At 39.4% G+C, this 288,358-nt stretch overlaps 2 protein-coding genes, 1 long non-coding RNA gene and 1 pseudogene across 4 annotated transcripts; 1 reads left to right on the top strand and 3 right to left on the bottom strand.

The window, feature by feature from the left end:
• Nucleotides 1–125,484: 125,484 nt before the first annotated feature.
• Nucleotides 125,485–127,622, bottom strand: CARTPT (CART prepropeptide). The gene is made up of 3 exons (XM_079145645.1): nt 127,349–127,622; nt 126,870–126,953; nt 125,485–126,031 (listed from the first exon to the last, which is right to left on the bottom strand). The coding sequence occupies exons 1-3, from the start codon at nt 127,505–127,507 to the stop codon at nt 125,924–125,926; spliced, it is 351 nt and encodes a 116-aa protein (XP_079001771.1). The 5' UTR covers nt 127,508–127,622; the 3' UTR covers nt 125,485–125,923.
• Nucleotides 127,623–168,308: 40,686 nt separating this feature from the next.
• Nucleotides 168,309–169,407, top strand: LOC306664513 (annotated as a pseudogene). The gene has a single exon. The product of its transcript is annotated as an uncharacterized misc_RNA (transcript).
• Nucleotides 169,408–174,653: 5,246 nt separating this feature from the next.
• MCCC2 (methylcrotonyl-CoA carboxylase subunit 2) lies at nt 174,654–287,519 on the bottom strand. The gene is given in 20 exon segments (XM_079145040.1): nt 174,654–176,814; nt 176,816–176,885; nt 179,716–179,736; nt 179,738–179,754; nt 179,756–179,800; nt 182,223–182,337; nt 184,675–184,831; nt 186,694–186,760; nt 188,670–188,746; nt 191,775–191,847; nt 195,562–195,657; nt 195,854–195,953; nt 199,162–199,226; nt 238,654–238,767; nt 247,652–247,764; nt 249,641–249,768; nt 259,561–259,662; nt 260,632–260,716; nt 269,336–269,402; nt 287,243–287,519. Coding segments are annotated over 20 exon segments (1,680 nt in total). The 5' UTR covers nt 287,372–287,519; the 3' UTR covers nt 174,654–176,775.
• On the bottom strand, nt 217,684–228,689 carry LOC306664223. The gene is made up of 3 exons (XR_013764677.1): nt 228,501–228,689; nt 227,441–227,542; nt 217,684–217,698 (listed from the first exon to the last, which is right to left on the bottom strand). It is a non-coding gene; the product is annotated as an uncharacterized lncRNA (long non-coding RNA).
• Nucleotides 287,520–288,358: the final 839 nt, after the last annotated feature.

Below are 288,358 nucleotides of genomic sequence, written 5' to 3'. Positions count from 1 at the left end.
ATTTTGTTCTATTTTGTGGTGCTTTGAATAAATCTAGGGGATCTTGTTCATGCTAGGAAAGTGCTCTACTAAAGAGCCCCAATCCCAGGTATTGGTATGTTTTTGTACTTAAAAAAGTTAATATATCAAGTCCAAAAAAACTGGCATTGTTGCTTTAGGGTACTCAGTCTGTAATGATGATTTTTGTTCTCCTTAAGGCTTCCCTTCTTGGTGAAACTAAGTGCTGATTTTACTTGGAATTCTCCTAACTCAAAATGTAAATATTGTTCGAAATTAAGTGAAAATTTTTAAGACACATACAAGTTTTTAAACTTGATGTTAAAGGAATATTCCAAGCTGGCTGCTGTGATGCACACCTTAATCCCAGCAACTCACTCAGGTAGGAGGATTGTGAGTTCAAAGCCAGCCTCAGTAACTTAGGCCCTAAGCAACTCAGCAAGACCCTGTCTCTAAATAAAATATTTTTTTATAAAAGGGCTGAAGATGTGACTCAGTGGTTAAGCACCCCTGGGTTCAATTCCCAGTACCAGAAAACACACACACATTCTAATGGGTTGACTTCACAAATTGATACAGAAAGATTCAGTGGGGTAGCTCTTCAGGGAACTAAACAACCAGGGAGCTAAAACATTAAGAAAAAGGTAATGAAGTGGATAAAAAACAGAATTTATGAAATTTTTGTTTAGATAGAATACTGTATCTAATATGAAGGAATACTTTTGGTAAGCCTTTTGGGTTTGAGAGAAGAACCCTCAAGTAGAAAGGTAAAATGGCCTGAAAGACAAGTTCAAAACATTTAGTAAACTCAGGATAGAAGGAAACTTTCTTAATTTGACCAAAGGTCTTTAGCAATTTTCACATTAAATGGTGAGTTATTAGGAGGAATGAAGCAATGTTTGCAATAGTGAGAAATGGGAGAACTTTAATATCCATCCAGAGAATGTATAGATAAATTGTAGTGCACCTATACAATGAAGTACTAAATAGCAGTTAAAATTAATTGGCTACATAGATTTATGTGGATAGTGCTTGAAAATACATTTGTAAAAGAGCCAGTTGTACAGTGTTGAGTGCAATATACTGTCATTCAAATAATTTCAAAGATACACAGCATCATTGCATATTGTTCATAGATTCATAAAAATATTCATGTATGAACTAAATTCATGCCCAAATTCAGGGGGCAAAATGAAGTTACATATACAAACAACTCAACTCCTTTTTGAAAACCCTTCTACCACACCTCAATAAAACACTGCAGAATAATTCCTTTAGGTTAACCTCTCCAAAAGAGTGTCCAAGTCACTGAAAGGAAAATCCTAGAGTCTTCCTCTGATTTAATTTAATTTAAAATGAAGCAGAACTTCCCTTAAAAGAAGTTAAAACTCATTAAAAAAAAAAAAAAAAAAAAAAAAAGCATTCACTTTGGTCTTTGGCTAGCACTTTACCAGTGCAAGATAACATTCATTTTAGTTTCTTAAAATCAATGAAGTATAGCAGGATCAGCAAGTGCATTTCTTTGTTCTCGTAGGGCCTCAAATTCAGTTAAGGCAATCATGAACTTCAACATGGACACATATGGTTCATCCAAACTGTCACTTTCTGTGAGTCAGTTCAATAATGATCATTGGCAGAGTGGCTAGCCATGTGTCAGACACCATTCACAGCTAAAATTACACTCCTCGCAGGTGAAAGACAAGACCCTACCTTTGTGTTTATAAGCATGTTGGGAAGATAAGCACTGGAGGGGCCAAGCATGACATCACAAGGTAAGTGTCACACCATCCATAAGCTAAGTGCTGGAAGACCACTGTGGGAAGACCTAAAGGATATTTGCAATTTGCTGGTATGCAATGGTAAGAAGGAAGGGAAATGTTTATAACTATCTTTTCTAAAGTGATATTTTTTTTACTCCTGGAAGGAAAAATAGTTGGTTACTTACTTAGCTTATTTGTTATCCTCCAGACAGCTCAGGGGCAAAAAGTATGTCAAAGATCAGAGTTAGAGATTACTGAAGAAAGAGAGGACAAGGGAAGAAAAGCAGAAAGGGCATAAAGGAAAGTCAAGTCAATTTGGGTAAAGTACACTGACACAAGGATTCTTTCCTTAGCCAGACTAGTCAGGCTAACTATCCCTTGATCTTGGTCCCTGTCCTTGTCGGACCTGCATTGCCCACTCTTACCAAGAATCCTGCAAAGTCATCCAGGCATGATGGCACATGCTTGTAATCCAGCAGCTCAGGAGTCTAAGACAGGAGGATCTCAAGTTCAAAGCCAGCTGCAGCAATTTAGTGAGGCCCTGAGCAACTTAATAAGGCCTGCACAAGACCTCCTGCATCAGTGTAGAACCTCCCAGGCTGTGGCTCCCATCTACCAACGCGTGGCTCCCCCAGCCCCTGACATAGCCCCCTTGATGTGGTAGCCCCCACCTTGGGACACCAGACATGTCCTGGAGGCAGTCACCTGCCACAGCACTGCCCACCACAGTGCTACATCCCTGAACAAGCAGCCCAACACCACCACACGGACCCCCTCACTGCCCCATCTCTGAAAGTGGTTGCCTCCATCTTGGGACACCTCCACTGCCACCACCACCATGTATGGTTGGGGTAGCTTCCATCTTGGGGCACCAAATGGGACCTGAAAGCCCAACATCAAGGTATCTACAGGTTTGCCACCACCACAGCCACCAACTAGTAATGTGGCCACTTCCATCTAAGGATAATAACCAGGGCCTGGAAGACCATCACCAAGGTCCCTGCAGGCTTGATTACACCTGAGGTCTCCCTGCTAGGTGTGCTAATAGCCACCATCTTGCTGCAGAGGCAGGAGAGAGCCTTATACAGGGTTGGTGGGCTAGAAGAGGGGTGTTGAGGGCATCTTGATCCTAGCTAGTCCAGCCAGTCAGCCCAGCACAACTGGGCTCCCAGGGTCAACTTGGTTGGCACTCTCTGGGACCTGACACCAGCCCAGTCCCCATCTCCCTCCCCAGTCTGTTATACAACAATCACCTGGTCCTGCCAGTTTGGCAATCAACAGGACACTCCAACTCCCCAATCCCCAATCTCCCAACACCCCCCTAGCTACCAACTTAACCCAGCACTTGTAGCTACATGGTTGGCCCACAGTTCTCAACACCTGGTCCTGATATGCCCAATACAGAACAGCTTTCCATGACTGGCATACAAGTCCCAGTGCTCAGCCCTCAGGACCTCTGGAGAGAGAGGTGCCTGATTGGGAAGGGTAAGGGCAAGAGAGATGCAGTTCAGAGACTAAATTAAATGCCAGGAGTTGTGGGGTCCACTGGCAATATAAGGGACTAAGACCGGCTCCTACATCACACTAGCAGACCCCAAAGGAGATTCCTGGGGTGCAATCCTACAACATGGACCAGCAATTACTATACCCTGCCTCCAGGAGTTCTGCCCTCCAAGACTAACCCTCCCAACCTAGTAACCTTAACCATCCTGAGGATGGAGATACGAGCAACTTCCAACAACCCCACCTATCAGATGAGAAGGAAGCAGAGAAGATATTGAACTCTAACAGAAACACTTGTTCAATTTTCCTTCAAGATCTTTTTTCTTTTTTCTTTTTTGTTTCCCCCCTCACATGCCCAACATTTTTGAAAACCAAGTACTTTTCATGCATCAAGCCTACTGAGGACTGGGATAACTGTATATTACAGTTTTGTTGTGTATTCTTTTATTTTTACATTTTATTTACTCCTCTTTCTATATTTTCCTCTCACTTATCTGTTTCCCTGGAGTCTCCTTCTCTCTTTTCTCCTGAAAATAGCCAACTTCTTTGATTCCTCTTTCTCCTCACCTCCTACCTTTTAAACATCACATTCTACACCCCTCCCCAGTTCTTTCTTTATCCATTAGAAACTGTAGACCCTTTTGCAAACCTACTGTTGTATAGTAGATAATAATCAAACACATCATTTCTGTTTATTGTGACAAAACTGTAACGTCTTAATAGGAGTTATTTGGTTTAAGGTTGCATATTGTTTGCATTGGGTGCTGTTAATATTGACCTCCCTCTTAAAGGTGAGGTATTGGAAACCTGCTGGGACACTATAAATCTATAGGGCAGAAACTGTAATACCTCCGATCCACACTGCTAGAGAGAAAGACATGTGAACAATATGAAAAAAAAAGGAAGAAAGCAACCCAAATAAACCAAGATGCTACAATAATAGAATCCATTGACAGGACAGTAGAAGAAGTGACAGAGAAGTGACAGAGTTCAAAATGTACTAGTTAAAATGACCTGCACAGTAAAGGATGATATAAGACAGCAAATGCTGGTAGCAAAAGATTACCTCAATAAAGAGATAGAGATTCTGAAAAAAAGAAGCAAAGAGAAATCCTTGAAATGAAGGAAACAATAAACCAAATTAAAAATTCAATAGAAAGCATCACCAACAGACCAGATCACTTGGAAGACAGAATCACAGACGATGAAGACAAAATGCATAATCTTGAAAATAAAGGTAAACACAGAGTGGAGATGGTTAAAAACCATGAACAGAACCTCCAAGAATTATGGGATAACATGAAAAGACCAAATTTAAGATTTATCATGATAGAGGAAGGTACAGGGATACAAACCACAGGAAGGCACAATCTTTTCAATGAATAATATCAGAAATTTTCCCAAACCTGAAGAACAAAATGGAAAATCAAATATAAGAGGCTTACAGGACACCAAGTGTAAAAAATTACAACAGATCCATACCTAGGCAAATTATAAAGGAAAAATGCCTAGCATACAAAATAAGAATAGAATTTTTTTTTCATACATGTATATAGGGTACCATCCTTCCCAACCACACTGCCCCACCCCTCCCCTTACTCTCCTCTGCATAATCCAAAGTAAGGATAGAATTTTAAAGACCACAAGAGAAAAGTATCAGATTACGTATAGGGGGAAACCAATTCAGATCTCAGAACATTTCTCAAACCAGACCCTCAACTCTAGGAGGCCCTGGAACAACATACACCAAGTTCTGAAAGAAAATGATTGCCAACCAAGAATCTTATATCCGGCAAAATTAAGCTTCAGATTTGATAATGAAATAAAAACCTTCCATGATAAATAAAAGTTAAAAGAATATACAATCAGAAAGCCTGCACTACAGAACATTCTCAGCAAAATATTCCATGAGGAGGAAATGAAAAACAACAATGAAAATCAGCAAAAGGAGGAACTACACTAAAGGAAAAGTCAATCAAAGGAGAGACCAAGTCAAGTTAAAAATCAAAAATAAATCAAAATGACCAGGAATACAAAAGATATCTCAATAATAACTCTGAATGTTAATGGTATAAAAATCATCAATCAAAAGACATAGACTGGTAGATTGGATTTTTTTAAAAAGACCCAACAATATGATACCTTCAAGAGATTCGTCTCATAGGAAAAGACATCCAGACTGAAGGTGAAAGGATGGGAAAAAACATATCACATGGATCATGTAACAAGCCGGGGTTTCCATCCTCATATCAGATAAAGTGGACTCCAAGTCAAAGTTAGTCAGAAGGGATAAAGAATGATGTTTCATACTGCTTAAGGGAATTACATATCAACAAGATGGAACAATTGTAAATATTTATGCCCCAAACAATGGAGCATCTATGTACATCAAACAAACACTTCTCTATTTCAAGAATCAAATAGACCACAACACAATAATACTGGGTGACTTTAACACACCTCTCTCAGCACTGCATAGATGGTCCAAACAAAAACTAAAAGAAACTGTAGATTTCAATAATACAATCAATAATTTAGACTTAACAGACATATATAGAATATTCCATCCACCAACGAGCAAATACACTTTTTTTCTTGGCAGCACATGGATCCTTCTCTAAAATAGACCATATGTTATGCCACAAAGCAACTCTTAGCAAATATAAAAAATAGAGATACTACCCTTCATTCTATAAGATCATAATGGAATGAAATTAGAAATCAATGATAACATAAGAAAAAGAACCTATTCCAACACCTGAAGACTAAATAGTATGCTATTGAATTGTGCATGAATAGCAGAAGACATCAGGGAGGAGATAAAAAAAATTCTTAGAGGTAAATGGGAACACCAATACAGCATATCAAAATCTCTGGGACACTAGAAAGGCAGTGCTAAGAGGAAAGCTCATAACATCGAGCTCATTCATTAAAAGAATTAAGTCAACAAATAAATGACCTAACATTACATCTCAAAGTTCTAGAAAAAGAAGAACAAATCAACACCAAAAGTAGTAGGTGACAGGAAATAATTAAAAACAAAACTGAAATCAATGAAATTGAAACAAGAGAAACAATTTTAAAAACTGACAAAATGAAAAATTGGTTCTTTGAAAAAATAAAATTGATAAGCCCTTAGCCACACTAATGAAGAGAAAAAGAAAGAAAACTCAAATTACTAAAATTCATAATGAAAAAGAAAATATCATAATGGACACTATTGAAATACAGAAGATAATTAGAAACTATTTTGAAAGTTTATACTCCAATAAAATAGAAAGTCTTGAAGACATCTACAAATTTCTATAGACATATGATCTATCCAAACGGAATGAGGAAGACATACACAATTTAAAAGATCAATTTCAAGCAATGAAATAGAAGATGCCATCAAAAGCCTACCAACCAAAAAGCTCAGGACCAGACAGATTCTCAACCAAGTTCTACAAGACCTTCAAAGAAGAACTAATACCAATACTCCTCAAAGTATTCTATGAAATAGAAAAGGAGAGAAGCCTTCCAAACTCATTCTATGAGGTTAATATCACCCTTATACCAAAACCAGACAAAGACACATCCAGGAAAGAACACTTTAGACTAATATCCCTGATCGACGTAGATACAAAAAACCTGATAAAATACTGGCAAATAGCATACAAAAACATATTAAAAAGATAGTGTGCCATGATCAAGTGGCATTTATCCCAGAGATGTAAAGTTGATTCAACATATGGAAATCAATAAACGTAATTCATCACACCAATAGACTTAAAGATAAGAATCATAAGATCATCTCAATAGCTGCATAAAAAGCAATCGACAAAATATAGCACACTTTCATGTTCAAAACAATAGAAAAAATAGGGATAGTAGAAACATACCTCAACATTGTAAAAGCCATCTATACTAAGTCCAGGGCAGCATTGTTCTAAATGGAGAAAAATTGAAAGCTTTCCCTCTAAAAACTGGAACAAGGCAAGGATGCTCTCTTTCACCACTTTTATTCAACATTGTTCTTGAAACTCTAGCCAGAGCAATTAGACAGAAGAAAGAAATTAAAGGTGTACAAATAAGTAAAGAAGAACTCAGACTATCACTATTATCTGACCACGTGATTCTATTTTTAGAGGACCCAAAAAATTCCACCAGAAAACTTCTAGAACTAATAAATGAATTCAGGAAAGTAGCAGGCTATAAAATCAACACCCATAAATTGAATGCATTTCTATACATCAGTGATGAATCCTCTAAAAGAAAAATTAGGAAAACGACCCCATTCACAATAGCCTCAAAAAAAAAAAAAAAAAAAAAAAAAAAAACTACTTGGGAATCAATCTAACAAAAGAGGCAAAAGACCTCTACAATGAAAACTACAAAACACTAAAGAAGAAATTAAAGAAGACCTAAAAGATAGAAAGATCTCTCATACTCTTGGATAGGCAGAATTAATATTGTCAAAATGGCCATACCACCAAAAGTGTTATACAGATTTAATGAAATTCCAATTAAAATCCCAATGTCTTTCTTCATAGAAATAGAAAAAACAATCATGAAATTCATTTGGAAGAATAAGAGACCTAGAATAGCCAAAGCTATCCTTAGTAAGAAGAGTGATGCAGGAGGCATCACAATACCAGACCTTAAACTGAGCAATAGTAACAAAAACGGCATGGTATTAGCACCAAAACAGGCAGGTAGACCAATAGGGCAGAATAGAAGACTCAGAGACAAACCCACATAAATACGGTTATCTCATAGTAGACAAAGATGCCAGAAACATTCACTGGAGAAAATATAACCTCTTCAACAAATGGTGCTGGGAAAGCTGGAAATTCATATGCAGCAAAATGAAATTAAACCTCTATCCTTCACCCTGAATGAAACTCAACTCAAAGTAGATCGGGGACCTAGGAATTAGACCAGAGACCCTGCACCTACTAGAATAAAAAGTAGGTCCAAATCTTCATCATGTCAGCTTAGGACTTGACTTCCTTAAGAAGATTCCTAAAATGCAAGAAAATAAAATCAAGAATCAATAAATGGGATGGATTCAAACTAAAAAGCTTCTTCTCAGCCAGGGATACATCAATGATGTGAAGAGAGAGCCTACAGAATGGGAGAAAATCTTTACCACATGCACATCAGATAGAGCACTAATCTCCCAGGATATATAAAGAAATCAAATAAGTTAACACACACACACACAAAAAACAAATAACCCAATCAATAAGTGGGTTAAGGAACTGAGCAGACACTTCACAGAAGAAATACAATCAATCAACAAATATATGAAAAAATGTTCAACTTCTCTAGTAATTAAAGAAATGCAAATCAACACTACTCTAAGATTTCATCTTATTTGAGTAGAATGGCAATTATCAAGAATACAAGCAACAATAAGTGTTGGCAAAGATGTGGGGGAAAAGGTATATACTCATACATTGCTGGTGGGACTGCAAATTGGTGCAACCACTCTGGAAAGCAGTACGGAGATTCCTCAGAAAACTTGGACTGGAACCAGTATTTGACCCAGCTATCACACTCTTTGGCATATACCTAAAGGACTTAAAATCAGCGTACTACAGTGACACAGACACATCAATGTTTATAGTAGCTCAATTCACAATAGCTAAACTGTAGAACCAACCTAGGTGTCCTTCAATAGATGAATGGATAATGAAGCTGTGGTATATATACACAATGGAATATTACTCAGCCTTAAAGAAGAATAAAATTATGACATTTGCAGGTAAACAGATGGAGCTAGAGAATATTATGCTAAGTGAGATAAGCCAATCTCGAAAAACCAAAGACCAAATGACTTCTCTGATATGTGGATGCTGACACATAATGGGGGGTGCTAGGGAGGAATGAAGGAACTTTGGACTGGGCAGAGAGGAGTAAGGTGAGTGGAGGGAGCATGGGGGTGGTAAGGATGGTGGGATGAGATGGATATTATTACCCTATGTACATATGTGATCGCACAAATGGTGTGATTCTACATCATGCACAACCAGAGAAATGAAAAGTTGTGCTTATTTGTTACGAGTCAAAATATATTCCGCCATCTTATATAACTCATTAAAACGATTTTTTAAAAAAGATCCAAACTATAACATTAAAAAATAGAAAAAAATAGAATAAATAAAAAATAAAAAAATGACTGGGGATGCAGCTCAGTAGTGACTAAGCACCCCTGGGTTCAATTCCTGGTACCCAAAAAAAAAAAAAAAATTAGAGGGGATTCAAAGTTATCCCTGTAACACAACATTTCTAGGCCTATTTCTACTCCTTTGCATTGTAACATGCTCTCTTGAATAAGAGAAAAATAAATACACAGAAGTGTACTCACAAGTTCTATATCCACAGATTCAACCAAGTGCAAATTGAATGTATTCTAACAACCAATGCATTAGTATTGAACATGCACAGACTCTTTTCTTGCATCATTCCCTAAACAATACAATAGCAAGCATTTACATAGCATTGACATTGTATTAGTATTATAAGTATCTAGAGACGATTTAAAGTATACAGGAAGAAATGTGTAGGCTGTATGTAAATACTACACTGTTTTATACAAAGCTCTTGAGCATTTGTGGATTTTTGGTATCCAGCGGGCCCTGGAACCAATGCCCCATGAATACTAAGGGACCATTGTAGTTATAACTGATAGGAGAATTGCACATACCTTCAGTCTGTCTTTGGTCTATCACAATCCAAAGGAAACTATGCTACTGATACACCCCTCCCAAACTCCTGTCCTCCTTTCTGTTGTTTAAGCCACCTGGTTTGTGGTACTTTGTTACAGGCCCTACTCCAGAGCTTCAGCACTGACAAGCTCAGATTTTATCTCCATCTGCTTCTCTGGGCATCATTTTGTCTCTCCACAAAATGATATCATGTCTACCCTATTTCCAGTTTTAATGTTATGTGCTTTACATCACAATTAGAAATTTTTTAATTCTTTTAAAATTTGAAATAAGCCGATTGTTATTATTTCCAACTAGGAAATATAATTTAAAGACTAATTTCAACAACTTTATAAAGTTACTCAGACCAGATATGAACACCACCTAATTCTTAAATGCAACACAAATAGGTAATGCAAATTTACAAAACAATATGTAAAATTGATGAGACAGTCCGTGAAGATCATTAAACAACTGATTCAATCAAGTAACAGATTCGAAAAGGCCGAATAACTTAGAGTCCCACAGTTCACAGATGGTGACAGAACTGAAATCAGAACACAAGCCTATCTTTGTCAAAATCCAAAACACTGTGTCACCTCTGTAGTGAGGCAGAGGCAGTAACTACTCGGTAGAGTAAACAGGACATGAGAGGAAAACAAAAGCCATAAATAAGACCTCATATAATTCATTGTTGCAAGAACTAAATGAGGATGTAGGTAAAAGGTCTGGGACATTGATGGTGGATATTAAACCCCTCTGCTCCTGTGTTAGTCAGCTATCCACCATCATGAGAAAATACCTGAGAAAATCAACATAAAAGAAGGAAGATTTATTTTGGCTCTTGGTTTCAGGTCAGGTGGCTCCATTGTTTCTGGGCCTGCAGTGAGGCAGAACATTATGGTGGAGAGTGTGTGGTGGAGCAAGCTGCTCACCTCCTGGCAGCCAGGAAGCAGGGAGGGAAAAATAGAGAGAGGGAGAGAGACACTAGGGGCCAGAGACAAGATATATTCTTCAAGTCCAGGCCCCACCTCCTGCAGCTGCACTGCCTGCCAACAGCTCCATGAGCTGGGAACCAAGCCTTTAACACACGAGCTTTTGAGAAACATTCAAGATCAAAACTATAACAGTTGCCTCTGCTGCCCAACAAGACTCCAGCCTTGCACCTTTGTGGGAATTAGCTTCAATGACTGCCCTTCCCAGGAGTATTCCCTTCAGCATTTTTTAAAGGAATTAATCTCTATTTTATTTATTTGTTTATATGTGGTGCTGAGGCTCAAACCCAGGGCCTCACCAGTCCTAGGCAAGTGCTCTACCACTGAGCTACAACCCCAGCCCTCCCTTCTGCAAAGGCACAGAGTTATAGGCACCAGGTCGGTTGGAAGACAATTTGGGACTCTGTATAGACCCTTAGATAATGAAAAGAAGCTACTCAACTCTTCCTATTCAAAGCCCGGCCAAGCGGAGCACTACCATCCATCCTCCCTGAGCTTCCTCAGCTTTTGCCTGGGGAAGCAAATCATGGTTCTTTTGTCCTGAGGGACAATGGCAGACTATCCCTGGCTTAGGGGCTCACTAATGGCTTCTAATGAGCACCTAGCCGGGGTGAGCCCGGGCCCACAGCTGCTCTGAGGTCTGCCTTTGCGTGCCGGCTTAGGGAGTGCCATTTAAAATCTGTCCATCTCTGAAGACAGCATCTCGGCCCATGACAGCTGAGCCTGGGGAAGCAGGATGTTACAGACAGAAGTGTCCTTTCTCCTGACACATGCAGAGCAGCAGGAAGAGCCTGCCTGCCAGGGAAGAGGCCACGGAAGTGAGCAGTAAATAACACAGCGGCCTAGAGAGCACCAGCTTAGAGACCATGTCCACTAAGGAACACCCTCCGATGGTCATTGAAGAGGAGCTGCCGCTAACAGTGTAATTGCATTGACTCAGACCTTGTTTTCCCCGAGAGGTTCATTCTTTCATTTGTTCAAACTTTTGTTATAAAAGGAAAGTATTTCTGCATTCAGGAAGCACTATCGATCCTGGCTAATTTGCTCCGTAAGGGGCAATTTCAACAGACAGGTTGCCATGGTAACATTCCTGTTTTATTTATAGTAACAAGTTCAAGGTATGGGCTATGAGATCCGTGCTGTGTTTCTCAAGCTGTTCTGGGAGGAGGTTGGTGTTTGCAGGAATCCTCTGAAGCAGGGAAAGGGGATGGGGGTCTAGCCTCCACTCCCAGCACTCCTGGAAGCAATCTCGCTTTCATCTCTTTACATCTCATCTGCTGGTTTAAAACAAATAAACTAGAGAATTGTCATCAAGAGCACTGGATCAGGAATGAGAAAGCGAGGGTCCTAGTCCCTTCCTACCCAAACAGGCAGGAACCCATGCCTAGAGCTCCTTATTACCCCTACATAGGACCAGGGGAGGGCTCTTGCCCTTCCTTAATCTCTGTTCTAGGCTCCTCCTAGCCACAGTTCTTGGCCCCACAATTGCCCTAGGTTTGCTTTCTGCTCCAAACGTACCTACCCGGCCTCCTCCCAATGGAAAAACACATGTATGTGTACACTCCAACACTTTGAAAGGCCAGATTCACTTACTTTTGCAAGACCCTGGGGCAAACTTTTTCTGCCATTTTTTTTACTGAGAACAATCTTAAGGCTACAGAATGAGCTGTTATGAAATTTCGCTTCAGCCAGGTATGTTCCCAGCTACTCGAGAGACTGAGGCAGAAAGATCACTTGAGCCCAGGAGACAATTCTAAGCCAGCCTGGGAAACACAGCGAGACTATGTCTCTTTTTAAAAAAAATAAAAAATAAAAATGCTTCTTTTCAGCTGGTTTTTTGTTTGTTTTATTGGTTTTGGGGTTTGTTTGTTAGGGTTTTTGTTGTTGTTGTTGTTGTTCTTTGTTTTTGGTTGGGGCCTCTTTCTTTCTTTCTTTCTTTCTTTCTTTCTTTCCTTTTCTTTTCTTTTTTGGAACCAGGGATTGAACCCAGGGCTTCATGCATGCAAGGCAGGTGCTTTGGGACTAAGCTACATCCCACCCCTTTGGCTGTTTTTCTGGATATCCTTAATACCAAAGAAGGAAAAGAAGAAGAGGAGAAGGAAAGGTGGGAAGGGGAGGGGAAGAAAAAAACACAGCGGCTAACACTGATAGAAGAAAAGCTGCCTTGTCATCCCCAGTCCTCAGCACCTGGACTCTGATTCGACCACAGCCACACTCATGCCTGTGCGGTAGGGCTCATCCTTCAGGTTGCTTCTCTCCCTGTATTCTATCCGACACTACAGCCACAGTGAAGGTGGAGGTGAATACCAGCACACGAAGGAGACTATATGGGAACTCCTTGTACGATCTACCCGCTTTTGCTGATAACCTAAAATTCTTCCAAAATATAAGGTTATCAATTTTTTAAAAACATGCATGAGCCCCCAAAGCAAGGAGAGAGCCCATCCATTGGAGGATGTGAGCCAGGAAATGCTCATGAAGAGGGTAGTTTCTTTTAAGATGTGAAGATTTCCACAAAGGAAGGGGTAAGGGAAGTTGTTACAAAGGGAGACAACATGGGCAAATGCAGAGCAAAGGCGAAGGCCAGATGGTTGGAACGGGGAACAATGGGTTTGCCAAGTCTATCAGAATATAGGCGAATGGTGAGAAAGGCATTGAGAAATGTCAGTACATTCATTTGTTCAACGACCATTATTGAAAGCTAGCCGTGTGCCAGGCACAGTCAAAAGTGATGGAGATGCAACAGTGAATGCCCTGTCTGCACAGAGCTCAAATTTTAGTGGCTGTACTACAGGGGTCTTCAGTACAAGAGAGGGGGTTAGTACTTAATTCATCAGGCAATAGGGAGTCAGAGAAGGTTTTGGAGCAGGAAAACTAACATATATTCTTAGCTTCACAGTTTCCATGGTAACCTAAGAGCAACAGCTTTCATTAATTTTACTGTAATGAATCCTCATGAAGTGTATCAGCCCCTCAAGAAATCTCATACTGCTTCACTGTTGAACATGTTATAAAAGCCCAAAATCATCCTACAAGTGGTTCTCAACTTAAAAAAGGGCAAGGCACTTCCCCACTGCTCAGTAATCTGTGGGGGGAATTTCAAACAGTTTGGAGTTTCAACTACCTGTCAAACTCTCAGACTTCCCTCTCAGAGGACATGACAACCTCCACTCTATCTTCCAGGATTTGGTCAGAAAAACAGAAACCATTCAAGGTATTTAATGAAAGGATTTAATACTGGAAACTGTACTAAAATTGTTGGAAGGGCTGGGGAAGCAAAGGTCAAGGAAATATGCTATTGGTTTCCAAGAAGTCTGGAATTGCAGGAATTTCAGAAAATAACCACTGATGATCTCAGCTTCCTGAAACACCAATAGGGACAATTTGTGGGAGGGAGCCCAAAGAGTATTGCAAAATCTCACATGTGCCATTTATCAAAGCCTACATGCTTGCCCATAGCTTCTACAGGAGCAATAACAATTTTATTTTTCTTCTTCCTTTGTTGCATGAGTTCTTATTGGCAGAATGTAAAGCAGAACTCTGATACTGAGGGATGCTAGGGGATGTAATTCCCAGGCTTGTCATGCAACACAAGATAAAGCATAGATGGAACTAGGGATGAAAGATGATTGCCAAAAAATCCCTACTAGGGGTTGGATTATGTCTCCCCAGAAGAAACGTTCAAGTCCCAACCCCTGTGAGTGTGACCTTATTGGGGGTTTTGCAGATGTAATCAAGTTTAAATGAAGTCACATTGAATGTGGGTGGGCCCAAATCCAATGATCGGTGTCATGTTCAGAGGCAAATTCAAACACAGAGACAGGGGATAGTGCCAAGTGCAGAGGGAGACAGATGTTGGAATGATGCATCAGCAAGTCAAAGATAGACAAGGAGTGCCAGCAAACTCCAGAAGCTAGAAGAAGCAACGAAGCATCCACCCCTAGAGCCTTCAGAAGGAGTTCAGCCTTTGACACCTTGATTTCAGATTTCCAGCCCCCAGAACTGTGGGAAAATAAATGTTTCTTGCTTTAAGCCAAGTGTATGGTAATTTTCTAGAATAATCCTAGAAAACCAATGCACCAGCAACAGCCCCACATACACACACACAAATGTGCTTGAGTATTACAGATCCTACTACTCTAGTGAGCCACTATTACAGATAGGGTGTGTCGTGGAACAGAGGTCAGGTGGAAAAATAAGAAAATGAATAACTGTGGTTTTGGATGAATGCCCCTACATTTAGTGTCACATCAACATGGAGGTATCAGAAAAGATTCCTCCTCCACCACCGCTGTAGCCCAAACTGGACATGAGTACCCAAAAGATAATCCTGTGAGCAATGTGATGACCTTCTTGGCCTTGGTAATTGCTGAAGGAGCTATGTGTCTCCTGCATAAATTGGCACACAGAGTATTTTTCATTGATTTGCTTGGTGTACAGCTATGCTGATTTAAAAGCAGTTAGAAAATCCATTTCTAAAATAGAAGGGCTCTCTTCTAAAAGCATATCTAGTTACCAAGTTCTTGATGTTCTTGGATCAAAATGGCATTGGAAGGGAGGCAGAGCCTGCCTCTGCTCTCCATCGTTTCCTCAAGCCAAAGGTCCGTGAGTCACTTTGGCCCACTCTCAGACAGCTCCTACCCAGGACATTTGGTATATTATTTGCTTCAAGGGTCATCCGTTCCTTAAACAGGTTTCCCAGAATTAAACAGAAGCCTGGGAGTGGGCAAGTTGGCAGAAGGAAGAGAGGCCTGTGGCACGTGGGTAGAGGTAAGAGAAAAGACAATGCCACAAACCTACAAGTAAGAGATAAGACAATGCCACAAACCTACAAATATTTTACTTTTTTTTTTTTTTTTTTTTTTGTGTGTGTGCTGGGGATTGAACCCAGGACCTTGTGCTTGCAAGGCAAGCACTCTACCTACTGAGCTATCTCCCCAGCCTAATATTGTGCTTTCAACCTGAGTTCTAAAGAAACCCATGTTCCTGGGCTGGTATCAAAAAGACTGTAGTCTCTTCATTTCCCTGGGTGGTGTTTCTTTAATAAAGTGAATCTCAGAAATGAAAAGAACAACCCTGAGAGGTCGGACAGAGCACCCACTTTTATTGGGCCATCAGGGAAGATGACCAAGAAGCAGAATCGAGCATTGTCTATTTGGCCCAGTCTGAAGCCAGAGTTGCCTGAAGGCAAGAAACTCGAGCTACTCATCATGGAATTCCTTTCCCCCTGACTAGAATGTGTGTCAGGTAAAGCTAGAGGTTTATTCCTTGTCTTTAACAACAAGGAAGCTGCACACTTCTTCCTCAGTCACATGACTAGACATGTCAGAGACCTTCCATGGGCAGAAAATCTAACCGCCTTTTCCAGTCACATGAAATTCATGCCAAAAGACTGTCAGAGGTGGGGCTTTTACTTGCAGGATTTTCCTACAAAAACCTTGCAAGACCAGGCATATGTTCGTTTTTTCCCTTTTAATTTGTCTCTGGAGGCCTCTCTCTGAAAGGCAGCCCAACAATGAGCACTGTGGCACTGACGTGTTCTGCCCCAAGCTGGACTCCCAGATGCTTTGGCTGCAGGGCTCATCTTTACATGATGTTTATCCAGGTTTAAGTCTTGAGTCTCCTGTTTGACACCAGCCCAGGAAAATGCAGAGGCAATGATCAGCTAGTGACTGCACATTCGCAGGTTTTGCCCAGAGGTGATTTCTTTTCCCTCATCAAAATTCATTACCATGAAGATGGTAGGTTTTCTCATTAATAACCATGACAATGACCAGCCCTCCTCATTTATCAACTTATTGCTCATCCAAAAATGTCAAGTGATCTAATATGATTACGTAGCTATGCACAAGTGTCTCCCTACTCAGCCCCCTTCTGGACAACCTAGGAGACAACCTAGCTTTACCTTTGCTTAACACTGAATAATCATTAAGGTCTCTTCACAGGTCTGTGGAATCTTAGAGCTCAGTGAATCTCAATATTAGTCAATCCATTCCCCCGCCTCTAGACAGAAATGTATGCAGGTTATTTAGGATAGCAGTCATATCTAATCCACACCCACAACTACGGATAATATATATAAAGAAAAGTGCCTTATGTTGCATTAAGTACTTTATGTGCATTGGAACTACTCCAGGGAGTATTATTATTCCCAGTTTACCAAAGTGTAAATCAAGCTTGAGAGAGGTTAAATAACTCATCAAAATCAGTGGCAAAGGTGAAATTTAAACAGGCGTTGCTGCTACCCCACAGGGTCCTCGCAACTAAGGCAACTGTGTTCTTGTCAATGTGTTGGTTCTTTTCACATGAATCTATGCTATCTGTCTTTCCATGCAATTTAACGAATATTTTTGAATGTGTAAAATATTCACATTCTTTTCTTCATCTTTTAATCAACTGTATTCTACAAACTCTGTTTCTCATGCATCCTTGGTGTTTCCCAACCCCTCCTCTGGGCAAGCTCTTCCTAAAAAGTCTAATTTTAATGCCTCCCCTTGCAATGTGTGCCCACTCTCCCTTATTTGGTCTTGAGGGAAAGCAGAGCAGATGCTTCCTATTTTTTTCAGATAGTTGAAGATTGCTGACCGAGTGTGTGTGTGTGTGTGTGTGTGTGTGTGTGTGTGTGTGTGATTTCCAACCACAGAAAGGAAGGTGATTTTTTTTTCTACAAGTAATTTGGAAGAGACCTACATTGGTAGGTAATCTCCATCTTCTCTGCATATTCAGGTGGCTTCAGTTGCATTGCTAAGCATCACAGTCAAAATGGAAGACAGCGTGACATTTATACCACCACAAAGTGCCAATGACACTCTTGTCTTATGAATAAACAGTTTCTACTCCTTATGGCCTGTGATTCATGGCCCAGACTGATCAAAATCGAAAAAGTTAACATAACATCTAAGCTTTGAGTAAAAAGACTTAAAGAAACCATAGAGAATTCATTTGTCTCTGAAAAAGTATTCCAGGAATCACCAGAATTACCTTTATCAGAAGAAGCAGTAAATCTGGCTTTGAGGGCAGTTACATTATTCCAAAATAGAGGATGCCTCTCTTAACTTCCTTGATGAAAAAAACAAGACACATTTAAAGGGGGAAACAAGGCCTTCAATAATTCTGGTTTTTAATTGACATAAAAATTGTACATATTTGTGGCATATGATGTGATGTTTTAATGTGTGTACACATTGTGAAATGATTCAATCAAGCCAATCAACAAAGCCATCTCCTCACATACTTGATTTTTTGTGATGAGAACATTTAAGATCTGCTCTCTTAGCAATTTCAAATGTACATTAACTATAGCCACCATGCTGTACAATAGATCTCCAGAATTTATTCATTCTGAAATGACTGATCTTTAAAATTTGTTAAAATTGTTTAATTACCTAGTTTGACAGAGTCCTCTGGAGGACTAGCTAATTAAGTGTGTGTGATTTCTAACAGCACTACATCATTAGTAGCAGCTATGCACTTAGTACCATTTCAATCTCCTTCCAAGTACTAACGTATCATAAAAGTGTCACAGACCAAGAACACGTTTTCAAACACCTAAATGTAGGACAGTCAGATATTTTTCAGGTGTCAGGGTATCAAAGTTGACTCTTTGAAAGCCACAGAAGTCTTTCAAAGGCTTTTATAGGTTACTTTCTATCTTTAGGGAAAGAGATCAGCTAAATTGTGTTCAGTCAGGTTTAAAAAGGCTCTTACACTCCCCCGCCCAATCACCATTGTGCCTGGTGGTACCTGGCCACTGTTAATACATCAGAGGTTACAGGCCTTGAAATTTGCATTTTCAGAAGTTCCTCCAATGCTTTTCATGCCCAAACAGGCTTGGGAACCATTGGCTCAATGTTGTCGTACACTGGCTAGTTCCTAAGTAGACTTAAGACCTGAGCCAAGAGAGGCCCACGTGGGGATGAGCAAGGTTGTCTGGAGGAGCAGGAAAAGTCCATGAGCTGAGTCGTTCCTGGTCTCAACTCAGTTTAGGAACTACTCAGCCTAGGGATAGGTTCAGGTAGGGGGTGAATCCACCCCTTGTATTGGAGGCACTGTGGTACAGCAGAGAAGAAAGCAAGCATGCTAGAGTCACTGCCTGACTGGCAACCCTGCCTCTGCCTCTTGTAAACTACAGGACCTCAGACAAGTCACTCAATCTCTCTCAGCCTCAGTTTCCTTATTCGTACAACAGAGAAAATAGTAGCTACCACATAGAGATGTTGGAAAGTTTGAAAGAGATTTAAGTGCTTAGCACAGTACGTTATTCCTAGTACACAGAAGCTACGGTTATCTCTCCATTGTGACCAAGCGTGGATATAGATGTATTGCTGGAAAGGAAAACCTTTTCCTCTACCCTCTTGGGTTTAGTAAATGGAGACCTGCAAATTTAACAGACAAAACACAGACTAACAGAAGAAAAGGAATATAAAATGTCTTGATTTTTTTAATTTTACATGCTTGATGGTTCCCAGAAGCGTTCTACTAGGAGCTTCTTGACAAAGGAGAGAGAAAGCTTGACCTTCAAAGAGGAAGGATTGTATGAAATGATTCAGAAATATATGGGGGAACTAACAGAAGGTGATATTTTAATGAGGTTACTTTCATAGATGAATCTTGGTGCCAGTTCTCTGTCTCCAGTGATGAGGGTCATATTCCTCATCCTGGTACAGGAGAGAGAGATTTGATGCCACCTTCACAGGGGAAATTCATGCCCTGTTTTAGGCAGCTAAAGGGAGACCAGGGAGCTCTTCCTGCTTTTAACTCAAAATAATCCTTATGTCAAAGTGGCAGGTGTTAAAATGGCATATCCCAACCCCCTTCATTCATAAAGATTGACAGGTGTTGATGGTGAAGTCTGTGGCCTGGACCCCACAGGCACCTCATGCTGACCCACTGGGCCACCTGGTCTCCAGGATGTGAAGCAGGTGGGTCAAAATGAAGGGAAATGTTGGAAAACTACAGTGATTTAAAAGAAGTTGGCACAATTTCTGGGTGAACACTTGGGCATGTATATCATATGAGTAAAAGATACAGGTAACATAAGCTGGAGCTGCTCATAACTGACAGGTCATTGCATGGAAGAGTCCCTTGGCTGGGTCTCATAACAGAATCACAGGCCCTCCCAGTCACTGCACTCCTCTGGGCTTCGCTTCCCTCCCCCGTCACATAGCTGTCACATGAGGACTAGAGAAAACAGTAAGAAACAGGGCTGCTCCTCCATCAAGCATTGTTTTGCCCATCGCTCTGTGGGACTGCTGAAACAGGAACTTAAGTTACCCACAGGGAGGCCATACATGCCCCGCGCTTCATAATCAACACCCAGAAAGTGACCAGTAAAGCTTTGCTTTATTTATTTTTGTGTTTGGGGATTTTATTTATTTATGTGTTGTGCTGTGTTTGATGGGAAGGGAGAGAGGAAGGAAAGAAAAAGGGGAGATGAAATATTTACAGAGAGCAAATAGGCTTTTCCTGGGAAAGCCTCAGTGATTGGGGAGGCAGCAAGGCAGACACCAGGTTCCACTTCTGCCTTATTCCTCCCAAGCAGTGGTCCCCCAGGAGGAGGCTCCGCCTTGGGCCAACCCCAGGAACAAGCAGGGCTCACTCAGGACTATCTATAGTGTGGGGCTGGTGGGCAGATCTTTTCTGAAGGGGATATTTCCAGCTCTTTCTAATTCAAAACAGCTCTTGACAGCCCTGGGCCATAATAAGTGTGTGTTTAAGTGCTTTTACATATCACCGTCCTGGGTCTCACTGGATGCATAGATTAAAACAACATTAGTCATCATTGTTTACTCCATTGAGTAAAATAAATTAGTCGGTTTAGTTATCTATTGCTTTCCTTTGTATTGTAGAAGATCTGTTTTTACTGATGGAGCCTTTTCCATACCCAGGAAAGATAAAATCTGACTGCAATGATAGCTTCAGCTGTACTTGCTTTAAGTATGTTTTAAGATTCCTCTTTTTCCTAAATAAGAATTCTGAGATTATAGTGTCTCCTTTCTTCAATTTAGATGGCCTTGTGAATGATGGATGTGCCGTCGCTGAGGCCCTCCAGACACTGATATTGAACAGTTCTGATGAAATACTGCAGCCTGCTTAAATTGTTTTCCAGAGACTCACACTATTAAGAAAACAGCTCCAACTGCCAGCCCTAGACCCTGGTAAGGAGTGTGTCTTTATATGGTGAGAACGTATGAGCTTGCTAGCCTAGCTTCAGGTTGTCACCCAAACCAAGGAAATGGAGACGGAGAACTTATGGGATTGAGATGCAGAGAACCTTAAATCACCTTTCTTGGGGCTTATCTTGCACTAGGATGAATTTGGTTGGGGAAAAGTAGTTGTCCTCAGTTTTTTTCCTTATGGCTACATAAAATAAAAATCTAATATCAACTTTGGTGGGCAATCAAAAAGTCATACAATTAACACCAAAAAGACTTTTTTTCAGAGCTGAGGATCAAAGCCAGGACCTCAAGCATGCTAAGCACATGATTTACCACTGAGCTGCATTCCCATCCCCCAAATGCACTTTTTAAATTTAATTTAATTTAATTTTTGAGATGGGGACTTGCTACGATACCCAGGCTGGACTAGAACTCCTGGGTTCAAGTGATTCTCCCACCTCAACCTCCTGGGCTGGGACCACAAGCTGTGCCACCACGCCTGTCCAAAATAAATCTAATAGCAAGTATATATCATACTGAAAAACAACTTCAAATAACTAATTAGAACAAATAATTTTTAAAAGTTCTTTCATAAAAAAAACTTTTTAAGTGGCCTAGAATCTCATGATTTTAAATACTTTATTATAAGGCACTGCCACAATATTGGGCTATACTACTTACTTGATATTGTGTTTATCCAAGTTTATGTTACCTTAAACCCAGAACACAAGAGTAGAGGCTGGCTGAATCATGGAGCCCTTAGATTTTCTTTATTTCTCCCTCTTTTTTTCCCCTTTCAAATTACAAAACTGAGATATGTCAATGCAGAAAATTTGGAAAACAAAAAAATGTGATGAAAAAACTATCACATCCGGGGTAACTGCTGTTAGCATTGTACATCCATCTAGTCTCTTTTCTTTGCACATTTATCCATATACAGCAGCCCTTCATGCCTACAGGTTACACATTCATGAATTCAGCCAACTGGGGATCACATGCTGAGTCGTTAGGCTACAATGATTGTGCCTGTACTGAACTTGTACAGTTTTATCCCTGTCAGTATTCCCTAACCAATACCATATAATAACCATGTACATACCATTTACACTGTGTTAGGTATTTTAAGTAATCTAGAGATGATATAAAGTATATGGGAGAGTGTAATAGTTTTTATGCAAAGACTACACCATTCTAGATAAAGTTCTTGAGCATCTGCAGGTTTGGGGACCCAGAGGGGTCCTGGAACCAATCCCCTATGAATACTGTGGGATGACTGCATGCATATATATGCTTTAAAAAACTAATGCACTATATTTTATTTTTACACTTAGAAAATTATCATAAATACTTTTCTAAGAGAGTAAATTTGACTTTTAATAGCTGTATAACATGCCATCACATGGATGTATCACAACTTACTTAACGAACCTATTATATCTGTACATTAGGCTGTTTTACTATTACAAAAATTCTGTTACACATCTTTTTACCTATGTATTTGGCTGTAACTGTGCTAATTTCTTTAGGATGAATTTCATAAGGCATAATTTCTATTTTTGTGTGTAAAAAAGAATTTGCTAAATCAGAAACAAATCAAAACAGGTATAAGGTTTGGGGTTCATTAATTTTCATTAAATTCCCACGGAGACCTATAAACAAGCTAAAAATACCTTCAGCGAATTGTATGAAATGGCTTCTTTCTTTTTTATGCTTCATTGCTATTTATTTATTTATTTTTAATTTTTTTAAATTTTTACGGACTGCATTTTGATTCATTGTACACAAATGCGATACATCTTTTCGCTTCTATGTTTGTGCATGATGTAGATTCATACCATTCGTGTAATCATACATGTACATAGGGTAATGATGTCTGTCTCATTCCACCATTTTTCATATCCCCTCCCTCTCATTTCCCTCTATGTAATCTAAATTTCCTCCATTCTTCTCTCACCTTCCACACCCCTACCCCCATTATATATCATCATCCACTTATCAGGGAAAACATTTGACCTTTGGCTTTTTTGGAATTGGGTTATTTTACTTAGCATGATATTTTCCAATTCCATCCATTTATCTGCAAATGCCATAATATTATTCTTATTTGTGGCTGAATAATATTCCATTGTCTAAGCTTTTGATCATAGACTTATCAGAAATTACATAGCAGCTAACCTTCCCCTATGTATTTAAAGTGCCCATGTTGCCAATACCCTCACCACCATGGATATTTTAATTTTAAAATGAGCATTTGTTGACTTGATACCAAAAAAAAAAAATGGAAAATAGTGTCCTATTGCTTTCATTTGCACTTTTTTTGCTATTGCTGTTTGGTGACAGAATTGAGCTAGGGTCTTGCATGTCTCCCCCTGAGCTATATTCCAGTCCACCCTTTTTATTTATTTATTTATTCTTTTTTTTTTTTTTTTTTTTTTTTTTTTGGCAGTGCTGAGGATTGAACCCAGGGCCTTGTGTTTGCAAGGCAAGCAGTCTACCAACTGAGCTATCTCTCCAGCCCCCACACTTTTTATTCTTAAACATGTTTTATTGTATGTATTATTAGTATTTTTCTTTTATGAGTAGTTCATGTGTTCTATTTGCCATTTTCATACTTAACTGTTTATATCTTTCCCAAAGGTTCATGTGTTAATGGTTCCAATGTCAGCCTGGGGCTACTATTGGGAAGAGGTGAAACTGTAGAAGGTGGGGCCTAGTGGAAGGAAGTCAGAACGCTGCAGGTGTGCCCTTGAAGGAGCTATTGAGACCCTGACCCCTTCCTTTCTCTCTGTTTCTTGGCCTCCATGAGGTAAACATGCTCTCCACCATGATGCCACAGACACAAAAGCAACAGAGCCAACTGACCATGAAACCTCTGAAACTGTGGGCCAAAATAAATCTTTCCTCCTGGTATGTTTATTCTCTCAGGTATTTTGTCATAGCAAAAGAAAGCTGACCAACATAATTACAATTTCATATTTCTGTGCTTAATTACTAAACTGTTGAGAATTTGTTTTGGAGTAAGTTTTGAGGTAGGGAAACTCAGGGAAATGAGGGAAGCTCATTTAACCATTTCTCAGGTAGTTAAACCATCCCTGAAAAGTTATTTATGGAATTAGCTACATTTTCCACTCCAATGTGATGGAAGCTTTGCTACATACTAGTTTTTAAATATATATGTAAGATTTATTTATGTACATTTTAAGCTTTTCTAATTTCTTTCTTTTGTCTCTTCATGCACCAGTATAAATATTGAAGCTATGTTGATTTTATAAGTATGTTTTGACATCTGGTAGTGATAGATATCCTGTTATTATTATTTCAACATTTACCGTTATCATTGTTTATTCACCCAAACTGGACACTCATTTGTAATTTAAAAATAATGTTTGGATTTTGATTAAAACTGTGTAGTGAATGTTTAATTTTGGAACAATTGCTTTCTCTAAAATAGTGAGATTTATCATCCAGAAGCACAGTCCTCCATTTGTCTGGCTACTTTTAAAGTTTTGCAGTTTTCCTTATTTAAGTATTTTGACTATTGTAAGATTTTCCCCCATTATTTTGCATTGTAAATTTTAAGCAAACTATTGACTTAAGGCATTTTACTGAATTCTTTTTAATTTTGAAGAGTTTTTTATCGATATATTTAGATTTTTCTAGGTGGTCAATTATATAATCCACAAACAATTTGTCTCTTATTTTCAATTATTTAACTTTACTTATTTTTTTCAAGGTCCAATTGCTTTTTATCATTTCCAGAACAATAATGGTTAGTTATCTTGCTAGCTTCTTACTTTAATAAAAAAGATAATAGCTAATATTCTTTAAGTGTTTAAACACTTTAACAGTGTGAAGCTCTGTTCCAAGAATTTAGGAATGAACCCATTAAATGTAGCCAACTGTCCTTTTACGTAAAATACTGTTTTTATTTTCATTTTATAGGGAGAGAAACAGAGACAGAGAGATACCAAGTAACTTGTGCAAAGTCATACTGCAAGTTCCTGGCAGAACCAAGATTCAAATATAGGCATTCTGACAAGCAGGGTATTGATGACCTGATTATGACTCTTTCTGGTCATGTACTGGAATAGGAAACAGATTGAAGGAGTTCTATGGCCTCAGCAGTATATCTAGCATCTCAGGCTGTCAATGCCAGTCTACAGAGGATAGCCATCATGGGGTTCTCCAGTGTCAGTGGGGATGAGGTTCCAGAAGAGCAGAAGTCATGGTGTACTCAACCATTGGAGGCAAGGGTGGAGCATAGTTATCATAAAGGGTAGCAAGGTCACAACAGAAGCTGGGGCTGCCATTGTGTTCCCAAGAACAAGAGAAATGTCAGCCAACAAGTGTTGCTTGATTTATACGATCTTGAGATATTAAAAGTAGATGAGAAGGCTAAAAAGCAGTATGGAAATTGCTCAAAAAACTAAGAATGAACCACCTTAATAAGACCCAGCTATCCCACTCCTTAGTATTTATCCAAAAGGATTAAAATCAGCCTACTATAGTGATACAGCCACATCAATGTTTATAGCAGCAAATTCATGATAGCCAAATTGTGGAATCAGCCCAGATGCCTGTCAGTAGATGGATGAATTAAGGATATGTGGCATATATATATGCAATGGAGTTTTTCTCAGCAATAAAGAAGAAATGAAATTTTGGCATTTGCTGGCAAATGGATGGAACGGGAAAACATCATTCTAAGTGAAATACGACAGACTCAGAAAATCAAGGGTCAAATATTTACTCTCATATGTGGAAGCTATAGCAAAATAAGGGGAGAGGGTGATCAGATATCATAAAGATAAAAGGAAGATCAGTGGAGTAGAAGAAGGAAAGTGAGAGGCAAGGAGAAGGAACAGGAAAGGGGAGGAAAGGTATAATAAATTTAACAAAATCATTCTACGTGCATGTATAAATAAACCACAGTAAATTTCACTTTATGTGTATATACAAAGAACCAACCAGAAACAAATAAATGAGTAAGACACAGAAAAAAAGGTAGATGCGCAGCTCTGGGGATGTAGCTCAGTGCTAGACCCTGGGTTCAATAGCCAATACCACAAAAAAAAAAAAAAAAAAGTAGATGAGCAACCATGTGTGGTAGCCCACACCTATCATCCCAGCTACTTGGAGGGCTGAGACAGAAGGATCACAAGTTCAAAGGCCAACCAGGGCAACTTAACAAGACCCTTTGTCAAAATAAAATGAAAAAAAACAAAAAAGAGCTGGGGGTGTAGCTCAGTGGTAGAGTACTTTCCTAGCATGAGTGAGAACCTGGTTTCAATCCCCAGTACCAAAATAATAATAACAACAGACGAGCAGAAAATGGACACAAACTACTCCAGTGGACAGTCACGGAGGCTCAGCCAGTTTCCGTCTGAACAAATTCTCGGATCTAGAATGGATCAAGTAAAGGAGTGTCCAGGTTGCACAGTACCAATTCCACCAGTCCTTCCCCAAATGACAGCACCATTTACCCGTGTGATTGCGCACTGGAGAAAGGAGGACATCCATATGACCTCCCGAAGGTTACTGGATACAGGATCTGAGTTGACCAGGACCCTGGAGACACAACACCATTAGGGCATCACTGGTACAGAGAGGACATTGGAAGTCAGGTGATAAGGAGTCTAGGTCCCAGTCTGTCGTATTATAGATTCAGCTTGTTAACAGACCTACCCTAAAGTCATTTCTCTAGCTCTTGAGTGCACCCTCTTGATGATTGTGGACTGCTAGAATCTCATCTCAGTTGCCTGGCTTCTGAAACAAGAGCCTCGTGCTAGTGACTAAGCTATTGTCTCTCAGCTTCAGCCATCGCCACCTCTTCTACCTCCCCACACAGGCTTGCATGTTCTGCTTTGGGATGCTTGGACTCAGGCTCTGCAAAGCACATTTCTGCTTTGCCAGCTGCCGCTATATTTGACTCTGCCAATAGGGGAAGCTGGAGGGATAGGAAGATGCGTGCTTCCCATTCGCTTCACGCTTCTGTCAGCATCACCTCAGTCACTTCTCACTTTGGCGTTGGCAGTTTGCTGCAGCAACCAGGGGACACATCTCATAGTGGGCACCAGAAGCACCAGCTCCCCTCAGCCAGGGTCTCCTCCTCCTCAGCTTCCTCGCAGCCCAGGGGGCTCCTCCTCTGAGCTTGGGGTCCTCAGCACGCTGAGGAGTGATTCCCTTTCAGAGGTCTGAGTTTCTACTCCTATCCAAGCTTCTGCTATCAACAATCCCAACTTCCTCCCTTGTCCCCCAGCCCCCAGCTGGCTGCAGGTTCTATCGCTGAGATACCTTCCTGCTCTCTCTCTTTGCCTTTCCAGGTCAATAAACTACTTAGCAATTTTTTTCATTATGTTGTCTCTGTTAAAATAATGTGTGGTGTCTATCTCCTGACTGATACATTATAGGAAAAGCCAGATGAAAACCTTGAAATTGCCCTCCTCTGCCTTTGATGGGAAAATCAGAAATTAGGAGGAATAGCAGGGTTTGGGGCCATCCCAAAGACTTAAAGGAGGATGAGATGGCAGTCCCTACCACGACCCCTTTAGTTCACCAATCTGTCTCCTAGAAAAAGCCAGTCAGAACATGCTGCTGATGGTGCACTACTCTAAACTTAACCAAACATTAACCCCAGCCATGGCTACTGTTCACGATGGAGTGTTTTTACTTCAACAGATCCTCATGGCCACTGGCACTTGGTACCAGGCTATTGAATTGGGAAATGCATTCTTTTCAACCCCTGCTAGAAAGGAGATTCAAAAGCAGTTTGTTCTCACTTAGAACAAATGGAAATATACCTCCACTGCCCTGCCTTACCATTTCACAGAATCTGGATCATCTGGATATTCTATACAAGGTCTTGTGGCTTCACTGTTCTGCTGGCATCTTAGTCATACCTGTGTATGGGGACAGGAAGCCATCATACTCTGGATGCATTAGTCAGACATATGTGCATCAGAGGAGGACAGAAATCTCAAGTAATCAAGGGGTCCAGTATTTGGGGACATGCCAGACTGCTCCTCCAAGAAACAAACAAATCCGCATACTTGGCACTTCCTACCAGTAAGAAAATGGCAAAATATCTGCTAGCCTCTTCCCATTTTGGAGACTGCACCTGCCATACTTGTGAATACTGCTCAAGTTAATGTAGCAGTGAGTCAGAAGGTTTCCCATTTTGTGCAGGTGTTGTGAGCCACAGGTGTCTCCCTGAAATTCACATGTTGAAGTTCTAAGCCCCAGCACCTCAGAATGTGGCTATGTTAGAAGTTAGCATCTTTAAGAAGTGATTTAATTAATAGGAGGCCACTAGAGTGGGCCCAAATCCATTGACTCCTATCCTCATAAGAAGAGGAAATTTGGACACACAGAGAAATACCAGAGACACTCATGCAAAGAGGAAAGGCCATGTGGATACCCAGGGAGAAGGCAGCAGTCTACAGGTCAGATGGAGAGCTCATACCAGAAACCAGCTCTGCCAGCACCTTGACCTTGGATGTCCAGCCTCCAAACCTATGAGAAAACACACTTTGGTTGTTCAAACCTAACAGTCTGTGGTATTTTGTGAGGGCAGCCCTACCACACTATGTGACCCAGAAGATTCCATGGTGCCAAAGTCCATGTAAAAATCACAAGCAGACACCTAGAGGTCTGGAGCCAGACCATGCCATCTGCCTCAGAGAGTTCTTCACCACTCAGAAGGCTGCCTCTGAGTGCCACTGGGCCAGAGAGCAACCAAGCACCTGAGGTTTGTACAGTGATCATGCACCAGCACTGCCTTTCATGAGTAGGGTATCACCAAATCCACCAAGTCATAGGATTGCACACCAAAAAAAAAAAAAATCATAATCTAAGATTTAGACCTCTCAGAGATAGTGATCTGGGTTACTCCACCAAGGCAAGAACCCTAAATAAGCAGAAGTGCTGGCCAAGGAGGAGGGGGAGCTACACAAGGTGGAGGGAAAGGGAGATGATGAATGAACCTCTTGGGAAAAACTGCAGCAGCAAACAGGGAGACTTTGGTCCAGGAATTTTTTTTCAGTTGTTGATGGACCTTTATTTTTATTTATTTATTTATTTATTTATTTATTTATTTATTTATATGTGGTGCTAAGAATCAAACCCAGTGCCTCACACATACAGGTAAGTGCTCTACCATTGAGCCACAACCCCAGCCTGGTCCTGTTGTCTTTTTCCTTCTTTTTATTTGTGACCTTGAAGAATCAGTGATAGGACAGAGAAAACCTATGGGGCACGCGTGGATCTAAGTGACACAGGGTCTGGACTGCATTGTTTACTGTCAGCACCCTGCCCAGATCCCCTTACCTCTAATACCTCAGAGCACACCAGCTACCTGTCAGCACCTAGAGTCACTGACAATGAGTAGGGGAGGGGGGTTCCCTCTGGTCTACAGAGCAACTCTAGTCCTGTGCACGACAGGCCACATGTGCCAGAGAAATTACACCAGGCCCCTCAGAAGTAGCCTTTGACTACCAGTCGGTGGGAACTGGTATATAAATGTTCCAGCTCCTTCACCCAAGAGTGTGATAACTCTGAGGATCACATTCTAACCTGCCACTCAGAGTCCTCCAGAGGGACTACACTTTGGTTACCTACAGTGGTAACTTACTTGATAAGAATCTTTATTTATATTTTATATTTATTCCCCTACCACACTTTCTGTGACCCTTTCCAAAATATTATGATTTTCTGTATTGTTTCAGTATCTTCTGCTAGGACAACTCAAGTAAGAATAAGACACTATACCTGCCAAAATATGCAATCTCTAATCCACAGTGCACTCCTAACCCCTTCCCAGTCTTATCTGGGACTGCTTGCCACTATGCAAGGGAAAAAACTGAGGAAAGTGATGGGAAGGAAATACTTTGGTCTTTTATTAGATCAATATCTCTGAGATAAGTCAACTGTACTGTATTCTGTGGGTACAATCCCTGGGTCCCTGCCTAGGGGAGTAGAGGGCAGAGGACACATTGTCTCCTCGCATTTTTCACATATCACTCTTGCATGATCTAAAACCCGGGTTTAGGAACGCCATAAGGCATTCCTTAAATCTGCTGCATTTGCCTTTTATATAATGAGCAGGAATTCCTCCCAGATTCTTAAATTCGTTGTCTGTTAGCATTCCTTTAAGGCATCGTTGTAAAATTCTATATTTTCTCTGTCTTCGTTTTCTGATCCATCGTGGTTATTTTAATGAAAGCTGAATGAGACTGCATGGTGGAGGGTGCTGACCATGATATTTTGCTCTGAACGCCTGCAGTATTCCATATCAAGAAGTAGTGGTGGCTGGAATTCCCAGGACTCATGGAGGTCCCCCTTCTAGAATAAGGCAGCCTTTCCACATAGAGCCACAGAAGAGATGTACCAGCAGAAACAGTAAGCTGCATTGTGGAAATTCAAATCCTCATTATCAAGGTTCCTCAAATGATCCCTAAGAAAATTATTCATGAGATTGAGAGACAAAGAGACGGACAGAGAAAGGAGGGAGGATGGGAGGGGGAGAGAGGCAGAATGAGAGGAAAAAGAGATTGGAAGGTCCACATTTCAAAGAGGACTTAAGTCGTAATAATTTCTCCAGAGACCTAATAAACTGGTCATTCAATAATGCTTGGAATATTTTGAGAAGAATTAAAGAACTATTTCATTTTATAGTCAGCATTACTGACCATTTCATTCTGCAAGTGACATTTTAATGGCAAACAATCACAGTGCTGCAATAAATCCTGGAAGTATAGGAGTGATTTTCCTTTTGGGCTGGGTCATGATTTGAGTGATTTTTCATGGGTTAAGTTCCATTATTATCTGAGTGACACCTCTTGTAATAATAACCTTGCAGTGTTCCCCGTCTTGTCATATTTATCTTTCCTGACCAGCTGCCATTCACACTGTGACCCTGGGATGGTAGCGAGCCTGCCCTGACCTTTGCAGCTAGTAAACCCAAAGGGGCTAAAGTGCCACCAATCTGCACCAACCCTAATTAGCTCCCTCCAGCAGCTGTAGGAGAGAGTCTGTGCTTCAGGATCTTTCTATTGCTTGTTAGAAAGTTAACCCAAGCTGGAAAAGGAAAACCAAAAGGAAAACACCTTGGAATATCCAAGAACCTTCTTGGCCAAATTGAAAGCCTGTTTCAGCACTTCCAAAGCCTTCTGGTATGACTCTGAACATTTACTCTTGGGAAGTGATATTGGTTTAAAGATTCAAATACACATTCAGTGCAATGTATCCAGAGGTGCTAGGAAGTGAGGAATCACAAGACCAGATAAGTGGACAATGGCTAGCAAATAAGATGCATTGCACATTTGAATATAACACATGTGGGTCACCTAGATATCTAATGTCTTTGAATCCATTTAATATTGCCAGGGACTATGTTGTGAAATCATCACAGATCTTTTTATTCAGCAACAAAAATCCCATAGAACTGTATTTATTTAACTTTAATGAGTGTTAAGATCTGCTGGAGAGGTCATCTTAAGCTCCAACCTGAGATTCTTATTCAGATGGTCTGAGATAGGACCTAAGCAAACACAGACCAAGTTTATCCTGAATTTTGCTTTAAAAATTTCCAATGAATAAAAGTCAAAACAGAACTGTGGTAAAACCCAAAGTTTCATCATGAATTAAGGTCACTGCCAATAGGATGCGGACATGCAAATAGAGTATCCAAGATGTTGGTATGAATTGGATTAATCCAGTCAATAAATTCTATGACTGTTGGAGATTTTGTCACATTTTTCAAGTGGCCCTTTCAAAACCAAACTGTTTCAATATCAAAATCATCCCCAGGATTAAGAAAGCAAACTTAGTATACACCTATTTGCTTAGAACTCTTCTAGCTATTTCAGAAAAATCACAAGTCTAGGAAGGCACAGCGTCTGTCTTCAAGGAAATAGGAGGAAATTACATCATCCCTGTGGAATCAGAAAAGAACAATGAAATTCTAAATTGGTCCCTGTCCTTAAGAAGAGACCCATGCAGGTTGCAGTGAAGGATTTATGGGGGTGGGGGCGGGGGTTACACTGAAACTTGACTTGGAAATTTTTTACTTGGATTGGGAAAAAAGAAGAAAGAGCAGGAGCAATTATGTGCTCTCTGGAAGGAACATGCATTTCGGAAGTCTAAGCCAAATGCATCAGATTCCACCAGCTTATCAATCTCTACAGAGATCTCAGGTTTCACTTAGCTTTAGAAATGAAGAAGTCATAGGTGGTGGGCAATGTACCAAAATTGTAACCTCCAGAGTTATTTTTTTGTAGAAAAAAACAAGTCAGTGGGTGAATGAGGACTGAATCAGGAGAGGCCTGAGGTCCACACAGGGGTCTGCTATTGCCTGCTCTGATGCATGGATCCTACATTCAACCTTTCTGCACCCTGCTATTACTTCTCGCTTTCCCCCTAGATGGGTCCAGTACTGCATACCTCTTAAGGATCCCCTAAGTTCTGAGTAAATGAGAGGGGCCCCTGAAAATAGCTGAGGATCAACTCATTAAAAGGAAGTTTAAGAATTTACAAAAACAGGGCTGAGGAGATAGCTCAGTCAGTAAAGTGCTTGCCTTGCAAGCACAAGGCCCTGGGTTCGATCCCCAGCACCGCAAAAAAAAAAAAAAAAAAAAAAATTTACAACAACAAAGTAAACAGTGAGAGTAACCAGCAACCTCAGGTAACTGCTCCCCAGGAAAGTCAGAACTGCTGCAGCAGGAGAGCCTGAGGCAGCCCAAGGCTGGGGTTAGAGGAGACACCCAAGTGAGCCACTCCCTGGGATGAGCTACCTGAGAGGAAGGGGCACCAGGGCATGAACCCCAGAGATGGACAGGAGAGAACAAAGATAATACTTTGCTAATATCGAAGACAATGCCTCAAGACAGCCTCACAGTTAAAGTGAGAGGAATCAGAATGTGTTTGATTGCCAATGGTTAAGGGGACATTAGTTTGCTACCAGTTTCCAACTGACAAGAAGGATCTTTTCTCCTCCCCTGTGCGTGGGATTTCCATGTCATTCCCATCGATGCCAAATCAGACTTCATCCCCTCTCAGCTCGGCGCCACGCCGATAAGGGAAAGCAGGCCCAGGGGGAGTTGAGTGGTTGGCAGGACAACACAGATCACACGATGGCTGTGTAAGAAAAAAGCTTTTCTCTCCCATATAAATCTCAGAGAGAGGGTACTTCAGGCAAAAGGCTCTCAAACAGATTTTCCTTTTTTATCTTAAACCCCAAACATATTTAATAGTATTTTTCAGAAACATGTGGAAGAGAAAGTCACAGGCAGTAACACAGTGACATCTGCCATCTCTTTTGAAGTTGTTTTACTTCCTTTGGATTGCTTGTAATTGGGTACTGTCACCAGGTAATGATGGTGCCTGGGTTACTAATACCTTGTGGCCAGGAAGGGCTCACTATATGTAGAAATAAGTTTCCATTAATGCTTATAAATCTCACCAGCAGTGAGACCCGACAGCGGTGGCCTGACAGACTCTTGCAGTGAGTACACCCCCAACTGTCTATGCATTTCAGAATGGAGCCAAACACTAGTGGCTTCCATCAGTGGGTCAGTTGGCTAGATGATGAGCCCAGGCTCAGAGGACGTGGGACCTTCACACGACAGTTGTAAAGCAGCCTGCTAATCTCAGAGCCAAGAGGGGAGCCTCATACTGAAGGCTGCTGTCAACTCAGTCATTCATTCACTCACTGATGCCAGCATTAGTGGGTGTTTTGTGTCTCTAGTTGCGCTAGGTACTGGTAATACCAGGGCAGATAAGATATATCAAAGACTTTGTGTTTTGTCCCAGGGTCGAGTGAAATCATTGAACTGTTTCAAGTGGGGGAGTAAATGTCTTAGACATGCATTTTAGAATTTCATATGACAGCAGTGTGGGCAAGGGATGACGGGAGAGGGCTTTCATCTGCCTGGATACCTGGGGAGCACGTGGGCACAGGCGAGGACTGCACCCCAAGGAATGCAGGCAGAATCTATCTACTGCTATATCTTCTCATCCTCCCCAGGGTCCCCCCACCTTTCAGTATGCACTGCAGCTAAATTCACTAAGATGTCAGAGGCAAGCATCCTAAGACTAAAGGTTGAACACACCAAGTAGTTCTGTGGTCAACTGAATTGTGTCACCTCAAAACCACACACTGAAATCCTAACCCTCCAATGTGACTCTATATGAAGACGGGGCCTTTAGGGAGATGATAAGGTTAAGTAAGGTCATAAGACTAGGGTCTTAATCTGATAGGACTTGAGTCCTTATAGGAAGAGGAAGGGGTTATGGTTTGGATATGAAGTGTCACTTCAAGACTCCTGTGTGAAGGATTGTGTGAAGGAGTGATGTTTAGCTTTCAAGAAATGATTGGGTCATGAGGGCCCTGACCTTAATCAGACATACCTGATGGGTTAATAATTTGAATGGACTACTGGGAAGTCATGGAAATTGTGGGAGGTGGGGCATAGTTGAAGGGAGTGAGTCCTTGGGCATATGCTCTTAGGGACTAGGGACTATATCTTATCTTCAGTCCTTTAGTGTCTCTCTCTCTCTCTCTCTCTCTCTCTCTCTCTCTCTCTCTCTCTCTCTCTCTCTCTCTCTCTCCCCTCCAGCCCTCTTTCCTGTCCACCTGAGATGAGCAGCTGTGTTCTACACACCCTCCCGGGCATTGATGTTCCACCTCACCACAGCCCCATAGCAATGAAGCCAGCTGACCATGGACTGAACCTCTGAACCATGAGCCAAAATAAATCTTTCCTCCTCTAAGTTGTTTATGTTAGGTATTTTGGTCACAGTGACAAAAAGCTGACTGACAGACAGGATACCCAGAAGAAAGAAGGCCTTCTGAGGACACAGAAAAAAGGCCTGCATTTGCAAGCCAAGAAAAAGTCTCACCAGGCACCAAGCCTATCAGCATCTTGATCTTAGATTTCTAGCCTCCAGAGTGATGAAAAAGAATTGCTCTCATTTAAGCTACCCAGGGTCTGTGACCCTCAGCATCCACTGGGGATTGGTTCCAGTCCCCTTGGACATCGAAATCCTTGGATACTCAAATCCCTTACATGAAACGTCATAGTGTTTGCATAAATCTATGTATATTCTCCCATATACTTTAAATCTATATTATTTATAAAGTCGAACACATGGCAAATGTTATGTAAATAGTTGTTATCCAGTATTGTTTAGGGAATAATGACAAGAAGTCTGTACATGTTCAGTTCAGCCTCAGTTTTTTAAATATTTTCAGTCCATAGTGAGTTGGATTCATGGATACCAAAGCCACAGGTACAGAGGGTCAACTTTTTTTGTCATGGCAGCTCTGGAAGACTAGAGCTCTAAAATAGGAAAAATGAAACAGCCCTCTATTTCTGTTTTCCATAGTTATAAATACTTTCCAGAAGTTTCCCTTCTGAAGAATGGGAGGGAAGAGTTCGACACTAATTAATTTTAAGAGCATTGGAGCACTTTCTAATCTACTGAGGAAGGCAGACAGGAAGGTCTTTTAGCTGTTACACTGCTCAATAGGGTGATTTCGTCATTAAAATATCTCTTAGGAGATTACCTATGAGTCAGAGAAGCTGAGTCCTTCAGCAGAACTTCAGGTATTTGTCATTTTCAGTTGGAGTTAGAAAAATTCAGCTATCTAGACAGAATGAGGCAGAACCAACTGTATTCTTTTTTTTTCCTTTCTTTTTTCTTTTTTTTTTTTTTTTTTTTTTTTTTTTTTTTTTTTTTTTTTTTTAAAGCACATTCCAAGCAGTAGAATATTTACTACCCTTCATTTAGTTTCTGAAAATCCAGGGGAAAATGGAAACAGTAGGGAGCTAAAAAGAAGGGATTATGAGACATTCTAATTTCTAGCTGTAGAAATCCTAATTATAAAATTTAGTAGGAGCCAGGCACCATGGCGCATTCCTGCAATCCCAGCAGCTCAGAAGGCTGACTCAGGAGGATTGCGAGTTCAAAACCAGCCTCAGCAATGGCGAAGTGCTAAGCAACTCAGTGAGACCCTGTCTCTAAGTAAATACAAAATAGGGCTGGGGATATGGCTCAGTGGTTAGTAAGAGAGTGACTCTATCTCCAAAAATAGGAAATAGCAGAAAAATAGCAGAAGGTAACTTAGAAAGTCAGCAGATTGCTAGACCAATCAGAATAAGCTAGATTATACTGCAGTAACAAAAATTCAACCAAGGTTTATTTCTCCCTCACACAAAGTCATTTCTGGATGTCTGTCAGCTCTCCAGGGCAGCTTCCATCCAAGGACCAACTTGGGGTTCATCATCTGAAACAGAAGACCTCCACAGTCAGTAAGGTAAAGATTAAAAAAAAAAAAATTGGGAGAATAGGAAGGGACTCTCTCACTGCCTCAGCCAGGGACATGTCACATCTCACTGGCTACCACATATCACAGGCTATTAGATTTCAATAGGGTTGGGAAGTATAGTTTCCCACAAACCCAGAAGGAGGCACATGAAAAAGTATATGACAAACACGTAGATTTTTTTCTTCCAAGTTGCCAAACAGTGCAAACTACTGGAGGGAAACAACATTCCTGATTATTAGAACATAAAACTGAGTTTCAAGTGGAAGAGTTCTTCAATGTGTGGCCATTGAACTGGAATTGAGGATGCTATTCACCCTCCTTGCCCTGAGGACCTGGCAGATAAACTGCCTATACAAAAACCCCTAGACAGATAAACATGCAAGCCATAATACCCCATCATGGAACTCTGCAAAGGCTGGATAGAAAATACACCTTGGGCTGAAATGGGCTACCATCTTCCTGACCCTTCCTTTCTTAATCTAAATCTTAGGAGAGATAGAATGACCCAAACCAACCAGCAGCATGGACAGCAACAGCAGGCCTGGCTTATCCCCCTGGACAGAGGCCCCATGAAAGAAGTGGAAGGATGGCCAGACTCACAAGAGGGGATGTGGAGGCCCATCTGGGCAGGGATGGAAGAGAACTTCTTACACTAGAGCCCTGACTGTAGGGTCTGAGCCATGCCTGAAGGCACAGTGACCTGCCCACAGGTGAATATGACCCAGGGAGGGTCCCAACACTGACCAGTCAGATTGGAAACTAGGGAAGACTGAACCCAGAACTCTCTCCATCATTTCCTTGAGAGAGGAGAGGGGCCAGAAGTCCATTTCTCTGTGAGCACAGGTTAACATGTAGTCAGAGAAACACACACACACAGAGATTCCCTTGATTGTAATAGATTCCTTCCCCTATTCAAACTTCAACAGGGCCATTTGCTCATTACTACAGACCAAGGCATTCAGCTGCCTCGCCTTCCTTTGCATCAGCACAGCACTCAGGGTAGCAAAAGTCTGGAGACTTCTGGTACTGACTAGTCACGATCTAAGGACTCTACACTTAGGTGTCCAAAGGAAGAGATGAAGATGGGTTTTTAGGTCTTTTCGTCTCTTTGTCTCTAGCACCTAGCATATAGGACATATATTATATAATCAATAAAGCATGATCTGAATCCATGAAGGATCAAGGAAAGAGAATTATGTCTCTCTTAGCAAAGGGCACTGCAGCTAAAGGAAGGTTCTATCATCTGTCAGTACACACAATATTGCCCTTCTGGAAGAATCATCATATGTATAGCTGACAGTTGGGATGGCAGTAAAGCAACCTGGGAACGGTATCTTTTGAGCTTCCATTCATGCCTCTCATCCAACCTGAATGACCAGGGCATTTATGGGTCTAGGAAACAGTGGCAAGAATAGAATCCTAGTCCTAAACCCGACTCCATCTGCAGTTTAATACCCACCTCATCCATGAAGACTCCTCTAACCAATCCAAGCCTCACAAACTTTGAACTCCTAATTGTCATCTGTCCTCTATATCTAGATTTAATTTTATTTTACCCATCACCTCATTAGTAGGTTATACTCATATTTTTCACATTCCTATATTTTCTTTCTCCAACTACATTTAAGACTTCTTGAAATCTTTCACGATACATACAACATGGCAGGCATTTATTATAGATGGGTTGAATGATTCTAATAATAATTATTGTAGGTTTATTACATGCCAAGCCCAATAAAATATTATACTATTTCACTCTCACAGCAAAACAAGTGCTATTACCTCAATTTTACAGATGAGGAAACTAAGACTTAGTAAAAAAAAGTTGTCTAAATTCATAGTCAGGTAAAGCTAAAATTTGAACTGTACCTGTCTTACCCAGTATTCATGCTCCTAGCAATGGATGGTTAGAAGAAAAGATTTCCTCCTAAAGATATTCTTACATGTGTTTTTCTAAGGGCAAGGTAGAAATCAGTTCCTGCAGTTCCATAAGTTACAAGATGATCCCCACAAATAAGAGACTGGACGCCTGTGCCGAGTGACAATTACTGGGCTTCACATTCAGCATAAACCCAAACCAACTCCCAAACCACTCAAAAATCAGCCTGAGCCACAGCGACCCCTAAAAAGATGACTTCTCATTTCTTAATCTAAAAGTCAAAGGAAATTCTTTCCGAAGTCCCAAATCTTTATAATCGACTGAATCATTATCTTATAGGAACTGTGAAGAAAAATACCATTAGAAAGAAACAAGCAAGATACATAACCCTGGTGCTATTACCTTAGGTTAATGAATGGTTCTGAATGCAAAGAACTGCGGTTTCTTCTCCCTTCACATCTAATTTTAGCCTGTTTCCTGCCCATTGATTTACTCTGCCAACAGCTCCCAGAGTTAATTGGCTGCAAGGCAGAGATGCCAGAGACCAAAGTAGCTGTCACCTGCATCTCTTCTGCAGGGGTGAGCACACACTCACTGGTGATGTGGACAACAGCTCAGAGCTTAGTTTCACAAGGGTAATGAAAACTACCTGGGGAATAACTGTTTGCAGCTGAGGGACCAACTGTGCTGCCTGGTATCTCACAGGCAGTAGCAGGGTTGGGATTAGCATCACCTTCCACCACAGTGGGCCTGCTACAAACAGCAAGGCAAGGAGGCCCTGATGACTAGACTCAGCCTCTTTTCCACTGTGGAAGCCTCTTGGCAGTGAAAGATGGACCTGTTTCTACAGTAAAATGCCGATCTGCAGTGAGACTTATTTTCACTTCATAGCACTTGGTTGAAAATCAGCCAGGCCCTAAGCTGTATGAGATAATCCACAGGAGTTCAGAGGACAGGGTGCTAACAGTCCTCTTGATTCACACAGGCCACTCTTGGACCTGCCTTCCAGATGAATTCCTGACAAAATCAGATTAGTACAGGATACATCAGACACGTGGCTAGAAACATCTATTCAAGTGGTACATAGCCTAAAAGGAAAGCAGATACTTTGTAAAGAAGGTAATAAGAATGAACTGTTGTGGTTTCCTAAGCAATTATTTTTTAAAGAGCAAAATCTCCATCGGTACCTTAAAATATAATGAACTTAACCAGCGTGGGCCTAAATACTCATCCTGTCCAGTCAGCTGGGAGATCAGCAATAAAGTTCACAATCCTCCCCTAGAGGAACTGAGTTCTGATTTGCAGAAAAATTCAATTGTGATTCCATCACAAAGCAAAACATAATGAGAGGACCTTTCTTACTGACTTCATGCAGAAAGCTGAGTTCAGTGCCAACTTATTATTATTTTTTTCTTTTAGATGTAGCTTTTGGCAGGGTTTATGCCATTACAGCACCTTTCATTTTAAAATTCAAAAGGGCTGCTCAATTTGTCATTAATTGTGGGACAGTTGTTATTCATCAAGATAGGGAGTAATGTCAAAACCTTCATTTTTCAAATAAGAAAGCTAAAACACAATCAAGTTCAATGACATGGACAAAGTCATATACAAAGAACTGCTCTCTGGAAACACTGGTCTTTTCAGTTTCTCAACCCCCCCTTATGTTTGGGATACTCTGTGCACCTTCTTCTCTCCCTCCTGCCCTTACCCCAACCAGCTTTTCACCTGGTTTAACCCCTATGTGTTCTTCAGATCACAAACATCCTTTGATTATTATATACTTTCATACAACCTATTGTTCATAGTACTTACCAAAATTTGAAACAATTACTTTTGTGGTTACATGATGAACATCTGTCTCCCTCACTGATTGTAAGTTTAGTGCTATGGTCAGGGCACTGTAGGAGCCACAAGGCCCAGGAAGTAGCAGAAGGTACTGGGTCTGTCCTTGCCCATCACTGCATCCCAAATGCACAGCACAGCACCTGGATCTTAATGGGCTCACCTGGTATGTGTGGAATGGATGGATTCTCTCTCTGTGGAGACTACAATTGTGCATGGCAGATCTAGGTATTTAAACACTTTTGTAATACTAATCAAAAAGTTATGCAGCTTTCTAACCTTAATGTAAAAGTGAAAATAATGATTTCAAAAATAAAAGCCAAGGTCACCTTCCTCAGCAACACCTAGTAATTACTTGTCACTTTCTCACCACTGCCACAAGAGAGTCCTTTGTTAAAGGAAAAAGATCATTCTCCAAACATGAACACACAGTATTTATACACATAGAATAACACTGTAAAATCAAACCAGAAAAATTAATTGATGAAGTTTTCAGTTCTTCCACAATACCTACAATCAAATTCCCTAGTCACGGAGAAGCCGAGCTGCACCAAGATGTGACAGAATTCCCCACGTGGCTTCTCAGATAAGTGAACCAGAATCTAAGATTGCATTGTGCCTCCAGAATATTAAGTGTGTCCTTACATTGCAGATTTTAATTACTTCACTATCCAAAGATTGCTAATGATTGACAACCAAGTAAACAAGGTCTCTGTAGGAAACTCCTATGAACAATTTGCAATAGAAGCAAAGATAGGAATTAAACTTTTGCCTTTCCTATGCAAATTCTGAGCAAGCATGACATATTAGAAAATAAATGAAAAGCCTTGGTTCCTCCCTTATCTTTTTCAGCGACCACCTCCACTCCCTTACTTTTTTAGGTTTTCTGTACATTCTGTTTCTGCCCAGCTCCATCCCCTGCTCCATGGTTCAAACTATTCTGCCCACACCTCCCTCCTACCCTCTATCTTAACCTCTAGGGCTTATTCTCCATTAATGCCCATGGATATTATGATTAGGAGTAATATCACCCCAAAAAAGTGATTTTGCTAATGGTGGGATATCAGGCATTAAGTCTGAGACAAAATGTGTCCCCAAATTAGAACAAATTATGACCTAATCTTCCTACATATAAGAATTTCACCCATCAATCTCAGAGAAAATTCTCTCTGGTGTAGCCAAGGACCCAAGAGCCTAGAATTACATTATTGTTTTACTTCTGCAATTTTCAAGACTCTTTTAATAGCTGTGAATACCCTGAGATGGTCTAACACACACACACACACACACACACACATACACACCCCCCTAAACTCTGTGTCCTCAGCAACTGCCTCTGTTCCCCACAACATTGATATTTATCAGCTCCAACTATTCAATATCAAAGTGGGGCTTTTCATTTTTATCACCTTATTGTATCTCTGAGCTGAAAGGGTACAACATAACGATATAAACATCACCAATAATTCAACTAGAATCAGCAGTCAGCCATATGCCCTCTAGAAAAACAGAAGCCATTGCTGCTATTTTGCCATATCTGGCATCTTTGAAGACAAATCTCACTTCAGACAACAGAGAACAGTGTTCATGGAAAGTCAGATGAATGTTTCCTCCCTGAGCCTGCCAATGGTGGCTTCCCCAACTTCCTAGCCCGTGCCCTGCCACCAAGCTGAGGACTCTCCCATCAACCCTCCTCACTAATGACCAGCATGATCTGTCCAAATACAAAGCTGACTAAGGCCAACAAAGGAGCCAGCATATTAAACAGTCTGAGTAAATGTCTACTCACTAGCTGAGTAAATACCCATGAATGTGCATAATCTTGTATCAAACCCTCAGTATTCTTTTTTAATTTGTTCTAATTAGTTTTACATGACAGTAGAATGCATTTATACATTTTGATAGATCATACATAAATAGAGTGTAATCTCTCATTTTTCTGATTGTACGAATTGCAGGATCACATTGGTCATGCATTCATATATGTACATGGGGCATAATGTCTGTTTCACTCCACTATCCTTCCTACCCCTGTGACTCTTCCCTGCCCTTCACTCCCCTCTACCTAATCTAAAGTAACTCTATTCTTCCCTGTCTCCCCTCCTTATTGTGAATTAGCTCCCACATATCAGAGAAAACATTCAGTCTTTGGTCTTTTGGGTTTGGCACATCTCTAGCAATTAGAGAAATGCAAATCAAAAAACTACTCAGTGTTCTTAATGTGAGAAGTAAAATTGTTTCATTTTGCACATCTCTATTGAGCTAGTCCTGGAAAAGACGTATTTTGAACTAGATACAACGACTGCACTACTTTTTTAATCATCAAAATAGTAAGCAAAGCAGATATTTCTTCAGACATGGTGAGGTTTAGAGAAGTTGTGGGCTGAGTAGTGTTGGGCACAAGGGAGGGTCTGAGAGGGGATGAAGATGGCTATTGTGGCTATTACTTGATCATTTAATAAAAAGTTTATATAGGGAATGCATTCTTAGGGTTCAAATTTTTTATTAAAAATAGAAATAGTCTACAGTAAGAAGTCTTTTCACCCTGTCTTCTACCCAAATGTTTTCTACCACGCAGGTAACTAAAAGCATTATTTTCCTGTGAATTCCTAGAGTTTCTTCATGCCTATGTCAAAAATATCTATTATCTCACCTATCTTTTTAAACAAAAAGTAGCATACTATATATTTTGTTGTGCACACTCTTTTAAAGTGGCCTAATATTTTGTTTTTTGGATATACTCTGATTAACCAATTCTCTATTGATGAACATTTGTGTTGTTTTCAGTCTTGTTACTACAGCTGGTACTACAATGAATAAACTTGCACAAAAATCTTTTTGCTCTTTTCAAATATATCTAAAGGATGAATGCATACAGAAGTAGAAAGGCTATGCCCTTTTTAAAACTACAAACTTAACTATTTGCTTTTAGTGGGCATCAAAACACCCTGAGCCAAGATGACTGCATCAAAACAACCATGTCACTGTTGACATGAGGCAGGAAAACCTTTTTAACATCACTGGCAGGTGTTGGAAAAGAGATTGACCCATGTTCAGCTTCTGCCAATCCTTTCCTTAAACATTTATTGCAGGCATTTATTGGTTTGGGCCCAATCAGAATCAAGACACTTAAAAATGCCCTAGAAATCAAACTTTAAATAGTGCCTGTCCTGTTTACATTTCCCAGAAATGAGTGACCTTGGGCAAAAATGTACACTGACTCAGCTAGTTCTCCATGGTTCCACTGGACAAGGAGAGACTTGGCAGGAACAAGATAGGAGAGTAGTGGGAAAAAAGAATGTTTAGGGGAAAATGCGCAGACTTAGGTCCAGAGATAAGACTCTTTGTGCTCTTGTGAGGAGGGCACACCAGAAAGAAGCCTCTAACAACCAGGTGTCCCATGTATGCTATAAAAATCAAGACAAGCATATTAAAGAAACTGTCAAAAAATGGACATACAAATAGTGAGAGTAGATAACAAGAGTCAATATTACAAAGATGCCAGTTATCCTATCTTAGTCCACAAATATGTGCAACTCTGACAAAAATCCTATTGTGGGGGAAATTACGAATATTTTAAGTGAGTTCGTATATGTTAGAATTACAGAGAAAAGTCAGGAAATGTTAAGCCCCAAATTCACCACAGTGGTGTCCTGTTGGGGAGGTGTGGTGAGTGAGCCGGGAGTCTCATAGGTGCCAGGAATATTGGAACCGTCCTTAAGTTGGGTTGTGGAGACGGGTGTTAATTTTATCATTATTTTTCATTCCATCTCTACTCTACATATACGTGTGTGTGTGCTAGTCACAACTTTTTTAAAATGTAAAAGCAGCCAAAAATGCTAAAAAACAAAAATAATGAGAATTAACTTGACTTACTGGATATTATCTATAACTTTTAAAAAGAGTATGATAGGGCTGGGGAGATAGCTCAGCTGGTAGAGTGCTTGCCTCGCAAGCACAAGGCCCTGAGTTCGATCCCCAGTACCGCAAAAAAAAAAAAAAAAAAAAAGTATGATAGGAAGAGAGACACAGAAAAGTAGAACACAAAGCACAAAGTTTCCAGAAATTGACTCACAAATGGAATTAGTATGTAATAAATATGGCATTTCAAAATAGTAAGGAAAAAGTAGATTATTCAATGATGCATTGAGAAGATAAACTAGAAATTTGAAAAGATATAAATGGATTTCTACCTCATTCTTATATCAACATCAATTCTTAATGAATCACAGACTAAACTGTGATAAAAAATGAAAGCATAAAAACGTGAAACAGTCCTAAAACAAAATTTAGGTGACTATGTATGTAAATATGGAGTGAGGATGGCTTTTATGAGAAAGAGAAGCAAGAGACTATAAAGAAAAATACTGATTATACAATTGATCTGGGCAACCTAAAAACTGAATAATGACCTCCTAAAGTTATTTGCAGCCCAATCACTAGAATCTGTGAATATTAACTTAGATAGAAAAAGGACTTCACTAACACTGTAGAAATCCTGAGTTGGCAGAGAGAGCAGCCTAGATTACCCAGGTAGGTCCTAAACAAAATCATCAGGGTCTTTATACAAAGGAGTCGAGTAGATCAAAGGAGAAAGAAGATGTGAGGGGAAGCATGATGTGATGTGAGGAAGGGGTCGCCAGCCGAAGAATGCCAGTGCAGTCTTTAGAAGCTAGAAAAGCAGGGAAAGAGACCTCCCCTGAGCCCAGAGAAAGCAGTCCTGCCGACCCTGACTTCAGTCCAGTGAAGCTAATTATGGACTTCAATCCCACAGAATGGTAAGAGAATAAATCCGTGTGGTTTAAAGCCACTAAGTCTGTGATCATTTCTAATAATAACAGTAATAGGAAACTAACACATTCTGTATTTCAAAAACATCACAAACATTTCAACAAAATGACAATGTGTTAATAACCTTGGTATATAAATAGTGTTTTTAAAAAATCAGTAAAAGAGAAACCACCTTGACAGAAATGCAGGCAAAACTAACAAGCAATTTGCAAAAGAAGAAATATAAATTGGCCAATAAACAAGGGGAAAATGTTCATCTTTATTAATAATCGAAGGTATAAAGAAAAAATACTTTCCACTCATTAGACTGGCAAGGAGGAAAATGAATGCCAATACTCCATATTGAGGAATATAACTGTAAATGATCACTGCCATGTACTGTGGGAATAACATCTCTGGAAGATGATTTTTCAAAATGGTTCAATAGGTCAGATATGGTGGTGCATGCCTGTAATCCCAGCAGCTAAGGAGGTTGAGGCAGGAGGACGGCAGGTTTGAAGCCAGCCTTAGCAACTTAGTGAGGCTGTAAGCAGCCTAGTGAGACCCTGTCTCAAAATAAAAATAAAAAGGGCTGAGGATGTGGTTCCGTGGTTAAGTGTCTTTGGGTTCAATCCCTGGTACCAAACAAACAAACCAAAAAAAAAAAGTTTCAATAGTTTAAAATCATGTTCACACATTGACCCGTATGTTCTCTTCTTAGAGATTTATCCTAAGTTGAAATTCAGAAAATTGTGCAAAAATACACAATATGTTCATTTCAGCATTATTTATAGTAATGAAAAAAATCACAAATAACCTAAATGTCTTCAAACAGATTTGTTAAACAAGTTATCGTACATCTATATATAGAATACATTGTTGACATTAATGTTACACACATGGGAAAATTCTAATTATATTTTTAGTGAAAAGGTATATCTGGTGTCATCTCGTTATGTAAACTTGCACTTTATATAAAATTCTATATTGTATATTTTGTTAAATTAGGTTGTTATTGCAATTTTTCCCTTGCTGTGTGACCTTTCAGTGCACTGGAGTGGGAAAAGCACCCTTCCCAACACCATTAATATTGGACTTGGCCATTTCACTTATTTAGCTGAGAGAACATAGGCAAAAGTGACAATCTGTCATTTCCAAGCCAAGCTCCTGAGAGGTATTATGTGGGTCTGCTCATACACCTGCATTTCTGCAATTGCCACAAGAAAACATGTCCTTGGAAGTTGCTGACCCGAGAGGAATGTAAAGACAAGTGGAATGGAATGAGACCAACCCAAACCTTGAGCCAGGCCAAGCAACCCATAATCTAAGAAAAGGTACTCCAGCCAAGTCACAGAATCATGAGAAAGAAAAACAAATATGTGTTACATGCCACTGAATGTTCATTGGCATATTATGAAGCATTATCACATCAGAAACTAAGACATATACTATTTAATTATATATTAGAACAAGAAATCTGAAAAAGAAACTGCCATGATGTTAACCTTGGCTCTCAGTAGATGCAGGACTTGGTGCTGTTTATTGCTCTTTTGATAAATATAGTCTTATGACTTTATCTAAACTCAGCAACTCACCCAGTTCCACTCCTGAACTCAGCTTCATACCTCTAACAGCCTACTCAACATTCAGTCATTTAAACGTCCTGATCTTAAGAAATTGAACTATTGGCATTTCCCTCAAAAGTCCACCCTACCTACAGTTCACCCCAGTACAGTTGGAGGCAAACCCATCTTCCAGTTGCTCAAGCCAAAAAACTAGGAGTCATCTTTTAATGCTTTTTACTTTGTATATTCCACATTTAGTCCATTAGAAATCATGCTGGTTCTAATTCAAGAATCCTCGCACCTCTCCCCAACACCGAGGCTATAAACTTGGTCCAAAACACCATCCTATCTTATTTGGATTATTGTGTAAGCTCCCACCGGTCTCCCTGATTTTACTCTTCTCCCTTACAGTCTATACTTCATACAGTAGCTAAAGCAAACCTTTTGAAAGGTCATGTCAGATTCTCTAACAACTCTGATGGACACCCTCCAGTGGAGCAGCCCCACTTCATGCGTGTTCTCAACTCCATTATTTCTCAGACATGGCCATTGCCTGCTCTCTCCCTGCCCCACCCTCCTCGGGCACAGGGGACTGGTCTCACCTTGGGACCAGTGCACTGCCATGGCCTCTGCCCAATACATCCTACCCATCAGTATCCCATAGCCTCACTCCCTCACCTCCTTCAAGTTTTTGCTCCTATACCATCTTTATAAAGAGTTCATTTCAATTGTCCTTTCAAATTCAAAATCTGCCCTTTCCCCTGCTTCAACTTCCTTTCCTCCCCACCCTGTTCCATTCTTTTCCCAAAACACCTACCATCTTCTCACATACTACTCGTGCGTTTGCTTAATTATTACATTCACCACCTGCCTCCCTTGCTAGGGTGTAGGCTCCTCAGAGGCAGCTTGTTTTGTCTGTTTTGCTCACTGCCATATCCCAAGGGCCTAAACCATGTCTTGCACACACTTATCAAATATTTGTGGAATAAATGAAGAAATATATTTTTTACTTATGAATTTCTTTTTACATACATGATTAACATGAACTATTTTAATTATTAAAACATTTCTGCACATTACGATTGGGTATTTTTCTTACCAATTAACTCTCTTTAAAGACTGGTTAATCCAACAAGCATTCTGTCCTTCAACTTGAAGAGAATTAAATCCACAACTCTCCTAACCTGACATTATCACCATTAAAATTTATCTGCAGCACCATGTCCAACAACTACCCTGATACTAAAAGCTGTTTAGCTTATTTTTGTGAACTATTAGTGACTTCTCTTCAGCACTAGCCACAAATATTCTCTTCAGTCTGTTAGAACAATGAAGGAGATGGCCTTAAAACACCTTTCTGGAAGGTACCTGCCTGTTTGTCCCCTATAAATAATTTGTAAGTCTTACTTTGTGACAAAGACAGAAAAATAATTACTTGCATACCAGGAAACAACACCACTGCATGAATTGCCTCTCAGGCCTCCCTCTATCACCAGCTTCCCTGCCAGCCAGATTCTACCTCTTTGGTAGACCACATCTGTTCTAATAACCAAATTCTAGACAACAAGACTTCATCTAGCACTTGTCCCTGATTTCATTTCCAATAGCCCCAGCAGGTTCTCAGTTCACTGGCAGATCTGCTTGGATTCATTCTGTTTTCAGTTACAAATAAATCTTTCTAGAATTATTATCAGAAAGCTAAAAATTTCAGGCAGAGAAGTAATAGTAATTATTATAATAATAATTATTCATAATAATCTCCATCAAGCATGCCAAATAAGCCTAACATATAAATCATAGATGGTTGACTTGCAACTGAAAGGCAGAGTGGTATAATGATCAAGCACACCAATTTTGGAGTAGGGCTATGTTGGCTTGAACCCTTTCATCACCTCTGTATGTGACCTCAGACAAGTTACTCACAGTGCCTCCATTGGAATTCCGATCAGTGGGGCTAGTAATAAGAAAACTATCATGGAATTGTTTTGAAGATTAAATGACTCACACCTATGGCAAAATGTATTTCTTATAAACAGCAGTTTAAATTATTACACAAGCTCTGTTGCAGAAAAAGTTCCCTCACTGACCCCTTTGAATCAGATCAGCATCCCTAAATCCCTTCTATTTAGAAAGTTTGGGAGAACTTTTGATTTCTACAGGTTATGCCAAGCATTTTCTGGTTTTCCACATTTACCAATCCACTAACTCTTTTAAAATAACATGCTTACCATATTGTAAGATTACCTGCACAAAGACACCATCTACCCAATTGCAAAGTAGAGAGTAGGTAGAGAACCAAATAACCAGGAAAGCCCAGGCCATGCCACCCCTCAAGGAAGTCCTGTTCTTCAGTCTGTAGGCAAGCACAAGGCCAGCATTTTCAGATAGCCAGGTTCTAAGTCAAAATGAGCCATCCTGGGTCTAAATTTCCATGTCCACCTCAATCCCACATTTCTGCAACTCCAAACATTATCCACTGTTATGATTTGATAAAATCCAGCCAAGAGTTCAAATGTAATTAAGATTTGAGATACCTCCCCCATTTCCATATTTCCAATGCCAAGTAACTTCTTGAAAAAAATCAGAGTTTCCAGAATTTTGTGCCCAAGAGCTAGGAACTGATGAAAACCCCTTGTAATCCAAACCCCACACAACACAACATACTCTAGTTTCTAACATTTAACCCAAGTGATCTCATTTAGATGAAAAGACAATTCATGTCTTTAAAAAAAAAAAAAAAAGAAAGAAAGAAAATTCTTGTCTTGCAGAATTACATTCTGAATGGATTAAAGAAGAACTGGGCTGGATGGCATTTCATCTGGGCCAGGAGAGTCTTTCTTACCCCATGAGAAATCATCTTGGGAAGAAAAACTGATCATGAGGCTGAGGGTGTGACTTCTCTACCCAGATCCCAGTGACAGGGAAAGGACCTGAAGGCACAGGGAAACGATTCTACTTAGAAATGTCACACTGCAGGTTGCCAATTAAAAACCTTTATTGAGACACAGTCAGGCATGGCGAATGTATGTGGTGAGAAGATTTAGAGACACCTGATCACACGTGGGTGGATTTCCTCCGTCGACTTGTGTTATGGGACCAGGCTCCTCATTTAAAGAGAGGGAGGGCATTTCTACCAGTACCTGTAGGATTCAAGGAGTGTGGCCAGAATGGAAAACACCATTTGGGACTCAGATTATTGTCCTAGTTCTGATTATTTCTATTATGAAATTCTCAGTTCTCTGGAGCTCCATGTATCTTATATACAGTGAGGGACTTGAACCAGAGAATCTCCATACGGCCAGCCAGAGAAAATGGAAACTTGCTTCCTTTCACAAAGGCCTTTTGTTGTGGAATTCCTTGTCCCTGACCCTACCGTCTCCCTGTAAACACAATCTTTAGAAATTAGCGTTTTATTGACTTTGACATGCACTGTCACTGATGCTTTTGTTTTATGTGTTTTAATTAAATATTATTTGCCTCATGTCCTGAGGCCATATAGTGGGAATGGGTGAGATTTCATAAATCAGACCTGAAGCCCAAGTGAAAGTCCATCGACTCTTCTCTCCGTGTCGCTCTAACTATTCCTCTTGGATCTGTAGAGAAGCTCTGATGTCTTTACCTCCGAAAGAAGGCTTCTTTCCATTTATCTCCCACCTTGTTGTAAATGCACACAGCACTTCTCCAAATCTCACCTTCCCTGATATAAAACTGGGGTTTTTGTTGTGTTTTCAGAGTTGAATTAAGTGCCACTACACCTCTCAGAGCCACCTCCACTTGGGAACTGCAGCTTGACATCCTGTCCTGGGACTGCAGTTCCTATCTGGTCCCCTTGGTTGCCTACACTGCACTGCAGGCTCTGGACCACTCTTGACTCTGAACTTCTGGAAGCGTGAGTTGTCAAAGTCGTCAAGGATGGCGTTTGTATTACTGTCTCTGTACCCCTCGTCTGCCTAGCATAGTTAGTGCTCAGTGCACGTGGGCTGACTAATTGAAGGGAGAGAAGGAGGAATTTGCACATCTCCCAAGTATAATCACTTGGAGGCATTGAGATTCATCCCAGACTCTGCACCCTATCTGGGACGGGAAAGACCATGTCTAGAGGAAGAAGAGGCTGTGGGTTTTTAGATCTTCACTCTTTATATTAAAGTCAAACAATACTAATGTTTTAAATACATAGATGTCCATTCTACAGTGAGTTCCTAGAATACTTTGGAGATGAAAGTGGGAGATAGAAGATGAGAGGGATCACAGGCTGAGGAGATAGCTCAGCTGGTAGAGTGCTTGCCTCGCAATCACAAGGCCCTGAGTTCGATCCCCAGTACCGCAAAAAAAAAAAAAAAAAAAAAAAAAAAGAAGAAGAAGATGAGAGGGATCACTTATTAATCATGCTTAATAACTGTTTCTTGAAAGCATCCAAGTTAAGATCCCAAGTCAATAAGCAGGCGGAGAGCAAAGAGCATTCTTCCTCATAAAACAAACAAAGGTAATTTTAAGAAGGAAAAATCAATAGAATTTATTTGGTATTGTTTACTATTTTATTGCTACAATTCAGGTACTGACATATTGTAAATTCTCAATAAATATTTGTTGGAAAACATATAAATAAACATTTGTTGAATGAAAAAAATAGATAAATAGAAGGTTCTTGAATGAATAACTACATAGAAATTAGGGACCAGAGCTAAGACACGTGCTCCCTCAGAATCCAATTCAGTGAGTCTTCTCCAAACCAAATCTGCCCTTTTCCAAGGAGCAAGGCCTTACCCACTCTAGCGTTTTATTTTTCTGGATTTCTAAAGCCATTGGTTTTTGCTTGATTATGCCTTTATTTATGTAGCCAATTTTATTGAGCTCCATTCTAAGCATTCCATGCACACCTCATTTAATCCTTACATGAAGCAGATATTATTGCTATTATTATTATCATCTCCAGCTTCCTAATGAGGAAACACTAAAGACCTAGATGATGTGGCCTAAGTGATACAGAGTCAGGATTTAAATCCAGGCAGTTAAACCACAGATTTTTTTTAGAGCTGGGGCTCGAACCCAGGCCCTGTGCGTGCTATCAAGTGCGCTTCAACTTTTTAACCACCACTGTCAGCTTCTTCCACCTTCGCCATGATTTGCAGTTGTTTCATGGCTCTAGCTTTCATCATATTCATGCAGTACATATTTATTAAGAACTTCCTCTGGTTCAGGAATAGTCTAGACTGTCAGAATCCCTCCCTCACCAAATTTACATTTTAATGTGGGGAAATAGACAATACAAACCAATGAACCAACTGAAAAGATAATGAGAGGCATCCCAAGTGCATAAAGGAAATAGGATAGAGCAATAGGATCAGGAGACCTGAGGCAGAGGAGCCTCATTAGGTTCTGTGGTGAGAAAGAGCTGTCTGTGTTGAGTCCTGAGGGAAAACAGCCAGCCCTGTGAGGACCTGAGGAAAAAGTGAGCCAATCAGCAGGTACAAAGGCACTGAGGTAGAAATGGCCTTGGCAAGTTCTAGAAAGAGAAAGTTTCCTGGAGAGTAACAATGAAGGGGAAAGAGGGGAGGGGAATAGAGTTCAGCTCTCACAGGTCTCAGAAAGTTGGAATCTATTTGCTATTGTGAGAAACCACTGGACATAGCACAGTGCTGAGTCTCCAGTAGACACTAAATGGTCCCTCTGGTCCCTCACCCCTACACCTCTCAGCACACCAGGCTACCTGGAACCACCGAGTACTGTCTCCAAGGCACCTAGTTATCCCCGCCCCTGTTGCTGATTTATGGGGTGGTCAATCACACTGACCTGGATTCTGATCCCTCTTCTCTCCTGCTCATAGGTTGAATAACTTTTGGCAAATTATTGAATATAAGCTTCAGTTTTCTAGTCTGAAAAATGGGACCTTAAAGTACGAATCCCAAAAAATTAGTGGGGGGATTACATGAGATAAGCATCATGTGCTCCCCACAGTGCTAGAATGTAAGAAACAGGCCTATGGAGGCCCTTTATAGGTTGTGTTGGTTGTTTCTATTTGTGGTGCTAGGAATTCAAACCTGAAATGCAAATACTTCCTAGCAGAATGTGCTGGAATCGCTGGCATCAGCTATATTGATTTCTGGACTGATAGCAACAAATCAGTGAAGAGGGTATGAAAAAAAAATTTTAAAAATAGTATCACCCAAAACATTTGATTCTCAAATAATATGATTTCTGGTTTTTCTTAATGCAACCTACTGGAAAGTTATAACCTTATTCATTCAAAATCCTCTCCACACTCCATTGTTTCATGTTAGCCTAAGTACGATGATATCCATGTGCCCCTCTGATAGAGAATCCGTAACTGAAATGTGGGGCAAGAGGACAAGAAATTCAGTTGTGGGCCAGATAAAAAGAGAAGAGCATTTAACCCAAGGAATGCCAATGCAGGATTTTTGTTTAGATTTCCTGAGAAAAAGATTTTATGGAAATGCTAGACTGAGGCCTCTGCCAGTACACTGAGTGTTCTTTCTTTGGTGCCCCAAAGACCAAATTAAGAACCAAGCCCTGGCGCCATCTCCTGGCAGTCTCAAAAATACACATTTAATGCAGAGGACCCCTCCCTCTCTTTAATAGAAATTAAGTTCAGGAAGAAAATCTGGTAATTTCATCATAATTTCTGTGTTTTCAACCTCATTTCAAGTATTTTAATCAAGAAGAGCAGATGGGAACAGTATCAGTCACTTACAGTCCCCACAGGGACAGCCCCTGCTATGTCACCGTTTCCTTTGTTTCTGTAAAAGCTCGTCACTCAACAAAGCTACCAGCAACCAGATGCAGCACATTTCTCCTCAGTGGACCAGAGACAGCCCCACTCCCACCCACACACGCACCCAGTCTTACCTGAGGGTCCTCCTCTGCCCAAATTAGTATCTTCAAAGGCTTCTACTTTCTCAAGATTCTTTACACAAAGAAATCACTCTTGGCCTCTGTCATCAAAGAGTTGGACTCTCAGCTACTGCAAAGCTGCAAGCCTAAATCCACCTCAGTACCCAGAATTCCATGAAAAGAAAAAATGGCTCCCTTGCCATCATAGCCGCTTTCACTTTCCAAGGCTTTGGTGGGAGCCAGTGGCTATCTGGCCTGCATAGCTTCATAGGTTGCATCCAGCTTCATACTCACCTTCAAGCCAGGTAACTTGGCATCATTTAGACACCAAGCTCAAAAGTAACTAGAAAAAAATAAAATCTGCTGAGTTGCTGACTAAGGAATGAACCAGCATCACAAAGAATTCTAGTCTATTCCTCTGGAGAGATGCGGGTCAGTTTGAAAAGAGGAAAATCATTGCCTGGGGCTTCCCTACTTTAATCAAAGATAGACATCTACTTATTTGAAGCATACTGAGCCCCTTCTGCTTGCCAGGTAATGCAGTAAACACTATGCCAATAGTTCCTCATTCCATGTCAATAACAACCCATGCAATTGGTATCATTTGTATATCCAGTTAACAGATAGAAAACAAGCTCAGAGGGAGCTTAAGTAACTTGCTCAAGATCTTCCAGCAAGTAAATAGAAGAGGCAGGATCCAAATTTGCACTTCATGGTTCCTCTTAATCACTATAATAAAGTATCTTTAAGAGACCTATGACTTAGGATTTTCTCAGGCACTGCTGAAAACTTCACAGCCACTTCTAATATTTGCAGGAAGAATGAAACACAGTAATTCTCCATAAATGAAGAGGGTGCTTCCAGAGCCCTGTGAATACCTGCATGTTGGAGAGACAGGAAATGCATATCACCAGGCACTGCTGAGTATTAGTCCTTCTTGAACAGGACTTGGTCAATACAATGCTTTCCTGAGTCTTCACCACTTGATGCAGCTAATGAACTGTAGTCCTTATCCCCAGCCAGGTTTTAAGACCCTGCCAGTGATTTTCTCACACAGTCCATGCCTATTGATTTCTCATGGTTATTTTGCAATAAAGCATAAATAAAAATGTTATTAATTGGTAATAAAACTAGCCAGTCGTTTTTTGGGTAGAGAGAGGGTAGGTACTAGGGATTTAACCCAGGGGCACTTTACCACTGAGCCACATCCCCTGGCCTCTTTATGTTTTATTTTGAGGCAGGGTCTCACTAAGTTGCATAGAGTCTTGCTAAGTTGCTGAGTCTGGCTTTGAACTCATGATCCTCCTGCCTCAGCCTCCTGAGTCACTGGGTGTCCTCTACCATGCCTGGCCAAGATAGCTTTTTAAGAATCATAAAAAGCTTTGAGGATTCCTGATTCCAGAAACCACCCACCCTGTCTCAATATATAGAATTCATATTTTTTTCCAGATAACATTCCTTTTTTAAGAAAAAAATGTAGAAATTTATTAAGTATTCATTAACCATCTGTTGGGTTCCTGTGCCGGTCAGAGTGCTATCAAAGAAAGTTCCTCATACTTCTTCAAGGTATTTATACCCTAGCTGGAGACATGATCCACACATGAAGCAATTGGACAGCAAGACTTAGCAGTATAGAATCAGGTGTGCGATGGCAAGTTACAGATAAGAGACTCAGATAAGAGAAAGGGAAAGGGACAGACGGCACGGGGGAACAGTCAGGAGGAAGTCCACAGTTTGGCCACACTCATCCTCTCTGTGCCTCACTGGACCTCAGTCACCTGACCTGCAAAATGACAGAACACAGTTGTTCTCTCAACAAATTTTTCTGAGTGCTGACCATAAACCAGGCCCTACGTGTGGTTCCAGTGGGGCAGTGTTGAACAAGACAATGGCCTTGCCAGTGGATGTCACTGTATGGTGGAGGAGAAGGAAAACAGACAATAGACAAATATACTGCACGGTAGGTAGAAATGGCTAGAAAGAAAAGTAAACCAAGGTAAGGGATGGTGGGTGGGGGAGAGGTGTGTCAGGAAGGGCGGCGAAGGAAGAGCTCACCAAGCAGATGGTGTGGGCATGTAGATGAAGTGAGGGGACAGCCCACACTGACACCAACCTGAGATAGCAGCTTAAAAAGTCTGAGGAGCAGCAAGGAAGCCAGTGTGGCCAGATCACCAAGGGTGCTGGGGAGTCAGGGGACGTGCAAAGCAGTGGAACCAGATCTGGAGACCTGCTGGCCATGATGAAGCACTCAGAAGGGAAGCCTTTGAAGGCTTAAGAAGAGCATCTTGAACAAGCTCCCATTCTAAGGGTTAGGATGTCAGCAGGAGTAGGATCTGGAATGGAGGAGGACACATGCTAAGTCCTCGCAGGTAAGAGGGTATGGGCCCCTTGGCAGTTGTGGAGTAATTTGATTAGGGAAGTAATGAGCAAATTAGGAAATACCTGATGCCAGTGTCCTGCTGCTGTCCCTCTTCTGTCCAAAGACTTCCAATGCAGTGTCCATTCAGGGCAAGCAAGATCCTGTCCTGCTAAACACCAATCTGCTATTCAAAACTCACTGGTCCTGTGTTTGATTACCGCTATGATCTCTACTATAGATAACAGGTAGCCACTAACGCTAAATAAGTCCAAGCTAATTTTTTAGTGCATCTCAAGTTTCCTAGCAGTCTGCTGAGACAGAACAGAAAATGGTGGTCCTAGGAGTCCTGGAAGGTAGAAGGTGAGAAGTAGCCCATTGCAAGCAGGAAACTTTCTTGAAGACTCGTGTTTTATCTCAAAATTCATGTGAATGCTACACTCTATTCCAGATCTGTAGAAACTTAACAGCAATGCTTTATCTTAGTCAATGAGCAAATGTGACCCACGAAGAAGAAATGCCATATTAATCCTGTACTTTACCACACATCTGGCACATGAAACTGTATCCCCAGGACTAGGCAAACTTGAAAAGCATTAGGTTGATAACTAAATCCAATTAAAGCACTCATCTCTCAGGAAAGACTCTAAGGAGTCTAATATTTGGGATTTCAAGGATCAAGGCTTGCTATTGGGAGGAATGTATAAGGCAGTGGGCTCCTAAAGACTTCGGTGCCTTCTTAGAGACCCTAATGCCAGGCTAGATTCTGCAATTGTTTATCTTATGAGCGCACAAGCCATTTCAAATATGAGTTGAGTTGCCAGTACAGGTTGGAAATGTTCTGCATCTTAACCATTCCTGAATATCTGCAGGCTTTAAGTGTGCACATTATGTTAGCCCCACAGTCATTTCACAAGGGTGAGTAAATTCCTTCAGTGTCACATGCTCTTACAAGGTGATACTGCAATGTATAAGAAAGTATCATCCAAAAGAGAAAAGAACACTTTTTCTGTTACCTAGATGGTAATTTGTAGCATCTCTAAGTGATCATGTTTGTCTTATTGTATTTGTTTAGTATCTGACAATATCTTGGTTCATACTATAGTGGATTTGAGTAAAAATGAATACAGAGTATGTTTATTTGGGGGTGGGGAGAAATTGGGATGATACACACATCCATTAATACCACTGTGACCACACAATGCTGTATTAAAAATATTTTAAGGGACTTACTCTAAATATCATCTTTCCAAAATGTGGTATATATACACAATGGAGTATTACTCATCCATAGAAGAATGACTTTTGACATTTGCAAGTACATGGATGGATCTGCAGACTATCCTGCTAAGTGAAATAAGCCAGTCCCAAAAAGCCAAAGGTCAAATGTTTTCTCTGATATGTGGACGCTAACCCACAATAAGGGGGAAGAGGCCAAGAATAGATATTCAGTATATTAGATAAAGGAGAACGAAGGGAAGGGAGGGGAGATAGGAAAAGGAAAGACAGTGTAATGAATCCAAAATCATTTTTCTGTGTACTTGTGTGAACACACATAGTGAATCCCACCATCATGTACATCCATAAGAATCAAATCCTAATTAGAATAAGATATATCCCATGCTTATAAAATTATATCAAAACAAATTCTACTGTCATGTATAAATTAAAAGGACCAATAAAATTAAAAATTTTTTTAAATTTAAAAATAGGCCAAAAAAATCACATTAATTCTTCATTAGTCAGGGCAAAGAGGATATATTTTTGAAGTCCTTAAAAATCTATTGAGTCGCCTGTCAAAACCTTAGTTGTTTAATGTATACAATTTCCTTTCTGTAGCAAGTATATTTTATTGTTGTTATCTCTTTGTTCATTTTTAAACTATAAGATACCTTATTGCTAAAGGGATAAGTGATTTTAAATGTTATCTTTGTTTTGTTGAAACTATAAAGAAGAAATAACGGTTGGGGTTGTGGTTCAATGGTAGAGCACTTGCCTAGCATGTGTGAGTCACTGGGTTCATCCTCAGCACCACATAAAAATAAATAAATAAAATAAAGGTAAAAAAGAGAAGAAATTAAAAGGCAGATTTCAGCTGGGCACAGTGACGCACACCTATGATGCCAACAGCTCGGGAGGCTGAGGCAGGAGGATCACAAGTTCAAAGCCAGCCTCAGCAACTTAGCAAAGCATTAAGCAACTCAGTGAGGTCTCTCAATAAAAAATATAAAAAGGGCTGGGGAAGTGGCTCCTTAGTTAAGCACCCCTGGGTTCAATCCCTGGTACCAAAAAAAAAAAAAAAAAAAAAAAGGCAGATTTCAGATGAAAGACTGATTACATACATCCTATTTTTTTCTTGTGAAATTATTACAATGAAAATAAAGAAATAAAACTGAAACAAGTAAATAAATACCATCTTTCCTTCCACTCATACCAGATCATTACAATCTGTCTGGCTGCTAGGAGAGGACGCATATTGAATGCTGGCTGTGAGAGGGGTTGAGCAGGCTGCTGCTGCCCTACAGTGGGGACTGGGGGAAAGGCAGCCCCAGGAAGCTTCACCTGCTTGCGGCCAAAGAAAAAAATGTGAAATATTTACTGACCATGCAATTCTTATTTTCAGTTCTCTCACATTAACATCATAAGAAAGAGCGAGTACAGAATGCTTTATGTAATTCTATTACTCTACATTATGCAGCATAAACGTACTAAAGATATGGTAAAGGTATAGTTGCATTTTATCATTTTGTTTTATTTCCTAAATAGCTAGGTTCTTGTTTATAATAAGACCACTTTTAAAAATTCAGGTCTATGTATGTTTTTGTTTGGTTTATTTTGTTCTATTTTTGTGGTGCTTTGAATAAATCTAGGGGATCTTGTTCATGCTAGGAAAGTGCTCTACTAAAGAGCCCCAATCCCAGGTATTGGTATGTTTTTGTACTTAAAAAAGTTAATATATCAAGTCCAAAAAAACTGGCATTGTTGCTTTAGGGTACTCAGTCTGTAATGATGATTTTTGTTCTCCTTAAGGCTTCCCTTCTTGGTGAAACTAAGTGCTGATTTTACTTGGAATTCTCCTAACTCAAAATGTAAAATATTGTTCGAAATTAAGTGAAAATTTTTAAGACACATACAAGTTTTTAAACTTGATGTTAAAGGAATATTCCAAGCTGGCTGCTGTGATGCACACCTTAATCCCAGCAACTCACTCAGGTAGGAGGATTGTGAGTTCAAAGCCAGCCTCAGTAACTTAGGCCCTAAGCAACTCAGCAAGACCCTGTCTCTAAATAAAATATTTTTTTATAAAAGGGCTGAAGATGTGACTCAGTGGTTAAGCACCCCTGGGTTCAATTCCCAGTACCAGAAAACACACACACACATTCTAATGGGTTGACTTCACAAATTGATACAGAAAGATTCAGTGGGGTAGCTCTTCAGGGAACTAAACAACCAGGGAGCTAAAACATTAAGAAAAAGGTAATGAAGTGGATAAAAAACAGAATTTATGAAATTTTTGTTTTAGATAGAATACTGTATCTAATATGAAGGAATACTTTTGGTAAGCCTTTTGGGTTTGAGAGAAGAACCCTCAAGTAGAAAGGTAAAATGGCCTGAAAGACAAGTTCAAAACATTTAGTAAACTCAGGATAGAAGGAAACTTTCTTAATTTGACCAAAGGTCTTTAGCAATTTTCACATTAAATGGTGAGTTATTAGGAGGAATGAAGCAATGTTTGCAATAGTGAGAAATGGGAGAACTTTAATATCCATCCATCAGAGAATGTATAGATAAATTGTAGTGCACCTATACAATGAAGTACTAAATAGCAGTTAAAATTAATTGGCTACATAGATTTATGTGGATAGTGCTTGAAAATACATTTGTAAAAAGAGCCAGTTGTACAGTGTTGAGTGCAATATACTGTCATTCAAATAAATTTCAAAGATACACAGCATCATTGCATATTGTTCATAGATTCATAAAAATATTCATGTATGAACTAAATTCATGCCCAAATTCATAAGAATATTACCTCTGAGGACAGTAGAGGATATACACCTGTTTAATATTTGATTCTGAAAAGGTGGAAAGGGGGAAAGAAAGAAGACATAAACCAAATGTAACCAAATATTAAACATTTTTAAGATGTTACTGTAATTACAAAAGTTTTTCATATTATTCTTTCCCTCTTCCATTAAAAAGCAAAATAAGTTGGCATAGTCAAGAGCAGGATCTTTGTTATACTGCGTCATAGTTCATTTTCTGTTCCTTTAACAGAATACCTGAGATTGTGGAATTTGTAAAGGAAAAGTGTTTATTTTGACCCACAGTTCTGGAAGTTCAAGAGCATAGTGTTGGCATCTGCTTAGCTTTTGGTGAGGACCTCATACTGCTCCATGCATGTCAAGAAAGCAGAAGGGCAAAAGGCACATGCCGAAGAGAAAAGGCCATGAAGTCCTGTGCGAGTGCTAGCTCACCCTTTCCTATAAGCAAAGCATTAAGCCATCCATGAGGGCTCTGCCCCCTTTACCTAAATGCCTCCCACTAGGCCCCACCTCCCAATTCTGCCACACTGAGACATCGAGTTTTGGTGGGGACATACCAGATTTAAACATAACACTAAGTACAGTTTGGAAGTGTGAGGCCAGATTTATATAAACAAAGGGCCCCAGTGTCTTCCTTCCTCCACAGAACATTCAGACTTTCCCTTAGATAAAACCAATCAAACATCTCAAGAATACTGGTTTGAAGGTGTACCCAATCAATATTTTGCCCAAGGCATCCTCATATCTCCTCCAGCACTTTTATTAAGGTATCTAATCTCAAAAGTTATGGGAACATAACCATCAACTTTTTTGGTACATACCAGCCCAGCTGGTATCTTAAAACTAAAAAAATTCCAGTGATAAATTTTCAGAGACAAAATTAAGAATAAAACAGCAGGCCAAATATCCTCAAGTGAACAATGTAAAATATTCTAGTTTTATACACACACACACACACACACACACACACACACACACACACAATCCTCCAATGTAAGTAAATATTAAACCTTGAGAATTTGAAGGGAAAAAAATAAAGAACTTGTTACTGTATCTTTTTCCATTTCATTGACTTGAAATTCATTTAATTACTAAACTCTCAATCTGACCTCAATGCTCAGTTTAAAAATAAAGAACTAAGAAAAAAGCATTAAAAATCTTAAGAGTAGCAACAGAATGGGGCAAGATGGAACCTCTGTTGATTTTTTATTTTTATTTAAAGTATCACTGTGCATTTTAGCAAATAGGAAAATTCCTATTTTGTGTTATTGGTCTAACTCAATAAAGAAGCAATAAAAACAGTCCTAGAGACTCCTTTCACTCTTGAAAACAGCAGATTTATTAGGAACAGGAACTTGGCAGACACTGATAGAGGAAATTTTAATTGAATTCGCTACCATAAATTACTTTAAGGTGACCATGCCTTAGAAGCTCCCTGGAGGGGATATTTCTTCAGAAATAAAAAAGGAAATGTGATTGGGGATAAATGCATTTTACCTTATTATATCTCTGTGTGAGAAATGAAAGCTTGCCCTAAAATAAATTTTGCAGTCTAGACTGCAATTGAGGGAGAAACAAGACTATAATCTACTTGTTCCTCTTGCTTTCACAATAGAATCACTCTCAGTTGTGATGAGAATCATCCCAAATTATAAGGCAAAAAAACTGGCATTGCCTCACATGTTATTAGTCTATTTGCAGATGGCACTGCGATTTCCAACCCTACCCTGTTACAAGAAATGCTGATTCTGCAAGTCCTCCGCTTGTGAGAAAGAATGGTCTCTTAGAAATTGCAGCAGTGATTAAATCCTATGTTTAAGCTTTGCAAAATTTACATTAAAACAGTTCTTGAAAGTTATAGAAAATAATTCTATCTTCTTTGAGCCACTGCAAATCTTCTCAGACAAAATGTGATTATAAATCAATGTCTTTATTGTACTCTAATTTAATCACCAACAATTAAGCAAATTTATTTCATAGACTGGGAATTTAAAAAGAACCTAATATATTGGGAAATTAGAAAAATATAGCCAGCAACACTTTACTTAATTAAGATTTCTCTAAAATAAAACTTAAAATATCAACTGTGGAGCTACCAAGTCCAACAATATGTAATTTTATTGACAACAACAAAGAGACTATTGGAAGACACTAGAAAATTCATCTTAAAGATTGCAGATTCCAATTCCTGAAAGATTTTTTCCTAATGTTCTATACATGAGTTGGCCTAAGTCTATGAGTTTAATGTAAAAGTCAAAGTAACAAGTCAACTCCTTATTTTTATATTTAATGTTTGGACAGATGTAAATTCAAATCACCCTCACACAACTTTCTTCTTCAATTCAAATAAACGACTACTGAGGACCTGCTGTTTGGGTAATGCTCAGGATGGTAGAAATGTGTCTGCATAAATCTGACCACAATTTCATCATCTCCTCCAGGAAACTTTCCCAGCCATCCTCATCCATCCTGATTGATTCATTTTTTATTTATGTTTATTTTATCTTTATTAAATAATATGTGCTGAACATAAGAAATTTGGAAAATACAGAGAAATAGAATAAGGGGAGAAAGCTACCTAGAGTCCCACCAGGTAGAAGTAATTATTAAAATCTTTTGAGGTTCTTTCACAATATTTTGCTGGAAATTTTTACATAGCTGCAATAATGAAATGTACCTAAGATTATATAAGATGACATTCTAAAATTATTTACAACACCCCAATAAACTTAACAGAATAATTAACAATAACAAATCTCTTTACCCCATTTGTCTGCTGTGATCACCTGCAATCTGCCAGCATATCGACACCTTTTTTGAGAGCAGATTGTTCACTGTCAGGCGTCTATCATCCGCCATTTGCCTGCCTCTCGCCTGTCCATCCCCTGCCTTACCCCTATCCATCACCCAACGATTGAGGTTCACCTCCTGATTATTTGACAGCTGCCAGCAGACTGACCGCAGACTGCCAGTGGAGAACCAGCTGCCTGCTCTCGCCTGCAAGTTCACTGTTACAGTACCTGCAGGTTTGATTACACGTGGCTGCTGCCATTTTGAGACAACAGCCAGGCCCCGTAGGACCCCTGGCCAGACTGACTGAGCCCCGTCTCCAGGATCCCTCAGCCCAACCGATCACTCCCTGCTTCTGGGGCCCTCACATTGACTGACTGCTCCCTGCTGCCAGGACCCCCAGACCAATTGACTGCGCCCTATCACCGGGACCCCAGACAGACTGATTGCACCCGGCCTCCAGGATCCCACAACCACACCAAACACACCCAACCACCAGGACCCCTGCCTGACCAACCGCATCCCGCCTCCAGGACCTCCAGCTGACCACATCCACCCCTGAGCTGCAGCTCCCCATTTGCCAACACATTTCGAAGCCAGAGCAGCCATCTTGGATAACCCTGGAAGCCATAGCTCCGATCTTCGGGTGGGGCAAATCCCATCCTGAGACGCCTGCTGGAGGCTTGAAGCTCATTGTCAGGTACCTCTCATACATCAGGCTACTGAACACTGGGAGGTTTCATTAGTATATGACTGTTATACTGTAGATTTTCTTTTTTCTCCTTATTGAAAAAGTTTAAGTTTTTATTTCTTTGCGTTTCTTGCTTTCTTCTCCTTTTGTTTACCTGTTCCCTCAGAGTCTCTTTCTCCCTTATTTGCATGCTAACATCTGATTTCTTTTGATTACACTCTCACCCTTTCTATTTTATAGAACTTCTGTATATTCTTTTCTTATCCCATTAACAGCCATATTCTACATCCCTCTGCATCTTCTTTGTCCTCCATTAGAAACTGCAGACCTTATTGCAAACCTGTTTGTTTTACCGAAGATAACATTTGAACGCATTTTGTTTATTATGACAATTTTGTTATTGTCCCCATAGGGGCTATTTGGTCTAGGATTGCATAGTGTCTGATTTGGGCACTGCTAATGTTGATCTCCCCTTAAAGAAAGGGTTTTGGAAACCTATAGGGCCACTATAAGCCTATAGGGGGAAATCTGCAATACCCCAGATCTGCAGCGCTAAAGGGGAAGATACATGAACAACATGAAAAAACAAGGGAAGAAAATGATCCAAACAAATCTAGATTCTATAGTAATAGAATCCAATGACACTATGTTAGAAGAAATGTCAGAAAAGGACTTCAGATTATACATGATTAAGATGATTTGCGAAGCAAAGGATGAGATAAGAGAGCAAATGCAGGCAATGAATGATAATACCAATAAGCTGAAAGAGCACCTGCAGGAAGCAAAAGATCATTTCAACAAAGAGATAGAGATTCTCAAAAAAAACCAAATGGAAATCCTTGAAATGAAGGAGACAATAAACCAAATAAAAAACTCAATGGAAAGCATCACCAACAGACTAGACCACTTGGAAGACAGAACCTCAGACAATGAAGACAAAATATTTAATCTTGAAAATAAAGTTGTCCAAACAGAGAAGATAGTAAGAAATCATGAACAGAATCTCCAAGAACTATGGGACATCATGAAAAGACCAAATTTAAGAATTATTGGGATTGAGGAAGGCACAGAGATACAAACCAAAGGAATGAACAACCTATTCACTGAAATAATATCAGAAAATTCCCCAAACCTGAAGAATGAAATGGAAAATCAAATACAAGAGGCTTACAGAACACCAAATGCACAGAATCACAACAGATCCACACCAAGGCACATTATAATGAAAATGCCTAACATTCAAAATAAAGACAGGACTTTGAAGGCCACAAGAGAAAAGCATCAGATTACATATAGGGGAACACCAATACGGATAGCAGCTGACTTCTCAACCCAGACTCTAAAAGCTAGAAGGGCCTGGAACAACATATTTCAAGCTCTGAAAGAACATGGTTGCCAACCAAGAATCCTATACCCAGCAAAAGTAACCTTCAGATTTGAAGATGAAATAAAATCCTTCCATGATAAACAAAAGTTAAAAGAATTTACAAATAGAAAGCCTGCCCTACAGAATGTTCTCAACAAAATATTCCATGAGGAGGAAATGAAAAACAACAATGGAGGTCATCAAAGGAAGGAAATACCTTAGAGAAAAACCACTCAAAGGAGAAACCAAGCCAACTTAAAAACCAAAAATAAGCCAAATGACTGGGAATACAAATCATTTCTCAATAATAACCCTGAACGTTAATGGCCTTAACTCCTCAATCAAAAGACATAGACTGGCAGAATGGAGTAAAAAGAAAGACCCAACAATATGCTGCCTGCAAGAGACTCATCTCATAGAAAAAGACATCCACAGACTACAGGTGAAAGGATGGGAAAAAACCTACCACACACATCGACTCAGTAAAAAAGCGGGGTTTCCATCCTTATATCAGATAAAGTGGACTTCAAGCCAAAGTTAGTCAGAAGGGATAAAGAAGGACATTTCATACTGCTTAAGGGAACCATAAATCAGGAAGACATAACCGTAGTAAATATTTATGCCCCAAACAATGGTGCATCCCTGTACATCAAACAAATCCTTCTCAATTTCAAGAATCACATAGACCACAACACAATAATTCTGGGTGACTTTAACGCACCGCTGTCACCACTAGAGAGATCTTCGAAACAAAATCCAACCAAAGAAACCATAGAACTCAATAACACAATCAATAACCTAGACTTAATAGACATATATAGAATATTCCATCCATCAACGAGCGGATACACTTTCTTCTCAGCAGCACATGGAACCTTCTTGAAAATAGACCATGTGTTATGCCACAAAGCAGCCCTTAGGAAATCCAAAAAAGTAGAGATACTGCCTTGTGTTCTATCAGATCATAATGGACTGAGAGTAGAAATCAATGACAAAATAAAAAAAGGAAATTACTCCAACACTTGGAGACTAAATAATATGCTATTGAATGAAACATGGATAACAAAAAACATCAGGGAGGAGATTAAAAAATTCTCAGAGGTCAATGAGAATGATGATACAACATATCAAAAATATCTAGGACACTATGAAAGCGGTACTAAGAGGAAAATTCATTGCATGGAGCACATTCCAGAAAAGAATGAAAAGTCAACAATTAAATGACCTAACATTACAGCTCAAAGCCCTAGAAAAAGAAGAACAGAATAACAGCAAAAGTAGTAGAAGACAGGAAATAATTAAAATCAGAGCTGAAATCAATGAAATTAAAACAAAAGAAACTATTCAAAAAATTGACATAACAAAAAGTTGGTTCTTTGAGAAAGTAAACAAAATAGATAAACCCTTAGCCACACTAACAAAGAGAAGGAGAGAGAAGACTCAAATTACTAAAATACATGATATAAAAGGAAATATCATGACAGACACCACTGAGACACAGAACATAATGAGAAGCTACTTTGAAAATTTGTATTCCAACAAAATAGAAACTACTGAAGACATTGACAATTTCTGGAGACATATGCTCCTCCCAAACTGAACCAGGAGGACATACACGATTTAAACAGATCAATATCAAGCAATGAAATAGGAGAAGCCATTACAAATCTACCATCCAAGAAAAGCCCAGGACCAGACGGATTCTCAGCTGAGTTCTACAAGACCTTCAAAGAAGAACTCATTCCAATACTTCTCAAAGTATTCCAGGAAATAGAAAATGTGGGTACCCTACCGAACTCATTCTATGAAGCTAATATCATCCTCATACCCAAACTAGGAAAAGACACATCAAGGAAAGAAAATTTTAGACCAATATCCTTGATGAATATAGATGCAAAGATCCTTAACAAAATATTGGCAAACTGTATCCAAAAACATATTAAGAAAATTGTGCACCACGATCAAGTGGGGCTCATTCCTAGAATGCAAGGATGGTTCAACATTCGTAAATCAATAAACGTAATCCATCATGTCAATAGACTTAAGGATAAGAATCATATGGTCATTTCAATTGATGCAGAAAAAGCATTTGACAAAGTACAACAACCCTTCATGCTCAAAACACTAGAAAAAATAGGGATAGTAGGAACATACCTGAACATTGTAAAGGCTATTTATGCTAAGCCCATGGCCAACATCATTCTTAATGGAGAAAAACTGAAACCATTCCCTTTAAAAATGGGAACAAGACAGGGATGTCCTCTTTCACCACCTCTATTCAACATTGTCCTCGCAACTCTAGCCAGAGCAATTAGGCAGACTAAAGAAATTAAAGGGATACATATAGGAAAAGAGGAACTTAAGCTGTCACTATTTGTGGATGACATGATTCTATATTTAGAGGATCCAAAAACCTCCTCCAGAAAACTTCTAGACCTCATCAACGAATTCAGCAAAAGAGCAGCCTATAAAATCAACACACATAAATCTACAGCATTTTTATATGCAAGCGATGAAACAGCTGAAAGGGAAATGAGGAAAACAACTCCATTTGCAATAGCCTCAAAAAAAGTAAAATACTTGGGAATCAATCTAACCAAAGAGGTAAAAGATCTCTACAATGAAAACTTCAAAACATTGAAGAAAGAAATTGAGGAAGACCTTAGAAGATGGAAAGATCTCCCATGTTCTTGGATAGGCCGAATTAATATTGTCAAAATGGCCATACTACCAAAAGTGCTATACAGATTCAATGCAATTCCAATTAAAATCCCAATGGTGTACCTCACAGAAATAGAGCAAGCAATCTTGAAATTCATCTGGAAGAATAAGAAACCCTGAATAGCTAAAGCAATTCTCAGTAGAAAGAATGAAACAGGGGGTATCGCAATACCAGAACTTCAACTATACTACAAAGCAATAGTAACAAAAACGGCATGGTATTGGCACCAAAATAGACAGCTAGATCAATGGTACAGAATAGAGGACATGGACACAAATCCAAATAAATACAATTTTCTCACACTAGACAAAGGTGCCAAAAATAGGCAATGGAGAAAAGATAGCCTCTTCAACAAATGGTGCTGGGAAAACTGGAAATCCATATGCAACAGAATGAAACTAAACCCCTATCTCTCACCCTGCACAAAACTCAACTCACAATGGATCAAGGACCTCGGAATCAGACCAGAGACCCTGCATCTTATAGAAGAAAAAGTAGGTCCAAACCTTCAACTTGTTGGCTTAGGATCAGACTTCCTTAACAGGACTCCCATAGCACAAGAAATAAAAGCAAGAATCAATAACTGGGATAGATTCAAATTAAATAGCTTTCTCTCAGCAAAGGAAACTATCAGCAATGCGAAGAGAGAGCCTACAGAATGGGAGAATATCTTTGCCACTCATACTTCAGATAGAGCACTAATTTTCAGAATATATAAAGAACTCAAAAAACTCTACACCAAGAATACAAATAACCCAATCAACAAATGGGCTAAGGAAATGAACAGACACTTCACAGAAGAAGATGTACAAGCAATCAACAGATGTATGAAAAAATGTTCAACATCTTTAGTAATAAGAGAAATGCAAATCAAAACTACCCTAAGATTCCACCTCACCCCAATTAGAATGGCGATTATCAAGAACATAAGCAACAATAGGTGTTGGAGAGGATGTGGGGAAAAAGGTACACTCATACATTGCTGGTGGGACTGCAAATTAGTGCAGCCACTCTGGAAAGCAGTGTGGAGAAAACTTGGAATGGACCTACCATTTGACCCAGCTATCCCACTCCTCGGCCTTTACCCAAAGGACTTAATATCAGCACATTACAGAGATACAGCCACATCAATGTTCATAGCGGCTCAATTCACAATAGCCAGATTATGGAACCAACCTAGATGCCCTTCAATTGATGAATGGATAAAGAAACTGTGGTATATATATACAATATATATATACAACGGAATATTACTCAGCTATAAAGAATAATAAAATTATGGCATTTGCAGGCAAATGGATGAAATTGGAGAATATCATGTTAAGTGAGATAAGCCAATCTCAAAAATCCAAAAGAGGAATGATCTCACTGATAAGCGGATGATAACTCTTAATGGGGGGTGGGAGGGGGACAAGAATGGAGGAAGGAGGGACTGTATAGAGGGAAAAGAGAGGTGGGAGGTGTGGGGGGAAGGAAAAAAATAACGGAATGAATCAAACATAATTACTCTATGTAAATATATGAATATGCAAATGGTATGCTGTTACTCCATGTACAAACTGAAACAACATGTAAACATGTATCCCATTTGTTTACAATAAAAATATATTTTAAAAAAATAACAAATATATAATCTTCTTAAATGTACATGGAACATTCTCCAAAACACACCATACATTAATCCATGAAATAAGCTTCAATAACATAACAAAACTGGAGGTAGAAAGAGTATATCCTCTAAAGACAGAGGGATGAAATAAGAAATCAATGACAGGGAAATTTGAAAAATTCATTACTGTGGAAATTAAACAACATATTCTTTTTTATTTATTTTAATTAAAAATCATAAATTTACATAGGGCATTCTTGTTTGATTCATTCTGTTATTTTTGCCCTTCCCCCCCACCCCTCCCACCCCTCTTTTCCCTCTATAAAGTCCCTCCTTCCTCCATTCTTGTCCCCCTCCCACCCCCCATTAAGAGTCATCATCCGCTTATCAGTGAGATCATTCCTCTTTTGGATTTTTGAGATTGGCTTATCTCACTTAACATGATATTCTCCAATTTCATCCATTTGCCTGCAAATGCCATAATTTTATTATTCTTTATAGCTGAGTAATATTCCGTTGTATATATATATACCACAGTTTCTTTATCCATTCATCAATTGAAGGGCATCTAGGTTGGTTCCATAATCTGGCTATTGTGAATTGAGCCGCTATGAACATTGATGTGGCAGTATCTTTCCATCTTCTAAGGTTTTCTTTAATTTCTTTCTTTAGTGTTCTGTAGTTCTCATTGTAGAGGTCTTTCACCTCTTTTGTGAGATTGATTCCCAAGTATTTTATTTTTTTCGATGCTATTGTGAATGGGGTAGTTTTCCTAATTTCTCTTTCTGAAGATTCATCACTTATGTATAAAAATGCATTGGATTTATGAGCATTGATCTTGTAACCTGCTACTTTACTGAAATCACTTATGAGTTCTAAGAGTTTTCTGGTGGAATTTCCAGGTTCCTCTAAATATATAATCATGTCATCAGCAAACAGGGATAGTTTGAGTTCCTCTTTTCCAATTCGTATCCCTTTAATTTCTTTGGTTTGTCTAATAGCTTTTAGGGTCTGGATTGAAAAATCTGCTGATATGCGTATTGGTTTCCCCCTGAATGTAATTTGGTTCTTTTCTCTCACAGCCTTTAAAATTCTATCTTTATTTTGTATGTTAGGTATTTTCATTATAATGTGCCTTGGTGTGGGTCTGTTGTAATTTTGTATATTTGGAGTCCTATAAGCCTCTTGAACTTGATTTTCCATTTCATTTTTCAGATTTGGGAAATTTTCTGATATTATTTCATTGAATAAATTGTTCGTTCCTTTGGCTTGTTTCTCTAGGCCTTCCTCAATCCCAATAATTCTTAAATTTGGCCTTTTCATGATATCCCATAGTTCTTGTAGATTCTGTTCATGATTTCTTACCATCTTCTCTGTTTGGTCAACTTTGTTTTCAAGGTTAAATATTTTGTCTTCAATGTCTGAGGTTCTGTCTTCCAGGTGTTCTATGCTATTGGATATGCTTTCTATGGAGTTCTTAATTTGGTTTATTGTTTCCTTCATGTCAAGGATTTCTGTTTGGTTTTTTTTCAATATCTCTAACTCTTTATTGAAATGATCTTTTGCTTCCTGTATTTGCTCTTTTAACTGTTGATTGGTGCAATCATTCAATGCTTGCATTTGCTCTTTCATCTCATCGTTTGCTTCTCTGATCATTTTAATTATGTACATTCTGAACTCCTTTTCTGTCATTTCTTCTGCCATGCTGTCATTGGGTTTTATTGATGGAACATCTAGATTTGTTTGCAGCATTTTCTTTCCTTGTTTTCTGATATTGTTCAGGTATCAGTGGACCGCTGAGATATTGCAGATTTCCTCTATTGACTTACAATGTCCCTGAAGATTTCTATATATATCCCCCCTTAGCCTTCAGTAGCCTGAAATCTTGGAGGAAGTTGATAATGCAGTGCTCCACAAGGAAGCTGCCTCTCTAGGAGTGGTGGCCTTCAGGTGGGGTATAATCCCTGCTAGTGGGCAGAGGTGCCTCCACTTGTTGACCAATGGTCATCCAAAGGGGAACTAGGCTGCGGGCTGAGGCAAGGCCTGTTTGGGCCTAAGTCTCTAGTTTTACCGTCCTTCTGGGGAAACCTCACCCGGCAGGGAAGACTCACCCGGTGGGGAGGTCTCGCTGGTCAGTTCCCTCCTAGAGGTTCCCCTCAATTTACAGCTACCACCTGGGCTGGGCTGCCTTCCTCTGCATAGTTCCCAGGGGCCCGGCCCTACCTCCTGGGCCTGGGAGCCTCACCCTTCGCAGATGAATCTCCTTGGGCTGCCCCTCCTCAGAGAATCTGCCCGCAGGCCTGGAACCTCGCTCCGCCCTAAGCCTGTCTCTGTGCGGCTCTTCCACCCAGAAGCCTCCTAGATCCTGGGACCCTGCTCTGCACCTAATCGCCTGGCTATGCGGCCCCTCCTCTGAGCAGCCACCTGGGGCCCCGTACAATCACTCTGAGACCCAGAGACCCGCCACACGCCTCTTCCTCCAGACAGCCGCCCAGTATTCCTATGCGGTCACTAGGAGTCCAAGAAACTCACTGCGTGCCTCCACCTCCCACCAACCACACGTAGCCCTGGGCAATCAATCACTCCGAGTCGAAGTGACCCTCCCCGTTCCTCCTCCTTCTCCAGATAACCCCCCCGAGTGTTCAGGAGTGGTCCCTCTGAGTGGCTGTGAATCCACGTGACCCGCAGCACGAGTCCTCTGGCCAACCGCCCAGAGCTCTGGTGCGGCCACTCAAGCCCAAGCGACCCACCACGCTTCTCCTCCAGGCAGCCCCCCTGTGTTCAGGCGCTGTCACTTTAAGTCCAAACAACTCACCACTCGCCTTCTCTTCTGAGCAGCCGCCTGGAGCGCTAATGCAGTCACTGCGAGTCCAAACGACCCGCCGCGCTCCTCCTCCTCCTCCTCCGGGCAGGCCCCGGGGTTCAGAAGTGGTCTGAGTCCAAACAGCTCGCCACGCAGCCCCTCCTCTGGCAACCGCCTGTAGCTCTGGTGTAGTCACTCCGAATCCAAGCGGCCCCGCTCCTCCTCCTCCTCGTCCTCAGGGCTGGCCCCGGTGTTCAGAAGCGTCGTTCTGAGTCCCAACAGCTCGCCGCGCAGCTTCTCCTCTGGCAACTGCCCGTAGCTCTGGTGCAGTCACTCTGAATCCAAGCGGCCATGTTCCTCCTCCTCCTCCTCAGGGCAGGCCCCGGTGTCCTGAGTCCACACAGCTCTCCTCGCCACTCCTCCCCTGGGCAGCCGCCGGAGCCCCAGTGGTTGCTCCGAGTCCCAGCGCTGTGCCGAGCGGCCTCCTTTCCGGCGCTCCCAGTTGTCCGAGTTCACTGCTCCAGCGGGGGGAGGGGCGTCTCGCCGGCAGCTCTACTTCACAAATTTCCCTACTTTCTGGGACCACCGTCCCATCCGGGACGCCTTCCCAACGGGTGAGAGTCACCCGGCTGCTTTGAGTTGGTCCCAAGTGTCTCAATATCTCCTCTTTTGAATCCTGAGTCCTGGAGCAACATGAAATGCAGCCACCCTCTAGGCCGCCATCTTGAACTTCCCCCCCTCCTCTTCTATTTTATGGAATACTTTGAGAAGTATTGGAATGAGCTCTTCTTTAAAGGTTTTGTAGAACTCAGCTGAGAACCCATCTGCCTCCGGACTTTTCTTTGTTGGCAGGCTTTTGATGACTTCTTCCATTTCATTGCTTGAAATTCATTTATTTAAGTTGTGTATGTCCTCCTCGTTCAGTTTAGGTAATTCATATGTCTCTAGAAACTTGTTGATGTCTTCGAGGTTTTCTATTTTGTTTGAGTACAGATTTTCAAAATAGCTTCTAATTATGTTTTGTATTTCACTTGTGTCTGTTGTGATATTTCCTTGTTCATTCCAAATTTTAGTAATTTGAGTTTTCTCCCTTTTTCTCTTTGTTAGTGTGGCTAAGGTTTTATCAATTTTGTTTATTTTTTCAAAGAACCAACTGTTTATTTTGTTAATTTTTCCGATTGTTTCTTTTGTTTCAATTTCGTTGATTTCGGCTCTGATTTTAACTATTTCCTGTCTTTACTACTTTTGGTGTTGGTCTGCTCTTTTTTTTTCTAGGGCTTTGAGCTGTAGTGTTGTCATTTATTTGTTGATTTCTACTTCTTTTGTTGAATGCGCCCCATGAAATAAATCTTCCTCTAAGTACTGCTTTCATAGTGTCCCAGAGATTTTGATATGATGTTTCTTTGTTCTCGTTTACCTCTAAGAATTTTTTTTATTTCCCTCCTGATGTCTTCTGTTATCCAATCATCATATAATAGTGTATTATTTAGTCTCCAAGTATTGGAGAAGTTTCTGTTTTTTATTCTGTCATTTATTTCTAATTTCAATTCATTATTATCTGAGAGAGTACAAGGTAGTATCTCTATCTTCTTGTATTTGCTAACAGTAGCTTTGTGGCATAAAATATGGTCCATTTTAGAGAAGGATCCATGTGCTGCTGAGAAGAAAGTGTATTCGTTCTTTGTTGAATGGTATATTCTATATATGTCCATTAAGTCTGCTTCCCTTAAGCAGTATGTAATGTCCTTCTTTATCCCTTCTGACTAGTTTTGGCTTGAAGTCCACATTATCTGAAATGAGGATGGATACTCCAGCTTTTTTGCTGTGTTCGTGTGCATGGTATGTTTTTTCCCATCCTTTCACCTTTAGTCTATAGGTATCTCTTTCTATGAGATGAGTCTCTTGCAGGCAGCATATTGTTGGATTTTTCTTTTTTAATCCAATCTGCCAGTCTATGTCTTTTGATTGATGAGTTCAGGCCATTAACATTCAGGGTTATTATTGTGATATGATTTGTATTCCCAGTCATTTGACTCATTTTTGTTTTTTGACATGATTTGGTTTCCCCTTTATTTGGCTATTCCTTTAGGCTCGTTCCTCCCATTGCTGATTTGCATCGTTGTTTTACATCTCTTCCTCATGGAATATTTTGCTGAGAATGTTCTGCAATGCTGGCTTTCTCTTTGTAAATTCCTTTAGCTTTTGTTTATATTGGAAGGATCTTATTTCGTCATCAAATCTGAAAGTAAGTTTTGCTGGGTATAAGATTCTTGGTTGGCATCCATTTTCTTTCAGGGCTTGGTAAATGATGTTCCAGGCCCTTTTAGCTTTTAGGGTCTGGATTGAAAAATCTGCTGATATTCTTATTGGTTTCCCCCTGAATGTAATTTGATTCTTTTCTCTCGCAGCCTTTAAAATTCTGTCTTTATTTTGTATGTTCGGTATTTTCATAATAATGTGCCTTGGTGTGGGTCTGTTGTAATTTTGTATATTTGGAGTCCTATAAGCCTCTTGTGCTTGGTTTTCCATTTCATTCTTCAGATTTGGGAAATTTTCTGATATTATTTCATTGAATAGATTGTTCATTCCTTTGGTTTGTTTCTCTCAGCCTTCCTCAATCATCTCCTCCTTCAATGCCTACATTTGCTCTTTCATCTCCTTGTTTGCTTCCCTGACTGTTTTAATTATGTACATTCTGAACTCCCTCTCTGACATTTCTTCTGCTGTGCTGTCATTGGGTTTTATTGATATAGTTTCTAGGTTTGTTTGGGACATTTTCTTCCCTTGTTTTCTCATATTGGTCAGATGTCAGTGGGACTTTGTGATATTGCAGAATTCTTCTATTGGCTTATATTGTCCCTGTAGATTTTCAGTGTATCACCTTCCTGCCTTCAGTAGCCTGTAGTCTTGGAGTAACTTGATAATGCAGTGCTTCCAAGGAAAGCTGCCCCTAGCCCGCTACTGGTTCCAGGACTTGGAGCTGGCTCTGTGTAGAAAGGCTCTCACTGGGGAGTCTGCTCCGAGAAGCTAGCCTGGAAAGGCACTTCCCGCTGGAGGGGGCCGGGCTGTGGGCAGCTTGGGGAAGTCCCTGGCTGCCCTGTCCTGGTCCCTGAAGCAACCTGAGGGCAGGAACTTGCCGCCCTTGTTCAGGGACTTGAAGCTTGGTTCTGTGCAGAAAGGCTCTCACTGGGGGGCCTGCTCCGAGATGCTGGAGAATCTGGCCCTGTGGGAGAAGCCCACCGCGGGAGTGCGCAGGGCTGCCTGGGGAAGACTCTAGCTGCCCTGCCCTACTGTAATAAGCCACCTGAATCTGGGCCTGCCGCCCGGGCAGCGCTTCACCGGGTGGAGGAGCCTCACCCCACGGCTCTATTTTAGTCCAAGTCTCTCAATGCCTCCCCTTCTTGAATCCTGGGTTCTGGAGCGACTGGAGATGCAGTCACCCTCTAGTCCACCATCTTGGCTCCACTCTAAACAACATATTCTTAAGTGACCAATGGGTCAAGGAAAAATAACCACAAGGGGAATTAGAAAAGAAAAACTTCAAAGTAAGAAAAAGTGAAAATACAACATATCAAAATTTATAAGATGTAGCTAATGCAGTGCTTGGAAATTTATAGCAGTAAATGTCTATATATGTTCATTTATATACACATACATATATACATTTATATATACATATATATAAATAATTTGGGGGCTCGAACCTAAGGACACTTAACCACTGAGTCATATACCTAGTCCTTTTTTTAAAATTTTTTTTTCATATTTTATTTAGAGTCAGGGACTCACTGAATTGCTTAGGGACTCACTAATTTGCTGAGGTTGGCTTTGAACTCACAATCCTGCCTCAGCCTCCCGAGCACCACCACACCAGGCAATGACTATGTATTTTTAAAAACTCAAATAAATGACCTAAACTCCATCTTAAGAAATTAAGAAGATGGAGCTGTGGATATAGCTCAGTTAGTAGAATGCTTGCCTCACAAGTACAAGGCCCTGGGTTCAATTCCCAGCACTGCAAAGAAAAAAAAAAAAAAAGAAAGAAATTAGGAAGAGTCTAACACCCCTATGCTTTAGGCATGTAATAAATTATATGTATTCTTTTTCCTGTTTGAAAAAGGAAAGCTTAAAAAGAAGGGATAACTAAACCTACAGCAAGAAGGGAAAAGAATGCTATTAGAGCAGAAAGTAATAAAATAGAGAATAGAAAAAATCTATGAAGCCAAATTTGGTTCTTTGAAAAGATCAACAAAATTGACAAACATTTAACTAGACCGACTTAGGAAAAGAAAGAAAGAAGCTCAAATTACTGAAGTCAGAAATGAAACAAGGGGCGTACTACTGACCTTACAATAATGAAGTGATCATAAGGAAATTTAATTCAAAACAGTTTGGATCAAATTATATAACCTAAATGCAATATGGGAAAATTCCTAGAAAGACAAGCTACTGAAACTATCTCAAGAAGAAATAAACAATCTAAGTAGTCCTATACATGTAAATAAATGTAATTAGTAGTCAAAAAACTACACAGAGAGTAAAGTCAGGATGAGATGGCTCCAAAGGTGATTTCTACCAAAAGCGAAAAAAAAAAAAAAAAATAGTAACAACCTTTCACAAATGCATCCAAAAGTTTGTAAAGGAAGGAATGTTTCCCAACATCTTATGAGGTCAGTCAGTCTTATCCTGATATCAAATCTAGACAAGATATCCCAAGAAAAGGAAACTAACAACCAATATCTCTTATAAATATAGATGTAAAAATATTCAACAAAATACTAAGAAACTGAATTAGAAACATGTAAGAAATTATACACCATGACAAAGTGAGATTTATCCCCAAAATGCAAAGTTGGTTTAACATCTGACAATCAATGTGATATACCATATTAGTAGAAAAAACTAAAACTACATGACTATCTCAATAAATGCAAAAAAAAAAAAAATTTACCAAAATCCAATGCCTTTTCATGATTAAAAAAAAGAAATTTAACAAACTAGGAATGATAGGAAACTTCCTCAAACTGATGGAGTATTTTTAAAAACCCAGTTAACGTTGTACTTAATAGTAAAAGAGTGGATGCTTTCCTCTACAGTTAGAAACAAGATGGATGTACGCTCTCACCACTTCTATTCAATGTTTTACTACAGACAAATTTGTGTGGAAAAAGGGAAAAGACAGCAAGCAGCATACAAGAAAGGAAGAAATGGAACAATCTCTATCCAGAAACAATATGATCCTGTATACAGAATATTCTAAAAAACAAACAAAAAACCTGTTATAACTAATTACACTGTTTAGCAAGTTTCAGAATACAAGGTCAATATATGAAAGCAACTATATTTCTATATATTAGCAAAAACAATCTGAAAATGAAATTTAAAAAAAAAAAACTCTAGCCAGGTGTGGTGGCACCCGCCTTGCAGTCCCAGAAGCCAGGAGACTGAGGCAGGAGAATCACAAGTTCAAAGCCAGCCTCAGCAAAAGTGAGGTGCTGAGCAACTCTGAGAGACCGTGTCTCTAAATAAAAAGTACATTAAAAGGCTGGGACTGTGGCTCAGTGGTTGAGTGCCTTGAGCTCAATCCCCAGTACCCACACCCAAGAATATAAATTCTATTCACAATAGCATCAAAAAAAGAATAAAAAATTTAGGAATAAACTTAAAAGGACTGCAAGACTTGTATATTAAAAACTACCAAAAATGAAAGAAATTTAAGACCTAAATAAATGTAAAGACATTCCATACTCATAGATTAGAAGGTTTACCATTGTTAAGATGGTAACATCCACCCAAATTTCTATAGAGCATAAAAACATAGTAATATCTACAATAATCTACCTGATGCCTGATTTCTTTGCAGAAATTAGCAAAATGATCCTAAATTTTATATGAAGATGGAAGGAACTCAGAATAGATAAGCAATCTTGAATGCGAAAAACAAAGCTGGAGGAATCACACTTTCCAATTTCAAAATTTATTATTAAGTTACCATAATCAAGAGAGTGTGGTACTGGCATATGGAAAGGCATACAGATCAATAGCATCAAATTAAGAGCCCAGAAATAGCCTGTTCTCCTATGCTTTACTGATGACAAAGGTAACAAGACAGTTTAGTGAGGAAAGAAAAGTCTTTTCAACAAATGGTGCCAGGACATTTTCACATGCAAAGCACAAAGTTTGACCCCTACCTCACATCAAATGTAAGAATTAACTCAGGATCATAGACCTAAAGGTAAAATTATAAAACTCATAGAAGAAACCTAGGAATAAATCCAAGGAGCAAAGCATCATGGAGACCCACTTCCTGATGCAGGAAGTGAGCAGCAGAGAAGGAAGCCACTTAGGGAAACGCTGCTGGCTCAAGCTCCAGCTGTGCCTGCAGAATTGTCCTGACAATGAAGAATCCAGCAGAGATCCTGGGTAAGCTCAGGGTTACGTTGAGGTTAGAATCACAGTGCTTTGGGACCATAGTCCCCTAATTTACCTCTCTACTTTGCTGCTTCTTCTGACAAACTGGTGCAGTTTTATTGAGAGGAGAATGTGGATATGGTACCTGTGCCTTTCCCTCTCTAAGAATAACTTTCTATTGTTTCATACACAAAAGACAATTTGATTTATTTTAAGTGCTTGGGTTATGTCTTCTCTGCCCCCAAATCCTGTAGCTACTGCGGTTTTAAATGACTTCTAGCTTATAGTCATTCAGAACACAATGTGATTTGGTTTCCTTGCTGGTTTCATTAAAGAATATAAGAAATCCCCATTCGTGTGTGCTATGCTCCCTCCATTTTCCCCATGGCTGTATGTAAAGGTGTGTTTCCATGCGTGTGCACCCAGGAGTGCGTAACACATACAGTAAATAAAAATGTGCTCTCTGTCACTAAAATGACCAACAGCTGAACTGTCTCATCTGATATACTCTCCACTTATCCGAAATGATGAAGCAAGGAAGGAGGTCCACACGACAAAATGACCATTATTTCAGTAATTGTGAGTCTTAAAGGCTCCAAGCGATGAGGCCACAGCAAGTTAGCCTGAGGGCATAATTCAGAGACTTGGTTTTATTATTCTCTTGCTTCATGTTATCCAATGCTATCCAAAGTACCTCATTATTCCAGAACCTTTAAATTATTTTTTGGGCATTACCTACTCAGTTTTTCAGAGCACCACCCCGTGGTGTTGGTACCCTAGAGCTATTGGGGTACTGACCTGCCATATGGGAGAGGATGTAACTGACATTCCCCACCCCTATTTTTTGCCCACTCCCCAAAATCTACTTGTCACTGAGGGTCTCTTGTCAACTGGAGCAATAGTGGGATTTATTGAAAGAATATAAAGAAACCTAGAATCTGAAAGAAGTTTAACAAACAGGATTGAAAAGATAGAAACAAACCACTCTTGAAATTTGCAGGAAGTGAAAATGGACGCGCTGGCATTGCCACGGGGGTGAAGGAGAAGAGGCAATTACATTCTGTCCTTCTGTTACTCTGTGAAAGCTCCAATTCCAAGGAGAAACTATTAGTTTTAGGTCACATTTCCACTTCTTAGCAGGAAAGGACAAAATATGTTGACTGATAGTTCCATTGAAGTGACTCTGTATGGGGAAGAGGCAGTTTCCTAAAACTTATCAGAGAACTTTCAGGGGAAAAAAAAGGCTCAATTTGTCCTCCTGTTTTCAGAAAATTTTTCTTCAGGTGTATGTAGATGTGGGTCTTTCTGATTTTGATTTTGTCTGAAATGCAGTGAGCCCCTTTAGCCTACACACTTAGGTTTTATTTAATCTTTTATGATTGCTTCTAATCCATATGTTATGCTACCTTCCTTAGAAATACAAAGTAATCACATACTAGGCCTTTCATTTTCTTTGTTTCCTTCTGCTGGGCTTTTTTGTGCATCCTAGATTTTTTAAAAATCTCAAATTTGTTCTGATTTACATATGACCAATTATGTGCAGATATGCTATTGTTCTCTTAGTTTACTCGAAAGTCTTCCATATCCCCACCTGTTGTCTTTTCCCTTCAGCCCGTTGTCTCTTCCTGAGGTTGTGTTCCTTTTTTATAATACCATATCTTGTTAAATTCTGGTGTACAGATTCCACACAATATCCTACAGGTTTTTTTTTGTTTGTTTGTTTGTTTGTTTGTTTGTTTTCAGATTCCTTAGGCCAATGTGCCCAGTTCACAGTTTATTTCCCAGGTGGTCATCTGGGAACAACAGTAAGTCAGTATTTTTCCCCACCCCATGGTCCAATTTTCTGATAAGCTTCACCTGGCTAAAAAATCATACTGCTCAGCAGCACCACCCAGTGCCTGGGCCCTGAAGCTTTTTTTGTTTGTTTATTTAATATTGTTTTAGTTGTAGATGGACACAATACCTTTATTTATTTTTATGTGGTGCTGAAGAGTGAACCCAATTCCTTACATGTGGTAGGCAAGTTCTCTACCACTGAGCTACAACCCGGGCCTGGGGCCTGAGTTTTAAAAGAGGTCTTCACTCTGGCTTTCTGTTGGTCATGCTCCTTCCCATCAGGAGAGGAATCTACAAGACCAAGAGAATGTGCCCACCCATGTCCCTTCTAGACCCACTCTAAAAGCTTATGATTCTGGAATTCTCTGCCAACACAGCTTCAAGCCTGTTTGCAGAGTCTGCATGGGTATTACTCACACGTCCGTCCCTCCAAGGATAAACCATCCCACTGGTGTTTATATTCTCAGGCCCACAAATGGCCAAGGGCAGCCATTTGCAGAGGCTCTGGACCTCCATGTGGGACATCCTAGCTGCCTGCAATAGAGACAGTGGTGGAAAGAAAGGGAAGCCAAAGTAAGAGACCAAGTTCTCCCAAGCCACCATGTTTCTGCCTAGAACTCCAAGGAATTTGAAAAGTTCACATTTGAACCTGGCATTCCAGATTATTTTGAAAACACGTTTGTAAAGGTAAAATGATGGCACTTATTTTACCTTGAGTTACCAGTTTTGATCATTTAGTCATGTGCTATGTGGACCTGCGTTTGTACTCTTTGCCTCAAGTTCTGCAACTATTAGGTGTGGCCTAACAAATGGCTTCCAAGACTTTCTCTGCTTCCCTCACTTAGGAATGAGTGAATCCCAGAGGCTCTTCGTAAGTCTGTTTGTCAGAAAGTAAAAGTAACCAAGACAGGTACAAGCTCACAGTGCCTAGATGGATTGCCATTAAATCAGTGTGTGAGCTGACCTTCGAAGCTTTAAGCCTGGCTGTATTCTTCTCCTTGCTTTACCTGCATTCTATCAGGCATCTTCCTTTGAAGTTGAATTACTGCATCTACATCAAAAATCTCAAGCACGTGTCATCCCCATCCCAACCCTTTCACCCCTTGATAATCTCCAATAATATTCCATGGAGTTTCTAGCCACCATGGTATAGCAGATTCTTGAATGCTCTAATCAGATCTCCCCTTTTTCTTCTGAGCACTCTTCCAGCTTCGGTGGGTTCTGCTTCTAACAGTCCATATCTGTGACTCTTAGAGGTCTGCCACCAGGCTGTAGAAGCCGTGGCTTAGGACCAGAGGACCAGGACTGAAGGAGAATGCCCCTTTCTCTCCTAGCACCAGCCAGAGTCCCTCCCACCCAACCCTTGCCCCAAACTCTTCTCTTCAGTGAAACAGAAGCTTTTAAAATTCTTGAAACTTATCTAGAAACTTGGTGTATGGTACAAAGAGGGCTAGAACCTGCCCCATGATTGTTGGCAGGAAGGATGGGGCACAACTCAACTTCTTCCTCACGGATCTCTTTTCCCCACTCTCCTCTTCCTCAGAAACATCATTGCTTATAGTTACGTGAGCTGGCAAGACACTTGAAGCTGGCCCCGGGAACTGCAGTCTCCTCATGTTCACCGTTCTAGAACTCAGATTCCACCACATTACACTTGTCCTTGTTCCCCTCAGTAAAGCATGGTCAATGCCAGCATATGCTCTTCATCCTCCTCTTCCTCTACCTTGAAGGTGAAGGAGTAGATATCTTACCAGCCTCTCCTTATGAGGTCCCTGGTCTCACTCATGAGGTCTTCACCTAATTACTTCTCCAAAGTTATAACATCATTTCTTCTAATAACATCACATTGGCCACGGGGTTTCAGAATATGAATGGGGAGGGAGGAGGCCACAAATATTGAGTACATTTATAGCAGCAATCATGCCTTGCATATGAAAAAAACCAGAGAACTAGAACTAGATAAAGAAATGCCTAATAACGAAAATCACCAAACAATTCAATAGTAAGAAAACAAATAAGAAAAAGAAAACAACCCCAATACAAAAAGAGCAAAAGAGGAGGTGTAGTTCAGTGGTAGAGCACTTGTATAGCATGTGCAAGGCCCTGGGTTCAACCATGAGCACAAGAAAGAAAGGCGGGGGGAGGGGGGAGGGAGGGAAGAAAAAAAAAGAGGGAGAGAGAGGACTGGCAAATGACTTGAATAAACATTTTTCAAAAGAAGACATAAAAATAACAACAGGTATGTGAAGAGGTTCTCAACACCACTAATCAGCAGAGAAATGCAAATCAAAACCACGATGAAATATCACCTTGCATCTATTAGAATCACTGTTAACAAAAATAAAGTAAGAAAGAGAAAGAACAGGTATTGGAAAGCATGTAGAGAAAGGGAGGTTTGGGACACTGTCGGTGGACCATCATGAAAAACAGTGTGGAGGTTCCTAAAAAATTACCATATGATCCAGCAATCCCACCTCCAAGGACACATCTATAGGCAAGGAAATGAGTACGTCAGAGAGACATCTCCACTCCCGTGTTTGTGGCACCTACTCACCACAGCCAAGATGTGGACCCACCCTGAGTGCCCACTGATGAATGAATGGATATAAAAAATGTGTATTCGTACACAATGCATATATACACAGCCATTTTTTAAAAAGAAGGAAATGCTATCATTATAGCAACATAGATGAATCCAGAGGACGTTATGTTAAATGAAATAAGTCAGGCACAGGAAAACAAATACTGCATGATCCCATCCAGAGGTGGAATCTTAAGAAGTCAAACCCTAAGAAACAGAGAGTAGAATGGTAGCACCCAGGGGATGTGGATAGGGTGGTTTCCAGAAGCTTCAGAGGTGGGTGTGTATTGGGAAGACGTTGGTCAGAGTGTACAGAATTCAGTTTGAGAGGAGGAGGATGTTCAGGAGACCTCTCATACACCATGATGACTGTAGTCAATAACAATGGTATACCTGAAAGTTGCTAAAAGAGTAGGTTTTAGGTGTTCTCACCACACAAGAAAACTGCAAAGTTTGTGAGGTCGTGCACATGTTAATAGTCTTGATTTAGCTATTCCATGATGTACATCAAATCATGGGTACAAACACATAAATGCATGAAATTTTTATCAATTTAAAATAATAAATAAATCAGCAGCTGAAACATCTGCATAAAAAGCAAAAAAATCAGCTTCCGCTTTGGTAGAGTCTATTCCTCACTGCCCTGGTGAGTGCATCTTGAAAAGACAAGCCCCCCAACCCGCGTCACCAACAATGGCATGCAATGTCCTCTTTTCCCCTTCAGAGGGCAGTGGAGGACTGGTCTTGCTGCTGCCTGGCCAGCATTTTAAGAGGACTCTGGAAACCCTGCCTCTTTCAAGGCAATAGTTTCAAAATGATGATTCCTTTCCACAGGTTCGTGGTAAGGTTAGACTCCTTGACCTCAAAGCCCAGGCCAGTTTCCCTGCTCCTCTTACCTGCCGTTAGACTGTAAAGAACAAAATCTGCTGAAATAAAGAGAATCATGCCTTGCCCAGTCCTAGAAGTGGGGAATATGACCGTTCTTAGAGGAGGGAGTTCAGGGATTCATCTGAGAGGAAGTGTCCTGTGTACTGTTAGTGGAACAATCTTCTCCACACCCAAGGGTGACAGCTTTACTCCTTGCCACACACTCAAGACTTTAGCCATAGTCTCTTTCCTTGGCTCTCCTACCCATTCTTCCTGCCCCTCACACTAAGCAGAGTTTGTCACTCTCATTGTCTCACTTTCCAGTCAGCACTGGTGGGCAGGCATGTGGCGTCCGAATAGCTCTGGATGCCAATATGGGTCCAGGCAGCAAGGGCACCAGGGCAGGCTGGGTGGTCTGTGTGGGGCTCAGCCAGATGGAAGGGAGTCCATCAGAACTACTCATTTCTCAGTGTTAAATTGTTCAAATCCATCTCCTTCATTTTATTTGTTTTCCTTTAAAAATTATTTTATTCACTTGGAGTTACACAAATGATCAGAAATACATTTCCATAGTAAAAGTGTTCTGTGTTACACATACTTAATCCTTTCTTAGAACTTCAAATCACAGTCCTTCCCCTGAGGGCACCACCCTTTCCTATTTGACTTGAATCCTTTTAGATGTGTTTCTGCATACTGATCAAAGTACATAGTTCCATTTTAGTGTTGTTATTAGCTGTTACTTTATAAAATGGCATCAGTCTCTACCTACTGATCTGTGATTTTTCCTTTTGTTCCCTTGACAATTAAGTTTCAGATATTTTCATGCAACTAGCAAACCTATAGATCTACCTCACACTCAGCACCTGCTGTATAACATTCCCTACATGTTCAGTTTTGTTGTGCTCCCCTGTTGATGAATATTCAGATTCTTTCCAATATTGTATTATCATTAATAATGGTGCCATGAATAGCTATGTCTCTATAAATATTATTTTGCTACAGTGAGTTCCAGGAAGTGAAATTCCTGGGCATAAGATATAGACCTTAAATTTCTAATATGATTTTAAGCCTCTCTCACCCCAACCTTGTAAAGGATGAGCAAGGTCCAGCAGACATGGAGAAAGAGCCAAGAAGCACAGCAGCAATGGATATAAGATAGTCCAGATGACCATGAGAGGCACAGCTTATTCCCTTGAGGGTGTCCAAAGTGGGCCACACAAGAGTAAATTCTAGCAGACAAAGGCTGCTCAGCTGACTTGATAGAGGTGGGCATCAAAAGCAGTTGCAGGTCACTGACACCAATCAACTCTCCTCAGTGCAGGGCTCCATATTGGCATAGCAATCACAGCTCCATCTCTGAATGATAAAGGTAATTCTGAGGAAGCAGAGGCAGACCCCACTCAAGTCCTACAGAAGAGAAAACTTCCGTAGTCACTTCTTCAAGAAGTAGCTGCTTGTGGCTGGGGTTGTATCTCAGCAGTAGAGCGCTTGCCTAGCATGTGTGAGACTGGGTTTGATCCTCAGCACCACATAAAAATAAATAAAATAAAGGTATTGTGTCCATCTACAACTGAATAAATGAATAAATAAATAAATAATGAATAAATTAAAAGATTGCAATTAAAAAAAGAAGTAACAGATTGATGGACAGTGTGCAATGATACAAGCTCAGAGAGTCCAAGCTGAGACCCTAGATGGGAGCATATGGACCGCATCAACACAGCTTGCTGCAGCTCATCCAACCACTGTCCAGTGTTTACTGAACTATGACAGGTGAAAAGGTGCGACTGTAAAAATAAACCAAAATGAGGCATAGGAAAGCAGCTGCACGCATGATGGGAATGTGTTTGGTCCCAGATTATGACATCTGTGGACATTTTAAACCAGCATGGGAAGGGCTGCCCTCACTTGTAACTATTTCCTCTGCGTGCATACCCTCCACTATGGCTGAGTGCAACCCAGGGATGCATGACAAAAGGCAAGCAAAACTAGTCACAGCAAATTGTGAAATGGCTTACGCTCCTTAAATGTTTCTTTTGGAATAATGGCAAGTGTCTTAAATTACAATGAATAGTGCTAAAGCAATTTCTAATTTTGAACAATTTTTTTAGAAAAAGACTTGACAACCTAAGGCCCACAGGCTGAATCTAGCCCCCTGCCTGTTTTTGTATGACCCCTGAGCAAAGAATCACTTTTACAATTTTTAGTATCTAGAGGAAAAGTGAAAAGAAGAATGATGGATTACAACATGAGAAAATTATATGAAATTCAATTTTTAGTATCCATAAATAAAGTTTGATTGGCACACCACTTCACTCATTTGCTAACATGTTATCTATGACTGCTTTCATGCTACAGAGCATAGTTGAGTAGCTTGATTCAATAGAGACTATGGCCCACAGAGCTGAAAATACTATTTGGTTTTTCACAGAAAAAGTGTGCTGAACCCTATCATAGATTACTAATTCATAACTATTCTAATTTTATTCTAAAAAAAAAAACTAACACCATGTGAGGTCTTTAAATATAAATTTGCTAAACCAAATTATTCCAATTAATTTACTTTTTTAATATTTATTTTAAATGAGCAAGTTCATCTATTTCATGGTTTGGGTCCAAAACCACCTGAGATATTTCTGGCTAATAGTTAATAAAGATATCATTTAGAGGCCAGGTATGGTGGTGCACACCTGTAATCCCAGCAGTTAAGGAGGCTGAGGCAGGAGGTTTGCAAGTTCAAAGCCAGCCTCGGCAACTTAGCAAGGCCCTCAGAAACTTAGTGATACCTTGTCTCAAAATAAAAAATATAAAGGGCTGTGGATGTGGGTCAGTGGTTAAGCACCTCTAGGTTCAATCCTCATACTAAGAAAAATAAAGATAGATGTTATTTAGAATCCTGTACCAGATGATTTACCAGTTGTCACAATTCCAAAATTGTTGTAAATTGCTCTGATAAGATGTTTGGGAGAATATGGACTTACAAAAATCATTCCAAATCAAAACAGTCTCTTAAATTGGATATATTAGATATAAATTGGATTGAATATATGCTGACAAAATTTTTTTAATTAATTAATTTATTTTTCTATTTTTATTTTATTTTTTTATTATTTAAACAAATGGGATACATGTTGTTTCTCTATTTGTACATGGAGTCACGGCATACCATTTGTGTAATAAATTTACATAGGGCAATGTCGTTTGATTCATTCTGTTATTTTTTTCCCTCCCACCCCTATTACACCTCTTTTCCCTCTATACAGTCCTTCCTTCCTCCATTCTTATCACCTTCCTTATCCCTAACCCTAAACCTAACCCTAACCCTAATGCTAACTCCTCCTACCCCCCATTATATGTCCTCATCCGTTTATCAGCGAGATCATTCATCCTTTAGTTTTCTGAGATTGGCTTATCTCACTTAGCCTGATATTCTCCAATTTCATCCATTTGCCTGCAAATGCCATAATTTTATCATTCTTCATGACAGAGTAATATTCCATTGTGTGTGTGTGTGTGTGTGTGTGTGTGTATATATATATATATATATATATGCCACAGTTTCTTTATCCATTCATCAACTGAAGGGCATCTAGGTTGGTTCCACAATCTGGCTATGGTGAATTGAGCAGCTATGAACATTGATGTGGCTGTATCTCTGTAGTATGCTGATTTTAAGTCCTTTGGGTATAGGCCAAGGAGTGGGATAGCTGGGTCAAATGGTGGTTCCATTCCAAGCTTTCTGAGGAATCTCCATACTGCTTTCCAGAGTGGCTGCACTAATTTGCAACCCACCAGCAATGTATGAGTGTACCTTTTTCCCCACATCCTCTCCAACACCTATTGTTGCTTGTGTTCTTGATAATCGCAATTCTAATTGGGGTGAGATGAAATCTTAGGGTAGTTTTGATTTGCATTTCTCTTATTACGAGAGATGTTGAACATTTTTTCATACATCTATGATTGCTTTTCCATCTTCTTCTGTGAAGTGTCTGCTCATTTCCTTAGCCCATTTGTGAATTGGATTATTTGTATTCTTCGTGTAGAGTTTTTTGAGTTCTTTATATATTCTGAAAATTAGTGCTCTATCTGAAGTATGAGTGGCAAAGATATTCTCCCACTCTGTAGGCTCTCTCTTCACATTACTGATAGTTTCCTTTGCTGAGAGAAAGCTTTTAAGTTTGAATCTATCCCAGTGGTTGATTCTAGCTTTTATTTCTTGTGCTATGGGAGTCCTGTTAAGGAAGTCTGATCCTAAGCCGACATGTTGGAGATTTGGACCTACATTTTCTTCTATAAGATGCAAGGTCTCTGGTCTGATTCCAAGGTCCTTGATCCATTTTGAGTTGAGTTTTGCACAGGGTGAGAAATAGGGGTTTAATTTCATTCTGTTGCATATGGATTTCCAGTTTTCCCAGCACCATTTGTTGAAGAGGCTATCTTTTCTCCATTGCCTATTTTTGGCCCCTTTGTCTAGTGTGAGAAAATTGTATTTATTTGGGTTTGTGTCCATGTCCTCTATTCTGTACCATTGATCTACCTGTCTATTTTGGTACCAAAACCATGCTGTTTTTGTTACTATTGCTTTGTAGTAGAGTTGAAGATCTGGTATTGCGATACCCCCTGCTTCGCTCTTTCTACTGAGGATAGCTTTAGCTATTCTGGGTTTTTTATTCTTCCAGATGAATTTCAAGATTGCTTGCTCTATTTCTGTAAGGTACACTATTGGGATTTTAATTGGAATGCATTGAATCTGTATAGCACTTTAGGTAGTATGGCCATTTTGACAATATTAATTCTGCCTATCCAAGAACATGGGAGATCTTTCCATCTTCTAAGGTTTTCTTTAATTTCTTTCTTTAGTGTTCTGTAGTTCTCATTGTAGAGGTCTTTCACCTCTATTGTGAGATTGGTTCCCAAGTATTTTATTTTTTTCGAGGCTATTGTGAATGGGGTAGTTTTCCTAATTTCTCTTTCTGAAGATTCATCACTTATGTATAAAAATGCATTGGATTTATGAGCCTTGATCTTGTAACCTGCTACTTTACTGAATTCACTTATGAGTTCTAAGAGTTTTCTGGTGGAATTTCCAGGTTCCTCTAAATATATAATCATGTCATCAGCGAACAGGGATAGTTTGAGTTCTTCTTTTCCAATTTATATCCCTTTAATTTCTTTGGTTTGTCTAATTGCTCTGGCTAGAGTTTCAAGGACGATGTTGAATAGAAGTGGTGAAAGAGGGCATCCCTGCCTTGTTCCAGTTTTTAGGGGGAATGCTTTCAGTTTCTCACCATTTAGAATGATATTGGCCATGGACTTAGCATAAATGGCCTTTACAATGTTAAGGAATGTTCCCACTATCCCTATTTTTTCTAGTGTTTTGAGCATGAAGCAATGCTGTATTTTATCGAATGCTTTTTCTGCATCTATTGAAATAATCATGTGATTCTTAACTTTTAGTCTGTTGATATGGTGAATGACATTTATTGATTTCCAGATGTTGAACCAACCTTGCATACCTGGGATAAAACCCACTTGATCGTGGTGCACTATCTTTTTAATATATTTTTGTATGCAATTTGCTAAAATTTTGTTGAGAATTTTTGCATCAATGTTCATTAAGGATATTGGTCTGAAATCTTCTTTCCTCGATGTGTCTTTGTGTGGTTTAGGTATCAGGGTGATATTGGCTTCATAGAATGAGTTTGGGAGGGTTCCCTCCTCTTCTATTTCATGGAATACTTTGAGGAGGATTGGAATGAGCTCTTCTTTAAAGGTTTTGTAGAACTCGGCTGAGAACCCATCTTGTCCCGGACTTTTTTTGTTGGCGGGCCTTTGATGACCTCTTCTATTTCATTGCTTGAAATTCATTTATTTAAGTTGTGTATGTCCTCCTCGTTCAGTTTAGGTAATTCATATGTCTCTAGAAACTTGTTGATGTCTTCAAGGTTTTCTGTTTCATTGGAGTATAGATTTTCAAAATAGCTTCTAATTATGTTTTGTATTTCACTCGTGGCTGTTGTGATATTTCCTTGTTCATTCCGAATTTTAGTAATTTGGGTTTTCTCCCTCTTTCTCTTTGTTAGTGTGGCTAAGGGTTTATCAATTTTGTTTATGTTTTCAAAGAACCAACTATTTATTTTGTTAATTTTTCTGATTGTTTCTTTTGTTTCAATTTCGTTGATTTCAGCTCTGATTTTAACTATTTCCTGTCTTCTACTACTTTTGGTGTGGTCTGCTCTTCTTTTTCTAGGACTTTGAGCTGTAGTGTTAAGTCGTTTATTTGTTGATTTCTACTTCTTTTGTTGAATGTGCCCCATGAAATAAATCTTCCTCTAAGTACTGCTTTCATAGTGTCCCAGAGATTTTGATATGATGTGTCTTTGTTCTCGTTTACTTCTAAGAATTTTTTTATTTCCCTCCTGATGTCTTCTGTTATCCATTCATCATATAATAGTGTATTATTTAATCTCCAGGTATTGGAGAAGTTTCTGTTTTTTATTCTGTCATTTATTTCTAATTTCAATTCATTATTATCTGAGAGAGTACAAGGTAGTGTCTCTATCTTCTTGTATTTGCTAACAGTAGCTTTGTGGCATAAAATATGGTCCATTTTAGAGAAGGATCCATGTGCTGCTGAGAAGAAAGTGTATTCGTTCTTTGTTGGATGGTATATTCTATATATGTCCGTTAAGTCTAAATTGTTGATTGTGTTATTGAGATCTATGGTTTCTTTATTCAATTTCTGTTTGGAAGATCTATCCAGCAGTGAGAGAGGTATGTTAAAATCGCCTAGTATTATTCTGTTGTGGTTATTTGATTTCTGTAATTGAGAAGGATTTGTTTGATGTACATGGATGAGCCAATGTTCGGGGCATAGATATTTATGATTGTTATGTCTTGCTGATTTATGCTTCCCTTAAGCAGTATGTAATGTCCTTCTTTATCCCTTCTGACTAGTTTTGACTTGAAGTCCACATTACCTGAAATGAGGATGGATACTTCAGCTTTTTTGCTGTGTCCGTGTGCATGGTATGTTTTTTCCCATCCTTTCACCTTGAGTCTATGGGTATCTCTTTCTATGAGATGAGTCTCTTGCAGGCAGCATATTGTTGGATTTTTCTTTTTAATCCAATCTGCCAGTCTATGTCTTTTGATTGATGAGTTCAGGCCATTAACATTCAGGGTTATTATTGTGATATGATTTGTATTCCCAGTCATTTGACTCATTTTTGTTTTCTGACATGATTTGGTTTCTCCTTTATTTGGCTATTCCTTTAGGCTCGTTCCTCCCATTGCTGATTTGCATCGTTGTTTTACATCTCTTCCTCATGGAATATTTTGCTGAGAATGTTCTGTAATGCCGGCTTTCTTTTTGTAAATTCCTTTAGCTTTTGTTTATCATGGAAGGATCTTATTTCGTCGTCAAATCTGAAAGTAAGTTTTGCTGGGTATAAGATTCTTGGTTGGCATCCATTTTCTTTCAGGGCTTGGTAAATGATGTTCCAGGCCCTTCTAGCTTTTAGGGTCTGGATTGAAAAATCTGCTGATATTCTTACTGATTTCTCCCTGAATGTAATTTGATTCTTTTCTCTCGCAGCCTTTAAAATTCTGTCTTTATTTTGTATGTTCGGTATTTTCATAATAATGTGCCTTGGTGTGGGTCTGTTGTAATTTTGTATATTTGGAGTCCTATAAGCCTCTTGTGCTTGGTTTTCCATTTCATTCTTGAGATTTGGGAAATTTTCTGATATTATTTCATTGAATAGATTGTTCATTCCTTTGGTTTGTTTCTCTAAACCTTCCTCAATCCCAATAATTCTTAAATTTGGCCTTTTCATGATATCCCATAGTTCTTGTAGATTCTGTTCATGATTTCTTACCATCTTCTCTGTTTGGTCAACTTTGTTTTCAAGATTAAATATTTTGTCTTCAATATCTGAGGTTCTGTCTTCCAGGTGTTCTATCCTATTGGTTATGCTTTCTATGGAGTTTTTAACTTGGTTTATTATTTCCTTCATTTCAAGGAATTCTGTTTGGTTTCTTTTCCAGTATCTCTAACTCTTTATTGAAATGATCTCTTGCTTCCTGCATTTGCTCTTTCATCTCCTCCTTCAATGCCTACATTTGCTCTTTCATCTCCTCGTTTGCTTCCCTGATTGTTTTAATTATGTACATTCTGAACTCCCTTTCTGACATTTTTCTGCTGTGCTGTCATTGGATTTTATTGATATAGTATCTAGGTTTGTTTGGGACATTTTCTTCCCTTGTTTTCTCATATTGGTCAGATGTCAGTGGGACTTTGTGATATTGCAGATTTCCTCTATTGGCTTATAGTGTCCCTGTAGATTTCCAGTGTATCACCTTCCTGCCTTCAGTACCCTGAAGTCTTGGAGTAACTTGATAATGCAGTGCTTCCAAAGAAAGCTGTCCCTAGCCCGCTACTGGTTCCAGGGCTTGGAGCTGGCTCTGTGTGGAAAGACTCTCACTGGTGGCCTGCTCCGAGAAGCTGGCCCTGTGGGAGGAGCCCACTGCCGGAGTGCGCAGGGCTGCCTTGGGAAGACTCTAGCTGCCCTGCCCTACTCTGATAAGCTGCCCCATCTAGGCCTGCCACCCAGGCCAAGCTTCACCAGGTGGGGGAGACTCACCCCGTAGCTCTATTTTATTCCGAGTCTGTCAACGCCTCCCCTTCTTGAATCCTGGGTTCTGGAGCGACTGGAGATGCAGTCACCCTCTAGTCTGCCATCTTGGATGCCCCGTAGAAAAAGCCTGCGGCCAGAGCGGGCAGAGCCGCCTGGAGAGGTCTCTGACTGCCCTGCCCTGGTTCCAGAGGCTGCTTGTGGGTCGGAGCTCTCCGCTGGCTTGGGGACTCGTGGCTGGCTCTGTGTGGAAAGGCTCTCACTGGGCGGTCTGCTCCGAGAAGCTAGCCTGGAAAGGTGCTTCCCGCCAGAGGGAGCCGGGCTGCGGGCTGCTTGGGGAAGTCCCTGGCTGCCCTGTCCTGGTCCCTGAAGCAACCTGTGGGCCAGAACTCGCTGTGCTGGCTCAGGGATTTGGAGCTGGTTCTGTGCAGAAAGGCTCTCACTGGGGGGCCTGCTGCGAGAAGCTGGAGAAGCTGGCTGTGTGGGAGGAGCCCACCGCCAGAGTGCACAGGGCTGCCTGGGAAGACTCTAGCTGCCCTGCCCTACTCTAATAAGCTGCCTGTATCCGGGCCTGCAGCCCGGGCCGAGCTTCACCGGTTGAGGGGGGGGGGGCGGAGACTCACCCCAAGGCTCTATTTTAGTCCGAGTCTCTCAATGCCTCCCCTTCTTGAATCCTGGGTTCTGGAGCGACTGGAGATGCAGTCACCCTCTAGTCCGCCATCTTGGATCGCCTGACAAAATTTTAATATCTACTGATTAACTGCACTCAGTACAGTACAAATTACAAGCCCACCTTTAGTATGCATATGTGTGTGTATTCTTATATATATCCATTTCCCCAGTCTAGTGAAAATTATGTCTTCCATTTGCAGTTTCCTAGTTATTAATGGCAATGAGCATCTTTTCTTGTTTATTGGCCATTTTACATTTTTTATTCCATGAATTGCCTATCAATAGGCAATAGGCAATTATTGGGAAAAATATACCTTAGTACCTTTTAACTTGTATTTCCCTGATTGCTACAGGGGTTAGGTGTTGTTCCATGTTATTGGTCATTTTTTATTTCCTATTCTGTGAATTGCCTGTTTGTATCCTTCGTCATTTTTTTCTACAGGGTTGCTTGCCTTATTCTTATTAATATTGAATTTTTAAGATTTATTATTGTGTAAGGGTCTCAAAGTGCAGTCAGCTTCCAGAAAGCAAACACAATCTAATGCCACAATCTAAATTAAATTCTTGTCCAAGTCAGTCTTAGGGTTAGCAGATTGCCCCATGTCTGTGTTGTACACCTCAAAGCACAGAAAATTGCAGATGATAAATTAGTTATCTTGTCCAGCCAAAGCCACATGCCTCATCTTTCCTCCTCCAAATAAGCCGTTCAAAGAAAGAAGGAAATTGATCATTAAAAATAGCTGCTGGTTTTAGCAGCAGGACTCAATAATAGTCAAAATCCATTTGGGGCTCAGACAGCAATAGCACATATTGAACATCTTTATGTACAGCATTGGTGGTGATTCATTGAGAAAATAGCAAAGAAATTTCCAGGCCATCCTTGGTAGGGGAGTGCCAAGTAAGAGCCAACCAGCTCCCCAGGGTAAAAGATCAGAGAAGGCAGTCCATGCTGAAGTCTTTGAAGAGTGTGATGTTCAATCAAGAAAATATGGATTATCAACAAGTCCTAAAGGCGGAATAGTACCAAAGGTAGGAGACAAGATAAAAGCTTAGATCATGGAGGGACCTGGAAAGTCAGGAGAGGTAGGGAGTGAAGCAAGACAAGCCCTGGAGCTTGCTGTTCCAAAGAGGAAGGTCCTAACCTACTATAACAGCCACAGACTCATACAACCTAAGTCCTCAGGCTGGAGGACTTAAAGCAGAGGGCCTCGATCCTGTGAAACCGTTGAGTGCCCGGACGCCACCCAGATATGTGGATCACTTAGTCTGGGGTGGAGTCCAGGCATCAGTATTTTTTAAAAACACCTCCCACATTAGCCTCCCAGAGTTTCAAGGCAAAGATTTTAAAAGTCAAATTGGTGACGCACACCTGTATTCCCAGCAGCTGGGGAGGCTGAAGCAGAAGGATTATAAATTCAAAGCCAGCCTCAGCAACTTAGTGAGACCCTAAGCAACTTAGTGAGGCCCTGTCTCAAAAAATAAAAAATACGAGGGGATATTGATCAGTGGTTAAGTACCTCTGGTTCAATCCCCAGTACCAAAAACAAATAATAATAATGATGATCGAATCAGGAGAGGGGAGGTACTGAGGAATGTAAGTGACCAAAGTACATCATTACATTGAATTCATCGAGTGCATGTATGAATATGTAGCAAGAAATCCCAGTATTATGAATAATTACAAGGCACCAATTCATAAATTAATAATTCAAAAATTATTTCAGAAAAAGTCAAATGAGCTAAAGGAGAGGTAGGGGTGGGGCCCATGCCTGATGTATGCTATTAACTGCTGTGCTTAGGATGACTAGAAGTCCAGTCGTTGTGTAAAAATGCTCTGGACCACCCAGAACCAGACCAAGAGAGAAATAAAACACAAAGTTCTGTGCTGCAAGAGAAGAATCTTACACCTAAAACTCTGGAGCCATTAACTAACCTGGGAAACATGGGAAGTGATGCTCTATGTGAGACATCCAGGCAGGTCAACTATATGTCGGATTGTTTCTTTTAGAAATAGAGATGAATTGCTCAAGACAGAACACTGGGCCTTCTACACCAGATGTGTATTAGGAAATCACTAGAAAGAGCTGATGTAGACTGAATCATGCCCCCTCCCAAATTCATTTATAGAAGCCCTAATCCTCAGTGAGATTGTATTTAGTGATAGGGGCTTTAGAAAATTACTGAGTTTGAATGAGGTCATGAGGGTGCGGCCCTCATGATGGTATTAGTGTCTTTTTAAGAAGAGACACACAAGAGCCTTCCCCCTCTCTCTTATCCCACTACCACACCCTCTGCCCTGTGAGGACACAGCAAGAAGCCAACCACCTACAAGCCAGGAAGAGGACTGTGACCAGAAGCTGACTGGGCGGGGGATATAGCTCAGTTGGTAGAGTACTTGCCTCAGAAGCACAGGACCCTGGTTTCAATCCCCAGCACAGCAAAAAAAAAAAAAAAAAAAAAAAAAGTAAAAAGAAACTGACCGTGCTGGCACCTTGATCTTGGACTTTCAGCCTCTAAACTGTGACAAAATAAACCCTGTCCATGGTATTTTGTTATGGCAGCCTGAGCTAATTAATGCCAGAGCCATCGAAGTAGACCAGATTACACAAGGACAGACAAAGGGTGCCACACACCTAGAAGAGAAGCTTGGGGAGTCCATGTTAAGGCATGGCAAAGAGTTCCAGAGAAGGTGCAAGCAAGCCACCAGGGAGACAAAGAACTAGAAATGTGGTTTGAGGAAGGTAGAGGTACTCTGCAAAGTAACTGAGTGGACACCACATGGGGAGGGGAGAGAAACCACTGGTAGCCTCAGAGAGGTTTTCAGATGACAGGATGCCCAGGAGGGATTTCTTATTCTTCACTGTGTAGGGCTCACTGTGTGGCACTGGTTAGTGTACCTATGGGCCCTAAAGGCAATAGTCTACAAAATTCATTAAAAGTTCCTTCTGCACCAGCTAGCCCTCAGGAATAGTTTTCTGCCTATATCTGGGGCCCACAAAAAAGCAAATAGTGCTTCCTTCATCTCCCAAAACATGCAGTCAGATTATTTGGTAGGCCTCTCACTCATGTCCCCAGTTTTTAGATGTAACTTCATTGAGTCTAGAACCCAGCCCCCTGCTGCATCCTAACGAACTGGGAGGACTGGTCTCTCTCAGCTATCTCCTGCCAGTGCCCTTCCTTGGTTCTTGCTTCCCTGTATTGGCGTAGGTAGATCTCTGATTTGTACCTTGGACATTTAGCTGCAGTCAAGAGCCACTGCTATCTCCCGGAAGCCCTGATTTCAGGCTAACTTAGTTGTGGTTGGCAGCAAAACCAGACATGTCAGAAAGCCCCATTCCATTGGAATTTGGTGTTTCCATGGTGTTTCCCCATCCTACCTCTGCCCCCTGCCAGCTTATTCTACCCTCTGCCTTGGGAGCCCGGAATATGCCAAGGGGTTGGGGCCACAGCACTGATAACATTTGCTCCTAGGCACAGTCCCAATTGGCCTTTCTGTATGCCTCCATACAGCTACCAAAACGGGTGTCCATTCATCTTTTTCTTTTAATGTAGACATTCATATCAACCCATGTGTCTTGATTACAAGTCAATAGAGAAAATTCAAACACTTAACAGAATAAATATGAGAACTGTCTCCAGGCTGCAATAATCTTTCTGGAAGGCAGACATAACAAACCTCCTCTCATCCTTCCCATCAAGCCCATTCCCTGTCACTCCTCAGACCCTCATGATCCCACTAATGAATAAACAATGAGCTTGTAGCAAGCTTCTGGGACCAAGCAAAGCCCACGCTGCCGGGGGCCTGATCTGTGATGAACGATCAGGATCTTAGAAAATGCTATGTGTCATATGTTACCCAGGGAACCACTTCTTGGTGTCAGCTTTTTTAGAAAATGATTTCCAAGTGTACTTTAAAAATAAAAAGCCCACAGGACAACAGCATACTCCAGTTTGGTAGAATCCTTTGATATGTTCCCTTGAAAGACTAGTCCTATATAATTAATGTGTGTGGACAGTCCCCTAAGGTCTGATGGAGTTTGGACCAGGTCTGGGGTATGCATGGAAGGCAGCACATGGTATTACAGCCCTACTTACAACCAACTTTAAGATAAGTTAGATGAACCCTAAGTCAAGAAAGTGCCTTAGTGGCAAAAGTGAAGCCCAAACTGGAACCTCTACTGATAACCTGGTACACAGAAAAGATATGACCATCTTTGAACATGGAAAAGCTGCTGAACTACTTCAGTTTCTCCACTGAGAATGGATGCAGATTGGAAATGCAGTGTGTCTTCACTGACACTACTTTATACAGATATGCACCCTCGCTGGCACCTCAGGCCCCTCCCCCTGCCCTGATCCATTCTACTCCAGGGGAATTGACAGGGCTGGTTATCCCATTGATTCACATATCCATTGCTCTGAGAAATTATTTGGAACTCCTTCCTCAAAAGTTGGATGTTTTTAAGTATCTTCAATAATAAGATCCTATCTTCTTCATATTTGGGGTATTGATCTTGCTATGTCTATTTTCTTGGCCTATCCCATAATACTTGGGTGGGTAAAAGATAATAGCATTAGGTAAAAGATAATAGCATTATACAGAATTATAGGGAGCATGACCAAAGTAGTCTGCCTTACTAAACCTACTGCTACACACGCAAACATGCACTCTTATCATCTTAAAAAGTCAGCATCAGAAAAAAAAGTCAAGCCAATTTCTTTTCTGAGTTGCTTGGAACAGAGACTCATTAGTGGAGGAAGTAATTCAAATGATGGCTGAGAACATGCCACCCACTGTCCACAAGTGACAGCTGCTAACTATCAGCATGTTCCAGGAAGAGGTCCTGGGAATAGCAAGTCCCAATCCTGTTCTTGTCCCAGGGTCACTCTGGGACTTTGTTTTCATTCTGCTTTACCTTCTTCCATCTCATTCTGCTCATCCTTTGTAGATGAGCACACTGGCTGTCCCTGGGGAGACCAGGCAAAGGAGCCCTAATGAGGGACCTGGCAGCACTTCGAAGCTGCCCTGTGTGGAACAACCTGTCCTCATTAGCCCACATCCTTTCCTTCCCTCAGAAATATCAGCAGCTCACCACAGGCAGCTCAGAAAACATAGACACCCAACAACCTGTGAGCTCCATAATCTGGGAGCCCCTCAGCTGTATTGTTACTGCTCATAACAAAATAATGTTGGTGCTTCTATTTCTATCAATGATAAGTAATTTACTTGCATTACTAAGTCAGACACCATCAACTTATTGGAAGCTCACCAAACACAGTGGTGTTTATTCCATTAATACTGCTATGGTTTTATGTGGAGTTCATTTTGATTCAGAGACTCAGGACCTACAGAAATGAATGGAGTGAGTGGTTGGTGACATAAGCCAGCCAGGGAAGGGGACTGAAGTAGGACCTGTGGGGAAGGAAGTAGATCTGCCTAAGGGAGAAGGCCCCTTAGTGTTTTAGTCAGCTTTTTCACTGCTGTAACTAAAATATCTGACCAGCACAATTATAGAGGAGGAAGGGTTTTTTTGAGGGATCCATGTTTCAGAGATCTCAGTCCATAGAAGGTCGGCTCCAATCCTCGGGGCTCAAAGTGAGGCTGAACATCATGGTGGAAGAGTGTGGCAGAGGGAAGCAGCTCACATCATCAAGAAGCAGAGAGACTCCACTCTCCAGATACAAAATATATACCCCATAGCCGCGCCCCAATTCCCACCTCCTCCAGCCACACCCTACCACTTCAATTAATCCCATCAGGGATTAATTCAGTGATTGGGTTAACACTCTTATGACCCATCATTTCTCTTCTGAACCTTCCTTCTCTGTCTCACATGTGAACCTTCGGGGGACACCTCACATCCAAACCATAACACAAAGTGAGGTTCACTATACAAGATTAAAGTTGTCCTATACCCATATCACTCCTTGGATCCCAGCATCTTTAATTTGGACAGCAGAATTATTGATTACTATTGCTTGTAATTCAGTTAATTAAGCATTTGAGGAATTAAGCCACTTTCTGTAAAACACCAACAAAAATGAACAAAAGATTTAGCCCTAAAAAATTTCAACTATTGGAATTAGTTTGAATCTATCCCAGTTATTGATTCTTGCTTTTATTTCTTGTGCTATGGGAGTCCTGTTAAGGAAGTCTGATCCTAAGCCGGCATGTTGGAGATTTGGACCTACTTTTTCTTCTATAAGATGAAGGGTCTCTGGTATGATTCCAAGGTCCTTGATCCATTTTGAGTTGAGTTTTGTGCAGGGTGAGAGATAGGGGTTTAGTTTCATTCTGCTGCATATGGATTTCCAGTTTTCCTAGCATCATTTGTTGAAGAGGCTATCTTTTCTCCATTGCCTATTTTTGGCACCTTTGTCTAGTATGAGAAAATTGTATTTATTTGGGTTTGTGTCTGTGTCCTCTATTCTGTACCATTGATCTACCTGTTTATTTTGGTACCAATACCATGCCATTTTTGTTACTATTGCTTTGTAGTATAGTTGAAGTTCTGGTATTGTGATACCCACTGCTTCACTCTTCCTGCTAAGGACTGCTTTAGCTATTCTGGGTTCTTATTCTTCCAGATGAATTTCATGATTGCTTGCTCTAGGAAACTATCAGCAATGTGAAGAGAGAGCCTACAGAGTGGGAGAAAATCTTTACCACTCATACTTCAGATAGAGCACTAATTTCCAGAATATATAAAGAACTCAAAAAACTTCACACCAAGAATACAAATAATCCAATCAACAAATGGGCTAAGGAAATGAATAGACACTTCACAGAAGAAGATCTACAAGCAATCAACAGATACATGAAAAAATGTTCAACATCTCTAGTAATAAGAGAAATGCAAATCAAAACTACACTAAGATTCCATCTCACCCCAATTAGAATGGCGATTATCAAGAATACAAGCAACAGGATTGGGGGAAAAGGTACACTCATACATTGCTGGTGGGGTTGCAAATTAGTGCAGTCACTCTGGAAAGCGGTGTGGAGAGTCCTTAGAAAACTTGGAATGGAACCATTGGAACCACTATTTGACCCAGCTATCCCACTCCTCAGTTTATACCCAAAGGTCTTAAAATCAAGATACTACAGAGATACAGCCACATCAATGTTCATAGCTGCTCAATTCACAATAGCCAGATTGTGGAACCAACCTAGATGCCCTTCAATTGATGAATGGATAAAGAAACTGTGGTATATATATATACAATGGAATATTACTCAGCTATAAAGAATAATAAAATTATGGCATTTGCAGGCAAATGGATGAAATTGGAGAATATCATGCTAAGTGAGATAAGTCAATCTCAAAAAACCAAAGGATGAATGATCTCGCTGATAAGTGGATGATGACACATAGTGGAGGATGGGAGGGGGGCAAGAATGGAGGAAGGAGGGACTGTATAGAGGGAAAAGAGGGGTGGGAGGGTTGGGGGGGAAGCCAAAAAAAATATCAGAATGAATCAAACACTATTACCCTACGTGAATGTATGACTACACACATGGTATGCCTTTACTTCATGTACAAAGAAATAATATGTATCCCATTTGTGTACAATAAAAATAAATTTAAAAAAAACTAATATAGAATAAAAGCATTTTATGCAAATGAGGCAGATAGAATTAAATTATATCTAAACTTCAGTACAAGAAATAAGAAAATGAATCATAATGAATAAAAATGACAATGTGTCAAAAAATATTGGAATTATTCAGAATACAGAAAGCTTTATAGAAAATATTTAAAGTAGTGAAATTCCAAACAGGAACAAAAATCAAGACACTTTGAGAAATAATAATTATATTTGAAAAAGAAACCAATAGAATTTATAAAACTTAAATGGGAATTATTGAACTAGAAAATAAAGATGGAAAAAATATCCAGATTGCATGACAGAAAGATAGGGACATGCAAAAGGTAAAAGAGAAGATAAGAGATATTCAGGATGGACTGAACGGCTCTGTTTTAAAATGTACTTGGGGGCTGGGGAAATAGCTCAGCTGGTAGAGTGCTTGCCTAGCAAGCACAAGGCCCTGAGTTCCATCCCCAGAACTGCAAAAAAAAAAAAAAAAAAAAAAAAAAAAAAAGCATAAAATGTACTTGGGATTTGTTTTAATTAGATATGTTAAAACATGAAGATATGCAAATGAGTTTCACGAAGGAAGAAGTTTTTGTACTCACAGATCCCTTGAAACAAGAGGCAAAGCGTACCACACAGGGCCACACAGGGAAGCACCAGCATTGGTCTGAAGGCAGAGAGAGCAAAGGAGAAACATGGGCAAAAGCATGTATTGTGGTTTTAATGGGAAAGAAGTGGCAAAGCAGGGAAGGAACTCTTAGGATTGGCCAGTTTAAATAACTTTAGTGTGCTCTGGGTGCTCGATCTCTATCTAGTACCTAGTCCTGGAGTGATCAGGGCAGTGAGATATTGACCCTGACTCCTACAGCCTAATAGAGGAGGTGAGGGGGTATGTGGGCTCTGGAGTGTTTAGTTGACACATGAGAGGTGCACTGCCAGGGGGGTTGTTTACCACCTCTAGGAACTGACTAGTCCTGGAAGGGCTCCAAGATCAGCAAGTCCCCAAGAAGTCAAAGAACGAGCAAGTACAAACAACAGCATGGTTGATACGTATTGAGGATATGTATGAGTCTGAGAAAAAGAGCAGAAAGAAAATGAATCTGGACATGGTGGCACATGCCTGTTATTCCCAACAGCTGGGAAGCCTGAGGCAAGAGGATCACAAGTTCAAGTTGCTTAGCGAGGCCCTAAGCAATTTAGCAAGATCCTGTCTCAAAATAAAAATTAAAAAGGTCTGGAGATGTGACTCAGGGGTTAAGCGCCCCTGGGTTCAATCTCCAGTACTAGAAAAGAAAATGAAGAAGCAGCATTTGAAGAGAAACAACCAAAAAATTTCCAGAACTGTCCATAAACATGAATCTACAAAACTAAGAAATACAACCCGAAAAAAAAAAAAAAAGACAAAGAAAGAGGAATCCACACCTAAAGCAGTAGTTTTGAAACAAAATCAGAAAAACAAGAGGTTTTGAAAAGTAGCCAAAGAGAACTGATAGATTATTTTCAAAGTAATGACAGTTTGAGAGCAAATTTCCCAATAGTAACAACTGGGGATTCAGAAGAGAGTGAGAAATAGCTATCAACTTAAAGCTGTTTCCCAAAACCCTTACTATTCAAGAATGTGAGTGGAACCGGTGTGGTGGTACATGCCTATAATCCCATCAGCTTGGGAGGCTGAGGCAGAAGGATCGCAAGTTCAAAACCAGCCTTAGCAACTTAACAAGGCCCTAAGCAACTTAGGGAAATGCTATCCCAAAACAGAAAAGGGGGGAGGGGGTTGGAGATGTGCTTCAGTGGTTAAGCACCCCTGCGTTCAATCCCTGGCACAAAAAAAAAAAAAAAAAAAACAAAAAAAATGTGAGTGGATCCTGGTTCCAGACAAGATGGAGTAGACACATTTGACTGTCACTCTCGCTGAACATAACTAAAACAATGGGCAGAAGGCATGGAGCAGTTACCCAAGAAACTGAGAAGTAAATGACAGTCAACAGAAAGACTGTGGCCAAAACGCTCAGAATCGGCCTGGCAGTGTTTCTGTTTATTTGTTTGGTTGGTTGGTTGATTGTATTCTTCCCCTTCCAATATCACTTGGTCTAGACTCAAAAGCAGCACAAAACTCAGTGAGGAAAGAAAGAGCTCCAAGAGAAGCCCTCTGTCTCTGGTCTAAAGAGGACAAAGGGGAGTCCTAAAAGCCAGAGAGAGCCGAAGGACATCATGTCATTTTCCTTTTTTCCATTCTCTCCCATCCTGGACCTCAGACCCAGCACCAGCAGTGATGATAACAGTGGTCAGGCAGGCACTTGACATTCTGAGGGACAAGAATTCTTTCCTCTGTCCAGGGCGATGTGGAAGGAATACCACAAAAACCACGCCAGACACGGGAAATCACATAAGGGAGTTTACTAAGCAAACAGAGTGTCTCCCTGCAGGGTAAGAGAGAGGATGAGAGGAAAAGAGAGGAAAGAGAAAGGGTGCGTGCTAGAGAAAGTGGAAAGTGAGAAGGAGAAAGAAAGTGAGTTGGGGGAGAGAAAGCATGAGAAAAGATGGCAGGGTAGGTCTGGGAAGATAGCTCAGTTGGCAGAGTGCTTGTCTTGCAAGCACAAGGCCCTGGGTTCAATTCCCCGGCCGGGGGCGGAGGGCAGGGGTAGCTACCCTTAAGCAGTTGAATTCCACTGGGCAAACAGGGGACCAATAATGGAGAAGGATACTTGCAAGCTGACTGATGAACCAATAACTAGCTAGGAAATGGCTGCAACGGAAAGGGCGGGGAGAGCAGCTTTGTATTACATGATGTAATTGTGATCCCAAGAGCATGGGGCTGAATTCCTGGTTCTTCCCCATCCCCTCCTCATTACAAAGAATAGAAGGTAAGACCCCAGATTTCTAGTCGAGACTAATAATGAGGGTCCCAGTTACCTCAAAAGTGTTTAATAAAAGCATATGCTTAAAATCCAGGCATTATAAGTGCAAAGAAGAAAAGTCTGGAAGAAAAAAAATCAGAATGTTACCAGTTGTGCAATTTTGATATTTTCTTTCTCTGGAATTATACACTTTTTTCTATAATACATATGCAATGCTTCATCATTACACAAGTATTTGGGGGGCGGGCACCTTTATTTTGTTTTGTTGTCTGCGGTACTTGGAACTGAAACTGTAGGACCCCCCAAAAGGAAGACCCTTATTTGAGTCTCAGGATGGCATGCTCCAGGAAATACGAGAGACCGGCTTGATGCAAAAGCACGAGGCACTTTAATAACGGAGCTCCGGGCCAACACGTATCTCACGCAGGAGATAGAGGAGTTGACCACGAGGCTCAGGGGTTTATATAGGAAAAGTTAGGGAGTTTGGCATGGGTACACATAATTGGCTTATTCAAACATAAGCAGGCACATGACTACATTGATTACATCAGCAAGTAGTACGTGCAAATTGACATTCCAGCAATGTAGTAGGGCAGTTTATTTTGGTTAGCAGGGGTCAAGTTAACCTTAAAGAAAAGGGAAGAAGGGGGAAAGTGGGTGACACCAGATGGTCCACGGCCTTGTGGAGATTGTTTATCCTCCATGGCCAGTTAGTTTTTGATGATTTGGCAGTCTTATTTTAGGCTTGTTTAGGTATGTTCAGGCCTCAGGCCTGTCCCTCTTTGTTTCTTTTTCTAAGTTCATTTGCTAGACTACAGATTCTGTGCTTTAATTATGGGCACTTAAATTTTAAGTCCTTCAAAACCAGTGGCAATCAGCCACAGAGTTACATCCCCAGCCCTTATTTTTTTGTTTGTTTATTTTTGAAATAAGGCCTCAAAAAGTTTCCCAGTCTGGTCTCAAACTGATAATCCTCCTGCCTCAGTCTCCCAAGCAGCTGGTATTACAGACATTTGCCACCACACCCAGCAAGCTTGTTTGTTTTTCTCTTCACTATATATGTAATTCAACTTGCTTTTCTGCAATTATTCCCCAAGCCCTCTATTCACTTCAGCATCATCTTATTTCAGACCTTTAAAAATAACCCATTTCTTTTCTCTGCAATTCATACTTCAAATACCTTTTAATGTTTTTATTAAAGGTGATATCAACAATGATAGCTAAAATTTGTTGACTACCTACTGTGCTTCCTTATTTTCTAAGTATTTAGTGAATAAAATTGGTTAGTACTTTTAAAACCCTAAGAACTGATAAACTTCTTCTGATTTTACAAATGTTCAAAACAAGTGTGATGTTCACTTAAGTTGCTTGGTTAAGATATTTTCCCAGGACCACACAGCAGAGGAGGTAGTAAGTGAAGAGAAAAGCAAAAGTTTTCATTTCATAGCTAAATCCTATTTTATGACCCATTTCCCCATAAATAACTTGATGAGATTGTTATACACACCAGCAAAAGTCAGGAGAGGACTCATGGAAAATTTATTAGATTTCCTGATCTAATAAATTAAAATAGCAATTGTAATTACTGTTGATGACAGACTTCCTGACCAAAATCAATATATGTCTCAATGAACAGTGTTTGGCTATTCTCAGTCTAATCGAGACAAGCAGAAACCTGAATGACATCAGCAGTGATTAAAGTCAAAAGAGCCCTCAGCTTCATCAGGCCCCAGGGACTCCTGAAATTCAGTTCAACTTTCAAAGAAAAGAGCATGAAATTCATTAGTTGTGCTATGATTACTAGAGAAATTTTCAATGACTATTTCTCCAACTTTCCATCTGTGGTGAAATTTCATCTTTGATGTTGAGATAATCAATCATCGAGGTCTCAAAATAAAATGGAAAACAGATGTTATTGATTTCCTGAACCAACATTATGCTGGGATACTGAAACCACATCAACCGTAGTCACTGCTTTTCAACCAATAGTGGACTGAATCATCACCAAGAAACGTATTTCATTTTTTTTCTAATTAAATGCTCAAACACATCATCTTCTCTACCCAAGCCCAGTACCGAAGTCCTGTGGGAGATCCGTATTTCTTTCTTCTTTTCTCTTTCTACCTACCTCATAACTCAGTGATTAACTTCAAGTCATTGGAAGCCCTAACTCCTTCTTTTAAGAAAAAGTTAGTTTCATGTTAAGAAAATATGTATCTTATTGGAAGAACTAAAATCTCCAATCCATAATGGCAGTAAAATTGGATGTGCTTATGTGGAAAAGCCTGAATAGCAGGTAGCTAGTGACAATGAAGACCATTGAAAGTTGTATTAGACCAATAGTCTAGCAGCTGAGAACAAAGGGTTAGTCTAAGCAGAGAAACCAACGGGCAAACAATCCTTCTTACCAGAAGCAAGTCTAGAACTTAGGATGGTGAATCACCTATAGTCCTCAGAGTTGGTGTGAAGGAATAGTTTTCTCTCTAAATAAAGTCTATGGTCTGTCAAATTTTTAATTTAAAAGAATTCAGGGTAAAAAAAATCTCAGGGTAGAATAAGTACAGGCACAGGCTTTGGTTCAAATTCCCTTTCTGCCACTCACCAGGTATGTGAGACTTTAAGTACTTTAAGTGTCTCTAGTCCTCTCATCTGTAAATAAAATCTATGCCATAAATTATTTGAGGATTAAGTATGATTATGCAAATGAAGTGCTGAGTTCACAATAACTATAAATAGTGAAAGAGTGGGAAGCAAGATGGCAGAATAGGACTCTCCAGCAGCCATCCCTCTGCACAATCAACAATTTTAACTGTTCATTCATAAAGACACCTTCACAAGAGCTAAGGAAAACACTGAGAGATCATGGTACCTGGTTAAAGCACAATAATAAAAGACATGTTGAAGAGGGTGGGAAGCAAAGTTTTACATTACCCATATAATCCCTCTCCCATGTTGTCCACCTAGGAGAGAGGAAGTAAGCTTAGGACTGCATCTTGCTTTTAACACTGGGCCTGCCACAATAGAACCCAGCACCAGGTAGACCCCTACAACCACCTCAGGACCTGCCCCAGGGTCATGTAGGAATCTGGAACATGGAATCTGTAGTCCACATGACTGCTGGCTAACTACAGCAACCTTGGCCTCTAGACAACCCTGGGTGGGCTTCATATGTGCATCAGTCAGAGGATTCCAGATTAACACAGTGCCACTTGTGAACCTAGACCAGCCCTCAGTGCTGGTCTTAAACCAGAGTCCATGCCAGATGACCTGGCCAGAACCTCTGGACAGGCTTTCTGTTGAAAAATGTTCCCAGGCAAAGCCAATTTGTGAACAATGTAACAATTATCTACTTAATCAAATGCACAGGCACCAATATAGGACTACAAAAAATAAAAACAATCGTGGAAACCATGATACCACTACACAGACAAAATAAAATACCAGAAACTGATCCTAAAGAAACTGAGCAGTATGAGGGCTGGGGAGATAGCTCAGGTGGTAGAGTGTTTGCCTTGCAAGCACAAGGTTCTGGGTTCAATCCCCAGTACCACAAAAAAAAAAAAACTTCCAGACAAAGAATTCAAAATAACTATTTGAAGGAAGCTTAGCAAACTTGTGAGAAAATAGAGAGAAAAAATTCAAAGAAATTAGGAAAATAGTAAGTGACCAGAATTAAAAATTTAACAGTGCGATTAAAAAAATCAAACAGAAAGGGAGCTGAAACTATAATAAATGAAATGAAAAATGGGACACAGAACATCAGCAGCAGAATAGATTGAGCAGAAGAATCTGTGAACTCACAGACAGGTATATTTTAAAAATATATAAAGGAGAAAAAAAAGGAAGAACAAAAAGGAATGAAAAAAAACTTGCAGCATTAAAAAAAACAAATGTTCCAATCAGTGGAATTAAAAAAGGAAATGAAATGATAAAGGGGTAAAAAGCTCATTGAAATAAATAATAGATTTTTTTCCAAACCTTGAGAAAGATATAAATATACAAATAGGGGAAGATCAAATGTCTCCAATCAAATTCAATGTAAATGAGACTACTCCAAGACATATTATAATCATACTGTCAAAAAAAGACAAAGAGAAGACACTGGAAACAGTAAGAGAAAAGAAAAAACATATAAAAGAGTTCAATTCACCTAACACAGACTTCTCAATAGAAACTTGCAGGCCAGCAGAGTGGGATGGCATATCAATGGACAGAAGGAAAAATACTGCCAATCAAGAATACTGTACCCAGCAAAGCCATCTTCAGAACTGAAGGAGAGAGAGACTTTCACAGACAAATAATACCTGAGGGAATTCATCGGTACCAGGCCTGTTTACAAAAAATGCTAATGGGAGTTCTTCAAGCTGAAAGAAAGAAATACTAATAAGTAGCACAAAATTTCTGAAAGTAGCCGAATGTTGTCTCTGCTATGTGGATGTGAATTCACAATAAGAGGAGGGGGCTAGGGAAGAATAGAGTTACTTTAGATTAAGTAGAGGGGAGTGAAGGGAGGGGAAGAGGCATGGCAGAAGGAAGGATAATAGAGTAAAATAGACATTATTACCTCATGTACATCTATGAATGCATGACCAATGTCATCCTACAGTATGTATAATCAGAAAAATGAGAGATTATACTCTATCTATGTATGATATATCAAAATGTATAAATGCAATCTACTGTCATGTATGACTAATTAGAACAAATAAAATATTTTTAAAAAAGACTTCCCCCGAAAAAAACTCATTGGTAAAATTAAGTATACAGTCAAATATACAAAACTCTAATGTTGTAATGGTAGTATATAAATTACTTATATCTTTAGTATGAAGATTAAAAGACAAAACTACTTTAAAATTACAATATTTTTTAAAGAATCTATAATATAAAAAGATGAAAATTGTGACCATTCAAAATGTGGGGAGTGGAGTAAAAGTGTAGAGATTTTTTTTTGTGAGATCGAAGTTCATACCAATTTAAAATAACCCATTATAAATGTTTTTGTAAGCCTCACAGTAACCACAAAGCCTATAAAAACCTGTAGTAGATACACAAAAATTTAAAAAATGAAAAACAAGGAATCATAACATGCCAATAGAGAAAATAGCTTAATTGAAAAAAGATAATAAGAGAGAAAGAAAGGAACAAATGATCTACAAAATAGCTAGAAAACTATGAATAGAACAGCAGTATTAGCTGGCCTTTAGAGAGGGAAAGTATACTCAATTTCCAGGTGGACCAATGTAATCACAGGGCTCATTAAAAGTACAAGAGAGAATTGAAAGAGGTAACCAGAGAGATGGCAGCACAAGAGAGATACTGCCCGGTGCTGCTGGCTTTAAAGATGGAGAAAGAAGATGATCAGCCAAAACAAAGTGGGTAGCCTCTAAAAGCTGGAAAGGTAAGGAAACAGCCTCCACCCAGCCTCCAGAATGGAAACAAGCCTGCCAACACTTTTGTTTTTAGCACAGTGAAACCCATTTCAGACTTCTAATTTTCAGAAATGTAGCTTGTTTTGGTTTTGTTGCTGAGTTTTTGGTAATTTTTTATGGCAGCAATAGAAAATTAATATATAGACCTAAACTATAAAACTCTTAGAAGAAAATGAAGTAATTCTTTGTGACTATAGATTAGGCAATGTTTTTTTAAAATATGACACTAAAACCACAAGCAATAAAAACATAGATAAATAAAAACTTTGATGCCACAAAGATACTACTCAGGAATACAATGACAAGGAAAAAATATTTGCTAATTGTGTATATGATAAGGGACTAGTATTCAGAATACAAAAAAAAAATTCTTCCCACTCAACAATAAAAAGAAAAAAATCAAATATACTACAGTGAAGGATGTATATCTACAAGAAATTTTTTAAAAATGGATAAATAGCAGAAAAATCAACAGGGTGCAGGAGGCGGTGAGAGGTAAGAAGGGGAAGGAGAGGTACGGGGGGGGGGGTCTGAATTAGATCAAGATATATTCCATGCTTGTACAACTATGTCAAAATGGATTCTACTGTCATGTATAACTAAAAAGAACCAAAAAAATAAAAACTAGGTGTGATGACACATGCCTATATTCCCAGCAACTGAGGGGGCTGAGACAGGAAGAACATAAGTCCAAGGGTAGCCTGGAAAATTAGAGAGAGCCTGTCTCAAAATAAAAAACAAAAAGGACTGGGGATATAACTTAGTGATAAAGCACCCCTAAATTCAATCCCCATGTAATGGTATATTTGAATTGTCAACTTGATTGGACTAAGAGATGCCAATGATTAAGAGGCCTCTGGGTGTGTCCATAAGGGCTATTTAGGAACGATTGGAATGTGGGATGGTGAACTGAGGAGGAGACCCTCCCTAAGCATGGGCAGCACTGCCCAATAGGATGGAATAAAAGCTGGAAGAACAAGGAAGCAGATGCAGTTGCAAGTTCGGCTCTTCTTGAACCGGTTCTCGATTGCTGATTTGATCCTCTGAGGATATCGGACTCTTACTTCTTCGCTCATCCAAAGTGAACTCTGCCAGTGATTCTCCAGGTAGTTTTCAGAAGCCTTGGTCTTGAAGTAGAGTAGCACATTTGATCTTTCTTGTTCTGGGGCTTCTGCCTCTTGGACTGCACAGCTGCTGATTCTTCCAGCTCTCCATTTGCAGACGGCCAGCTTCTGGTCATGTAAGCCAATCTAATAAATCCCCTCTTATAATACTTCCTGTTGATTCTGTTCCTCTAGAGAACCCTGACTAATACACCCTAGTCCTGCAAAAATCAGGGAAGGGAATGAGTTCTGAAAGTGTAGCTCAGTGAAAGAGCACTTACCTACCATGTATGAGGCCCTGGGTTCATATTCCAGTACTATAAGCACAAAACAAACAAATGAAACAATTTTTAAGTGACAAAAGGATCTTAATAGATGTTTCTCAAGAAATAAAAAAGGAAAGAATGAAAAGATATACAAATAACCAATAAGCATATAAAAGATTTTATACATCACTAGTCATTGAGAAAATACAAACCAAAACCACAGTGGGATGCCACTCACACTCACTAGGACAGCTGTAGTTTAAAAAAGAAAAACAGACAACAAGAAGTTTTGACAAAGATATGGAGAAATTGGAAACCTCATACAAGGCTGATGGGATTATAAAATGGTGCAGCCACTTTGGTAAACTGGCAATTTCCCAAGGAAGTTAAATACACAGATAACTCCAGAACTTCCACTCTAAGTCTACATACAAAAACTTGTATAAGTGTTCATAGCAGCACTTTCCATAATAGCCAACATGGAAACAATACAGGTATTTGTTAACTGAACAATGAATTATTCATATTATATCCATATAATGGAATATTATTCAGCAATAAAAAGCAATTAAGCATCAATACATGAGACAACATGGATAAACCTTAAAACCATTATACTAAGTGAAAAAAAGGACCACATATTATATGATTCCATTTATGTATGAAATATTCAGCATGAGCAAATCTATAGACACAGAAAGTAGATAAGGGGTTGCCTAAGGCTGAGGAGCAGAGAATGGGGAGTGACTGCTAATGAGTACAAGTTATCTTTTGGAGGTGATAAAATATTTCTTTGGGGATGATAAAAAATTGATCATGGTGATGGTTGCACAGATCTGCGAATATACTTAAAAGCATTGAATTTTGCACTTCAAATGTGAATTGCATAGTGCTATGGTCTGAATGCGTCCTCCAAAATTCATGTGTTGAAACTTATTTGACAAGCAATGCTGTTAAGTGAGACTTTTAGGAAATGACTAAGTCACAAGGGCCCCGCACTCATGAATGGGATTAGTGCCCTTACAAAAGGGTGGAGGGCACTAGGTAGGCCCACTTCCACTTAGATCTTTCTGCCACATAAGGACATAGCAGTCATCCCCTCCAGGGGACACAGTAACAAGGTGCCAGGAGACAGAGACCAGCTAGCTCAGACAGTGAGCTAGCTGGGGCCTTGGTCTTGGACTACCCCACCTCCAAAACAGTGAGAAATAAATTTCTAATTGTTCACAAATTACTCAGTCTCAGGTATTTTTATTAGTGGCAAAAACACTCTAAAATACACAGTATATGAATTATCTCTCAATAAAGATTTTAAAATTACCAAAAAATACCCCCTTACCCATTTTCTTCTAATTCAGTCACTTTATGCCCAAATGACCATCAGATGCCCAGTCCTTTCTTTAGCAGCTACAACCTGAGGCATCTTCCCAAATGTAGTTCATTTTGCTCTGCCCAAGACAGGTTACTCCAAACCTAAACCTCCCTTGTATCTAATTTTTCCAAATTTCCCAATAATGGCCAGATTCAGCCTGTTATTCATGGGATTTGACAAAGAAGGTAATTCTTGAACCAGCACACAGTTTAAAATCCAAGGGTCCTTTTTGCAGCATAATGTCCCCCAGTAACAATTGTAGGCTGCTAGGGTCTAGACCCACATTACTGTCACCGTGATCTAGAATAGAGAATTAGTGTTATCTAGAGGAAGAGTGTGGATGAATAAAATGGGGGGTTCGGGTGAGGAGTCAGAAAGAATCATTCTCCTGAATATCAGTTATTCCATGTCTGTTGTCTGGAATGCAGCATGTACAATCAAAAAGCTCCCTTAAGAGACGTTATGGTTTGGATGTGAGGTGTCCCCCAAAAACTCACATGTGAGACAATGCAGGAAGGTTCAGAGGAGAAATGATTGGCTTGTAAGAGTCTTAACCCAATCACTGAATTAATCCCTGCTGGGATTAATTGAAGTGGTAGGGTGTGGCTGGAGGAGGTGGGAATTGGGGCGTGGCTATGGGGTATATATTTTGTATCTGGAGAGTGGAGTCTCTCTGCTTCTTGATGATATGAGCTGCTTCCCTCTGCCACACTCTTCCACCATGATGTTCAGCCTCACCTTGAGCCCCGAGGATTGGAGCCGACCTTCTATCGACTGAGATCTCTGAAACGTGGATCCCTCAAACAAACCCTTCCTCCTCTATAATTGTGCTGGTCAGAGCATTTAGGCACAGCAGGGAAGCTGGCTAAAACAGGAGACATTGCTGACAAAAGTTTGTGACACTAAGATTCCCAGAGTGGAAGGATCCATTCTTCGTAAAGACAGTGTGCTCCCTGAGAGAGTCATCCTAACCAGTCCAGTAAAAATGTACAAGGGTGGTTCCTAAGGTCCCTTCTTTTCTTTTTGCCATCTCACTTATTCAAAGTCTCCAGCATCATTTCTGTTTCCCTCTGAAACTTGTTTTTTTAAATTGTTAGACTCTGCCTAGAAACATAACATGTTCTCTAGTAAGCCCTGCACATAGCCACTCATAACAAGAATCTCCATGATTTCATTTCCTGTGCTTTTCTGCTTTTCTATTTCTCCAAACAGAGCAGAACACAAAGGCCAATGCCGTTGCTGTGGTTGCTACATTTTAAGCTTGTCCCTCAGGGACTCAGAGACACACAACTTATCCTTGGTCAGTGCTTAACTCCAAATCCCTGCACTTCCTCACTATGTATTTTATTCCTCTAACTGTGAAGAACATTGAGCCATTAAAAAGTATTCTGTCATGCAACAATATCTACTTCACTTCTATTATGTTCCTGGCATTGTGTAGATGTTGTCCTTGTCCTCGAGAAGTTATTACGGGAAAGAAACATAAACCATCACTAAAGTAAAAGCAAATACTTAAATAAGAACTATTTTAAGTATTCAACAGACATAAAATATTTTATTTTCCAAAAAATCCTAAAGGTTATTAGTTACATCTCAGTTTTATAGATGAGGAAAATTAAATTCTGAAAGATTTTGTATAACTTGCCCCAGGTCATCTATCTAAATAGTGTTGAAGCTAGGATCCAAACCCAGGCCATCATCAGGTTGCAGATTTTGTGTTATCAGCCTTTTCAATGTATTATCTCTTTGTGTCACTATGAACACAAATATTTTCTGTACTGCACTTTTTTATTTTTATTTTTCTGTACTAGGGATTAAACCCAAGGCTTCATACTTGCTAGGCAAGTATTCCACCATTGAGACATATCCTGAGTCCCGTACTATGCATTTTTATTTTGAAGAAACATTTATTTTATCTAGAGAAACTGACCATAAAGAAAATTGCTGAAAAACAGAACAAAGAAAAAAATCATCTGGGTCATTACCTGTCACCAAGCTCAGTCTAGATTCAGAGGAATCTGTGGTAGTTCTAGAAATGAATAGCAGCATTGTATCCCATTAATCAGACACAGTCCTCAAAATGGTAGAGGTACCATTTGCCATGGTCTTGTCCCAAGGAAGTATGATCTGCAAAGTATAGTTCTAGATATACCTACTCTGGACCCAACATGGATCCCTGCCCTCCTCAAAACCAGATCCCAGATATCACCTATCACATTTTCTGCTAGCATAAGAACTTTGATCTCTATCTAAGACTTTACCTTCAAGGAAATGCAACTGCATGAAATCATTAATAACCCACACCTAGAAACCATACCATCTTCTCTCAAAACCTGGATGTGACTAGCTCTTTGTTCGACTTTGCCCAACAGCAATCCAGCTACAGGGATGGCTTGAAATGTCACCATGAGAAATCTTTCCCAGTGCAGGGTCTCAATCCTTATATAGCACTTTTTCCCTGAGGATCTTCCCAGCTCAGTCTGTAGAAAATACCAGACACACACATATTAGTGTGTGTCTAAGACAGAAATAGAAAAAAGTGAATAAGAACTCTAAACGCTTTGGAATCTCCCTACTGAGACCTAGAGGGCCCCAAGCAGGTCCTTGTGAGAGAAAGGAATGAGAAGATAAAGTCCAAGCAGTATTACCAGATAGAGCTTTGGTCCCAGACTTCTCCAAGGAACCCTGGATGAGTAGACTGAGTCAGATTCCAGAAGGTCTTTTTTTGGCTGGTCTCCTGAGTCAAAAACTATTTGAGTAGCTTTCTTATTTCCCTGTCCCTAGTCCCACAGTCCTCAAGATCTCTTCTGGTGAGAGGAGAAAAGGAAAAATAAATCTGTGGGAAAACATCAACAAAAAAAAGGAACTCTTTCCCCTAAAATCCTGGGTATCAGTCTACAGTTACTTACTCTGAGGTCTCCCTCAGGGTGAGAAGAGGGGAAAGTCTCCTAAAGAACAGAGGGTCCCAGTCTATCTCATGGAATTTAAGGAGGAAAGCACTCCAAGAAGGCAATTGCAGCAAGACCAGAAACAGGAAGGACATGTCTTCTTAGCAGCATTACTCACAATGGCCAAGAGATGGAAACAAGTGTCTATAAACAATGGAGTGGGTGACCAACTCTAACACATACATATACACACACCATAGGAATTTGTGTGTGCATAGACAAATATTATATGATTCTTCTTGCATGAAGTAAATAGAATAAGCAAATCTATAAAGACAGAAAGTACGAGTTTACAAGAGGATGGGGGAAGGCACAGGGGGAGTCATTTTTTAAAGGTTCTAGAGGTTTTGTTGGGATGATGAAATTTTTGAGTGGAGATAATGGTAATGAAGCACAATACTGTGATGTATTTAATACCACTGAATTGTACACTTATGAATGGTTCACATGATAAATATTATGTATATTTTACTACAATAAAAATGGGGAGGGTGGACTGGCTCAGTGGTAGAATGTTTTCCTATCATGTGTGGGGCACTGGGTTCAATTCTTAGAACTGAATATAAATAAATAAAATAAAGGTCCACCAACAACTTAAAATATATACATATTTATATTTAAAAATATGTGCATGTGCCTTCAAAAAAGAAGAAGGATGCTTAGTGGTAGAGCAGTTGCCTAGCATGTGTGAGTCCTGAGATCAATCCCCAGCACCACAATAAAAGGTGGGGTAGGGCAGGGAGAACATACAGGGAGCACCCAAAATACCACCTCATACAGGAAACTTAGGAAGAAAAAAATATCCCCAACACCTGACCAGTGAACAGGAGTGATGATTTTCTTCTCATTTTTTCTTTTATTCAATTTTTGTGAAAAGCATTCATGAGGTTAGGATCAAACTAAACAAGAAAGAAATTTTCAGCACCCAGGACAGTGCTCTTAATTCATATATTAGTTGAATGCATACTTCTCTCTCACTACTCAATAAAACTGCCAGACTTCCTGAACAAATGAAGGACCACTAATAACCACACAGAAGAACCAAGGACTGGTTCAGTGCACTTCGTCTCAAGCTCCTGCCCATCTCCATGTGGACCATTCCATTTGAAAATCTACCCTATACCGCTCCACTTCTTCTTATGAAGAGAGTAGGAACAAAAAAAAAGAGTTGCTCAAATGTGTTAGTAAAACCCTCTGTTCCAACCCACAATGTCTGCAAGAGATAGAACAAACCCCTTACAAACCATTCACAAACACAGCCTAGAAAATGCTGCAGAACATTCCTTTGTTTGGGGGAATAACTTACTTTTATTGAGTACTTGTGGTGCTCAGGTACTGTTCAGATATATTAACTCAGTTAGTACCCCTTGAATCAACAAGGTCAGATCCAATGGAGAAAAATCTGCCACCTTAGGTAAGAAGTGCAGTGATTTGAGCAAAGCATCGGTCTTGTTTAGGGACTGCCTAGTTCTCAGTACCACATTTTAAGAAAGTCTGCCTCTACTGAGAACACATTCCAGTAAGTGTGACCCCAGCTGAAAGAATAGACAGGCTAAACACCGCTGCATTAGTAGCCCACTGACACTGATACTCAAACACTCTGCCTACTTCATTTAATCCCATTATGCTTACTTCCACCTCCTCTAAACTCTGCAGAGGAAGAGTTCAAAGGAATTCAAGGCAAAACACCCACCCCTGATTTATTTATGAAATATGATCTGTCTCCACAGAGCTGGCATTGGTGGGGGAATTATTTTTTTCCCTTTTCCTCAGGGATATCATTAGTATAGTGATAATTAATGAAAGGCAGCAGCTGAAGTTGGGTAAATTATTAATGGTTTCAATCATCCAGAGAGCAGACAGCCCTGTGTGGAGTTGTCCTTGGTAACAGTGCGGAAGTGCTCTGGCGAAAGGGGAATGAGTGACCAGAGAAACAGAATCAAGTGTGTGTGTGTGTGTGTGTGTGTGTGTGTAGCTCTGCCTTCTGGAGTCTGCACACACAAATTCAGCCATTCTCATCCAAATGAACTTGATTTTCATCCGATGTGCTGATGAATTAAGCCTGGGAGCAGACCCCTCTTGTAGAGGGTGGATACCATCAGATTTTTCCCATAGAATGGCCATGTGGAGATCAGGATGTTTTCAAGGACTTGTTGGAACGTTGAGGGCAGGGCTGTTTTCTCACAGTTAATCTGTAATCTCACAGAGATTAGAAACCAGAGGATAGATTTGATGCCATCTCAGAGCTCTTGGCACTCTTATCTCACGTTAGGACATCAATGCTGAAGTAGCTAGAAAGTATATCCCCAAAATGGATTTTCAAAGGATTGGAAACAAATATCAGAGGCTGGTACCCTCAGACAGAGGAATCACAGGCAACCTGGGAAAATGAGAGTGAATAGTGTCTTGTAGGAACAGGTAAAAGAAGCAATGATCTGGACAAATTCCCAAGGAAGAGGGATTCATGGCCCTCCATGGATTTATCTTCAGGTGTTCCACCTGCAGAGCCTTCTTGTTGTATAAGATCACAAACGCCTTGAGAGTAGAAAGCTTAACTGATTTCCTCTCTGCTGTACTCCTGGAGCCTATCCCAGTGCCTGACACAGACGTGGCACAGAGTACCTGGCACTCTGAAATCTCTGTTGAATAGTGAAAAAAAGGGATGAATGAATGCATAGAGCCATCTTATCATCCTGGACATTGGCCTAAAGAATAAAATATGAATAAAATCGTATCAATTTTTACTTACAATAACAAAGGAATTACTAAAGAATTCATTGGAGAACATGAAGAGAGTTTACCAATATATACCATAGCAAATAACTGAATAAATGCTCATTAGAATTTATATTTTCCTCCAATTTCCTTCACCAGCTGTCTCCTCCCTCAGTCCTATCTCAACATAAAATCCGGGCTCACTCTCTTCCTATCTCCATTCTCTCTCCCCCTCCTTCTCCTCCTATGCTCTCCCCACCCCCCTTGCTTACTAAATGCAAAGAAAAAAGAAAAAAACAACACTGCTCTTATAATCACGATGTGATTCCCACATGCCCTCTCAGAGCATTGGCACTCTTGTATCCCTTTGGGGGCCTGTGCTGAGTCTTTGAGAGCTCCAACCAGAGACAGACCTTAGCAAAGTGTGAAGCAGATAAAGCTGGTCCCAGTGTCTCCCTATGTTCCCTGTACCCCTTCTTCTCTGGAGTCCCTGGAAAAGAGGCCATGGAAAACTCGCCCTGACTAAAGTCTGAATGAATGAGTGATCTGTGCCTCTCAGAGGTATTTGCTTCCTGACACTAGAACTACAAGAAAAGAGAGTTTGAGGAAACAATTACAGGGACTGTTCCATTGAGTGGGAGATTAGGGACCAAATTAAACCAAGTCTATAACTTAGAGAATAACATCAAGATTTCCCCCGACAGGAAAAAAAGTTAAGATGAAAATGGAGAAAAGAAAAAAAAAACATAGTTCATATGGAGTATCTATGATTAAATGAATCCCAGATATGATTTGTGGGATCTCTGTGGAATATCTATGATAATGTGAATCTCAGAAAAAGAACCAAGCATACAGCAGAGAAACAATAATCAAAGAAATGAGAGAAATACCTTCTGTCTAACCAAAGAAAATCTTGAATCTTTCCATTGGAGTGACTGAATAAGATTTAGGCAAGATTTACAGAGACAGAGCTACACAAAAATACCCTGAGTAACATTTCTGAAGTTCAAATATAGGGGGGAAAGCAACTACTCAGAGACTGTAGAGAGAGACAAGATACTTGCACAAAATAAATAATTACAGTGAAAGATTTTCCTTATTTCAATGCCAAAAACAGTGGACCAACAGTGCAGAAAGAGGGTTCTATAACCTCTATCTAAAAAATGAATTGTTTGTAAGGGCAAAACAAATATAAATTAAAGTATGCAAGGACTCAGAAACATAATATTCAAGTACCAGTCTCAAAAAAAATCACTTGAAGAATTAAAGAACTCAAGAACTGAGATGACGTTTCAGAAGAATCAATGGAGTTAAGTCAATAAAATTGTTGTTATATTGTTGAGAAGTTTAATGCAAATGCTAAAACATTAATCCAAAAGGGAAATTTTAAGTGCTATATTAAAAATCTGAATCTGAACTACCAGATTATTTTAAAAGGGAGTAGAAATTAAAGAGAAGTTAGAAGTTTTAAGATTCCTACTACAGGGCTGGGGATATAGCTCAGTTGGTAGAGTGCTTGCCTGTCAAGCATAAGGCTCTGGGTTCAATCCCCAGCACTGCACCCTTCCTACTGCAGGGCTCAATGGTAGATCACTCGCCTAGCCTGATCCAGGCCTGGGTTTGATCACCAACAAAACACAAACACACACACACAAATTCCTGCTACCCATTCAAACAAAGCTGCCATAAGGAGTCAAGGAGAATTAGTCAGGCACAGTGAAGAAAAACCTAGAGATAGTAAAATGAAAGTAAAAATGAAATGTTTCGATAAACAGGAAATGGTTGATCAACTGTGTTCAATGTTTCCGATAAATAAAATTATATAAGAACAAAAATACATCTACTTGACTTGTACACATGAATTTGGATCAGATCATGATAGAGAAAATTTTTTAGTGGAATGTTAGGAGGAAGAGGCAAATTGTAGTGAGTTTGAGAGTGAATGGCAATATACACTTATTATCTTGCTAGTGACCTAAGTGCATGACAGGAAGTAATTCCACCACAAGAACAGAAAAAAAATATTAAAATTAGAAAACTAAAAATATGTAGTCAGCCTTGAAAAGAAAGATAAATGTTCCTGTGGACCAGAAACTCAATGGTAAGAACACACTGAGGCAGAGGGGTTGCTAGATTTCCGGTTCAGTGACAGGCAATGGCAGTTAAGAGTTTGGCTCTCCCCGTGCCCAGGAAACTGACCCCAGAATGAAACAACTCAGAGAGGAGACACAAAAGAGGGATGAGCAGGGACAGCAGCAAGCCTATGGTCTTCCTACTTCTTCAGTATCGGGGGCAAACATTTCCTTATTCTATAAGTCAGGTGGGGAAAAAAATTTTTCCTTTCTTTCAGTCACCAGCATACTAATACTGATATTTCTGATATTGAACTATTTTTCAAAATACAGGTTTATCATATCATACCATGAAAAAGAAAAAAAAAAAAAAAGAGTTTGGCTCTCATGGGATTTAGAGGTTAAAACTGCTCCCAGACTGGTTGGATTGGGCCTCTTCCAGAGGATTGTAAACAATTTTAAATTTGTTTTAACTGCTGTAGATGACTCTCTGGGTTATGGCTTACAAATGATGGTACACACAAGGAGAAAGACAATTCCAGGATGCTGGAACCAGTGCTGAACATGCCACATGCTGACTGGCCTGAGGTATCAGTTGGTTAAAAAAAAAAACCTGGCAGGAAAGCCAATCAACCATCTGACTGTCCCTGACATTCTGTGATCAGTTCCCAAATGAGATAGGAAGCCACACAGCAGGAACCACAGCAAACTCCCACTAAAACCCACAAACACTGACTGCTTCAGAACCTTTGTGTAGAGACTATAAATTGAGAAAGACCACAGAATGTGACAAGAAGAGCCTGAACACCCCAAACCGCTATTGAGACATGAGTTCATTAGAAGTATGGCTTTAAGACTTGAGGGCCCTAACAAGCATTTGCTAGCATAAAATTTTCCAGGTTAGAAGCACGTCCTGATTTTATCTTTATAGAGGTTTTTAGTCCTTATGAAGTGAGTTCCCCTAGGTGAACTCCATATGACTATCAATGAAAATTGGGAGATGGGCATACAAAAGGAAATAAATTATGTTGTGTGTTGAAGAAACTTACATATATATATATCATGTATACACACACACACATATATACACATATGATCTATATACATATATAATGTATTATGTGTATCATGTATATAATTTGTATACATTCTAATTTATAATAATCATATTTACATATAAATAATATGTATTTCAAATATAAGAAACTGTATTATAATATAATTTTTTAAATTCTCTTCAAATTCCAAATGCTTAGAGCTCTTCACAAGATTATTTAGCATTTTAAAAATCCAAACTTATGAAATTGATTTGATTTGAGGTTTGTTCTTTCTCGTTAAAGCCTGCAGTTCAAATAAAGTCAAAATCAATTTAGACCAAGGCTTATTTGCTTTATTTCCTGAGTGCTGAAACATAGAATATGAGATATGATCAAACAAAGTCAAATACAGACTTGAAATATTTCAGCCAAAAAGAGAATCTTAGATATCGGCCTGCCTGAAGCTGAGTTCCCACAAAACCGCAAGACTTACTGAAGGTGACCCAGCTAATGAGTGCCAGAGCTGTGACAGGAAACCAGGCCAGTGCAGGCTGTCCTATGCTTGAAACCACATCTAGACTGAAATCTAGATTGAAATCTAGACATGCAGCTCCCTCGGAAATTCGAAACTTCAGTCCTCTCTTCACTCAAAGTGTTCCCTCCCGAATTTCATTTCTTCAACATAAATCGTCCTTCCAGTCATTTGGATTGCTCGTTTCCTAAGTCTCTTTGAAGTCAGTGGTTTCCAGTTTTTTAGATTTTCCAGATCACCAAATTTTCCCTCCAAATTTTGGCATCACAAAACAGAGATGTCAAGAATTTTTTTGTTGAGAGTAGAAACATTAGGAAAATAACTATCGTCTGTTTTTGTTATGGAGTGTGTGAGAATTACAAGCCACCACCCATATTGAAACAAATTGAAAGGGAAAAAATGGTTCTTTCATGAGCATGCCAGGCAAGTGGGGGCTGGGAGCAGGCTACCACCTCAAAGAACTCCCAGCACCTAATTTTGGAAGTACAGAGTTTATAAAGGTAAAAACCATAAAACCACAAAAACAATTGAGGCACATGTAGGTGAGAAAGAGCCTGTTGAGACAGATATTTTGATTACATGAGAGAATTGTTTTGATTATACATTTCAGAGTCATTTTGTTACACATAAGAACCATAATCAGGGACATGGGAAAGTCCTACTCTACTGTCCCCATAGATAGAGCCTCAGGAGGCTGAAAGGAAAACATTATAAGCAAGCATACAATGGCATCAAGTCAGAACAAAATGGTGTTACTTTGGTTCTTTTCCATTTCAATTTTCACTGGCATTGCATCAAAAAGGACATTTAACACTGAAAATGTAGAGAGTATGCATTTCAAAAGGATGCATTTTGTTATATATATAAATTATATTTCAGTAAATCTGGCTTTTAAAATGTAAGTGTGCTAAACTTGGACTTCAAATCATTTAAAATTGGATGTATCTAGCTTTGCTTCCCACCCTAACCCCATGCCATTTTATTATAGAGAAGGGGAACCACCACACAGACCAGAGGGCTTTGGGAATCCTCTGCTTTAGACTCTTCCTAGACAATGTCCCCTCTGTCTCTGTCCACCCTCACTGCCCTCAACCATGTTACACCCTATGGGCTCAACCAGCTCTCAAGTTATTTCCAACAGCATCCTCTTTCCCTTGTGGCTTTAATTCACACTGTTTCCCATGCCTTAAAGGAATTTTCCTCAACCTTTACCTTTAGAAATATTACACATCCTTCAAAAAATACTCAACTATTTAGTCTATAAGCCTTGATAATTCATCACCTATACCCCCAAGTCAATCTTTCTTTCTATCTAGTTCTTAATGTACCATGTCTGTTTTAGTCAGCTTTTTCATGGCTGTGACTAAATGACCTGACCACAACAACTGTAAACGAGGAAAGGTTTATTTGAGGGCTCACGGTTCCAGAGGTCTTAGTCCGCAGAAGGCTGGCTCCACTCCTCCGGGCTCAAGGTGAGGCAGGACATCATGGCAGAAGAGTGTGGCAGAGGGAAGCAGCTCACATGGTGATCAGGAAGCAGAGAGAGGTCTCCACTTGCAAGATACAAATATATACCCCAAAGCCACACCCCAATTCCCACCTCCTCCAGCCACACCCTACCACTTCAGTTACCACTCAGTTAATCCCTATCAGGGGAATTAATCACTGATTGGGTTAAGACTCTCACATCCCAATCACTTCTCTGAACTTTCTTGCATTGTCTCACACATGAGCTTTTGGGGGACACCTCACATTCAAACCATAGTAATGTCTTAAAATGGTGAATCTGTCATTCTGTGGTACAGGCTTGACTATGTTCAACATTTATATTGTCTATATAATAATGATTAAATGTGTAATTTCTTTGCCTCCTTTTCAGCAAACTTTATATCCTATTCTTCTTGGAAATCAGAAGACATAAAATAATTACACCAATTTCTTGCTACCCACCATGATGTATACATCATGTACCCTCCCAACTCCCCTAAATGAATCTTTTTCTGGCTCTGAAACCCCTCTCATCCCTGACAAGAGCCCTCTCTGACAATCACCTCCTCTTTCTTCTAAATTCATAACTTCTTGATTTCTGCTGGTTCCTTAGATTAGGGAAGATCAGTTAGAAATCTCAACATAAATTATTCTCCAACTGAGGCCCTAACAGTTGTGCTGATAACCCCTCAAAGAAGAAACCCTGAGGAGTACAATCATGATTTGGAAGGGAAATAAATCACAAACACCCATTAATCAGGCAACAATGTTGCCATCATTAGGGTAACTTAAAATCTGGGCCCATAGACAAAATTTTTGGAAAAGCCTTTCATACCCATTCTACAGATTCCCCATCATAAATCTCCCATAAGCAGTTTCCCACACTTTTCAGTGTTATTAAATAAAAAAGGAAGGATGACATAGTAGAGTAGAAGTGAGGGGTACAGGTTAAGGGAGGTTAGAGCAGAGTTAGTATTATTTTCTTTTAACTATAATTCTTCCAATAACTTGCTTTTGGGGAAGAACATTCCAGGCTGAGATAGGGAATCCCTGAGGGGGGTCCTGCCTGTGCACTAATGGATGACTAAAGCAATTTCCTGATCTGATTTATTTAGGACTCACACAGATAGGAAAAATTAAGAGATTCAATAAGTTTATGATTTTTAACTGAAATAATTTCTGAAAAAGCAGATAGTTAAAATATTAAATAATTCTTTGCAGTTCTTCAAAATCGAAATGACATTTTAATCACAAATAGACCTGCCATGGTTCCCCCTGAAAATGCCTATTGATCCCCACTGAACTAATTTCTATTAAAGAAAGAAGTTCTTTCTTGGGAATCAACAGCTGGTTGACATGGAGAGAAAAGACAAAGGGAATCAAAGAGATTAAAGCTGAAACCATGAATAGGATTGGGTGATTTAAGCAAATTGCATAATCTCCCCTGGCTTCTGTTTCCAATTCTGAAAAATGGAAATAATATCTATCTTACAAGATCAGGAAGATTAAGAGTGCTAATAGTAACAATAAGAACACTACAACTGGTTCTGGTGTATGAGTGTTTTATATCCGCACACTCCATCTCCCCATTAATCAGTGAGGGGCTTTATTTTTAAATCTACTATTATGTGAGTGCCTCTTGTGTTGGGATTAGGAAGATGTCAGCATCTGTTCCTCTCATGATGCTGCTTCTTAAATGTTATTTAATCTGGTTTAAGCCTTTGGAAATGTGACCTCAGGTAAGCACCCAGAAACACTTAAAAGTGTAACTAAACATTTAATATGTTTTTATTTCTTGTATTGAATTTGCCCCCACCAATTTTTGTTTGTTCCTTTCAAAATTATTACTTAAATGACTGTTTTTTCTGGAATAGAGGAATTTTCCAAGACTGTATATTTGCTATGGAAACAAATAGGTCTCGTACTCTCAAAGCACCTGATAAAGCAATTTCCCTTTCTTTGTACAGACAATCTCCAAAGAGTCCATCTTTAAAATCAACGTATATCTTCTAATCAAGGAGTTGCCTTGAGTTCTGATTTTTCAAATTGCTTTTAATATGGCTAAAATATGAAACAATTGATATTTTATTGGCCTGAACTACTAGAATTCTCCAGAGAAGCCACATTTATTTTAAAATTCCTGCAATCTTTTGACCTCAGCTGAGTAGAACCATATGATTGTGGAGAGATGAAATGTTCCATGTCTAAAGTCAAAATTATCTTGGACTACCTTAAGTCCTTTAGAAAAATAGCCTTTTAACCAAATGTTTTCTCTGAAAAGTGGATGCTGATACATAATGGGAGTGGGAGGGGTAAGGGAAGAATGGAGACACATTGGATTGTGTAGAAGGAAATGAGGGGAGCGGAGGGGCGGTGGGGGAGGAAAGATGGTAGAATGAGACAAACGTCATTACCCTATGTACATGTATGCTTACATGAATGGTGTGACTCTACATCATGTACAACCATAGAAATGAAAAGTTGTACCCCATTTGTGTACAATGAATCAAAATGCATTCTGCTGTCATGTGTAACTAAATAGAACAAACATTTTTTTAAAAGGCCTTACTTTTAACCTTTGTATCTGATCTAATATTATCATGATTATTAGGTAACCTCCGAGAATGTATTGTTAGGCTTAGAAGATCTCTAACCTCCACCAACAATAAAGCTAAGAATTCTGTAAGATAATATCTGAAACTTGTAGAAAATATCTCACCACTTTACTGTAGCCCACCTACCTGATGCCCCCACTGATGTTGATTTATGACTTTTTTTGTTTTATGGCTATAAAAGTTCAAATAACCTCTTCTACTTCAGAGCATCTCATTCGAGGCAACTTGAATCCATTTTCCCAGGCCATGGACACTCATGTTTGGTTCAGAATAAACCATTCCTTATTTCCTTTGAAGCAGAGTTGTTATTTATAGTGACAGGCCTTAGTGCTAAAATTAAGGAATATAGCTGAAGATTTGAATAAACAAAATAGTGTCGCCTCAAGTTCAACCATCTCCATCTTGTAGTCTATCCCCTCACATCTCTGTCCCCCTGCACATCTCTCTCTCTCTCTCTCTCTCTCTCTCTCTCTCTCTCTCTCTTTCTCTCTCTCTCACACACACACACACACACACACACTAGCTCAAACCACAGCAATCAAAGAAAAATGGAGTATACGAAAGCTGGTGTGGCAAACTCCTAATTAATGATCAAAACTCCTTGGAGTTAAGGTGCCTTTCTCCCAATAGACTGCTATTTTTAAAATATTTCACTTTGAAAACAACAGCATGATTAATCTCATCATTCCTGCTTAAATTATTTACATAGAAGAAACAATAATGCACTGTGCACAATTATTAAAAACACTTTATTATGTATAATTTGTACATGCTTCATTTCATGTTGCTTAGAGTGATTTATTTTTCAGCTTGTGAGGTCCTCTACCAAGATTAACTGGATCTAATTTTCATTCTGTCATGCCACTTACAAAAATACAATTTTCAAAGCAAAGTCCCTCTTTTTTACACAAAGATACACAAGAGTTTGTCAGACAAGTAAAATGAGAGAAGAATACTTTGCACAAATGTCAACATCATACAAGGCATTATCCTTCACACAGTAACATCAAATGTGTTCTTTTATTTTGGAACAGCAGGAAAAGAGCCCCTTCACCCTCAGAGGGGAATACAAACTTTATTTTTGCTAAAGCGGAACTCCAGGGATGAAGGCATGACTTCTTGGGGACAGTAGGGGGCAAGGAGACACATGGAGAAGGATGGGCACTCCTTCATAAGCACTTCAAGAGGAAAGAATTGCAGGAGGTTCCTCGGGGACAGTCACACAGCTTCCCGATCCTCGCTCCTTTTCGAACTGCACACTGCTCTCCAGCATCACACTGCAAACAACACAGATGTGGTCATTGGGGTCCCAACAGGCAAGTGCATGTGGGACCCAACCAGCAAGTCTCCCAGCCAACGAATGCAATTTCTGCCTCTAGAGAGGACCCAGTGAAACCCCATCACCATCATGAGAGTTCTAAGTATAGTCAAGCCTGAAACACAGGGAAACTTATTCTTAGAACTTCAGTAAGGGGAAATTTCTTTAAAGAAATATAAATGTTCCCTTCCTACTTTCTTCCATCTTTCAAAGGGATCACATCTCCTGACCCCTTTTCTTGTTTATTCAAAGGAAGAAACCAATCAGACCATTTTCTTTTCTGAGAAATAAACAATAACCTGTACTTTCTCATGAACTTTGTTCTTTTTTTCCCACTTCCTTTTCCCAAGAAGGAATATAGAAGGGGTGGGGTTACCCTGAGCTATCCAGGGAAGATGATCAGCTTGAGTGTTTGACCCCAGAACTTAAATTTTAAAAGAAAAATTGGTTGTGTTCTGGAAGACAGGAAGAAATTAGGGGAGCAGAAACTGAGTAAACTCAAGGGCTCTTCCAAGTCAGGGAATTCTTCTCTAGGTGAAGAATTCATTTCAGGAAATACTCCTTCCCACACAGATTATAGGACTGGTTCCTGCTGATGCTGTTCACTTCTCTATAATAGCCTACCTTTGCCCTTAAAGACCCAGGGACAAGGGTTGGTGGTGAAAGCAAAGGGGACCTCACAGAATAATGCACACCCATTACCTGTGTTATCCAGCCACATCCGTGAGGTTGTGATTAAGATTCAACCTGTGTTTTCTCTTGGAAAACCACGGGGAGGGGTGACCCCAGAGCCTTACCATAGGGACTTGCCCGTACTTCTTCTCATAGATTGGAATACGTTTACTCTTGAGCTTCTTCAAGACTTCCTGCAGCGCTTCAATCTGCAACACACCGCCCCAGAGCCCGAAGTTGCCGCCCTGGCTGTGAGCCCAGCCCAGGTGCTCACTTTCAGCTCTAGTTACAAGGAACCCTGGACCCACGCATACTCTGTGGGTTGGGACTCGGGACAAATGATGTTCTGGGACAGAAGCTGAGTGGGCGCTGTCTTAGGTACTGACCGCAAGTCTAAGAGACAAGGAAGGGTTCGCTCGACAGATTGCCTACAGCCTGTGAGATCGAGACGATGTTCGAATGGCAGAGGATGTCCGCGCTTTGCGCCCAGATCTCGGTGCCCTGACTCTGGGAATGGAACTAAGAGGTTCGAGGAGGAGAAATGCGTGCAAAGGAAGGGACCGCGCGGCAGCCCAAGGGGGTCGGGGGCGGGGGGAATACTGACCAGCTCCTTCTCGTGGGAGGCATCTTCCACGGCGGAGTAGATGTCCAGGGCTCGGGGCTGGAGCTCGGCGTCCTCCTGAGCACGGACCCCCAGCAGAGGTAGCATCAGCAGCAGGGCGGCGCCCAAGAGGGACAGCAGCCGCAGGCGGGGGCTCTCCATGGTGCTGAAACTCTTCGCTGCTGGGGTACCCCGCGCTCCCGCCTTTTATAGCTAACCAGAGCCCGGGTGCAGGGAAAAGGGAGGGGGCGAAAAAGGAAGGGGGTGTGGAGGAGGACCCGGGTCAACCGTCTGTCGGCAGCGCTCCGCCACCGCTTGACGTCAATGCCCGCCGGGCTCCAGGCACCCGGGAACGAGGCTCTGCGCTCAGATGGGCTAGAGCAGAGAACAAGACCCTGTGCCCCCAAATGCTGTCGGCTCCGCGGCAAGGAACGCTCCCCCCACGGGGGCTGAGCTGCAGCTTAGGGGAGAGGGGTGAAAGATGGAGAGCGGGACCTGGGAAATGGGAAAAGCCTTCGAGGCAATGTACAGGATGAAGAGTCCCTAACCGACACCTAGTCACCTAGCATTGGTGGAAGAAGCACAATCCACCTCTCCAACCCCGGCTTGCCTCTCACCCAACCCTGTAGCGTGGCAGCAAGAAGCGGGTGTTGCTCAAAACAGGCATGTTTGCTGAGCACCTTACTAGGACTCTGTGGAGTAGAAGAGACAAACAGTATATAAGGGAAAGAGAAATGGTGCCCTCCCCCACGGTGTGTTTTTTGATGGAATCTGTGTAGTAATAAGGAAAACACGGGGAAACTAACTCCTTTTCACCAACAGTGTGGGGCAGGGGTAGTGCAGAAAATCAGACTCTACTTCCAGTCTCCTCTCCACCACTTATAAATTCCATGACTTAGAACAGAATAAAGAACCTCTCTGAGCTTTTGCTTTTCTTTCATAAAACAGATTTAAAAGAGTACTTCACAAAGTTATCAAGAGGATGAAATGAAACAAAGGTAAGTGTGTAAAACTCCTGGCCCTTAGCACAACAAACTCTAAGCCTCCTGGTTCCTCTCCTTTGAACTTGGAGGCTGCTCAGGTACTGTGCAATATCTCAGCTTTTCCTCAGAGCAAATTTAGCCATCAGCAGAACTTCTCCTACCCTCCACCCCCGGTACCCATGAAATTTGTCCAGAAAGAAAGTGAAGGGGTGACAAAAAGCACCTTCCTGATGATAGAAATATCTAAAGAGATCAGAAGCCAATGGTGAGCCAAGTCCTTGGTGACTTTGGAAAACAGTATTTTTTTTTCACAAGATTAGTATCTTTATAGCCAGAATGCAAATAAAACTTCATGTAGGAGAAGTGAGTTTCTCCCTCTAGAGCTGTTTGTCCACCTGGCTTCTTCTTTCACCCCACCCTCTTTCCCTCAACAACTCCTGAACTCAGTCACTTTATCCAGTCCCATCACTACATCCCAGCCCTGGTTATCTGCTCAGCCTGCTTAACACCTATCTTGTAGTCCCCACTCCACCTTCATTTACCTTCCTTTAATCCATATTTCACCACCATCCAGAGTGTTTTCCCCTTAATAAGTGCTAATGGCTTCCCTTCATACCAAAAGCTGAATTTAACTTCCACACCCCCTCACGTATTATGCCACTCTGCTGCAGCCTTCATTCCAACCTCACTGGCCTCCTTTGGAGTTCTCTCATAGGTCAATCTCAATACTTCCAATCCTCTGCAGCTTTCTTATCTGGAAATGTCTTCTTGCATCTCTAAATGGCTCACTGCTTATTGTAATTTAAATCTCATTTTAAATGTCCATGAGTATTTACTGTAAAGTAATAATCAATTTATTCTTCCACAAATGTATTGTTTAATCAACTATGTAGGTCATTGACAGAATTAATACATGATAACACGCACTTCAGTTTTTCAAGTATTTGTTACCCAAATGAACACTAGGAAGCAAATCAAGAAATAATCTCTCTTCTACTAAATAGAACACATAGTAACAGCATCAAAATATTTTCTTTTGGGTAAATCCAACCTGAAATGTATGTAACCCTCCCCCAGCTCTGCCTTTCACATTTATCTTTTGATTCTACACAAAAAAAACTTCAGTGGCAGCACATTTTACTGTTTAAACCTCACACAGGAAGATATATTCACACTCATTGCAAAACTATCTCCAGTGATCTTAAAAGTATTCCATGCTTCAGAAGAAAAAAACTTCAAAAAAGATTTTAGCCTATCCTTCCACATGGATGTGGGTATCTCTAGTGCAATAATTCTCTCAAGGTTTTTCCCAGACACAAGTAATGATTTTCCCTTGCACCACTTCTATTGGAAAAGCAACTCAAAAGTTCAAATCCTGCTGATGCTCAGTTGGTGTAATCACCTTCATGTAAGGAGACCACATTTAATTGAGGGATTGGGGGAAGAAATCCAGGACAAGCCTGTGAAGCAAGGATTGGGCATTTACATATCACTTGGGGTTGTTTTTTTCTCTTGAACAGAATGACTTTATAAACTGTCTTGAGGATGCATGGTACAGTAAAAACCTTGGCCATTTTCTTCCCAAAGACAATTTATGTAAGTTATAACTTTAGTTAAAAGTATGGGATGCATCACAGACTACATCATGTCCTGTCGTGTGAATTTATATATTCTTTCTATTTTGTCATGATTCCATTAGAGGGAAAAGCCCTATTTTGATGCCCTATGCTAAAATAAGTCATAAATGAATTTAATCACTGCTTCTCATCCCAGTAGGAAAGGAAAGCAGGTCACCTCAAAAGAGAAGCAAAGACCAACATATGTCTGTAGAGATTTACTGTGGGCAAACCTCTCTTAATCACTCCTCCTAAGATAGAGTAGGCCTCCAACTCTGCTCTTTGAAATAGCTCAAGTACAGAAATCTCATCATGAGAGAGCCAAGAAATTGGCGCCAGTAAGATCTACTTATAACGTTCTGCTCTCTGAGAAGAAAATTTAAAAGTTGAGAAAACCTCTTCTTACTCATGTCTATCTTTTAGAGTTTTAAAACTTTCACTATAAAAATAACCCATTAATTGATCTGTAACTTGGCAAAAGTGCAGAGACTACCTTGGTTTTGGTTGAAAAATCCCTGAAAATATAGAGACTAGTCTGTATTACTAAATGAGAACTCCATAGCACTAACAGCTTTAGAAGATAATGGCAAAATGAGACACTAAAATTATGTTTTCCCCAAATTTCAGTATTTCTCTCTCCCTCTTTTCTTTGATGTTGAATAATTTTTTTTCCTAAACAGTCCAGAATAACACTGACATTTTGGATTATCATATTATTCAAATGTTTACCCCCAACAGTAAAACTCTCTCAGTTTCATTGAATTCTTAAATATTTGAACTTAAGACTCTATTTGTGTTAGCTGTACCTCCCTTCAAGGTAAACACCACTCTGTTCTCTTTGGTACACATCTATAAGCTCTTAGGTGATACTCTTTTCATTTCTACCTTATCTGCTTTCCACCCTCCCTGCTTCTGGAAGAAAGATTAATTCCCTTTGACATTCATCTTATGCTTACCAACTTTGAATTCACAGTTTTCCAAAGGAACTGCTATTTGCTGTGTTCTAGCTAAACATCTTTATTACTATCTGGAGGAAAGTGATCTGCAAGTAAAGGGGACTTGGAGTTGGTGCTATTTGAGGGGCGTTGGAGATGTAGTAGTGAAAAACATGTGCTTTGCAGGCAGTCTTTTGAAGAAGCAAAGCAGGGGAAGTTAAGTAAAGCTTTCCGTTAAATGTTTTGAACTTTCAGTTAAAAAAGGTTTTCATTTCAGGACCTGATTATTAAAAGTCTGGGTGCCTGTATGTTCATAGCACTGTTAAGCATTATGAGGACTAATGAGATAACCCAGGCCAGCTGTTGCCCTTGAGGATCTTTGGATCTGGTCATGTCTACAATACCTATAATACAACAATTCAGTGAGGTGAGGGTCCTAATAAAGAAAAGAGGAATTCAGATAAGTCAGAGATTAATTCCCTCTTGTGAAAAAAAAAAAAACTTTATTAAAAAAAATAGCATCCTTTGGATGAGCTTCTGTGTCATGGACAGCAGATAGAATTTCAATAACAAACATCCCACTCTGGGACCCTGAGGGCAAATGGGCAGCAAAGTGAAGTCACAGGGGCAAGACATTTGGAGGATCAGTGAGTGCTCTCAATGGCTAGGTTATAGAGATGAGGAAGTGTCATGGGAAACAAAATTGGAAAGGATCAGTGAAACATAAAAGTAGAGAGTAGAAATAGATGGTTTCAAAATTTGGGTCCAGTGAACAGGAGGTAGAAGCATAGATGAACTCAAAGAATTCCATCTTTCAAATACTAACACAGAAAGAAAGCTTTTTTTACCTACAAAGTTTAGTCTAAGAAAAGTGGACCCTGTCAGAATAGAGAAGCATCACTAGGCAAGTGATGCCTACATCAGGACAAAGAAAACTTTCCCTGGATTCCAGCATAGCACACTTGCTGTAGTGTTGCAGATGAAGCAGCACACTTAACATGCCCTTCCTATGCCATTGGTATCCCCAACTTCTCCTCTAACTTATTTTGATCCAGATGTCCCAAGCTTATAGGAATTAAACTATTAGCAGTAAATCAGTCAATTAGGATATTCCAATAAATCAACCATATGACTTAATAGAGAGCAATTTTGAAACTCATTAACTACTTATTGCCTATAGGTTCAGATTAACTTCTAAGGATGGTGTCAAAGTTTCTTATAATATGACCCTGAACATATTTCCAAACTCATTCTCCTCTATTCCAAATTCCCAACTCCCATCAGCTATCTTATATTTTATTTTGCAGGTACACCATAATTATTTCTTGATTTTTTTTTCATTGAATTGGAGGAATAGACTAGGTTATGCTGCTATAACAAATAACCCCAAAAATCTCAGCGACTTGGGGAAAATACAAGTCTATTTTCTCACTTATGTTACACATGTACCAAGAGTTGATGAGTGGTTCTGTTCTTTGTGACCACACAGGGACCCAGACTGATAGAACAGCCATATCTGAAGTTGCTAGCTTTGTTTCAGAAGGAACAGAAAAGAGCTCTGGACAGTCTTGAATGAGCAAGACTGGACTCAATAATGATCCTTCCCTTTGCTACCAACTCATGAGTGTGAACTAGTCATGTGACTCTAACAAAGCCAAAGGAACTAAGAAGTACAGTGTTAACATGTGCTTAATGGAATACAAATATTACAGAATAGCATTGTCAATCACATGCTCTGCCTTGCTCTATGCTCTTCCCTGTGCCTCAAATGTTCTTGCCATATTTTGAACATCTAAAAATTTTGTTTGCAAACTCTTGAGGAAACCTGAAGACTTCCTCATCCACTGCTCTGTCATACCACCAGGTCTGCCTTGCTTTTGTTTTCAGAGGTCTTTGTATACATTAACACACCTCATGTATTATATGATTGCATATCTAACTCACTTGCTATACAAGGAGATCCCTAAGAGCAGAGAATGTATCTAACCCCCTTTGTACTCCCAGCACTTAGTATGGTGTCTAACACAAGGAATATTAGGGAAAGTTTATTGCTATGAAATTAAAGATAACCTGTAAACTCTAACTAAACGACCACTAAATAAGTGAATGATCTGTCATAGAATAGATTGACTGAGCAACTTAGGAGCACTGCCTATTTACTACCTAGAAACACCATTATCATCCTCAAATCAGGAAAAGAAATGTTCCAGAGAGGAGTAAAATTGTTTAACAGATAATAAATTTCAGAAGTGGAATTTCTGGAGTACAGACTGGGCTCTCCTAATAGTTCTTCTGACATTTTAATGCATTTCAGTTTCAAGATGGAAAAAATATTCCTGATTGCAAAACTTGCTGTGTCACTAGGAAGAGGTAATGTCTCCGCAGTCTTGTCACAGACTTCTACAGTGTTCCTTTTCCTTCACACTCTTCATGGTGCAGTACAGAAAGAAAACTAGAACAGGATCAGAGCCTCAAGAATTCAGAAAGTTTAAAATCTGTCTCTGATCACCAAACCCAGTATACTTTGATGGCCTAGATGGTAGAAATAGAGAAGTGATTCCTGTGCTGGGCATCTAAGGTCACTTTTAAAACCAGAATTCTGGTCTCTTCCGTGCTTCCTTCAGAACTCATCTAGATGAAGTCTATTTCTTTTGACATAAACTATAACCTCAAGAGAAATAGAATACCATCTGGCATGATCCAAAGATCATGTAGGGCCTGCGGGCATAAGTATATTTTATAGGAAGAAGGATCATCAACTAGCCTCTCCTTTATCTTTTAGGGAATCTCTAGCCCTGACATTTTTCTGTTGTGTGTCAGCCAAGATTCACATGGCTCTAATTTTAACAGTGGATCTATCATGTGGACTTAGTGTACCAGCTAAGTCAGGTCCTGTCCTCTTCTGCTCTGCCACTTAGATGTATTGGCTTTCATGTCTCTGAATTTCCCATCTTGCTACCTCTCTAAAGCTGCTGGCAAGACCTCTGAGATAGATGACCCTTCCTTAAACTCCTCCAACATTTGCAGAAATCCCAGAGGGACTGCGTTTATTACTCAGGAAAGCAAGATTAGAGTGGGATTTTGAAAAGACTAAAGACTAGAGAATGGCAGACTCGTCCAAGGTCATTTAACAAAATTTCCTCTTCTATTAATTGATTACTGAAATACAGTTGTTTGAAAATCCAGTTAAGCTTTGTGAATGGGATTGTAGACAAGGGAAGTGCTTAAATTTCTATACAGAAGAAGCTTAAAGAGCTTAGGGAAGGCAATTCAACCAATCAGAAGAGGGGTTCCAAGGAACATGTCTTGAAACTGCATTTGCCATATTGAATGCACTGTTTTTAGGGGAGGGGAATGAGGAAAATGACAATGGAGATTATGGGGATGGTTAAAAAAAAAAAAAACAACCTTCAATTTCTCTTATTGCATCATTTTCCCTTAATTGTCCACCTCTCTTTAGGAAAGATAGCTCTTCAATCATTCTCTTCTCTTAGGCTCTAGGGCCTCGATACCCATCTGAAGATGTGAGCTATTCCTTCTCTCTTCTGTATGTCATGGCAGGTTGACTACCACTCCCACTGGTCCAAAATATGGCACATTGTGTTACTGTTCACAAATATTTAGAGGCCCTGCCTGGAGGAGCACTATACTTTGCAGACCCTGTTGAACTTATATGTGACTATATGGCTAGCTTTGGCCAATGAAATATATGTAGAACATATGAGGTGTCCTTTCCATGAGGAAGCTCCAAAAGCCAAAGAATATTTTGCCCTGCCCTTTTTGGTTTTTTTTGTTTGTTTGTTTGTTTGTTTGTTTGTTTTCATTATTCTCTACCAAGATGATTTGCAATGTTCCAGATAGAGGCAGCTCTGTTAGCCTGGGTTCTAGAGGGAAAACATTGTGGACAACTTCAACAAACTTTCAATAGATATATAGTATAAGTAAGGAATAAACTTTTGTGGATGTAATTCACTGAGATTTTGCAGACTTTTTTTGCCGGAGAATATTTTTCTCTAATCTGACTAATAAAGGTAAACATCCGTGTTTCCATCAACCCATTTCATAGATAGTATTAGTTATCTTTATTGCATGACAAATTACCCCCAAAACTTTGTAGCTTAAAAGAGCACACTTAGTATCTCAGTATTTCTCAGAGTTGGGAATTTAGGCGTGGCTTAGCTGGGTCCTCTGCTTTAGACTCTATCATGAGGCTACAGTTAAGTACCAGCCCAGGGTCTCTCACAAGATTGCAATCACGAGGTGTTGATGACTGGGGCTGCAATCATCTCAGGGTTCAACTGAGACAAGATTCACTTCCACGATAACCCAATTATCACAGGCTTTTAGACTGAGGCCTCAGTTATGTGCTGACTCTTAGCCAGGGGTCATCCTCAACACTTTTTCAAGTTGCTTTCTCCACTGAAGCAAGCATATAAGAAGAGATTGGAGAAAAAAATAGCAAAACAGAAGACATAATCTCTTCTAAATTAATCGCAGTAGTGACGTTCCATCCCTTTTGGCATATTCTGTTTACTAGGTTCAGCCTGCAGTCAAGGGTAGAGGAAACACAACAGTATGAATACCAGGGGACAGGGATCATTTGGAAACCATGTTATAAACTGTCTATCACAATGATTCTGTCAACAAATAAAATAGAATTAAGAAGAGGTTTGCCTCCAATGTCCTCTCCTATAGCAAACTGAAGTTTTGCTGGGACCTCAATGAGCCTGAAGAAATTGCCAGCGTGAACTCCCATTAGCAGATTCAGAGGCTAACCAAAGTTGGGCTGACCATCTGCAAACCTGTGACTGTCCATTCCCAGGCTCCATGCCAGGAAAAAACCCTTAGTTCTTTAGAAGGACTGGTATATGGCATAGCTGAGCAAAAGGCAAAGCCAATGTTCAAATGACAGAGAAGGTAACCTTGGTGAGGAGGTTGCAGATTCTGCACAGGTTGCTCAGGAGATACTGTGAATCTGAGATTGACAGCCACACGTACCTGAAGGTGAAGGGGAATGTGTTCAGAAACAAGAGGAAGGCTGGGGATACAGCTCAGTTGGTAGACTGCCTGCCTCACAAGCACAAGGCCCTGGGTTCAATCCCCAGCACCGCAAAAAAAGAAAGAAAGAAAGAAAAAGAAACAAGAGGATTTTCAGAGAACATGTTCACAGACTGAAGGCAGACAAAGCCCGCAAGAAGCTCTTGATGCTCTTGATGATCAAAGAAGACTAAGATCAGACACCCACAGGTCTAAGGCCTGCAAGCACCCTGAAGAGCACCTCCAGGCCAAGGTGGAGGAGATTGTTAAGACTCTCTATTAAGAGGGCTGAGGATGTAGCTCAGTGGTAGAGTGCTTGCCTGGCATGTACAAGGCCTGGGTTTGATCCCCAGTACCACAAAAAAAAAAAAAAAAAAAGACTGCCCAAAGAAGAAGAGACAAAGAAATACAGCTCCCCTCCCATGTCTATACATACAGCCTCAGTAATTACATAGATCAACCATTAAAATAAAATAAGACTTTATCTGTCAAATAAATGAAAATAGTATTAAAAATTAAGTATAAGTGGTAAGGTGAAAAAGAGAATTATGGAATTTTATAACTATAGTTTTAAAGCTCAGAAAGGTTAAATACCTTGCCTAGGATACACAGTTAGAAATAAATCCAGAACTAAAATTCATATCACTGCTATTTCCACTAGACAGAGAGAAGTGAAAAATTAAATAGCAATACAAGACAAATTTCATATAACTGAAACAGAAGTTAGGACATCCATTGCTAATTAATTTGTTAAATAAATCATCCAGATAGTGAGTGAATTAAAAGTGCAGAGAAAGAAAGCTTTGGGGCTGGGGTAATCAAAAAGGTAGGTCATGATATGAGCTAGGCTTTGATGGGTGGAATTCTTTGAGTAGAGAAGAGAAAGGATTATAGGCAAGGGACTGGCCAAGATAAGACCTCTTTCTTCAGGGTCACCCCAGGGATCATACAGAATGCTGATGTCACTACTCTTCAACCTAAATTCATCAGATGACATTCTCCAAGACCAGACATCTCTGATACCTTGTACATCAAATGGGAGTCTAGATAGAAAGATTCTTAAAATTACCCTTAAGGAAGTTGTTCCCAGCCTGAAGTGGAAACATCTGAATCCACAGAAATCTTTGTGTAACAAAGTGAATATGTGCACCCCACTCCTAAAATTTGAGGTACCAGAAGGGCAGTCCAACTCAGTGGTTTGAAAAGCTGACCTAAGTGATTCTGATATAACCCCACTAATAAAAACCTCCTGGTTGAGCGTCACTGCTGAGGGGGCCTTTTGCATCACCTAGTGAGATGCCAGAAAGCACACTTTGCCCCACAAGGATCTCTAAGGCCAAGTTTTTTGAGGATTCCAATACCTTTTCCTTGCAAAAACACAAAACAGTTTCACTGCTGAACCAGTATGGTTTAAGTGGTCATTTAAGCAGTCATGAACATATTCCAAGGAGCTTTCCAAGAGTGCCTGGCATACAGTGAAACCCCCCAAATAGTAAGTAATAAGTCATCAAAACTTGATGAAAGTCTCATTTATACTCACCTTGAGCAGGTGTTCTGTTCCCGCTTCTATAGGTGATAAAACTGATCACTTAAGCAACTGGATCCAGATCCCAATGCAGTTGAGAAGATTGGATCTAAATCATCTGAAAACCCAGGGTTTTTCTTATTTACATTGTTCCTGCATTTTATTTCATTGTTAACAGAAAGCGAAAAAAATAGGGACCAAAAGAGAAATAAATAAATAAATAAAACTTTTTAGATATTATTATTATTTTATTTATTTATTTATTTTTTTTTTTTTTTTTTTTTTTTTTTTTGCAGTGCTGGGAATCAAACCCAGGGCCTTGTGCTTGCAAGGCAAGCCCTCTACCGACTGAGTTATCTCCCCAGCCCCTAGATATTATTTTTAAAATTCCCTAATGATCAAGATCCTCCTTGTTCCTTGAAAAACCAAGTTGTTTCCCACTGGAAGCTGAAAAAAAATGGTCAGGTGCAAGCATTGACTTTCCAAGTCACTACAAGCATTGACTTTCCATATGTGTGACGGTACTGGCCATATTATGATGAAAATCTTAAACTTTGGACTGAGCTTCCCGAGTGCCCCATGGGAGATTCACTCCCTGGAAAGACAGGAGAGGCCCTTCTGACTGATGGGAAAGCAAAGGTCTCACCCTGCGCTGACACACAACCACCATGCCCGACTAAGGAGAGACCCCGGAGGAGCCACAGCTGTAAACATTTATGATGCTTTCTTCCCAGATGCAAATACCATTTTCTGCCATTTGCACTCTTGGCCAGGGTAGCCCTGGGTGAAGGCATCACTGATGGACATGGCCTTTGCCCAGCACCCTGCAGCAGGGGTTGGCATGGACTCTAACTGTACTTCTGCCCACAGCAGCCGTCAGATACCCACAGAGAACCAGTGTCTCCCCATGTTTGCTAATGACATTTCTCCTCAGGGAAGGAAAAAGACTTTGAAGAAAAAATGTCAAATTTGTTTTACTTTTTTGTTGTGGTTATGTGTTTTATTTCTGAAACAAGGGTGCACATAAAACAAGCAAGTCACTTCTATATGTCATTATCTGTTTCCTAGCGATCTTAAGATTTGCCATAAGACAGTCTTGTACTCAAATCATCTCTAAGGAAAATTTAATTCTCTGTTCCTTTCTCATCTTCTTTCCTTGGCCACTCTCAGTCCAGTAAAAACATGTCTTAGCTCTTCAGGCATAGACATAAAAGTCATAAAGATGCCACTACACTTGAGCAAGTCAGGATGAGGTGAATGGAGAGGCCCAAGAGGGGCTGGGAGATGAATAAAATAACAATATTGCATGCAAGGGCTCAGGAACCCATTTTTCTGACACAGAGATGAGACCAGAATGATATTTAGGGAAACCCCTAAAGCAGAGGTTCATAACTTGTCTGCTGATTTTAACCAACTGGAGATCTTTTCAAACAACACTGGTACAGGGTCCACCCTCAGAAATGCTGATTCACTTGGCCCAGGGTGGTGCTCAGGTGAAGCAGGTTTGAACGCTCCCAGGAGGAAGCTGGGAGTACCTGCTCTTGCGGTGATCATCGTGGTCCTCCAGGTGACTATTCATGGAATATTGGTCTGGGCCTTTGGGTCTGTTAGCTTTTTCTCAACTACAAGTAAGGTAAGAATGAAGAAGGTCAGATACAAGGTAAGAGGGCATGGAAGAATTTCTGGGTTTTCGAAAGATAGGCATTTGGATTTTTATGGGAAAATTTAAAATTTTTAAATGTTGATAACATTTATTAGTTCTATAAGTTTTCTGGTGGAATTTTTTGGATCATCTAAATATAAAACCATGTCATTGAGAAATAGTGATAGTGAGTACTACTTTACCTATTTGTATACCTTTAACTTCTTCTGTCTAATTGTTCTGACTAGAGTTTCAATGACAATGTTGAATAAAAGTGGTGAAAGAGGGCATCCTTGCCTTGTTCCAGTTTTTAGAGGGAATGTTTTCCATTTTTCTCCATTTAGAATTATGTTGACATTGGGTTTACCATATATGGCTTTTACAATGCTAAGGTATGTTCCTACTGTCCAAAACATTTCACCAAAAAACTTCTAGAACTAACAAATGAATTCAGCAAAGTAGCAGGATATAAAATCAATACCCATAAATCAAATACATTCCTCTACATCAGTAATGAACCCATTGAAAGAGAAATAAAGAAAACTACCTCACTCACAATCACCTCAAAAAATAAAATAAAATACTTGGGAATCGATCTAACAAAAGAGGTGAAAGACCTCTACAATGAAAACTACAGAACACTAACAAAAGAAATTGAAGAAGATCTTACTGGATGGGTATAATTAATATTGTCAAAATGGCCATACTACTAAAAGCATTATACAAATTTAATGCAATTCCTATTAAAATCCCAATGACATTCTTTTTTTTTTCCATAGTTTTTTTTTAATTAAAAATCATAAATTTACATAGGGCAATCTTGTTTGATTCATTCTGTTATTTTTTCCCTTCCCCCCTCCCCTCCCACCCCTCTTTTCCCTCTATACAGTCCTTCTTTCCTTCATTCTTACCACCCTCCTTATCCCTAACCCTAACCTAACCCTAACCCTAACGCTAACCTCTCCTACCCCCCCCCTTAATGTCCTCATCCGCTTATCAGCGAGATCATTCGTTCTTTAGTTTTTTGAGATTGGCTTATCTCACTTAGCATGATATCCTTCAATTTCATCCATTTGCCTGCAAATGCCATACTTGTGTCATTCGTCATGGCTGAATAATATTCCATTGTATATATATGCCACAGTTTCTTTATCCATTCATCAACTGAAGGGCATCTAGGTTGGTTCCCACAATCTGGCTATAGTGAATTCAGCAGCTGTGAACATTGATGTGGCTGTATCTCTGTAGTATGCTGATTTTAAGTCCTTTGGGTATAGTCCAAGGAGTGGGATAGCTGGGTCAAATGGTGGTTCCATTCCAAGCTTTCTGAGGAATCTCCATACTGCTTTCCAGAGTGGCTGCACTAATTTGCAGCCCCACCAGCAATGTATGAGTGTACCTTTTTCCCCACATCCTTGCCAACACCTATTGTTGCTTGTGTTCTTGATAATCACCATTCTAATTGGGGTGAGATGAAATCTTAGGGTGGTTTTGATTTGCATTTCTCTTATTACTAGAGATGTTGAACATTTTTCCATATGTTTGTTGATTGCTTGTAGATCTTCTTCTGTGAAGTGTCTGTTCATTTCTGCCCATTTGTTGATTGGATTATTTCTTGGTGTAGAGTTTTTTGAGTTCTTTATAGATTCGGGATATTAGCGCTCTATCTGAAGTATGATTGGCAAAGATATTCTCCCACTCTGTAGCTCTCTCTTCACATTACTGATAGTTTCCTTTGCTGAGAGAAAGCTATGTAGTTTGAATCTATCCCAGTTGTTGATTCTTGCTTTTATTTCTTGTGCTATGGGAGTCCTGTTAAGGAAGTCTGATCCTAAGCCAACAAGTTGAAGGTTTGGACCTACTTTTTCTTCTATAAGATGCAGGGTCTCTGGTCTGATTCCGAGGGTCCTTGATCCATTTTGAGTTGAGTTTTGTGCAGGGTGAGAGATAGGGGTTTTAATTTCATTTTGTTGCATATGGATTTCCAGTTTTCCCAGCACCATTTGTTGAAGAGGCTATCTTTTCTCCATTGCCTTTTTTGGCACCTTTGTCTAGTATGAGAAAATTGTATTTATTTGGGTTTGTGTCCATGTCCTCTATTCTGTACCATTGATCTACCTGTCTATTTTGGTGCCAATACCATGCCGTTTCCGTTACTATTGCTTTGTAATAGAGTTGAAGATCTGGTATTGTGATACCCCCTGCTTCGCTCTTTCTACTGAGGATTGCTTTAGCTATTCTGGGTTTCTTATTCTTCCAGATGAATTTCATAATTGCTTGCTCTATTTCTGTAAGGTACATAATTGGGATTTCTTCATAGAACTAGAAAAAGCAATCATGAAATTCATGTGGAAAATAAGAGGACCAGAATAGCCAAAGCAATCCTTAGCAAGAAAAGTAAAGTAGGAGGCATCACAATACCAGACATCAAACTATACTATAGAGCCATAGTAATAAAAACACCATGGTATTGGCACCAAAATAGACACATAGACCAATGATACAGAGTAGAAGACTCATAGACAAACCCACATAAATACAGTTATGTCATACTAGACAAAGGAGCCAAAAACATACACTGGAGAAAAGATAGCCTGTTCAACAAATGGTGCTGGGAAAAATGGAAAGCCATATGTAACAAAACGAAATTAAATCTTTATCTCTCACCCAGCATGAAACTCAACTCAAAGTAGATCAAAGACTTAGGCACTAAAATAGAGACCCTGAACCTAACAGAAGGAAAAGTAGGACCTCCTAAAGTGCAAGAAGTTAAATCAAGAATCAACAAATGGGATGGGTTGAAACCAAAAAAGCCAATAATTCAATCAATAAATGAGCTAAAGAACTGAACAGACACTTCACAGAAGATATACAATCAATGAACAAATATATGAAAAAATGTTCAATATCTTTAGCAATTAAAAAAACTACTTTAAGATTTCATCTCACTTCAATCAGAATGTCTCTTATCAAGAATACAAGCAACAATAAGTGTTGGCGAGGATGTGGGGGAAAAACTACACTCATACATTGCTGATGGGACTGCAAAATGGTGCAACTGTTATGGAAAGCAGTGTGGAGATTCCTCAGAAAACTTGGAATGGAACCACGATTTGACCCAGCTCTCCCACTCCTTGGTTTATACCCAAACGACTTCAAATAAGCATATTACAGTGATGCAGCCACATCAATGTTTATAGCAGCTCAATTCACCATAGCTAAACTATGGAACTGACCTAGATGTCCTTCAACAGATGAATGAATAAAGAAAATGTGGTATATATACACATAGAATATTACTCAGCCTTAAGGAAGAAGGAAATTATGGCATTTGCAGGTAAATGGATGGACTTGGAGAATATCATGCTAAGCGAAATAGCCAATCCCAGAAAACCAAAGGCCGATGTTTTCTCTGATATGCTGATGCTAATTCATAATAAACTGGAGGGAGCAGGAGGATAGAGTTACTTTATATTAGGTAGAGGGGAGTGAAGGGAGGGGAAGGGAGATGGGGGAAGGCATGATAGTAGAGTAAAACAGACATTATTCCCGCATTACTGCATGACTGATATGATCCTACAATATGTATAATCAGAAAAATGAGAAATTACACTCCATTTATGTAGGATCTATCAAGTTATAAATACATTCTGTCATGTACAACAAATTTGAACAAATTTTTTAAAAAATTTAAATATTGATAACAAATTTAAAAGGAATTTTTTTAGATGCACAAGACAACAGCCTTAGTTTCTATGCTGGGTCTCCAGATGCCATCTATCTCTTTCCAGGACAACCAGCAAGAATGATAAGAGGAAGAACACATCTGCAGAGCTTAGGTGTATGACCGGCAAACACCAGCCCCCATCTCATTTATACACATTTTTAATCAACACTCAATAAGACTGGTTGCAGAGAGTAGAGGAATATTCCATGTCCAAGACGGATGACCTTGACTCTAATAGCTTCACCAGAGCTTCTTAGGGATACTCCACTGGGTCCAAGACCTTTGAGGACACTCAACAAAAATAAGAAGGGGAATAAATAAACCCCAAAAGATCATTGTTGAGCCTTTTTGGCAATAAAAAGAGTGTGATATACGAAAAAGGGTGCAGCCATTGAAGCCAGACCCTTAACTACAATGTGGCACTAAGCAAACTAAACCTTCCATGAGCCTCAGATTCACATCCATAAAATGACTATAAAAATACCTGCCCATGGTGTTGCAAGGATTGATATAATGAATGCACATATAATGAATGGCACATAGAGCACACTTCATAAAAGGCAAACATTTTATTCCCTTGGTAATCTAATTAAAGTCTCTTGGAACCCTTATAATTTGAGAGTTCATCCAAACATCTAATGTAATTCTAAGTTCCTTGTGTTTATCTGCAACATCTGACAAGGGTAAAAAATGCCACCTTCGGTTACAGCTTGGTATTCCCTCTGTCATTTTAGCAAGGCTCTTGTGATTCCTGCTGCCCTCTGAATTCTGCCCTCCTGTCCACATACCCCAAGAATACCACAGTATTCACCTGTTACTCAGCACACCAGGATAAGAAAAGATGAGAAAAAGTCACATCTTCATATGGTCTCCTGACATTCTTATTCTTTGGGAAAAGACTATATTGTTCATCTTGTCATCCTCTTCAAATGCAGAAATGTCACTTGGGAGACCAAGATGACTCAAGGTCATCTTTCCCCTAGACTATATAAGCAGAGCCCAAACTTGCCTCCAGCACCCACCATATACTTGGAGATCACATTTCCCATCTTGGAAAGAGGACATTTCACAAAGCTGGTACAGCCTTGGCTCACCACCTTCATGCCAACTTCACTTAATCCCATAAACACTAGTGACTTCTGTTCTCAATCACTCTACGAAGGCCCTGGAGAGAAAATGCCAAACAGTATGCAGAGCCCCCCTGGCCTCTCCCCAGTATTAAGACAGCGGGCTAAGTTTGCTTGAAGGGATGACATCCTGTCAGGGGCTAGACTGATTTTTAATATTCCTCTGCTCTGTCTCTCTCCACCAAGTCATCTCTGATTCAGACTCTTGGTCCAGAAGTAGAGTGAGTAACACCGATTATTTTTAAACAAAGAGATTTTATGCCCAAATGCATCCCTTAAAAACAGGTATTCTGGGGACTGGAGTTGTGACTCAGTGGTAGAGCACTTGCCTGCCTGGCATGTGTGAGGCCCTGAGTTCGATTCTCAGCACTGGGTATAAATAAATAAATAAATAAATAAATAAATAAATAAATAAATAAATAAATAGATAGATAAATAGATAAATAAATAAAATAAAGATCTATAGATAACTAAAAATATATTTTTTAAAAAAACAAGTATTCTGGGTGACAGAAGACATACTCAAAACCTCAGGACCTGCACCCCTTTCCTTGGAAGGTTCATGTAGCTTCTCCAGTTAGCAAACAATTATTGAGATCTTGTACCTCGGGGCTGCTGATGGAGATTTACAAACACTTTGCACTGAAGCAATGGCTAGCCTGCTGGGGAAGTGTAAGGGGACGTCAAGGACAGGAAAGTGTGGGAGAGACTGTAAAAAAGGAAAACATCAAATGCTTCAAACTCTAGCCTCCTTCTCATCCCATTATCAGGTACAGCAGCCATTGGGGTCTTTCTGAAACACCGTAGTCTGGTAGTTTTCCTCCTTAAACCTTCCGATGCTTATCTTGGCACTTAGAATAAATTCCTTAACTCCCTGTGGCTTCACCACCAGGGAGAACTGTCCCTTGGTGACCTCATCTCTTCAGTCACTCATTTTTTGAGCATCTAACATAGGCCTCTCCTAATCCTATTTCATACTATTCCTCTTGACCCCTACCTCCTCTGGATTTTTTGTTTTTCCTCACACTCTAGGGCTTTTTTCCTGATGGTCACCTCAAAGATGCTTTTTCTAGCTACTAAAAATCATTACCATTTGTTATTTTTTATCCCTGAATTCCATTTTCTTTAAAATACCGGCCACCCATCTATAACAGATTGTTTGTTTAATGAGTAATGACTGATTGTGATCATTCCTCCTTGGCCTGAAAACTTCATTGAGGGCAAGGACCTGGTCAAGTAGGACAGGGCCAGGCAGAGGCCCAGAGAGAACATGGAATGAGCAGTTCTGAATGAGAGGAGCAGGCAGGCCTTCTGGGCAGGACCACATCCCCCCCTCTCCCTTGTTTTTCTGTCTACAGCCAGCCCCTCACCCCTGGTATGGCACAGCAGGTGACAGATGGCCCTATGGACCTCTGGCCCATTCAGCAATATCTGAGGGCTTTTTTTTTTTTTTTTTTTTGCAGTGCTGGGATCGAACCCAGGGCCCTGTGCTTGCAAGGCAAGCACTTTACCAACTGAGCTTCTTCCCCAGCCCTCTCAGGGGCTTCTTGAAGAAACATTCATGGTTTCCCTCTCCTTCCCAGGAAAGCCTGTGAAAGTCACCAGGATGGAAGGAAAAGCCTTTTTCTCTCCATCCCTCCTTATTCCAGCTGCCACAGAGGCAGTCTCATACGTACTTTCTGGAAGAGCTCACCTAAGATTTCCCCAGCGAGAAACACAAACCTGCCCAAGATCATCTCCTGATACAATTGGGCATATTGTAAGATCTTGAACTCCTGGTCCTTCATTCCCAAGCTATTTCCCCAAGACAGTCAAGGCTTGGCTTTGCCTGGGATCCTGCCTAAGCCCCCAGCAAGTCAACCCCAGGATGACCTCGCTGCTCCCACCCAGGGCATTGGGTGGGACGAGCTACTGCTGATGCCAATGAGTGACTGTGGACAGCGGATGGACATCATGCATAATTTAAGCATCTGACTTTCAATGCATTATGGTACAGGCTTCATTGTAAGATCCAGGAAATGTTGATCTGATGCCCCAGAATAAAATAACTGCAATCTTTTTCCTAGGGATCAGCCAGACTGAGCTGAAATGGGTGTTGCTAATACCCACTGATTGCATCTCAAGGACCATTTCCCTGAACTATCTGGGCCATGCTGTCAGAGCCCTTATTTCTTTATAGCTACATCCACTGGAGAAATGTAGTTCTAAAATACATAGCATTAGAGAAATGGAAAGGAAAACTTTTAAAACTGCATGGTGAAGAGGTAAGGGGGATAATAAATTAATTTTTAGGACAGCACAGAGGTTTTTATTAAGCAACAGCCCTGAAGGAAAGATGCATCCACCGCTATTAGAGAATGTACACAGTAGATTTTGACATCAGAACCCCATGTATGCCAATAACGGGGAGTTACTGCCTGTGGAGCTCTGGGCCAGGCACTGAGCAGCACTTCAAGGCATTTCCATTTAAGCTGAGGAGGAGTAGGAAGATTCTCCCATTTTCAGAAAAGACTCGGCTTAGGAGCAGTACAGCCTGGGCCCTGTGCCACACGGTTTATCAGTTCTTCCTGTGACCATATTTTGTGCTTCTGAACCAGGGGGTCAGTGAGAAAGCCAGGGGAGATGACAGCTTGAAATCCTCCGTTCACTGCCATCCCTGCCCTCCTGCCCCATCCAGGTGGCCTCATCACTAGCTGCCCTGGACAGATGGGATCTCAAGCTGCCTACTCCGCTGTGAGTAGGGACCCAAGGGCGCAGTAGGAGAACAGAGGGCAGGGCCACACAGACCGCAGCCCTCTGCCCCCACTCACTCTGCTCCAATCACCCATCCAGAGGCTCCCACCACGCAGGGACACCTGATGACCTGGCTTTGAAATAAATAGTATTCAGAATTAGTCCACATGTTCACCGAACCTGAAAACTCTGTACTTTTTTAAAACTGCTCTTTTAGAGTTGCATAGACAGAGCTGAATCTAACAGGTGCCTTTTATTTATTTTTTAAATTCGGTTTTTATTGTAAACAAATGGGATACATCTTGTTTTCTCTGTTTGCACATGAAGTAGAGGCATACCATTTGTGTAATCACACATTTACCCAGGGTAATAGTTTTGATTCATTCTGTTATTTTTTTCCTCCCCCAACCCCTCCCACCCCTCTTTCCCTCTATACAGTCCCTCCTTCCTCCATCTTGCCCCCCTCCTACCCCCTATATGTGTCATCATCCGCTTATCAGTGAGATCATTCGTCCTTTGGTTTTTTTGAGATTGGCTTATCTCACTTAGCATGATATTCTCCAACTGCATCCATTTGCCTGCAGATGCCATAATTTTATTATTCTTTATGGCTGAGTAATATTCCCATTGTGTGTGTGTGTATATATATATATATATATATATATATATACACCACAGTTTATATATATATATACCATATATATATATATACCATATATATATATATATATATATATACCATATATATATATATACCACAGTTTCTTTATCCATTCATCAGTTGAGGGGCATCTAGGTTGATTCCACAATCCGGTTATTGTGAATTGAGCAGCTGAGAACATTGTTGTGGCTGTATCTCTATAGTATGCTGATTTTAAGTTCTTTGGGGTATAGGCCAAGGAGTGGGATAGCTGGGTCAAATGGTGGTTCCATTCCAAGTTTTCTAAGAACTAATAGGTGCCTTTTAAAACATAATCTGGCAGAGGTTTCTTTCCTGATAGTTATAATAATAATAACAAATACCTACTTGCTACTGAATATCTACTATTTCAGATACTTTACATAAATGTTTCTCTTAAATAGCTATATCAGGAATAATATGCAATGTACTAATGTTAATAGCCGCTAATTTAATAGTTATTACTTGTATCTTAATGTTTATGCATACAATAATGAAATATTTTACTTATCCATTTTTAATCACTGGCCAAAAAATACTTTTATTCTTTTATAGCAATTAAAGTTTAGACAAGGGCCAGGCCCTAAATAAATTAATTTATTTATTCATCCTAACAATGCCATGTAACTATGTGAACATTGAAGCTAGAGACATTAAGTAACTTGCTCAGGGTCACACAGCTTACATGTAGCAGTCTGTTTTCAGAGTCCAACTTTATGACCTCTACACAGCTTCAGATGCTTAATGATCCCAACGACTGAACTCTTAAGAATGAAGATGATAAAAGAGTAAAACAATTATACAATTGTAGAAAGAAAAAAAGAAAGAGGACTAGCAGAGTTTGGGAAGAGTGAGTCCTATGGCAGTCAGAACCACATACAATTCATAAGAAACACTTCTACACACTGTGTTGAGATCAAAATAAATAAGCACTTAACGTTACATGTTATAGGGATTCTAATATTTTAAGATTAAGACAGAAATGCTTATAGCACTCGTAAGCATTCTTAACCATAATTTATTGTATCACCACTTATAAATCAATAATAGTTTGTATTTACCAGATGTTTGTGTAGCTAATGGATGAGCTCTAAAACACACATGCAGATGAATTGTGGGAAACATACCTGAATGGTTTATTATATGTATAGGGCTGTGTGTGTGTGTGTGTGTGTGTGTGTGTGTGTGTGTGTGTGGTATAAAACACACAGCAGCCCTCATGGTGTGATAGAGGGAAGTGGGACTCCTGGATGGGACACAGCATGTCCCCTGTCACACAGTCCCAGGATTTAAGCAGACCTAGCCAGTGTCCACATTTTTCTACTAACTATCTTGCCTTTCTAAAAAGAACAGGAGGATAAGGGAGAAATCCTAATTGCATTTTCATAGAAAACCCTAAATTTATGTTAAAAGCAATTTATAAAAAATGGATTAACAGATTTAAGACCCATAAAATATAATTTATCTGCTATCTTTGACCAATTAGTTTTCTATCATCCATGAATTTTGTATTTCCCAGTTCTTTCATAAATCATAAGGGTTATCATTAAAAGGATTATCTATTTAATTGATAACTTTCAGTATGAAATTCTGTGAAGTTTGGTATAAGCTTACTTAGAGTTCACATTTTGCAGTATTTTCTTTTAGTTTGCCATACACTAATTTCTTTTTTTTTTTTTTTTTTTTTTGTTGTTGTTGTTGTTGTTGTTACTGGGGATTGAACTCAGGGCACTTAACCACTGAGCCACATCCCCAGCCCTATTTTGTATTTTATTTAGAAACAGGGTCTCAATGAGTTGCTTAGTGCCTCACTGTTGCTGAGGCCAACTTTGAACTCATGATCCTCCTGCCTCAGAATCCTGAGCCTGGCTTCTTTCTTCCTTTTCTTAAGTGGGTTATTTAAAACTAAAATACATAGCAATAGAAACCAAGTACATTTGTGGGAAACACAACTATGGATATTGTTATTAATTTATAGTCAGTTATTAGTCATAGAAATCATAATCCTTACCATAACAGTAACTGACAGGATACTTCTGGATATGGAATAGGCAAAAAGAAGGTGGGAAATTATTAGACTTAATTACAAAGCACAACTTGGAGGCAGAGGGTCATAGGTTAATGGCAGAGCACTTGTCTAGCATGCACAAGACCCTGGGTTCCATGCTGAACATGGCCAAAATAAAAAGGACAATTTGCTTTTATTTGCCTTTAACATGACTTTGAGGCAAATTTCTATACTCTAGACCCTTTGTTTTAACTAAATGGCTGGCTAAGCCTGAGTCATTCAAGATAATTTTCCAAATGTCACTGCACACATAGGAAAGAATAGTGGGTTTAAGGTTAAAAAATTCAGGCTGCTTCTGACAGGAATTGACCTGTCTGGAGCCAGGGACCTAGCTGCCTTCACCCCACCAACTCAAAGAACTCAGAGTCTCCCTGTTGGGAAGGCCTGTGTGTCTCAAACTTTTCCAGAGACTAGGGATTCAGGTGGGGGTTAAGCAATGCACTAAGTGTTACAGGTGAAGCTACTTCCTTTCCTTTTCGGTCATATTGCAAATGTTCTTCCTGCCTCCCAAGGCACCACACCAGCTAGTGTTAGCATTGGTTGGATGCTGTGGAGCCCTTAAACCACATTACCCAGCATTATACGGCAAATCTGGAATGAGTGTTACTATTTTCACCCTCTTCAAGATGAGGAAAAGTGAGCTCAGGTTGGGACTACAAAACCAGGTGAGTTGATTCCAAAGCCCAGGACCAAGGACATTCCTCTACCAGCAGAGTACCCGGCACCACAAAGTGCTTTGGATAGAATAGGGGTAGGAAGACCAAGAACTTGGGCAGGGCCAAGGGAAAGTCTCCCAGTCTGTACCACACACACTCTCTGGGCCTTGGAAGTGAAGCATAATGTTCCAGACCACCTTCAGGGCTGCCACGTTGGTCCTCAGAGACCTACTTGAAAAAGAAATGGAGCTACGACTGAATCTCTGAATCCCTTTCTTTAGGCTCCCAAAAGCTGAGAACGTTCATGAGGGAGGTTGTCGAGCCTGCCCTGGAGGACTTTGACATGGGACAGTTCTCGTTCTTGGTGTAAACTTGTTTCCATTAAACCAGGACTTTCTGCAGTCCTCACCCCACCCTCAGTGAAGTCCTCTGTTCTCCTGTCTGTCCCTTTTTTCTTCTTCTCTACAATTCTTCCCTAACTTGACATTTTTAAATACTCCACCACTTGTCTAAAACTTAGTCTTTCCTTCCAATAATGCCTCAAGCTCCTTGATATATAGACAATTAAATAGTTCTTGGCTCAGTAGTAAGACTCACTATGTCAGACTGAAGAAGAAATACTGTTTAAACACTTCTTGCACCCACAAATCACAACTCTTTCAAGTCTGCAGCAAATGTCCATGATTAAATTAATGTCCATTGAATAAAAACAATTTTTAATTTCTTCTAATAAACCCTAATTCTTGGCACAATAAAAACTGTTCATGTTGACAACATTCCTGTAATTTTTTCCCGTTTGCCTCCATATGTTTCACATTATAGTGAAATGCTCAATATGGATTCATTGACAGAGCAAGGAGACTTTTAATGTTCCCCCTGAAAGCCAAAGATCCTCTGAACAACTCTTAGGGACAATGTGCATCTCTGCAGAATTTTTCCATTAGCCATGGATCATCACCACCCTCAAAAAAATAAAAGTCAAATGTTTTCTCTGATATGTGGATGCTAATTCACAAAGTGGGGTGCTAGGGAAGAATAGTTACTTTAGATTAGGTAGAGGGGAGTGAAAGAAGGAGAGGGGTATGGGGGCAGGAAGGACAACAGAATGAATCAGACATTATTACCCCACGTACATATATAACGATACGACTGGTGGGATTCTACCTCATGTATAACCAGAAAAATGAGAAATTATACTCCATTATATATGATGTATCAAGTGCATTCTATTGTCATGTATAACTAGTTAAAACAAATTAAAATTAAAAAGAAAAATTGTACTCCCAGATGTATGGTATTATCTATTTCACTAGAAATTTGTTAATGCAGAGTATTATTATTTATTTTAAAAGTTAGTTTTTAAATGTTTTTATGTTAAGCTTTAGTTTGAATGCAAAAAAAGAGAATTTGTTGTTTGTCTCTGCTTATGACTCTACCTGGGAGAAGCACAACATAGTGCTTTGGCATTAAACAGGCTTGGATTCCATCCCAATCCAGCAATTCCACACCCCCTGTGTGCATAAAGGGTTATGTATATGAACAAAGATTGCAGCAGCGCTTCGAACAGAAAAACATAGGAACAACCTAAACATCCATCCCTGCAGAAATGTATGAATAGGGTGGGATAGTACAAAAGTGTCAGAAGTGGTGATCTAGATAATGATTACAGCTCACAGTTTTTGTTTGTTTTTAGTTGTAGATGGGCATAATGCCTTTATTTTGTTTATTTATTTTTATGTGGTGCTGAGGATCGAACCCAGTGCCTCACACATGCTAAGTAAGTGCTCTAGCCACAACCCCAGCCCCAGCTCACAGTTTTTAAGTGCTCACAATGAAAGAATTGGACAAATTTCTGTTCTACAGCTAGTGATTTCAAGTACACCCCATGTAGTCAGGTTGGTCATGCATGCTTGAGAATGCGGGGAATTTCAGTGGAAATGTGCATCACCAATTGATACGAACAATTCACAAAATCTTTGTCCTAGAGATGGACATCCAGGGGCATCTTTAATAACAAGAACAAATCCCATTTATTGAGTATATCCTGTGCCAACATGGTCCTAAATGCTTTACATGTTTTAACCTAATTAATCTTCCCAACAGACCAATAAAGTAGACAATATTAGAATCCACATTTCACAGATAAAGAAAGTAAGCCACAGAGAAGACAGATGATTTGCCCAGGTCACATAACTAGTAATGGTATAGCCAGAATTCAAACCAGGCAGTCTGGCTCCAGATCTTGTGGTCTTAACCAACATGGATAAATGTCAAATAAAGAAAGTAGAAAAAAAGCAGGATGCATAATTTTATGTAAGCCATCATCTGTGCAAACTTTAAAAGCACACATAGAGCTGGGGTTGTGGCTCAGTGGTGGAGCGTATGCCTAGCATGTGTGAGGCACTGAGTTCAATTCTCAGTACCACATATAAACAAATGAATTATATAAAGGTCTATCAACAACTAAAAAATTATTTTTTAGAAAAGCACATGTAGTGCTAAGTGAAATAAGCCAATCCCCCAAAACCAACAGTCAAATTTTTTTTTCCCATAAGCGGATGCTGATCCATAGTAGAAGCTGCGTAGGGAAGAATGGAGGAACTTCAATCGTACAGAGAGGAGTGAGGGAGGGGGGAGGTAGGTGGGGAGGGGAAGGACCATGGATTGAGATAGACATTACCCCTATACACATGTATGAAAAACTTTTTTTAAAAAACTATTTATCACTGTTAAAAAAAGATAATGAATAAATAAATAAATAAATAAATAAATAAATAAATAAATAAAAGTGATTTAAAAAAAAGAACATAAGTCCTCTTTATAGTAACCCAGAACCCCATTATGGAGGAGGAACCCTGTAAGAGTAAGTCCCTTATGACAGTCACAACTCCAGTCCTGCCTTTCTCTAGTAGTCCCAGGGTTTTATGTCCTTGCAGCAATCACTCAACTAGACAATTTCTAAAACATGATTAAAAAAAAAAAAAAAAGCACATGCAGTTTATAATAATCACATGTATTGGCTCCTAATATATAAATACATTTATATAAAAGTATTTTTAAGTGGACTGGAAGAAGCTATATCTAATTCACTGAGGAAAGGAGATAAAGGAGGTATAAAAGGGATTTAATTTTCCCTCCAATGTTTTATGTCTTTACAAAAAAAAAGGTAGCCAGGCTTGGTGGCACATGCCTATAGTCATGGCTACTCAGGAGGCTGGGGGATAGGATCTCTTGAGCCCAGGAATTTGAGATCAAACTGGGCAATATAGCAAGATACTGGAGAAAAAAAAATTTTTTAACTATAAAGCAAATAAGAATTTCTAACATAATTAATTCTCGTTGCTTGAAATACAGGTGTTCATTGTAAATTTTTCTAAATTTTTAAAATTTCTCAAAATTGTAAAAGTGAAAATTTTAAAAAATGAAAAATGCCTTAAATTTTACCTGCTTTGTTGAATAGTTGCGATCTTGAGTGAGCTCTGATCTGACTCAGGATCCTAGTTTATAAAAGAGAGACACTAAGTATGTTAATGCCTGCGCCTCCCAGGGTTATTTCAAACACTCAACCAAGTCCTGTACATAGAGTGCCCAGCTGGTGCCATGGAAATGGTAGGTATTATTTTTGAGATTGAGTCAGCCCAGACCTAACATAATAGGGACAAAATTGGCTGAACAAATGAGAGGACCCTTGGTATTATGGGATTGATTTCTTCCCATTTTACAACATAAGAGGTTACTTTTTTAAAAAGAGGAGAAGTAATAGATGTGCTCTGCTGACTCTATCAGAAAAGAAGAAAATCAACCTAAAAATCAATCTCTCTCTTCCTGTAAATATATAAGACAAGCTAATTTCAAACTGAGCTGTCATTCCACAAACATATATGGTCCTTCGAATGCCATTTATTGATATTTCAGCTCACCCCTTCCTGTGCTTGGAAAACCCACTCTTGTAGAAGTCTTGATGCAGGCAGGAGCCCGACTCCTTCCTTAGGTATTTCTTCCATGTGATACCTGGCATCTGTGCCACAGGAAGACAACCTAGGGGGACATTCACTCTAGACCTAGAGTTGCCAATTCTGTCACCCAACTGCCTTGGTCCTGCCCACCCTTGAGGCTTAGTTCTACTGGCTTTGTCAATTGTAGAAACAAACAAATCTATTTGGTTTTCATTATTTGCAATCAAGAATACCAATGGTATATTATGGTGACTAGAGTTAATGACGATATATTGTACGTTTGAAAATCGCTAAGAGTAGATTTTCATTGTTCTCACCACATAAACAAATATATGTCAGATAATGAATATGTTAATTTTTGCTTGATTTAACCATTTCACAATAGACATATATCGAAATGTCATATTGTACACCATAAATATATATAATGTTGTTAATTAAAAAAGAATAAATTGGGTTGTAGCTCAGTTGGAAAAAACACTTGCATAGCACATGTGAGGTACTGGGTTCAATCTTCAGCACCACATAGAAATAAATTAATTAAATAAAGGTATTGTGTCCATCTACAACTAAAAAAATGTCTTCTAAATGAATTTTTTAATTTGTTCTTTTTTAGATATACATGGTAGTAGAGTGTATTTTGACATATATACATACATGGAGTATAACTTATTCCAATTAGGACCCCATTCTTGTGGTTGTACATGATGTGGAGTTACACTGGTGGTGTGTTCATATATGAACATAGGCAAGTTTTTTCTGATTCATTCTACTGTCCTTTCTATTCTCATCCTCACTCCCTTCCCTTCCTTCCCCTTTGTCTAATCCACTGAACTGCTATTCTTCCTCCTCCCTCCCTATTGGTTTTTGGGATTGACTTATTTCACTTAGCATGATAGTCTCCAGATCCATCCATTTGCTGGCAAAAAGTCATAAAGTCTGAATAATTATTTTTAAAAGAACCCTCAGGTTACATCTTATGATATGTAATATCCTGTGGTCCATGAATAAGAGCTACTAGTATAACTGTAAAGGTTTTGGAATCTAAAGTTACAGGTTTGACTTTCATCTCTGCTACATATTGCAATTAGACTTTAAGTAAGTCAACATATTTGATCCTTGGGTCCTTTATGTATAAAACAGTGCTCACCTTGCAGAAATGTTATGAGAAGTAGGTGAACTAATGCATGCAGCAGTGACTACCTCGCAGAAAGAGCTCCATCAATGGTAACCATGAAGATGATAATGAAAAAAGATTGAAAAGGAGAAGTAGAAAAAGGAGGTGAGGAATGGATTCTTTTCTCATGAAGCCACATGACAAATATTTTTAAAATAAGTATATAAAATTGATGCCATAAGGACTTTGCAAGAGAGGCACTAATACTAGATTGTACCTACTGGAAACAACTAGAACACTTGACAAAAGAATATTTTGAATATTAGGCTATGATCTTAGGAGAAAATCTGCAATGCAGTCCTCTGACCACACCCAGAACAAGCAGGGGAGACCAAGCAGAGTTCAGAGCCATCCTGAACTAAAGATAAGAGCTCAGAATATAGCAGCATGATGCACCTGAAATGCATGGTACAGAGTTCCTGACAGGCAGGAGCCAGGAAGAGAAAGAGCCCCCAGAAATCTGCCTACAGGACCCCTTGAGACTTTGGCTGAATACTATGAGTAACAGGGAAAAAAACTCTACAAAGCCAGGGAAATAACCATACCAATGAGCAAAAATCAAACCAGCACAAATACACAAAAGATATGCATTGAATGATTCTACTTATATGGAGTATCTCAATTTCAGAGAAGCAGAAGTATAATGTTGGTTACCAGAACTTGGAAGAAAGGAAATGGGAAGTTGCTATTTAATGAGTATAAAGCTTCAGCTTTGCAATATGAAAAAGCCTGTGGGAGATTGGTTGCAAGATAACATGAATATACTTAGCACTACTGAACTGTACCCTTAAAATGATAAATTTTAGTTATCTCTATTTTACCACAATTGTTTTACTAAAAACAAATAGAAGAGATTGCACAGAAGTGGGGGGGAAAAACTGAGTTTCAAAACCCACCTAATGGGAAGATCTTGCTGAAAATCTGTAGTAATCAACAAGATACCAAAAAGGCCACACATGAAAAAACAGGCTAAAGTAGCCCAGAATAACTACAGTTGAGCCTAATAACAGTTAAGGACAAGTCTCAAAACGATAATACTGATGATAATACTAATGAACAAGCAATTTAACCACTCTATAGAACAGAACTCAACATTTTCTATGGAATTTTAATCCAAGAAGAATACCAATACACCATTAACAATGCCTAGCATCCAATCAAAAATTACTACACATGCAGAAAAAAAAATGTGATCCATAGTGAGAGGAAATTCAACAGAAATGAGCCCAAAACTGGCATTTACTTTTTTTATTTTTATTTTTATGTTTTTAGGCTGTAGATGAACACAATACCTTTATTTTATTTATTTTTTTTTATTATGATGCTGAGGATGGAACCCAGTGCCTTACACATGCTAAGCAAACACTCTACCACTGAGCTACAACCCCAGCCCCTGGCTTTTAATTTTAAGCTAAACTACTGCATTTAAATTGTATAAAAGATTAGAAGAAAAGCCAAATAGGCTCAAACAAACAATTTTAGACTTTTATGACAAAAGTGATACCAGCTTATTTTAAAAAACTTCACTAGAAAATGTCCAGCTAGCTATAGTGGGATATGACTGCAATCTCAGCAACTTAGGAGACTGAGGCAGGAGGATTGCAATTTCACAGGTCAGGCTGGGCAATTAGTGAGAACCCCATCTCAAATAAAAAAATGTAAAAATATTTTTAAAGGCCTGGGTAGGGGATGGGGATAGAGCTCATGGTAAAACACTGGCCTAGTATGTGTACAGGCCTGGGTTTGATCCCCAGCCCCACAAAGAAATAATCATAAAAATAAAGGTCTGGAAATGTAGCTTCTGTATCTCATTGATAGAGGCATTCCCTGGGTTCAATCCCCAGTACAAAAAAAAAAAAAAAAAAAAAATTCAGAAAATTCCAATAAGCAAAATTAAGTACACTTCACTGTTATGCCACTACTCATATTCCCATATATATTGTTCCAAGGTCTTTCTATGATTAAATGTATATGTTATAATTTTTATAGAAAATTGTATTATATCACATACATGATTTGTTGTAAACTATTTTCATTTAATGTACAACAAATGTATTTAAATATACTTCTGCATTATTTCAAACAGTTGCACATACATTATTTTATTCTAAGGATGTCCATATTTAACTGTTTCTTTCCTTCCTCAAAAAAAGTGAAATAAAGACATTTTCAGAAAAGTGAAAGCTCAGACCTTGTTGCTAGACATTACACTACCAAAAAAATGTTCAAGAAAAGTTCTTCTGACTGAAGGAAATTATTCCAGACTTCAGATCTACTCTACACAAATGAATGAAGGTCATCAGGTGGTAATATTTGCATAAATAAAATGTTTTGTTGTAATTTTACACTTTTACATTCACAATTTAAAGCAAATATAATTAAAAAAGTGTTATGTAGGACTTATAAACAAATAGTAAAACTATAATGATAAAGCATAAAAGATGGCAGTAAATGGAAGAAAACTTGTAAAGTACTTAGATTATCACTAAGGGGCATAATATTTAGAATGTGGTAAGATGTACATTATTACAACTAAATAATAAAAACAAAGAAGCCTAGAGCAACCACTAAATAATTTTTTAATGTGAAAGGAAACAATAAATACATGATTCAAAAGCAATAATTAGTCTTTAAAGAAAGGAAAGGGTCATTGAGAGATGCACCCAAGCTTCTCCAGTATTTTACCACCTGCTATTCCAGAAATAAAAATAACCTCTAACCATCTGACTCTGGTCTAATGCCTTGGTCTCACCCTTGAAACTCAAAATATGGAAGCAACCAAACCACCTGAGGAAGCTCATAAGAAACCAGACATAGACAAGTAATCCAGATGGTCCACAAGAAAGACTGGATGAAATCCAAGCACCCTCATGATAAAAGGCCCATGGCCCTAACCAGAAAGAACCAGACCTGAGGTTCGGTACCAAATCAACTTCTTTCTACTTGAAACACTTAAAACCAGTGAAGAGATATTTTTAGATTCACTTTTTACTACAGTTCGATATATCAAAAACCAAAATGAATTATGCCTAACATTTTCAAGGGATCAGTTCTTCTAAGGCTCAGGTTTCTTTACACATCCATGTGTCCATCGAGACAAAACGAGGGGCTGGGGATATAGCTCAGTTGGTAGAAGTGCTTGCCCTCATAAGCACAAGGCCCTGGGTTCAAATTCCCAGCACCACACACAAAAAAAGAGAGAGACAAAAACAATCTCTTAATCTCTTAGGCTTGAGTGAGCCCTCAGGTGACTTGCAAGTTGTTGATTGCCAAACACATATCAGAAGCTCCAGTGACGAAAATTACACAGACTTTGTGAATCATCCCTTCCTGTTGCTCGGATTCAGACATAGCACTGAGTCTCACAAGCCCCAAGTGCTCAGCGAGGGTATAGCTGGTCGCTGCCTGTCTCTGGCAGCTAAGATTTTTTAAATGATCCTTGAATCTTACAAGACAGAGGCTTATTACTTCAAGACACACTGTAGATTCCCCTTGTGGCTTTGGGCAAATATTTGACTTTATAAAAAAAAATCTTGCATTAATCACCTCATAATTATTAACAGCTAACATTTATATAGGGGCTTAGTAAGTTCCTGCATAGGTGTCATTTAAATTAGTTATATAATGTGTACATAAATAGATAACAAATTTAAAATATAATAATATGTAATATATATTCACTTCATCCTCACAAAGGTAAAGAAACTGGGACAAAGAGAGTTTGTCCCAGTAACTTGTCCTAAAATTACAAAACTAGCAAGTGACAGAGCTGGGGATCTAAACCCAAAACACACTCTACCTGTTCACCTATACACTGAATGGCCTGAGGTAAAGGAATGATTGGAAAAAATGAATGTCATAAAAGCAGCTCACTTCTAACAACAATTTCAAGGGTAGCAATAAACAAAAAATTGGGAGCATAATACAGTAACCCATTTTTCTTGCTCATGTCCCTACCATCACATCTCTGCTGATACCACAGCCTCCCCTTGGCTGCTCAACTGTCCATTTGGTAAGTACTTTCCCCCAAAAGTTGTTGGAGATAGCTTCCCTACAATCACTCTGGGGATGTCCACTGGCACCAGATCTGTCCTAGATGCTCACATGACTATCTAAATTGGCACTCTTATCCCCTAAGCCATGTGTTCATTTGCTCATTTAACAAATATTTGTTGAGCATCTATTATGTGTCAGTGATTGGGAGTACACTGATAAATAGGTGGGAGACTTTGTCCTTGAAGAATATACAAGCAAGCAGAAGAGACAGAGGTGGGAACTCATAAATTATTAACTGCTTGAAGAGAGAGTAGAACATTAGGGAAATTTGATAGAACAGGCAGTTGAGCAGAATTTGAGGGAAAAGTGGGAATTTCTCAATCAGATGAGGAGAATGAAATTCCAGGCAGGAGAGGAACTCGTACTAAGGCTTGAAGGAGGGAAATGAGTTTGAGTGTTCCATGAATGTGGACAAAAGATGGCAGAACAGGTAATTAAGTTAAAAAGATAAGGCCAAATAAGCTAGGAGATGTGTCTCCTCACCCGCTTTACGACAATAAAATGACAGAAAAGAAATAATCCAGCAAAATAAAAATATAGGAAGGAGGTCACCCAGGGATGCAGAGAGGAATTCACCAGGTGGGGCGCTCTGGAAAGGGCTGGCATATCAAGCAGGGTAACGGAAGTCACAGTCTACACACAGATTCTCTTGACAGGCCACTGGCTTTGCTTCCCCAAAGCAGAAACCAAGACAACGATTTGTATGCAGATAGTTTACTTAGGAAGTGATTTTTTAAAAAAGCCATAATGAGGAAGTGAATAAATCGAGATAGGAAAGAAACAGGGCAAAAGCCAACAATTGGCTGTGGGCCAGGAGATCTCAATTCACCCAGGGATGCGGAACGCCTCAGAGTAGCCTCACTGCCAGACCCTGCCAGTTGGAATATGTATTCAATGGCTTCCAGCTGTCACTGGCTGAGGGGTCCCCTGAGGGCATGAAATCCCCAGCAGTAGCAGATGGCTCCATACACTGAGCAAAGCTTTCGGGGCATAGGAGAAGCCTCCAAGCAGAGAGGCAGGGAGAGGCAGGTACCCTTAGGTAGGAAACCGTCAGGTTTTGCAGGAGCTATGACAGTGGGCACACTTGGAGGGGGGGTTGCAGGGCTGTGGTGCCGGGCATATTACAGTCTTGCTTCAGCAGGCTCCCCGCTCAGTGTCTGGAATGGGCAGGCGAAGCAAGGAAACACAGACGTGAATCCACCGAAATTCAGTTCACAAGTGAACACTCCTCCAGAGCCCATTGTGCAGAGCCCCGGACTCTGCGACTGATGATTGCCGTCTTTCTGCTGTTACCCATGCCAAACTAAATTTTAGCAAAGTAAAAGAGTAGAAACAGCACATTCCAATGTTTCCTCCAAATCCAAAAAGGGCCTGCCAAGTGTTGCACATCCTTTTATTGGTAGAACAATGAAATGTACAGCAACCTTGTACCTTATAAGAGCTCTCAGGACTGAATTCCCAGAAACTTCAGAGGAAAAAGACCCCTAAATTTTCATGGGATTTATCTTCCACCCTCTGGTTCACATATGGCTTATTAAGCTATCACAAGTACTTGTTAGTTCCTGCTCATCAGGTCTTATTAACATTGTCCCTAAAACAGTGGTCAATTGTAATGTTGTGTGTAATGACAAAATGTCCAAGCCTTTTGTGGATTGTATTTCAACAAAGCGGTGTAGTCCTGAGGCAAGACTGAAAATATACTGTTGGCTTTGCCTGGTAAAAGCAAATTGCTACTGGTGATATTTGAAAATTGGGCCATATCTGCATATCAGCTACTAGCCACTGAATGAATTTGCCCTAGTATATACCATAACTAGAAGAACAGGTGAGACTGGAATCAAACTTAGAATTGTCCATGGTATTCTCCAACATTCTTTTGCCTTTGCCAAGGCCAGAGAGGCAAGTTAAATGGAGGGTGTGATAAGCACCTTTTTAAGTCATCAATTGCAGAGAGTTGTTGTACTACAGTTGGGAGAAACTGAAGGTGCAAGGTTCACCCTCTTTGTTCTACTTGTCCTTTAACCATTTCCATGTATGTTATGGTTTGGATGTGAGGTGGCCTCCAAAAGCTCATGTGTAAGACAGTGCAAGAAGGTCTAGAGGAGAAATGATTGCGTTATAAGACCCTTAACCTAAGCAGTGAATTAATCTCCTAATGGGGTTATTTGAGTGGTAACTGAAGGCAGGTGGGGGTGTGGCTGGAGGAGGTGGGCACTGGGGTGACTTTGCAGTATGTATTTTGTATCGGGTTGAGTGGAAGCCTCTCTCTTTTCTGATCATGTGAGCTGCTTCCCTTCAGTCACACTCTTCTACCATGATGTTCAGTCTCACCTCAAGCCCCCGAGGAATAGAGCTGGCTGTCCACAGAAATGAGACCTCTGATACCATGAAACGCCCCCCAAAATTTTTCCTCCTCTAAAATTGTTCTTGGCAGGTCTTTTAATCACAGCAGTTAAAAAAAAAAAAAAAAAGCCCTGACTAAAACAATGTACAATTTGACTTTTTTTAAGGCTGGGGATATAACTCAGCAATAGAGTGCTTTCCTAGCATGAATGAGGCTCTAGTTTCAATCTCCAGCACCACCATGAAAAAAAAATTGAAAAGTTTAAGACTCTAAACACAGTGATGCCGAGAAAAGGCACGTGAAGTTATCTCTAAGCCAACAAAAGTATCGAAGCAAGGGAGAATGATATTATCAAAAATTCTCTTTAAGAAAAATCAGGGAGATGTGAATGTGAGAACATCGGAGGGCTAGAAGAAGGATGGGACATAGGACAGTCAAGAAGTGGACCCCTATACTCAGGAGTCCCATAGCTGGATGGTTCTGGATCTATTTCACAATACAATTCAGAATCATCCTCACTGAAGTCCCAACAATGAGAATACATAAGTTAATCCCTCATACAGCTCTCAAGCTCACATAGGCTTTTTCTCTAATTCATCTTTCCATCAGTTATCATCATTGCCTGGAAGATAGACACTTCTATATGATGCCACACTGCACTGAGTCCAATCTTTCACTAAGCTCCAAAGCATTGCGATGGATGCCTGGTGTTCAATGGCCATGGGATGAAGATATGGACTGTACAAGGTCTTCCAAATGACTAGTACCTTTCATGATGCCTTGGGGACCTCCATGCCCACTTCCCTGCTGACGGCATGGGTGAGATATGGAGGGAGAGGTGGTTAAGGATTAATACACTCAGTCTTAGGACTCATATGGAATTTGCAGACCATATTTTAAAATACTCCCCATCAAATTTGATCCCAAAATGTTTATGATGAAATAAAGGAATGAAGATGAATGGAGAAGAGAGAAGTATTTGCCAAGAAAAAAAAATCCTAAAATGAATCAGTTTTCTGAGTCAGTGTGTCCCCATTTGTGTTATGCTTAACCAAGTATAATCCTCACATCTTCCTCCATAAAAGTATATCTAGAGAGAAGGGGAGACAGACCAACAAACCATACAGACTGAATAAGCATGGAAGCTTTTCTCTCAAATGCATGGGGATTGCAAACCCCAGGACCATAGTTCTTAATAGCCAAAAGTTAAACATATCAAACATAATATAGGCAAGTGGGTATTTCCTTCTTCAAAAAGGTTTTAGAGTTAAGTTTCTAAAAATAGCTTTTGGAGAATATTTGAGGAAGTAATTCCTTCTTAAAAGAAAGTCTTTCCTCAATTCATTGTGATTACAGAACACTTTTAAATTCTCCCACTGCTTACAGGATGTACTGTTGAAGGCCATAGAGACATCAGTATTAGTAATGGTACTTTCAGTTAAACCAACAGAAAGTGCAATAAAAATGACTTAAGTATTAAAGAAATTTATTATTTTGACACTATGAAATCCAGAAGGACAACCAAAGGACAGTGATTCTGTGGCTCAGTGATGTGACCCAGGAGTCAGCTCCTTCAACATACTCTGCCCCCACAGTGTCAGCTCCATCCTCCAGCAGGTAGCAATTGGTTCCCATCATCCTAGAGTCACATTCCCACCACCACTAGATCCAAAGGAAGAGAAAGAAAAGAGTTTCCAGATTTATCTTGTGGCAAGGAAATGTCTTCTAGAACCACCCCCCAACAGAATTCCCTGCATACCAGTCTGGACCAATCACTGGGAAAGAGAATGGGAAACTTATAAACCCATCAGTCCCACCTGGACCTGCAGATTGACTGGCTTCTCCAAAGCACATAGATTCATTCATAGGTGCAAATAACTGGAAAAAAAATTTTGAAACCTGACTGGGGCCTATAGGAGGGAAACAGAGGAGTGTGCTGGGCAGACCCCAAGTTTCCCTTGTAACATTTGTAGTGGAAAAATGGCTATGGTTCAGGAAACCAAGTTACATAAATCAATCATTTTGGTCAAAATAGGTAGAGAAAATATCTAGTTCCAAATTTGGGAAGATGACAGTAAGGAAATGCCAATGGTCAAGACATGAGACATGCCCCCATGTGGGCACATACGCACCCATGCACGTGTACAGACACACACACACACATACACAAAAGAATCCAGTAATTATATAGGAAAGAAGAGGACCTGGCCTCTGAGAATTTCTTGTCATCCTTCATGACATTTACAGATCTTTCAAGAATTCTTCATGAAGCCAGGTACAACGGCACACACTTGAATTCCAGTGACTCAGGAGGCTAAGGCAGGAGGATTATAACTTTATATAGAGCAACATGTGAATGTTCATAAAAATCCACTGAGGGGTTATTAGAATGAGGAAAATAAGATTCAGATAGATTGATATTCGCCCCGCTCACAATCCTCATAAGAGTGAAGGCAAGGCACACACCCAAGTTTATTTGATTCATGCTCTTGGGTCACTTGATTTCTAGTACCTAGATTCTAGAAAATGGAAAAATTAAATTGAACTAATTAAAGCATATTCCAAACCAAAAGTTCTGAAGCATTCCAATGGTGTTTTGGTAGATACTTTCTCCATCTCCAATTAGTTAACCTCTGTTATACACACACTTTGATCTGAGAAATCACCTAGGTTATTTGTCCAACCAGCACTGGTATCCCCTACAGCCTTCTACTAAAAATAAGGCTCACAGACCACAGGCATCACTGAGAGCTCACTAGAAATGCAGAGTCTCAGGCCCTAACCCATAAATCAGAACCTGCATTTTAATAAGATCCTGCTATGGTTTCAATATGGTTTGAGAGTATCTCCCAAAAGTTCATGAGCTGGAAGCTTGGTTCCAGTGTGGCAATGTTGAGAGGTGGTTGGGACCTTGACTTTAAGAGGGCTTCATGTTTTTCTCATAGGAGTGTGTTCTTACTGTCCCAAGAATTTCCATAGGTTGTTGTGAGCAAGTCTGGCAACACCCCTGGTTCCCCTGCTGAACACAGCCACTCCCCTTGTCACCTCTCTTCTGAGTTTTTAGCCAGGAGAGGGCCTTCTTCAGGACACCAACATCATGCTGTTCGGACCCTCCAGCCATGAGAATCCTGAGCCAAATAAATCTCTTTATAAGTTACTCAGCTTCAGATATTTTGAAACAGACGAAGACAAATCCCCAGGTGATTCAAACATTGAAGTCTAAAGTAGCTCCCTACTGCATCCCTAACATCAGGCTCCTCTTTAATCTTTCCAAGGACAGCCTGGTCTATAACCACAAAGTTCCCATTATTACAAAATTCTTGCCAAAACTTCCATGGGCATTCTACACCTCCCATCATTCTGCCATCTCAGTTGACAAGTGACAGCCCTTCAGTTCTTGGAAACATGTATTCCATCTAAGCTAAAGGACTATTTCTTTTAACATCTTCTAAGATCATGCTCTTTGTGTCCTCCAGATTAGTGGTACCCAACCTAAGATGTACAGATATGCATTATGACCACTTGAAAACCTCCAGGAATGGATCCCAGGAACCTGCATTTTTGGCATGCTCCCCAAGTACAATCAAGGCCCAGTTATCAGACCTCAGACCACTGCCCTGAATGCCCTCCAGTTTGTTAATATTCTTTATAGAATTTGACTTATAGAGCTGAAAACAAGTCATCCCAAAGAATAGAGATTTTCTTGGCCCATGATTAGGACTTTTTAAAATTAATACAGCCTACAATGTAGACAGCTTTGATAAGGAGACCCATTGCCTGTTAATTCATGCCCAGGTTTTTTTTTTGTTTTTTTTTCCTATATCAAGTACTACTACAAAACTGGATTTCCCCAGTTCTTCACATAAGCAGTTTATTTTTCCTGAATTTAGATGTAGGATTCTGTATTCAGTACTCTCAGATTTCATCTTGTTGTTTTGAACCCTTGGCTTAACCTGCCCAGCATTTTGAATTTTATTCTATCTTTTATTGGGAGGCACTGAGTGAGCTGGGAAAAGTGGGGCTACAGTCAAGACATGTGGGCAAAATCAGATTTGTTTGAGACAAATGGTTCAAGTGGCTATGGGGAAGACTCTCCTGCAAAAATGTCTCTGCTGTATATTTGTTGACTTAGCCAGTGATACAATGACTGATGGCAGAAAGATTTGGTTAGGAGCTCTGATGCTGATCCAGGTAAGCATGAAGGTCTAAGTTAAGGGTAGTTCAGTGATAAAGAAGGAGGATTTAGGGAACTCTGTGAGAGGTAGAATCACTAAGATTTATTGGGCAATTAGATGTCAGGGTAAGGAAGAAGGCAGAAGCACAATGACATACCTGTTCTTAACTAATCAATGAGTCATCGAGAGCAGAACTAAATGCACATCACCACAGAGGTATCTGATCAAAGGTGATCCCTGAAGGTATTATGACCTTGAGGATATTATGCTATGAAATAAACCAGACACAAAAGAATAAATATTGTAGAACTCCTTTTATACCAGGTGCCTAGAATAGGCGAATCCACAAAAATAGAGAGAATGGTCATTACCAGGGGCTGGAGGAAAGGGAGAAAGGGGGAGTTGTTGTTTAATGGACAAGAATTTCAGTATTCGTGGGTGTTCCAGTGCCCATCCATCTTCAGAGAGTCCTGGAGATGACCAGTGGTGATAGTGACCCAACAATGCACATGTACTTAATGACCTGAACTGTACAATTAAAAATGGTAGCACTGGTGAGTTTTGTTACGTATATTTTACGATTGAAAAAAAAAAAACCTCAAAACATAATAATTTCAAGGTGTCAACCATCCATGTGGGTGACTAATATTTCCTTTTTAAAAAGTCTAGTAACGGTTGGTTAGAAATGAGGAACTGACAGAAGTCCTCAGAGACCTAAGCTTCTGTTTAGCCCACTGAGGAGTTATAGCACAGGCACCAGAGCAGAAAGAAATGACTCAGAACAATCCTGTGGAAGCAAAATGTCAGGGTTGTTATGGTTCATTACGTAAAATACTTGTTTTTCTTGTTTGTTTTTGCTCTTATCTTATTTCTGTCCATCACCATGGATAAATCTCATTAGAAACTTCTAGTTTCAGCAGTTAGCCTAAAGTGAAGTAGGTAGAGAAGTTAAAATAAGGCAAACTTTTATCTGAGCTATACCTAGGAAATTTATTTGCAATCTAAAACCCAAGACTTTAAGTTCATGAAAGTCTCTTGAAGTGAATGGTTGCCCCATTTGGAAATCTACTGATGGTCTAGTCTTCCCCTGTGAAGTGACTCTCAGCTTGAGGACTGGAGTCAATTGGGAGGGCTTTAAAAATGTCTGAAACTGGGCCCTAGCCTGGAAAAGTCTGATTTATTTCACCTGGAATCCAATGAGGCATCAAGATTTTTATTAATAAAATTTCTTTAGGTGATTCTCATACAGCCTGGAATGTAAATCTCTGATGTTACGAATACTTGCTGAGAAGTTAAAACAAATTCACCACACCCCCAAAATGAGGAAAGATACAATTATTTTAAAAAGGTATAATAAAAGTAAAAATAGTACCAAAGCAGAAATTCATCTTAGAATCATAAACTGTTAGAGCTAGAAAAGAATTTAGAGATCACCTAAGACAGTGGTTCTCAAAGTGTGGTCCCCAAGTCAGCACCATCAGCATCTGTTGGAAACTTGTAAGAAATGCACATACTGGGGCTCACTACAGATCTATGAATCAAACTGGTTCACAGCCAAGCAATCTTTGAGTTATGAAGCCTTCCAGGCAATTCTGATCAAGCTGAAGTCTGAGAACCAGTATTCTAGAACAGTTATGGGGAACTTTAAAAAATGTCCCACCAAAGAATCTAAGTACTAATCTAGTCTGTATTGAGAGACAGGGAGAGGCCAGCCCAAGGTGGCACAATGACTGTCATAACCTGAACAAGAACTCCAATCCTGTGATTCCAAATTGAGCTCTTCACAGCAAGTTTTTCTAATTCTTTTACCCAGGGATGCCACACTCATTCCAGAACAACTTATGATCCCCATGAAGACTTAATTATTCCTTTACTTATAGTCCTCAGTTCTAGGGACGTGATCTTGTAGTTACCCTTTCTATATTCCTTATGGTAGAAAGAGAAGGTTAGAAGATAAGTCACATTAAAACCAAGACAAAGTAAAAAAAAAAAATAATTAAAATACCAATAACTCCAAAATAAAAACAGGAACCTCCCAAATATTTGTAAACATCCTTATGATAAATGCAAAGTGTTAACATTTCAAAAGGAATTGAAATGTTACCATTCGTGTAAGACCTTCACTGTGGCCTTAAGGTTAATGTCAAAGCCAAATGTGTTTTATATTTCAAAAAAGCCAGCAGAAAGAATTTCTGAATGTTTTCATTGAAAAGAAATGATAAATATTTGAAGACATATGCTCACCCTGACTTGAACATTATATAACATACATGTTTCAAAACATCATATTGCCTCCATAAACATGTATAATTTTTATGTTTCAATTAAAATTTTTAATAAAAATAACAACAGGGCATGTAGAAAAAAAAAAAGAAGTCAATTAGTTCTACCTCCTGTCTCTTTTACTGTCTTTAAAGTATTCCCAGTGGAAAATTTTTACATATTTTTAACCTGATTTCCAATTAAAAATAACCTAAAAACCTCGCTCAGTGACATTTTAGTGATCAAAATATTACAATAGAGTCCGAGTGGAGCGAGTGAGCTGAGTGGTTGTGCGGTCGTGTCTCGGAAACCGGTAGCGCTAGCAGCATGGCTGACCAACTGACTGAAGAGCAGATTGCAGAATTCAAAGAAGCTTTTTCACTATTTGACAAGGATGGTGATGGAACTATAACAACAAAGGAACTGGGAACTGTAATGAAGTCTCTTGGGCAGAATCCCACAGAAGCAGAGTTACAGGACATGATTAATGAAGTAGATGCTGATGGTAATGGCACAATTGACTTCCCTGAATTTCTGACAATGATGGCAAGAAAAATGATTCCGTGTGTTTGATAAGGATGGCAATGGCTATATTAGTGCAGCAGAGCTTCGCCATGTGATGACAAACCTTGGAGAGACGTTAACAGATGAAGAGGTTGATGAAATGATCAGGGAAGCAGATACTGATGGTGATGGTCAAGTAAACTATGAAGAGTTTGTACAAATGATGACAGCAAAGTGAAGACATTGTACAGAATGTGTTAAATTTCTTGTACAAAATTGTTTATTTGCCTTTTCTTTGTTTGTAACTTATCTGTAAAAGGTTTCCCCCTACTGTCAAAAAAATATGCATGTATAGTAATTAGGACTTCATTCCTCCATGTTTTCTTCCCTTATCTTACTGTCATTGTCCTGAAACCTTATTTTAGAAAATTGATCAAGTAACATGTTGCATGTGGCTTACTCTGGATATATCTAAGCCCTTCTGCACATCCAAACTTTAGATGTAGTTGGTCAAATGAGGGAACATCTGGGTTATGCCTTTTTTAAAAAAGTAGTTTTCTTTAGGACTTGTCAGCATGTTGTTGTTGAAGTGTGGAGTTGTAACTCTGCGTGGACTATGGACAGTCAACAATATGTACTTAAAAGTTGCACTATTGCAAAACGGGTGTATTATCCAGGTACTCGTACACTATTTTTTTGTACTGCTGGTCTTGTACCAGAAACATTTTCTTTTATTGTTACTTGCTTTTTAAACTTTGTTTAGCCACTTAAAGAAAATCTGCTTATGGCACAATTTGCCTCAAATCCATTCCAAGTTGTATATTTGTTTTCCAATAAAAAAATTAAACAATTAAAAAAAATATTACAATAAATTGAGTTCCCTTGTGACCATTTAAACACTCAGTCTGTCTGCACTGGTGATGGTAAAGTCAGAAGCCTTCCCCTCTGATGCCCCACGTGCTTGACGACCAATACCTCAGTTTACTCTTCTTACACCATCTTTACCTAGAATAAAATTTAAAAGGTAGACAGGAGACAAAGGGAAGGACAAGAAAATACAATTTAAATCTAAAAGCCTTATGCTAAATTTCTACAAGCCTTTCCTCACAGACTTGTCACTCCCAAATTCTGGGAAATCTGTAAATCTTAAAAGTTACTATAAGTTTATTCACCCATGAAAATTACCTTGTGCTCTGTTAATTAGCCTACATAATAAATAGATTAAGTGAAGAGATATTTAATATTTTAAGAAACCTATAATCTAGGGTACTTTCCAACATTATCTACTGACCATACAGTAGAGACCACGTCAGTCTAAGGATCCTGAGAATAACCAGACCACCAGAAACTTCCTGGATCACCAAACTGATGTCATCCCCACATACCTTCCCTTATCTGCCCCTCACCAAATGTCCTTTAAAAGAAGAGTCCAGGATATCAAAGGCAGGTCTCACTCTCAAGATAGCCCATGTTCTCCCTTGAATGAGTCTCTGCTTTCATAAATAAATCCCTGACTCTGATGCATCCTTAAATTCATTTCTGCAACATCTGTCAAGAACCCTATTCATTCTGGATTGAGATTCCCCTCTTCCTCTGATGACAATTTTAGTATCCCAGTGGTTTCTCTCTGAATAGTCTTTCAAAAATGTAGACAGTAAATCTTTCACAAAGTTTGAAACTAGAGAGGAACTTTACTGTAAACTTTGACTTGCAGAACATATTTGGATATTAGGCTTTTTTACTAGAAGAGTTGAAACCTGATTCTGGCAAATTAAATAAATACAAATGTTGGAAGGATACAAGATGTCTCAGACTTGTAGATTCTCAGTAACCAAGGAAGTGCCAGACAACCTAGAGCAAGAATGGATGAACAGCCTCTTTGGTCCACCGGAAAGCTCCGGGCCAGTTTTCCATCTTTGTCCCAAAAAAGTAAAAAAATAATAATAATAATTAAAATACCAATAACTCCAAAATAAAAACAGGAACCTCTCAAATATTTGTAAACATCTATATGATAAATGCAAAGTGTTAACATTTCAAAAGGAATTGAAATGTTTCCATTCAGGTAAGACCTTCACTGTGGCCTTTCCATCTTTGTCCCTCAGTTCAAGAATCAAACCACTGGAGAGTTCAACTGATCACGTTTCCACATGTGTTCAGCTCTCAGCTGGGGTCAGGGCTCTTTACTTGACACACTCACGAGACTGCACAGTAGAGGGTAAGTTTCCAAAGGAAAAGAGTGCTGTCACCAAAAGATGTAACAGTGAAATGCCCTCTCAAGTCCCTGGCTAAATACTGCACCCAAAGCCATCCAAAAGTAAGCCCTCGTAAAGGTCTGTTCATTTGAACAAAATGAACTCTAACAAAGTGGAGAATGGATCATCCTGGTAAGTGGTTCCACCATGAGTTCCACCAAGCCCTCTGGAATGCACTGCTGTGTAGAATAAAAAAGCTCTCAGCACAACCACTTGTCCCAGTACCACTGACTAGCAGAGAACAGGGAGGTAGAGAAAAAGTCCTGGGCACCTAGAGACTGGGAAGTAAAACAACTGCTTGGCCAGAGAGATGAATTTTGGTTCCCTTTCTTCTTCTCAGGTTCACACAACTTTTCAGTAACAGAAGATGGACTGAACTGGTCGCAGTCCCAATGTTGTTTCCGTAACCATGACCTCCTGTTCATTTATGCTGGGCCTTTCACAACTTGCTAATGTGACATGGTCACTTAAACAACTCTTAACCATTAAAGGAAACAGTGGTTATTCTTAACAACTTAATTTACTAAGAGTATTTCAGTATCTAAAGCACCAGGGTCGTCATAATATTGACAATACTTGTGGCATAAAAATACAATTGTAGAACAGAATTTAGCAAAATGTCCTAAAAGTCTGTGTACCCGTTGACCTAACTATCCCACTCTAGGAATTTACCCTAGGAAAATAATCACGAATATGTAAATAAATAGGAAAGAGATTCATTGCAATTACCTGTAATACTGTAAGTAGGGAATCAGAAATGAGCATCTTATAACAACAGGGGAGCAGATATATGGCATCTGTAAATTTAATACCATGCAACATCAAATTATAGCAGAAGAAATATAAATGACATGGAAACCTCAACATATTTATAATACATTAAATGCAGATCACAGAGTAAGCCCAAATACATCATCTTTGCAAAACAAATTCTTATAAATAGAAAAAGAATATAAGAAAACATAAATGCTGAATGTTTAATAAGTGGATGCTGATACTTAAAAGGGGGTGGGCAGTAAGGGAAGAATGGAGGAAGGTTAGATGTGTAGAGGGAAATGAGGGGAGGGAGGGATGGGGAGAAGGAAAGATGGTGGAATGAAGATGGACATCATTACCCATGTACATGTATGATTACATGAATGGTGTGACTCTACATCGTGTACAACCAGAGAAATGAAAAGTTCTACTCCATTTGTGTACAATGAATCAAAATGCATTCTGCTGTCATGTGTAACTGAATAGAACAATTTAAAAAAAGAAAACATTAATAGCAGCAGTTAGCTCTGGGTGGTAGGATTATGGAGTTTTTGTTGCTTTTTACCTTATTTTCTTCACTTTTTCTCCCCAAGCTTTCCACAAATAATAAATTTTAAATAATATTATTTTGAATTGTCATATACAGGAATGTGATTAATAGAGCTACGATTGAAAAATGTTGAATACATTTCCTACAGAGATCTCTTGCTGTTAGTCTGTTTTTCCAAGTTCTCTTCTTATAATTAATACTTAATTACACATTTTAAATTATTTTTTTCTCCAACTTACTTCTAACAAGTTGTTCTGGGCACATTTTCCCTTTTTAGTAACTTCTTTTTTTTTTTTTTTTTTGGGTGCTGGGGATCGAACTTAGTAGTAACTTCTTTTTGAAATCACCACATTCTAAGGCCTTCATGTCCCTCAAAGACACCTAAGGAACAGCACAAAATCATGATCTGGGTCACTTTTGATAGAGCTAACACACTGAACAGCTGAGCTATTGTGAACACAACAGCAAATATAATCACCTCTGCCTGATAGTAAACCCTTCCCATGTCAATTAGTTCTCCCTAGAATGCTAATGTGGATTGTGATTGGTATCATAATAGAATCTACATTAAGTTACAAAGCAGCACACACCTGGAATCCCAGCAACTTGGGAGGCTGAGGTAACAGTTCAAAGCCAGCCTCAGCTAAAGTGAGGTACTAAACAACTCAGTGAGACCCTGTCTCTAAATAAAATACAAAATAGAGCTGGGGATGTGGCTCAGTGGTCAAGTGACCCTGAGTTCAATCCCAGTACTCCCCGCCAAAAAAAGTTACAAAGCAGGTATCTGGGATACTGGCTGGTAAAAATTATTAAAAGCTGACACATTAAAAGTACTCAGTCCATGGTAACAATGAATTCCAGATAGAGTGTGCAGTCCAATCTGCCCAGGGCACTTCCAGTTCAGACCTGTCCCCTGTAAGATCAGTCGTAGATCATTTCACTCTCAAACATGTCCCAGTGTGGACAAAAAATTACCTTCATTACAGGGCCCGTTATCTAGAATGTACATTTGCCTAGAAATGTAAAAGGTGGACAGAAATTTTATTTGCTCTTAACGACTTTATCCTCCAGTATCCTGATTCAGATATAAGGGAACTTTAGGCACATTAGATAAAAACAAATTAATTCTAAGTGTTTGTGTGGAAAGGCTTTTTGTCAAAACAATACAAACTTGGATCATTAGTCCTCTATACTTATTTTGTAACATATTAAAGAATTTTATAAATGACACTAAGCTATGATATCTAGTTCATTTTACATAAATTCTAATTGGAAACATTTCTTGAGAATGGAAAAAACAAAATAATCTGTTTCTTCACTTTTTAAAGTACTGAGAGGTAAGTTTAGAATCTAATAAGATCTTCTAATTAGCTGCATAGTTCTTAAAATTTTATGTAACTCATGTCATCCTAACAAATCCTTAAGTCAAAATGCTAAAAAAAAAAAAAAAGGACCCTATTTTGGTAAAGTTATAGTTATTATTGCATAAATCATAAAAAAATCTAATTTAAATGTGATTTTAGGGATGATTGTCATACTCCTAAAAGAGAAAGGAAGAGCACTTCCAAATACCAAAGAATCCTTACTTGATGGTTGCCTCCAAAGACTAGATAGACTATATAAAGAAAATTTCATTTTCTGATGGATGCAATTTTTAAATTAAAATGTAATAAATTTTAGAATACTTAATGTGGTGTTTCCACCATCTTGGATCCTGTGAAGGCCTCCTGGGAACAGGACTCCTAAAAGGCAGAAACATCTGGAAGCCTGGGCTGCAAGGACATTTCTTGCTGGCTGGAAACAAGATCTCCAGAACTAAAGGGAGCACACAGTTCTTCTTAAAATGGAGATGTTTATGCCTGAGATGAAACTAGATTCTATTTGGGCAAAAGAGTACTGTGTCTACAAAGCAAAGTGAGTAAGTAAAGTAACTCCTAACAGCAAAGTGAACAAAAATCAGAGTCCTTTGGGGAAAGGTAACTTATGCCAACCACTAACATTGAGGTGGCTCATGCCAAATTCAAAGCAGACTTCTATCCAAGGCCATGGAACACAGAATTCTTTAGATGCTATATCCTCAAGTTATGTATGTATGTATGTATGTATGTATGTATGTATGTATGTATGTGTGTGTGGTGTGTGTGTGTGTGTGGTGTGTGTGGTGCTGGGAATTGAACCCAGGATCTTATGCTTGCAAGGCAAGCACTCTACTAACTGAGCTATCTCCCCAGCCCTCCTCAAGGTTTTAAACTAATGAAAATTAGATAAATGAAAGTGGGCTTATACTCTTGTGAAAAAAAAAAAAAGGGCTGGGGTGTGGCTCAGTGGAAGAGCACTTCCCTGGCATGTGTGAGGTACTGGGTTTGATCCTCAGCACCACATCAAAATAAATAAATAAGATAAAGGTATTGTGTCCATCTACAACAAAACTTTTAATTAACATGTTCCTTCTGAAAAATGCATGCTACCTCAGAATCACGATCCTCTATCTGCATGTCCCCCCATAAAAATTAAATGTACTTCCTGATACGCAGGAAGCCTAAATTAAACACCACACACAGATGTTTGAAATGTTAATTTTATTAGGAAATCTGATAGCTGTATCAAGTCATATAATCAACACACCTAATTTCAAAACTATATGGCCTAGGACATTAATTACAATATGGACTTTTTCATCATCCAACAAATATTGAGCTCCTCAAGTGCCAGGCATGGTGTACCCAGTATAAACAGGAGGATCCTTGCTCTAGTGGAGCTTACATTCTGGCAGGAGGGCATGTTTTAAGAGACATTTACTGACAAAATGATGAATTTGTGGTAAAGGCATATGGTGTTTTATAAGAGCACACAGTAGGGAGCCAGCCCAGTCCAGGGAAGTCAGAGGAGGACATCCTAAGGAAGTAGTTTAACAGAGAAAATCAAGAGCTTAAGCTGAAGGATAAGTTGCTGAAGAAGGGAGAGGAGAGCAGTTCAGTAAAGGGAGCCTTGTACATCCTTGGTGGAAAGGACCTGAGGAGGTTCAAAGAACTGGAAGTCTAGAATGGCTGGAGCTATTGTCCTATGAAAAGAGGAGTCAAAGAGAAGAGGTTGAAAAAGCAATGGTCAAGATCATGGAGGGCATCGAGGGTTGGCACTTCATAAGAAACCCCTGAAGGATCTTAGGAAAGAGGCAGTGTGGCCAGATGTGTGTGCACTTTAGGATGGCCTCTCTAATTCAACAGGTGCACAAACCAGCAATTGAGGCAAAAACTGGATGCAGCAGACCACTCCTAAGGCTCATGCTGGTAAAAGACAAAAGCAAGTGGGAGAGTCAAGAGATCAGCAAGGAGGCAAGGTCACAGCACCTGATGACTGAATGTGAGGTTCCTCTAAGACAACTAGTTGGATGTTCAGTAGACCTGGTGCATACGCAGGCATGGGGCCAGGGGAGAACTGCGAAAGGAACAGTCAATGTAGGAATGCATTTAGAAGGTGACTGAAGCCATGAGAGGGGCAAAAATGACCCAGCAAGAATGCATGTGTTTTATGCCATGAGACACATGCATTTACAATGTGCCAAAGGCTAGGGCTGGGGGATGGGAGATATTATTTAATGGATACAGAGATTTAATGTGGGATGATGAACCAGTTCTAGGGATGGATGATAGTTATGGAGGCATAGCCATATGAAGGTACTTACTGCCAGCTGTAAGTGTACTTACTGTACACTTAAAATGGTTAAAAGGGCTGATTTTGTTACATATATCTTACCATTATTAAAAAAGGAGATACTTTTGTGTTATTTCTCTTTAGTATAAGAATGTATTTGTGTACAATAAGAACAAATTAAAAAATTAAAAGGAATTAAATGTGATTAAAAAGAATGTATTTGAGTATTACTAAATGAAAATCAATGGAAATAATGAAATAATGGAAGTAGGGGAGGATCAGTAGATGAGAGCATCCACAAGGGAAACTAAAAAAGAATGGCTAAGGGATGATGGAAAACCTAGAGTGTTAACTTATGAACGCTAAGGATGCAGTTCAAGGGGGAGTGTTCCATCCATCAGAATGCTACTGAAAAGTCAGATAAGGCTGGAAAAGAACCCACTGGCTTCGGTGACATGGAGAGCAATGGTAATCTTGGAGAGAGCTGTTGACAATGGAAGCCAGAGAGGGGCACAGCAAGGAGAGAACAGATGAGAAAGCAGGGCCCAAAGGGTAGTCAATCAGAAGTTTGAATATTATGGGAAGGAGATAGGATGGAGGCTCAAGAGAAAGGTTAATAAATGAATCATTAACTTAAAATATCATCAACATAATCAGCAAAACAATCATTTCAGTGAATATAAACTTTATATTAATAATCTCAATCATACTGGAATTTACGGATTAAATAACTTTTCATATTGTTTGTGAGATATAAAGGATAATTAGTCTCTTCATTTCATGGGTGATAAGACTGAGCCACAAAAAAATTTCTCTAGGAAAATTTAAAAGGAATTGATGCTCATCAAATAAATATCTTCATTGATTTTTTTTTAAGGTAGAAAAGTACAATGCACCATGTTAACAACAAAAATCACAGAAACAGTCACATGTTCAAAATATCTAAAATTTTAAGGTTACATGTGATATTTTGGGTACTGTCCAACGGAACAGGATTTTATATTCCAGCTACATCCTCAAAATGCAAAGTCAGTCTTCTGGATGGGGGCGTTGAGGGGCTGCACTAATACTGAGACCCAGGACCAATCTGGTGTCCACTGGATCAATAATCCCATCATCCCACAGCCTGACAAAAGAATAAAAAACACAGGTTATTATGAACTTACCACCAAACCACCATTTACACACATCATGAAGAATATGGATCTACTGATTAACATCTTTGTTACTAGAATCTCACGACAAAAACCATGTTCAAGAGATGGGAAAAGGGCAATAAAAATAACAAGCTTCCCCGCCAGGCAACCACAGAATGTCATAACAAGCTTAACGCATTAGGAACTACTTACTATATGAAATCTCAATTCCTAGTTTAAATTTATTTTTTACTTATTTTCAGGAAAAGACTCCCCTGTCTCTTTTCTGCACTCACAAATGTAGAAAACCCAAGTTGGTGCGTTTCTGCCTTTACTGAGGAGAGCCACGGTAAACCAAGTAAAAATGTTAAACCAGCATCTTTCCTGGAAAAGAACTTTTAAAATATGAACGTTATGGAATAGGTTTCGATTATGTTTTATTAATAAAATAAATGCCTTCAAATATAGTTCTTATTCTTGCTACAATAGGAAAATATTAATCTTAATAACTTTTAAGTAAAAATTTTAGTTTGCTTTTCATCCAAACCTTCAAATTCATAAAGAAAAAGGAATGAGAAATATTGTTTTAAAGGTAATTAGTAGGTGGCAGTTTTGCTTTCTTTAAACAACCTGCCTTCAATATCTAGACATCACATCAATTATAAACCATTCTTACATTGACAGACAGGAATCAAATCTTTGTTCATAAACATTCAACTTAATATGGACCCTAAAGTATCACTGGCCTATAAAAAGCACACTTGGAATCTGTTAACAGGTGAACTCATTACACCCCTTCTGCAGTCTGCAGCAGCATAATCCCGCAAGCGTGGTGATGGAGGGGCTGGTTAACCAAGTCCAAAAAAAGACTGCTCCAGGCTGGGGTTGTGGCTCAGTGGTAGAGCGCTTGCCTAGCATGTGTAAGGTACTAGGTTCTATCCTCAGCACCACATAAAATAAATAAATTATTAAAAAAAAAAAAAAAAAACTGCTCCAGGTAGGAGGTTATGATCGAAAGCCTGATAAAATTGATTGTAAAAAAAAAAAAAAATTGATTGTAGCTCAGAGGTAGAGCACTCACCTGGGATACATGAGGCCTGGGTCTGATTCCCAAGGGCCACAAAACCAAAAACACTGAATATTCCAATAGTAGGGGATGGCTGAGCTCCCTGAAAAGTCAGATCTAACCATGTTCATGCCTAGCGGGGGCCAGGGAATTACTGTAAGCTAAGATCTACTAAATCCTAAGGACAGCATCATAAGCCCAGCTGGAAAGTCCTTTCATCTTTGAGAGAAAGTCTCTGTGCCACCATTTCAGCAGAAGGGTGAAGCATCTATAAATTAAACAGAGGGATCTTTCTATCTTTTAACATTAATTTTCAAAGGTAAGTCTATCTGGGCCATTTGCTCTCTTGCTTTGAATGTAATCTGTTTAAAAAAAAAATAAAGGATACGATCTTTCCCAAGAAATGACTTTGCTTAACCAGAGCTGAAAAACAAGTTAATGGCTCACACAGCATACCCTATTTTTCAAAGTTTAATATTTAAACTGTCATTGAGCAATTCAGTCAAATCCTGTGTGAAAAAACTATCAATGAGCTTACAATACATACTTTACATTTTTATCTTAAATATCTTATATAGTTATAGTTTCTATTGCTTTTTTGCCTCTACTGGCTCTTACATAAATTTGCTTATGTGATGGCAAAATGAGGAACAAGTTTGTTTCTCAAATCCACAACTATAAAATACTGTTCTTAATTAAATGAACTGATAAGCTACCTCTAAATCTGTTTGTAAAAATATATATTTAGCAAGGAGACAAACAGGTTTTTAAAAATTCCAAATGTATTATCTGAACTTAATTATGGTCTTGAAATTCAGTACGTTCATTTCTTTGTACCCAGTGCTAAGAGCTGTGCCAGCTATAAAGGATGCTTCAATATTATTATTATTATTATTATTTTTTTTTTTGTGGTGCTGGGGATTGAACTCAGGGCCTTGTGCTTGCGAGGCTGAGCACTCTACCAACTGAGTTATCTCCCCAGCCCTCAAATTATTGAAATGATTCTTAACTTTATTTTCTTTTCTCCCTTTCTCTCCGTTAAATGGCATAAATTACAACATAACCTGATTTTTTAAAAGACAAAAATACTTGCTTTTTTCCCATCTGCCCAAGGAATGAAAGAAAGGCATGAAGCTTAGTCTTCAGGATGCAGAATATTAAGTTGTTGAAAAAAAAGATCTGAGAGGCACGCACCAGCAAGTCTCCAGCTGGGACAGGCTGGGATAATTTATTACCTCATTAAGTGGCATAAAAAACAAACAACCAGGAGCTGCACTGGTGTGAGGTAATTATGTGGCACTGGACACATGGCCCCTGGCTGTGAGTGATTACCTCTGAGTACATGAGCATACTTGCTAAACTATGTGCGGATAGGTGTTCAAACCACCTCATGCTTAAAATGGGGTTAAAAACAAATAATGAGAAAGAGGGGTATGACAGGAATCCCTGTTTTTAAGCAAAATCAGAATTAACTTCTGACAGTGTCCACAGCCAAGTTGGTAACTCTTATTCCCAAGCTCCTAGCATAGCCCAGCTCTGGTTATAGGGCCCCTCCATTCCCCAGATAGGGGTAGGTTGGGGCAGGGAAGCCTGGAGGAGGGGCAGCAGTTTAGCATAAAGAGAAAACCGCAACAAAATAAGTTTGTCTGGAGATTATTTCTGATTCCTCTGAAGGCTGACCCTCCTGATTGCTGGGGTCTCTGCAAAGCTGCCAGGAGGCACCCGCAGGGAGTGAGTGATTCTCTGGCTCCCACCTTGCGCTGGAATAGTAGGGTTCCCTTCTCTTCAAACCGCCTTAATGATCGGCTCTTTTAAAGCTGCTTCGTCAGCACTGGAGAACTGAAAGAAAAGGAGCCATGAACAAGTCATCATCTTCAGAATAACTGATACCATTTAGAAAACCTCAAAAACCAGACAATAATTCGGTGAACCATAATTTTTACAACCAACATTTTCATGGTGAGGTATTCATTACAAGTGATGCTTTAACATAAATGATCTCACCTGACACAGAAGTATCAAATTATTGTACCATTCCATCTCCCTTATCAGAAACAGCATCCTGAGGCCATTTAATAAAAGGTTCAAACCCAGAGTTGGTATGTATCACTATATTCCAGAGGGTTAAAATAATGGACGTGAATTTACTCAGTATACGAAAGAGCTACGTTACATTTAGCAGCCTCTGGTTAAGAATATAGAGAAGTATAAGACTTTCAGTCAAAATAACCTATTTCTTTCTTTTCTTTTTTTGTTTGTCTGTTTTCATTTGCAGTACTGGAACTGAACCAGGGCCTGGCCTAGGCAAGTGTTCTACCACTTTTAAAAATTTTAAAGCTTACAGGGGTAGAATAGATACCTGAGAGATAATTTCCCTCATGGAAAATTTAATGGTTTTCCTATCAGTATTATAAGGACCAAGTGATAATTAATTTAGACGTAAAAGATCTTCAGTACCTATTTTGCAACCTCAAAAAATATTTTCAACTTTTAAAAGAAGTCTGCACCAGGAACAAATGACTTGTTTTGAATAAATTCTACCTTTTAATACTTTTTAAAAATTTTTTATTTGTTCTAATTTGTTGTACATGACAGAATGCATTTTATACATTTTGATAGATGGAGTGTAATTTCTCATTTTTCTGATTGTACACAGTGTAGGACCACATGGGTCATGCAGTCATATATGTACATGAGGTAATGTCTGTTTCACTTTACTATCATTCCTACCCCCATACCCCTTCCCCTCCCTTCACTCCCATCTACCTAAGATAAAGTAACTCTATTCTTCCCTATCCATGCCTCCTTATTGTGAATTAGCATCAGTATATCAGAGAAAACATTCAGCCTTTGGTTTTTTGGGTTTGGCTTATTTTGCTCAGCATGATATTCTTTAACTCCATCCATTTACCAGCAAATGCCAGAATTTCATTCTTCTTTAAGGCTGAGTAATATTCCATTGTGTGAATGCACCACATTTTCTTTATCCAATCATCTGCTGAAGGGCATCTAGGTTGGTTCCATATTTTAGCTATGATGAACTGAACTGCTATAGACATTGATGTGGCTGCATTATATCATTTGAATACTTTAATGTCATTTTATAGATCAAAAATCTGGAGGAAGAACCACTAACACACTGTACTTTCCTTTCATATATACAAAGCAATGAATTTATATATCTGTATATCAATTAGGCAAAGAACAACTATTTAACACTATGCTAGGCTTCATGGAGTTTAAGACTTGTCTTCAAAACACCAGGTATAATTTTGTACCCTACCTTCCCCACCTCCACTACCAACACTCCCATCCCTGGTCCCATTCCCGCCCCATCCTGACACATACAAGCAAGCTACCTTTTTGTTTTGATACTAGTTGTTACTAAAGTGGATCTAAAACTTCAGTTTAAGTCTACATGGTTCCTGCTGCTTGGTCAAAACAATCAGGGATGTGAGGCAGGGGGTGAATGCACTCAGGGAGGCAGGAACCACATCTATAGCTTTATATTATCCCAACTCTGCAAACCAAGTGGTAAACATGGGGACTCCAGAATGGCAGGATAGAACGCAAGAAGGCAGGGCTTCCTTCATTTTCCACTTCCTCTGATGAGACAACAGTGCACTTAAGCAACTTCAGGAGCACAAGACCCCCAGTCATTTTAAGGGTTGGTGCTTCCACAAACAGTAAAAAGTTATGACTAATAAATATTAATGCAAAATTTCAGAAGAACTCTCTGAGACACAAAAGAATCCCTATAAAAGCAGCCACTTGCTGACTTATCCTTCATCAAGTTTCCACTACCCCTTCCATTTTTCTTTATACTTTCATAGAACACAAATGTTACTCAGTTCTCAGTAAATGACTGAAACCGCCCACTCAAGATATCCTTAATAACAATCTAAAGGTAAAAAGGAGAAAGCAAAATTTCACTGCTTTCAGTCATAACATCAAAGAAGTAAATCAGATTTATTTAAATCTCAATAACTGCAAATGGCTAAGACTCAATCATCTTTATGCCTCAGGCACACAGAGTTCTGAAAAAATTGTAAAAAGTGACCAGAGATGTACCTCATATGAAATTACTTTTGAAAATAAGTCTGAAAATGTGTGTGTGAGCCTAAATTGCTGAAACAGTTCCTGGATCAGCACCTTCTCAACCCTCCCTGTGAATGCACAGGGATTCTGGGTGCTCTGCTCCTGGACTCCAGTGTGTTAGTTGGTAAAAGCCAAACCCAGAAGGAGAAGAAATGTCATTTACCTGTTTACCCTCTCGTGCTTTTTGGTCCTTTGCTATTGTAGCTAACACATTGGCTGCCTGCTCTCCTCCCATCACTGAGATACGAGCATTTGGCCATATGTAGAGAAATCTTGGGCTGGGAGAAAAGAAAAGAATGATCTGCTTAATTCAATGCACATCACAGATTTTTCAGAGGCCACATTTGTCTTTTAAATAAGTGGTTCTTGGGGGTAGGATTCCGGGACGTCTCTCCACTTGCCCATCTGTTTACCTCCCCTTCTCTCTCTTTCTTTTTTTCTTTTGCCCTCTGTCCAATCAGCTTGGTGTTTGTTTAGAATCCAGCCCTTGGGTCAGACTGGGCCCCAGCTGCCAGGCCTCCCCAGGCCTGCTGAATCCCGAGCTCTGGTTGGGGCGAGTCCAAAGAAGCCCCAGGGAAGGAGGGGGATGCACTTGACCCGGTCTAAGAGTGCGTGGGAGAGGGCTGGGAAGAAATGCTGCTGCCTGAGGTGGGAGTCTGGAGGCCGGCTTGCCTGAAGGCTCCTGCCTGCATCTCCCCCCTGTGAGTAGAGTCCGGAATTAGCCCCTGAGAGAATGCGCGTCCATCCATTGTGGTAGCCCCCGTGGTAACACATCAGACCTCTCCTTCAGAGGACACAAGCCATTGCTTTGACCTGCCGTCACCAGCACTTGCACCTCACATGCTTACTGCCCTGCGAATTTGACAGATGAGGGAAACGGATACCAGATTTGTCTTTTCATTTCTTTAGCTTATGGGTATAAGCTCCTGGAGGGGGAAGGGTACGCGTTTACTGAGCACCTCAAGTAGACGATGTCCTGGGGTCCCATACTGCCCCCCCTTATCCTATTGAACGTCCCCACCACCAACAGTGCTATGAGGGAATTACTGTCACCCCTGTTCTCAGGTGGGGAAACTGAAACTCCTAGTAAGGTAACTCATGAGGGAGACAATGAAGCCAGAATTGGGGACAGGCAGTTAGTGTAGAGTAAGGGATCGGGTCAGATCGAGGAAATGGAGGCCATGAAAGCCATCTGCCCCCGGAAGTTGGAGACCGCCCTGGGAGAATGTAATGTCAAGGACCGGCAGAGCTCATTGATTACTAAATTTACCTGCCCTCCTCAGGGACTACAGGTTAATGCCCCCTGGGCCCTTACCTGCCTGAATCACCTTGGCCCTCCCTCTGCCCATTGTTTCTCACTTTATGCAAAACCGGGCCTAATCAGGAGGCAAGAAGGAAAGACATAAGGGGGAAAGAACAGGAGAATAAAACCTATAAAAAGGACAAAGGCGATGGATTCCACCTTTGGGTCCCCTTCTTCCACCTAGGAGAAGTCTGCTTTTACTTTTCTTTAATAAAGCTTACTTTCTACTCTTAAAAAAAAAAAAAAAAAAAAAAAAAACAATGTCTGGAACCCACTGCAGACCAATTTCCAGAGGTGGGGTTTCCACATGCATGTGATTTTTAAGTTCTCCAGGTGACTCATTCTGGGTATAAAAGTATTCATAATATCTTCTTGCTGTGCTGTCAACTTTGGAAAAAGTATCCCAGTTTATTGGTCTAGAAACGTTAAGCTTAATTTTTTTCCATTTGTACAGGGGTAACGCACTGTATTAAATATGTAAGGTCTTATCTACTTGGGTTTGATTATAGAAACTAATACAGTATTCTCTAAATAATGAAAAAAAAATCTTCTTATCTGTGGCCATGTCCTATTTCCATTCCTGATTTTGACTATACATGCCTGTTTAGTTTCATGGAGGGATTATCAAGTTTAGCTTTTCAACTTAAGTTTGTTAACCTAACTTTGGGCTTTACTGATTTTTCTATCTTGTGTCTGTCCCTTATTATGTCCTTTCCACTGTTCTTGGGCTTAAGATGTTGTTCCTCCTGAGCCAGATGCTCAGTTCATTGATTTTCATCCTTACTTTTTATCCAGTATATACTACTACTTTTTTGGGGGGTGGGGTGGCTAGGCAAGCACTCTATCACTGAGCTACATCACCAGCCCCTGAGTATCCATATTTAAGACTAAAAACCAGGCTGGGGTTGTAGAGCACTTGCCAAGCATGGGTGAGGTACTGGGTTCAATTCTCAGCACCATGTAAAGATAAAATAAAGGCATTCTGTCCATCTATAACTACAAATTAAAAAAAAAAAAAAAAAAAAGACTATAAACCTTCCTCAAAGAAGGATCTTAGCTGCATCACAGAAGGCTTTAATGTATAGACTTTTCATTATCAGCCATTTAAAATATTTTCTGGTTACCACTGTAGATTTTTTCCAAATAGAACCTTTAGCATTAAATTTAATTTCATTCCTCCAGAAGATACCAATTAGTATATAATTGATCAAAGACTTATGAATGCCATTATCTCAAACCTGAAATGAAATGACCATTTATAATACCTAAAGCATGCTTCTGTCTTTCAGAGAAAATCATGACAACCACCCACCTATATGCTCTGCCACACATCCCATAGTTTCCAGCCCCGTATGATCCCCCAATAATGACGGTTATCTTAGGCACGCTGGCACAGGCTACAGCAGCCACCATCTTGGCACCATCCTTGGCAATTCCTTCAGCTTCATACTCTCTACCAACCATAAATCCTAGGAGAGAGAACAGAAACAGAACCTCAGGGTGACAGTCCTGAAGTGCAACGTCAATTCCACCAGGGTTTTAGAAGGGCACCTTGTTTTAGACTAATTTTCCTACAAGTTTCATGCTAACAAAATCATTGCATGTGAAATAGGTCCCCCAAAAATGTGCTTTACAAGGTAAAATAATTTTTCATAACTTTTTAAATTTTCTTAGGACAATTCATTTGGATGCACAGAGAGATCTTTAAACAACCTAAGAAAGTGATCTATCTTCAAGGAATTACCTCCAAGCAGAGGCTTGATGATGAGAGTTTGTGACACAGCCACCTAAGGAAAAGGCACTATTGAAAGCCACACTGCGAGGGCTTCCGTATCCACTGACCCAGATTAAAATAAAGACTGTTCCTTCTGCAGCATGGCTTTAAAACTTTGATGAAATAAAGATTAATGTTTCATGGAGATGCTGAGTCCCTGCCAGTGACTCAATAGCAAGGTTAAATTTTTTTTTTTTTTTTTTTTTTTCATTGAAATCACAAGATCCTTCTACTTCAAGCCCCCAACTCTGCTGAAACAGCTTTGCAGCTTCATTGGGTCTTCTGGGACTTGGTTTCCTCCCTCTCCACCTTAGAAACACCAAGTCAGGTTCACATGTACCTTTCTCCAACCCAATCTCCAGTGAAGACATTTCATCCATGAATGTAGACTCACCTGCCTAACTGACTGCCTAAACAGCCCAACTCACTTGCCTAACTAGCACTATTCCTGCTGTGCACATCTCCAGATCATCCAGCATCAGGTCATCCAATTCAATTGAACAAATTCTGATGGAGCACCTGTACTTGCTGTGGCTATCACAGGTATGACAGCATAGTCCTTGCCTTTACTGGTGCTCTTTCTCCAGCTTCCTTCTCAGTCAGAGGAGCTCAGAACTCCTTTCACCTGCGCCCCAGTACTATTTAAAGCCATGCTCACTGTTAAAGGCCCAATTCCTCCTTCTCAGGAAGGCCTGCCTGATTCAACAACTAATAAAGAGCGTCTACTTCCTGCCAGCCTGAAGTGACCATACATGACTTGGAAGACTGAGGGGCGAAAGTTTTCTGCTAGTCAACACATCTGATTGCTGCCTCTATGTTAGACACAGTGCAGCACACAAAGAAGAGCAGAGAATCACAGAATTCTAGGTAAGAGAACTCTGAAGCCATAGAGACCTTAAAAATCATTCCATTCACTATGTGAAGATCATCTGTGAAGCATGAAGTCCAGGTAGGTGACAACTCGCTTTAGTCACACCATTCTTTGGAGTCAAAATATAAATCCCCAGACTTTTGCTCGGATGTGCATATATACATTTATAAAAGATACTGTTTCAGATAGAATCAACTGCACAATAAAAGATAAAGGGAAAACCCCATGTGCTTAAAATCTTTTAGGAGAAACAAGGTACTGGGAAGGAGACAGTGGTCAGACAACCCTCTCTGACTCTAGGTGGGTGGGTGGTGTGCATGTGTAGGAGTAAAGGGAGTCCACTGAACATCTGTGATGCTCCAAACTCAGAAGCTGCTTCACTTATGGGTATGGGTAATCTCCCATTACCCATATGGGTAATGGAAAATATGGGTAATCTCCTCAAAGAATTTAACGTTCATAAAGGAAAATGTTAATCCTTCAAGAAACTCAAGGAGGGGCTGGGGATATAGCTCAGTTGGTAGAGTGCTTGCCTTGCATGCACAAGGCCCTGGGTTCAATCCCCAGCACCACAAAAGAAAAAAAAAAAAAGAAACTCAAAGGAACCAGAACTTTCTGCACTGAGCTACAATGGAAGGTGCAACTCTAGAATAAAGGAAACCAAATGGATTGAGCTATTTTCTCACCAGTGATGTTCTGGAGGAACAGGAGAGGAATATTTCTTTGGCAGCATAACTGGACGAAGTGAGCGCCCTATAAGCAAATAAAATAAAAATTCTTTTTTTAAAAAATGGACTTAACTCCATAATCATCATGCATCCCACAAAAATCACAATATGGGCCAAAGACAAGAAAGAATATCCTTTGTTTGGCTAGTCTGACCTTTTATTAAACATGACAGTAGAGGAACAATGGTGCCTCATTATTAGGACATACACGATACCATTGTGGGTTTGTACCATGCTGACTGCATGCTCGCCTGTGTGATCCATCACTGGCACGTGGCTGTAAGGCAAGTGCTGTGTCTTGGATGAAGTTAATCACTAACATTCCAAGCAAGTAAAACTTCAGTAACAGAAAAGAACAAACTACTATCAATGAGAATGGCTGAGCTTTGCTATAAAATAATTCTCTAGTTCTCCGCTTTAGAAAAGAAAGAATGAAAACCCTTTGGGAATCTCTAGGATGCCACTGACACCTTGGTGACTATTTGAAATACCTTTATGCATCAAGATTATAAAATAAATCTTACCCACATGCCCCAACAAATAAAAGGGATTTTAGATTAAGTTGAAAGCTAGAGATCTTCAAGCCTTCCATTTAGGAAATTATTTACTGATCTAAAAATGTGTCCATTCTTTCCTTGTCTTCGAAAGATTATGTGAGCAAGAAACTTGTATAAACCATTTCCTTTATGTTTTACTATTTGCACATCTTTTATCTCCATGGGAAATGCCTTGGCTGGTACAAAACTGCAAAGTAATTGCTCAACCTCAATATGACTATGTTTACAGGAATGAGGAAATCACACAGACCTTCGGGGCTTATTTCAACAAATGAAATGTCAGACTAGGGCCAAACATAACTCTTCCTGGTTTTTCTGTGCCAAGCTGACAGATAAACCCAGTAGTTTGTCTGGCCTCAGTCTGACATTTCCTCTACTGAAATAAGTATGTTATATATTTATTAGAAGTCATTATTTTGGGAGTATTTAATATTTTTGGAAACATCTATACTATTTAATGAAAATAAGCAACTCGTTCTTATATATGGGACTATCAATTATGGATTCTTTTTTAAAAGAAAAACCTACACAACCATAATAAATTTTATTAAAGGTTCTTTATAATGTGATTATGGGTGACTTTTATTTGCTTTCTTTTTACTTTGTTTTTGTTTTACAATTGAGTTGAGGGAATAATAATGGATAGCAGAATATAGAGACTGGTTTCATTGATAAAACATTTCACCAAAGACAAATTCTTCCTCATTTAGGGTACTAAAGAGTTTAACTGCCTGTTTCCTATAATAATAAGGGACACTTTTCCTTGTTCATTGAAAAGCAAAGATAAGACACAACTTTTTTGTTAAGATGACACTTTATCAAATTTACCTAAGATGAGGAAATCTAAGACAATGATGAAGAGAATCAGATACTAAGCCAAAAGATATTCAGGAGCTCCCTCTTTGAAAGCCTGAACACCTCTCCCATTTCCACAAAGTAAAAGTAGATGACAGAAAAGAAAAGAATAAATAGCCCTTCTCAGAAGCACCTGCACAGGATAGCTGAAACCCTCCCACACACCAGCCCTAGAGGAGGAGCCCTTTCAGGACAAGTCTCCCCGATCCTCTCCCTACTCATACCCATGCTTGACAGCAATCATAACTGAAGTATCTCCTAAGAATTTTCCTCCAACAGCATATTTGACATTTTGATTGTGCTGCAGCTCTTCCATCACATCATGTTAATTTAACCAACATAACTTTGGAACACAACACACGTGCACAGGCATAAACATGTACGCAGCATTTTGTCTGCTATGGTGTGTGGTTAAACATTGTAAAGCTTTTATGCGCTTGATTTTAACTCATTACTTGACCTTCAAAATCAATCATGTTAAATTAAAACAAAAACTCTTGAAGTCTTTTTAGCAGTACTTGCCTTTTTCGCAGATTCAGAAAACAGAACTCCATTGTTGCCAATTATACCTACGGGGTATCCAAATATTCGAGCAAATCCTCAAAAGAAAATTCAGAAAGGATTTATGTTTTTCAAAGGGTTTTTAATTCACACCAGAGGCATATTTACACATTCTTCAATTTCAGATCAAAGTTAAAGTGTAAAGAGATTTTATCGGGACTGGGGATATAGCTCAGTTGGTACAGTGCTTGCTTTGCATGCACAAGGCCCTGGGTTCAATTCCTGACATCAACACCCACCTCCATCCCCCACAAAAAAAAAAAAAAAAAAAGAGAGAGAGAGAGATTTTATCGATGGTATAAAATAACACGTTACAATATTTTATTCCTAAGGTACCAGAGTATGGTTTGTTTTATCCTTTGCTTCTGAAAAGGGTCATGTTACACTTAACACTATCTGTCCTGGGTTGTTCCCATTAAATGATTGGCTCAGTGTATCATCCACTCATTCATTTAACATATATTCGAGTGCCTGGTGTATGCCAGACACTAGAGGTATTCTGGAATATAGGAAGCCAAAGGCACAAAGCCAGTTAAAGGTCAATATTCAGAGCCACTGCCCAGCTTGACCAAAAATGCCTGTGATAACAATAGATCCTTAAAATAAAAAGGATAAACTCAGGGAAACAAGTTAGGAATACATAAATAAACAAACAAATAAATATGCCCAAGGATAAAGCAAGAACGCCAGTTGAGCTTTGAAGAATGATCACTTCACTTTCATTTTGTTTGCCTCTTTTTTTCCTTGTTTCACAAGTGCCAGTTATCTCTCATCACCACTTCCACTACCACTTCAAACACCCACCCTATGCAAACACACCCACAAGAAACAAGGGGAGGGGAAAGAGAGAAAGGAGAGGAAGAGGAAGGGAGAGAGGGTAGGAGGAAGGGAGAGAGGGTAGGAGGAAGGGAGAGAGAGAGCAATTGCTATTTTGTTAGGCAGGTGGTTTTAGGTTATTTCAGAGGACGCTAATTATTTTGCAAGCCAGAAAAATTTTACTACAGAGGCCTTCTCCAGAGAGATTTTCAACAAGTCAAGGATGAGTTAAATGTGTTAGTATTTAACAGGGTAGAACACCTGTAGGTATAGCATATTACAAGTGAGTCATGTGCTACACTCCCACTAGGTGAATTCACCTATGTGAATAGGAATCAAATACTTGGAACCCAAGAATCCACACTCTGGACCAAAGCAGGTCAAAGACAGCTTACTTTGAAAGCCCATGTTCCTGGACTCTACCTCTTCAACGTCTAGCTGCACAGGCTGTGGAGCCTGACACAAGGCAGGTGCTCAAAACATCAGAGAAGAAAAATTAGCAGATAAGAGCACATCAACATATTGATAAGCCAAAATTCTGAATTTTTAGAGATAAATTTTTGTCCTTTACTCTTCCTAATATTGATTTATTGCCTTTTTAAATGATTGTTTACTTAATGTGATAAAGTGGAACACTGATTTGATAGTCATTGATTTCTTTTTATCTTACAGCCCTAAAATCACAGCCAAAAACCTAAGCTGCATATCCTAAATGGCACTGTCACGTACGGAAGTAATTTGGGGAGGGATAAGCTAGCCACTCTTAGGCCTGCCCCACTCACAAAGAGATGGAAATCTAGCATGATCCACTTGCAAAATGCCACCTGGAAAATACAACCCTATTGACTACATAGGTATCCAATCTACCCTTGGTCCTGCCTAGGGATCTCCAGACACAGACTTGCTGAATGGGACATATGGCCCCACTATACTAGGGACATCATGGAGGGAGGGTCTTCACCCACTGCCTGATTCAAAATGGAATTCTGAAGAGAAAAGCAAAATGTCTCAGAAACTGCTGGGGCCTACGCAGGGCAAGTGCTGAGGAAGGAGAAACCCTGAAGAACTTCCAGACACACTTGAGCCTCTGGAGAAATCTGGTATCCCCTCTCACCCTCAATGCCATCCACCCTCTTTCTCTATTCTTCCTTCTCCCCTTCCCTTCCCGCAACCTTACTTAGAACCCAGCACAGTCAAGAAAAGATGGAGGAAACTGGATGTGTTCTGGTTTTCTAGGGGACAAAGGCACCACAAGTCTTTTAGCAAGAACTGGCCAAATACATAAAAAAAGATGACAGGGCCTGCCCATCCATCTTTAGAGAAAGCAGACAAGCTTTGACTTGTGTGAAACCACTACACAATGAGGGTTACATCCTGCACTATTTGGTGACAAATCCTGACTATATATCAAACAAAAAGCTCTTAATCACTTAAACACCTAAATACAAAAACATAAATTCCACTCCCAGAATGAATCCTCCTTCTGCTCACAAATCAAGCCAGGAAAAAGTGCTGAGATTTATCCTTAAGCCTCAATGTATATTTGCAATTTGGAATTTTGTAGCTAGTTTCCCTCGATCCCTGCTCTGATGTGTTATTGTCAAGATAACTACTATGTTTTCAAGCTTTTTACAAAATGTGTTCTGTCATTTGACCAAGATATATTGAGTCTAGCAGCTGTTTGAAATATTTTTCTTCAAAGGCCTAATACACTTAACACCTTAGGCAAAAGAATTAACATGTATAATAGTCTTATTTTATTTTTACAGATGTGGCATACTGTCCTGCATGGATCAGCTTAAGACCCACACAGAGGCTGTGAGAAGGGCTAACTCACTCTACATTCTTCTGGAAAGCTAAAACATCACAAAACTTCCCAGTTGAATTAGAGACTAAAGAACAAAAGAGACAATGCTGAAATTTTCAAAATAATAAGTTACCCGGAGAAACAAAAGAACTACAAATATTTTCTGCTGATTTTATTGTAATAACCTTGTTATATAATGCCACAAACTAACAAATGAGGGCTCATACTATGGCATCTAGCCATCATTTTAAACTCTCAGGCTTCATGAAACCATTTAGCTACAAATCACCTTTATAAAATAGCTCCTTTTGAAAAATGACTCATACATTTGTGGTGCTCTAAAAACCAAAGCTCTTGCCAAGTGTATCAAAGCTTGAGACAAGAAAACACTTATTTTCAAGTCAGTTGAAAATGTTCACATTTTCATTTCTTTATTTGCATACCTGTAACTAATGTGTCTCCATACAAGGCTTTGAACTCGTTGAATCTGCTTCCATCCACAATCCTAGCAATGACCTAAGAGGAAAAATAACAGTGTTGGGCTGGGGAGATAGCTCAGTCAGTAGAGTGCTTGCCTTGCAAGCACAAGGCCCTGGGTTAGATTCCCAGCACCGCAAAAAAAATAAAAATAAAAAAAAATAACAGTGTTCCTAAGAAATTATAACACTAAGTAATTTTTGGATTAAAGTTATGTATAATGAAAATCATTCAGAGATATTGCCACTTTCACAAAATTTCACTAGAATTTCATTTAATGTACATGGTGAATGCTCTGAAGTTACTCTGGGTTCTAATTGTATACTCCATGATAAAAAGGTCCAAGAAAAGCAGCAAAGATTCTGGGGGTTGGGGGTTGGAGACTGGGCTTAGAGGGACTGTCAAACGCCTCCTCAGGGGTTCCAGGAATTAATCAGAGAGCAGGGCATGGACAGAGTTTGCAGTCAGAAGACACTGGCTCAGATTGGTATCATATGACTTAGGTGTTCCAGAGTGAGTTATTTAACTCATCAGAGCTTCAGTTTTCAGTTCTGGGAAGAAGGAACAAAGCCAGGATGAACTAGTAGTAAAGGAACCTAAGAAAATAATATTAAAATGAAGAACCAGTCTGACTTCCAGCTCTATCACTGAGCGATGAGTCTTAAAATACTCTAAGTGTGCTTCCTCATCTGTTAAAAAAAACAAAACAAAACAAAACAAAACAAAAAAAAAAAAAAAACACTTTAAAAGTGCTAACTAAAGCACACTGACTGGCTTTCATTAAAAGGTAAGTATTAGGAATGAAGGGAAGGGAGATGGGATGGGAACAGGAAAGAGTGGAATGAATTGGATGTACTTCTCTATGTTCATGTTTCTTATGTCCCTATGTCCACTGAAACTCCATGTCATGTACAACCACAAGAATGGGATCCTAATTAGAAAAAGTAATACTCCATGTATGTATAATATATCAAAATACACTCTATATACTAAAAAGAACAAATTTTTTTTAAAAAAAGAAAAAAAGGTAGCTGTTAGCCAGATGCAGTGGTGCACACCTTTAATTCCAGCAACTCAGGAGACTGAGGCAGGAGGATTGCAAGTTCAAGGCCAGCCTCAGAAACTTAGTGAGACTGTCTTGAAAGAAAAAAAGGGGGCGTGGAGTGGGATGATAGCTCAATAGTAAAGTGCCCCTGAATTCAATCTCTAGGACCAAAAAAAAAAAAAGCTACTATTAATTATTAGTATTCTCTTCACAATTGCTCATTGATTCTGACACATTTGAAGGAGATTCATATATATTTTTAATCTAAATGGAGTAGGAGGAGTTTATCCTTGAAGTTCACCACGAGTATTCACCACGAGTATTCAGTAGAGCACATGCTTAGCACATGTGAGGCCCTAGGTTCAATCTCCAGCAACAAACACACACATACAAAAAGAGAAGAGTCCTAAACATGAAGCATATTCTAAACTTCTTCAGAAACTCTTTTAGATGATACATATTATTTTCTATATAATTCATACTTCCCTTTTTCAGCTTACCACATCAATCACAGCTTTCTTTTATAAGATGCAAGGGTTGAAAAATGAGGGGATGCTTCCTAACATCTTTTTCTGCATCTGGTAAGAGCTTATTTTGAATTGTTTTTTAGTTCTTTTCCTAAATATGGGAATCTAAGAGTTATCGGTTTTAGGTGCTACAACCTCTCCAAAACTAAACCCTTTAACAAGCAATCAACATTTAGTATAAACTACTTCATATTTGCTTTACAATTAATACCACCCTCCCATATAAAATGTATTAACTTATTTTCATAAGAATCCAAACTTTAGGAACAGACAAATAATGTGGCACTAGTACCATTTCTAGAAGCATAAACTGATACTTCAGGTTAAATCCCACTACATATAACCAGGGGAACATGGGCTAGAAGTCAGGTCTTTGGACTCAGATTCCAATGCCATACACAACTCCTTACACTGTCAAAAACTCTGAAGAAGACTTATTAGTACAGAAAAATTTGATAAATTATGATAAGCAGTAGCAGCAAAATGTAGAAGCCCAGGTTATTTAAGAAGGCAAGAATCTATCTTTTTTATAAGACTTCCATTAAAATGAAATGGAAACCTCAAAAAGGCTTGAATCTTCTTTTGTTCACTTCTGAATCCTGGTGCCAGAAACAACAGTTACACAGAACACATACTGAATAAAGGAAAAAGAGGTTGTGCTAAAAAAAAAAAAAAGGAATAACTTCTCAGTCATCTAGAACCTTGGCTGTCTGGAACAACTGGATTCTCAAGCACATCAGATTCTAAGTAACATGTTTTCTGTGCCTATGCTTAATTAAAAGTCAAACTAAAAACCTAATTCTAAAATTTACAGTTAACTAAGTTACCTTGCTCCCGTTAGTAATAATAAGGCATTGCTCATATAAAATAGTTGCATACATTTATACGGTAGAATATTACACTCATCAATTCATTCAAAAAACACTGGCTGAGTGCCTACCATGTTGCCAGTTATTATAGGAATCAGGACCTAGCCACAGAAAATGCTTTTTTTTTTTTTAAGGTCAAGAGGAAATGTTTACAATATAAACTGGAAAAAGCAGCATTTAAAAAATAAAGCACACACACACACAAATATATTTCAAACAAATAAAAATGTATACAGCCATCCCTCATTATCCATGGTGGGCTGGTTCTAGGCCCCTTACCAAAATCCACAGATGCTCAAGTCCCTATATATAAAATGGCACAGTATTTGCATATAACCTACACACACTCTCTCATATACTTTAAATCATCTCTAGATTACTTATAATACCTAATACAACACAAATGCTATGTAAACAGCTGTCATATCAAGAAATCTGTACATGTAAAATACAGATGTAATTTTTAAAAATATTTTCAGCCTGAAGTTGGTTGAATCCAAAGATGCAGAACTCACAGGTACAGAACCCATGGATAGAGAGAGCCAACTGTACGCACACATGAAGTCAAAACATCAAAATATTTGCTGTTTTCTCTGGATGGTGGAACTACAAGCAAACTTATTTTCTTCTTTTCTGTGTTTTCTACCCTTTTTATAGCTAGTACATGATTGTTGTTTTATAGTCAAGGGGCAAAAGTAACTTAAAATACTAAAGCTTCTAGCACAGAATTTGATATTAATCTAATTTCCTAATTTAAAAACTATTCTGTAAGCTATGGATACTGAACAAAATAAAAGCTTACATGCTTTATGCAAACACTAAAATTGATAATCTAGATTACAGAACACTATGTTGGCAATCTGCAACCATAGCAACATCTTCCACTGTAATCAAGTCTACTCTTCACTAATGTCATATTGACCCAAAAGGGTATGCTTTCCTTCCAACAACTTACTGACATTTTGTCCATTTCCCAAAATAAGAACACTGAAAAGAAACAGTTGGAAATTGTGACACTGTCCCACCTAGTTCCTAATGCCCACAGGAATATGGAGTTCTATGAATAAACCAAGCCTTGCTGTCACACAAGGAAAACTTCCCAGTCATTAAGAGATTTTTTTCCCTCTCTTTGAGTATGCAACAGTGAAGACTACCATGTGGAAAGACATCTTTCCCATATACTACTCCTCATTGAGAGCCACATCAGTCCCTGTTCATGAACACACTGTAACAAAACTTGAGCTTTGAAGATAGATCATACATACAGAGACTGCCAGCATGGCTTACAGCTCACTGTTCCACTTTCTCATACCTCTCGGACATCAAAATTCCGCTTAAGGTTAGCACCAACTATTCCATACATCTCATCAGCAGGAAATAAAGGCTCTTCAGAAGGTTCAATGGTAACCTACAGAAATCGAGAAAAACTGATAATGTGATTCAGGTAGCATAAACCAAAATTTTTTTCAGGAAAATGAAAGACAGAAAAACACATCCTGGGCTGGGGAAATAGCTCACTTGGTAAAGTGCTTGCCTTGCAAGCATAAGGCCTTGAGTTCAATCCCCAGCACAACCAAAAAAAAAAAAAAAAAAATCCTACTCACATCTAATTTCTTCTGATAATTCAGACTCCTCACAACCTTCCTAGTCAAGTGAAGGGCATGACGATCATCCAAAGCATAGTGATCAGTGACTCCAGATTTTCTACAGAGTAAAGCACACTAAAATAATCAGAATGCAAACGAACAGAATTAAATATCTTCCACTCCAAACTCCTTCTCTTATCTAAAGATGATAGCATTTTTACTTCCAAAACACTTCAATAAATGTAATCTTGTTTGATTCTCATAATGTCCCCAGCAAAAGAGCATTATCCTGTTTTACAAAAAGAAAAAAATCTTAGGTATACCTTGCATGAGGACAGGAGAAACTGTGTCAGAAACCAGGCCTCCCATTTCCCAACCTTGACTTTCTACAAGACCATGGGCCTTGATAACCAGGGCCTCTATTAAGTGTTCATCCCGTGTACCTCAAACCAACTGTATGTGACATACACACTTTCACAATATAGGTGGTGACAGCATCAAATGTTTGTAACTAACTCAGCTTCTAATGAGGACACCAACTATTGTCTTTAATTTCTTGGAGACTACTGACTCCACTTTTTACCAAGCTATACCTGAGAGTAAGCTGTCACAGGTAACATACAAAAAGATTTGAACACACCATCCCTTAGAAGATGGATAAAGTGGAAATTGATGGAATGGTTTTGTGGTAAGAGTCATGGAGGTTTCTGCTCAATCTCAAGTACAGTGAATGAAGCCTGGACTTGCTCTGGTGACTAGTCCTGTCTCAAAGAGATGTCTTGCTTTTTCAGATGCAGATATACAATGGCTTTCTAATAAAATATTTTTTTTAATTCTGTGAAGTCAAACAAAAAATATATACCTGAAAATAGAATTTTGGTTTGCTTTTTGAGTAAAGACTAAACTGCTGCACTATTCTAATGTCTTGTCTAAGGACACCCACAACCTTTGGGAGACATTCTCAGAGCTGGGCTCTCATGGCAGCTTATGTTACTCTACCCCTGGATTGGTAGTTCCTGAACAGGAGTACAGACCAAGTCAACTCCTCTTTAAAGCCCTCCAATGCTCTTCAATTGGCAGACCCTGTAATTTCTTTAACTTAATAGTTTACAGTTGACGTGTGTGTGTGTGTGTGTGTGTGTGTGTGTGTGTGTGTGTGTGTGTGTGTGTAATGCTAAGGAGATCAACTCCAGGACATCATGTATGCTAGGCAAGTGCTCCACTGATGAGCTACACCCCCAAGCCCTTGACCCTATCTTTTTGAATGCTTCACACATTAAACCAGCTATAACTGCTGACTTCTTGCTACACTGTAATTCAGTAAGAAACAGAAGCAGAAGGAACGGCTTCTAAATTGGTAAATACTTAAAATACAATGGTTTCTAATAAAAACTGCCTAATACCAAAACAGCACGAAAAAGAAATCTTTGATGAGTCACTTATATAAGTCCTTTTTAGAAATCAAATTAGCTCTTATGGATGAGTAACCAGAATGGTATAAAAATTTATTTACAATGATGAAGAGAACCCAAAGCAATATGTGACTAGTAAATTTTACAAGTGAGTTTTAAAAACGTGATCAGCACCTAATCATTTCCAAAGATTTTAAATGAATTATTATGAACAACAATAAGTATAGAGTGCTTGATTTTCCCTAGAAACTGTTATCAGGTAGGTACTATTCAAATCCTCTTATTACATACAAGTAAATGAAGTTCAAGGAGGCTGGGTAGTTTGTTTAAGCCATGAGGGTAACAGGTGAGTACAAGACAAAAGGAATCTACACCCCTAACTTGATATACTGCCTAGAGTTTTACTTTTTAAAAAATTTTGTAAAAACTAATGCTCCTCAAATACCATTTTCCTCTCCTTCCCCTGATTAAGTACCTACAAACATTAGTCAACTCTGTCCTATCCTTCTAACTCACCCTTTTCTACCTGCATCCCAGTCTCTCTGGATTGGCACAGACACTGCAGCCAGGCAAATCAGCTGCTGATCTCCTTGTAAGGATGGGTAAACGGCCAGAGGCATGGTAACACCAGGGCGATGCTCACACCTCACATGGCCACTCACCTAATAAACCAGGGTTCTGATCTCATTTGACAGCATTTACCTCAGCTCCCTAAGCTTTTCTCAAGACTGTCATTCCTTTAATCATTCTTTCTTTAGCCTTTAGTTGTAAAACTGGAAGCATGTTAGCATATTTATTTTGCAATTTTTTAATTCATTCATTCATTTCTCTTATCTATCTAAATTATAAATCATGAAAGGTAGGAACTAGGTCTGCAATTTTTTTTTATTACTCATAAAAATACAATCAATCAGGTTGGGGTTGTGGCTCAGTGGTAGAGCACTTGCCTAGCATGCCTGAGGCTGAGCCATGAGGATTCTCAGCACCTCATATAAAGAAAGAAAGAAAATAAAGGTCCATCAACAACTAAAAATTTAAAAAATAATAAAATCAATCTATGTACAATAAATGCTCCATGTGAAAGGAATAAATAAAAAACCAAGACAAAGGTCCCTTAACCAGCTATTCAAAAGGCTCAGTAGGTTTCCAAAAGGAAAGTAGGAATCTTACCACCCATTGTCCTCTTCTTACCTGGTCTCCCATAGCCCCCTGGGTTTGTGACATGGCAGAACAAAGGGGGGTTTACTGCACCTGCCAGGCCAATCACTTAATGACCAGATCTGCTTGCCATTTAGGACATGGTGCTGGGCCGCCTTCTCTGTTTGCATTGATTATGAGGTAAGGTCACCTAGTCCTAAGGTTTTAAATTCCACCTCTGTGTAGATGATTCCCAAATAAAAATCTCTAGTCCGGATCTGGACTCCAGATTCTTAGAGCCAACTGCATGCTCAGTAATTTCTGCTTGGATGTCTCACAAGCATCTCTAACTTCTCAGATTCAAAAGGAGTACTTGATCCTGCTGCCCTAGTCCCTGATATGGTACTCCTCTGCTTATCTTTATCACTTGACTTTCCTGTCCTGTATCATCAAGTCCCTCAATCTCACCTGCAAAATAAGGGTACTCCTAGGACGTTTGTTAAAAACACAAGAACCTTGTCTCTAAAACCCTTCTCAGCTATAATGAAAAAGCTGATGCTCTAGATTGCATCCAATGCAATGCATATAGAATTGCATTCCAAAATGCAACTGTAGTCCAAAGAATCGATCCCAGAACAGTTGACTAGAAACAATTAAATTGGTTTGGTCTGACAAGCTTAGTACTGGTAAAGAAGAAGAAGAATAATAATGTAAAACCTATTTTAAATAAACAAAATGGCAATCAATCCTGAAAAGAAACAACCATTCCTGTTTCACCTGCAATGAAGATCAGCACCTCCAAGATCTTCAGCAGACACCTCTTCACCAGTGGCCGCTTTAACCTACAAGGATAAAAATCAACAGTGACTCGTCCATTGGAGATATTAAATGCCTTCCTAATGAGTTCATCTCCTAACCTGACCACATTTATACTCTTCCACAGAGCTGAAGAACTTTTAAGTGTTCTCATTTCATTCCCTAGCAAACCAAGAAGTTTTCTCTAATTTCCAGATGAAAACTCTGAACCCAACCACATCAAGAACATTCCCACAGCCCTTGTGCAAGCGATGGAGCCTGACTTGGGCTCAGGGAATTCTGATATGAAGATTCACACCCTACCCTCCAAGATGCTGAGTCAACACACCATAAAGCCTTTCAGTCTATGCACTGCGGGGGCGCCTAGCACATAAAACTCATGCCAGGGAAGTGTGCCTGGCGCATAAAGACCCATGCCAGAGGTTGGTAATCTTCCTCTGGAGGATGATAGCAAGGACTCGTCATAAGTTGGGTGCTGCCAAGGCCTTCCCTGGAAGACGATAGCAAGGACTCGTCGTAAGTTGAGTAAAGCTGGAGCCCCTTCCTCAGAGTGTTAATCTCTCTTCCTTTTTTGTTTTTCACCAGAACTCACAATATTACGCGGATTAATCATGTTTAATAAAGTTCTTCGGTTGAAGGATGATGGGAACACAAACAGTTCATATGAGTTAACTCAATTCCAGTAAAATAAAGTTCATTTGTTTACACAAAGTACTAATATTCCTATAGGGAATGGTGGACATTCTGAAGCAATATGTCTTGTGATGTTTTTGCTAACTTTTACAAGATTCCCAGACATCTAGTTGCATATAAGTGATTCCCTTAGCTTCAGTGATCAACATATTTATTACATCTGGTTTCTTCTGCAAAGTAATGAGCCTCCCACAGAAATACATTATATTTAGTTCAAAAGAAAAGTTTTAGTTCTTTTAGATGAAGATTTTTACTCTGAAGACAATAACTTGGTTCTTAATAGTATAATATGATTTAACATAGCATAAACATGTAATTATAGTCATAAAAAATTAATAACAAATTACTAGAAGTTATAATTAATCTTAGCAGTAAGAAATCAAATAGAAGTTAAACTTCAAGGAAAAACAAGTGGTATACAATAACTTGCTTTTGTAAGTTTCGAGTCAAGGATACTTCATTGTGGGAAAATGTCAAGTAAGATAAGATATTACCAGATGGCGCCTGTTGGCTAAATGCCCAAATCCTTCTTCTGTTATCTATGCCCTTGAAACTCCCTCCTTTATTCTTAGTAAGTTTGTAAAGGGTATAAAAATTGCTGGTGAATTCAATAAACTTGTCAGCAACCTAACACTGACCTGAGTCTGTGTGGTTGCTGTCCATCGCCGACGCTGCGCCGCCTAATCTTTTGGGGCTTTTACATTTCAGGCCATCAAGGACCCTTGGACTCTGCTGCTAGGGCTGGTCCCCGGCAATGCACGCTCCTCCCACTGCCTGGGATCCCTTCTCCTCTCACCTACCAGGTCAATTTCCTTAGCCTGTAAGATTCATCTCCAGTTGCTTGCTCCATACCTCTCCCCTGATCCACGGAGGCCTCCTCAAGGTGAATGACACCTACGTATTAACAGAGTAATGCCTGCCTCTCTGTGGTCCACAGCATTACACCTGCGACACTTGCCAAACTGTGTTTCAGAAATTTGCACAAATCTCTGTCATCACCTCCACATTGAGGGTTCCTTGGGGGCAGGAACCATAATTTTTTCATCTTCAAATACTTGATAAGTAGGCTAAGAATTCCAATTATTATCACCAATTCTGTATTATATATTTAAGGGGGGGGGGAATTCTCCAAGAGTACCTAAATCTAAGCCCTAGCAGATATGACCAAAAAGAAAGAAACCTCAAGTAATAAATCAAGAATGACTCAATTAAGCCTGAGAAATTGCAAAGGGAAAAAGAGAAAAATCATTTAATGCTAAATGCCAACCTGATCCCTCAGGAATTATTTATTGATTCCTACTTCTTTGGGTTGATTAATTTGTTTCTTCTTTTTCACATAGAAAAGGTTTTTTATCAGAATAATGAACATTAATCTAAAATACAGCACATAAATGACTTATTATTCCCTACATCAAAAGTTCTGTCTTAAATAAAATATCTTTCCACAGGGAGAGATAATTAAAATTTCTACCTCCAATTATTCCACCCCCAGGAATCAATTATGGGTTCTCTTCTTTCCAAAAATCCCAGTGTACAATAGCATTCAGTCCAGATAATAACTAATTATAAGATGTGTCTGGATATTTAAAGTTGTAAAAAGGAATAAACAACAGATATACTAAATTTATTTTCAGGAATCTGACTAATATCAACTGAAAAAATAAGGATTTGTCATCAGTTAATATTTACTGAACACCCACAACATGTTTGATACTGTGATAGGTGCAAAGATACCAAAAGTTTGAGAAAATTAAAACAGCTTGTTCTACTAAATAACAAGTTCTGAAGAAAAACAAGACAGGAGAACAAAAAGCTCCTTCAAAAGCTTATTACTATCCACTTGTTCCAACCACTCTCAGCTACTCAACGTAACAGCACCTGAATGTCACACTGAAACTGCAAGAGCCTTTTCTCAAACTTCTGCAAGGGTTAGAACTGAGAACTCTTGAGTTGATGGGGCTGCTGCCTTTTTTTTCCTCCCCTAACCACAGGCTTCCAAAGATAGTCAGACTGCTGACCAAGGGTCAGTTTTAGAGGACTTCAGGCATACCTGGGTGTTTGAGCTGCTTCTTTCTTACATAAAAATCTAAACCCGAGGAACAGATACTTTACTCCAGTGTCAAGATGGTGCCTACATTTCCAGTAGATGATTTCAAATTTCGGTCATTTATTTACTTATTTTCTAGTGAAAAGTAAGAACTACTAATAGGAAATAAACTGTATAGAACAACTCTACAGAAGAAAACTTTGCATTTTCTTCTCATGTTAACCAATGACAGCTATCACATTCAGCCTGAGAATGTTAAGGAATAATAATTTCCAGAATTTTGAATAAATCCTTGAGACTTTTACCATGTTTAAAATGGCAGCCTTTCAGCTTACCTTATCTTCCATAAGAGTTATCAAAAATTAACACAATCACTTGGGAAACACACTTAATTTACATCAAAGCGTGAACTCTTTAATGTACTTTTTAATAAATTTGTATTCGTATTCCAAAACCAAAGATGATTCTTTGACTTTTGAAATGATAAACTTACTTTTTGAAATATAATTCACATACCATAAAATTTAGCATTTTGCACAAAAGCATTCAATTCAGTGGCTTTACACATATTCACAAGATTGTGCAACTGCTTCCACTACCTAATTCCAGATCATTTCATCAATCCCAGAAGAACCCCATCCTCACCAGCAGTCTCTCCCCCTCCCACCCTTCTCCCTATCCCTGGCAACCCTGGTCCTTCCTGTCTCTACGAATTTACCTATTCTAAATATTTCACATAAGTGGCATCATCTAATATGTGCCCTTTTTTGTCTGGCACAGTGTTTTCAAAGATCATGTTGTAGCATGTCAAAACTTCATTTTTTTAGGTATTCCCGAATAATATTCCACTATGTGTATAATATAGTTGTATAACTTGCTTGATGACTTTCTTCTTTTTACCTATTTAATAGTGTTGGATTTTTCTTATATAGCGGGGTATTTTGTTATAAGATATACTGATCATTCAAGTCTGGGATCACTATGTGACTGAAATGCAACAAAGCAACAAATGCACCACCAAGTCACTGGTGTATAGTTGGCCTGAGCAGAGGTGAGGAAAAGCACCAGAGACACAATTCAGTCTTCCCAGGCTGAACAGGGCTTCACTCTCAGCACAGTCCTATGATGCAGTTTAATGCTCTCTGGTCACCCTCTTGAAATTCTTCATCTCTGCAGTCTTAATCTTTGCAATTCTTGTTCTGATGTGTTTTGAAACAGAATCTCGTTAGCTTGCCCAGGCTGGTCTGGAATTGTGAGCTCAAGAGAGCCTCCTGCTTCAACCTCCTGAGTGTTGGGACAATAGGTACACAACACCACCCGGCAATCTTTGAAATTCTTAATCTTTAAATATGTGTTTTGTAAGTGACATCTGAGGGGACTATGGGGCATGTGTGTTGGGGCTTGGAATCTCAGCTCTTTCCTGATCTGCCTCTGACACCTTCTTGGGATGAGTTTAGCTCTGTGCTTCCCCTTGACCTGTGCCTGGCTCAGGCCTGGGCCTACCTCCTCTTCCTCATGCTGGCCTAACACTTGTTGCCCCCAGTGGGTACAGAGAAGGTACAGGAAGGACCTGTGTCTCAAGGTGAAGCACCACAAGAAAGTCAATGTCCTGGGCTACAGTATGGAGGTGTGTTCTCCAGCAGGGAACAGAGTGGAAGGTGAGGGTTAACCTCCTGTAATCTCCTAATCTGGGCATGGAGGCTGCACACCTGTTGAGAATAATGTGTCTTCTGTGGGACAGGAAGCAGAGATGCCTGGGAAGGGGAGTATCCTATGCCAGAGGGATCATAACATTATAAAGTAAATAGAGGCTGGGCACAGTGGCGCATGTCTGCAATCCCAGCAGCTCAGGAGGCTGAGGCAGGAGGATCACAAGTTCAAAGCCAGCTGCAGCGACGCAGCAAGATCCTGAGCAATTTAGCAAGACTCCGTCTCGAAATGAAAAATAAAAAGGACTGGGGATGTAGTCCAGTGGTTGAGGACCCCTGGTTTCAATCCCTGGTACCAAGAAAAAAAAAAGTAACTTGAAAGAAAAAACAAGGGCCCATAGAAGAAAGGGAAATGTTTTATACTTTAATACCCTTAATGATGCTTTTTCCCACTTTTGAGTAAGTGGTACCGTATTTTTCATTTTGTACTAGTGTCTATAAATTATATAGCTGGCTCTATCAATAGTTCATAAAGGTTACTAGCACTAGAAATTTAGACCTTTCACAGGTAATCTAACTTGCTCTTATATTCTTATCTTTGAAAAACTTTTTTAATAGGTCATAAATTTGGGGGCTGGGGAGATAGCTCAGTTGGTAGAGTGCTTGCCTTGTAAGCACAAGGCCCTGGGTTCGATCCCCAGCACCCAAAAAAAAAAAAAAAAAAAAAAAAAAACTAGGTCATAAATTCAAAAGTCAAAGGTCTTTCTCCTGTCCTATCTCCTCTACTCTATACTTATCATTATTACAGAATTTTTAATGCATATATAAACGTACAAATGTATATTTCCCTCACTTTATATAAAAGTTAATATACTGTTTGTGAACACCTTGCTTAATAATTCTCAACTTGTTATTGAATCAAAAAATGGTAAAGATTAGCTAGAAGAAAGAGTAAGTCCATTTCTTCAGCCATGAACATTCAATGCAGAGCAGAGCGTGGTCCTATCTACAAATGACACTGGGACAACTGCATGTCTGCATGCAGATCAATGCTGGACGCTCCCTGTTAAGCCTTACCCCACACTATTCCAAATGGATCATCGACTGACATGTAAGAACTAAAATTATAAAACTCTCAAAAGAAAAGAGTAAGTCTTCAAGACCTTGGGTTAGGCAAAGCTTTCTTAGATATGACACAAAGGTATAAGTGACAAAAAGAAAAAAAACCTAAGTTGAATTTCATCAAAATTTAAAAATCTTGTGTTTCAAAGGGGGACACTATCAAGAAAGCAAAAAGACAGCCTACAGAATGGGAAGAACTATTTGCAAATCATATATCTGATAAAGGAATTCTATCAAGAGAATGCAGAAATTTTTACAACTCAATAAAAAGACAAATAGCCCAATTATAAAATGAGCAAAGAATCTGAATAGACATGTCTCTAAAGATATACAGACAATAAGTACATAAAAAGACACACACTCAACATCAGGAACCATTAGGCAAATGCTAATCCAAACCAAAGTGAAGTAATATGTTACTCCCTCCAGGATGGCTCTATTCAGACTGACACACAAATACAAATGTTGGTAAGGATGTGAAGAAATTAGAATCCTTACAAACTGCTGGTGGGAAGGTACAATGTGTTTTGGATAGGTTGGCAGTTCCTTGAAATGTCAAACACAGTTACCAAATGATCCAACAATTCTGCAACGTATATGCAAAGAAAATGAAAACATATCTAACAAGAATGTGTACATGACTGTTCCCAATACCCTTATTCATAGTGTCCAAAAAGAAAAACAACCTAAATATCCATCAACTGGTAAGTGAACAAAACAAATGCAGCATATCCACAACAATGGAACGTCATTCAATCATAAAAATGAATGAGGGGGAATGGAGGAAGGAGGGACTGTATAGAGGGAAAAGAGGGGTAGAGGGGTGGGGGGGAGGAAAAAATAACAGAATGAATCAAACATCATTACCCTATGTAAATGTATGATTACGCAAATGGTATGCTGTTACTCCATGTACAAACAGGAACAACATGTATCCCATTTGTTTACAATAAAAATAAATTTAAAAAAAAAGAATGAGGGGGGCTAGGGTCATGGCTCAGTGGCAGAATGCTTGCCTAGCACGTGAGGCACTGGGTTCTATCCTCAGCATCACATAAAAAAATAAACAAATAAAATAAAGTTAGGATTTAAAAAAAGAATAATGAAGTGATTCCTAAAAAGATTAAACACAGAATACCACATAACCCAGCAATCCACTTCTAGTTATATATTCTCAAAAGAAATGAAGGCAAGAACTCAGATATTTGTGTATCCATATGCCCAGTACAAAATGTAGTATATATATACAAATGAAATGTTATTCAGCCTTTAAAGAAACGTAATATTGACATTTGCTACAACAGAGAGGAACCTTTAGGATATTATGCAAACTGAACCAATCATAAAAGGACAAATATTGTATGATTCTACTTACATGAAAGGTACCTAGAGTAGCTACATCCACAGAGAGATAGGGAAGCGGTGGTTGCAAGGTGGTAGAGCTGGGAAGTATAGCAAGTTAGTGTCTGATGGCTTTCAATGGGAAAGATGAAAACGTTCTGGAGATTTAGTGGTGATGGTTGCACAATAAGAGGAATATACTTAATGCCACAGAATTGTATACTTAAAGATTAAAATGATAAATTTTATTACATATGTGTGTGTATACATAAAATCACAATATTTTTAAAACCATCAAAACATATTTAAGTCAGGCACAGTGTTGTATGCCTACACTCCCAGGGATTCAGAAGGCTGAAACAGAAGGATCACAAATTCAAAGTTGGCCTCAGCAACTTAGTGAAACCCTATCTCAATAATTAAACATTCAAAAAAGGGCTGGGGATGTGATTCAATGGTAAAGAGCCTCTTGGTTCAGTCTCCAGTACCAAAAAACAAACAAAATAACACAGTTAAGTGTTATATTTTATGTTATATATACTTCAGTTGAGTTTATATTCTTACCAAAGGAGGTCCTGCCAAGAAAATGGTACCCTGCTTGCGTACAATGATGTTTTCATCCGCCATTGCAGGCACATAAGCACCCCCTGCTGTACAGGAACCCATGACCACTGCTATCTGGAATGGAAGCATACAACCACCATGAGATGCAGCTCAAGCCCTGAATTACATGGTGTTCTACCTATAGTCTTGCAAACCAGGAGATATTACTAGCTAATCCCTGAACTTTGAAAAATTGAATCCTCTCAATGTTTAGAATAGTGTCTGGACTTTTTATCAAAACATTTTGAAGGTCAGGCTAGCCTCAGCAACTTGGCAAGACCCTGTCTCAAAATAAAATATAAAAAAGGATAGAGATATTGCACAGTGGTAAAAAGTCCCCTGGTTCAATCCCTAGTATCACCAACCAGTCAATTAATAAAACATTTTAAAGGGCTTATATCACACTTCTCAAAATATATGGACAATCTTCTGGTTAGAGAGAAGATTAGACTGAACAACTAATGGAGAGAAGAAACCCATGAAACACTCAGTTTAAATAAATCCTCTAAATAATCACCACTTACCTCATAGGAATACTAAAATAATTCTTCAAATGAGTGTTATTAATATTTTGTGTTACTCCAAATATGGTATTTTCTAAATGTAAAACTGATGTTACCATTATTGTTCAAAATCTTGCTTAAATGTCAAATAGGGGGCTGGGGTTGTAGCTCAGTGGTGGAGCACTTGCCTGGCATGTGTGAGGCATTGGGTTCAATTCTCAGTACCAGTGACAACTAAAACAAAGTTTTTAAAAAAGCCAAATATGGTGATGCATGCCTGTATTCCCAGTCACTACGGAGACTAAAGTAAGAGGACCACCTGATCCCAGAAGTTCAAGGCCCACCTGGGCATTATGGCTACACCTATTTCAATATACAAACAAAAAAATCTTGCTCGAAAGAAAGCTGGGCAATGTGAAACAGGGAGTTATGGTTCTCTATTTTTATATGTTTAAAATTTTCCATTAAAAAAGGACTATAAAAAATTCTTGCTGGAGGCCTGGGTTTGTAGCTCAGTGGTAGAGCACATGTGAGACACTGAGTTCAATCCTCAGTATCACACAAAAACATGTAAATAAATGTATTGTGTCCATCTACAACTGTTTTAGTCAACTACTGTGCTGTTGTGACTAAAAGATCTGACCAGAACAATTGCAGAGGAGGAAAAGCTTATTTGAGGGCTTATGGTTTCAGAGGTAGCCCATAGAAGGCTGGCTCCATTCCTCAGAGGTGAGGCTGAACATCATGGCGGAAGAATGTGGCAAACGGAAGCAGCTCACATTGTGATCAGGAAGCACAGAGAGCTTCCACTCGCCAAATACAAATATATCCCAAGAAACGCCCCAGTTCCCACCTCCTACCACTTTCAGTTACCACTCAGTCAATCCCTATCAGGGGATTAAACTTCTGATTGAGCTAAGACTCTTAGAATCCAATCATTTCTTTTCCAAACCTTCTTGCATTGTCTCACATGTGACCTTTTGGGGGATACCACATATCTAAACCATAACAACTAAAAACAGATATATTTTTTTTTAATTCTTGCTTAAATTTTAGTATGGTACGAAGAAAAATAAGTTTTGGTTTGGCTGATTACTCCTGCACAGAAATAGAAATATCACCAAAGAAAAGGCATCTATAATGAATTTTTTTAAATGATCATATGAAAGCAATTTTTGCTACTAATTCTAGTATTCCATTAGTTTACCTTATAGTCACACAAGTATCTATTTTGAGAAAAACATTATACCATACTACCACTAAACCAAAATGAAAGTAGGATGAATTAGCATTTTTCCACCTAAATGACCATCACAAAAAAAGCATTTTTCCTTAACTAAAGTTCTTCCTGTATGTTATTAAAAGTAGTTGTGGGGCTGGAGTACTAGCTCAGTGGTAAAATGCTTACCTAGCACGTGTGAGGCACTGGGTTCAATCCTCAGCACCACATAAATATAAATAAATAAAATAAAGGTATTGTGTCCATCTACAACTAAAAAAAGTGGCTGTAAGATTTACTTGTCAACATATTACAGAAGTGTTTATCACTTACTGTTTTGCTTATTAATCACAAAGTTTGTTTTAAAGGTATCTGTGGTTATATATCATGCATACAAGGAAACACTCAATTTACCCATGTTTATAATAGCAAAAAGATACAAATAATCAACATGTCCATCAACGCACATTTTGAGTGGGTAAATTAATTGTGAATAAATACATTTTTAGATGGATAACTACACTTGTTAAAAAATCTGAAGCAAAAATAACAAATGAAAATGTCAACACAATAAATTTGGGTGGTGCACACGTGAGTGTTCTGTTCTACTATTCTCTAAACTTTCTTAATGTTTGAAATGTAATGGGCTTTTTCATTTTTAAGGTTCTGCAGGAAGTAAAGGACACAATTTTCACCTTATCACCCTGTTCTTTGTACTAGAACACCAGGTTCAATTCAAACTATTTCAGTATGCAGAAGGAAAAAAGTCAAGGAACTTAGAGAAGAGTCATGATGATATAAGAATCTAAAAGGGAACAATTTTCAAAAACAAGACCTAAAGAACTAAACAGGCAGAGCAGAATCCATGAAAACAACTAGAGAGCCAAAGGAAAGAATAGCAACTGTCAGCAAGTATTCAAAGACAAGGACGGGGGTGGAGAAGAAAAGGAGGGATTCCTTTGTCAAAATGCCACCACACCATCTGCTACAGAATTGATGTTTGAGCCCCCCAAATTCATAAGTTGAAATTCTAATCACCATTGTGATGTTACCTGGAGTCTTTGGGAGGTAATTTAGTTTAGGTGAGGTCATGAGGGTACAGCTCCATGATAGAACGAATGCCCTTGGTAGAAGAGGAGACACAAAATCTCTTTGACCACCAAGTGAGAAACAGGAAGAACCCCCACTCTGACAATGACCCCATGCTAGCACTCTGATCTCTAGAGATTTCCAGCCTCCAGACTCTGAAAAATAAATGTTTATTATTTAAACAACCCAGTCTATGATATTTAGCAGCCCAAACTAAGACACCATCAAAGTGGAGAGATGGGGTGGAAGGGGAGATGTTCCAATTTCGTAGTAAAGTCTCAGAAATAGGCAGGCACAGTGGTACACACCTGTAATCCCAGCAGCTCAGGAGACTAAGGCAGGAGAACTGCAAGTTCAAAGCCAGCCTCAGCAACTTAGCAAGGTCTAAGCAACTTGACAAGACCCTGTCTCAAAATAAAAAAATAAAAGGGGCTGGAATGTAGCTTAGTGGTAATGGTCCCCCAGGTTAAATCCTGAGGGAGGCAGAGGGGAGTAATTGACAAATTATTAGCACACCTGCTTTGGGAATTTCTACCATTACATGGGGCACTTCAGAGGGCATTTTCTCGACGGTTCCTCTGCAAGCAAGGAAATCAACAATCCACTTCTCTCCCACAAGCTACCACATGCTCACAAAAGGCCAGAAGAGACTGGTAGGCAGACTTCTAAAACAGTTCCCAATAATCCTGAGTGTAGGTATTCACATCCTGGGTAACTGCCTCCCCTTGAGTACATGGTGGATCTAGGGATTTGCTTTAATAGACTATGGCCTTGCCTCGCAAGCACAAGGCCCTGGGTTCGATCCCCAGCACCACAAAAAAAAAAAAAAAAAAGACTATGGCCAGTAATGGGATGTCACATTTGTGATTAGGGTATTAGAAACTGTCTTCCACTTGCTGGCTCTCTTTCTTGCTGTCATTCTTGTTTTCTCACTTGTACATGTGGTTCATCATTAACCAAATGTCATTAAGCAAGTAGAACTCTGCATCATCCACAGTTCAGAAAAACCAAGAGCAAGACAAGGACAAATCTTGCTAAGTGCAAAAAACCAGTCATACCACTTTATTCTATGATTCCATTTATATAAAATGTTCAGAACAGTCAAATTCATGAAGACAAGTATATTAGGGCTGGGCAATTGTGCAGAAATGGGAAGTGACTGCTAATGGGGAGATGAAAATATTCTAAACTTAATTCCACGATATCCTAAAAATGACCAAATTTTAACAATGCTAAATGGATGAATTATATGGTATCTTAATAGAGCTGCTATAATTTTTTTTTAAATAAGTACACAGGAATCAAAATTATCAAATGTTTTCATCAATAAGAAAGGCCATTCTAGTTACAAGTATTTAATAGGCAAATTTTTAATATTGCTTGGGCAAATGCTGATAACAGAAATAAAACTTAAATAAGAGAACATAGATAAAAGAAGTCACCAACCAATGACTAATCACTGTTATACAATCTTTTCTCATCATTTAATTTTAAGTCACTCACCACAAAAGAGGGCAGAATAGATGTGTATAAGAAGAGTTTTGCCACTGGGTCTGCTTCTCCAGCTCACGGAGCATAAGGATCCCAGGTCCAGAAAGTATGACAACTTTTCATGGCCCAAAACATTCACTTGTGGTACAATAACAAGCTTCCATGAGGCCACATTGGACAAAGCTCCCTGGATAAAGAATCTGGAACCCCAGAAAGAAAACACTGCTGCATTCTCCACCAAGAAGAATTAAAAGGACATACCATGAGTGACCAAAAACTTTCTGACAACACTCAGAGGTAAAGATTTGGCTATGTTGGAGGTACAACATAGGCATTGTGCCAATCTGTATCAGAACAACGGCAAATTCCAAAGAATCTGACTGAGAGGATATAGTCCTTTCCGGTCACCAGAGAAGGAAGTGTGTTCTGCCACAGGGACAAACCAAGAGATCCTAAGATCGCTTGGGTGAAGAAGTCCAAGGTGATTCTAAGACCTAAATCATAAGCAAGAAAGCAGAAGGTAGCTGAGAACGATCGATAAAAACAAACTTGTCATCACTTCCCAAGCAAAATTTCTGAATAGAAGGGAATGAGATGCTACAAAACAAAGGCAATCATCTGGGAAAACTTCAAACAAAATTTTGTTACCCTCTGGGTCTTGCCTAAACAAACAGAGACTGGTTCTCACTGCACCAAAAATGAATTAAATACTGCACATCAGCAGGCTACCTTATGGGAAGGGTCCTGACAGGAGTCAAGAGGTTTTATACCTGATTCTGAAAAGCTGTGTGAACTCTAGACCTCTATTCTCCCACAGCCAAATTGTAGGTGACTCTCTAGTTCAAGGTATACTGTAATAAATGTAATATAACTTGGCAGGGGAAGAGGGTTCCAACTGCTTTACAGAAAAGCTATTAAAAATGTAACAATGTTGTTTTCCTATCTCAGACGTGTAGGAGAGAAAAAAGAATAAAAGCAATATGTGTTTTCTTTTAAATCTCTACCTGAATCAAAATTTTCCCTACCTCTACCTGGAGAGACCATTACAAATAAAAGCCCCAAAATACACATCTCAATGCAACAGTTGTCCAGAATATAAGACGTTATCAACTATCCTGACCCACACCACCAGTTCTGTAGGACTCGAACTTATCTATGACAAATGGATAGGTTTGAAATGGATGCAGAAAGCAAAAAGTCCATCTGACCCAGAATGTTCTGTTTTTTCCCTCAATCTTTTTATTACAGAGATTCAATGTAATCAGAGTGACTTCATCTCTCCTAGACACTAACCATCTTTAACACAGGCTAAAATGCTATATTTTTTCTTCTTTTGGTAGTCTCAGGGATGGAACCCAGGGCCTCACATATGCTAGGCAAGCATTTGATCACTGAGTCACATCCCAGACCTTTTTAATTTTTTTTTTTCCCCACTTTGAGACAGGGTCTCACTAAGCTGCCCAAGTTGGCCTCCAACTTGTAATCCTCCTGCTTTGGATTATAGGCATGTACCACCACACCCAGTTTGAAGATAATGTGATCATATTAAGTCCCTCAAAACAATTACTAAAGTCTAAAATAAAACCAAAAAGATATGGGAGGCTGAGACAGAGGGATCACAAATTGAAGGCTAGTCTCCACAACTTAGTGAGATCTTGTCTCAAAATAAAAACTAAGCAGGGTGCAGAGGCACACACATGTAATCCCAGCAGCTTGGGAGACTGAGGCAGAATCACGAATTCAGGCCAGGTCTCAGCAACTTTGTGAGGCCCTAAGCAATTTAGCAAGAGCCTCCCTCTAAATAAAAACTATAAGGGCCTGGGGATGTGGCTCAGTGGTTAAGCACCCCTGGGTTCAATCCCTGGTACAAATGATAATGATAATGATAATGATTATGATGATTATGACAATAATAATAATAATGATAATAATGATAATAATAATAATAAAACAAATACTAAAAAGGGGACATAGCTCAGTGGTAAAGTATCTCTGGGTTTAATACCCAGTATAAAAAAAATCTAAACTTCAAACTAATGAGCTAAGCCAAGGGGGGAAGGAAGAGAGGGAGGTAAGGAACAGGGAAGGAAGAGCCCGACAACAATTTTTAAGTACATCTCCGAGAAAAGAAATACACAGAAACACAAAGAAAACAAAAAAGTGAAAGACCAAAGAATTACAAATGTGGCTAAACAAATAGGGCCTATTTCAAAATAAATGATCTGATAGCAAAAGTAAAAATACCTGTTGCTGCTGATGTAGTAAGGCTTACAGTAAAACCAGGATGAGAATAGTTATGCCAAGGCCAAGATCAATCTACAGCAAACTGGGCCATCATCAAGTTATAAAAATTATAATAACATGAGGTCTCAAGGGAGCAATATGAAGATCCCGCTCCTGAAGGAAAGTGTAAATCCGTTTAAAAAACCAGCAACATGGAAACCACACTGGGAAAACAAAAGCAACACATTCTGAAAATGACTAGGGCATTGGGCCATGGATGTGGAGAAGGCTGTGAAGAGGAACCTCAGGAAGATATGAGACTCTGAGAAAGACCAACACAAGCATCCCAGTCTTTAAACCCCAGGAGCAGACAGCGGTCCTCAGATACCCTGCAAGAAGGAAAGATGAAAGGAGAGTGCCTGCTTCAAATGTGAGTACTTAGGGTAACTGTTTTTTTTCTCCTTGAGAGCAAAAATAAAGTGTTAAACCTAGAAGGTTTACAGGAACCTGCCCACATTTTAGAGTTCAAAGATACAGGAAATAACAGAAATATGATTGCATCACTGTAGTATGTTGATTTAAGTCCTTTGGGTACATGCCCAGGAGTGGGACAGCTAGGTCAAATGGTGGTTCCATTCCAAGTTTTCTAAGGAATCTCTATACTGCTTTCCAGGGTGGTTGTACCAGTTTGCAGTCCCACCAGCAATGAATGAGTGTACCTTTTTCCCACATCCTCACCAACATTTACCATTATGATTACTTGTACTCTTTTTATTTTGAGACAAGGCCTAGCTAAGTTGCCTATGTTAGCCTTGAACTCAAGATTCTCCTGCCTTAGCCTCCCAAGTAGCTGGGATTATAGGCAATGTGCCACCACACTCAGAAAGATGTAATTTTTTCTTTTTCTTTCTTTTCTTACAGTACTAGGAATTGAACTGAGGGATGTTCTACCAATGAGCTATACCCCAAGCCCCTTTTATTTTTTGAGACAGGATCTCACTAAATTGCCAGGGCTCATCTTGAACTTGTGATACTCCTGTCTCAGCCTCCCAGGTTGCTGGAATTATAAGCATGTGCAACCACAACCCAGCCAGATCTAATCTCAAAGCACTTCAAGTTCCACAGAAGCAAAGACCTTACTTAGCATTATGTACCAGTACGCTGACATACAATCCTTCACAAATAAATTTTAAATGCTGATTTTCTTTTGTTGCTGAAGCTACATGAACAAAATGACACAGCAAAGAAGTAGCCTGTAGGGTGACCACTACAGTGCGGTGAATGGTAACCCCTATAAAGACAAGCCTAAATCCTAATCTCCAGAAGCTATCCATGTGACTTTCTTTAGGAAAAGAGCCTCTGCAGATGCGATTAAGGATTATGAGATGATGTCATCCTGGATTACCCAGGCAGCCTTAAATCCAATGACAAATGTCCTTATAAGAGAGAGGAGAGGGAGGGAAGGGTTAGTGTTAGGGTTAGAGTTAGGGTTAGGGAGGAGGGCAAGTATGGAGGAAGGAAGCACTGTATAGAGGGAAAGAGGGGTGGGAGGGGTGGGGGGAAGGGAAAAAATAACAGAATGAATCAAACAACATTGTTCTATGTAAATTTATGATTACACAAATGGTATGCCTTTACGCCATGTACAGAGAAGCAACATGTATCCCATTTGTTTACAATAAAATAAATTAAAAAAAAAAAAAGAGAGAGAGGAGAGAAGACACAGAGAAGGTGCCATGTGAAGATGCAGGCAGAGACTGGAGTGATGTAGCCATAGGCAAAAGAACCCCTAGAGCCACCAGAAGTTGGAAGAAGAAAAGAATGGAATCTCCCCTGCTACCACCTTGACTTCTGCTTCCAGAACTTAAGAGAACTTCAATTTTCTACTCTAGTAAATGATGCTGCCATCAACTTATCTTGCACATATCCCAATATACAGATCCTAAAGCTTCTCTAATACTAGTTTTTGAGTACAGTCCTTAAAAAAGAAATACTGGAAATACTGTCCTATCTCTTTAATACCTATTTTCCTTAGGTAAATAACCTTTGTTATAGTATAAGATATTTCCATAATTAATTAAAGGTTCTAATTGAAGACAACTTTAAGGTACTTTCTGTAGAAAAAGATTACATTCTATATTAAATTGTTTTATTTATTTATTTGGTACTAGGGATTGAACATCCAGGGGCACTTTACCATCGAGCTACAACTCCAGTCCTTTTAATTTTTTATTTTGACATGAGGTAAATTACTGAGGCTGGCCTCAAACTTGTGATCCTCCTACGCTGCTGGGATGACAGGCATATACCACCATGCCCAGTCTCCTATTTTATTTTTAAAATAATCCTGGAATATGCAATTAGCAAAGACATTTGAAGCAAAAAGCAACACAACCTCATAATGAGAAATTACCTGGGTAATACCTTTAGAAGACATAATTGCCTGATTATAGAATATGCGGCCAAAGGGTCTCGGTCTGGAACGTATCAGCTTGTCGAGGTAAGTTGGCTCCTCCCGAGTCCACTGAACAAGGAAAATGAGATCAATAAGTGCATGTCTATGAACAAAATATCTATGCACAGCAGACTTGTATCAATGGCAGCATCAGTTCTTAATCACACACACACCAAAAAAGTTTCCCCATCTTTCCCAACTGTTCTAGAGCCTCTATCTCCCATCTCCCAACACAGCCAAAAATGATTGTTTTCCCCAAACCCATTAGGCTTTCCTACTGCTAAATTCTACGTGAATTTAGCATATTCTCTCCTTTGAGGACCAGGAAAAGTCCCCAGAAACACCATAAACTCTTAACCAGCTGAGTTATAAAAGTATCTTTCTCTCTTCTAAACCAACATAAAAACCATCTACAGAATTTGTGTGATAATTTATCACATATTGCCTTCTGATACTGATTCCACTGCAGACTGAAGTGGTAGATAAGAGTGCCAACCAAGTTCAAAATGGAGCTTGCTGCTTCATAGCTCTGTGATTACAGGTATGTTTCCTGGACATTCTGTGCCTCTGTTCCTTACCCATGAATGAGACAATAATAGTAGCCACTAATTATAGTTGTTATCAGGATGACATGAAAATGTATGCAAAGCACTCAGTCAGCACTCACTCTGAGTGCACATAGGAAATGTTAAAAAAAAAAAAAAAAAGTGAGCTAGTCCTATACATATTATTATTGCCTATAAAACATTAAGTCTTATATGGTGATTTAACATTAACATTACATCCTGTCTTCAATTAATTATTGGCTTGCTGTAATGTCTGATCCAACACCTGCAATCAGCTGGGTCTCATTTACTACTTTTTTTTTTTTTTGCATTGCTGGGGATTGAACCCAGGGCTGTTGTGCTTGCAAGGCAAGCACTGTACCAACTGAGCTATCTCCTGAGCCCTCATTTGCCACTTCTACACATGCAAAGCAGTTCACATTGTGAGTCTCTCAGGCAAATTAACTTTCCAGAAAAAGATCTCTACATCAGTACCTGTTTAAAGGCCTGCATAAACCAATACTATATGCTGGAGTTTTATCCAAAGTGCCAAATATATATTTTAGTTGTTGATGGACCTTTATTTTATTTATTTATTTATATGTGATGCCGAGAATTGAACCCAGTGCCTCATACATGTTAGACAAGCACTCTACCACTGAAATACAACCAGCGTAGTAAGTGCCCATTTTAAACTGATTTGTTTTTCAGTTCTTTTTAAAATACCCTTTGATTATTTTATTTTATTTTTTTTTTTTTTTATACTAGGGATTGAACCCAGGGTGCCTAACCATTGAGCCACATCCGTAGCACTCAGTATTTCACTAAGTTGCTTAGGGTCTCCTCCCTAATTGCTGAGGCTGGTCTTAACTTTGTGATCCTCTTGCCTCAGCCCTCCCAAATCACTCGGATTACAGGTATGTTGCATCACACCTGGCCCCTTTGATTTAATGTATTTTAATTTCAAATATAAATTTACTTTCATGGGAAATTAAGCTTACCTATTATATTTGCTCACATATATAATACTCAGGCATTTAACATAATACCTGGCACTCCAGCTATCCATAAACATCAGCCTTTTTATAGTCTGAACCCTTCATGATTAACAAGAAACAAAATGTATAGGAGAAAAAAATCCAAACATATAGAGAAAAAACTGGCATGCACTAAAATGTTTAGCAGAGCTATTCCTCAGTAATATTATTATGGGTAGTTCTTATTTACTTTTTCTTCCCGAGTCCTCAGCAAAGAGCATGCGTTCCCTTGTTAATTATGATAGAATACTGACAAAATATTTCAGTATTTTTAATACCCAATGATGATGTTATCATACAGTCCTGCCCTTCACCAGCTAATAATAATTATTTTACAACTCTTGTGACTGCCCAGGTAGATGCAGGGGAGCCTGTTTTGCAGTGCAATTTCTTGTGCTCGCAAGTGTTTTTTCACAGTCACTGGGTAGTAGGTACCTCCTTTCACAGTGGCATCATTAGCAAACACATCATGCATTCTACTCTGAAAGGCAAATACGTCATTGGAAAGAGAATACAAGAACATGTCTTCAAAATCAAAGGCCATTATAGCTCACTACAAGACACTCTAATATAACCTTCAACTTCTAGTACATACCACTAATAATTACTGAACAATCTTAGGCCAAAAAGCAAGCTTCATTATGGTTCACATATTCACTTATAAAATATGATTACTTTTAACAAGTTTACAAACTCATACTTGACTTTAAAATGTCATCAGTTCTATATAAGTTCTATATAGTAAAAAAATTAACAACCTAAAACACATTTTCTAATGGTTCTTCAAATGAAAGGGTTCTAACAAGATAATCATAATACCAAAATAATATTACTCCAAGTCTCAAGGGTGAAGAATTCCCTCATAACAAAGTTCAGAGTTTCCTTTTAAGAAGATAATTTGCAAATATAAAAACTGACCTGTCAAGAGTACCAAGATTTGTGTGGTTTCTAAAGTTCTTCAATGTTACAGCCATATGTTTTTCCTAAAAAGCTAAAAGAAGTCTACAATACACTTATCCTGCTTGAAGACAGAATGGATACAAACTTTAAAACAATATACAAGTGACAAAAAATTGTGGGGGGAAAGGAAGATAGACCTGCCTGACATTGCCACAGAAACTTAAGATCAGAGGTTCACCTCAAACCTGAGACAGCAATAGCATGTTCTTTACAAAATTCAATTTTTAAAATATTTATAGAGCTTGTTGTTATCTTGTTTTATTTTCCCTAGAACTCTACAGAGTAATTCATTAAACCCCTGGTAAAAATCAAGAAAAGCAACTGAACATCCAGGGTATAGTAGGGGTTTGCTTTTCCTATTAGCCAGTAGGGCTTCCCACAAGATGAACAAGTCTCCTCTCTGAGCATCAGTTTTACTCACTAGGCCACATAAACCTTTTCCTGCATTACAAGTAGCATTTGGCTTTATCATTGAACATATAAAACTTTTCTTTCTTTTTTTTTTTTTTGGTACCAGAGATTTAAACCCAGGGATGCTTTACCACTGAGCCACATCCCAGCCCTTTTTAAAATTTTATTTAGAGACAGGGTCTTGCTGAATTGCCTAGAGCCTCACTAAGTTTCTGAGGGCTAGTTTTGAACTCGTGATCCTCTTGCTCAGCCTCCCAAGCCATTGGGATTATAGGTGTGCACAACCACACCTGACTAAAGATATAAAACAGTGAAGGAAATTTAGGCTTAGGGCAGGTCGCTGAGCCATGACCCCACACAGACAGAGAATGTGTTCGCACGTCCCAGCCCAATGGGTGCCACACCCAAAAAGCTTAAGAAGCTCTGATACTGCAAAGATGCCAGGCTGTGAGGCCAGACAAAGCTCAACTGAAATTCAGGCTCTGCCACTTGCTAGATATGTGACCTTGAACAAGAGACACAGTCCACTTTTGCACATTTATTAAAAGATCACAGATAGGCAGGCATATAGTAGCCAAGTACATGCTTAATATGTGCAAGGCCGTGGGTTCAATCCCTGGCACAATAAAAAAAAAAAAGACAGACTGAGAAATAAATTTATTCCACAAAAATAATGTATTGCACATCTTATTGTATTGGTTTTGCTCACCCAGAATCTATGATTTTGGCACTAGAATTAAACTTTTCTGAAACTGCTTTTTATCTTCAATCCACCTTCAAAGGCAGGCACTATGAACCTGACCTTTCTACTCAGAGCTTACACTGTGGCTCAGTAATGTTCACAGGTCACTGGTATTCTCCTTCCCTGTAGCTCCCAAGTTCACAGAATATAAACCTGCAGCCACCTGTGCTTCTAGCTTTGAAAGCCTACACAGAGCAAGGCAGGGCCAAGAACAGAAACAACTGGTGGTCTGATAATACTGCTTGAGCTCAGCGATCCCGCCATGCCCAACTTAGGCTGAAAAGAGTCGATGAATTTCTTTTCTACTTAAACTAGTTTGAGCAAACCCAGTTTATCAGATCATCTGTTCAGAGAAAGAGTATAAAGATATAAAAAGTGTTTCAACGACACTTCTAATGTAAGAAAAAATGCAAATCAAAACCACCCTAAGATTCCATCTCACCCCATTAAAATGGCGATTATCAAGAATACAAGCAACAACAGGTGTTGGCGAGGATGTGGGGAGAAAGGTACACTCATACATTGCTGGTGGGGCTGCAAATTAGTGCAAGCCACTCTGGAAAGCAGTGTGGAGATTCCTCAGAAACTTGGAAAGGAACCACCATCTGACCCAGCTATCCAGTCCTTGGCCTATACCCAAAGGACTTAAAATCAGCATACTACAGAGATACAGCCACATCAATGTTCATTGCTGCTCAATTCACAATAGCCAGATTGTGAACCAACCTAGATGCCCTTCATTGATGAATGGATAAAGAAACCTGTGGATATATATTATATACACACACATAATGGAATATTACTCAGCCATAAAGATGCTAAAATTATGGCATTTGCAGGCAAATGAATGAAATTGGAGAATATCATGCTAAGTGAGATAAGCCAATCTTAAAAAACCAAAGGGCGAATGATATCGCTAAGTGGATGATGACACATAATAGGGAGTGGGGGGGGGGTTAGTGTTAGGGTTAGAGTTAGGGTTAGAGAGGGGGGCAAGAATGGAGGAAGGAAGGACTGTATAGAGGGAAAAGAGGGGTGGGGGGGTGGGGGGAAGGGAAAAAATAACAGAAAGAATCAAACAACATTACCCTATGTAAATTTATGATTACACAAATGGTATGCCTTTTACACCATGTACAAACTGAGAAACAACATGTATCCCATTTGTTTACAATAAAAAAAAAGAAAAGAAAAACAAAATAGTTATTTCTGGTTAAAAAAAAAATGATAATGAGAAACTACTTTATACCTATTAGGCAGGTTAACTTCCTTTCAGTCACACTATCCACACTAGAGCAGCCCTAGTGGACAGATAAAAACAGTCCTTCCTTGCCCTTGCCTCCAGGGAGAGAAATCCAGGGAGACGTTAAAATGCCTACCCCAAATACGGATTCCTGGTTATGATATCCACAGAGGACAACTTTAAAGTTGATAATCAATGAAATGATTTTTTATTACAGTTTATAATTTGCAATGAAATTAAATAAGGCTATATTTTGGTAGCTATCTCTTTATTGCATATCACAGTGGAGCAAGAGGGATTCCATCTTTAGTCAGTTTTTTTGCTGTGACCAAAGGACCTGATAAGAAAAATTTTAAAGGAGGAAATGTTTCTTTGGGATCTCAAAGTTTCAGAGGTTTCAGTCCATAGATAGCTAGCTGCATTCCTTTGGGCTTGAGGTGAGGCTGAACATTATTGCAGAAGAATGTGGCAGAGGGAAGCAGCTCATTTGATGATCAGGAAGCAGAGAGAAAGAGACTTCATTTGCCTGATACAATGTATGCCCCAAGGCATGCCCCCAATGACCCACCCTCCTCCAGTCGTAAACTATCTGCCTTCAGTTACCACTCAGTTAATCCCATAAGAGATTAATTCACTAATTGGGTCAAGGCTCTCATAATCCAATCATTTCACCCCAAAGGTTCTTGTATTGTCTCACATGAGCTACAAGGAGACACCTCACATCCAAACCATAACACATCCCCAACTAGGGAAAAAACATCATTTTCATGTATGATACAATTTGACTATCTCATTCTGCAACAGATAACTTGGTCTATAGATTAATTCCCATCTTCTGTTCATTTATTCAATGAATATTTTTTATGTGCCTTCTATGTGCCATGTTCCATTCTAAGTACTAAAGACACAGGGTAAACAAGAAGGGCAAAATTCCTGACTGCAGAGCTTCCAATTCAGTGGAGAGGACCAGTTAGAGGTAGCCAATAACAAATAAGTTAAACTCACAAAATAATTTTTGATTTTAAGTGCTATGAACCTAGAATAAAATAAGGCAATGTGGTTGAAGATATCATAAAACAAGGTAAAAGATGCAATCAAATATGGTATGATATAATAAAATAAGCTCATTGTGGTGGGGGCCATGCTAAGACAAAATGGTTGAGGAATGAAAGTAACAGCTGCCACCCATATGCACTAGTACTGTTTTAAGGCACGGGAGATATCTCATCTTACAGAAACAGGCACGGAGAAATTGGATAACACTAGGCAACTAAAGTGCTATAAGAGTGAGGTGAGAAAAGTAGGGAGGGATCAGATCTGAAAGGGACCTTATAAGCCATGGTAAGGAATTTTTTTGAAGGGTGAGAGCAGGTACTGGGGATTGAACTCAGGGGCACTCAACTGAGTCACATCTCCAGCCCTATTTTTTTGTATTAGATTTAGAGACAGGATCTCACCGAGTTGCTTAGAATCTCGCTTTTGCTGAGGCTGGCTTTGAACTTGCCATCCTCCTATCTCAGCCTCCTGAGCCACTAGGAATATAGGAATGTACCACCATGCCCAGTTCATGGGAAGGAATTTGAATTTTCTAGAGAGATGGGCTGCAGGGCAATTACTTTTCGACTAGTCACTATCTCAGGAAAGCAGTCCTTGCATTAAACTGGCTTATAAAATAAATTCCATATTAGTTTCCTCATTAAATGTCTTGTGTCTACTTCAGAAATTATCAAGAAACCTGTGATAATTAGAAATACATATTTTGGGCTGGGGAGATAGCTCAGCTGGTAGAGTGCTTGCCTTGCAAGCACAAAGCCCTGAGTTCGATCCCCAGTACCGCAAAAAAAAAAAAAAAAAAAAAAGAAATACATATTTTTTTGCTCTCCCACTCCATTCCTGCCACAGAATTCCTAAAACCCTTGTACTTTCTGGGTGACAGGAGCATCATTTGTTATTCATAAGTGCCTTTCAATCACACCTGAATTCATGCTAATGCTATGAACTATGGTTTGGATGAGAGTTCCCCAAAGGACGTGCTAAAGGTGCTAGTAGTGCCTAGGGTGGCACTACTGAAAGGTGATGGAATCCTTGGGAGATGGGACCTTGTGGGAGATCCTTAGATCATTGAGGGTGTGCCCCAAAGGGTCTTGTGAGAGCTCATCCATCCCCTCTCTCCCTGCTCCAATTCAAGATATGAGTAGTTTGCCCTAACACATGCTGCCACCATTGCCATCTACAGCCCTCATCAGAACTGAGCTGATGCAGGTGCCATGCTTTGGAACCTGCAGAACTGTGAACCAAAATAAACCTGACTTTAATTCATAAATAGCCTCTCTCCGATAATTTCATTGTAGTAACATGAAGCAGGCTAATAGTATTTTTGTGCACGTGCATTGGACCACATAAGGTCAGGTGTGGAATCTTCCATCTGTGGCATGGAAAATATCGTATAAAATTACCTTCAGGCTATATGTGTAAGGTGTGGTATATATGAAATGTAAGTGAATCTCATATTTAGACTCAGTTCCCATCCCCAGGATGTCTCATTATATATGCAAATGTCCCAAAATCTAAAAAAAATCTAAAATCAGAAACACCTCTATTCCCAAGCATTTCAGAAAAGGAACATTCGATCTGTAATAAAATATATATACAGTCATACATCACATAATAATGTCTTAGTTAACAAAAACCACATACACAATGGTGGTCCTATAGGATTATATCATCTAGGAACATCATAGAACCATGAACTATCTATGAGCCATGGCTCTATGATGTTCACATGATGCATTTCTCAAATTGTATCATGGTCATTAAGCAACACGTAACTGTATACACCTAGGGGACAAAATGGAAGAGCATGTTCCAAGGTGTTGATGGTCATTACAAAGAGGGATATGATAACAGCAATTATTCTACTTAATTAATTATGTATTTCCATAACATAGGAATTCAGTTTAATTCTGCATTAAGTTTAACATTTTAAAAAATGTACCATAACATTCCAAGAAAAAAATGTCTCCACACTGGATGAACATTAAGCAAAGAGCCATGGGGGAAACTTGGGAGTAAAACTCAAGGAAGAAGTAACAATGGTAAGACACTGACAAATTTCTAGAGACATATGCTCCTCCCAACCTGAACCAGGAGGACATACATGCTTTAAACAGATCAATATCAAGCAATGAAATAGAAGAAGCCATTAAAAATCTATCATCCAAGAAAAGCCCAGGACCAGACAGATTCTCAGCCGAGTTCTACAAGACCTTCAAAGAAGAACTCATTCCAATACTTCTCAAGTATTCCAGGAAATAGAAAAGGAGGGTACCCTACCGAACTCATTCTATGAAGCTAATATCACCCTCATACCCCGAACCAGGAAAACACATCAAGGAAAGAAAATTTTAGACCAATATCCTTGATGAATATAGATGCAAAGATCCTTAACAAAATATTGGCAAACCGTATCCAAAAACATATTAAGAAAATTGTGCACCACGATCAAGTGGGGTTCATCCCTGGAATGCAAGGATGGTTTAACATCCATAAATCAATAACGTAATCGATCATGTCAACAGACTTAAGGATAAGAATCATATGGTTATTTCAATTGACGCAGAAAAAGCATTTGACAATATACAACACCCCTTTATCCTGAAAACACTAGAAAAAATAGGGATAGTAGGAACATACCTGAACATTGTAAAGGCTATTTATGCTAAGCCCTTGGCCACCATCATTCTTAATGGAGAAAAACTGAAACCTTCCCTTTAAAAATGGGAACAAGACAGGGATGTCCTCTTTCACCACTTCTATTCAACACTGTCCTCGAAACTCTAGCCACAGCAATTAGGCAGACTAAAGAAATTAAAGGGATATGAATAGGAAAAGAGGAACTTAAGCTGTCACTATTTGCGGATGACATGATTCTATATTTAGAGGATCCAAAAACCTCCTCCAGAAAACTTCTAGAACTCATCAATGAATTCACAAAATTGCAGAAATCAACACGCATAAATCTACAGCATTTTTATACACAAGCGATGAAACAGCTGAAAGGGAAATGAAGAAAACAACTCCATTTGCAATAGCCTCAAAAAAAATAAATACTTGGGTATCAATCTAACCAAAGAGGTAAAAGATCTCTACAATGAAAACTACAAAACACTGAAGAAAGAAATTAAGGAAGACCTTAGAAATGGAAAGATCTCCCATGTTCTTGGATAGGCAGAATTAATATTGTCAAAATGGCCATACTACCAAAAGTGCTATACAGATTCAATGCAATTCCAATTAAAATCCCAATGGTACCTTACAGAAATAGAGCAAGCAATCTTGAAATTCATCTGGAAGAATAAGAAACCCAGAATAGCTAAAGCAATTCTCAGTAGAAAGAATGAACAGGGGGTATCGCAATACCAGAACTTCAACTATACTACAAACAATAGTAACAAAACGGCATGGTATTGGCACCAAAATAGAAAGGTAGATCAATGGTACAGAATAGAGGACATGGACACAAACCCAAATAAATACAATTTTCTCATACTAGACAAAGGTGCCAAAAATAGGCAATGGAGAAAAGATAGCCTCTTCAACAAATGGTGCTGGGAAAACTGGAAATCCATATGCAACAGAATGAAACTAAACCCATATCTCTCACCCTGCACAAAACTCAACTCACAATGGATCAAGGACCTCGGAATCAGACCAGAGACCCTGCATCTTATAGAAGAAAAAGTAGGTCCAAACCTTCAACTTGTTGGCTTAGGATCAGACTTCCTCAACAGGACTCCCATAGCACAAGAAATAAAAGCAAGAATCAATAACTGGGATAGATTCAAACTACATAGCTTTCTCTCAGCAAAGGAAACTATCAGCAATGCGAAGAGAGAGCCTACAGAATGGGAGAATATCTTTGCCACTCATACTTCAGATAGAGCACTAATTTTCAGAATATATAAAGAACTCAAAAAACTCTACACCAAGATACAAATAACCCAATCAACAAATGGGCTAAGGAAATGAACAGACACTTCACAGAAAAATGTACAAGCAATCAACAGATATATGAAAAAATGTTCAACATCTTTAGTAATAAGAGAAATGCAAATCAAAACTACCCTAAGATTCCATCTCACCCCAATTAGAATGGCGATTATCAAGAACGCAAGCAACAATAGGTGTTGGCGAGGATGGGGAAAAAGGTACACTCATACATTGCTGGTGGGACTGCAAATTAGTGCAGCCACTCTGGAAAGCATTGTGGAGAAAACTTGGAATGGACCTACCATTTGACCCAGCTATCCCACTCCTCGGCCTTTACCCAAAGGACTTAATATCAGCACACTACAGAGATACAGCCACATCAATGTTCATAGCGGCTCAATTCACAATAGCCAGATTATGGAACCAACCTAGATGCCCTTCAATTGATGAATGGATAAAGAAACTGTGGTACACATACACAATGGAATATTACTCAGCTATAAAGAATGATAAAATTATGGCATTTGCAGGCAAATGGATGAAATTGGAGAATATCATGTTAAGTGAGATAATCCAATCTCAAAATCCAAAATGATCTCACTGATAAGTGGATGATGACACTTAATGGGGGGTGGGAGTGGGACAAGAATGGAGGAAGGAGGGACTGTATAGAGGGAAAAGAGAGGTGGGAGGGGTGGGGGGGAAGGAAAAAATAATGGAATGAATCAAATATCATTACTCTATGTAAATTTATGAATATGCAAATGGTATGCTGTTACTCCATGTACAAACAGAAACAACATGTATCCCATTTGTTTACAACAAAATAAATAAAAAGAAAAAAAAAAAAAAAATGCTGAATGGCTACAGCTGCGCCTACCCTGGAGGCAAGGATCATGGGGAGAAAGTGGAGGAACACACCATAAACCAACATCTGTGTCAAGGTCAGTAGCGCCAGGCTAAGTCAGACTGTCTGAAATCAAAACCATGTTACTCTCTAAGCCTGCCCTCATCTGCACAATGGGGAGGACTGTGATAGCACCCATTCTCACACAGTTGCCATGAGGATCAAGACAGGCAATCATTACATTGCCTGGCATAGTACTTACATGGTAAAAAATAACTTCATTCAGAAATATATACCAATTAATATAACTGAGGACTTTCGCATCCCTGAACCTACAGTGGTTCTCAAATTTAGCATTCAAGAACCTGCAGGGCCTCACCCCAAGCATCTCTGACTTAGAACTTCCAGGGAAGAACTGGAGAATCTATTTTTCTAATAAGTTCTCAAGTGATGCTGATGCTGCCTGGGGACCAAACCTGAAGAACTCTCTCTAACACCATGTTTTTCACCCCAAATGTGCACGAGACCACCTGGGGAGCCTTTGAAAACTACATGTCAATCCTACACATGGGAATGCTAATTCAGTGGGAGGTCTGAATTGGATCTCAGGAACTTTTGCTGGGGTTTTTCCCCTTCAATTTTTGTTTCTAAAGCTCTACAAATGAATCTAGTATAGTTCTGAGTAGGATACTCAGGTCCTAATATAAATAGCACAAAGCTTGCATGCTAATATATAAAGTGAGTGCTAAATGGCTGCATCTCATCAAAGTCTTCTTTCTATGATTATTACTATTACTAATACTACTAGGGATTGAACCCAGAGGTGCTCAACCATTGAGCCACATCCCTAGCCCTTTTTATTTTTTATTTAGAGAAAGAATCTCCCTAAGTTATGTAGGGCCTTGTTAAGTTGCTAAAGCCCACGCTGAACTTGCAATCCTCCTGCCTCAGACTCCCGAGTCACTGGAATTACAGGCATGTGCCACCATGTCCGGTTGACCATCATTATTGAGTTTATGTAGAACACTCACCCTGATACTCTTCCAATGCCTGTAATGATGCCACCTGCAGGGACTTCCTCATTACCATAGAGCTGGTAACCTGCAAACTGGGATAATTCCAGAAATGGAGACCTGAAAGGAAAAAGATATTTTTGAATTAGCGTGCGCGCGTGTGTGTGTTTAAACAGTTACACATGAAAAAGGAAAACCATTTTTCAAATACATATATTATACATAAAATCAACAAAAAGAGTTGGGAACAATGAAACAAGTCTACAATTCCAGCTTCTCCAAAGGCTAAGGCAGGAGGATCACAAGTTTGAGGCCAGTCTGGGCAACTTAATTAGACCCCATTTCAAAATAAAAAGGGCTGGAAATGTAACTCAGTGGTAGAACACCCCTAGGTTCAATACCCAGTGCAACAAAAAACAAAAGAAAACCAATAGCTCCCCATTTCTCTCAGATAAGACCCAAAACTTTCACAGTGGCCTACAAGGCCCCTTAACTCTGCCCCATCTCCTATTAGTCTCCCTTCACTCCCTCAATGCCAACCACAATGATCTCCTGGATACCTAAAGTGTATCACATACCTGGCACACACACCTCCAGGCCTTTGCACTGGCTGTTGTTTCCTACAACATTTGCCCCAGATATTTATAGGGCTATCTCTTGTCCCTCCTTTTAAATCTCTGCTCAAATGTCAACTTCTCTAAGAGATCTATCCTAACCATCCCACTTAAAACTGCAACTTGCCCATCACTAGCTCACTCTTACTCTGGTCTATCTTTTCTTTTCCCCATGATATTTGTTACCTTCTAGCATAGTGTATGATTTAAAACATTTATTATTTATCTTCTGCCTCCCTATGTCATAATATAAACTCCAGTAGGGCAAAACTCTTCATCTATCTTGTTCATCAATATATCAGTAAAGCCTAAAACAGTGCCTGACACACAGTGGATTCTCAATAAACCTTTTTTGTTTGAATTTCATAAGAATCAAAATTCAAAATCATTTATTTATAATACCATCTAATAAAGTACCATGGAACAGAGAAAATGCTCTGAGTCAGCATTGGGTAGGTACCAACCCTGGGTCTACAAGGGTGTCGATTCTTTCTCTGGGTAAGAGTTTCCCTCTTGCGGTGTGCAGTGCTCGGGCTTTCTCACTACCTCCTAGAATAAAAACATGATTAGATCAGATCAGATCTACAAAACATCTCTATTCAAATCAGTGCCAGGAAAACATATAATGCTCAAAACAAAGCAAGGCACTTTTAAAAAGTTCAACTATTTTGTAAGAAACAGCTCATTTTTCAAATCACTCACTCAACCTGTCAGCTACCAATTTTCTGAAGTAAAGGAAGTGGGTTTTTTGTTTAAATCAATCTATCTCTGATCCTAGAATACATCTTTTACATGTTCTGAATTCACTACTACGAAGAAGTTATCCAGTATTTTCTCTGCAACCCATTCATTACAAATACTGCCTCATTGTCACGCTTGTTAAATATTTACCATATGTATCTAGCGTTGTATTAAGTTCTAGATAAAATATGAAAATTCCTACCTTCCTTTGGACTAGATAAAAGAATAACAGAAATTACTTGCACAAATAAGTAAGGACCGATTTATGTAAAAGTGACGTTAGAGACCCACATTTTAAGTCTGCAAATGGAAGAACTGAATACCTTTGCAGCAATTAGAAAGTTCCCTTCTGTTAGTACCCTGACTCAGAGATGGCCTTTGGTATTTACCAACATCCTAATAGACAAAATAACAGTAATTAAAGAGATGCTAGGGAATCTGACCAGACTACTTGAGGCCAAAGTGCCCCAACCTCATGTACCCATCCTGTGGTTGAGGCCTCAGTTTCTTGGGAATATCTATAACACGCTCTCTGCAAATCAAAGTATCAAGTGGTACCATAAAATGTTCATTTTCATTGCTGACCCAAAATGATCTCAATATAGTCTTTGTCTAATGCAACATTCAACTATTAAAGAAAGCCATTTCTTTGTTTTTTGGGTAAGAAAATAAGTTGCTATCTATTTCAAACAAGCTTCCAAGTAAAACCTTATTTTCCAAACAAGAACTTTTTGCTGTACCTAAAAGGATTTTTTTCCCTGAAGAGGTACATGGCATATTTTTAGGACTAAATCTGCCTTCAGATTACAAGAAAATTACATTATACATCTAAACTTCTTTTAAAATGAAATAATCCTGGGAAGGAAAGACTTGGTTACAAAATATGTGATTAAGTCAAATGGTTTTTCTCTTTTCTCCCAAGCACTGGTCAAGACCTTAAGGGATTGTTTAGGGGTCAGGGAAAGAGGGACAAAAGGGTTACAAAAGGCAGAGGTAGGGGGGAAGGCAGAGGAAATTTTGCAGAATATGGACACATTTATTTTCTTGATTGTAGTAATAGTTTCATGAGTGAACATATACATCAAAATGCTTTAAATTGCATACTCTAATGTAGTACCGTAGGTCAACTATACATCAATGAAGTGTTTAAAAATAAATATTAAGGAAAAAAAACTCAGATACTGCAAGGAAAACCAGGCCAGGGCAAGAATCAGGTGACATAAGAGCCCATTCAGGGCTAGCAAGAGAGGGAATGGAAGGCAGAGGTGGGTGACAAAGAGGTGGTAAGACATGCTTTAAAAAAATAAAAGTAGTTAAGCCAATATCATTCTTACTCTGTCTAATTTGACCTTTTAATTTAGAGCAGCTGGTAAATTATGGTTTCATTAGGAAGAACCAAAGGATAGTTCAGACTTGCAGAGCACAGAATGAAGCCCCTCTGCATTTAAACAAGCATAGTAAGCTGGGTTTGGTGGTACACACCTATAATCCCAGCAACTCAGCAAGAACCTGTCTCAAAATAAAAAATAAAAAAGGGGGTAGGGATATGGCTCAGTGGTAGTGCCCATGTTCAATTCCCAGTGCCAAAATTAATTAATTAATTAAAATAAAGGCATAGTATATTTGGACCACAAGACGGCACAACACAAGACCTTAGTTTTCCAAAGATTCTTTTTTAAACATTTTGTGTTATCTCCATTCCATAGACGTGGTGTCAGAAAACATGTTTTCTTTAACCTCTCATTTAGATCAAATTCTCACTGCATGTAATTTGCTGTATTGCACTGATTCTCAGATGGGTAATCTGCTCACATTTAACATCAAAAAGCATTTTATAATTTACGGAATCTTTCCATTGCTGTCTACAGGGGGCAGTCAAGACCTAGCTGTCTGCCTCTGCACGCTGTGATGTTTACTGTCATTGCAACTGCACTGCACACACTGCTGCAACTCCACTAGTGGAATAACTTCCATTTTGAAATATCTTCAAAAAATTATGCAAGTCTTATCTTTAGGTCATTAAAGGTCCCCCCTGCTTCAATCATCAAAACCATTGTGTTTGTCTACAGTCATAAAGTTATTAGCCAGTATAAAAACAAAGCACTTCTAATTTTATCAAAACACTTACTTCAGTTAACTTGAATTAATAAAAAATACTTAGTTCTGACGATTCTGAATAACACCGCAGGGGTAATCCTTCTCCCACCTACAGAAATGACTAAGTTACTCTCCATGCAATCCTACATGTTCCAACAAGGACAAAGGGGAAGATCAAAGACAGCAGAGCCCAGAGAAGAAAGCTGAAACAAAGACAGGTGAGAAAACAAGAAAGAACAGAAAGAGGGCAAGAGGCAGCTATTTTGTCAACTTATCACAAATTCTCTCTATTGAAAAACTTCAAGGGTTACTTATGAAACAACCTGAAACATCTGTCCCTTTCTCCTGCCTGAAAATTAATGAATGAATTTAAAATCATGGATTCTATAGAAACAGGAGGGGAAGGAAAATGAGTAGATTCCCTAACTCTTGATCAATACCATCATTGCTAAGCCAGTCTATGATCATTCACAGAACAAAATCAGAGAAGAAAAGGCCCAGAGCAAGGTGCACAAAATCCCTTAAAACACCAAACATACACACACACACACACACACACACACATTTTGCTGTTGAGGTTATTTTGAAACCGCCCAGAGATGTATCAAAAAAATGTATGTTTAGAAGTACACTGAAGCTGGGCATGATGGCACATGCCTATAATGGCAGCTGCTTGGGAGGCTGAGGTAGGAGGATCGTGAGTTCAAAGTTAGTCTCAGACCTCAACTCAGCAAGACCCTGTCTCAAAATTAAAAAAAAAAATTATAGGACTGGGGATGTGGCTCTGTGGTTAAGTAACCTTGGGTTCAATCTCCAGTATCCCCTGCCTAGCCCCCCCAAAATGTATGTGTAGAGAAGGAGATGTAGCGCTGCGGTAGAGCCAGGATCTGGGTTCAAACCCCAGCACTGAAAAAAAAAAAAAAAAAAATTGGAGAGATTACTTATGGTTGAATATGACATCTTTTTGATGACCCTATTTTCAAGTTTCTATAAGCATATATTATTTTAAAATGTGTGTGTGCACATCACATATCCATCTGAATGGTACAATTCTAGGTAAAACTACAAAGTCCAAAGTCATCTTTTCTCCTGTCTCCCTTCCTCACCTCCCTACCTTGGGGTCATAGGCTCTCAAGAGGGCCTGACTCAGCAGGACATCAGAACCCACAGTCCTCAGCAGGTGCTGAATGATGTCTGATCCCTCTTTGATTCAACCCACCCATCTTAATGTCCCAGGGCAATACTCAATTTATCAAATCCAACTGTGGTAATGATTGTAAGTATGGAGTTACAACTCCCAACAAAACATGTTTTTATTTCAGCAAGAGTTTTTTTTTTTTTTCTGGAAAAAAAAAAAAAAATGCCTTAATCTAAATGGCTTCAAGAATTTTAGTCACCCTTCTGAAAAGCATACCTAAAAAACAGGACATTTTACTCCCTAAATCATACCCCAAAAGACGAAATCTATATCATTCTTTAATACCACTTTCCCACACTAGGACAAGGGGGATTCAAGAGCTACCTGGTCAAAAAGAATGACCAATGTAAGCTACCCCCTGTTTTTATAAGTAACCCTTCATTTATTTGCACACACCTACATAGGGTAGCCTGGGCCAGTATGACTGACATTTACTGCTTCTGATTGCCTGTTTTCCTTTTTCCTTTTCCTGAAAGCAATACTGCCACCACCATGAGGTTCCAGGAGCTACCTGCACAATATCTAAAGCCCTACCTAGCTCACATGGGTCCTAGGGCACAGTTACAAATCTCCCAGACACAGTGATTGGACCATAGGGTAAACATATGGGCCAAAGTGTACCAATCAGAACTTCCCAAAATTAGTGATGAAAGGATAGCTATCACTTCCTCAGACTGTGAGCTATATGGATGTAAACCCCCGTCTGCCAGCAACCTAGCTCCCCACCTCATGGAGAAGCCTGGAGAGTCCACACCATACACAGATCCTGAGATAAATGGTAAAGTCTTGGGAGGTGCTGGAGTCTCTGATCCAGTCAACACTGCCTTCTCATTGGGTACAGGAAGCAATAAATAGTGTTTTCCACCTTAAACAAATTTGATTGGATTTCTGTGATGTGAAACCAAAATTAGACACAGGTCATTTTTAATATTTTTTTTTTTTTAACTTTTTTACAACAATGCTTTATCTGAAAAAAATTACATTATATTGAGAAAATAATATTTTAATATATTACAATACCTAAGTAAGAAAGAGTCAAATGAAATTTACAGTCTTTTTTGGGGGGAAGAGGGAGAAGGTTACTGGGGATTAAACCCAGGAGTGCTTAACCACTGAGCCACATCCCCATCGCTTTTTATTTTTTTGTTTTGAGACAGGGTCTTACTAAGTTGCTTAGGGCCTTGCTAAGTTGCTGAGGCTGGCTTTGAACTTGCAATCATGCCTCAGCCTCAGGAACTGCTGGGATTACAGGTGTGTGTCACAGAGTCCAGCCATTTTGTTGTTGTTGTTGTTCATAGATAGAACGGGAACAATTATTGCCATGTGGAATGAAGTCTCTGCTTCTACTGATCCCACTCTGAATTTCATATCTGTTATCATGGTAACTTTTAAAGGATTTAATCATTTTATAGTAACCTGCTGCAGTAAAAACACAGAAACCAAGAAATTCTAAGTAGTGGTACATGTACACTGAAGGGTTTTGGAAAGTAATATTCCTATAAGACAGCTCCCCAATAAAATGGAGGGATGGTGTGGAAGGAGGGAGGGGAAAGTTGGCCAAACACTAAACCTCTCCAGCATTCTTTCCTGATGACAATGGGCCCTGAGGGAAAGGGGCAGATACTGAATGCTGGGCTCTAAACCTTGACCTTCCCCCATGGTAAATCAGTCCTAAATGACAATGGGCAAGATTTGAGTACTCTCCCTCAGGGTCCGGTTTGAATCTGTTCAACTAGCCCCTGCCAGTCAAAACTGCATGTGCATGGCTTCCAATGATTACATCATCATCACTGTACCCTATAAAACCAAATTCCCTCTGTAACTTAAGGCCGTTTTCCCATCCAGAAAATGGGCCCCAAAGGCACCTGAGTCTGGCGAAGGAATATAAAGCCTTCTCTGAATCCATGGAGGTCCGCCTCCCATCCTTTTGTGCTTACATACACAATGGAATATTACTCAGTCATAAAGAAGAATGAAATTATGGCATTTGCAGGTAAATGGATAGAACTAGAGAATATCATGCTAAGTGAAATAAGCCAATCCCAAAAAATATGCATATATGATGTGCAAATGCTGACTCACAATAGGCCGGGATTGGGGGAGCAGAGGGGATTAGACAGGGGGAATGGGGAGGAAGGGGGGATGGGAATGGGAAAGACAGTAGAATGAATTGGACATAACTTTCCTATGTTCATATATGAATACATAAGTATAAATCCACATCATGTACAACCACAAGAATGGGAAGTTAGGGCTGGGGATATAGCTCAGTTGGTAGAGTGCTTGCCTTGTAAGCACAAGGCCCTGGGTTCGATCCCCAGCACCACAAAAAATAAAAAGAATGGGAAGTTATACTCCATGTATGTATGATATGTCAAAATACATTCTACTGTCTTGTATAACTAAAAAGAACAAAAAATCAGAATTTAATAATTAGCACATTAAATATAAATTTATATCTAATTTTTTTTCTTTCTAGACTATTCTAAGAGTCTTCATTTGAGGAAAAACATGATCTAGTATAAACTGAAAACATGTACTTCTTTAAACTTATAACAAGACAAACATGAATTAGGCACCTCGTGAATTAACATTTCTGTTTGAGACATTCTATACAACCAATATGAGCATGTTTCAATTTTCAATGTGGAAAAAGTAAACTGATTACCAAAAATAGAGGAAAAGTAGAAGCAGTTTTAACATATCCATTATTACTATTAGTTTTCAAACTACTTAAAATCTAACCTGAAAAACCAATAATGTTGTCCTTTTTCTTTCTGCAAATGCTTTGAGATTGCTAAGGCTGCCCATTCTTTATGTATTGGAGCTATACTCTCTGCTGGCACTTGCCTAGTCTTGTATTCCATTTCATTTACACTTATTCCCCTGCTGCTTTTTCACAACTCCAATCATGCTCCTGCCTCAGGGCTTTGCACTCTCTGTTCCCTGTAAGGAATACTCTCAATCCATTCAGACCTTTTATGAAACAGGACCCTGTTATGTGCCTCTCCTGTGCTCCTTTATAAAATACTCACTTTCATTGTACCATAGAAACTGTTCCCTATCCCTTCATTCTTCACAGACCTTGTGAATCTTTACCTACTATGCATTTGCTATCTTGTTTCTTATCTATCTTCTCCAACTAGAATGTAAACTCAGTGAGAACACTGACTTTGTCTGTTTTGTTCAAGCATGATCATTGCTAATTGAATAGATGTCTATGTCATAATAGACTCTCAACAAAGGTTTATTAAATGAGTGAATATAATTAAAAAGATATTCTAAGTAGGTCTATTTTCTGTTTTTTTATTTCTGATTTGTCCTTTAAGTCAAAAAAAGGCAGATGAGTGCTTAAAGTGAATGCTACCTATAATTCATGCTTCCCCTTGACCTGTGCCTGGCTCAGGCCTGGGCCTACCTCCTCTTCCTCATGCTGGCCTAACACTTGTTGCCCCCAGTGGGTACAGAGAAGGTACAGGAAGGACCTGTGTCTCAAGGTGAAGCACCACAAGAAAGTCAATGTCCTGGGCTACAGTATGGAGGTGTGTTCTCCAGCAGGGAACAGAGTGGAGGTGAGGGTTAACCTCCTGTAATCTCCTAATCTGGGCATGGAGGCTGCACACCTGTTGAGAATAATGTGTCTTCTGTGGGACAGGAAGCAGAGATGCCTGGGAAGGGGAGTATCCTATGCCAGAGGGATCATAACATTAAAGTAAATAGAGGCTGGGCACAGTGGCGCATGTCTGCAATCCCAGCAGCTCAGGAGGCTGAGGCAGGAGGATCACAAGTTCAAAGCCAGCTGCAGCGACGCAGCAAGATCCTGAGCAATTTAGCAAGACTCCGTCTCGAAATGAAAAATAAAAAGGACTGGGGATGTAGTCCAGTGGTTGAGGACCCCTGGTTTCAATCCCTGGTACCAAGAAAAAAAAAAGTAACTTGAAAAAAAACCAAGGGCCCATAGAAGAAGGGAAATGTTTTATACTTTAATACCCTTAATGATGCTTTTTCCCACTTTTGAGTAAGTGGTACGTATTTTTCATTTTGTACTAGTGTCTATAAATTATATAGCTGGCTCTATCAATAGTTCATAAAGGTTACTAGCACTAGAAATTTAGACCTTTCACAGGTAATCTAACTTGCTCTTATATTCTTATCTTTGAAAAACTTTTTTAATAGGTCATAAATTTGGGGGCTGGGGAGATAGCTCAGTTGGTAGAGTGCTTGCCTTGTAAGCACAAGGCCCTGGGTTCGATCCCCAGCACCCAAAAAAAAAAAAAAAAAAAAAAAAAAAAACTAGGTCATAAATTCAAAAGTCAAAGGTCTTTCTCCTGTCCTATCTCCTCTACTCTATACTTATCATTATTACAGAATTTTTAATGCATATATAAACGTACAAATGTATATTTCCCTCACTTTATATAAAAGTTAATATACTGTTTGTGAACACCTTGCTTAATAATTCTCAACTTGTTATTGAATCAAAAAATGGTAAAGATTAGCTAGAAGAAAGAGTAAGTCCATTTCTTCAGCCATGAACATTCAATGCAGAGCAGAGCGTGGTCCTATCTACAAATGACACTGGGACAACTGCATGTCTGCATGCAGATCAATGCTGGACGCTCCCTGTTAAGCCTTACCCCACACTATTCCAAATGGATCATCGACTGACATGTAAGAACTAAAATTATAAAACTCTCAAAAGAAAGAGTAAGTCTTCAAGACCTTGGGTTAGGCAAAGCTTTCTTAGATATGACACAAAGGTATAAGTGACAAAAAGAAAAAAAACCTAAGTTGAATTTCATCAAAATTTAAAAATCTTGTGTTTCAAAGGGGGACACTATCAAGAAAGCAAAAAGACAGCCTACAGAATGGGAAGAACTATTTGCAAATCATATATCTGATAAAGGAATTCTATCAAGAGAATGCAGAAATTTTTACAACTCAATAAAAAGACAAATAGCCCAATTATAAAATGAGCAAAGAATCTGAATAGACATGTCTCTAAAGATATACAGACAATAAGTACATAAAAAGACACACACTCAACATCAGGAACCATTAGGCAAATGCTAATCCAAACCAAAGTGAAGTAATATGTTACTCCCTCCAGGATGGCTCTATTCAGACTGACACACAAATACAAATGTTGGTAAGGATGTGAAGAAATTAGAATCCTTACAAACTGCTGGTGGGAAGGTACAATGTGTTTTGGATAGGTTGGCAGTTCCTTGAAATGTCAAACACAGTTACCAAAATGATCCAACAATTCTGCAACGTATATGCAAAGAAAATGAAAACATATCTAACAAGAATGTGTACATGACTGTTCCCAATACCCTTATTCATAGTGTCCAAAAAGAAAACAACCTAAATATCCATCAACTGGTAAGTGAACAAAACAAATGCAGCATATCCACAACAATGGAACGTCATTCAATCATAAAAATGAATGAGGGGGAATGGAGGAAGGAGGGACTGTATAGAGGGAAAAGAGGGGTAGAGGGGTGGGGGGGAGGAAAAAATAACAGAATGAATCAAACATCATTACCCTATGTAAATGTATGATTACGCAAATGGTATGCTGTTACTCCATGTACAAACAGGAACAACATGTATCCCATTTGTTACATAAAAATAAATTTAAAAAAAAAGAATGAGGGGGGCTAGGGTCATGGCTCAGTGGCAGAATGCTTGCCTAGCACGTGAGGCACTGGGTTCTATCCTCAGCATCACATAAAAAAAATAAACAAATAAATAAAGTTAGGATTTAAAAAAAGAATAATGAAGTGATTCCTAAAAAGATTAAACACAGAATACCACATAACCCAGCAATCCACTTCTAGTTATATATTCTCAAAAGAAATGAAGGCAAGAACTCAGATATTTGTGTATCCATATGCCCAGTACAAAATGTAGTATATATATACAAATGAAATGTTATTCAGCCTTTAAAGAAACGTAATATTGACATTTGCTACAACAGAGAGGAACCTTTAGGATATTATGCAACTGAACCAATCATAAAAGGACAAATATTGTATGATTCTACTTACATGAAAGGTACCTAGAGTAGCTACATCCACAGAGAGATAGGGAAGCGGTGGTTGCAAGGTGGTAGAGCTGGGAAGTATAGCAAGTTAGTGTCTGATGGCTTTCAATGGGAAAGATGAAAACGTTCTGGAGATTTAGTGGTGATGGTTGCACAATAAGAGGAATATACTTAATGCCACAGAATTGTATACTTAAAGATTAAAATGATAAATTTTATTACATATGTGTGTGTATACATAAAATCACAATATTTTTAAAACCATCAAAACATATTTAAGTCAGGCACAGTGTTGTATGCCTACACTCCCAGGGATTCAGAAGGCTGAAACAGAAGGATCACAAATTCAAGTTGGCCTCAGCAACTTAGTGAAACCCTATCTCAATAATTAAACATCAAAAAAGGGCTGGGGATGTGATTCAATGGTAAAGAGCCTCTTGGTTCAGTCTCCAGTACCAAAAAACAAACAAAATAACACAGTTAAGTGTTATATTTTATGTTATATATACTTCAGTTGAGTTTATATTCTTACCAAAGGAGGTCCTGCCAAGAAAATGGTACCCTGCTTGCGTACAATGATGTTTTCATCCGCCATTGCAGGCACATAAGCACCCCCTGCTGTACAGGAACCCATGACCACTGCTATCTGGAATGGAAGCATACAACCACCATGAGATGCAGCTCAAGCCCTGAATTACATGGTGTTCTACCTATAGTCTTGCAAACCAGGAGATATTACTAGCTAATCCCTGAACTTTGAAAAATTGAATCCTCTCAATGTTTAGAATAGTGTCTGGACTTTTTATCAAAACATTTTGAAGGTCAGGCTAGCCTCAGCAACTTGGCAAGACCCTGTCTCAAAATAAAATATAAAAAAGGATAGAGATATTGCACAGTGGTAAAAAGTCCCCTGGTTCAATCCCTAGTATCACCAACCAGTCAATTAATAAAACATTTTTAAAGGGCTTATATCACACTTCTCAAAATATATGGACAATCTTCTGGTTAGAGAGAAGATTAGACTGAACAACTAATGGAGAGAAGAAACCCATGAAACACTCAGTTTAAATAAATCCTCTAAATAATCACCACTTACCTCATAGGAATACTAAAATAATTCTTCAAATGAGTGTTATTAATATTTTGTGTTACTCCAAATATGGTATTTTCTAAATGTAAAACTGATGTTACCATTATTGTTCAAAATCTTGCTTAAATGTCAAATAGGGGGCTGGGGTTGTAGCTCAGTGGTGGAGCACTTGCCTGGCATGTGTGAGGCATTGGGTTCATTCTCAGTACCAGTGACAACTAAAACAAAGTGTTTTAAAAAAGCCAAATATGGTGATGCATGGCCTGTATTCCCCAGTCACTACGGAGACTAAAGTAAGAGGACCACCTGATCCCAGAAGTTCAAGGCCCACCTGGGCATTATGGCTACACCTATTTCAATATACAAACAAAAAAAATCTTGCTCGAAAGAAAGCTGGGCAATGTGAAACAGGGAGTTATGGTTCTCTATTTTTATATGTTTAAAATTTTCCATTAAAAAAGGACTATAAAAAATGCTTGCTGGAGGCCTGGGTTTGTAGCTCAGTGGTAGAGCACATGTGAGACACTGAGTTCAATCCTCAGTATCACACAAAAACATGTAAATAAATGTATTGTGTCCATCTACAACTGTTTTAGTCAACTACTGTGCTGTTGTGACTAAAAGATCTGACCAGAACAATTGCAGAGGAGGAAAAAGCTTATTTGAGGGCTTATGGTTTCAGAGGTAGCCCATAGAAGGCTGCTCCATTCCTCAGAGGTGAGGCTGAACATCATGGCGGAAGAATGTGGCAAACGGAAGCAGCTCACATTGTGATCAGGAAGCACAGAGAGCTTCCACTCGCCAAATACAAATATATCCCAAGAAACGCCCCAGTTCCCACCTCCTACCACTTTCAGTTACCACTCAGTCAATCCCTATCAGGGGATTAAACTTCTGATTGAGCTAAGACTCTTAGAATCCAATCATTTCTTTTCCAAACCTTCTTGCATTGTCTCAACATGTGACCTTTTGGGGGATACCACATATCTAAACCATAACCAACTAAAAACAGATATATTTTTTTTTAATTCTTGCTTAAATTTTAGTATGGTACGAAGAAAAATAAGTTTTGGTTTGGCTGATTACTCCTGCACAGAAATAGAAATATCACCAAAGAAAAGGCATCTATAATGAATTTTTTTAAATGATCATATGAAAGCAATTTTTGCTACTAATTCTAGTATTCCATTAGTTTACCTTATAGTCACACAAGTATCTATTTTGAGAAAAACATTATACCATACTACCACTAAACCAAAATGAAAGTAGGATGAATTAGCATTTTTCCACCTAAATGACCATCACAAAAAAGCATTTTTCCTTAACTAAAGTTCTTCCTGTATGTTATTAAAAGTAGTTGTGGGGCTGGAGTACTAGCTCAGTGGTAAAATGCTTACCTAGCACGTGTGAGGCACTGGGTTCAATCCTCAGCACCACATAAATATAAATAAATAAAATAAAGGTATTGTGTCCATCTACAACTAAAAAAAGTGGCTGTAAGATTTACTTGTCAACATATTACAGAAGTGTTATCACTTACTGTTTTGCTTATTAATCACAAAGTTTGTTTTAAAGGTATCTGTGGTTATATATCATGCATACAAGGAAACACTCAATTTACCCATGTTTATAATAGCAAAAAGATACAAATAATCAACATGTCCATCAACGCACATTTTGAGTGGGTAAATTAATTGTGAATAAATACATTTTTAGATGGATAACTACACTTGTTAAAAATCTGAAGCAAAAATAACAAATGAAAATGTCAACACAATAAATTTGGGTGGTGCACACGTGAGTGTTCTGTTCTACTATTCTCTAAACTTTCTTAATGTTTGAAATGTAATGGGCTTTTTTCATTTTTAAGGTTCTGCAGGAAGTAAAGGACACAATTTTCACCTTATCACCCTGTTCTTTGTACTAGAACACCAGGTTCAATTCAAACTATTTCAGTATGCAGAAGGAAAAAGTCAAGGAACTTAGAGAAGAGTCATGATGATATAAGAATCTAAAAGGGAACAATTTTCAAAAACAAGACCTAAAGAACTAAACAGGCAGAGCAGAATCCATGAAAACAACTAGAGAGCCAAAGGAAAGAATAGCAACTGTCAGCAAGTATTCAAAGACAAGGACGGGGGTGGAGAAGAAAGGAGGGATTCCTTTGTCAAAATGCCACCACACCATCTGCTACAGAATTGATGTTTGAGCCCCCCAAATTCATAAGTTGAAATTCTAATCACCATTGTGATGTTACCTGGAGTCTTTGGGAGGTAATTTAGTTTAGGTGAGGTCATGAGGGTACAGCTCCATGATAGAACGAATGCCCTTGGTAGAAGAGGAGACACAAAATCTCTTTGACCACCAAGTGAGAAACAGGAAGAACCCCCACTCTGACAATGACCCCATGCTAGCACTCTGATCTCTAGAGATTTCCAGCCTCCAGACTCTGAAAAATAAATGTTTATTATTTAAACAACCCAGTCTATGATATTTAGCAGCCCAAACTAAGACACCATCAAAGTGGAGAGATGGGGTGGAAGGGGAGATGTTCCAATTTCGTAGTAAAGTCTCAGAAATAGGCAGGCACAGTGGTACACACCTGTAATCCCAGCAGCTCAGGAGACTAAGGCAGGAGAACTGCAAGTTCAAAGCCAGCCTCAGCAACTTAGCAAGGTCTAAGCAACTTGACAAGACCCTGTCTCAAAATAAAAAAATAAAAGGGGCTGGAATGTAGCTTAGTGGTAATGGTCCCCCAGGTTAAATCCTGAGGGAGGCAGAGGGGAGTAATTGACAAATTATTAGCACACCTGCTTTGGGAATTTCTACCATTACATGGGGCACTTCAGAGGGCATTTTCTCGACGGTTCCTCTGCAAGCAAGGAAATCAACAATCCACTTCTCTCCCACAAGCTACCACATGCTCACAAAAGGCCAGAAGAGACTGGTAGGCAGACTTCTAAAACAGTTCCCAATAATCCTGAGTGTAGGTATTCACATCCTGGGTAACTGCCTCCCCTTGAGTACATGGTGGATCTAGGGATTTGCTTTAATAGACTATGGCCTTGCCTCGCAAGCACAAGGCCCTGGGTTCGATCCCCAGCACCACAAAAAAAAAAAAAAAAAAAGACTATGGCCAGTAATGGGATGTCACATTTGTGATTAGGGTATTAGAAACTGTCTTCCACTTGCTGGCTCTCTTTCTTGCTGTCATTCTTGTTTTCTCACTTGTACATGTGGTTCATCATTAACCAAAATGTCATTAAGCAAGTAGAACTCTGCATCATCCACAGTTCAGAAAAACCAAGAGCAAGACAAGGACAAATCTTGCTAAGTGCAAAAAACCAGTCATACCACTTTATTCTATGATTCCATTTATATAAAATGTTCAGAACAGTCAAATTCATGAAGACAAGTATATTAGGGCTGGGCAATTGTGCAGAAATGGGAAGTGACTGCTAATGGGGAGATGAAAATATTCTAAACTTAATTCCACGATATCCTAAAAATGACCAAATTTTAACAATGCTAAATGGATGAATTATATGGTATCTTAATAGAGCTGCTATAATTTTTTTTTTAAATAAGTACACAGGAATCAAAATTATCAAATGTTTTCATCAATAAGAAAGGCCATTCTAGTTACAAGTATTTAATAGGCAAATTTTTAATATTGCTTGGGCAAATGCTGATAACAGAAATAAAACTTAAATAAGAGAACATAGATAAAAGAAGTCACCAACCAATGACTAATCACTGTTATACAATCTTTTCTCATCATTTAATTTTAAGTCACTCACCACAAAAGAGGGCAGAATAGATGTGTATAAGAAGAGTTTTGCCACTGGGTCTGCTTCTCCAGCTCACGGAGCATAAGGATCCCAGGTCCAGAAAGTATGACAACTTTTCATGGCCCAAAACATTCACTTGTGGTACAATAACAAGCTTCCATGAGGCCACATTGGACAAAGCTCCCTGGATAAAGAATCTGGAACCCCAGAAAGAAAACACTGCTGCATTCTCCACCAAGAAGAATTAAAAGGACATACCATGAGTGACCAAAAACTTTTCTGACAACACTCAGAGGTAAAGATTTGGCTATGTTGGAGGTACAACATAGGCATTGTGCCAATCTGTATCAGAACAACGGCAAATTCCAAAGAATCTGACTGAGAGGATATAGTCTTTCCGGTCACCAGAGAAGGAAGTGTGTTCTGCCACAGGGACAAACCAAGAGATCCTAAGATCGCTTGGGTGAAGAAGTCCAAGGTGATTCTAAGACCTAAATCATAAGCAAGAAAGCAGAAGGTAGCTGAGAACGATCGATAAAAACAAAACTTGTCATCACTTCCACAAGCAAAATTTCTGAATAGAAGGGAATGAGATGCTACAAAACAAAGGCAATCATCTGGGAAAACTTCAAACAAAATTTTGTTACCCTCTGGGTCTTGCCTAAACAAACAGAGACTGGTTCTCACTGCACCAAAAATGAATTAAATACTGCACATCAGCAGGCTACCTTATGGGAAGGGTCCTGACAGGAGTCAAGAGGTTTTATACCTGATTCTGAAAAGCTGTGTGAACTCTAGACCTCTATTCTCCCACAGCCAAATTGTAGGTGACTCTCTAGTTCAAGGTATACTGTAATAAATGTAATATAACTTGGCAGGGGGAAGAGGGTTCCAACTGCTTTACAGAAAAGCTATTAAAAATGTAACAATGTTGTTTTCCTATCTCAGACGTGTAGGAGAGAAAAAAGAATAAAAGCAATAATGTGTTTTCTTTTAAATCTCTACCTGAATCAAAATTTTCCCTACCTCTACCTGGAGAGACCATTACAAATAAAAGCCCCAAAATACACATCTCAATGCAACAGTTGTCCAGAATATAAGAACGTTATCAACTATCCTGACCCAACACCACCAGTTCTGTAGGACTCGAACTTATCTATGACAAATGGATAGGTTTGAAATGGATGCAGAAAGCAAAAAGTCCATCTGACCCAGAATGTTCTGTTTTTTCCCTCAATCTTTTTATTACAGAGATTCAATGTAATCAGAGTGACTTCATCTCTCCTAGACACTAACCATCTTTAACACAGGCTAAAATGCTATATTTTTTCTTCTTTTGGTAGTCTCAGGGATGGAACCCAGGGCCTCACATATGCTAGGCAAGCATTTGATCACTGAGTCACATCCCAGACCTTTTTAATTTTTTTTTTTTCCCCACTTTGAGACAGGGTCTCACTAAGCTGCCCAAGTTGGCCTCCAACTTGTAATCCTCCTGCTTTGGATTATAGGCATGTACCACCACACCCAGTTTGAAGATAATGTGATCATATTAAGTCCCTCAAAACAATTACTAAAGTCTAAAATAAAACCAAAAAGATATGGGAGGCTGAGACAGAGGGATCACAAATTGAAGGCTAGTCTCCACAACTTAGTGAGATCTTGTCTCAAAATAAAAACTAAGCAGGGTGCAGAGGCACACACATGTAATCCCAGCAGCTTGGGAGACTGAGGCAGAATCACGAATTCAGGCCAGGTCTCAGCAACTTTGTGAGGCCCTAAGCAATTTAGCAAGAGCCTCCCTCTAAATAAAAACTATAAGGGCCTGGGGATGTGGCTCAGTGGTTAAGCACCCCTGGGTTCAATCCCTGGTACAAAATGATAATGATAATGATAATGATTATGATGATTATGACAATAATAATAATAATGATAATAATGATAATAATAATAATAAAACAAATACTAAAAAGGGGACATAGCTCAGTGGTAAAGTATCTCTGGGTTTAATACCCAGTATAAAAAAAATCTAAACTTCAAAACTAATGAGCTAAGCCAAGGGGGGAAGGAAGAGAGGGAGGTAAGGAAACAGGGAAGGAAGAGCCCGACAACAATTTTTAAGTACATCTCCGAGAAAAGAAAATACACAGAAACACAAAGAAAACAAAAAAGTGAAAGACCAAAGAAATTACAAATGTGGCTAAACAAATAGGGCCTATTTCAAAATAAATGATCTGATAGCAAAAGTAAAAATACCTGTTGCTGCTGATGTAGTAAGGCTTACAGTAAAACCAGGATGAGAATAGTTATGCCAAGGCCAAGATCAATCTACAGCAAACTGGGCCATCATCAAGTTATAAAAATTATAATAACATGAGGTCTCAAGGGAGCAATATGAAGATCCCGCTCCTGAAGGAAAGTGTAAATCCGTTTAAAAAACCAGCAACATGGAAACCACACTGGGAAAACAAAAGCAACACATTCTGAAAATGACTAGGGCATTGGGCCATGGATGTGGAGAAGGCTGTGAAGAGGAACCTCAGGAAGATATGAGACTCTGAGAAAGACCAACACAAGCATCCCAGTCTTTAAACCCCAGGAGCAGACAGCGGTCCTCAGATACCCTGCAAGAAGGAAAGATGAAAGGAGAGTGCCTGCTTCAAATGTGAGTACTTAGGGTAACTGTTTTTTTTCTCCTTGAGAGCAAAAATAAAGTGTTAAACCTAGAAGGTTTACAGGAACCTGCCCACATTTTAGAGTTCAAAGATACAGGAAATAACAGAAATATGATTGCATCACTGTAGTATGTTGATTTTAAGTCCTTTGGGTACATGCCCAGGAGTGGGACAGCTAGGTCAAATGGTGGTTCCATTCCAAGTTTTCTAAGGAATCTCTATACTGCTTTCCAGGGTGGTTGTACCAGTTTGCAGTCCCACCAGCAATGAATGAGTGTACCTTTTTCCCACATCCTCACCAACATTTACCATTATGATTACTTGTACTCTTTTTATTTTGAGACAAGGCCTAGCTAAGTTGCCTATGTTAGCCTTGAACTCAAGATTCTCCTGCCTTAGCCTCCCAAGTAGCTGGGATTATAGGCAATGTGCCACCACACTCAGAAAGATGTAATTTTTTCTTTTTCTTTCTTTTCTTACAGTACTAGGAATTGAACTGAGGGATGTTCTACCAATGAGCTATACCCCAAGCCCCTTTTATTTTTTGAGACAGGATCTCACTAAATTGCCAGGGCTCATCTTGAACTTGTGATACTCCTGTCTCAGCCTCCCAGGTTGCTGGAATTATAAGCATGTGCAACCACACCCAGCCAGATCTAATCTCAAAGCACTTCAAGTTCCACAGAAGCAAAGACCTTACTTAGCATTATGTACCAGTACGCTGACATACAATCCTTCACAAATAAATTTTAAATGCTGATTTTCTTTTGTTGCTGAAGCTACATGAACAAAATGACACAGCAAAGAAGTAGCCTGTAGGGTGACCACTACAGTGCGGTGAATGGTAACCCCTATAAAGACAAGCCTAAATCCTAATCTCCAGAAGCTATCCATGTGACTTTCTTTAGGAAAAGAGCCTCTGCAGATGCGATTAAGGATTATGAGATGATGTCATCCTGGATTACCCAGGCAGCCTTAAATCCAATGACAAATGTCCTTATAAGAGAGAGGAGAGGGAGGGAAGGGTTAGTGTTAGGGTTAGAGTTAGGGTTAGGGAGGAGGGCAAGTATGGAGGAAGGAAGCACTGTATAGAGGGAAAAGAGGGGTGGGAGGGGTGGGGGGAAGGGAAAAAATAACAGAATGAATCAAACAACATTGTTCTATGTAAATTTATGATTACACAAATGGTATGCCTTTACGCCATGTACAGAGAAGCAACATGTATCCCATTTGTTTACAATAAAAATAAATTAAAAAAAAAAAAAGAGAGAGAGGAGAGAAGACACAGAGAAGGTGCCATGTGAAGATGCAGGCAGAGACTGGAGTGATGTAGCCATAGGCCAAAAGAACCCCTAGAGCCACCAGAAGTTGGAAGAAGAAAAGAATGGAATCTCCCCTGCTACCACCTTGACTTCTGCTTCCAGAACTTAAGAGAACTTCAATTTCTACTCTAGTAAATGATGCTGCCATCAACTTATCTTGCACATATCCCAATATACAGATCCTAAAGCTTCTCTAATACTAGTTTTTTGAGTACAGTCCTTAAAAAAGAAATACTGGAAATACTGTCCTATCTCTTTAATACCTATTTTCCTTAGGTAAATAACCTTTGTTATAGTATAAGAATATTTCCATAATTAATTAAAGGTTCTAATTGAAGACAACTTTAAGGTACTTTCTGTAGAAAAAGATTACATTCTATATTAAATTGTTTTATTTATTTATTTGGTACTAGGGATTGAACATCCAGGGGCACTTTACCATCGAGCTACAACTCCAGTCCTTTTAATTTTTTATTTTGACATGAGGTAAATTACTGAGGCTGGCCTCAAACTTGTGATCCTCCTACGCTGCTGGGATGACAGGCATATACCACCATGCCCAGTCTCCTATTTTATTTTTAAAATAATCCTGGAATATGCAATTAGCAAAGACATTTGAAGCAAAAAGCAACACAACTCATTAATGAGAAATTACCTGGGTAATACCTTTAGAAGACATAATTGCCTGATTATAGAATATGCGGCCAAAGTGGTCTCGGTCTGGAAACGTATCAGCTTGTCGAGGTAAGTTGGCTCCTCCCGAGTCCACTGAACAAGGAAAATGAGATCAATAAGTGCATGTCTATGAACAAAATATCTATGCACAGCAGACTTGTATCAATGGCAGCATCAGTTCTTAATCACACACACACACAAAAAAGTTTCCCCATCTTTCCCAACTGTTCTAGAGCCTCTATCTCCCATCTCCCAACACAGCCAAAATGATTGTTTTCCCCAAACCCATTAGGCTTTCCTACTGCTAAATTCTACGTGAATTTAGCATATTCTCTCCTTTGAGGACCAGGAAAAGTCCCCAGAAACACCATAAACTCTTAACCAGCTGAGTTATAAAAGTATCTTTCTCTCTTCTAAACCAACATAAAAACCATCTACAGAATTTGTGTGATAATTTATCACATATTGCCTTCTGATACTGATTCCACTGCAGACTGAAGTGGTAGATAAGAGTGCCAACCAAGTTCAAAATGGAGCTTGCTGCTTCATAGCTCTGTGATTACAGGTATGTTTCCTGGACATTCTGTGCCTCTGTTTCCTTACCCATGAAATGAAGACAATAATAGTAGCCACTAATTATAGTTGTTATCAGGATGACATGAAAATGTATGCAAAGCACTCAGTTCAGCACTCACTCTGAGTGCACATAGGAAATGTTAAAAAAAAAAAAAAAAGTGAGCTAGTCCTATACATATTATTATTGCCTATAAACATTAAGTCTTATATGGTGATTTAACATTAACATTACATCCTGTCTTCAATTAATTATTGGCTTGCTGTAATGTCTGATCCAACACCTGCAATCAGCTGGGTCTCATTTACTACTTTTTTTTTTTTTTGCATTGCTGGGGATTGAACCCAGGGCTTTGTGCTTGCAAGGCAAGCACTGTACCAACTGAGCTATCTCCTGAGCCCTCATTTGCCACTTTCTACACATGCAAAGCAGTTCACATTGTGAGTCTCTCAGGCAAATTAACTTTCCCAGAAAAAGATCTCTACATCAGTACCTGTTTAAAGGCCTGCATAAACCAATACTATATGCTGGAGTTTTATCCAAAGTGCCAATATATATATTTTAGTTGTTGATGGACCTTTATTTTATTTATTTATTTATATGTGATGCCGAGAATTGAACCCAGTGCCTCATACATGTTAGACAAGCACTCTACCACTGAAATACAACCAGCGTAGTAAGTGCCCATTTTAAACTGATTTGTTTTTCAGTTCTTTTTAAAATACCCTTTGATTTATTTTATTTTATTTTTTTTTTTTTTATACTAGGGATTGAACCCAGGGTGCCTAACCATTGAGCCACATCCGTAGCACTCAGTATTTCACTAAGTTGCTTAGGGTCTCCTCCCTAAATTGCTGAGGCTGGTCTTAACTTTGTGATCCTCTTGCCTCAGCCTCCCAAATCACTCGGATTACAGGTATGTGCCATCACACCTGGCCCCTTTGATTTAAATGTATTTTAATTTCAAATATAAATTTACTTTCATGGGAAATTAAGCTTACCTTAATTATATTTGCTCACATTATATAATACTCAGGCATTTAACATAATACCTGGCACTCCAGCTATCCATAAACATCAGCCTTTTTAATAGTCTGAACCCTTCATGATTAACAGAGAAACAAAATGTATAGGAGAAAAAAATCCAAACATATAGAGAAAAAACTGGCATGCACTAAAATGTTAGCAGAGCTATTCCTCAGTAATATTATTATGGGTAGTTCTTATTTACTTTTTCTTCCCGAGTCCTCAGCAAAGAGCATGCGTTCCCTTGTTAATTATGATAGAAATACTGACAAAATATTTCAGTATTTTTAAATACCCAATGATGATGTTATCATACAGTCCTGCCCTTCACCAGCTAATAATAATTATTTTACAACTCTTGTGACTTGCCCAGGTAGATGCAGGGGAGCCTGTTTTGCAGTGCAATTTCTTGTGCTCGCAAGTGTTTTTTCACAGTCACTGGGTAGTAGGTACCTCCTTTCACAGTGGCATCATTAGCAACAATCATGCATTCTACTCTGAAAGGCAAATACGTCATTGGAAAGAGAATACAAGACATGTCTTCAAAATCAAAGGCCAATTATAGCTCACTACAAGACACTCTAATATAACCTTCAACTTCTAGTACATACCACTAATAATTACTGAACAATCTTAGGCCAAAAAGCAAGCTTCATTATGGTTCACATATTCACTTATAAAATATGATTACTTTTAACAAGTTTACAAACTCATACTTGACTTTTAAAATGTCATCAGTTCTATATAAGTTCTATATAGTAAAAAAATTAACAACCTAAAACACATTTTCTAATGGTTCTTCAAATGAAAGGGTTCTAACAAGATAATCATAATACCAAAAATAATATTACTCCAAGTCTCAAGGGTGAAGAATTCCCTCATAACAAAGTTTCAGAGTTTCCTTTTAAGAAGATAATTTGCAAATATAAAAACTGACCTGTCAAGAGTACCAAGATTTTGTGTGTTTTCTAAAGTTCTTCAATGTTACAGCCATATGTTTTCCTAAAAAGCTAAAAGAAGTCTACAATACACTTATCCTGCTTGAAGACAGAATGGATACAAACTTTAAAACAATATACAAGTGACAAAAAATTGTGGGGGGAAAGGAAGATAGACCTGCCTGACATTGCCACAGAAACTTAAGATCAGAGGTTCACCTCAAACCTGAGACAGCAATAGCATGTTCTTTACAAAATTCAATTTTTAAAATATTTATAGAGCTTGTTGTTATCTTGTTTTATTTTCCCTAGAACTCTACAGAGTAATTCATTAAACCCCTGTTAAAAATCAAGAAAAGCAACTGAACATCCAGGGTATAGTAGGGGTTTGCTTTTCCTATTAGCCAGTAGGGCTTCCCACAAGATGAACAAGTCTCCTCTCTGAGCATCAGTTTTACTCACTAGGCCACATAAAACCTTTTCCTGCATTACAAGTAGCATTTGGCTTTATCATTGAACATATAAAACTTTTCTTTCTTTTTTTTTTTTTGGTACCAGAGATTTAACCCAGGGATGCTTTACCACTGAGCCACATCCCCAGCCCTTTTTAAAATTTTATTTAGAGACAGGGTCTTGCTGAATTGCCTAGAGCCTCACTAAGTTTCTGAGGCTAGTTTTGAACTCGTGATCCTCTTGCTCAGCCTCCCAAGCCATTGGGATTATAGGTGTGCACAACCACACCTGACTAAAGATATAAAACAGTGAAGGAAATTTAGGCTTAGGGCAGGTCGCTGAGCCATGACCCCACACAGACAGAGAATGTGTTCGCACGTCCCAGCCCATGGGTGCCACACCCAAAAAGCTTAAGAAGCTCTGATACTGCAAAGATGCCAGGCTGTGAGGCCAGACAAAGCTCAACTGAAATTCAGGCTCTGCCACTTGCTAGATATGTGACCTTGAACAAGAGACACAGTCCACTTTTGCACATTTATTAAAAGATCACAGATAGGCAAGGCATATAGTAGCCAAGTACATGCTTAATATGTGCAAGGCCGTGGGTTCAATCCCTGGCACAATTAAAAAAAAAAAGACAGACTGAGAAATAAATTTATTCCACAAAAATAATGTATTGCACATCTTATTGTATTGGTTTTGCTCACCCAGAATCTATGATTTTGGCACTAGAATTAAACTTTTCTGAAACTGCTTTTTATCTTCAATCCACCTTCAAAGGCAGGCATATGAACCTGACCTTTCTACTCAGAGCTTACACTGTGGCTCAGTAATGTTCACAGGTCACTGGTATTCTCCTTCCACTGTAGCTCCCAAGTTCACAGAATATAAACCTGCAGCCACCTGTGCTTCTAGCTTTGAAAGCCTACACAGAGCAAGGCAGGGCCAAGAACAGAAAACAACTGGTGGTCTGATAATACTGCTTGAGCTCAGCGATCCAGCCATGCCCCAACTTAGCTGAAAAGAGTCGATGAATTTTCTTTTCTACTTAAACTAGTTTGAGCAAACCCAGTTTATCAGATCATCTGTTCAGAGAAAGAGTATAAAGATATAAAAAGTGTTCAACGACACTTCTAATGTAAGAAAAAATGCAAATCAAAACCACCCTAAGATTCCATCTCACCCCAATTAAAATGGCGATTATCAAGAATACAAGCAACAACAGGTGTTGGCGAGGATGTGGGGAGAAAGGTACACTCATACATTGCTGGTGGGGCTGCAAATTAGTGCAGCCACTCTGGAAAGCAGTGTGGAGATTCCTCAGAAAACTTGGAAAGGAACCACCATCTGACCCAGCTATCCCATTCCTTGGCCTATACCCAAAGGACTTAAAATCAGCATACTACAGAGATACAGCCACATCAATGTTCATTGCTGCTCAATTCACAATAGCCAGATTGTGGAACCAACCTAGATGCCCTTCAATTGATGAATGGATAAAGAAACTGTGGTATATATATATATATACACACACATAATGGAATATTACTCAGCCATAAAGAATGATAAAATTATGGCATTTGCAGGCAAATGAATGAAATTGGAGAATATCATGCTAAGTGAGATAAGCCAATCTTAAAAAACCAAAGGGCGAATGATATCGCTAAGTGGATGATGACACATAATAGGGAGTGGGGGGGGGGTTAGTGTTAGGGTTAGAGTTAGGGTTAGAGAGGGGGGCAAGAATGGAGGAAGGAAGGACTGTATAGAGGGAAAAGAGGGGTGGGGGGGTGGGGGGAAGGGAAAAAATAACAGAAAGAATCAAACAACATTACCCTATGTAAATTTATGATTACACAAATGGTATGCCTTTACACCATGTACAAACTGAGAAACAACATGTATCCCATTTGTTTACAATAAAAAAAAAGAAAAGAAAAGAAAAACAAAATAGTTATTTCTGGTTAAAAAAAAAATGATAATGAGAAACTACTTTATACCTATTAGGCAGGTTAACTTCCTTTCAGTCACACTATCCACACTAGAGCAGCCCTAGTGGACAGATAAAAACAGTCCTTCCTTGCCCTTGCCTCCAGGGAGAGAAATCCAGGGAGACGTTAAAATGCCTACCCCAAATACGGATTCCTGGTTATGATATCCACAGAGGACAACTTTAAAGTTGATAATCAATGAAATGATTTTTTATTACAGTTTATAATTTGCAATGAAATTAAATAAGGCTATATTTTGGTAGCTATCTCTTTATTGCATATCACAGTGGAGCAAGAGGGATTCCATCTTAGTCAGTTTTTTCATTGCTGTGACCAAAGGACCTGATAAGAAAAATTTTAAAGGAGGAAATGTTTCTTTGGGATCTCAAAGTTTCAGAGGTTTCAGTCCATAGATAGCTAGCTGCATTCCTTTGGGCTTGAGGTGAGGCTGAACATTATTGCAGAAGAATGTGGCAGAGGGAAGCAGCTCATTTGATGATCAGGAAGCAGAGAGAAAGAGACTTCATTTGCCTGATACAATGTATGCCCCAAGGCATGCCCCCAATGACCCACCCTCCTCCAGTCGTAAACTATCTGCCTTCAGTTACCACTCAGTTAATCCCATAAGAGATTAATTCACTAATTGGGTCAAGGCTCTCATAATCCAATCATTTCACCCCAAAGGTTCTTGTATTGTCTCACATGAGCTACAAGGAGACACCTCACATCCAAACCATAACACATCCCCAACTAGGGAAAAAACATCATTTTCATGTATGATACAATTTGACTATCTCATTCTGCAACAGATAACTTGGTCTATAGATTAATTCCCATCTTCTGTTCATTTATTCAATGAATATTTTTTATGTGCCTTCTATGTGCCATGTTCCATTCTAAGTACTAAAGACACAGGGGTAAACAAGAAGGGCAAAATTCCTGACTGCAGAGCTTCCAATTCAGTGGAGAGGACCAGTTAGAGGTAGCCAATAACAAATAAGTTAAACTCACAAAATAATTTTTGATTTTAAGTGCTATGAACCTAGAATAAAATAAGGCAATGTGGTTGAAGATATCATAAAACAAGGTAAAAGATGCAATCAAATATGGTAAATGATATAATAAAATAAGCTCATTGTGGTGGGGGCCATGCTAAGACAAAATGGTTGAGGAATGAAAGTAACAGCTGCCACCCATATGCACTAGTACTGTTTTAAGGCACGGGGAGATATCTCATCTTACAGAAACAGGCACGGAGAAATTGGATAACACTAGGCAACTAAAGTGCTATAAGAGTGAGGTGAGAAAAGTAGGGAGGGATCAGATCTGAAAGGGACCTTATAAGCCATGGTAAGGAATTTTTTTGAAGGGTGAGAGCAGGTACTGGGGATTGAACTCAGGGGCACTCAACTGAGTCACATCTCCAGCCCTATTTTTTTGTATTAGATTTAGAGACAGGATCTCACCGAGTTGCTTAGAATCTCGCTTTTGCTGAGGCTGGCTTTGAACTTGCCATCCTCCTATCTCAGCCTCCTGAGCCACTAGGAATATAGGAATGTACCACCATGCCCAGTTCATGGGAAGGAATTTGAATTTTCTAGAGAGATGGGCTGCAGGGCAATTACTTTTCGACTAGTCACTATCTCAGGAAAGCAGTCCTTGCATTAAACTGGCTTATAAAATAAATTCCATATTAGTTTCCTCATTAAATGTCTTAGTGTCTACTTCAGAAATTATCAAGAAACCTGTGATAATTAGAAATACATATTTTTGGGCTGGGGAGATAGCTCAGCTGGTAGAGTGCTTGCCTTGCAAGCACAAAGCCCTGAGTTCGATCCCCAGTACCGCAAAAAAAAAAAAAAAAAAAAAGAAATACATATTTTTTTTGCTCTCCCACTCCATTCCTGCCACAGAATTCCTAAAACCCTTGTACTTTCTGGGTGACAGGAGCATCATTTGTTATTCATAAGTGCCTTTCAATCACACCTGAATTCATGCTAATGCTATGAACTATGGTTTGGATGAGAGTTCCCCAAAGGACGTGCTAAAGGTGCTAGTAGTGCCTAGGGTGGCACTACTGAAAGGTGATGGAATCCTTGGGAGATGGGACCTTGTGGGAGATCCTTAGATCATTGAGGGTGTGCCCCAAAGGGTCTTGTGAGAGCTCATCCATCCCCTCTCTCCCTGCTCCAATTCAAGATATGAGTAGTTTGCCCTAACACATGCTGCCACTATTGCCATCTACAGCCCTCATCAGAACTGAGCTGATGCAGGTGCCATGCTTTGGAACCTGCAGAACTGTGAACCAAAATAAACCTGACTTTAATTCATAAATAGCCTCTCTCCGATAATTTCATTGTAGTAACATGAAGCAGGCTAATAGTATTTTTTGTGCACGTGCATTGGACCACATAAGGTCAGGTGTGGAATCTTCCATCTGTGGCATGGAAAATATCGTATAAAATTACCTTCAGGCTATATGTGTAAGGTGTGGTATATATGAAATGTAAGTGAATCTCATATTTAGACTCAGTTCCCATCCCCAGGATGTCTCATTATATATGCAAATGTCCCAAAATCTAAAAAAAATCTAAAATCAGAAACACCTCTATTCCCAAGCATTTCAGAAAAGGAACATTCGATCTGTAATAAAATATATATACAGTCACACATCACATAATAATGTCTTAGTTAACAAAAGACCACATACACAATGGTGGTCCTATAGGATTATATCATCTAGGAACATCATAGAACCATGAACTATCTATGAGCCATGGCTCTATGATGTTCACATGATGCATTTCTCAAATTGTATCATGGTCATTAAGCAACACGTAACTGTATACACCTAGGGGGACAAAATGGAAGAGCATGTTCCAAGGTGTTGATGGTCATTACAAAGAGGGATATGATAAACAGCAATTATTCTACTTAATTAATTATGTATTTCCATAACATAGGAATTCAGTTTAATTCTGCATTAAGTTTAACATTTTAAAAAATGTACCATAACATTCCAAGAAAAAAATGTCTCCACACTGGATGAACATTAAGCAAAGAGCCATGGGGGAAACTTGGGAGTAAAACTCAAGGAAGAAGTAACAATGGTAAGACACTGACAAATTTCTAGAGACATATGCTCCTCCCAAACTAAACCAGGAGGACATACACGATTTAAACAGATCAATATCAAGCAATGAAATAGAAGAAGCCATTAAAAATCTACCATCCAAGAAAAGCCCAGGACCAGACAGATTCTCAGCCGAGTTCTACAAGACCTTCAAAGAAGAACTCATTCCAATACTTCTCAAAGTATTCCAGGAAATAGAAAAGGAGGGTACCCTACCGAACTCATTCTATGAAGCTAATATCACCCTCATACCCGAACCAGGAAAAGACACATCAAGGAAAGAAAATTTTAGACCAATATCCTTGATGAATATAGATGCAAAGATCCTTAACAAAATATTGGCAAACCGTATCCAAAAACATATTAAGAAAATTGTGCACCACGATCAAGTGGGGTTCATCCCTGGAATGCAAGGATGGTTTAACATCCATAAATCAATAAACGTAATCGATCATGTCAACAGACTTAAGGATAAGAATCATATGGTTATTTCAATTGACGCAGAAAAAGCATTTGACAATATACAACACCCCTTTATCCTGAAAACACTAGAAAAAATAGGGATAGTAGGAACATACCTGAACATTGTAAAGGCTATTTATGCTAAGCCCTTGGCCACCATCATTCTTAATGGAGAAAAACTGAAAACCATTCCCTTTAAAAATGGGAACAAGACAGGGATGTCCTCTTTCACCACTTCTATTCAACACTGTCCTCGAAACTCTAGCCACAGCAATTAGGCAGACTAAAGAAATTAAAGGGATATGAATAGGAAAAGAGGAACTTAAGCTGTCACTATTTGCGGATGACATGATTCTATATTTAGAGGATCCAAAAACCTCCTCCAGAAAACTTCTAGAACTCATCAATGAATTCAGCAAAATTGCAGAAATCAACACGCATAAATCTACAGCATTTTTATACACAAGCGATGAAACAGCTGAAAGGGAAATGAAGAAAACAACTCCATTTGCAATAGCCTCAAAAAAATAAAATACTTGGGTATCAATCTAACCAAAGAGGTAAAAGATCTCTACAATGAAAACTACAAAACACTGAAGAAAGAAATTAAGGAAGACCTTAGAAGATGGAAAGATCTCCCATGTTCTTGGATAGGCAGAATTAATATTGTCAAAATGGCCATACTACCAAAAGTGCTATACAGATTCAATGCAATTCCAATTAAAATCCCAATGATGTACCTTACAGAAATAGAGCAAGCAATCTTGAAATTCATCTGGAAGAATAAGAAACCCAGAATAGCTAAAGCAATTCTCAGTAGAAAGAATGAAACAGGGGGTATCGCAATACCAGAACTTCAACTATACTACAAACAATAGTAACAAAAACGGCATGGTATTGGCACCAAAATAGAAAGGTAGATCAATGGTACAGAATAGAGGACATGGACACAAACCCAAATAAATACAATTTTCTCATACTAGACAAAGGTGCCAAAAATAGGCAATGGAGAAAAGATAGCCTCTTCAACAAATGGTGCTGGGAAAACTGGAAATCCATATGCAACAGAATGAAACTAAACCCATATCTCTCACCCTGCACAAAACTCAACTCACAATGGATCAAGGACCTCGGAATCAGACCAGAGACCCTGCATCTTATAGAAGAAAAAGTAGGTCCAAACCTTCAACTTGTTGGCTTAGGATCAGACTTCCTCAACAGGACTCCCATAGCACAAGAAATAAAAGCAAGAATCAATAACTGGGATAGATTCAAACTACATAGCTTTCTCTCAGCAAAGGAAACTATCAGCAATGCGAAGAGAGAGCCTACAGAATGGGAGAATATCTTTGCCACTCATACTTCAGATAGAGCACTAATTTTCAGAATATATAAAGAACTCAAAAAACTCTACACCAAGAATACAAATAACCCAATCAACAAATGGGCTAAGGAAATGAACAGACACTTCACAGAAGAAGATGTACAAGCAATCAACAGATATATGAAAAAATGTTCAACATCTTTAGTAATAAGAGAAATGCAAATCAAAACTACCCTAAGATTCCATCTCACCCCAATTAGAATGGCGATTATCAAGAACGCAAGCAACAATAGGTGTTGGCGAGGATGTGGGGAAAAAGGTACACTCATACATTGCTGGTGGGACTGCAAATTAGTGCAGCCACTCTGGAAAGCATTGTGGAGAAAACTTGGAATGGACCTACCATTTGACCCAGCTATCCCACTCCTCGGCCTTTACCCAAAGGACTTAATATCAGCACACTACAGAGATACAGCCACATCAATGTTCATAGCGGCTCAATTCACAATAGCCAGATTATGGAACCAACCTAGATGCCCTTCAATTGATGAATGGATAAAGAAACTGTGGTACACATACACAATGGAATATTACTCAGCTATAAAGAATGATAAAATTATGGCATTTGCAGGCAAATGGATGAAATTGGAGAATATCATGTTAAGTGAGATAATCCAATCTCAAAAATCCAAAATGATCTCACTGATAAGTGGATGATGACACTTAATGGGGGGTGGGAGTGGGACAAGAATGGAGGAAGGAGGGACTGTATAGAGGGAAAAGAGAGGTGGGAGGGGTGGGGGGGAAGGAAAAAATAATGGAATGAATCAAATATCATTACTCTATGTAAATTTATGAATATGCAAATGGTATGCTGTTACTCCATGTACAAACAGAAACAACATGTATCCCATTTGTTTACAACAAAAATAAATAAAAAGAAAAAAAAAAAAAACAATGCTGAATGGCTACAGCTGCGCCTACCCTGGAGGCAAGGATCATGGGGAGAAAGTGGAGGAACACACCATAAACCAACATGTGTGTCAAGGTCAGTAGCGCCAGGCTAAGTCAGACTGTCTGAAATCAAAACCATGTTACTCTCTAAGCCTGCATCCTCATCTGCACAATGGGGAGGACTGTGATAGCACCCATTCTCACACAGTTGCCATGAGGATCAAGACAGGCAATCATTACATTGCCTGGCATAGTACTTACATGGTAAAAAATAACTTCATTCAGAAATATATACCAATTAATATAACACTGAGGACTTTCGCATCCCTGAACCTACAGTGGTTCTCAAATTTAGCATTCAAGAACCTGCAGGGCCTCACCCCAAGCATCTCTGACTTAGAACTTCCAGGGAAGAACTGGAGAATCTATTTTTCTAATAAGTTCTCAAGTGATGCTGATGCTGCCTGGGGACCAAACCTGAAGAACTACTCCTCTAACACCATGTTTTTCACCCCAAATGTGCACGAGACCACCTGGGGAGCCTTTGAAAACTACATGTCAATCCTACACATGGGAATGCTAATTCAGTGGGAGGTCTGAATTGGATCTCAGGAACTTTTGCTGGGGTTTTTCCCCTTCAATTTTTGTTTCTAAAGCTCTACAAATGAATCTAGTATAGTTCTGAGTAGGATACTCAGGTCCTAATATAAATAGCACAAAGCTTGCATGCTAATATATAAAGTGAGTGCTAAATGGCTGCATCTCATCAAAGTCTTCTTTCTATGATTATTACTATTACTAATACTACTAGGGATTGAACCCAGAGGTGCTCAACCATTGAGCCACATCCCTAGCCCTTTTTATTTTTTATTTAGAGAAAGAATCTCCCTAAGTTATGTAGGGCCTTGTTAAGTTGCTAAAGCCCACGCTGAACTTGCAATCCTCCTGCCTCAGACTCCCGAGTCACTGGAATTACAGGCATGTGCCACCATGTCCGGTTGACCATCATTATTGAGTTTATGTAGAACACTCACCCTGATACTCTTCCAATGCCTGTAATGATGCCACCTGCAGGGACTTCCTCATTACCATAGAGCTGGTAACCTGCAAACTGGGATAATTCCAGAAATGGAGACCTGAAAGGAAAAAGAATATTTTTGAATTAGCGTGCGCGTGTGTGTGTGTGTTTAAACAGTTACACATGAAAAAGGAAAACCATTTTTTCAAATACATATATTATACATAAAATCAACAAAAAGAGTTGGGAACAATGAAACAAGTCTACAATTCCAGCTTCTCCAAAGGCTAAGGCAGGAGGATCACAAGTTTGAGGCCAGTCTGGGCAACTTAATTAGACCCCATTTCAAAATAAAAAGGGCTGGAAATGTAACTCAGTGGTAGAACACCCCTAGGTTCAATACCCAGTGCAACAAAAAACAAAAGAAAACCTGCAATAGCTCCCCATTTCTCTCAAGATAAGACCCAAAACTTTCACAGTGGCCTACAAGGCCCTCTTAACTCTGCCCCATCTCCTATTAGTCTCCCCTTCACTCCCTCAATGCCAACCACAATGATCTCCTGGATACCTAAAGTGTATCACATACCTGGCACACATCACCTCCAGGCCTTTGCACTGGCTGTTGTTTCCTACAACATTTGCCCCAGATATTTATAGGGCTATCTCTTGTCCCTCCTTTTAAATCTCTGCTCAAATGTCAACTTCTCTAAGAGATCTATCCTAACCATCCCACTTAAAACTGCAACTTGCCCATCACTAGCTCACTCTTACTCTGGTCTATCTTTTCTTTTCCCCATGATATTTGTTACCTTCTAGCATAGTGTATGATTTAAAACATTTATTATTTATCTTCTGCCTCCCTATGTCATAATATAAACTCCAGTAGGGCAAAACTCTTCATCTATCTTGTTCATCAATATATCAGTAAAGCCTAAAACAGTGCCTGACACACAGTGGATTCTCAATAAACCTTTTTTGTTTGAATTTCATAAGAATCAAAATTCAAAATCATTTATTTATAATACCATCTAATAAAGTACCATGGAACAGAGAAAATGCTCTGAGTCAGCATTGGGTAGGTACCAACCCTGGGTCTACAAGGGTGTCGATTCTTTCTCTGGGTAAGAGTTTCCCTCTTGCGGTGTGCAGTGCTCGGGCTTTCTCACTACCTCCTAGAATAAAAACATGATTAGATCAGATCAGATCTACAAAACATCTCTATTCAAATCAGTGCCAGGAAAACATAATGCTCAAAACAAAGCAAGGCACTTTTAAAAAGTTCAACATATTTTGTAAGAAACAGCTCATTTTTCAAATCACTCACTCAACCTGTCAGCTACCAATTTTCTGAAGTAAAGGAAGTGGGTTTTTTGTTTAAATCAATCTATCTCTGATCCTAGAATACATCTTTTACATGTTCTGAATTCACTACTACGAAGAAGTTATCCAGTATTTTCTCTGCAACCCATTCATTACAAATACTGCCTCATTGTCACGCTTGTTAAATATTTACCATATGTATCTAGCGTTGTATTAAGTTCTAGATAAAATATGAAAATTCCTACCTTCCTTTGGACTAGATAAAAGAATAACAGAAATTACTTGCACAAATAAGTAAGGACCGATTTATGTAAAAGTGACGTTAGAGACCCACATTTTAAGTCTGCAAATGGAAGAACTGAATACCTTTGCAGCAATTAGAAAGTTCCCTTCTGTTAGTACCCTGACTCAGAGATGGCCTTTGGTATTTACCAACATCCTAATAGACAAAATAACAGTAATTAAAGAGATGCTAGGGAATCTGACCAGACTACTTGAGGCCAAAGTGCCCCAACCTCATGTACCCATCCTGTGGTTGAGGCCTCAGTTTCTTGGGAATATCTATAACACGCTCTCTGCAAATCAAAGTATCAAGTGGTACCATAAAATGTTCATTTTCATTGCTGACCCAAAATGATCTCAATATAGTCTTTGTCTAATGCAACATTCAACTATTAAAGAAAGCCATTTCTTTGTTTATTTGGGTAAGAAAATAAGTTGCTATCTATTTCAAACAAGCTTCCAAGTAAAACCTTATTTTCCAAACAAGAACTTTTTGCTGTACCTAAAAGGATTTTTTTCCCTGAAGAGGTACATGGCATATTTTTAGGACTAAATCTGCCTTCAGATTACAAGAAAATTACATTATACATCTAAACTTCTTTTAAAATGAAATAATCCTGGGAAGGAAAGACTTGGTTACAAAATATTGTGATTAAGTCAAATGGTTTTTCTCTTTTCTCCCAAGCACTGGTCAAGACCTTAAGGGATTGTTTAGGGGTCAGGGAAAGAGGGACAAAAGGGTTACAAAAGGCAGAGGTAGGGGGGGAAGGCAGAGGAAATTTTGCAGAATATGGACACATTTATTTTCTTGATTGTAGTAATAGTTTCATGAGTGAACATATACATCAAAATGCTTTAAATTGCATACTCTAATGTAGTACCGTAGGTCAACTATACATCAATGAAGTGTTTAAAAATAAATATTTAAGGAAAAATAAACTCAGATACTGCAAGGAAAACCAGGCCAGGGCAAGAATCAGGTGACATAAGAGCCCATTCAGGGCTAGCAAGAGAGGGAATGGAAGGCAGAGGTGGGTGACAAAGAGGTGGTAAGACATGCTTTAAAAAAATAAAAAGTAGTTAAGCCAATATCATTCTTACTCTGTCTAATTTGACCTTTTAATTTAGAGCAGCTGGTAAATTATGGTTTCATTAGGAAGAACCAAAGGATAGTTCAGACTTGCAGAGCACAGAATGAAGCCCCTCTGCATTTAAACAAGCATAGTAAGCTGGGTTTGGTGGTACACACCTATAATCCCAGCAACTCAGCAAGAACCTGTCTCAAAATAAAAAATAAAAAAGGGGGTAGGGATATGGCTCAGTGGTAAGTGCCCATGTTCAATTCCCAGTGCCAAAATTAATTAATTAATTAAAATAAACAGGCATAGTATATTTGGACCACAAGACGGCACAACACAAGACCTTAGTTTTCCAAAGATTCTTTTTTAAACATTTTGTGTTATCTCCATTCCATAGACGTGGTGTCAGAAAACATGTTTTCTTTAACCTCTCATTTAGATCAAATTCTCACTGCATGTAATTTGCTGTATTGCACTGATTCTCAGATGGGTAATCTGCTCACATTTAACATCAAAAAGCATTTTATAATTTACGGAATCTTTCCATTGCTGTCTACAGGGGGCAGTCAAGACCTAGCTGTCTGCCTCTGCACGCTGTGATGTTTACTGTCATTGCAACTGCACTGCACACACTGCTGCAACTCCACTAGTGGAATAACTTCCATTTTGAAATATCTTCAAAAAATTATGCAAGTCTTATCTTTAGGTCATTAAAGGTCCCCTCCCTGCTTCAATCATCAAAACCATTTGTGTTTGTCTACAGTCATAAAGTTATTAGCCAGTATAAAAACAAAGCACTTCTAATTTTATCAAAACACTTACTTCAGTTAACTTGAATTAATAAAAAATACTTAGTTCTGACGATTCTGAATAACACCGCAGGGGTAATCCTTCTCCCACCTACAGAAATGACTAAGTTACTCTCCATGCAATCCTACATGTTCCAACAAGGACAAAGGGGAAGATCAAAGACAGCAGAGCCCAGAGAAGAAAGCTGAAACAAAGACAGGTGAGAAAACAAGAAAGAACAGAAAAGAGGGCAAGAGGCAGCTATTTTGTCAACTTATCACAAATTCTCTCTATTGAAAAACTTCAAGGGTTACTTATGAAACAACCTGAAACATCTGTCCCTTTCTCCTGCCTGAAAATTAATGAATGAATTTAAAATCAGGATGTCTAAATTCTATAGAAACAGGAGGGGAAGGAAAATGAGTGAGATTCCCTAACTCTTGATCAATACCATCATTGCTAAGCCAGTCTATGATCATTCACAGAACAAAATCAGAGAAGAAAAGGCCCAGAGCAAGGTGCACAAAATCCCTTAAAACACCAAAACATACACACACACACACACACACACATTTTGCTGTTGAGGTTATTTTGAAACCGCCCAGAGATGTATCAAAAAAATGTATGTTTAGAAGTACACTGAAGCTGGGCATGATGGCACATGCCTATAATGGCAGCTGCTTGGGAGGCTGAGGTAGGAGGATCGTGAGTTCAAAGTTAGTCTCAGACCTAAGCAACTCAGCAAGACCCTGTCTCAAAATTAAAAAAAAAAAATTATAGGACTGGGGATGTGGCTCTGTGGTTAAGTAACCTTGGGTTCAATCTCCAGTATCCCCTGCCTAGCCCCCCCAAAATGTATGTGTAGAGAAGGAGATGTAGCGCTGCGGTAGAGCCAGGATCTGGGTTCAAACCCCAGCACTGAAAAAAAAAAAAAAAAAAAATTGGCGAGATTACTTATGGTTGAATATAGACATCTTTTTGATGACCCTATTTTCAAGTTTCTATAAGCATATATTATTTTAAAATGTGTGTGTGCACATCACATATCCATCTGAATGGTACAATTCTAGGTAAAACTACAAAGTCCAAAGTCATCTTTTCTCCTGTCTCCCTTCCTCACCTCCCTACCTTGGGGTCATAGGCTCTCAAGAGGGCCTGACTCAGCAGGACATCAGAACCCACAGTCCTCAGCAGGTGCTGAATGATGTCTGATCCCTCTTTGATTCAACCCACCCATCTTAATGTCCCAGGGCAATACTCAATTTATCAAATCCAACTGTGGTAATGATTGTAAGTATGGAGTTACAACTCCCAACAAAACATGTTTTTATTTCAGCAAGAGTTTTTGTTGTTTTTCTGGGAAAAAAAAAAAAAAAATGCCTTAATCTAAATGGCTTCAAGAATTTTAGTCACCCTTCTGAAAAGCATACCTAAAAAACAGGACATTTTACTCCCTAAATCATACCCCAAAAGACGAAATCTATATCATTCTTTAATACCACTTTCCCACACTAGGACAAGGGGGATTCAAGAGCTACCTGGTCAAAAAGAATGACCAATGTAAGCTACCCCCTGTTTTTATAAGTAACCCTTCATTTATTTGCACACACCTACATAGGGTAGCCTGGGCCAGTATGACTGACATTTACTGCTTCTGATTGCCTGTTTTCCTTTTTCCCTTTTCCTGAAAGCAATACTGCCACCACCATGAGGTTCCAGGAGCTACCTGCACAATATTCTAAAGCCCTACCTAGCTCACATGGGTCCTAGGGCACAGTTACAAATCTCCCAGACACAGTGATTGGACCATAGGGTAAACATATGGGCCAAAGTGTACCAATCAGAACTTCCCAAAATTAGTGATGAAAGGATAGCTATCACTTCCTCAGACTGTGAGCTATATGGATGTAAACCCCCGTCTGCCAGCAACCTAGCTCCCCACCTCATGGAGAAGCCTGGAGAGTCCACACCATACACAGATCCTGAGATAAATGGTAAAGTCTTGGGAGGTGCTGGAGTCTCTGATCCAGTCAACACTGCCTTCTCATTGGGTACAGGAAGCAATAAATAGTGTTTTCTACCTTAAACAAATTTGATTGGATTTCTGTGATGTGAAACCAAAAAGATTAGACACAGGTCATTTTTAATATTTTTTTTTTTTAACTTTTTTACAACAATGCTTTATCTGAAAAAAATTACATTATATTGAGAAAATAATATTTTAATATATTACAATACCTAAGTAAGAAAGAGTCAAATGAAATTTACAGTCTTTTTTGGGGGGAAGAGGGGAGAAGGTTACTGGGGATTAAACCCAGGAGTGCTTAACCACTGAGCCACATCCCCATCGCTTTTTATTTTTTTGTTTTGAGACAGGGTCTTACTAAGTTGCTTAGGGCCTTGCTAAGTTGCTGAGGCTGGCTTTGAACTTGCAATCATGCCTCAGCCTCAGGAACTGCTGGGATTACAGGTGTGTGTCACAGAGTCCAGCCATTTTGTTGTTGTTGTTGTTCATAGATAGAACGGGAACAATTATTGCCATGTGGAATGAAGTCTCTGCTTCTACTGATCCCACTCTGAATTTCATATCTGTTATCATGGTAACTTTTAAAGGATTTAATCATTTTATAGTAACCTGCTGCAGTAAAAACACAGAAACCAAGAAATTCTAAGTAGTGGTACATGTACACTGAAGGGTTTTGGAAAGTAATATTCCTATAAGACAGCTCCCCAATAAAAATGGAGGGATGGTGTGGCTTGGAAGGAGGGAGGGGAAAGTTGGCCAAACACTAAACCTCTCCAGAGCATTCTTTCCTGATGACAATGGGCCCTGAGGGAAAGGGGCAGATACTGAATGCTGGGCTCTAAACCTTGACCTTCCCCCATGGTAAATCAGTCCTAAATGACAATGGGCAAGATTTGAGTACTCCTCCCTCAGGGTCCGGTTTGAATCTGTTCAACTAGCCCCTGCCAGTCAAAACTGCATGTGCATGGCTTCCAATGATTACATCATCATCACTGTACCCTATAAAACCAAAATTCCCTCTGTAACTTAAGGCCGTTTTCCCATCCAGAAAATGGGCCCCAAAGGCACCTGAGTCTGGCGAAGGAATATAAAGCCTTCTCTGAATCCATGGAGGTCCGCCTCCCATCCTTTTGTGCTTACATACACAATGGAATATTACTCAGTCATAAAGAAGAATGAAATTATGGCATTTGCAGGTAAATGGATAGAACTAGAGAATATCATGCTAAGTGAAATAAGCCAATCCCAAAAAATATGCATATATGATGTGCAAATGCTGACTCACAATAGGCCGGGATTGGGGGAGCAGAGGGGATTAGACAGGGGGAATGGGGAGAAGGAAGGGGGGATGGGAATGGGAAAGACAGTAGAATGAATTGGACATAACTTTCCTATGTTCATATATGAATACATAAGTATAAATCCACATCATGTACAACCACAAGAATGGGAAGTTAGGGCTGGGGATATAGCTCAGTTGGTAGAGTGCTTGCCTTGTAAGCACAAGGCCCTGGGTTCGATCCCCAGCACCACAAAAAATAAAAAGAATGGGAAGTTATACTCCATGTATGTATGATATGTCAAAATACATTCTACTGTCTTGTATAACTAAAAAGAACAAAAAAATCAGAATTTAATAATTAGCACATTAAATATAAATTTATATCTAATTTTTTTTCTTTCTAGACTATTCTAAGAGTCTTCATTTGAGGAAAAACATGATCTAGTATAAACTGAAAACATGTACTTCTTTAAACTTATAACAAGACAAACATGAATTAGGCACCTCGTGAATTAACATTTCTGTTTGAGACATTCTATACAACCAATATGAGCATGTTTCAATTTTCAATGTGGAAAAAGTAAACTGATTACCAAAAATATAGAGGAAAAGTAGAAGCAGTTTTAACATATCCATTATTACTATTAGTTTTCAAACTACTTAAAATCTAACCTGAAAAACCAATAATGTTGTCCTTTTTCTTTCTGCAAATGCTTTGAGATTGCTAAGGCTGCCCATTCTTTATGTATTGGAGCTATACTCTCTGCTGGCACTTGCCTAGTCTTGTATTCCATTTCATTTACACTTATTCCCCTGCTGCTTTTTCACAACTCCAATCATGCTCCTGCCTCAGGGCTTTGCACTCTCTGTTCCCTGTAAGGAATACTCTCAATCCATTCAGACCTTTTATGAAACAGGAGCCTGTTATGTGCCTCTCCTGTGCTCCTTTATAAAATACTCACTTTCATTGTACCATAGAAACTGTTCCCTATCCCTTCATTCTTCACAGACCTTGTGAATCTTTACCTACTATGCATTTGCTATCTTGTTTCTTATCTATCTTCTCCAACTAGAATGTAAACTCAGTGAGAACACTGACTTTGTCTGTTTTGTTCAAGCATGATCATTGCTAATTGAATAGATGTCTATGTCATAATAGACTCTCAACAAAGGTTTATTAAATGAGTGAATATAATTAAAAAGATATTCTAAGTAGGTCTATTTTCTGTTCTTTTTATTAATTCTGATTTGTCCTTTAAGTCAAAAAAAGGCAGATGAGTGCTTAAAGTGAATGATACCTATAATTCACAGACTCACACCTAAATTCAAGAATGAGATAATAAAATTTTACTAGAAAATTTACTAGCGGGACCAAAGTTGCTTGGTTATAACAAACCAGTTCAGTCTATTACTCTCAAAATTCCATAAAGGAGCTGGGCGCAGTGGTGCACACCTGTAATCCCAGTGGCTCAGGAGGCTGAGGCAGGAGGACTACAAGTTGAAAGCCAGCCTCAGCTACTTAGCAAGGCCCTAAGCAACTTAGTGAGAACCTGTTTCAAAATGAAAATTTTTTAAAAAGGGCTAGAGATGTGATTCAGTGGTTAAGTGCACCTAGGTTAAATCTCCAGTTTAAAAAAAAAAAAAAAAAAAAGGGGGCTGGAGAGATAGCTCAGTCAGTAGAGTGCTTGCCTTGCAAGCACAAGGCCCTGGGTTCAATCCCCAGCACCGCAAAAAAAAAAAAAAAGATTCTACAAAGGAACGAAATTAGTTTATTTCTTCCATAACATACTACACAAATGAATAATCAACTTTACATGGTCTTTCTATTCACCTGCAATTAATCAATTACCTTTATCCATAAAGTCAGAGAAAAAAATATAAATATTATTTTTATTTCTCTAATTACTTCTACATGGGAAGTCTGTCCTCTAGATTTGAAAAGATCATACCTAAGAATGCAACAGTACTCATAAGCCAAAAGTAAACAGGTTCAGTCTATAGGGATACTGGGAAGAAATTTTTTAATGAAGACTATAAAATTCATATAGTGCCTTCTAAATTAGGCACCTGTAATAAATTAAGAATTTATTTTGGGCTGGGGCTCTGGCTCAGCGGTGGAGAACTTGCCTGGCATGCATGAGGCACTGTGTTCAATCCTCAGCACCACATAAAAATAAAATAAAATAAGTAAGTAGATAAATAAATAAAAGGTATTGTGTTCATCTACAACTAAAAACATTTAAAAAAAAAAAGATTTGTTTTTCCAGGCACACTGGTGCATGCCTGTAATCCCAGTGACTCAGGAGACTGAGACAAGAGGTTCAAGGGAGTTCAACTCAGTGAGACCCTGCCCCTAAATAAAAATATTAAAAAGGGCTGGGGATGTGACTCAGTGGCTAAACCCAATGCGTCCAATCCCCAGTACAAAAAAAAAAAAAGAATTTATTTTGAAAATCACCTTTAGTTTTAAGTTACATGGCTTTCTAAACTAAAATGTCATATATACCCATAACAACACAACAGAATCATCATATGTTCCTCTCCATGTTGTAATTTTATCCAAAAGAATGCCTTTTATGTCCACAATTTAAAATTAAGAAACGAGTATGAACCAGGTGTGGTGCGTGCACACCTGTAATCCCAGCAACTTAGAGAGATCCTGTCTCAAAGGTAAAAAATTTAAAAAGGACTGGGGTGTGGCTCAGTGCTCCTGGGTTCAATCTCTCGTAACAAAATAAATAAAGTGTAGGAGGATGTGTTAGGTTAGACGCAAATACTATACCATTTTATAAAAGGAATTCAAGCATTCACGGATTTTGGTATCTTCTGGGGTTCTGGAACCAAATTCCCAGATACCAAAGGTGGACTGTTCATAGGAAAAAATAAAACATCTGCATACCCAAAAAATGCATAGTTTAAGAATCAAAAGTTTAATGCTACTAGTTCTTTCTAAAATCAAGTGTAAAGGGACATCTTAATTTAAAGCATAAACTGAAGAGCAAGTGCTGTTTACCTAGTCTTATATACTGTGCTCGTTCATGGAGTTGATTCACTAGTGCTTTCATTTGCTCGTAGTTCTCCTAAAAGAGAAACAGAGGAAGAGGGCAGGAATGTTAGAAAGCAATTCTCTATTTACTAAAATAAGGTTTAACACACCAACTTGTCCCACCTCTGTGTGGCCTCCACTTGGCACCACCCCACCCATGTGGTCTCCATTCCATCCCATGGAAAAAATTAATTGCTGCCCCTTTGTTCAGATCTTCTTCATGACCACCACCCGCAGGGCCATCTCTCTAAACCTTACCACTCTCCTGAAGCCTCATTTTCAACCCCACTGCTGGTTACTCCTACTCACTTAAACGTCTTTCTTCCTTAAACATCTATTGAAATTGACTGTGTAATGTATAAAGTTGCTCCCCTGCCCATCAGGTGCAGTCATTGTCCCCGCCTCCCAACCACTTGTCAATCTGTGAACATCCTAGCTAGCTATTGGTTCATCAGTCAGCTTGCAAGTATCCTTCTCCGATATTGGTCCCCTGTTAGCCCAGTGGAATTCAACTGTTTACTATAGCTTCCCCGCCATCTTTTCCCATCCTTCTGTCTGTCCTCCTCACTTTTCTCTATCCTCCTGGCTTTCCACTCTCTCTAGCATATGCCCTTTCTCTTTCCTTTCTCTTTTCCTCTCATTTTCTCTCTTACCCTGCAGGGAGACACTCTGTTTGCTTAATAAACTCCCTTATGTGATTTCTCGTGTCCAGCGTGGTTTCGTGGAAATTCCTTACAGTGGTGCTGTGACTTGGGATGGGATCTTCCACTGTCTCTTAAGTGAGTGGAACCTCATCCGATGCCCCAGTGCTCCCGGACACGGCTCCACCTTCCATTCTGCCCGGACGCTCTGCTCTGCATTTATCACCAGACTTCAGGTTGGTGAGTGGGCCGGTTCCCCTAGGCTGATTTATAGTTACGGCAGGCCCCTATAGTCGGTCTTATCTGCCCGGTGGATTCCTGATTTTATGGTGGAGATTCTCTCAGGGTTGAGGCTCATCTCGCCCTCGCATTCGCACTCGAAAAACCCTGATATCAGGTCCTCAACTCTTCTCGGCTTTTGCCTGGCCCCACATTGGTACTTGTGTGACGACACAATCAATGTGCTGCCCCTCATCTCCAGCCCAGTTCTCTGGCCTCAGGACACCCTGGCCACAGACTCGGCTGTATCAGTCCCCACCATGGAATCTGGGTCCTCCAATCTGGCAGATTCCACCCTGGGAACACTTCGCCCGACCCCCGACCCCCGGTACTTAAAGTCATCAAAATCCATTTGTGTAATGGCACACAGCTTCCATGAGCGAGCGGGCAGATGAAAGGGACTCCTTATCTTCAAGTCTCTTCTTTCTTGCTTCTTGGCTCTTCCTGCAGGCTCAAGCACCTCCAGACCCTGCTTCTCCGTCTTCCCCTGCTTCCCTGTCTTCCCCTGCTTCCCCATATAATATAAGCAGCTCCATTCCCCACAAGTAGCGGGAGATAATTGTTTGACAATTTTCTGCGTCCAAACCAAAATTAAAAGGACCTAAGCATCAATTTTCTGCTAGAACATTTTAGCACCTTTCGGATTCAGATCTCAGTCAAGGCTTACATTGAAATGTAAATGGAGGAAGGTGTAGTGGGAGACCAGTTTCAAATCCAAGGAAAAAAAAAGTGTCCATTTTAAATTTCTCCTGGGCTACACCTCAGAATACTTTTCTCCCTTTCACCTTTTCTCTCCTTCTCATTTTCTCATGCTATAATTAATGACCATTATCATTTTTCTTCTAGGACTTTTGCTTTTCTTAAATGCTATATTTTTGAGCTCACAATTTTGATCCTACATATTAGGTTAATGATTTTTTTTTTTTTTGGGGAGGGGTGCTGGGGATCGAACCCAGGGCCTTGTGCTTACAAGGCAAGTACTCTACTGACTGAGCTATCTCCCCAGCCCCTAGGTTAATGATTTTTGATCAGTTTTTTTTTTATCCAACTCTACAGTTATTTTTGAACATCTGTTACATTGCAATGGAGATAAATACTACAAGGCCTTTACTTTTGTGTTAAATATAAGTGCGCATAAAAATTAAAATTTTAAAAATGGATCCAAATATTTTTAATTCACGTGATTTAAAGAGGTTCAATTTAAATTGGGTAAACTAATAGAAGTGAAATGTCTTTAAAATTAACTCACAAGTTTCTAGATGGTCACACTAATAAAATATTAATGTTTATAAAATGTCTAACATCAATTTTTCTAGGACTTTTCTTCAACAGGAAAGAGACAGCAAATAGTGTTTACACTTGTCTGACATCTTGTTTTTTTTTACACTTGTCTTGTCTGATATCTTGTTTTTTTTTACAACAAGATGAGTGAATTAAAGTCGTCGACATATATGGGATTACTCAAATGTGTTTGTTAGAGACATCTAATTAACTTACAAAGTTATTCCATGGAGTAACATACTTATAAACATTATTCTTTGTATATTAAATGTGTTCATATTTTCCAGGTATACGAGCCTTTAAAGCAGAAAATTTATCAAGCTGCTATTCTCCAAATTAAACTTATCTGTAATGGTAAACCTATCACTTAATGTTCTATTATAGGACCTGTCATCAATAGGGTAATTATAAAATTTGTCAAATGTATTTCTAAAAGTTATTAAGAGGACAGTTAAAAGCTCTCTCAGCTTTTCTTTAATGTTTCCATACATATATAAACATTGCTGACATAACTCTTTAGATCTGCATTTCCATCAGAGAATAGAGTTCCATCTGATCTCGGCTTAATCTTCAAAATTTGTGTTTATAAACCTTTATTTTCTAATATTCCTTTGCCCCTCACTGAACTTGAGAATTTGGTCGTGCTGGTCATGGCAAAAGAGGAAAAAAGTAGCTTTAGGAAAAGCCCTGCCTTACCTGAGATAAGGCTCTGCCTCACAACTCTGCTGCACGTCAGAATGGCTCCAAAGTAAGCCAGACTTTAACTCATTTAAAGTTGTGTTCAAAAGTCTGATGTTTATTGTAAAGATCACTGTGATCTCAAATGGGAACTCAGCCAAAATTCAAGATAGCTATTGTACAAACTGAATGTTTTACTGTTAGTGATTCCATTTTGTATTTTCCTTGTAAACTCTAATTGTTGCCTGATCAATATTTTGCAGAAGTACTGCTTCAAGAGCAAACACCGTATAATGTAAACCCCAATTAGATAAAAGGGGGTAAATAACTGTAAAGTCATAGACATTGAAGCTAAAGCCCAGCACTCTTACTTTATGACTGATGAGACTGACTTGCTTGATGGTTAAGATCAAACTTAGAGATTGAGATTAAATACAGAGGTCAAGAAAAGTCCATATTTGGGTCTTGCCCTCAAAGTCAGCCTGAACCCAGGGAACGAGAGGACTTCTCCAAGGAGCTTTGCAACTCTGGGTCACACAACCTCCTGATCAAGGAGAGTGATGAGGCCACTAGAGGAAAAGCCACTCAGTGCACCTGCTACAGAGGAGGGTTATAGAAAAAGGGAGACACTCCTAATGCTTCCAAAGGGAGCCACCTCATCGAGAAGACCCTGCCTAACCAGTGGCACTAATGGAGCTAAGAAGCTGCTCTTAAGTTCTCTATGAGTGACCCCTGTGGGAACTCAGCTGACTCTTTCACAGACAGGAACAGGTCACTTTGACCAGCTTGATCTTAAACACCTAGCAAAACAGTTAAAACCAAAATACAGCCATTCTTGGGCATTTAGAAGAAATAATACTTAAATGTAACTTAAGATGCACACTTGTGTTAGCCCACTAGAATAAAGACTAAAAGCTACAAAAGAGAGATTCTTAGGCAAATGTACCTGATAACTATCAAGAGAAACTGCCAGAGTCAGAAGTTTTTAGTCAGTTTAAGACCTACAGAAACAGGTAGGCTTAATCTATGTTTGCTAGTATCTCTACTAAACGTTGTGTTTACATTTCGATAACCTAGACAATGTTAAAGTTCCCAAATAAAGGCCTGTCCTCTCCAGCCCTTGCTAGGCCTTGTTATGGGAACAACTTCTCAGTTCTTCCGCCCCCTGGTGAGGAATTATTGACTTCTGTCATCCTTATGATATGCATTGGCATGTTCCAGATTCTGCAATATTTATGTTGTATCAATCTCATTTCAGTACTCATGTCTTTTTGTTTTTCTCTCATAGAAGCACCCATCCCCAGATGCCTGTACAACCTGCTCTTCCCAACCAGACTTCTACCTTGGACCCCTCAATTGACCCGATTTCTAAAAAGGGAACTCCAAACTGCTTGCCCCATGCTGCCCCCTTTCAGCTCGAAGAAGCCAAAGCGGTCATCAACCCCCTTTCCCTACAGCAAAGGAATTCCTAGAATTAGAAGGGTAAATAAAGTCAGAATTGGGGACAGGCAGTTAGTGTAGAAATAGGGGATCAGTCAAATCGAGGAAATGAAGTCCATGAAAACCATCTGCCTTTGGAAGTCTGGAAGGAGAATGGACTTTTTACCTCTCATCTGCAAAACCAGCCCCAGTCACTTAGGCAAGGAGAGAGAAGGCTTCAGAAAGAACTGGAGAGCAAAAGATTTTCTTATAAAAACAGAAATGGGGGAATGTAATGTATAAAGCTGCTCCCCCGCCCATTAGGTGCAGTCATTGTCCCCGCCTCCCAACCACTTGTCAATCTGTGAACATCCTAACTAGCTATTGGTTCATCAGTCAGCTTGCAAGTATCCTTCTCCGATATTGGTCCCGTTAGCCCAGCAGAATTCAACTGTTTACTATAGCTTCCCCGCCATCTTTTCCCATCCTTCTGTCTGTCCTCCTCACTTTTCTCTATCCTCCTGGCTTTCCACTCTCTCTAGCGCGCGCCCTTTCTCTTTTCCTCTCATCCTCTCTCTTGCCCTTGCAGGGAGACACTCTGTTTGCTTAATAAACTCCCTTATGTGATTTCCCGTGTCCGGCGTGGTTTCGTGGAAATTCCCTTACAAACTGACTTTTGTTTTTGAAGGATTATGGAAAATAATATTCTTACAAGACATCTCCCCAAGAAAATTGGAGGGACAGTGTGGCTCAGGAGGAGGCAGGGGAAATTGGCCAAACATTAAGCCTCTCCCAGTGCACCCTTTCCCAATAACAATGGGCCCTGAGGAGATAAAGCAAACTTTCATCCCTTCCCAGGTTCATCCCAGCATCTCCACCAAAAGCAAACACCCCTTCCCAACCCCAAGGCATCTTTAAGGAAGGAGGCAAATACTGAATGCAGGGCCCTGAATTTGACCTTCCCCCATGGCAAATATTGAAACTCTGGGAAACAATGAATCCCAGAGAAAGTAAAACAATGGGCAAAATTTAAGTACTCATCCCTCGGGATCAGTGAAGCCAGAATTGGGGACAGGCAGTTGGTGTAGAAATAGGGGATCGGGTCAGATCCAGGAAATGGAGGCCATGAAAGCCATTTGCCCCTGGAAGTTGGAGACTGCCCTGGGAGAATGGAATGTCAAGGATATCCGGAGCCCATTGATTACCAAATTTACCTGCCTTTATCAAGGAATGCAAACAAGGAGCTGCTAATTAATGCCCCCTGGGCTCTTACCTGCCTGAATTACTTTGGCCCTTCCCCTGCCCATCTCTTCTCACTTTATGCATCTCACCTGCAAAACCGGGCCTAGTCAAGTAGGCAGCAAGGAAAGAGATAAGGGGGGAAAGAATGGGAGAATAAAACCTATAAAAAGGACAAAGATTTGCTCATCGTATGGATTCTACCTTTGGGTCCCCTTCTTCCACCCGGGAGAAGTCTGCTTTTACTTTTCTTTAATAAAGCTTCTTACTTTCTACTCTACGCTGGCCTCGGCGTGCTTCTCTGGCATTATACTTCACCTGAGGAAGCAGGACTCGTCACTAGTAAACCGCAGTATCATCTGGACTCCTATCTTCCCAGATAATAATGAGTTTCAACCTTTTTACAACTACTCTCCTAAGTTAAAGTTTTAACCTGTACAAGTAGCTCCTAACTATCCAAACTGCACATCTGCAGTCTCCAATGAAAACTATAAAAACTCAGACTCCTTCTGTAACCTGGGGGCCAGCTCCATACCCAGAAAATGGGTCCTCTGGTGCCGGATCGATGGACTTCACTGCAGAATAAAGGAAAGCTTGCTCATCTGAGGTTTGCTTCCCATCTCCTGCCTCTGTCATTTGTGGGCCATGAGCTTACAGTTTTCCTATGTTTAAGAAATATAAAGGAATATAAGCTTCCTCCCCTGCCCCATCCAACTGGGTACTGAACCCAGGGGCTTTCTACTACTGAACTACGTCTCCACCTTTTTTTTTTTTTTGTCTTGAGACCCTGTTTCACTAAGTTGCCCAGGTCGGCTTTGAACTTGTGATCCCAGTCTCCCAAGTTGCTCGTGTAATATAATGCTGCTTTCCCCGCCTCCCAACTTCTTGTCAGTCTGTGGACATCCTAGCTAGCTATTGGTTCATCAGTCAGCTTGCAAGTATCCTCCGTTATTGGTCCCGTTAACCCGTGGAATGTGACTGCTTAAGGATAGCTCCCCTCCATTTTCTCTCTCTTCTTCTCCTCACATTCATGCTCTCTCTTCTCCTCTCCTCACTTTCATGCTGTCTCCTCCATTTCACTCTCCTGCGCACGCACTCTTTCTCTTTTCCTCTCACTTTCTCTCTTACCCTGCAGGGAGACACTGTCTGTGTGCTTAATAAACTCCCGTATGTGAATTCCTGTGTCTGGAGTGGTTTCTGGGTTCTTACAGCTAGGATCACAGGCATGGGTCACAGGTTCCAGTTTATTTCCTATTTTCTAGGGCTCTAAGAGCTCCTGAGGTCATAGTTTCTTCTACAATCTCTTATTTTGCAAAATCCAGAAAACAGAAAGAGTAAAGCAGCATGGAGTTAGGGAAAGACCCTGTGCCCTAGAGTAGGGAGGTCCCAGACCTGAGCCACCTGTCAGCCAAGTGTACTAATTCCCATCTAATACCACCAGCCTCACATCCTAGGGAAAAGAGCCTGCTGTGGAATTCAGCTCAAAGAGCTGCCTAGAACAGTGTTCCCCTACCTTGCCTCTACCATGAACTCACTGGGGAACTTCCAAAACTCAAACAAAAAAGAAAGTGATTCCTGGTCCTACCTCCAGTCTGATGTCCCTGGCTACAGGTATAGCCTAGGCATTAGGAACTTTAAAAGTTCCTCAGGTGATTCCAACCTAAGACACAGAGAAACAGGCCCTAAAAGCTCCACTTCTGAGGTCCCACTCAGGGCAAACAGAACGTACCAAAGACGAGGAGGTGGGTAAGAGATAAACATGCCTTCTTTCTGTAACAGTGGTCCACTTCATCTTTTGAATATAGCTTTGAGGCTTATCCTTAAAGAGGACTAGTTTTCCTTTCCCTCTTCTCCCTCTCCCTCTTCCTAACCTGGGGGCAGGGAAAAGACTACCCTGAGCTATCAGTGCTCCACAGGAAGGAGATATCTGCCAGCAGATCTAGGAAGTGAATATCTCCCAAATTAACAAGTGAATGTTAACACACCATCAGGGCCCCCTGGGACCCTCTGTCAGGGCACACCTGGAATGTAGCCTCTGAAGAGCTCTTTTAAAATCCCTCTGATCCTCCCCAATGAGAAGACTCACAGCCTCTGGGACAGGAGTCCCCTGTGTTTCTCCTTTGCTAGCCAAGCAGTAAAACTTTCTTTTTCTCAAATCTGTGTCCTTGTTATTGAATTGGCACGGGGACAAGGACCGAGCTTTCAGTTACATTTCTGTAGGAACTTTTACAGATTATCACGGTATTTGTTGATACTAACAAAAGGCAGGGGAAGCCAAAATTTTCTATTTTTTTTAAATTTTGCTTAAAATTAAGCAAACATTAAGTGATTAACATTAAGTGATATAATTAAACATTAAGTGATATAAAAATAACGATCATCATAAATATTATCGCATAGTGCAGATAGCTCATCTTTAGAGGAATCTCTATTATTATTAAACCCAGGAGATGAGATCACTTTTCACATATAGCAAACAAAGAAACTCAATTTATGAACTGCCTCTGAAACAAAGGCGCCAGAACATGTCTGTTCAGTGAGTCGCCAAAAGGTGGCATTATAGCAGCATGACTGTCAGTTGATTTGCATGAAAAAACCTGGAGCTGCTTTTCATCAACCAAAGTGGCAGAAAAGGGCTCTGTCAAACAGTCAGCAGCTACCTCCACACCTTTCTCCAAGTGGCATCTCATCGTCTCTTTGGGGCTCTCACCCTAACCCTGGGCTACAGCCACCTTGCATGGCTCTGGCCTATTCTGATTGATATAATGTTGCTATGTAGAAAGGAATTTTTTTTTTTTTATTACTGCATCTGGAGACAGATATTCTTTGGGTTTGTTTTGTGATTAAGATTCTATTCTTGTCATTGCTACACTTACTCCAGTGTTAAAAACCCAATTAACTAAGTGTCTAAATGTTTGGGGCTGGGAGTGCAGCTCAGTGGTAGAGTGCTTGCTATAATGCATCAGGGTTTTCCCCAGCACTGAAAAGAAAAAAAGTGTCTAAAACCTTAAATCTTAAGGATCCTAACTTAAAGTGTGGATAGAGGTGTATCCTTTTTCCTAAAATGCTGTTTGCCCTATAGGTGTTTCACACAGTTCTAAACACATCCCAGAGTGTCCTTTAACAAGTTCTTCCTTTATAGACCTTGAAGCTGATGAGATTCTGGAATATTTTCTGTTTTTCATTTTTACCCCATCCTATCAAGATAGAGCTGACCTTCCTCTGCCTGCATTCAAACTCCTGGTCTCCTGCCATCTTTGAACACCAAAAGCATCAAAGTTCAGAGCTGATTAAAAAAAAAAAAAAAAAAAACAGTTCACATACATACAGAGAAACCAAGGGACCCTCCCAAGGTCCAAGATCCGATCACTGCAGTCAAGAACAATACCCATTAAAAATAGCATCCTGGGCTGGGGATATAGCTCAGATGGTAGAGTGCTTGCCTCACAAGCACAAGGCCCTGGGTTCAAATCCCCAGCACTGCAAAAACTATAGCTAGTTATAGAAGGGATTTTTTTTTTTTTTTTAAGACCAGGGATTGAACCCAGGGGCACTTAACCACTGAGCCACATCCCCAGTCCTTTTTAAAATATTTTATTTAGGTACAGGGTCTCACTAAGTTGCTTAGGACCTCACTAAATTGCTGAGGCTGGCTTTGAACTTGTGATCCTCCTGCCTCGGCCTCCCAAACTGCTGGGATTACAGGCATTCATAATCCTAGCGACTCAGGAGGCTGAGGCAGGAGGACTGCAAGTTAAAAGACAGCCTCAGCAATTTAGCAAGGCCCTATGAAACTTAGCGATACACAAGATCTTTACCTAGCTAAGTCAGCCTCACAGTTAAGAAAGAAGGAAGTCCGTCACTCACTGCTAAGGTTTGCTGAAGTGCACAGTGGTGGAAGTGAGAGTGGGCAGAACACACTACTGCTCTAATGTAAGGAAAGTAGAGCAGAGACAACTGGGACTGTGGCCAGGTTAGGAGGAAACAGAACCTCTGTGTGCCATCTCTTACCCTTGGTATGACTGTATCTTTCTCCCTCAATCCTTTTTTTTCTTTTTTGGTACCAGAGTTTGAACCCAGGAGTGCTTACCCACTGGAACACAGCCCCAGACCTTTATAAAATATTTTATTTAGATACAGGGTCTCACTAAGCTACTTAGGGCCTCACTAAATTGCTGAAGCTGGCTTTGAACTTGCAATCCTCCTGCCTCAGTCTCCTCAATCACTGGGATTATAGGCATGTGTCACCACACCTGGCTTTTGTTTCCCCTTCTATAGATGTGTTTGCTTCAGAGTTTATTGCTCATTGCTAGAGGTCCCAAGAGATAAGGGTATACCTAAGAGATCTTTCAATATTCAATACATCTAAAGGATACACATCCACTTTATTGTGTGAGACGAGCTGTTTATCCACATCCATTCCTCCCATTATCTTCAATGATTAAATCCCCATTTTTTTTGGCAGATGGATACTGGGGATTGAACCCAGGGGCGCTTAACCACTGAGCCACATCCCCCAGTCCTTTTTAATTTTTATTTTGAAACAGGGTCTCACTAAGTTTCATAGGGCCTTGCTAAATTGCTGAGGCTGTCTTTTAACTTGCAATCCTCCTGTCTCAGCCTCCCAAGTCGCTAGAATTACAGGCAAACACCATACTGCGGCCCAGTTTAAATCCCAATTTTATTCAAGGTGGCAATATGTCCAACTGTTAAAAGTAGCACATTCCAGACTTCTTTTGTAGATAGGTATGGCCATTCATTCTAACCAATGAAATACAGGCAGAAATTGTTAGGTGAGACGTTTAGTAGGGTCCTTAAGAAAGGAAAAGTAGGGGCTGATAATGCAGTTCAGTGGTAGAGCGCTTTGTCTACCTTGTGCAAGGCCCTGGCTTCTATCCCCAGAACCGTAGGAGGAGGAAATGACACGGGGGAAAGGGGCAGGGAAGAAAACAAGCTGGTGAGATTGCTCCCTTGCGTACTCATTCTTTCCCCTACTTGGAACTCAGACATAACAGTTTGAGCAGACATGATGGGTGATAAGATAGACTACAGTACTTGTTTAAAATTCTTCCTTCCGGGGCTAGGGTTGTAGCTCAGTGGTAGAGCACTTGCCCAGCAAGTGAGGCACTGGGTGCGTGCATTCCCCAGCACCATATAAAAAATAAAAATAAATTAAATAAAGGTATTATGTCCACCTACAACTAAAAAAATATATTTTTACAATTCTTCCTTCCTTCCATCTTTTCCATAGTACATCATAAGAAGACTACGCCTCCCTACCCCACAGTCTTTGAATGTGCCAGTGAAATGTGGACAAAGTCACTGTGCCAATTCCAAACAGACTCTCTGAGGGACCACGTATTTCTAGACTCTGCTCATGTAGCTTTGTCCCCCACAAAGAGAGGAGCATCCCCCACAGCCCCTTTGAGCTGGCTCCTAGAATAAGAGGCAAATAAAGCAGACCTGTCATGATCTCAAGCAGAACTGCCACAACCAACTCAAAGATATGGGAGCAAAAGATAAGTATTTCTTCTTTTAAACCTCAAGATCCTAAAAGTTGGCTAAAACAGATCATGAGACAACCTTGAGTAAGAAAGAGGAGCAGCAACAGTTAATTTTTTCCTCCAGGACTAGAGATTGAATTCTAGGAAGTTCTACCATTGAGCTACATCCCTGAACTTTTTTTTTTATTTTTATTTTGAGATGGGGTCTAGATAAGTTGCTGAGGCTGCCCTTGAATTTGCAATCCTCCTGCCTCAACCTCTCAAATACTTGGGATTACAGGCATGTACCACCACACCTGGCTAAATTTTTTTAAGGCATATAAACCACTTACTAATAGATGAGGCTACAAATTTATTTCTCCTTGGAAAAATCCACAGTTGGGCCCTAGAAGCCAGGGATCTTTGTGTGCTAACCTTGAATATGAAGACGCCAGAAGTGGTACAGCCCTCTCTGGGCCAGAATATTCTTCAGTTGATCCGGGTCTTCACAGAGCTTGTTGTTCAGACCTCTGACCTGGCTATATTTTACACCCTTTACATCCTCTATCTAACCAAGAACCCGTCTGGGGTCTTCACTGGTTTGGATTCTATACAACTGTGATTACACATTCCATCTTACTCATGGTAAGATCTCTGGCTCCATTGGTGAGGTCTGCTTTCCTCAGTACCACAGAACATATGCTCAATACCTGACCTAAACAGCAAAGACAGCAAAGGCTATCATCCACCATCCACTGATGCTGGTACTGAGTACTCACAAATGTGCTGGGTCCTCACAGAAATCACTAGGAACAAGGAAGGGACAGCAGCAGCACTGTGCACACCCACTGTGGAGGATAAGCTAATGTTTCCTGAGGGCATATTATATTTTAGCCATTGTTCTAAGAAGCCATTAACTGTTCTTAAACCTACAAGCTACACCACCTCTTCCCTCCACTATTAGGGCTACTACTAACATGTTGGTGTATTTTCCTCCAGTTATTTTTCCCTCACTTGTATGTTTTAAACATACATGAAACATACATGTTTTAAACATACATGAAGTACTAGGCCAGTGCTTTTTTCAGTAGTCTCAGTTACTTCCCTGCTCTAATTACTGGTGCACAGATAGGCCAGCGCCTTTCATATTTTACATGGAGAAAAAAAGTTACATTCTCAGGCTCACCCTAACTCCTAGCAAACAATCACCATCAAAAACAACAGCTCAGACCTGACATCAGCAATATGGTGGACTAGGAAGCTCCAGGTCCTCTTTCCCCCTGGAGACATTAAAAGGGAAAGAGAGGGGGAGGGCAGCGAGAAAGCCCTGTAACAGTCAAAGGCCTATAGCAATAGAGATCATTCAATCAAAAAGAGGCCACATTGAAAATAGTAGGAAACTGGGCTTGGGGTGTAGCTCACCGGTAGAGACACCTGGGTTCAATCCCAGGTACTACCAAAACAAAATAGTAGGAAACCTCCTGGAGCTTTTGCTCACTTTTGCCACCTTTCCCCACCCAGTGCAGCACAGCCTTGGTCTGGAGGAGTTAGCACCTTAGTTCTCAGTTTCCCTTCCCAAACGAGAGGAAGCAGAGCAGATCTTCACAGGCGGAAAGAAGCAACAAGAATGTACTCCAGGGATTCAACAGTAGATGTGAACAGCCAGAAGAATCAACACATTAAACTCCAGGAGAGGGCATTTGGAATTATTGAGTTTGAGGAACGGAAGAATGAAAAAAGAAGACAAGTAAACAGAGCCTAGAACCTTATCAGCTATCATCCACATGGGACCACTATATGGATTATGGAAGTTCCAGAATGAGAAGAAAGGAAGGAGCAGAGAAAGACTCTTTGAAGAGATAGTGGCTAAAAACTTTCCAAATTTGACCAAAGACATAAATCTACAAATCCAAGAATCTCAACAAACTTCAAGAAGGATAATCACAAAGAGACTCACGCCAAGACATAATATAATCAAACTATCAAAAACAAAGGTAAGGTGGGAATCTTGGAAGCAGCAAGGTATTCAAAAACTCATCACATGCAAGGAAGCTGCAATAAAATTATTATCAATTGATCTCTCAGCAGAAATCCCAGAAGAGAGAAGGCAATAGGACGATATATATTTAAAGTGTTGAAAGTATGGGGGGACCTCCATTATAAATAGAAAACTCTATATCCAGCAAAACTGTCCTTAGAAAATGAGAGAGGGCTGGCACAGTGGCACACTCCTAAAAACCCAGATACACAGAAGGATGAGACAGGAGGATCAAAACTATCCTCTGTTGATATACTCATTTTGTTCATATATCATATTCCTAATTCCCTGTAGTTCCAGCCTTAGCAACTTAGCGATCCTGTTTCAAATTGAAAGATGAAAGGGTTGGAGATATATAGCTCAGTGGTGAAGTTTAATTCACCACTGGGTTTAATTCCCAGTACTGCAAAGCAGAAAGAAAAAGAGAGATCCCTGGATAAACAAAAGCTGAAGAAATCAAAACTATCACTACACTAGCTTTATAAGAAATGCTAACGAGAGGACTTCAGGTTGAAATGAAAGAATGCTAGAAAGTAACTCAAAGCCATATAGATTTCCAGGAGAGCTGGGATTGTGGCTTAGTAGTAGAGTGCTTGCCTACCACATGTGAGGTACTGGGTTCAATCCTCAGCACCACATAAAAATAAGTAAATAAGATAAAGGCACTGTGTCCATCTACAACTAAAAAAAATTAAAATAAAGATTTTTAATAAAAAAAATCTTTAAAAAATTTTCAGTAAAGGTTAATACCTGAACTAATTTAAAAAGAAAACAGTAATATTGTAATTTTGGTTTGTAGTTCCACTTTATATTTTCTACAGGATTTCAAAGGCAAATTCATAAAAGGAAATTATAAATCTGTGTTAATAAGTACATAACACAGTATATGAAGATGATATCTGTGACACTGATAACATAAGGTGATGGTTGTGGAGTTGTAAAGGATTTGCTTTTGTATGCAGAAAAGTCAGTTGGTGTCAATTAAAATGGACTGACTAGTTTGATGACCCATGCCTGTAATCCCAGCAACTTGGGAGGCAAGAGTATCACAAGTTCAAGACCAGCCTCAACAACTTAGTGAAGTCCTAAGTAACTTAGTGAGACTCGGTCTCAAAGAATAGAAAAGGGCTGGGAATGTAGTTCAGTGATAAAGTGCCCCACAGTAACCACAAAGGAAATTTCTTTAGAATAAACCAAAAGGAAATGAGAAGGGAATCAAAACAGGTTACTACAGAAAATCAAGTAAACATAAAGGAAGCTGGAAGTAAAGGAGATAATGAGAGATAAAAAAACAAACTATATGATATGAGCTGGGTGTAGCTCAGTGGTAGTACATGTGCAGGGTCCCGGGTTGAAGGAAGAGACAGAGGAAAAGAAGGAACTATAAGATATAAAAAGAACAAAATGGCGTAAAAACAAATCCCATCATTATGTAGAATTATAATGCACCAATAAAAAATGGTAAATATAAGTGCTTCCATATCAGTAATTAGTTGAAACATAAATGAATTAAAGTGCACAAGTTTAAAAAAGGTATAAATTGGAAGAATGGATTTTTAAAATCATGAGCCAACACTATGCTATCGATATGACTCACTCTGAATTTAGAGTGAGATTGAAAGTGAAAGGATGAGAAAAGATACTCCATACAAATAATAACCAAGAGAGAGCAGGCAGGGATGCTTACACTAGGATCAGACAAAATAGACATTTAATCATAAAAAACAAAGGAGGACATTATATATTGGTAAGAGTCAATTCACCATGAATATAAAACTGTAACTTTATATGCATCAAACAGTAGCACTCTAAAATATATGAAGCAAACACTGACAGAACTAACAGAAAAATAGACGTGCAATAATGAGACTTCAGTGCCCTACTTTCAATAATGGATAGGACAACCAGATAGAAGATCAGCAAGGAAAGAGAGGACTTGAACAACATGGCAAACCAACTGGACCTAACAGATATACAGAGAGAATATCATCCAACAACAGAATACACACCTTTCTCAAGTGCACTTGAACATTCTCCAGAATAAACCACTTGCACAGTAAAACAAATCTTAATACATTTTAAAAGATTGAAATCATACAAGGTATCTTTTTCAGTCACATGATATGGTTCTAGAAATCAATAGAAGGAAAAATGAAAATCTCACAAATGTATGGAAATTAAACATGTTCTTAAAAAAACAAAGATAAACATTAACCCACTGGGACCAACCTCTGCCTCCAGGTGGAGAAATATCTGTGTAAGGCTCAGTTCACTAGCTAATTCACCACAAAGGAGCCAGCACTGGCAATAATTCAACTCCATGGCAATCCTTTGTTAAACAACCTAATCTCTTTAGGATGAGCCTCACTAACAAAGAGGCAAAAGTAATACAGTAGCAAAAGGACAGATTTGGAAGTCAGAAGACCTGAGTTCAACTAGTTTCTCCACTTAACTTATACTCTAGTATCTGGCAAAACCTAATCTCTAAGGGTCTCAATTGTATTACCTGCAAAATAACAATCGTACCTACCTGGTAAGATTCTTGTGAGACTAAGCAACCACAGAGCTGATGGTCATAATGAATTTGAGTTGAGCCACTGACACGTTACTTGACTTCTATGTACCTCAGTATCCCCATTTATAAAACAGAAATAACAATAGTACGTACTACATAGGATTGCTGTGATAAATTACATAAGTGAATCCATGTAGGGTTTTCAGAAAAATAGTTGGCACATATATAATTTCTATTATTACTATTTATTTTCATTGTTATTTGTAATCAGAAAACACGACCAAACTGGGCCATTTATACTATGCGTCCCTCCCCCATGAATGTTGGGCTTTGGACACATTACTTGTTTTAACTAATGGAATGTGAAGTTCATCATATCCCAGTAGAAACTATTAAATCCAATTTGTGTTCAGCCTCTTGTTTCTGTGCCTTCTGCCACAAGAAAGACATGTCTAAATCACAGCAGTCTCAGTACAGGAATGGGAAGACTGGTGAATAGACCTGAACCCAACCTGCAGTGGAACAGTTTATTAAAAAAGAAATTGCATGCACAAGGTCACTCCTTTGGACTAAGCTCCTGCACCAGACTAAAAATCAAAATGGAGTCACTTATAATAAAGCTCCAGTCACCAAACCCAAACTGAGTTGTTGTTATCTGACCTTCAGGAGAAAGTATTATTTCCCAAACAGACCAGCTTCAGTGAACATGATAAGATACTTAAACTAAACTGCTGTCATTTTGTCCTTTGACAAGTCACAGCAGCTGACCCAAGACACCAACCCATAATGTGAACAAGAAATTGAGATTTGCTGTTGTGAGCTACTGGGATTTTTAGATTGTTATAAAGCACAACTGAGAAAACAAAACTTATCACCAAATATCTTATCTCTTATCATCAAACTCATTCCTGTAAGCCTTCTTTGTATTAATGGCACCATCTTCTACCTATATACCATGCCTGTTAGATACTCCACTGTCATCCATGACTCCTCACTCACTTCTTCCTGTTCCACTCCATCATTAATTCTAAAATCTGCTCCTCAGGAATACATCCCTTCCTCCTACTTAGCTTTGACCCACATCATCATCTCAAGACTCAACTCTTTTAATCACCCCCTAACTTTGGGTACCAATCCATCCTCCACATTGCCACCACACTAATGATTCCACTGAATCCACAGGATCATGTCACTTCTCTACTTAAACATTCTAGTGGACAGCCTGCAAAATGAAATCTAAATGTGGCTTTTTAAATCTGAATGAGGCAGGGACCTCCTCTGTCTTCCAAGTCCTCACAACCATTATATATATATATATATATTTTTTTTTTTTTTTTTTTTTTTTTTTTTTAGATGGAGATCTTACTAAGCTGGTCCTAAATGATCCTCCCACCTTCAACCTTCAGAATGTAGGCACATGCCACTGCACCCAGTTTACACACTTTAATAACCTTTTAAGTACCTATGTTCTTATAAGTCTCTTCGTATAGTCTGAACTCCATTCTCCAATCTAAATTTGACCAGCTCTTTTCCAACCAAGATCCATCTCACCCATTACTTCCCATCTATACCTAGCTTTCTGTGACCACTTTTTTAAGCTTTAGAGACCACTTATCACACGGACAAGCTTTCCTGTCCACCCTCCCCACAGAATTAAGTTCCATTTCTACATATTTAGACCTAATACGGAAAACAGTGCCTAACTCACAGAAATCACTTAATGTTTCTGAATTAAACATTCTCCCCAGACAAATAATTTTGTTATTTGCACAATTTACTTGTTATTTGTTTAGGCTTAGAAATCGTGAACAGAAGGAAATTTTCCAGCCCCAGTATTTCACAGGCTGTGAGTTGTTTCTTCGACCTTCTGAAACCTCCCAATTCCAAGAAAAGTCATTCGAAAATACTGTGGGATATGTATTTTCTATTAATATAATTACTGAAATCTGGGGTAGGCACAGTTGAGGGCTAGCTGTGCTAGGCCGGTGGCTCCCAACCTAGCTGCCACTATTCTCCTAAAGATTTCACAACAAAGCAAACTCTAGGACCTCACCCTAGAAAACTCAAAAGATACAGAGTGGGGATTAGGCAGCTGAATTTTCAACAAGCTCCCCAAGGGACAATGCTACCAGAGATTTCCTTCTTCAAAACTTCACAGCACCCTTGAGCGCTCCATCATCCTGACTAGGGCTCTAGGGAAAAGAAGAGCAGCTGGTAAAGTGTGCCCAGCCCTCCACTCGCTGCCTAGTCCCGTCGGTCCGGCACTTGCAGACAGGCCACTAGGGCGCTCACACAGCCTACCTGGTAGATGGCAGAGCCCGAGTCCAGCTGGGTGCCCAACGCCGCCACCGAGTCCCCGTGATAGGCGCGCTGCCCCGGGGCAGCGGTGCGGAAGCAGGGCCGCAGAGCTAATCGCAAGGCGGCCCACATAGCTGCGGTGTACGTAGTAGCGAGGGTGGGGAGCGAGGGCGGCCCGCGACCGCGAGAGCAGATTCCTACCCCGGGTCTGGGGCTAAGGTTCGGCTCCCGTCCTTTCGGCGCCAGCTGCAGACCCTCAGGTTTTCAGGCAAGCCCCCGCACGTGGCTGCGCATGCCAACCCCCATTGGCCGGTGCAGCGCACCACGCCTCCCAATCCAGCCAATAAGGAACAAGAGCGCAGCCCCGCGAGGATCTGTCCCATCGCGAGCCCAGGAATGCTGGTGCCGGGGCAAGGCGGACCCAGCCGCGATGAGCTCCAAGATCCGCGGTTGTTTGTATCGGGTTGTTCACACAACAACCAATACAACGTGAGATGTTTTGAAGGGACAACACTGCTGAATCTCGTCCAATCTAGTCCTTTCGCTGGAGATCTTAAACACGCTTCTGATTATTTTTACTACGTAATAGATTATGGACCTCAGTGTTGTGATCTTAGATAAAGGACCCTACACATACCCATAAAAATTAAAAACACTACAAAATGCCTTGAAATTTTTTTATTCACATATGTATTGAACACGTACTGCCTATTACTCGATTCGTTCCTTAGGGGTCTGAGTAAAGGTAAAATGTGAGGAACGTAGGAAGAACTGGATAGATATAGGGTATGCTACCCGCCTGGAAATAAACCTGGTTCCAGACTTAAAGGTGTTTGGAAAAAAATTAATACGAAAAGCTGGGAGGGAGTGGGGAACTGCTGGGGAATGGTATTGGCCAAATTATATTGTGTGCGTGTACAAATGTGAAACAACAAATCCCATTATTATGTACAACTATAATGCACCAATTAAAAAATGTGGAAAATAAATTTTAAAAATAATTTTAAAAATAGAGAACTTCAGGTGGGATAGAGTACATCACTCTCAGAACTTGATCTTCCACTCAGACACAAATATAAATCAAATAATAATAAAACTGTAGTACCACCACAATTAATA

The sequence above is a fragment of the Sciurus vulgaris genome (genome assembly GCF_902686455.1).
Source record: "Sciurus vulgaris genome assembly, chromosome: 6".
Lineage (NCBI taxonomy): Eukaryota > Metazoa > Chordata > Mammalia > Rodentia > Sciuridae > Sciurus > Sciurus vulgaris.
Note: the sequence above shows the minus strand (reverse complement) of the source record. Positions and strands in the feature narration are given on the sequence as shown.

Coding starts and splice junctions, on each gene's coding strand:
- CARTPT (XM_079145645.1), bottom strand. CDS start 127,507: ATGGAGAGCCCCCGCCTGCGGCTGCTGTCCCTCTTGGGCGCCGCCCTG. Junction 126,954..127,348: donor CCTCCCACGAGAAGGAGCTG/GTCAGTATTCCC, acceptor GGTGTGTTGCAG/ATTGAAGCGCTGCAGGAAGT. Junction 126,032..126,869: donor AGTACGGGCAAGTCCCTATG/GTAAGGCTCTGG, acceptor TGTTGTTTGCAG/TGTGATGCTGGAGAGCAGTG.